General features: G+C 49.6%; 1 protein-coding gene across 1 annotated transcript; it reads right to left on the minus strand.

Annotated features, from left to right (window-relative positions):
* Nucleotides 1-11,225: 11,225 nt before the first annotated feature.
* ldb3a (LIM domain binding 3a) lies at nt 11,226-225,385 on the minus strand. The gene is made up of 20 exons (XM_072491352.1): nt 225,227-225,385; nt 223,900-224,028; nt 143,241-143,392; nt 128,467-128,542; nt 120,632-121,089; nt 115,495-115,582; nt 114,534-114,553; nt 106,388-106,588; nt 96,166-96,347; nt 93,615-93,651; nt 92,929-93,024; nt 72,984-73,160; nt 58,710-58,838; nt 53,603-53,668; nt 50,357-50,493; nt 42,465-42,819; nt 32,374-32,554; nt 29,208-29,328; nt 26,908-27,023; nt 11,226-25,986 (listed from the first exon to the last, which is right to left on the minus strand). Exons 2-20 carry the CDS (start codon nt 223,993-223,995, stop codon nt 25,897-25,899), a joined length of 2,778 nt encoding a protein of 925 aa, XP_072347453.1. The 5' UTR covers nt 223,996-224,028; nt 225,227-225,385; the 3' UTR covers nt 11,226-25,896.
* Between the last annotated feature and the right edge of the window lie 62,973 nt (nt 225,386-288,358).

Consider the following 288,358-nt stretch of genomic DNA (forward strand, 5'->3'; position numbering starts at 1 on the left):
CTTTCCTTAGAGGCAAGCCTTCTATCTCTCTACTCTGGTCCCCTGGATGTATCACAAATAATTCACTCTTCCCCATGTTTAGCCTATACCCCGAGAAATCCCCGAACCCCCTCAAAATTCGCATAACCTCTATCATTCCCCCCGCTGGGTCCGACACGTATAACAATAGGTCATCCGCATATAACGAGACTCGGTGTTCTTCTCCCCCTCTAATCACCCCTCTCCATTTCCTGGAGTCTCTCAACGCCATGGCCAGAGGTTCAATTGCCAACGCGAACAACAATGGAGACAGCGGGCATCCCTGTCTTGTTCCCCTATATAGTCGGAAATACTCCGATCTATGTCGACCTGTAACTACGCTTGCCGTTGGAGCCCCATAAAGAAGTCTAACCCAGCTAATAAACCCGTTCCCAAACCCAAACCTCCTTAACACTTCCCATAAATACTCCCACTCCACCCTATCAAATGCCTTCTCTGCGTCCATTGCCGCCACTATCTCTGCCTCCCCCTCCACTGGGGGCATCATTATCACCCCTAATAGTCGTCGCACGTTAACATTCAGTTGTCTCCCTTTTACGAACCCTGTCTGGTCTTCGTGCACCACCCCCGGGACACAGTCCTCTATCCTCGATGCCAGTACCTTTGCCAACAATTTGGCGTCCACGTTCAACAATGAAATGGGTCTATAGGACCCGCACTGCAACGGATCTTTATCCCTCTTCAAAATTAACGATATCGTCGCCTCCGACATCGTCGGGGGTAGAGTCCCCCCTTTCCTGGCCTCATTGAACGTCCTCACCATCAACGGGGCCAACAAGTCCACATATTTTCTGTAATACTCCACCGGGAACCCGTCTGGTCCTGGGGCCTTCCCTGCTTGCATGCTTCCCAGTCCCTTAATAACCTCGTCCACCCCAATCGGTGCCCCCAGGCCTACCACCCCCCGCTCCTCCACTTTCGGGAACCTCAATTGGTCCAGGAACTGCCGCATCCCCTCCTCTCCCTCTGGGGGTTGAGACCTATACAGTTCCTCATAGAAGGTCTTGAACACCTCATTTATCTTTCCTGCCCTTCGCACCGTGTCTCCCCTTTCGTCTCTAATTCCTCCTATTTCCCTCGCTGCTGCCCTCTTTCGCAATTGATGAGCCAACAGGCGACTCGCCTTTTCCCCATATTCATACCTCCTCCCCTGTGCCTTCCTCCACAGTACCTCCGCCTTTCTGGTGGTCAGAAGGTCAAATTCCGTCTGGAGTCGTCTCCTCTCCCTGTACAATTCCTCCTCCGGGGTCTCTGCAAATTCCCTATCCACCCTTAAAATCTCCCCCAGTAATCTTTCCCTTTCCTTGGCCTCTGTTTTCCTTTTGTGGGCCCCAATGGAGATCAGCTCTCCTCTGACCACCGCTTTTAGTGCTTCCCATACCACTCCCACAGGGACCTCGCCGTCGTCATTGACCTCCAGGTATCTCTCAATACACCCCCGCACTCTTGCACATACTCCCTCATCCGCCATCAGTCCCACATCTAATCGCCAGAGTGTTCTCTGCTCCCTTTCCTCTCCTAATTCCAGGTCCACCCAATGTGGGGCATGATCCGAAACCGCTATGGCTGAGTACTCAGCTTCTTCCACCCTAGAGATCAACGACCTTCCCAAAACAAAAAAATCTATCCGGGAGTACACTTTATGGACATGGGAGAAGAAGGAATACTCCCTAGCCCTAGGTCTAAGAAATCGCCATGGATCCACTCCCCCCATTTGGTCCATAAACCCCTTAAGTACCTTGGCCGCTGCCGGCCTTCTTCCGGTCCTTGAGCTGGATCTATCTAGCCCCGGGTCCAGCACCGTATTAAAGTCCCCTCCTAAAATCAAGTTTCCTACCTCCAGGTCCGGTATACGCCCCAGCATCCGTCTCATAAATCCCGCATCGTCCCAGTTTGGGGCATACACGTTAACCAACACGACCTCCATTCCCTCCAGCCTGCCACTCACCATTACATATCTACCTCCGCTATCTGCTACGATGTTCTTTGCTTCAAATGCGACCTGTTTCCCCACCAAAATGGCCACCCCTCTATTCTTTGCGTCCAGTCCTGAGTGGAACACCTGTCCCACCCATCCTTTCCTTAGCCTAACTTGGTCCGCCACCTTTAGGTGCGTCTCTTGGAGCATAACCACGTCTGCCCTTAGTCCTTTCAAATGCGCGAGCACTCGGGCCCTTTTTATCGGTCCGTTCAGGCCTCTCACGTTCCACGTGATCAGCCTCACTAGGGGGCTACCTGCCCCCCTCCCGTGTCGACTAGCCATTACCTTCTCTAGGCCAGTCCCATATCCCGCCTCCGCGCTCCCGCTCGCTCCCCCAGCGTCGCACACCATCCCCGCCCACCCACTCTTTAGCCATTTCCTTTTGGATTTCCGCAGCAGCAACCCAGTTGTCCCCCCCCCCCCTCTCCCTCCCTCCTCCCCTCCCCGCTAGATCTCTTTCTAGCTTGATTGCTCCCCCCATATTACTTCCGTAAGTCAGCTGACTTCAACTGACCCCGGCTACTCCTGCTCACTCCTCGACCCCCCCCATGTGGGGAACTCCCATCCGCCTTGCGCCTGTCTTCCCGCCTTATTCTTTCTGGTGCGGGAACATCCCTTTACCTGACCCGCCTCTTATGGCGCAGCTCCCTTTCCCCTCCCCCTCCCCTTCCCCATTCTCCAACTATGTCCCGTCTTTCCCCCCTCACCGGCGCCCACATTTCCCCAATGTCTCCCCCCTTCCCTGTTTACTTCTCAATTAACTTCCACCGTAACATTAACAATAACATTTCCTGCAGCATCAGTCCCTCAGTTCCGATCCAATTTCTCTTCTTTGATGAAGGTCCATGCTTCCTCCGCCGTCTCGAAATAATGGTGTCTCTCCTGATACGTGACCCATAGTCTTGCCGGCTGCAGCATCCCGAACTTCACCTTCCTTTTATGCAACACCTCTTTGGCTCGGTTGAAGCTCGCCCTCCTTCTCGCCACCTCCGCACTCCAATCCTGGTATACCCGTACCACTGCATTCTCCCATCTGCTACTCCGCACCTTTTTAGCCCATCTCAGGACCTCTTCTCTATCCTTAAGGCGGTAAAATCGCACGATTATCGCCCTGGGTGGTTCTCCCGCTTTTGGTCTTCTCGCCGGAATCCGATTTGCCCACTCCACCTCCAAGGGGCCCGTAGGGGCCTCAGCACCCATCAGTGAGCTCAGCATCGTACTTGCGTACGCTCCACAGTCCACTCCTTCCACACCCTCAGGGAGACCCAGTATCCGAAGGTTCTTCCTTCGCGCTCCATTTTCTAGGGCTTCGATCCTTTCAGTACACTTTTTATGAAGTGCCTCGTGCGTCTGTGTCTTAACCGCCAGGCCCAGGATCTCGTCCTCAATATCTGTCACCTTCTGCTCCACCACACGGAGCTCTGTCTCCTGGGTCTTTAATGTCTCCTTGAGCCCCTCAATTGCCTGTAGCAACGGGGTCAGCACCTCCCTCTTCAGCAGCTCCACGCACCGTCTCACAATTTCATGCTCAGGCCCCCATGTCGCCTGCGCTTTCTCCGCCGCCATCTTGTACTTCTCTCTTTCTGACCCTTTGGTCGACGATTCCTCGCGCTGCAGCCGCCGCCGCCGGTTTTTTCCTCCTTCGTTTGGGGGGACTCCCTTCTCACACGCCCCACACCGGGTTGCGTCGTCGAAAAATTCCCCGTTGAGGCTCTTAAAAGAGCCCGAAGGTCCGTCGGAGCTGGAGCCGCCGAAGCGTGCGGCTAGCTAGGCATCACCGCAACCGGAAGTCCCTTCAGTGGCCTTGATGAGGTCTTTTCACAGTTGTTCCCTCTGCTGCTAGAATTCACCTTTGATACAGGCCCTCAGGTCAGCTTGCAGCTTTAAGCTTGCCCTTCCCCCGCCTGCATGCTGGAAGAGGCCCTGTTTATCCTGTAGTTGCAGCCAAATCTTTCACTGTTTCTGCGTGTGTCTGGCAACCAAGAGACATACCCTTCCTGGGGGACACTGTCGGGGGAATATTGCCGCCTTCTTCCCACACCGGGAAATGTCAAACAAATGCCGTGGGGGCCCTGTAAAAGAGCCCAAAAGTCCGTTCCAAGCAGGAGCTGCCGAATATGCGACCTAGCTCTGCATAGCCGCACCCGGAAGTCTGACAATTTAATATCCATAGACAGCATCATGGAAGCCGCTCTAAAGCCAGGTAAGCTCGAACTCAACGCGCGCGCGTCGGAAGCCAAGGAGTTCTTCGAACATTGACTTTGCTGCTTCGGGCCTACCTTGACTCCTCCACAACGCCTCCCACTGAAAACCTCAAGCTGCGACGACTCCACGCCCGGGTGAGCCATCGAATCTCCATGATGATCGAGAAAGTGGCCACGTACGAGGCGGCGGTCGCAACCCTCAAGGCGCATTTTGTGAAGCCTGTAAACGAGGTGTACGCCCGACATCTCCTCACGACTCACCGTCAACTTGCTGGGGAATCGCTAGATGAGTACCTGGAAAAACTGACCCTACTCGCGAGGAACTGCAGCTAACGGGATGTGACGGCGGAGGAACACGTGAACCTACAGATCCGGGACACCTATGTAGCTGGGGTCCGATCGAACTACATCAGGCAGCGCTTGCTGGAAAATGGGACCACTGACCTGCGGGACACGGTAAAGCTAGCTACCTCGATAGAAGTGGCCTACCAGAACCTCCCCGCGGACCCGGCGAACCCCTCGTGGACACCATCGTCGTGACCCCCGTCGGACCCGACTATGTCGCGGGCCTGTGCCACGCGGCTGGCAGTCCAGCCTGGGGAACCGCAGTACCACTTCTGTGGTCAGGATCAACACCTCCGGCAGCATTGCCCAGCCCGCACAGCGACGTGCAGCGACTGTGGGAAAAAGGAACTCTTCGCCAGAGTCTGTCAGGGCCGACCTAAAGCCCAGAAATCGAACACTCGCCAGGCCCGACCCGTGGACTCACAGGCCCGCAATGTAGCTGCATGCTGACCCGGAACGCCCCCTTCGGACGCGTCATCAGCCTCGTGGGGGACGCCATCTTGCCGTCGGCTCCAACACCGACCGACACGTGCGACCGATGGGAGATGCCATCTTGGTCGCCATCTTCGACCCAGCCCGACACGTGCGACTCATGGGGGCCACCATTTTTTGACCACGACACCGCCGACCACGCTGTCCACCCGCAGCTGGGCGCAGTCACCCTCGACCAGTCACAGCCGAAGCACTTGAAAAACTCAATGATGGTCGTCCGGGTCAACGGGCACGAGACCCCCTGCCTTTTCGACTCCGGGAGCACGGAGATCTTTGTTCACACTGACACGGTAAGGCGCTGCTCCTTTCCCATATACCCCGCACCCCAAACCATCTCCCTTGCCTCTGGATCCCATTCGTCCAGAACCGGGGGTACTGTATCGCTAATCTCGTGATGCAGGGCGCCGAGTACGCCCGTTTTAAGTTGTACGTCCTCCCTCACCTCTGCGCCCCCCTACTGCTTGGATTAGACTTCCAATGCAGTCACCGAAGCCTGACCCTACAGTTCGGCGGACCCTTACCCCCCTCACGGTATGCAGCCTCGCGACCCTCAAGGTCTCCCCCCTTCGCTCTTTGCGAACCTCACTCCCGACTGTAAGCCCATTGCCACCAGGAGCAGGCGGTACAGTTCCCAAGATATGTCTTTTATCAAGTCAAAGGTCCAGTGACTGTTGAGTGAAGGGATCATCGAGGCCAGCAACAGCCCCTGGAGTGCGCAAGTGGTGGTCGTCCGGACCGGGGAAAAGAACCGGATGGTTGTAGACTACAGTCAGATTATTAACCGGTTCATGCAACTGGATGCGTACCCCCTCCCCCACATAGTGGAGATGGTCAATCAGATCGCACAGTACCGTGTGTTCTCAACGGTCGATCTGAAGTCGGCCTACCACCAGCTCCCAATCCGCCCGGAAGAACGCCACTACACTGCTTTTGAAGCAGCTGGCTGACTCTTCCACTTCCTCAGAGTCCCCTTCGGCGTCACTAACGGAGTCTCGGTCTTTCAGAGAACTATGGACCGAATGGTGGACCAGTACGGTTTGCGGGCTACATACCCGTACTCGGACAATGTCACCATCTGCGGCCATGATCAGCAGCACCCTGACGCCGACCTTCAGAGGTTCCTCCAGGCCGCCCAATCCTCAACCTCACGTACAACAAAGAGAAGTGCGTTTTCTGCAATACACGACTGGCCATCCTCGGCTACGTCATGGAGAACGGAGTCCTAGGGCCTGACCCCAACCGTAGGTGCCCCCTCACGGAACTCCCCCCTCCCCACAGCCTCAAGGCCCTCAAACGACGCCTGGGGCTGTTCTCCTACTACGTCCAGTGGGTCCCCAACTATGCGGATAAAGCCCGCCCACTTATTCAAACCACCACTTTTCCCATGATGGCTGAGGCCCGCTCGGCCTTCAGCCGCATCAAGGCCGACATCACCAAGGCCGCTATGCACGCGCTGGATGAGTCTGGCCCCTTTCAGGTAGAGAGCGATGCATCAGACGTCACACTGGCCGCCACACTCAACCAGGCGGGCAGGCCAGTAGCATTCTTCTCTAGAACCCTCCACGCTTCCGAAATCCGACACTCCTCGGTCGAGAAGGAAGCTCAAGCCATAGTGGAAGCCATGCGGCACTGGAGGCACTACCTAGCCGGTAGGAGGTTCACCTTCATCACCGACCAGCGGTCAGTCGCCTTCATGTTTGACAACGCACAACTGGCAAAATAAAAAATGACAAAATCTTGAGGTGCAAGATCGAACTTTCCACCTACAATTACGATGTCACGTATCGTCCTGGGAAGCTCAACGAGCCGCCAGATGCCCTGTCCCGCGGCACATGCACCAGCGCGCAAGATGACCGACTTCGGGCTATCCACAATGACCTCTGTCACCCGGGGGTCACCCGGCTTACCCACTTAATTAAGGCCCGCAATCTGCCCTTCTCCACCGAGGAGGTCAAGGCCATGACCAGGGACTGCCAGGTCTGCGCGGAGTGCAAACCGCACTTCTACCGGCCAGACAAGGCCCGCCTGGTAAAGGCGTCCCGGCCCTTTGAGCGCCTAAGTATGGACTTCAAAGGGCCCCTCCCCTCCACCAACCGTAATATATACTTTCTAACCGTCGTCGACAAGTACTCCCGCTTCCCCTTCGCAGTCCCCTGCCCCGACATGACCTCAGCCACTGATAAAGGCACTGCACAGCATCTTCACACTGTTCGGTTTCCCTGCTTACGTCCACAGTGACCGGGGCACATCGTTCATGAGCGATGAGCTGCGCCAGTACCTGCTCAGCAAAGGCATCGCCTCGAGCAGGACTACGAGCTATAACCCGCAGGGAAACGGGCAGGTGGAGTGGGAGAATGCGACGGTATGGAAGGCCGTCCTTCTGGCACTCCGGTCTAGAAGTCTCCTGACCCCCTGCTGGCAGGAGTCCTCCCCGACGCCCTCCACTCCATTAGATCACTCCTCTGCACAACCACGAACGAGACCCCTCACGACCGCTTGTTTGCCTTCCCTAGGAAGTTCATCTCCGGGGTCTCGCTTCCACATTGGCTGACAACTCCGGGACCTGTCTTTCTCCGGAAGCACATGAGGAGCCATAAGACCGAACCCCTGGTCGAGAAGCTCCACCTGCTGCACGCCAACCCCCAATACGCCTACATCGCGCACCAGGAAGGACGGCACGATATGGTCTCCCTACGAGATCTGGCAGCAGCTGGTTCCCCTGCCAACGCGCCCCCTCCCCACTGCCTACAGCCACTCCCTGCGCCCCTTACACCCCCCTGGGTCTCCTGTCTTGGCCCGCGCCGGCATTAACGCCTCCCGCCACCCCCTTGCCTACCCCCAACCGTCTCCGACACGCAAGACTGAGGCTCAAGCTCCAGACACGACGCCCCCGGAGTCACCATCGGCAACGACCGTGCCCGCCGCATTGCCAGAGCTGAGGAGGTCTAAAAGAACGATCCGGCCTCCAGACAGACTGAATCTCTAATGACCCCACGTCACCCCCGCTGGACTTGATTTTTTTAACACGGGGTGAATGTATTTCACTAATGCATGAGCTGTCTGTACATGATGTGACCCATGACCTGGAAGTGATGATACAGGCTACTTCCAGGTACTGTACTGGAACCCTGGTGGGCTCCGCCTCTGGCTCCGCCCTCACCAGGGCCATATATAGTCCGGCCACCTGTGGGTAGCACTCATTTGTACAGCCGGCTCTGGCAGGCAAGTTCATGGATATTAAAGCCTAATGTTCGTTCGTTCTCACGGTGAATTGACTGTATAACAATGTGATATCAAAAGACTGAGTACACTGATTTAGCAAAGATTCAGAGGCGAAATTCTCCGGAATCGGCGCGATGTCCGTCGACTGGCGCCCAAAACGGCGCAAATCAGTCGGGCATCGCGCTGCCCCAAAGGTGCGGAATGCTCCGCATCTTTGGGGGCCGAGCCCCAACCTTAAGGGGAAAAGGCCTTTGGTGCCCCGCCAGCTGGCGCGGAAATGACATCTCCGGGCAGCGCATGCGCGGGAGCGTTAGCGGCCGCTGACGGTATTCCCACGCATGCGCAGTGGAGGGAGTCTCTTCCGCCTCCGCCATGGTGTAGACCGTGGCGAAGGCGGAAGGAAAAGAGTGCCCCCACGGCACAGGCACGCCCGCAGATCGGTGGGCCCCGATGGCGGGCCAGGCCACCGTGGGGGCATCCCCCACGGGGCCAGATCGCTCCGCGCCCCCCCCCAGGACCCCGGAGCCCGCCCGCGCCGCCTTGTCCCGCCGGTAAGGTAGGTGGTTTAATCTACGCCGGCGGGACAGGCATTTTAGCAGCGGGCCGGAGAATCGCGGGGGGGGGGCCCGCCAACCGGCGCAGCACGATTCCCGCCCCCGTCGAATATCCGGTGCTGGAGAATTCGGCAACCGGCGGGGGCGGGATTCACGCCAGCCTCCGGCAATTCTCCGCCCTCGCGCCGAATGCGATTTCGGCACGGGGCAGCAGAGAATCCAGCCCCATAGCTGGGTTGTTTTCAGAGACCTGGGGCAAGATTCTCCGACCCCCCACCGGGCTACCGACCGGCCGAGTTCCCAAAGTGTGGAACTAACCACCAATTGCCGGTCGAGTTGCTGGCATGGCTGTGGATTCAGCCCGCGGCCGTCCTAATGGGGGCAGGGTGATCGGACACCGGGGGTGGGGGCGGGGCCTTATAGGCGGCCGGGCGTTAGATCAGCGCGGTTAGATGATCGAGCGCATGGCCGATCGGGGTTGGAGGGGGGGGTCAAATGTTTGCATCTGCCTCCATAGTTTGAGTCCGCCATGGAGCCGTGCGCATGTGCGGACTCCAAACTGGAGGTGCGGGGGCATGTGTCCGCAGCTAAAGAATCAACGAGAATCACTCCGAGTCCCTGCTAGTTCCCTGCAGGGCATTGAATTTGTTCATCTTTTTTCTCGGAATCTCTGGTGTAAAACGGCATGGGGGCATAATCCCATTTTGGGAGAATCCAGCCCATGGCGCCTCAAAGACATGTGCCACAGAACCAACCTTTACATCTACAACACTGACACTGCACTTGCAAGGTTGGGTGCAGCTCCAACAACATTCAAGAAACTTGACAGCATTCAGGACAAATCAGCCTGCACGATTGGCACCCCATCCACCGTTTACTCTTTCCGCTACTGGTGCAACATGACTACATGTGTACCATCTAGAAGACGCACTGCTGCAACTTTCCAAAGCTACTGCAATGGCACCTGCCAAACTTGAAACCTCTACAACCTAGAAGGATTAGGGCAGCATGTGTATGTGAACACCACCACCTCCAAGATTCCCTCCAAATCACACATCATCCTTGGAAATATAGCAGCACTGCTTCATCATTGCCAGGTCAAAATTCTGGAACAGTGGTGGGAATAACTTCACCACATGGACTACGGTCGTTCAAGAAGGAAGCTCACTGCTACCTTCTCAAAGACATTTAAGCATGGGCAATAAATGCTGGCCTTGCCAGAGAAGCCAACAATTCATGAATGAATAAAAGATGCTTGGACTCCAAAATTAAGAATACACCACAGATTCCAGGACAAGAGGTTACACAGAACAGAATCCTGGCACAACACAAAAGTTTCAGTGACACTCCTTGTCACTCAGCTCTGTCGGAATCTCCATCTCCCAGACACGGAATCATACAACATTTCAAAATGCTACAAATTACGTCATAGAGTCATAGATGTTTACAGCATTGAAACAGGCCCTTCGGCCCAGCTTGTCCATGCCGCCCAGTTTCTATCACTAAGCTAGTCCCACTTGCCCGCATTTGGCCCATATCCCTCTATACCCACCCTGCCCATGTAACTGTCTAACCTTTTTAGTATTTCCTGGGGGTGTGGAGTGAGCCTCGGGATGTAATTTTATCACAGAGCTTACTTTCTCTTCCATCATAATTCCATACATTTTCGAATCGGCTGAGGCTTTATATGAAGCCACACTCCGGCGCATGTTCAGGTACACAGAGTGAGAATTCAGAATGTCCAAATTACCTAACAGCACACCTTTCGCGACTTGTGGGAGGAAACAGAGCACCTGAAGGAAACCCACGCAGACACGGGGAGAACGTGCAGACTCCGTACAGACAATGACCCAAGCCAGGAATCGAACCTGGGACCCTAGCGCTGTGAAGCAACAGTGCTAACCACTGTGCTACCGCTTGGGAAGGGCCTGTTCCTGTGCCGTACTTTTCTTTGTTCTTTGTTCTTAAGTCACAACAAGCTCATGTCTGACTGCATTCCTATTATAACTGCTTCTGTATGTCATGGGGAGGCAATTTGGTTTCAGTTTTCACTGAAACCTGAATTGCAGAATGTGATCCCAAAACACTAGTAAAAACCCTGCAGTGCCAGGCAATAATAAGGAATTTAACTGAAATCGTCTTGAAACAATAGTGTTGGTCATAGGCCTTTATACTGGGTTGTTTTCCAGTTTTACATTGATTTTTGAGTTGTCAGCACTTTAAAAGATTTCTGAAGCGGTTAGTCAGCTTTTCTGTGTTTTGTAAGTTGGCATGTATGCACTTGCATCTATTGATCTTTTGAAAAGCTGAACAAAGTAACGATGCTGGGACCACATTTCATTGTAATTCATCCAGTTACCCTGACAACATAACACACTGAATAGCAACTCCAAGCAAAGTATTTTTTTTATTGATACAGAATCAGACACATATCTTTCATGCATTTAAGGTCATGCAAAATTGAAACCAAGAACAAACCCTTTGGCCTCCAGCCATTGCGGCCTAGATGTTCTACAGGACAGAACGCCTGGAACATAGGTGGAGGCTAAACAGAATTACATATGAATTGGTTTTGATTTCCAGACTAGTCTCCAAACTCAAAAGATGTTTTTGCATCAGTACATGCAAATAGCAGTGTAATAAGAACAGTGCTTTCAAATTCATTTTGTGAAAACCAGAAACATTAAAAAAAACATAGCATAATTGCATAATTTGAAATTCGAGGAATCCAGTGGTACTATCAATGTGCTAACTCTAATCATTCAGCATTCCTAAAATAATATTCAATTTTATCATCCACATAATTGCATAATTTGAAATTCGAGGAATCCAGTGGTACTATCAATGTGCTAACTCTAATCATTCAGCATTCCTAAAATAATATTCAATTTTATCATCCACAGTAGAAGGCAGTATCATTCTAATTAATGCCACATGCTCAGGAGCATCAAATATCTATTACTGCATGTCATATGAAGGTACTGTATCATTAGACCCCTTTCCCTCCCTTAAAAATCTACACTGAAAAACATTCCTATAGCCAGAGGTTGACACACATTGTTGGCAAAAAAAACTAATAAACTTTAACTACCTTTCAGGCAGGTCACATCCCACTCACATGGCTTCTGTTACAAATAAAGGCTGAACCAATTCAGATTTTTTTTTAAATGTACAAAATAATTGTTCTGTATGGTGAGATGAAACAGATCAAGCTCGTCAAACAATTAAAGATCCATTCACAATTTTATCCAAATTACAAACAAGGGGTGTTTGGATTATCAAATTACAAATCAGTTCTTATTTTAAAAGTGATGGTTCTTGTTCAGAATGTACCAAATTTCACAATTCCAATTGAAACATTCAAGAATTGCCCCCAGGGAAGCACTTATCCAATGACATGAAAGAAAAGGTGTATTAGATCCTGTATTTATGATAATCGCATCAAGGTAATATATCTGAATACGCAAACCTTAATAGGAGCTTTCTCTAATCGCAACCATGTTATTGCATAGCCCATCAATCTCAAAATGTTGGATTATATTTTAAGAAAAAGAGGGTGGCACAGTGGTTAGCACTGCTGCCTCACGGCGCCGAGGACCCGGGTTCGATCCAGGCCCCGGGTCACTGTCCGTGTGGAGTTTGCACATCCTCCCTGTGTCTGCGTGCATCTCACCCCCACAACCCAAAGATGTGCAGGGTAGGTGGATTGGCCACGCTCAATTTCCCCTTAATTGAAGAATTTTGTTAATATTTAAAGAAAAAGGTTAAAGGATTAGTTCAACCCATCAAACATTCTGGTATAATAATTCCACTTCTAATTTCATCCAACATCACAACAGTATTTACGCAGCTTTTAAAACATTTCTTTTAAGTTTTAGAGTATCCAATTTTTTTTTTCCAATTAAGGGGCAATTTAGCATGACCAATCCACCTAGGCAGCAGTGCTAACCACTGCACCACCGTGCCGCCCTGACGCAGTTCATACAACATGAAAGTGTTAATTCAAAGATCAAAGATGTTATTGATGAGACTCTAAACCTAACGTGAAGTCTCTCTTTACATGGTTCACTTATGCCTGTTGTTCCATAGCCCTGTGGTCGGAGTGCTCTGCAATTTACTTCTGAGTTGTCACAATTCTTGGCTAAGCGTTATAGGTAATATGATGTCCTTGCCGATAGATTTCCCTTGTGGTTTAGTCTATTCTCTTTAAAAATCAGTTTGCTTTGAGATGAACACGGTATAACCATTCTCTTGAAAACTCCCAGCAAAGTAGCAACGTTACTATTATAGATATTTTTTTAAAATGCTACCATTGCCTCCAACAAGGGAAGCATTTACGCGTTTCTCTCAGCAACAATTTTTGCACCATTGGTCTGTATACAATCGATCAAACAAAATCACTCATTCATTAATAGAGCCAGAGTAATTTGTCGGCTCGTGTACCATTTAAAATGGACGCTTGACCTCTGCACTCTGTTATCAAATTGAATTGCATATAGACTGGCAGTTTAGATGGAATTCCTGACACTCAAAAGTAATTCAAACAAAGTGAAGGGTTACACTTCACACAAATCCGCACAAACCTAAATAAATGAAGCTACTGAATTATCTAAAGGACCTGGATCAGACTGCTCAGCTTCATTACATGCCTTGTAGTGTACACCCCTTAGAATATGTTTGGCACCTCATTTTCACAACTCTCTATGTGAGGCAGTTTTTGATCTTCCACTGAGCTGTTTGCAGGAGTCTAGATATGTCAGTGTTAGAAATATGTATATGAAAAATACATGAGAATTGTTAAAGTTTCTTCATACCTCAATTATGATGAAACAAAGAAAACAGCTTCTGATGTCTGTAAGAGCTGCTTTACATTCCCTTTTCAAAGATAGGCTTTATTTCAAACATTTGGGAGTCACAAAATATTCCCCCTATATATTTTTGTTTCTGAAAAGGATGATGGTGGGGGGGAATCTGACGATGGTGGAGCCAGATTACTGGGAGGAAGCAATCCTGCTCCTCCTGGTCAACAAGCAGTTGCTGCAAAGGTACTTACCATCTCCCTGAAGCTATCCTTGCTTCCCTTCAACTGCTGGGTTTCCTGAGGCCTTGGAAACCCGACGGTACAGAATTAAACTGCAAAGCAGATTAATTCAGGGACCAGAAGCCTCATTAAAATATTTAAATTAATAACCTGCTTCCGAGTAGCGGATTGGCTGCCTTCCCTTCAACCCGTCTCCACTAAAACTGGGAGTGAAATGAAATGAAAATCACTTATTGTCACAAGTAGGCTTCAATGAAGTTACTGTGAAAAGCCCCTAGTCGCCACATTCTGGCGCCTGTTCGGGGAGGCTGTTACGGAATGGGTTGGAATCAGGTTTAAAATTTGAAAAAAAATTTAAAGCACCCAATTCTTTTTTTCAAATTATGGGGCAATTTACCATGGCCAATTCACCTATCCTGCACATCTTTTTGGATTGTGGGGGTGAGACCTGCGCACACACGAGGAGAATGTGCAAACTCCACACGGACAGTGACCTGGGGCCGGGACCTCAGCGCCGTGAGGCAGTAGTGTTAACCACTGCGCCGCCGTGCTGCCCCAGGTTTAAAAGTTCCCCTCACCAGACCTCAGTCCATTGGTTTTTGGGGGTTAAAATTCATCCCTCCATGCCCTTCTCCTACTGAAGATCGCGCTTATACTGTTGATCTGAAATTTGCGGCCCCCAGTTACTGAATCACTGATGGAAATAGGTTTTCTTAATTATCTCTGGCAACTTTTCTAAAAGACAATGGGCAGAATCTTGTTGAGGCGCCATCCGTCTCGCCTACCAGTTACAGAACTGGTAAGAGACCTCAGGAAGGCATGCTGAAGCACACGCCCGTCACGCAGTGACGAGACCAGCAGCAGCCCTCCCATGGAATCAAGACCTCAGGGGCATAAATTTGGCCTACCGAGAGCTGCCAGCCATTCAGAGGCTGACCACTCATGCTCAGCAGTGCCCCTGGGCAGGCTATGGCTGCTTCCAGAAAGACAGGGACCAGAATCATGGGGTGGGAGGTCATGGGAAGAGGGATACTGGGGTTCAGTAAAAAAGGCAGGAGGGTGGCTCATTTGCACCCACCCTTCTAAATGTCCAGTCCCTCAATCAGGCACTGAGCGTCTTTGATCGAAGGACTGTCCCATCCTTAAAAATGTGAATAATTTTACTTTCCCTTAAAAGGTATACAATATACATTTGAAACCTAAAAGAACAGCTTGTTGGCTGCTAATTCACAAGAAAGCCAACTGTAATCGAAAGCATTGCCAAGACTTCAGCAGAGCAGGTAGAGCTGGAAAAAAGAGAAAAATAGGAAACTAAAGGCACACAAGACATCTAACGAAGAGTGCAGTGGCGGTTAGCAAATTGCTATAAAATTGAAGTATGTTTGCCTGGGAGATAACATACAGCAAAGCTGGATTGTCCACACCCATTGCATCACCAACCATATCTCAGAGCCTGGCAGTGCTAACTGGGAATGACCTTGGGGAATAGGTGTGTATTTGGTTCCAGGTTAGGATGGAGCTATCTGGAGATCTGTGCCAACTGCTGAATGAACTCCTGCCTATGGCAGTCACTCACTTCCTGCCTGAACTTTTATTTGTCTCTACCTTCATCCAGGCTAATAGATGGATTACCTGCCTTATCAGGCAATGTGTTGCCTTCACATATATCAAACATAGATGAATACATTTTACAGGTACGGCTAGAATTTAAACCTTTCTGACTGAAAGCAGTGACAGTGTGGTATGGCTGCCCGACCTCACATACCACTGCATTGCATTTTCTAAAATAGAGAAGAAATTGATGGCATCCTGCAACCCATTTTTTTTGTCAGCAAGTTGTTATGCAGGTAGGTTATATTCTAACAATATGTGAAGGTGAGTGAGTGGTAAGGGTTTGTCAATTGTAATTTGCAGCTTGAATGTACACTTTGATGATCGACATGCATCACTTTCTCCCATGGATACTTTAGCTATCGACATGATAGTCTGTTGGGTAGTCTTACCTTGGCAGCTTCATCAAGGTGTGTTATATTCCATGTCCATTCTCAGGTTGTGTTGGCAAGGTACAAGGTATTGACTGGCTGCCATCTCCTTACAGGCATGCTGCACTGCTGTCTTCTTGGGAGAAGGGATTGGGTATGCAGGTGGGGTGCCATACATGACAACTCACCTTAGGCAGCAGAATCCCTACTTTATCAATGCACCAAGCAAGGAGTTTTATTATTTGCCCACAAACCTTTTTTTCTTCACTCTCCAATTTGTTTAATCTACATTTTTCCTCCTACACCTTTTAAAATATACTTAAAGCTTTAGTCAGGATTGCGACTACTGAGTGGCCACATCCCTTAAAAAGTTAGCTGCAACCTTTTTTTGGCAGACTCCTCATGTTAGGAGCTTGCTGTAAATTCAAGAATTCTTAGGGCGAGTGCTGGAAAATTGCAGGTGTTTTCCCGAGAGTGAGGTCAGTGAGCATTATGCAAAAACATGTTAATTAATGTCAACTTCTGCAAGAGAGCCACAAACTTACTGACTGAGCAGCTACCGGCAAGTTTGCTTCACAAATTTAGTTATTCTGTAACTCCAAAGTTAGTTTCATAATTCAGGTGCTGTGCAATTTCAAAGACCAGGCTGGCTGTAAGCAGGCTGACCCAATAGCTTTGCTCACTGATGGCTACATATGTCTTAGGGATGTTATTTCTATTGGATAAAAAAAATGAAAGAAAAATAGACAAAAGTACATATTTCAAACATAAGACTAGTCTGTAAATGTCATTTAGCACAATATTTCCCTCATACAAACATTTTTTTGCATTCCAAACACACACTGCTTCTCATTATTTAAAAAAAAATTAAAATGTCTGAACAGTCTTGCCTGAAGGGCTCCATGCAATTCAAGCCATTTGCAAACTATGTTACTTGGTTGCTTTCAGTTTGTACATTGCAGGTAGTGTCCACATGATTTGTATCCCTCATCAACAATCATCTCTATACTTCGGAAAAATCTATTTTATCTCAGGTCATCATCAGCCATGGCTCCTTAGTAGCATTCCATTCTCTTAGGCAGAAGACCATGAATTCAGCCCCTGATGAGAAACTTTGAGGACTTAAGATTCCAGTGCAGTACTGAGGGAATGCTGCTTTGTTGGAGGTGGCACCTTTGAATGACACATTCAACCAAGGCTCCATCGACCCTCAATAGATGGCTGTAAAGCAAACCAGTGGCACTATTTGAAAAACAGCATTGGATTTGTCCTGGCGAATATGTTTTCCTGGGTCAACAATCACTAAAACATGGACACATATCTAGTCAATTATCACACTGCGGTCCATGGGACTTTGCTGTGTGCAAATTGCCTATTGCATTTTTATACAACAGTGAGTACATTTTGAATGTACCCAATTAATTGTCAAGCTTTGGATTGTCCTGAAGTTTTGAAAGATGCTATAGAAAGGCAAAGCCTTTCTTTTCTTTCATTTATTTTCACTTATAAAATTAATGTTCAAAGCAACAAAAAAAGACATTACAAGATGACTTCATGTTCTAATCCACTAATTTTCTTCTGGAGTTCTCTTCCTGAAGGTAGTTCTTTAGTGATTATTTGCCTAACCACAGCAAAGTGCCTAGATTTTACGACAGTCGGTCAAAGTGCAGGCCTCAGGTCTACCTCAGCCAGGACAGGGATTGAATGCTGTGTTGCTGGCATCAGTTTGATCCACATGCTAGCTGTCCAGCCAAACAAGCTAACCAGACCCCAGTATTCAGGCTTTGAAATAAAGAAAGAAAACAAGTGTGGGTTGATATAGCCGCATCATGTAATGAAATCACTCAACATGCTGCTTGTATTGAGTAAACTCCCCAATTTGATACCCTCAGCAGAAGGTCATGCTTAAAACGAGTGTGGATCGGACATTAGGTTGCAGCACTGTTCTCAAATTTTCCATGCTCTATCAGGAAATTTACTCTTCATGCAACGACAATAGAAGGAACTTCTTTCACAAATGATTATATATTGAGCCACATTTACCACAGAGTCAAAGACTCCACAGTCATGAGGGGTTGGGTGAGAGACATGAGTTGGCATGAAGGTAGCATGGGGGATGCGTGGAGGCATGAGTTGGCACGAAGGAACATAGCTGGAGCGTGAAGAGTGAGGCTAGAGGTCCCAGCAGCTTCTAAACAACTTTCATGCTGTTTTTGGAGGGCTAGGTAAAATATTGGAAGCTTAAAATTCAAAATTATAGAAAAATCACCACAAAGTGGGTTACTGTTCAGATAACTGTTTCAGCTTTGCGTTGATCATAGAGCTATTTACATTATTGCAGCAATAACCATGCAGCTATTATTCTTTGCTGTCTTCTTCAAAGTAATGATGAAGATGTAGCCAAGAAAGTAAAAAAAAGGCTTGAAGAGCTTCATTCCAAATTTAAACAGGATGGAAAATGTGAAGGGCGTAGAAATGTTCGCAATTACTCTTTTATCTGGCCAAACCCACAAAGCCCATGTAATAGCAACTGCAATCCCAACATCAGATCAATGACATTACCTCAACTCTCGCTGCACAAGTTTCATTCAACAAAGAAGCAATACTGATTGATTTTTTGTTGGACCATTTTTCTGTCTGTTCATTCCACGACTGAAACGTGTTCTGAATGCCATTTGTAGCCAAGAGACAGAAACCTTAATTAGGGACATCAGTGTTCCCATTCCTCATCTTTCAGTATTTGAGACAGTCTCTGGAAGATTTGCCATGCTTCTAAAACAAACAAAGGTTACCCGACCGACTGGTTTGATCTGCAACACCACTACAGTGATATACAAAATATCTTTGAGTTAGAAATGCCCTACTTTACAGCATGCTTTGTAGTTGCTTTCTGGTGCTAGACCAATTTCAATTTCAGGAACAGCACTCTTACGGATCTGCTAAAACTGAGGGTGTGATCGAACAAAAAAAAGAGTCCTGTTCTGGGCGAGATTAGTGGGGTTGCTCCCTGTGCTTGTGGCGGCGGGAGCAACCCAGCTATCGAACGGCACTCTGAATTTTTAAAATAATAATCATTATTATTGTCATTACATTACAATGGCTTACATTAACACTGCAATGAAGTTACTGGGGAAAGCCCTTAGTCGCCACTCCCTGGCGCCTGTTCGGGTACATTGAGGGGGAATTCAGAATGTCCAATTCACCTAACCGGAGCACCCGGAGGAAACCCACTCAGACGCGGGGATAATCTGCAGACTCCACACAGACAATGACCCAAGCGGGAATCGAATCCGGGACCCTGGCACTGTGAAGCAACAGTGCTAACCACTGTGCTACCATGCCGCCTGGGTCCTCAGTGGCTGGCTGTACCAATTGGTCACTGCTGGCACCTGGGTGGCAGTGTCTGAGTGGCACTGCTAGGCACCCAGGGATCACCAATCGCCTGGGATACCACCTCTCCAAGTGCCATTCAGCCTCGTCCCCTCTGAGGAGACCAGTGCTAAACGGTGCCTGGATAGGGTCTCCTCGGTGAGGCTGGTAGATCCCGGGGATCGGTTACATCTGGCGTAGACATAGTTAAATGAGCAGTTAAGTTGATGCAGGTCTGGATCCCGTACATTGTAGGTGGGATCCAGATTGTGAGATTTCATTAGATTGTACAGGGTGTAACGACTGTCGGGAATCCCGGAAGAGGCCTCTCGCGGGATCTGCATCCCATCCCAATTCTGCCAAGATGCGGTCGGTAAATCACATCCAGAGAATATTTTAAGAAAGATCTTATACCACAATTCAAGAGCAGAGTGTTACCCTCTACATAATAGGGACTGCACTACAAAAGTAAGTTGTTATTCCTGAAGCTAAGTTTCCCTGTGCCAATATGTTCTACAGTAATGGTTGCTATATTTTCTGATCCAAAGCCTCCTAACCTTCACAGGACTGCACATTCCAGGGCTGGTGTCTCCCAGAGCTCCCTACTTGTCTGTCCACTCCGTCCTGCTCTTACTCCCAACTAGTCTGCATTCCTTCCCATTCCTCATTCACCTCCATAGCTGCTTACCACTTTAGACATATGCCAGCTATTCCAGTCTCAATTTTTGGATTTTGCTGCTTCCATCTCAGAAATTTAGCATCATGCTCCAGCTCCTATTCCCTCAGAATTATCCTCCTGTCCCCAGTTATCCCATGCGATCTACAACCTCACCCACCAGAATGGGCCTTAGGAGCCTTGCCTTGGTAATTTGCCTGCATCCTCTCCAGTGCTTCTTTCTTTGTGGCCATTGGGCGTGTGCCTTGGGCCACTCAGCAGGCTGCACCTTTCCTGACTTTTAGCCCCTTCACTTCTCTTTAAAAGCACTTCAAACGCTAGTATTTTGTTCAAATACTGACGTACCCTCAAAGAACTAAAACCCTGTTCCCCATTCAGTACTGAGAAATAGATTTTTAGTTTCAGGATCAAGGACAGAACAAAGAGTAATCCAAGAGCAGAAACAGAGAGACAAAGGAGAAATGGAGAGAGAAGCAATGGTGATAGGTGGAAACATGGAATGCAATTGGGAGAAGTGACAGATTTTAAAAAAAGAATAGCAGCAACAAAGCAGGAACAAGGGTTCATGGGTGGGACACAAGTAGGTTATGGAATGGTAAAATACATCACTCACTTGATATTGTACATCTTCCAAAAGACAGGGAGGTCATGTCTCACATATCTGTTAGAATTCTTTGAAGAGGTAACAAGGAAGTTAGACAAAGGTGAACCAGTGGACGTGATCTATTTAGATTTCTTGAAAACTTTTGACAAGGTGCCATATAGGAAGCTATTAAATAAGTTAAGAGCACATAGTGTTAAGAGTAAGATACTGATATGGATAGGGGATTGGCTGACTGGCAGAGGCAGAGAGTGGGGATAAAGAGGTCTTTTTCAGATGGCAGCCGGTGACTAGTGGTGTGCCTCAGGGGTCGGTGTTGGGATCACAACTTTTCACAATATGCATTAACGATCTGGAAGAAGGAACTGAGGCCGCTATTGCTAAGTTTGCAGATGATACAAAGATATGAAGAGGGACAGATAGTATTGAGGAAGCAGGGGGCTGCAGAAGGACTTGGACAGGCTAGGAGAGTGGGCAAAGAAGTGGCAAATGGAATACAATGTGGAAAAGTGTGAGGTTATGCACTTTGGTAGGAAGAATGGAGGGATAGACTATTTTCTAAATGGGAAAAGGTTTAGGAAATTAGAAGCACAAAGGGACTTAGGAGTCCTAGTTCAAGATTCTCTTAAGGTTAATGTGCAGGTTCAGTCGGCAGTTAGGAAGGCAAATGCGATGTTAGCATTTATGTTGAGAGGGCTAGAATACAAGAGCAGGGATGTACTTCTGAGGCTGTATAAGGCTCTGGTCAGACCCCATTTAAAGTATTGTGAGCAATTTTGGACCACGTATCTAAAGAAGGATGTGCTGGCCTTGGGAAGGGACCAGAGGAGGTTCACAAGAATGATCCCTGGAATTAAGAGCTTGTCATATGAGGAGTGGTTGAAGACTCTGGGTCTGTACTCATTGGAGTTTAGAAGGATGGGAGGAGATCTTATTGAAACTTACAGGATACCGAGAGACCTGGATAGAGTGGACGTCGAGAGGATGTTTCCACTAGTAGGAAAAACTAGAACCTGAGGGCACAACCTCAGCCAGAGTCGGTGAATCTGTGGAACTCTTTGCCACAGAAGGCTGTGGTGGCCAAATCACTGAGTATCTTTAAGACAGAGATAGATAAGTAATTGATTAGGGGGTCAGGGGTTAGGAGAAGGCAGGAGAATGGGGATGAGAAACATCAGCCATGATTAAATGGCGGAGCAGACTCGATGGGTCGAATGGCCTAATTCTGCTCCTGTGTCTTATGGAAAGAAAAGAAAAGCTATAAGGGGGCTGTAACGTCTAGTCATCATGCTGCTGAGCAAGGGACTGAGATGGAAAAGAGCAGAGTAATGATATGGGGACTTTATTCAAGTCATTCGGAGAATCAAAGCTGAGATAAACAAAAGATTCCAGAAGTAATAAGCTAGAACTAGGACACCATCCCATGTAACTGATGCTGGTGCCAAGTAATTTGTCTATAAAATAATGAGGGGCATAGATAAGGTAGATAGTCAACATCTTTTCCCAAAGGTAGAGGAGTCTAAAACTAGAGGGCATAGGTTTAAGGTGAGAGGGGAGAGATTCAGAAGGGCCCAGAGGGGCAATTTCTTCACTCAGAGGGTAGTGAGTGTCTGGAATGGGCTGCCAGAGGTAGTAGTAGAGGCGGGTACAATTGTGTCTTTTAAAAAACATTTAGATAGTACATGGGTAAGATGGGTATAGAGGGTTATGGGCCAAGTGCGGGCAACTGGGACTAGCTTAATGGTAAAAACTGGGCGGCATGGACTGGTTGGGCCGAAGGGCCTGTTTCCTGCTGTAAACTTCTATGATTCTATGATTCTAATTGGGGAAAACAAGGCAAAGGGTGAGTGATAACTGGTGCAGATAAAGGGGAGTATCAAACCAACAGAGACAACAGTGGGGATGAAATCTGTCTTGGCTCTAGTACAAATCAGTTGACAGAATCAGCAGTCTGTCTTATGCCTTGCTCGATGTTAGTTTCTATTGAAGTTGATGGAAATTAATGTTCAGTGGATGGTAAAATGGCCTGTCGATTTGCTATCACTCATTATGCTCTAATGCCTAAGAGCAGTCACACTCCTAGTGCAAGAATGATCATAGGAGCGAAAGGAATCCGTAAATTCTAAATGCATTCAAAGAAATTCAGGCTTTAACTTTCGTCATCCACAACCCGCCACTTCCCATTTGATTACAGGAGGAATAGAAGATCACAAAGCACCATTCACAGTGAATACAGCGAAAGAGATAGACAAAGACAGAGAGAAAAAAACACCAACTCAACAACAATAGACGAGAACTGAAACATTACCTGACTCAGCCGTGCCATAGAGATTGATTAGTCTATATTTAAAAAAAATTATTTCATGCCGTGCACCCTTGCGAGGTTTTGGAGTCGAATCATTATCTCGGAGGTTACTGAACACCAATGTTCCAATAACAATGCCTGCCTTTGGTACACACTTGTGGTGGGTTATCTCCCAGCTGCAGCCTGCTTTTGAATTTAGTTAATCACACTGCTGTTTCCTTTCTTCTAGCCCAAGGCTTTCTCTCTATAATCTCTCCTTGCCCTTTAGAGCTCTGAGTTAAAGCTACATATTTTTTCTCTGCTGCTGTCTTTTTAAACTTCTTGCTTGATAAACAGAAGGGTTATTTCACATTAGCAAGCTGCCCTGAGTAATTTTATAATATCTAACTGTTGTGATCTTGCTATCTTCATTATTGGGAAGAAGCAAACACAGTGCTAATGTCTCAGCAAACAAATGAAATAGACTAGATGAAAGAGAGCAAGAACCCAATGGAAGAGACAAGCCCTGCAGCTGGCAAGAAGGGGCAGTTCCTAGGGATGGGTAGAAAGAGGAGTACATATATGCTCTTGAGTGTTCTGTTGAGTAGAAGAGATGAAAAACTCCACATTAGGGGTGAGAGACAGGGAGATCGAATTGTAAGGGAAGGAGTGAGCTGGCAGCTCATATTTAACCTGCTTTACAAGTGTAGAACCTGGAAGTTCAAGGGAGGCAAGGACAGCTTTGGGTAAAGATATGTGCCTACACAGCATTGTTTGTACCCCTGACCCAAGCTTCTTCCCTTGGATTGAAAACCTCCCTCCTCAACCTGCCTCAGATGCCCAGCCCTGATCGATCAAGGATTGGACACCTCCCCCATAACAACTGCAGGGTCCCTCTGCTCTACAACTATGGTGTACTTCTCATCTGACTGCAAGCCAAGTTTGTCAATTAGGCTGACCTTTGGGCAAGGACCTTGGGAAAAAATAGACACATGTGGGGGAGCCACACGGTCTTGTGCCCGCTCTCACCCCAGCATCACCTACCCAACATGCCTCTGTGATGATTAGGACTATTTGGCTTTAAACGTTCCAGAGAAGGTTAATCTATTTCTATTTAAATATTTCTATATAGGATTATGGCAGTGTAATGGCTGCAACTTATAAAAGAGAATATATAAAAGAGAAATAGCTCACTGCTAGATGTCAATGTGTTACTCAGGGAATAAAAAATAACAATAATAAATATATCTAATTATCTATTTTCTCCAAAATGGACATGATTAGTCGACACTCAGGCTGTGAGCAAAGCATCCGCAATTGGAATTTTCATTTAACTGAACCCAACTCACTAAAACCCAAGGCAGATCCAAATACAAAGCAGCCTAATCAAAAACAGCTTAAAATGAGGAGTGTTACAGGAAACCAAGACAATTAAAGTGTGATTCTCTCTCGTCCGCTTAATCAAAATGGCTATGTTTGGACAAGTTTAACTTTTGATAAGATAAATTCCAAATTCTTAAGCACAAAGGGGTTGGACTTAAGGGCGCAGTTAACGACCTGACCACAAATTGCACCCAAATTTCAACCCGCTTTCAGAAGTTTCCTTCCCCTCGGACTCCTGACGAAACTCATTTTCATACCTGCCACGGACCAGTGCGATGGGGCAGCATTTTTAAAACTTAATTTAAATAAAATTTTAAAATTCCTTTGTAAAATATTGCTTGATATATTTAAGAACAATAACTTTGTGAAGTTTGATTAATACAGCTGAAAATGGGTGTAATCACAAGGAGTACACATTTCTAATGGTTGTGTCAACCCATCAGCTGAGAGTAACTCGGTTTAAAATGATTGAAACCAACTTCAAAAAAATATACAGAACCATTTGCCAGTTTCTTATGGCAGAGTAGATTTAAAAATATGCTGATAATTAAAGTCCTTTCACCCAAAGGAATCAATTTAATATTTGTGACCTCCTCATAGGCCTGCAAACAAGCACAATTAGCTGAAACTGCCAATAATGCTTAATTAATCTAGGGCGCTTGACTTGTTCTGTAGGCTGTGCTGGCATCTAAAATGTTATGTTTTAAACTAGTGCAGAAGTCATAAAAATTGATTTACGCTGATTTGCACTTAAAACTCCTCACTCATTTGCACAGCTTAAAAGCCGATTTGGGGCAAATTGTACCAAGTAAATCAGTGTAACTGACTAAAGCCTCTACCTCTATAATAAGCTTTAGAAAGCGTACCAGTTGACTTGTGACATGGTTCTTTCCTATGCAAATTTTGGTTCAAGGTAATTGTTCAAACATAAATATGGAATCACAGGTTGCAGTGCTGACAGAATAGTGCGTGGTCGGCCCCACACTGCAAGCTGGTAGATTCTGCCCCTTCTCCCCTATGGAGAATAAAAATGAGGACAATTGTGGCAGAACCACCATTATCATTCATACCCAGACTCGGATATTTGCTCCTTAAACAGATATCTTAAAAAATTTAAACAAGAAAGTGGAACTATGACAATGTTAGTAGTTGAGTTTAGTTGCTACCAAATCCACGTCCAAACGCAAATGGTGCACTGTAAAAGCACAGAGTATCAATGCGACTACACTACAACATAAACCCACCAACTAACCCGATAACAATGACAGGACAAGGCCATTTGAAACAGTAATTACAGACATAATCTTAAAGGATAGCTGCTTAATGCAGGTGCAGATAGTATCTAGTTTAATTGGAAACCCGCTGGTTTTGAGAAACTTTAGCTATCAAATCAGGATCAGCAGAATAGCATTCATCAAGCTTAACTCTGTAAACTTTCCAGTTATGTGCAATGTGTTTTGTTAGTATCAAGTGTGCCTGATAAGCATTGTGAGATGCTACTGTTTTGACTGGAAAAAGTTAATTCCTGCAGCCCACCCAGCAACTGAACTTTTACAATCACTCAAACAATCTTAGTTAAGTTATCTGAAACTTAATTTAAAAAATACAAGAATGAAAAGACTTAAAAGGCAGCTTGTGGGATCTGTTTGATGGAAGAGGTAACCCCCTCTCCATCTGCTCCTTATTAACAGGTTTCCTCTTTCTTTTGATGGTCCCTATCGGTTCAAACGTTAATGGCGTGAGCATGCTTCTTGCAGAGTGGCTTGTCCTTTTTGGAATAAAATGGCTGACCCTCTAGGTTCACATGGCACACCTGAGGAAAAGAGAAATTACTTTAAAAACCAGACACTGGAGTCAAACATAACCTTTACAGGCCATTTTGCAAACTGGTATTTCTGAATAGCTTTGTGTCATTCTTGAGGTAGATGAACAAACAAATCATGGGGACCTCCAGCTAAGCTTTCTTTCCCTTAGGTCTTCCATGGTTGGCATCATTGCCAGCTCCAGAGCAGAGGCAGGCAGCCCGATTCCAGGCATATGCCAACGGTATGAATTCTTTAGGTGAGGTCAGGAAGTGTGTAAAAGCAGTCAAATGGCTTTTCTTTCAATCTTCATGGGAAAACAATTCTACACTCAGCAACTCTCACACGGTGCTGTTAATTGTGGCACATTGCGAGATCCCATCCTATCAATCTACTGTAAAGTAGGGAGAATGGAATTATGAAACAAGTAAAGGAATGTTGCCGCATTAAATTTGTGCACATGCTTAAAAACTGAAGTAACAAATGTTTGTGATGGATTCCATTCTCCTTCATAAATTCAAAAGGCAAATCTGTCTGCAGGTTACTCCTGCTCCCAGTTCTTGAGTTCTTGTGCATTAAAAAAAAAATTGGAGTATCCAAGGGGCAATTTAGCGTGGCCAATCTACCTAACCTGCAGACTGTTTGGGTTGTGGGCGTGAGACACTCGCAGACACGGGAGAATGTGTAAACTCAACACGGACAGTGACCCAGGGCCGGGATCGAACCCGGGTCCTCAGTGCCGTAGGCAGCAGTGCTAACCACTGCACCACCCTTGAGTTCTTGTGCTCGAGACAAATTGATTATGCATTTCACTTTATGGCATACTGGGAATGCCAGAAAATAGCATCACATTCTCACACATTTTTCTATAAACTGCTTCTTCTATCTCAAAAAAGGATAGCGTGTTTGAAGAACCATTACTTCATACGTACAGCACAGACGAAGCAGGTGTCATGCCAAGTATAACCCAGTGCTTCAATGAATTTATCTCCAGCCTCCACAGGGAAGTCACAGCCATGGCACTTAGTGCTGAAGAGGGCAATGTAATCTGGAGGAGTGGGGTGAGAGAAAAATCTCTTACTTGAGTAATTATCAGCAAGAAGAAACAGAAGACATAGAAAATCAAACATGAGACTGACCAAAAATGTAAACAAAAGAACGGAAACAACAAAGTAAAAGTGTGCCTCAATTAATTAATCTGGCAAATTGCCCAGGTGACACCGGGAGTGCCAGATAGGAACTACCCGGGGACCTCTTATTGTCAGGGAGACCCCTCTCCCCAAGTGCTGTTCCGCCTGGTCCCTGTTTGTGAGGACCAGTCTTAAACGGCTTGAAATGAAATGAAATGAAAATCGCTTATTGTCACAAGTAGGCTTCAAATTAAGTTACTGAGAAAAGCCCCCAGTCGCCACATTCCGGCGCCTGTTCGAGGAGGCTGGTACGGGAATTGAACCGTGCTGTTGGCCTGCCTTGGTCTGCTTTCAAAGCCAGCGATTTAGCCTTGTGCTAAACCAGCCCCTTCCGACTGGCGTCTCCTTGGCGAGGCTCGGAGATCCCAGGAGCCGGTTTGATCTGGCATTGGCAGAGTTGAGTGAGCTTTTAAACTCACTTAACACTGAAAGTCTGGGTCCTGCCCATTGGGGGTGGGATCCAGATCGTAACATCTCACGAGATCTTGTTAGATCCCGCGAGGCGTAGTGGCTGTCAGGAATTCTGGAAGAAGCCTCTCCCGGGATCTACCGGCACGTCCCATTCCAATTCCGGCGGATTCGCACCCAAGTGCTTTTATAGCCCTGTTGTAGATCATGTGGAGCATGCGTGTTTCCTCCAGACCTAACAAATAAAACCTCTTCCCTACCGCATAATTACAGACATTCTCCCTACTTGGCTCTCACCTACCATAATTACCCTTATCCCCACTTTGATCTTCCCCCATCTTTGATCTTTTCCACTCCCTGGCTGTGACCTTGTGCCTAGGTGTTGCTGCCTGATAGGCAGGCAGCCTATCAATCAAACTGGCTAACAGGTGAGAAACCTGGTGAAAAACTTTAAAATGCATCTTATTGTTAATTTCAACAGGGTGTTTGAGAAACCCATACTATTGGGGTTTTCCAACTGTATTTCCTCCACACTCTTGCACTCTCCCCATACCCCTTGATGCCTTCAGACTCTAGAAATCTATCCATTTCCGTCTTAAATATATTCAGCAATTTGGCCTCCACAGCCTTTTTGTGGTAGAGAATTCCACAGGTTCCCCACCTATTGAAGATGTTTCTCCTCATCTCAGGTCCTAAATGGCTTTATCGTATCCTGAGACTGTGATATAGGACAAAGGAATGTAGGAATTAGGAGCAAATGTAGGTGATTCAGCCCTTCGAGCCTGCTCTGCCATTCAATCAGATCCTGGCTGATCTCTTCCTGGTCTCAAATCCACCTCCCCACCTCTTCCCCATATTCCTTTAACCCGTTTTTCATCAGAAATATATCTAACTCCCTCTTGAAACCATTTAATGATTCAGACTCCACCGCACTATGGGGCAGCGAGTTCCACAAATTCACCACCCTCTACGTGAAGTAGTGCCTCCTCATCACAGTTTTAAATCTACCGCCTCTCAACCTATATTGTGACCTCTTGTTCTAGATTGCCCCACAAGGGGGAACATTTGGCCTACATTTACTTTATTAATCCCTTTTAGTGTTTTATACACCTCAATCAGATCCCCTCTTATCCTTTTAACTCCAGCGAGTATAAGCCCAAACTGTTTAATCTCTCCTCATACGCCAACCCCTTCATCCTCCTTGGTGACCCCTGGTCCTAGACCCCTGCTGCCAGAGCAAACAACATTTCTGCATTCAGTCTGTCCAGTGTCAGAATTTTATACGTTTCATTAATGATTGCCTCTCATTCTTCCAAATTCCAGTGAATACAGGCCCGGTCGACTCAATCTCTCCTCATACCTCCATTTCACTTAATAGTTGTCCACTTTGATAGCAAATGCCTACTTGAACTTTCCTATTAAAATAACGCTAAATAAACATGCAAGTATTTTTTGTTTTTAATGTGAAATCATTAGCGTATTAAAGAACAGCTGCATGGAAAATAGAACTCCATTCATCATCCAAAGACAGGACTAGGATAGTAGATTTGTACTGAGCTGGTGAAATATATATCTATTTTAATGTTTCCGCATTAAAGCTATTATTTCAACAGTAGACCTTGGAGGATTTGTACCTTTTTCACAGTAGGGCTCTCCATCTTCCATGTGGAAAAGGCTGTTCCCAAAAGATTTCCCACAGGCAGCACAGACAAAGCATGTGGTGTGCCAAGTCTGTCGCAATGCGTGCATGACTTCCTGCAATGGACAACAGATCAGCAAACTGCAGAACACTAGTCTTCACAGCCATTGCAAACTATGATGAGTATAAATCAAAGAAAATAAACATTTTACTTTATTACAAGCATTTCCCTGTCAGGTAATCATAGTGCCTTACAGAATTATATGAATATATCTTAGCAGGCGAATTCAGCACAGAGAAAAATGGCATCTACCCGAGGGCAGTACTGACATAAGGATACCTTTAACAAGAGTTTCTGCCTTTAGTAACAGAATGGACTAAAGCTACTGTTATTTCCCAAATATATATTACGGAACACTCCAACCAGGATGGAGGATGGGAAGCTGACCAGGAGGCATTTGGAATTTGGAGGTGATAAGACAGGAATAGATTTTTCAGCAGCAATTGGTCTGAGTAACTAATCAACAGAGTTCTGCTGCAGTTCTCGATAACTGGTCTTTGACAAAAGCAAGCAACAGCAATAGTTCCATAGAATACTGACAACACAGAAACAGGCCATTCAGCCCAACTGGTCCATGCCGACATTTATGATCCATCCGCGTCTCCTCCCATCCTTCGTCATCTATCAGCATGACTCTCTATTCCATTCTCCCTCATATGCTTATTTTAATTTTAATAATATTCTTTGTCACAAGTAGGCTTACATTAACACTGTAATGAAGTTACTGTGAAAATCCCCTAGTTTGCAACATTCCGGCGCCTGTTCGGGTACACGGAGGGAGAATTCAGAATGTCCAAATTACCTAACAGCACGACTTTCGGGACTTGTGGGAGGAAACTGGAGCACCCAGAGGAAAACCACGCAGACAGTGACCCAAGCCGGGAATCAAACCTGGGACCCTGGAGCTGTGAAGCAATAGTGCTACCCACTGTGCTACCGTGCCGTCCATTTAATCTTGCATTTATACTATCCACCTCAATCTGTGGTAGCAAGTTCCACATTCTCATCACTTCAGGTAAAAGTGTTTCTTCTGAATTTCTGATTTCATTTCTTGGTGAACATCGTATATAATGATGTCCTCCAGTTTTGCTCTTCCTAGGTCTCTCTCTTTGACTACTCTTTCAAAACCTTTCAGAGTTTTAAAGACTTGTATTAGGTCACATTTCAGCTTTCCCTTTTCAAGAGAAGAGAGACCTGGGGTGAGATTCTCTGACCCCCCGCCGGGTCGGAGAATCGCCGGGGGCTGGCGTGAATCCCGCCCCTGCCGGTTGCCGAAGTCTCCGGCACCGGATATTCGGCGGGGGCGGGAATCGCGGCTCGCCGGTTGGCGGGTCACCCCCCGCGATTCTCCGGCCCAAATGGGCCGAAGTCCCGCTGCTAAAATGCCTGTCCCGCCGGCGTAAATTAAACCACCTACCTTACCGGCGGGACAAGGCGGCGCGGGCGGGCTCCGGGTCCTGGCGGGGGTGCGGGGCGATCTGGCCCCGGGGGGTGCCCCCACGGTGGCCTGGCCCGCGATCAGGGCCCACCGATCCGCGGACGGGCCTGTGCCGTGGGGGCACTCTTTCCCTTCCACCTCCGCCACGGTCTTCACCATGGCGGAGGCAGAAGATACTCCCTCCACTGCGCATGCGCGGGAAACTGTCAGCGGCCGCTGACGCTCCCGCGCATGCACCGCCCGGAGATGTCATTTCCGCGCCAGCTGGCGGGGCACCAAAGGCCTTTTCCGCCAGCTGGCGGGGCGGAAATTCGTCCGGCGCCGACCTAGCCCCTCAAGGTTGGGGCTCGGCCCTCAAAGATTCATTCCGCACCTTTGGGGCGGCGCGATGCCCATCTGATTTGCGCCATTTTGGGCGCCAGTCGGCGGATATCGCGCCGTTTCCGGAGAATTTCGCCCCTGATCTATTCACCCTCTACTGACAGGTATAACTTTAAAGTCCTGGTATCATCCTTGTCAATCTTTTTTGCACCCTCTCCTTTTTATATGGCGGCCAAAACTAGATAAGATACTCCACCATTTTACACTCCACCCTATGTTTTCCATCAACTTCAATTCACTGTTGCTTGTTTTGTTCTTCCCCTGGAGACCAAGGCAGGAGAATGGGGATGAGAAGTATATCAGCCATGATTGAATGGCAGAGCAGACTCCATGGGCCAAATGGCCTAATTCTGCTCCCATGTCTTATGGTCTAATTTCACCCTCTACCGATTAGAATGGGAGTGGTGATAACCTCCATTCTATAGGGTGTAGAAGGATCTCTGCAGGGGATCCATTTGTGATACGGTACTGAACCATATAGGCTGTGAAAGTTTTACCTACAAGTCCCCTAGCGTTTTGAATTAATTTCTCTGTCATGCAAGTAACAACACCAGATCCATTCTCGTATTGCCATCTCTGTATTGGACATAACTACTGTAATTGTTTCTCCGGCACCCAAATGTATATGTACCTCCCCAGTCCACCCCCCCCCCCCCAAACAGGTGGCTACTTATTTGTTAAAAATAATATTGCTAACTAGAGTTGCTGTTGAGCTAGTGCACAATATCATACCAGTCTTTTTCTTTATTGTTTTTTTTCCTCTTCTCTACTATATATATATATTTTATTCTGTGTACATAACTGTAAATATACTTTATTCAAAAACCCAATAAAAAACATTTATTAAAAAAAAAATTATCTGTCACGACGGGTAGTACAATTGTTTTGATGGCCCTTTAAGGCGGGGAGGGGGAGGAAGAGTAGAAGGATGGGATTTTCAATCTTGATCATGATCAAAACCCATCCATTTGTTTGGAGCTAAAATCAGGCCCTGCATGTCAACATTAAAAAAAGACAGGACTCTGATTGGCTTTGATGCCAGTGTTCCTGTTCCTGATATTACTCAGGAACCTCTGCACGTACGCAGTTATCTATTCGCCTGAAACTGTCAGCAATATAAATGAAGCACATTTGGCAGCAAGGCAGCCAAGTTGTATTTCAGATCTGGTTCCAATGGATGTGGTTTTACTCTTCTATTTGATTTGATGTCTATTTGAGTTTCTCTCCTGATTAGGTGCTGCCACCTACTTGTGTCTATGTTGTGCTGAAGGTTTCACTTACCCCCATGATCTTTGTGTTACACTTGGCACAATTTGGAGCAAAGAACTGCTCATAGCACCGTTCACAGTAAATATTGTTCTGCTCCTCTACAAATCCAGTATCAACCAGTGAGGTCTTACAGTAAGTGCAGTTAAACTCTTCAGGGTGCCAGGAGCGGCCCAAGGCCACAAGAAAAGGACCTCTGGAGATAGGGAACATATGACACATAATAATTAAACAGCAATGATTTGGACAAGAAAAAACAAATTTACCCATCTCTTTCCCACTGTGATTCTGGAGCTGGTAGTCTTGTATCGCCATTCCTTGCAGGAATTCAACCAGTCCATTTTAAAAAATCTGTTCCACCACCCATGTTTGGAAGCAGTTCACGATTCAATTCACCTCTTGCTTCAATAAAATTGCCTAAATTTTCTAATTTCTTATGACAATATTAATTTTAAACTCTGTCCTTGTATCCAATAACTCATTGAAACACTTTCTCTGATCCCAACTGCCTGTACTCGTGAACATCTTAAAGATCTTTCTCAAGTCACCCAGAGTGAACAACCTCTCCTTATAACACAATGCACCTTCAGTTAGGTCAATCCCAATTACACACAGCTTCAGAATTACTCTGTTAAGTGGAACACTGTCATTACCTTCGCAAAGAAATTCAAAGTTGGTCAGACATGACTGCACCTTCTGAACCCTTGCTACTCATTCTGATCAAATCTTGTTTTTCTAGATAAATCCCCATCCCATGCAAGTGCTGATTTGTAGTTTATCAACTCCCCCATCTGCACCCTTGGGCCTCCCGATATTGGCAAAAGCTATTAATTCATCATTGAAGATAGAAGACCATTTCTCCAGTTCTACTATTTCTCCAGTCCAAATCCACGCCAAACTCAGAACGTTCCCATTCACTTAATCTCAGCACTGGTCTTAAACTTGCTCCTTATTGTCTCTGCTCCAATTGCCAGTTTCTTCCAAACCAAGCCCTGTTTCTTCCTGTTGAGCCCTAATCCTTCAGTCTACAAACATTCCTGCTGCTTCCCATTGTTTTTCAAAAGATGTAAAAGACAGAAATTCAGTTAATTTAGAAAAAGAACATGTACTTATTTTATTTTTTATGTTATAAATTTAGAGTACCCAATTCTTTTTTTTTTCCAATTAAGGGACAATTTAGCGTGGCCAGTTCGCCTACCCTACACATCTTTTTGGGTTGTGGGGGTGAGACCCAAGCCGACACAGGGCCGGGAACGAATGGGCAGATTTAGAGAAGGTTAGAATTAGAGCCAGAACCAAAAGAGAAAAGAACGTGGAGGACATTGGGAGAATTTTGCCTTGAATTTTAACCTTCCCACCTCAATGGGCTGGGCAGGGGTTTAAAATATCAGGAGCGGACAACGCTATACCATTCTTCAGATATTAAAGTGTATGATTCAGGCCACTCATACAAAAGGCAAACGGGCTCTAATTACCAAAATTAAAGTGGCAGCTGGAAGGCATTGAGACATGGGAAGGAGTTACTGCAGGCTTCGGGACCCCGACATTAGGAACAAAAGTGGGGTCGCAAGTCCACAAACACCAGCAACAGGACACGCTCATCAATTTTCCCGGAGGCTGCCTCCGGATTGGTCACCTCCACGCTCAGCAATGGGCTGTTGCTGCCACAGGCTCTGAAACCTCGGCAGTGCCACTGGAAGAGATCGGTGCTGTTGAGGCAACCTGGAGATCGAGTGGCCTCAACGAGGGAAGTAGAAAATGACAGATGCGGGGGGCCAAGCTGGCAGGCCCCTCCAATGTTACTTTGGGGCCACAGGGGGCTGCCTTTCCCCCAGAAATCCCTCTTTGGAGTTGTTGGCCCTCTGGCAGCTGCCTCCATGAATTTGGCTGCCTCCTTCATGATTCCCAGCCCTCAAGGATTGGCCTAGAGTCTCCAGGAATTTAAGATCAGTCTCTACTACACTGCTGTGTGCAACCTTGGAAAAAAAATCATTGGAACATTTCAAAAATAATTCTCTTTGAACATTTCTCTTTACAAGATATAAAAATATTGAAAATGGGGGAAAAGGCTGTTTCGATTGACAGTCAATCATGATCCAATTGGGTAATGAGTCTTTTTGCTTTCCAATTGGCATAGGAAGGCCGTACGTCACAAGGATAGATGTGTTAGTTGACTAATGGCTGGAGTGTGGAGGCAAGTCATGTGATGAAAACTCCAGGAATACATTTAATCACAGTTAGCAACCCGATTCTCTATGTGGTGGACAGCAGCCAACCGAATGAATGGACTCCAATTGGATTATTAATTATTTAAATAGGTTGCCTGCTTCCGTTTAGCGGGCAACCACTATGCACAACCACTGTACCACTTCGCTGGCAACGAGACCGCGTCGGGGGGGCTGTACCAACATGATTCTCTGATAATTTACTGGCCCCCATTTTCCCCTTACCCTCTCCCGGCCCACCACTCTGACACCATGAAAACCTTGCCCCTGAATTAAAGAAAAACTGAGGGGGAAGCCCCCAAACTGTGGAATCCCAACTACCCGAACTGTTGCAGGAGCTGCCAGTTCCCCAAGGTAAATGGCTTTTTGGCTGTTCCCTGTGGATCAGAAAGAGAAGTGCTCCCCCCAAGCCCATCAGGAAACTTTTGGTCTTTCCCTGCTGTCCCGATCTCCTGCCTCTCACAGTCCTCTCAAATTCCAGCCTCCCCCACTGGTCCCTGCCACTTCCTCTATCCCTTCCCCAATCTTTGAACTTGCTTTCCCTAGATTGCCTGGAAAAGTTCGCAAAGATCCCCGACCTCCTGCCTCTAGTGTTCTCTTCTGTCTGCCAGCTATACTGTCTATATTGCCAGACAGGAGCTGGAGTTACAGTATGTTGTTAAAGCCTTGACGTTAAGATTGTAAGGGTCTCTACTGTGCTGTGTCTTTGACCGCTTAAGGCCTCTCCTGCAACCTGCTCATTAATATTTGAAAGCCATAATGAAAAAACATTGAAGATAAAAAGAAATGCTGAAAAAAACAGACAGCAGTAGAGAGGCAATTCTTATTTCTGGTCTATGAGCAATGACATGAGCACTGAATTAATAATTCTACAATACAAAATGTAATGCTGTCTCTCCCACTCACAGTAACCACAGCACTATGTATTACAGGAAATTCAATGTGCCTTGTTCAATGCCTCAGAGTTGTTCTTGGTTCTAGATGCAAATCAATGTAATTCCAGCATCGTGATGGACAAGACCAACCAGTTCTGAACCTCACCCACTGTACAGAATCCCAGGGGACAAACCAGCGTTTCCGCACAGCCATTTAACAATAGCTTGTGCTGCATCAGCCCCATCCCACTCACTTCCATTGTATTAAACACTGGGTGGGTTATACCGGTCGCATTTCACCTGAAAAAGCACGGCGTGGTCGGTAGATGCTGGGAGATTCCACTTCCAGGATCTACATGGTGCGCCACACCTCGTGAAACCTAACACAATCTCGTGAGACCTTGCAATGTGAATCCCACTCACTTTCTGGCAAACCTCCATATTAGAGTGAGTCAGCTAGTCTCACTCTAATATGTGTTTCCAAGGTCTACCCAAGGTGTGGGATCTAACCCCTTCACTTTGGAGACCTCAGGCGAGTGCCATTCAGTGCTGGTCTCCGCAAATGGGGTAGTACCTGGCACTGCTGGTGCACTGGGGAGCCTCCTTACATTGAGTCGGGGCTAGGGTGGGGGCTGCCATGACGTTTAAAAACGTGTGCTGTAGGATTTGTGCTATTACGATAGGCCAATTACAAAATCTTGCTGCAGGCAGCAAATGTTCCCTGTCTATCCTTTTGGAATGCACCACAAGAGTTAGGGAGAGTACTTTCTGTGGTAAACCACTATTGTACTGTTGTACTGTTACATGCCTGGGCTTGTCCCTGCTGGGTCCGAACCACTGTAGTATATAATCTGTGTATAGGGACGCCCCTCGTATACGGAGGAGATAATGCTGCTAAAGGGACTCTATGTAAAGAGTGTAAACAAAGTGTATGCTAGCCACCTTCATGCCACGAGACAACAACGCCCTGGGCAATCACTAGCAGAATCCCTGCATGCCTTGCGGGTACTCTGCTGAAACGGTGACTGCCAGGCGGTATCGGCTATCCAACACCCGAAGCTGTTGGTCAGGGACGCTTATGTCGCAGGCATGAAATCAAACTACATCCGCCAGCGATTGCTAGAAGGGGGTTGATGCACGATCAATGACTACTAAAGCGAGGTTGTAGCCGAGCTGAAGGCTTTAATACGCCAGATGTTTCCCCCAGTCTTGACGACCACCACTTGGGCTCTCCAGGGGCTGGTACTAGCCTCAATGATCGTCTCTCGTAGGAGTCGCCTATTTAAATAATTCTTCCAGTGACTCACCAGGAATTTGTCATCTCGTCGCGAGTAGATGCCGGGCGTAGACCTGATTTACGGGGCGAATGTAGTGTCCATTCAGCAACTCCATCACGGCATCGAAGTCGTCCGTGTCCTCGATGAGGGTGTAGACTTCTGGGTTCACCCTCGAGTGCAGGATCTGCAGTTTCTGTTCTCCTGTGGGTGTGTTTTCTGCCGTTCCGAGGTAGCCGTTGAAGCATGCCAGCCAGTGCTCGAAAGTCGCCGCCGGGTTTACTGCGTGGGGGCTGAGTTGCAGACTCTCCAGCTTGATTCGGAGCTCCATTTTTTAAATCTAGCTTATTACATTGATGCACGATCAATGACTACTAGAGCGAGGTTGTAGTCCAACTGAAGGCTTTAATAAGCTAGATGTTTCCCCCAGCAGCTCAGGTACAGAAAGAAAGCTGCTAGGGCGGCACGGGCTCTTATACCCCACCTTGTAGGGCGGAGCTACCATACAGCTTGACCAATGGGAAACAGACATTATTTACCAATGGTTTTCCAGCATTACTAGGTACTGTAATACCTCGACACAGACTACCACAGGGGTACACTCGGCCTCCCAGAGACAGTGCAGCTCTCAAACTCACTGGATGTGGCCTTCCAGAACATGGAGGCTTACACCTCCGACTGCGTGGCACCCTCGTGGACCTCGTCGGCGCCGCCATCACCCGACTCGAGTGCGGTGCAAGGCTGTGCCGTGCAGCAGCCCGCCAACGCCGGAAGCCCAAAGTGCTACTTTTGCGGCCAGGTTAAGCATCCCAGACAACGCTGCCCTGCACGGAACGCGACTTGCAACGGGTGTGGGAGGAAGGGCCACTTTGTGAAAGCCTGCCAGGTCCGATCTCTCCCAAAAACTCCTAGGCCCAGCAACGCTGCCTGCTGCCTCTCGGGGCTGCCCCCAGCTGCAGCGCCACCTGCCATGTGCGACCCGTGGGCGCCGCCATCTTCGATTTCGCCCACCACATGCGACCCATGGGGGCCGCCATCTTTGACGCCATCTTGCACTCCACCCGCCATGCAAGACCCATGGGGGCCGCCATCTTTGACGCCATCTTGCACTCCACCCGCCATGCGCGACCCATGGGGGCCGCCATCTATGATACCATCCCCGATGCCACCCGCGACCCATGGGGGTCGCCATCTTGGGATCACTCCGCAGCCTCCCAGGAGCCCTGCTCACCCAGTCGTACGCTGGCCGCTGCTACCTCCAACCGGCCTACCCATCACCTTCCGAAGCTCACCTCCATCACGCTCGGCCAGTCTCGGCCTCATCACCTCACAAAATCTACGATGACCGTCCGGATCAATGGGCACGAGACGGCCTGCCTTTTCGACTCCGGGAGCACAGACAGCTTCATTCACCCAGATACGGTAAGGCGCTGCTCCCTCCCAATTTTACCCGCGACCCAGAAAATCTCTCTGGCTTCTGGATCACATTCAGTAGCAATCCGGGGGTACTGTGTCGCGACCCTTACCGTACAAGGCGTAAAGTACACTAACTTTAAACTCTTCCTCCTTCCCCATCTCTGCGCTGCCCTATTACTGGGGCTCGACTTCCAGTGCCACCTCCAAAGCCTTACTTTAAAGTTCGGTGGACCCCTGCCCCCCCCCTCACTGTCTGTAGCCTCGCGACCCTGAAGGTCGCCCCACCCTCGCTCTTCATTAACCTCACCCCGGACTGTAAGCCCGTCGCTACTAGGAGCAGACGATACAGTGCCCGGGACAGGGCCTTTATGGGGTCGGAGGTCCAGCGACTCCTATGAGAGATGATCATTGAGGCTAGTACCAGCCCCTGGAGAGCCGAAGTGGTGGTCGTCAAGACTGGGAGAAGCACAGGATGGTCATCGACTACAGTCAGACCATCAACCGGTACACGCAGCTCGATGCGTACCCCCTACCCCGCATATCTGACATGGTCAATCAGATTGCGCAGTATCGAGTCTTCTCCACAGTTGACTTGAAGTCTGCGTACCACCAGCTCCCTATCCGCCCGGAGGACCGCCAATACACTGCCTTTGAGGCGGATGGCCGTCTCTACCACTTCCTCAGGGTTCCCTTCGGCGTCACCAATGGGGTCTCAGTCTTCCAACGAGAAATGGATTGATTACTGCGTGGGGGCTGAGTCTTCCAACGAGAAATGGATTGATTACTGCGTGGGGGTTGACCAGTACGGGCTGCGGGCCACGTTCCCGTGCTTAGATAATGTCACCATCTGCGGCCATGACCAGCAGGATCATGACGAAAACCTCCGGCACTTCCTCCACACCGCTAAACTCCTGAACCTCACCTATGATAAGGAAAAATGCGTTTTCCACACAACCCGCTCCAGCCATCCTTGGCTACGTTGTGGAAAACGGAGGCCTAGGGCCCGATCCCGACCGCATGCGCCCTCTCCTGGAACTCCCCTCCCCCACTGCCCCAAGGCCCTAAAGAGATGCCTGGGGTTCTTCTACTATGCCCAGTGGGTCCCCAATTATGCGGACAAGGCCCGTCCACATATTAAATCCACCGTTTTTCCCGACGGTTGAGGCCCGCCTGGCCTTCAACCGCATCAAGGCAGATATTGCCAAAGCCGCGATGCATGCTGTGGACGAGTCCATTCTGTTCCAGGTGGAGAGCGATGCGTCGGACTTTGCCCTGGCCGATACCCTCAACCAGGCGGGCAGGCCCGTGGCTTTCTTCTCCCGTACCCTCCATGCCTCCGCAGTTCGACACTCCTCCGTCGAAAAGGAAGCCCAAGCCATTGTAGAAGCTGTGCGACATTGGAGGCATTACCTGGCCGGCAGGTGATTCACTCTCCTCACTGACCAACGATCAGTTGCCTTCATGTTTAACAATACATAGTGGGGCAAAATCCAGAACGACAAGATTTTGAGGTGGAGGATCGAGCTCTCCACCTACAACTACGATATCTTGTATTGACCTGGGAAGCTCAATGAGTCCCCAGATGCCCTATCCCGCAGTACATGTGCCAGCGCACAAGTAGACCGACTCCGGGCCCTCCACAATGACCTGTCACCCGGGGGTCACCCTGTTTTTCACTTTATCAAGGCTCGCAACCTGTCTTACTCCATCGAGGAGGTCAGGACCGTGACCAGGGACTGCCAGATCTGCGCGGAGTGCAAACCGCACTTCTATCGGCCAGACAGAGCGCACCTGGTAAAGGCCTCTCACCCCTTTGAGCGCCTCAGCATCGATTTCAAAGGGCCCCTCCCCTCCACTAACCGTAACATGTGCTTCCTCAACATTCCCCTTTGCCATCCCATGCCCCGACATGACCTCTACCACCGTCATCAAGGCCCTGCACCGTCTTTTCACCTTGTTCGGGTTCCCCACCTACATCCACAGCGATCAGGGGTTCCTCCTTCATGAGCGACGAGTTGCGTCAGTTCCGGCTCAGCAAGAGCATCACCTCCAGCAGGACGACCAGCTAAAACCCCCGGGGCAACGGACCGGTGGAGAGGGAGAACGCGACGGTCTGGAAGGCCGTCCACCTGGCCCTACGGTCTAGAAGTCTCCCAGTGTCCCGCTGGCAGGAGATCCTCTCCGATGCGCTCCACTATATCCAGTCGCTCCTGTGCACCAACAAGACCCCTCACGAGCGTATGTTTGCCTTCCCCAGGACGTCCACCTCCGGGGTCTCGCTCCCGTCCTGGCTGACAGTCCCAGGGCCCGTCCTCCTCCGGAAGCATGCGAGGAGCCATAAAGCAGATCCCCTCGTCGAGAAGGTCATGCTCCTCCATGCCAACCCACAATATGCCTACGTGGCACATCATGACGGGCGGCAGGACACAGTCTCCCTCCGGGATTTGGCACCTGCAGGTTCCCCAGCGACCATCACCACCACTCCCGCTCCTACCCCGTCTCCCTCCACCACTACCCGGCTACTTCAAGGTCTGACACCCGCAGGCCCACCGGCGGCCATCACCACCACCCCCGCCCACACACCGCCCCCTCCTCCACCGACTCAACTACTGGGTGAAGAAGAGGACGACACGCTCCCGGACGCGCAGGTCTCGACACTGGTGTCCACACCACAGCCGGACTGAGGCGATCACGGCGGAAGGTCAAGGCCCCCGACAGACTTGACCTTTAAGTCTACTTCACCCCCGCTGGACTCTTTTTTTTAAACAGGGTGTGAATGTGGCAAACCACTGTATTGTATTGTATTGTTGTACTGTTACATTCCTGGGCTTGTCCCTGCTGGGTCCGAACCACTGTAGTATAAAATCTGTGTATTGTGGTAAACTGCCACTGTATTATATGTAATGTGGTAAACTACTGCCTGCTGGCTCCGCCTCCCCCGGGCTCGGTACAAAGGTGGCTAGTCTCCGCCGCTGCCTCAGTTCGGGATCCGAGGCCAGGAGGCTTTCTGTTTAGTTTATTAAAGCCTCAGTGACGTTCACCACTCGTTGTGTTCATTGATGGCATATCACTTTCATTCCAAGAATTTGACGTGGGAAGTATTTCGAAATATAAAACCGATGTGTTTTCTTCCCTTTCCATTGGGTGGATACAGGATAATAACAATGAAAAAGCGGCAGAGCACTTCCCACCATGTTACATAGATACATAGAAGATAGGAGCAGGAGACCTTTTGGCCCTTCGAGCCTGCTCCGCCATTCATCACCATCATGGCTGATCATCCAACGCAATAGCCTAATCCTGCTTTCTCCCCATAGCCTTTGATCCCATTCTCCCCAAGTGCGATATCCAGCCGCCTCTTGATGTTAGCGCTGACAGGTGAGTCACTGCCGGTTTAGTTGAGGCAATGAAAGGGGCAGTGCAGGGTCCTGCTGGGCAAAGGCAATTCAAGATGCTGTGATGTCAATATGACCTTAATATAAATTTGAAGTACATGCTCATTCCATTCATCACTACGTTGTGTAGTGACCATTAAAGGCATAGCTACAAACCAAAAACAAAAAGGTTTTTGAAAAATGATTCTTTGGGGAGGTCACAGCGAGTGTTAATGCTTCTCCTGAACCTTCAAAAGTCTACCCCATCTCCAAATCACTCCGCTCCCTTGCGACTGCCTCACAGGCCTACTCTAACCTAACTGCACGACTGGGCTCAACAGCAGAACCGCCCAACTTCCTGCCCTCCCTGACCAATTCAGTTGCTGCTGGCAAATTCAAATGAATGTCTAACCCTGAAGATGGTACACCCGCTTCCGTGGAGCTGTCTGAGGGCTCAGTCCGCTTATCGTCTGCCTACTGGGAGCTGTCACTTCAAAGTCAACCATCTGTATCTCCTAGTTGGAGGGGGACATTCCAAATGTTTCTACCCTCTTGTCCCTTTAGTAGAGGTTGACCACTTCTTATTGGGCTGGAGAGGCTATGCAATTTGGGAGTATCTCCAGTCCGTAATGCTGAAGGTGGAACATTAGTGTTGTCAGACAATAATGTGAAGGCAATTTTCAAAAGTATTGAATTGGATGGAGAAGAGGATTAGTTTGTGGGTTTCTTCCCCCAGGAAATGTTAGTTTATGACACTGCTAGAATCAGTGATTTGTGGATTCTGCACCAGCAACTAACTGCAGAGACATTCTGACACAAAACAAGAAGAGAGAATGCCTCTTCTCCCTTTGATTATAGGACGGCCACTGCATGCAAAGGAGACACTTAAATGAGCATATTGTGCTGGGCCTAAAGTGGAACAATAAGTGAACATGTCCTCACCTGATGATACTGTTACACTGCCCACACAGAGGAGTTCGGCTGCTAGCTGGGAATCTCTCAGCCCTTTGCACAAGGTTGCGAGTGCCTCCACTTGTCTGCCCTGGCACTGGAGCATGTGCAGGAACATGGGCCGGCGTCTGCGGCAGGGGCGTCACAAATGGCTTTGGTGGCGCAGAATGTGGCAAAGGCTGAATATGTTTGGTGAGGGTAGTGGTGCCTTTTCCGGGTTGGAACTTCTGGGCGAAGCTGTCATCCGTTATCCACGGTGGTCGGCCACCTGATGTCGGAGCCGCTGGTTGCACTGGAGGGGCTGGCTTAGCGACATTAAACGTGGCAGTACTGCTGTGCATGTGCTCTGAGGAGAATGAATTGAAAGAAACAAATCAATATTCACATCCCAAATAGCAGCTCCAATAAACAGACTTGGAGCTGAATTCTAGAAGTCATTTGGTCGGGGTGTCAATACCATTGCAGGTTTAAAAGGGTCTTGGATTTACCTGACAGCCCCATAATGTTCAACCTGCCCCAAAAAAGGTAGGAATAAAATGCAAAAGAACACCGATGCTGGAAATCAAACAAAAACACCAAAGTTGGTGGTTAAAACCTGCAGCAAGGCTGCGCCGTCAGCGGGATGGTAAGATTCCGCCAGCATGAACGGCCAGAAAATGCCACCCTGGCCTGTAGTCATACATAACACTCACCTTCGAAACATGTGACCTCTAGCACCTGGCAACTTACAACTTCCCTTCAAAGTCATACACCTTCCTAGCTTGTAAATATATCAATGTTCCTTCATTGATGCTGGGTTAAAATCCTGGAACTCGCTCCCTCAGATCCCTGTGGGTGTACATACACCACATACACTACCTTCTCCAGGGCAAGTAAGGATGGGAAATGAAAATGCTGGCCCTGCTATTTATTCATTTATATCCCACGAATAAATAAAAAATGAAATGCCAACTTGCCCATTCCCTCCTTAGATACTGACTAACCTAAGTGTTTCCTGCACATTCTGTTTTATTTGTTACACTGGAAGCTGTTCTGTCAAGGGGAGAAAAGGATTGGAAGACAAACAAGAAGAGATTGCCACAGATGCTATCAGAGTGAAGGAAAGAATGAGGCTTCCAGGAAAGAATTGTGTCCCTTAACCCCGCATCCTCAAAACTTCTCCATGGTTATGGCTGGAATTCTTTCCCTCGACCAGTTTAATGTGACACAGTTCCCCTCGACCACACCCCTCCAGTTCAGGTTTGAACTACCCACTCACTCTCCCCTCAGCTGATTTTAATACCCGTTTCCTTCCCCCTCTGCACATTCTGGAACATTCCTTCCTGGTCATTTCCAAAAAGCCACCCCCGGTTTCTTCTGCATTACCACTGATCGCTGCTCCCATCTTTACCCTCTTCCAACTCAACATTGGGAAGCTCAAAGCAATTAGCTCGAACTTTCACAGAGTCATGGAGACACTCTGAACCTGCAAAAATGGTGGGTGGAGGGGAGGGGAGAGATCTGGATATAAAAGTCCAACGCCCATTTCTAACAGATCCCATTTCTCCCGGGAGGAGAAAGGGAGTGGAGTATGACTCACACAAGGGAAACCCAAACTCAGCAGGGAGATTTGAACTCAGTGCGGGGTTAAAACAGATTCCATTTTCACCGTAGCAGGGACCTTAACCCACAGCGTGGGAGTCACAAATTTTCAGAATCGACATAAATGTTCCAGAAGGGTGGGTAAAGTCTGTCGAACCATCACGATGTGGAGTAATTTAAGTCGCCAGTCCTTTCAAATTAAAATAAATAGGCTGGCTTTCAGTGAGAGTTGAAAAGAACTCTGCAGTTACAATAACTGTTTGTTAATATTTCCTGAAGGGCTATCAATATGTCATTATGAAAGAATATATCCACCGCCTTATAAAGAACACCTATTTTCATCTCCATACTACTACATCCACCCTCTTGCAGCCCCTCTGTCCTGACAAACTTCACCCATTCTTTGTCACCTCCAGTCTAATCCAATGCCTTCCTATCTACCACTATATTCTTCAGCTCATCCAAAGCTCTGCTGCCCATATTCTATCCCACACCAAGTCTCCATTAACCATCACCTCTGCCCTTGTAAACCTTGCTTTGCTTCCAGTCCCCTAATAACTCAAACTTAGATATGAACATACAAATTAGATGGGAGAGTAGGCACTCAGCCCCTCGAGCCTGCTCCATCATTCAATAAGATCATGGCTGATCTGATTGTAACTTCAACCCCACATTCCTGCCGACCCCGATAACCTTTCACCCCCTTGTTAATCAAGCATCTATCCAGCTCTGCCTTAAAAATATTCAAAGGCAGGGCGGCAGGTGGCGCAGTGGTTAGCACTGGGACTGCGGCGCTGAGGACCTGGTTTCGAATACCGGCCCTGGGCCACTGTCCGCGTGGAGTTTGCACATTCTCCCCATGTCTGCATGGGTTTCACCCCCACAACCCAAAGATGTGCAGGTTAGGTGGATTGGCCATGCTAAATTGCCCCTTAATAGGAGAAAAAATTGGGTACTCTAAATTTAAAATAAAGACTTGGATTAAATATTCCGAAGATGTTGATTATCGTGGGCCGAACGGGCTCCTTCTGCACTGTAAATTCTATGATAATCTATGATCGTTAAAAAAAAATATTCAATAGCTCTGTTTCCACTGTCTTTTCAGGACCACCCCGCCGACTTATCAGCCAGGTCTCGCCGATACGCGAGTTGAGTGATTCATGCCGGCCAAAAATGGACGGCCGCTCGGTCCATCGGGGCCCGGAGAATCGCCGGGGGGGCCACTACCCACGGCCCCCGACCGGCGTGGCGTAAATCCCGCCCCCTGCGCAAAAAACGGCGCCTGAGAATACGGCAGCCGGCGTCGGGACAGGATTCGTGCCGTCCCCCCCGGGGATTCTCCGACCTGGCGGGGGGTCGGAGAATCCCGCCCCTAGTTCTAGATTCTCCATCCTAACCTCTCCAACCTTTCCTCATAAGACAACCTGCCCATTCCTGGTATTAGTCTGGTAAACTGTCTTTGAATGGCTTCTAATGCATTTAAAATTCCTAGATCATTCTTAATGCCCCTGTCTATCTCTGAAACTTTCTCCAAACCTCAGATGTTCCCTGGACCCTCTACTCCCCTGACTTCAGCCTCTTGTGCATTGCCGACTTGCCTTTTACTCCACCATTGAAAACTGTAGATTGAATTGTCTGGGCCCATGCTCTGGAATTCTTTAGCAAAATCCTCCAACTTTCCTCCCCTCTGAGCCCATACTTAAAACACCTTTCTTGAACAAGCCTTTGCCCTTCACTCCTCTACATATAAAACGTAAGTTGTTCCACAGAACCTCAGAATTTTCCTTCTTTTCTCCCCTCATCTATGCCTCCCGTTCCTCAGTATTGTTGCGAATGGAAGTGATGCTGGCCACAGTGTTATGTTGCTGCAAATTCCTACAGTGAGCAGTGGCTGGGTGACGACCAATAGTAACAGAGCACCAACTGATGCACTTTCTACAATTGACATGGGCTGCAGCCAATTGAAAATAATGCAAGCAGCTTCCTACCCCTGCCGGTTCCTGCTCCAAGTTACTCATTTCTTCATATCTTGACGCCACCCTCTCTCCCCTTGTCCAGTCTCATCCCACCTATATTCATGATTCCTCAGATGCAAGGAAGATGTTTCCGGATGATGGATGTGTCCAGAACCAGGGGTCACAGTCTGAGGATTCAGGGTAGACCATTTCGGACACAGATTAGGAGATATTTCTTCACACAAAGAGTGGTGAGCCTGTGGAATTCATTACCACAGAAAGCGGTTGATGCAAAAGCATTGAATATATTCAAGAGATAGCACTTGGGGTGAATGGGATCAAGAGTTATGTGGAGAAAGCAGGATTAGGCAATTGAGTTGGATGATCAGCCATGATCGTGATAAATGGCGGAGCAGGCTCGAAGGGCCAAAAGGCCTGCTCCTATCGTCAATGTTTCTATGCCCCACATCCAATCAACAATTTCACTTTTCATGACCTTTCACGATGGATGTCCAATTCCTCTACACCTCCATCCCTCAGTAGGAAGGTCTGAGGGCTTTCCACTTCTCTGTCCTCCACCCCATCACTCCTCTCCGGCTAGCTGAACTTGTTCTGTCACTCATCAATTTCTCCTTTAACTTGTCTCACTTGTGCAAATGTACTTGCATGGACCCCAGTTATGCTTGTCTTTTTGTTGGTTATGTGGAACGCTCCTTGTTCCAGTCCGACTCAAGCCCACTTCCTTTTCGTTACATCGATGACTCTATTGATGCCACTTCATGCTCTCTTCTGGACCTGGAAAAATGTATCAATTTTGCTTCCAGTTTCCACCCCCCTCGCACCTTCAATGGTCCATCTCCGACACTTCACTTCCCTTCCTTGACGTTGGTCTCCATTTCCGATCATAGACTGTCCACCAATATTCATTACAAACCCACGGACTCCCACAGCTACCTAGACCACAGCTCTTCACACCCCGCTTCCTATAAGGACTCCATTCCATTCTCCCAGTTCTCCGCCTCCGTCGCATCTGTTCGGGTGATGCCACCTTTGGAAATAGTGCTTCTGACATGTCTGTCTTTTTCCTTAACTGAGGTTTGTCCTCCCTTGTGGTTGACAGGACACTCAACCGGGTTCGACCCATTTTCCGCACCACCACCCTCACACCCCTTCACTCTCCCAGAACCAGGATAGGATCTCCCTTGTCCTCACTTTCCACTCCACCAGCCTACCCATTCAAAGGATAATCCTCTACCATTTCTGCCAACTCCAGCATGATGCCACCATGAAACACATCTTCCCCTCAACTCCCCTTGTCAGTATTCTGCAGGGTTCACTCCCTCTGTGACACCCTGGTCCACTCCTCCATCGTGCCCAACTCCTTATCCACTTCCACAGCACCTTCCCTTACAATCACAGAAGGTGCAACACCTGCCTACCTCTTCCATTCTCAGTGTTCAATGCCCCAAAGACTCCCTTCCAGTGAAGCAACATTTCATTTGCACCTCCTTCAGTTTGGTCTTCTGTATTTATTGCTTCCAATGCGGCATGGTGGCACAGTGCTGCCTCACAGCGTCAGAGACCCGGGTTCAATTCTGTCCCTGGGTTTGTGGAATTTGTACGTTCTCCCCGTGTCTACATGGGTTTCCTCTGGGTGCTCCGGTTTCCTCCCACAGTCCAAAGATGTGTGGGTTAGATGGAATGGCCATGCTAAAATTGTCCCTTCGTGCCTAGGGATGTGCAGGTTAGGTTATGGGGATAGGGTGGAGTGGACGTTGGTAGAATGTTCTGCCGGAGGGTCTCCTCTACAGTGGGAAGACAACGCAGACTGGGCGACGACTTTCCGAGACACTTTCGCTCAGTCCTCAAGCATGACCCCAACCTTCCTGTCACTTGCCATTGTCATCAGCACCTTGCTCCCATGCCCACATGACTTCAGGAAGCAAAGTACTGTACACACCCCTGTCAGCATCAACGGGGCCGAGGTGGAGATGGTTAGCAGTTTCAAATTCCTAGGGGTGCACATCTCCAAAAATCTGTCCTGGTCCACCCACATCGACGCTACCACCAAGAAAGCACAACAGCGCCTATACTTCCTCAGGAAACGAAGGAAATTCGGCATGTCCACATTGACTCTTACCAATTTTTACAGATGCACCATAGAAAGCATCCTATCAGGCTGCATCACAGCCTGGTATGGCAACTGCTCGGCCCAGGACCGCAAGAAACTTCAGAGAGTCGTGAACACCGCCCAGTCCATCACACGAACCTGCCTCCCATCCATTGACTCCATCGACACCTCCCGCTGCCTGGGGAAAGCGGGCAGTATAATCAAAGATCCCTCCCACCCGGCTTACTCACTCTTCCAACTTCTTCCATCGGGCAGGAGATACAGAAGTCTGAGAACACGCACGAACAGACTCAAAAACAGCTTCTTCCCTACTGTCACCAGACTCCTAAATGACCCTCTTATGAACTGACCTCATTAACACTACACCCTGTATGCTTCATCCGTTGCCAGTGCTTATGTAGTTACATTGTATATGTTGTGTTGCCCTATTATGTATTTTATTTTTCTATCTTCTCATGTACTTAATGATCTGTTGAGCTGCTCGCAGAAAAATACTTTTCACTGTACCTCGGTACACGTGACAATAAACAAATCCAATCCAATCCAATCCAATGTTAATCAGTGGCCTGTTGCAATGTTCCAGTGAAGCCCAACGCAAGGTGGAGAAGCAGCATTTCATCTTCTGATTAGGCACTTTACAGCCCTCGGGATTGAGTTCAATAACTTTAGACCGTGAACTTTCTCCTCCAGCTTAACTTTTTTTTATATTTCTCAAACACTTTTTGTCGCAACCTTCCCTCCCCCACCAGGCCAGCTGTCACTTGTTCTTAGGATTTTCTACATCTTTGTTACAATCTCTCCTGTTGCCACTAATCACTGACCTTCTACTCTGTTCCACCCCCACTTATACAGTCTATAATGTAACACATTTCTCCCTCACACAAATCGTGGTTTCCCTCCCACTGGTCGACAGGGCTCGCAACTGTGTCCATCTCCCATACCTCTGCTCTCACCCCCTCTCCTCCCTCCCTGAACCAGGTTAGGGTCCCTCTTATCCTCACTGGTATAAGCACTAGGTGACTGCTTTGCAGAACACCTTCGGTCCGTCCACAAGCAGGACCCAGACCTTCCTGTCGCTTACCATTTCAACTCCCCGTCCGGCTCTCACATCCACATGTCCGTCCTTGGCCTGTTGCAATGTTCCAGTGAAGCCCAGCGCAAACTGGAGGAACAGCACCTCGTCTTCCCATTCGGCACGTTACAGCCTTCCGGACTTAACATTGAGTACAACAACTTCAGACTGTGATCTCTCTCCTCCACCTTCACCCCATTTTTATTTCTATCAATTTTGTTTCATTTATTCCATTAATCTATTCTTCCCTCACCTTTGTTCCCCTCTCCCCATCCCACTTGGGCCATCTGTTCTCTGTCCCTAGTTTTTTAAAATAAATTTAGCGTACCCAATTTTTTTTTTCAATTAAGGGGCAATTTAGCGTGAAACCCACGCAGACATAGGGAGAATGTGCAAACTCCACACGGACAGTGACCCAGGGACGGGATTCGAACCCGGGTCCTCATCACCGCAGTCCCATTGCTAACCACTGCGCCACTGTGCTGTTCTCCCCCCCTCCCCATCCCTAGTTGCCCTTTGACACACTGCTTACCTCTGTCTGCCATCAACACATTCCAATCTCTTAATGTGTCACTATCAGCACCCTTCTCAGCCTTAATGACTCCATTTACATTCTTTTTGTCTTTCTGTTCGTGTCACCTTTGTCAATCTCCACCTATCTCTGGTCCCCTGTCCTGCCCCACCGCTCCACGCCCCCCTCACAACAGTTCTCTCCAGCTTTGACAAAGAGTCATCCAATCTCAAAACATTTGCTCCCTTCTCTCTCCACAGATGCTGTCAGACCTTCTGAGATTGTCCAGTGCTTTCTGTTTTTATTTTCATTTTTCCTTCTCTTCGGCTCTGAAGAAGTCACATAGACTCAAAATATTGGAGGTGTTTCTCCAACAATTCTGAAACAATTGTACTTAAAAATATTGGGACATGTTTCTGTAAGTGAAGGGTTTTTACTATTTTATGTACTGCAACAGAAATAAAGAAGTTGATGCCAATGATATATATACTTCAGATTGAAAAGTTTCATTTTAGCATTGGGAGGCCTACTTCATTCAATATTTCTTAAATGCAGGAGTTCTTTCCATGACTGCTTCGATAGCCACCTTTTCTGCCAACAAAGCCAAAAATAAACACTGCTGTAATATATTACCTCCAGTCGAATGAAATGCTGCAGGTCGGATACTCGCTGTGCTGACAATCTTTGGTTTAGAAGCTGGATTTGAGGCTTCTGTACAAACTTGAGGAGCTGGAGGCCCGGCCACTGTGATGTCGCTTGTGAAGCCGTGACTGAAGAATTTAAAAACACAGGATGGAAAGTGAGTGGGAAACACAAGGGCAATACGATTAAATGATCACCTTTGGAACAGACCCAAACAGGATGCCAAAGGCAAGTTATCAAATCCATGACTGGGAGCGAACAGCAGAAGTGTTTCTTATCATCAGTTTACACAGACCTTGGATCAGTAGGTCTTCAAAAGACTTGAATCCAAGACATTCAGTAAGCAGTCAATTCTCTACTCATCTGCAATTCCATCAGAGATATGAGTGAATACATGCAAAGTATTTCTGAAGCCAAAAGTTTTAAACTGCAAATCAGGACAAGGCCAGTGGCTTTTGAATAGCTTTACCAGGTCCCCTGGTAGTGTTATCTTGCATCTTCTCAGCAGTCCAGCCTGAAGGTTACATTCTTGGTTTGGTTGAAAAAAAAATGCATTTTTCCATTTCTTAAAGGAGATTTTGCCTCTGGTCACTTTTCTGCTTTTCCGTCAGTGGTGAAGGTGAGGCAATTTAACACCATGTCCAAGTACAGCAGAGCAGCAATTAGAAGGCTGAATCATGTAACTAAACCTGAGAAGTACAAAGTCACAGACGGTGCTTTTGCCAGACCCAACCCGAGGTCAAACTCAGCAAATTGGGAGCACAAGGTACGGACAAAGACAACAGTTTAGGAACATCGCCTCCCTCTTCCAAACAGTGAGGCATTGGTCCAAAACCTCAGCTCACCTGCGCACTGTGTCTATTTCTGATCACCGAGATACCTTGGAACGCTGGAGGTGCTGAAAAGTAGCACAAGTTGCTAAAGCCAAAGGATTGAACTGAGGAAAGACTGGAGAAATGTGGCCTCTTAAACATAAAGGCAAGCTGATTGAGAAAGGATTTTATCAGATAATGAGTACTGGAAGGTTAAACTTCAATCAAGATTTGACATTAAATTCTGATGCTAAGACAACGGGTACAAATGCAAACCGTAAAAAGGTACCACAAAAGCCTATCCGGATATCTTCAATCCATAATAGATACTTGGAACTGTCTTCTTGGTGAGGCAGCGGAAGTAAAACCACAGGAATTATTCAACCAACAGTTAGATGCTGTAATTGGGGTTAGTAGAATTTGGAAGCTGGGTGAGCTAAGATGGCACAAATGGCCTTCCTAAACCTTGATGTGGAGATGCCGGTATTGGACTGGGGTGAGCACAGCAAGAAGTCTCACAGCACCAAGTTAAAGTCCAACAGGTTTGTTTCGAATGACTAGCTTTCGGAGCACAGCTCCTTCCTCAGCTAGTCACTGATCATGCCGAGAGTCTGTTTGCATAGCAGAGTTAGACATTTTCTTAGCTTGACCGAGCTGTTGAATCTCTTAGCTCCTCCCCCATTTCAGCGTTTGGAATTTCACTGACACCACAGCTATGCCAGGCGAATGAAACTATCACCAGAGACTCTGATTCCAGGCACACAATTATAAATGAGGCCCGAGACTCTGGCCATGATCAGGCAAATTTGAATGGAAACTGGGGTTGGAATTCCGGGTGATCAGGTCAATTTTGGGTTAAAGCTCAGGCTGGCACTGCCAAGTTGGCATTTTCCTCACACTGTGGGTCAGGCCTAGGGGTACCATGCGTGGGTGCAGGGGATTCTGACAACCTCCTTATAGGAGAGTTGGGGCGGGTCGAGAGTGTGGTACACCATTTCAAAATAGCGTCTCGATCTCCTGTACTGAGGGATTCCAGCAAGCGGAGCTCCTCAGTGCAGAAAATGGGACTAAGTGCTGCCTCGTCGGTTCATTCCCCGCTGAGGCCCTGTATCTACTTGAATAGAAGTCAAACAGCGTGGTGTTTCTCGGTGTTCCGAGTGCCGGGAAACTCCCAGATAAACCCATTCGCTACAGGATTCTGTTCCCGTTCGGGTAGATCGCACCGTGGGGGCGGGATTCTCCGGTCGTGCCCCCCCAACAACCAGAGAATCCCGCCCGAGGTCAATGGACTTTTCCATTGTCGGCGTCTCACCCATGCCGATCTTGTGGCGGGCAAAGCGGAAGAATCCAGCCCTCTTACTCAGAATCAGAATCACCACACCACCCATTGTGCCATGAGTCCTCCTTATAAGAGGCTTTAGGGTAGATATTTGTCTCGGTTTGTGGTGCGAAACAGACAGTCTTGGATGTGTTGCCTGTTACATACAGTGCCTTCAACTTAATTTCACTAACAGCAATGGAATTGAATATCATGTGCTCTCTATAACAGATGGTCAATCCGCTGTTGCAGTACTGTACTGCCTACCCCAATATTGCTGAATTCTGGAACAATGTTCACTGTATTTGGTAACATCAAGAATAAAAGCATGTTCAGCAAGAGGCATTTAATAGGTGTGATATTGGATTATGAAGGAAAAACTGTGAAAGGATTTAAAATAGAAATATTGGATTAGTTGTTGATTAGGATATTTTCCTCAAGCATGATGAAGTTAAAGCTGAGAAACAGAGATGACAACATTCAAAAGAAAAGACTAAAAAGGCAATGGGGGGAATGGAAAGAATTATGGGTGCTGAGAGTTCTCTGTGAATATTCCACATTGACTCTTCCTTACTCCTTTATTGCCTTCCCGCTTTTTCCAATTTTGCTTCTGGCCTAGTAGATGTTCGGACGTGTTGCTCACAGCAAATTGGAGGTTACACTGTTTAACTGGGGTAGGATGTTGTGTCATGCAGTTCAATGTATTTTGTTGGCAGTGGCAAATGTGTGTCAGGGCATTTAAAACTACGAGGCATATTAACAAGGGCTGCAATGCTGTTCGAGAGGTTGGTTCCCTTATATTTCAAAATATTGCACGAGAGGCTTAGAACTTTACCGCAACCTGGGCTGATTTGGATTTGGCAATCTCAATTCATCACAAGTTTGGGAAATTGAGAACTTGCTGCTCAGACTGAAACAGCCTCAATTAAATAAGAAAGTTGCAAAATAAATCTGGAACGAGAGGAAACAGGACAAATGAGACTACTTCTGTGTAATGTGAATACTTGGCATCTCTGTTGACTGGTTAATATGGCACTGTCGCAGCATGTGCAGCATTAGTGCTCTGTTAAAGAGTTGAAATGATTTTGACACAAATCTAGCAGGTACCTAGTCCTTAAGTTATGTGCTGATTGAGACTGGTGGCTGACGGAGGAAGACGTCTTCTGCTGCCAACTGTGGTCAAGAGGAGACAAAAGGTATTAAACAAAATGCAAACCTCACAGTCAGTGAAGAACATGGTGCATTTTCTCCCGTGAAAGGAAATGCTACCCTCCTAAAAATCCATTTTAATATTTTCGACAAGGAAAGCAAAATATTTTTGAGGGATAACTGTGGATTACAGGAAAAAACAAACTATTATATTCCATTAAGGGTTGTCACTAATATGGCCAGAGTAATTTAGCAACTGTGAAAGCAGCTTCAGAACAGACAGACTACACACATACTGTGTGTTAGAGCTAGGCTTTGTACCTTTGAAGATCCCTACATAGAAGATGGGACTGCACGGCGGCACCGTGGTTAGCGCTGCTGCCTCACAGTGCCAAGGACCCGGGTTTCATTCCACCCTTGGGTGACTGTGTGCACATTCTCTCCGTGTCTGCGTGGGTTTCCTCCGGGTGCTCCGGTTTCCCCCACAGGCCAAAGATCTGCAGGTTAGGCGGATTGGCTATGATCAAAGCGCGGGGGTTATGGGGATAGGGCAGGGGAGTGGGCCTAGATAGAGAGCTCTTTCGGAAGGTCGGTGCAGACTCGATGGGCCGAATGGCCTCCTTCTGCACTGTAGGGATTCTATGGCTGCACTTCACAGAATTAGCCCATGTCTGATCTGCACTCCTGTCTAACCAAATTCTTCAGCAGGGGTGGAGCTGTACAAATTTACCCTATTGTTCTGCTCAAAGACAATCCTTAACTCTTTGTCTACAGCATCCTAAAAGTTAAAGGTTGTGCGGTGGAGCCATTTTCCATTTGTTTTGAGTTGCCAATGTCCTGATATGATGTAGCTTGCACAGAGAACATTGCTGATATATATTGACATCTATTTGATATGAGATTTACGTCAACAATTCTTTTGTGAATGACCCAAGCGGTGTTGAATCATTTTCAACGAGTGGTCTGCTATTACAGCCACTTACATTTCTTAAATCATCTTTGGGAATGTGAAAAGCTTGGCTCTGTGAGGATGCTTATTTTCATCCACTGTCCATTCACCTTCCATTGTGGAATAAGCCTTTACTACTCCCCTTCGATCTCCAAAAGTCAATTCAGTGTCACCGTCTTCACAGAGAAAATAAATCAATATTGAGAAAATAAATCAATATTATGAAAAGCAGAGGTCCAACATGAACCATCTGTAGGACCTGGTCAGTCTCCTTCATTCTAAATAATCTCTATTTTGTAATAATACTGGGCTAAAACGTCAACTTGAGTGAAGAAAGCCAAACTGACACAGAAGCTGCTGTTCACTGTTTGTGTAGCAATGCTATTTCTTTGTCGTCCACCTTTTTGATAGTTGGATACTTAAAATTCATTCCTTCTATGCTGTCCATTCAAGAATTCAAAATTTGTTTGGAGTATGATAGTAAAAGTTAGACTGGACCTTGTCCAGTAAGGTCTGCATTGGGTGAATTGTGTCAAGGTTTTGGAAACATCACTTTTTGTAGGAGCTTTAGATCATCCTACCTTTGGGATGTTAACCAATTCAGTGTCAACCTCGTTTAGTCTCTAACTATTGAGCTCTGTTATAGCTTCCTCCACCGACAATGGGCTTTTGCTGCTTATCGTGATTCCATGACCGACCGGAAGTACACAGTGTTTTGCCTATTCCTCCCGTCATAGAACGTACCCTCAACTCTTCCTTGTGGGAACCTACATCCCAGAAGTGAAAGGACCCAACTCCCAGGAGAGAGTGATGATACCATCTTGTGTCTCGTTTAGTTTCAAACCCAGATCTTACATTAAGGCTTTAAGGAGCACCATAGATATAATTGGACAAAGCAACAAAGGAAACTTTGCCAACAGAATCCCTCTTTAAAAGGACACCCACCAGCATTAAACACAGGTGGAAAAAGCACAGATTCCAAAATGGTGCGTGCAACAAAGGATTATGAAATAGGTGATTATTAAAAAATGTATTCTGATTAAAAACTCAGTTACTGCAATTCAAAAACCACAAAGATCTCAAAGATTTGGAAAGTTAGATTGTTCTTGACTTTGGATGATATCGGTGCATATTAGGCACACTGGGAGGAGGAATTATTGAATTGTTGACATCACGCTGTCCACATGGGGAGGGTATATATGAAAAATCTAACACTTCGAAATAATTCTCCAAAAACTGAAGAAAAATACATTTTGAAATATATTCAAATAATTATCACGTGTAATCAACATGTTTAAAGTATAATTATTTACCATTAAATAGTGTTGCAGTTGTATGCATGCATAATATATTGAAAATTTCACATCCCCATGCTCATGCTGTACACTTATAGCATTATAAATCCCTTTGTCAAATTTGTAATCAAAGGGCAGCACGGTGGCACAGAGGTTAGCACTGCTGCCTCACAGCGCTGAGGTCCCAGGTTCGATCCCGGCTCTGGGTCACTGTCCATGTGGAGTTTGCACATTCTCCCCGTGTTTGCGTGGGTTTCACCCCCACAACCCAAAGATGTGAATGGCAGGTCGATTGGCCACGCTAAATTGCCCCTTAATAGGAAAAACTGAATTGGGTATTCTAAATTTTTTTTAAAAATTGTAATCAAAATGGCCTATGTAAACTTGTCACAGGGCACTCTACTGCTACTACTGACAGGAAAGTGCAATTTCAATGTGACAAGTTTACATAGGCAGCTTCAATTAAAAATATGACCATAGGAACTTTGTAATGAGAAATTTACAAATTAGCAGATGCACATTAGTTTAAAATGGGGATCAGGGGCAAGATTCTCCGACCCCCTGCCGGGTCGGAGAATCGCCGGGGGCTGGCGTGAATCCCGCCCCTGCCGGTTGCCGAATTCTCCGTCACCGGATATTCGGCGGGGGTGGGAATAGCGCCGCGCCGGTTGGCGCTCCCCCCCCCCCGCGATTCTCCGGCCCGGATGGGCCGAAGTCCCGCTGCTAAAATGCTTGTCCCGCCGGTGTAGATTAAACCACCTACCTTACCGGCGGGACAAGGCGGCGCGGGCGGGCTCTGGGGTCCTGGGGGGGGCGCGGGGCGATCTGGCCCCGGCGGGTGCCCCCACGGTGGCCTGGCCCGCGATCGGGGCCCACCGATCCGTGGGCGGGCCTGTGCCGTGGGGGCACTCTTTCCCTTCCGCCTTCGCCACGGTCTCCACCATGGCGGAGACGGAAGAGACTCCCTCCACTGCGCATGCGCGGGAATGCCGTGAGCGGCCGCTGATGCTCCCGCGCATGCGCCCCTTCACTCTCTATTTTCTTTCTATCCCTGTTTGATGTTTCCTATATTATTTTCTCCCTCTATCTTTGCTACTTTCTCTCTAATCCGTCACCATCTTTCTATTATTCTCTTCATCTGTCTCAGTTCTGGCTGCCCTCTTCCTTATTTCTTTGACGTTGTCAATCCTACCCTGGGACGGCAGTCTCCAGAGGCTGGGGATGGGGCCTCAGTGACACATGCTTCTGCATTCTTCACAGAGACCCCATAGGATGGCAGATCTGCTTTGGCTCAGCCCATGGGCAATGGGAATCTAGTGACGACTGGGACCGTTACTTATCAACGGAGGGTTTACCCAGGGACGGCGCAAATAATATTACAAAGGAAGGGAGAGAACTTTGGAAGATAGGGTGCAGAGTTTGTGGGAATTTTTCTGATTTATTTTGTGAATTATTAAATTCAAGGTATTAATTAAATGGGATTTGAGATATTTTAAGAGTATATGATAGCTGTAAACCACAGAACTCTTTAAGTAGACCCCCCCCATAATTTGCTGCTTTATCAGATTCGCTTGTTAAGAGTTGTGGCCTCAAAATGTTTAGGCCAGGCCAGCATTCAGCAGTACAGCCAGGCTCCAATAGAGTACCCATGTCTGGGCAAACGTCAAAAATCTTTCAGTAGAACCTTGGGGTAGAATTTCAATAATGTTGTCCCAATCTCCTGCTGTAACCTTGGTAGATATACAGTTAACAGCCAAGGCCAGAGACTTCTCTGCAGGAAGGGAAAGATAAAGGAAGGGCGGCACAGTAGCACAGTGGGTAGCACTGATGATTCACAGCGCCAGGGTCCCAGGTTCGATTCCCGGCTTGGGTCACTGTCTGTGTGGAGTCTGAACGTTCCCCCTGGGTCTGCGTGGGTTTCCTCCGGGTGCTCCGGTTTCCTCCCACATGTCCCGAAAGACGTGCTGCTAATTAATTTGGACATTCTGAATTCTCCCTCAGTGTACCCGAACAGGCGTCGGAATGTGGCGACTAGGGGCTTTTCACAGTAACTCCATTGCAGTGTTACTGTAAGCCTACTTGTGACACGAATAAAGATTATTACAGTTTAGCACAGGGCTAAATCGCTGGCTTTGAAAGCAGACTAAGGCGGGCCAGCAGCACGGTTCAATTCCTGTACCAGCCTCCCTGAACAGGCGCCGGAATGTGGCGACTAGGGGCTTTTCACAGTAACTTCATTTGAAGCCTACTTGTGATAATAAGCGATTTTCATTTCATTATCAAAAAAGTTGTCTCAGTCGGCGCTATTTGCAGACAACTTGGTCCCACAAACAGCAATGAAATAATGACCAGATATTTTAGGGGTTGTTTGAGGGATAAATATTGATGGACACGGGAGAACTAAACTTCTCTTGTGCCATAGAAATAATGCCATGAAAATATTTAGATCCACCCGCGAGGGTAGAGGGTGCCTAAGTCTTGTTTGAATGACGACACTGCTGACAGGGTAACACTCCCTGAGTTCTGCACCAGAGTGGATTAAGTGCCACACTACTCTACTTTCCAAAGGTGGATGTTGAAAACTTTAGGCGGTGACAATTTCTGCATGAAAATTTCAATATATCTGCAACACATCAATTAAAATGGTAGCACACACTGCAATTGATTACGTCGATTCATTACAATACAATTCATAATGAATTATTCGACTATTTACAGATTTATTCCCAGTGCTTGTTATACATTTAAAAATCCATGTTTATCCAAATATGCTCTGCACATGTGGCCCTTTATAGGATTAGTTTCCACGGATTTGTGGTACCTCAGGTTTGCTTTTCCCAGAGGAACAGAACTAGGCCTGGTTCGTTTGGGTAAGGAAGGCGCGTTGATGAGTGGAGTTATACGAATCGCCTCCAAGGCACTCGTTGGTCTTGGTGGGTTGACACCGAATCTACCCCACAAAGAATTGAAAAGAAAACACACACGTATTATGACAATTTCATTTCACCAGTTTGGTTCATTCCCTTCCTGACTTTTTCTGGCACAGATTACCCTCCAGTACTAAACGCAAGTAACCATTCTTCATCTGTGACCCTAGGTAGTGAGTGTTGGCAAGCTATCAATGGCATAATAGCTGTGTTTGAACGCACCCTCTCACTGTTCAGCAGAGGTCATCAGACTGCAGGAATCCTGGCTGATTTTTCTCCTTCCTAGCCCAGGGGCAGTGAGGGCAGCTGTCAGAACCCAACTGGTGCCCCTCCCCATCTGAGACGAGAAGAGCTCAGCAAAGACCAGGGAAATCCTGGTGTGTATGTCGCGGTACTTGCACCCTCTTCCTGAGCCATTGATGATTTCCAAACTCACAAACAACCACTAGGCAATCTCCTCGGACACGGACCTCTCTCTATATCTCTTCATGCCCAATTCAAGAACATCATTTAGAATGAATGCAACCAAGATACTTGCTTGATTCAGGAATGGCGTATGCTGAAAGGAGGCAGAAAAGGCCCAATATGCAGAAAAAAAACCTTTCAGGGATAAAGCGTTTAACCCCATAAAATACTTTAACCAGACATTATTCCAAATGCTTGGGCTGCAACAGATGCAGTAATTGTCAGGCAATGCACACAGAGCATTGAACAGCCCCTAAATTCTCAATTTCCTCTGGTGACCATCTAACTTAAAAAGGAGATGAACGGTTTCCTTATCAATGGAGAGATCAGGTCGCACGCAGGTACAAGCCCAGTAAAACTCCAAGGCTGAAACATTTTTCCATTTCAACAAATGTCATCATTTATTTCCTGAATTTTGAAGAGAGAGAAAAAACAACGGATTTTTAAACCTGCAATAAGTTTAAAAGAAGAAACAGTTTGCTTAAAGGGAAGGTAACATTTAAAAGAACACTATACATACAGAGAGATTGTAAGTAGGCACTGTGATAAGGAAATTTACAAAGCAGTACCGTGCTTCATGTTTTAGAAGGTGCTGAGCCTTTGGCAAGCAAAATGCTGACAATCCTCGAGTTTCCTTCCTTTAGATTTTTCAGGAAGGCAAAAAAAAGCTTAGATTTTGACCCTCGTCCAATGTCTGTATGGTGGTAACTATCAGACTAACAGGTGAAGAGAGAGGGATAATATATATTTTAAAAATCCAGGCCATGGAACCGCTGAGTGACGTTTCCAATAGCAGTGGGGTGATTGCTGTTGCCCGTTTCTGCCAAGTCATTATGGCCAAAGGGTCAGAGTGAAAGGATGTGAAAGTATTTGTCCATTATCAGGGTGCCAGTTACATTGCCCTTGTGGTACTTCCAGTTTGGTAGTGGCATTCCCATTGCTGATGAAAAGGAGACAAATTCTGTGCCTTTGACAACGCCCATCCACAAGCCAGGAAATTGAAGTTGTGTGTGTGTGGCACTACCACTGTGCAAACTGGGATAGAATTTGAACAGATTTAGCATCACAAAACTGGGCATCCATGAGTTACTGTGGGCCATCAGCAGCAGCAGAATTGTGTTTAACCACAATCTCTAACCACCTCATAGCCAGCATATCTTCCAGTCTGCCATTACCATCAAGCTGATGGATCAACCCTGGTTCAAAGAAGAGTGCAGGAGAGCATGCTAGGAACAGCACCAGGCATGCCTAAAAGTTAGGCATCAACCCGGTGAAGCTACCACACAGGGCTACTTGTGTGCCAAACAGCATAAGCAGCATGCAATTGACAGAGCTAAGCAACCCAACAACCAACGGATCAGGCCTAAGCTCTGCAGTCCTGTCACATCCAACTGTGAATGATGGTGGACAATTAAACAACTAACTGGAGGAGGAGGAATCTTCACAAATATCCCCATCCTCAGTGAGAGCCCAGGACCCCAGTGCAAAATAAAACAAGGCTGAAACATTTGGAACCATCGTTCACCAGAGGTGCGAGGGGACGATCCATCTCGGCATCCTCCTGAGATCCTCAGCATCACAGCTACCAGTCTTCAGCCAATTTGATTCACTCTACCTGATATCAAGAAACAGCTGAAGACACTGACTACTGCAAAGGCTATGGGTCCTGATAACATTCTGGCAATAGTACTGAAGACATGTGCTCCAGAACTAGCCATACCCTAATCCAAGCAGTTCAATCATGGTTACATCATTGGCATCTACCCAGTAAAGTGGAAAATTGCCCAGGTACGTCTTGTCCACAAAAGGTAGGACAAATCCAGCCTGGCCATCAGTATACTCTCGACCATCAACAAAGTGATGGAAGGTATCATCGACAGGGCTATCAAGTGGCACTTAACCTGTCACTGCTGCTCAGTTTGGGTTTGACGAGGGCCACTCAAATCTGGATCTCATTACAACCTTGGTCAAAACATGGGCAACTGAGCTGAACTCAAGAAGTGACATTAGAGTGACTGCCCTTGGCATCATGGCACATTTGACTGAGCATGGCATCAAGCAGTCCGAGCAAAACTGGAGTCCATGGGAATCCGGGTGAAAACTCTCCACCACCTGGAGTTATGACTAGCATAAAGGAAGATGGTTGTGGTTGTTGGAGTTCAATCGCCCCAGTCCGATATTACTTGCAGCAGTTCCTTAGGATAGTGTCCTTGGCCCTACTATCTTCAACTGCTTCATCAATGACCTTCCCTCCAACATAAGGTCAGATGAGGGGGCATTCTCTGATGATTGCATAGTGTTCAGCATCATTCATGATTCCTGATCTACTGAAGCTATCCGTCTCCATGTGCAGAAAGACCGTTCAGGTTCAGGAAAAGTTACATTTGTGCCACACAATTGCCAGGCAACATGAGAGAATCTAACTACCTCCCCCAAAGGCATTCCCATTGCTGAATCCTCCACCATCAAGATCCTGGGGTTACCATTGACTAGAAACTCACTTATGAATACTGTGACTACAAGAGCAGGTCAGAAGCTGGGAATTCTGCAGCAAGTGACTCACCTGATTCCCCAAAGCCTGTCTACAATTCAGGAGTATGATTGAATACTCTCGAATACAAGGACAGTAGAACCATGTAAACACCATCACCTGCAAGAAGCCATATACCATCCAATCTTGGGGCGATATCGCTGTTCCTTCACTGTAGCTGGGTCATGTTACTGGATTCCTTTCCTAACAGCACCTACTCCACATGGACTGCAACGGCTCAAGATGGTGGCTCACCACAACCTTCTTGTAGTGGCTCGAGCCATACACTGGGGCTTCCAGTAGTTAACATGGGGTTTATTAATGAAAGGCAAAGGCAGGTAAGTAACCGGTGCAGACACAATAAAGCAGGTCTTATTATTTTAGCTCTGGGGTCCACACTGCCTGGGGTCCTGCTAACTCCCTACTGGCCGGGGTTTGTGTACTCCCTTGTGACTGACCTGAGTCGATCACGTAGTTTGACAAGCCCGCCCCCTTAAAGAGGCCACACTACCACATCCCTCCCCCTTAAGTCCCTTATAACATACTAAATAAAACATAGAACAGTACAGGTCCTTCGGCCCACGATGTTGTGCCGACCATTTATCCAAATCTAAAATCAACCTAACCTACACCCCTTCAATTTACTGCTGTCCATGTGCCTGTCCAAGAGTCGCTGAAATGTCGCTAATGACTCTGACTCCACCATTTCTGCTGGCAGTGCATTCCACACACCCGCCACTCTCTGTGTAAATTGTCTAGAGTTTATATTCATGGCAAAAGACAGCAAGGGAAAGAGAGTCCGTCAAAAAGACAATCAGTTCAGAGACCTCCGGGACCTCTCGGACCTCCTGAGTCCGCTCACTCGCTCAGCACCCTTCCAGGTAGTCAAGCTGTCAGTTGCTGGATGACACTTCCATAGGTACAGTTGGTGGAGTGGTCACGCTACCACACTTCTCAAGAGCAATAAATGCAAACTCGGGGAGAGTGGCATTTAGAGACTCCTCTTTCGCGGAGCCACAGTACCAGCATAGAAAGAGCCGAGAGTTCGGAATTTTTCAAATCGCTTAAAGCATTCAGGAAGGCAACAAAGAACAAATGAGCAAAACTTCACTGCAGTGTCATTTTAGATTAAGACAACTTTGCTTCAGAACTGATTTGTTTTGAGATTCGATGGGGGAACAACAGCTCCAAGCATTTTTTGTGGTTGCAAGGGATGAGCAACTGGAGCTACTGACCTGCACTTGGTCTCAAGCAAGGCTCTGGCTCCGCAGTACAGAATCCCAGAATTAGTCCTTTTCCATTGGGTGTAAGTAATTGAACTGCAGTACTCCACGCCAGCCACTGGATGTCACCAGCAGCCTGTTCCAGCAATATTGACAAACTGGGTGCTGCAAAGTTAGCGGCTTTGGGATAGAACTCTTTCTGTTGAGGCCCAGCTGAGAATGAGAATTCACTGCAGTAACAAACATGGACACTTATCGCTTCATGCTGCACACTGAGGAAAATAAAAAACAATTCACCCCAATGTAAAAGCAAAACACAGGGATGCTGGAAATCTGGAAAAATACAGAAAATGCTGGAAGCTCTCAGCAGATGTATCAACCTGAAATGTTTATTCTGTTTCCCTCTCCTTCGATCCTGACATGCCTGTTGAGTATTTCCAGTGTTCCCGGCTTTTGTTCCTTAATTTACTCATTTTGAAACATTTTTAAACACATTTTTAATTATCTTTGAAATAACAAAAGAATCCAGGGGTTTGGAAACTTTTTGAATACCGACTCCCCTTCCTCCATGCCAACTGTTTAAAAGCAAGCATGAAACGATTCAGATTTAAATGAGTCAGAATTTACTATGAACATTAATGCCTGATTTTGATCAAGGTTTAGTACGTTACTCCAAGTGTTCTGTCAGATTGGATTCCCACCCTGGTACTTCCTACACCTTTCTCCCACAACAAGATTTGCGCTGATTTGTTTAAAACAAAATTCCAATTAAGGGGCAATTTAGCGTGGCCAATCCACCTACCCTTTGGGTCGTGGGGATGAGACCCAAGCAGACACGGGGAGAATGGGCAAACTCCACATGGACAGTGACCCGGGACTGGGATCGAACCTGGGTCCTCAGCGCCGTGAGGCTGCAGTGCTAACCACTGCGCGAACGTGCCGCTCCTGAGTTCTTGTGCTTGAGACAAATTGGATTATGCGTTTCACTTTATGGCATACTGGGATTGCCAGAAAATTGGTGTTGTTGGATAAAATAAAATCAGCTCCACGACGGGGCAGCACGGTGGAGCAGTGGGTTCGCCCTGCTGTCTCACGGCGCCGAGGTCCCAGGTTCGATCCCGGCTCTGGGTCGCTGTCCATGTGGAGTTTGCACATTCTCCCCGTGTTTACGTGGGTTTCACCCCCACAACCCAAAGATGTGCAGGGTTGGTCACGCTAAATTTCCCTTAATTGGAAAAAATGAATTGCGCACTCTAAATTTTTATTTAAAAAATCAGCTTCAGGGCATCACTGCAAGAGTTAATCGGAATGCATTCTAACCCCAACTACCTTCTGTCCACCCTGAAGTACAACCCCAACCAAACCCCCCCCCCTCCGAGGCACTACCCGCCGGCCCCAAGGCAATTCCCCTCGCCCCAAGGTACTTCAGCTCCCCCTCAAGGCACTTCTTGTCAACCCCAAGGCAACCCCCCACTCCAAGGTTCTACACGGCAGCCCCCCCCCCGCCCCAAGGCATTCTCGCCTGCCCCCAGGCACTCCCGCCCGCCCGAGGCACTCCCGCCCGTTTTGATTCTTTCATGCAATGTGGGCGTCACTGACAAAGCCAGAATTTGCTGCCCACCCCTAATTACACTTGAACTGAGTGGTTTGTTCAGCCATTTTCATGAAATTTGTTAATCATTTCATGATTACCATTACTGAGACTAGCTTTCAATGCCAGATTTTTTAATTAATTGAATTCAAATTTCACCAGCAGCCGGTTTTGAACTTATGTCGCCAAAGCATTAGCCTAGGTACCACCATCTCCCCCATAATCTTCCAAAAAGAGATTTCCAATTGACAACTTCAAAGATGCTCACCGGACTTTTGCAAGTTTTAGAATAGTCAAAAAACAAGTGGGTGGAGAGGGGTAAAGGGGGTGAATTAGTGCGGTCCACTGTGTGCTGGAGCCATTTATTATTTCCTGGAACACTCTGGGCTTCCAATGTTTACTGTTAGTGACATCTTTTCTGCGGCAATGCTTTACATAAGGTCCATATCGAGAGATGGAAAGTAGGTGAAGGGAGATGGATATACCTAATCTGCGCAGAGATAGCAGCGGTTACAGTGGCAGCAGCCAGGGATGTAGTCCTGGACCCAGCAAGCATTCCAGGCTGCATGGGTGAAGCAATGGAAGGTGCAGCCACTCTGAAGAGGACACAGAGCAGAGAGAGAAAGGCATCAACACTACAAAGACGTACATAGCTCAACACCACAGGTTGCATCAGCAGACACCAATTAAACTAGAGCATTAGATTATGGGCAGGACCTGGAGTGTTGAGATTGGCAGAAACACTGCTCTGACCCTTTCAATCGGCCGAGTGATTTGGTTTTTGATCAATTGGGAATGATGTTGCAAGTGTGCAACCTTGCATCAAATGTGCCCTGTTTCCAATAGCCAACCTCATCTTACTTCTTGGTACTTCATCCTTTTAAAAAATATTTCGAGTATCCAATTCATTTTTTCCAATTAAGGGGCAATTTAGCGTGGCCAATCCACCTACCCTGCACATCTTTGGGTTGTGGGGGCGAAACCCATGCAGACACGGGGAGAATGTGCAAACTCCACACGGACAGTGACCCAGAGCCGGGATCGAACCTGGGACCTCGGCGCCATGAGGTAGCAGTGCTAACCACTGCACCATCGTGCTGCCATTACATCATCCTTTTTTTCCCAAAAATAATTTTTGTGCCTCTATAGATTATGCAATTAAGAATAATTTATAATCTCACTTCCAATGATGTAGAAGGGAGATATGGGGGAGAAGTTGAGAACTATTGCAAAGGACAGGTTATGCACCCATAATCTAATGGCAGTAAACCAAAAGGCATGCTCAATCTGGAATTCAGCTCACCAGGATGTGCCAGAACTGTCCGGTTGCTGGTGTGCCAAAACCCAACATTAATGCTCATCTGTTTATTCATTCTTCTCGCAGCAATACAGGAATGCACTGGAGAATGTCACTACTGAACTCCTGTAAATTCAGTCAATTCACATGCTAATTTGGCAGAGGAAATTCAAGTGCAGATTGTAAAATGGTTGCCAGCAGTAAGGATTTACACAATTGCTGCAAGGTTTGGTGGAATATCTCTTGCTTACAATTACGTTTTATGGATGTAACTGTGTGACAGCTACTCCATGGATCTCCAGTAGTGCAGTGTTGGCTCACAAATACAACTCCAAATAGCCACCAAAGCATGCCAATGTCGTACTTGCCCAAAGGGCATTCTCTATTGCATTGTTGCTGCATTCTCTACTCTTCCTTCTTCTGTCCCATAGGCACCAACTGAGCAATTCCATTCTTTAAGCCTTTCAATGCTTCACCACAAGTGGTAAAGTTTCACGCATCAGCCAAAGCGGTGAATGTCGATAGCCAAACTGGACACAGTCACACCTGAGCAGTTCCAACAAGGGCCAAAGGGTTCTGCCCAGCAGCAGGAATGCTGCCCAGTTATTTTCCAACCCCCAGCCCAGGAATGCTGACATCTACAACAGTGCCCCTGCAGTTCTCCCAGCTGAGATCAGCTAACAGATGAGGACCCGAAGCTGGAATCCTTTCTGGTCTGTGAGGTTCAGTGTGATCCACTAAACCACTGGAATGGCTAATCTTATCAGTTGTGAGAATGACAAGACAACATTTTCCCCATTTGAGCCATTTTTCTGTGTCAGTTGCATAGTGACTCAGCTCATAAATAATTGGAGATTATTACAGCTACAGTGAAGTCGCTCAAGGATGGAAATGAATTTGCCCCAATTAAGGAACCTGCTAAACAGCACTTTGGGACCATTTGCTCAGATATCCTCTGCCCTCACTAACTGCACAAACAAATTGGAAACCTGTGACAGCCGAAATCCGAATCAAAGTAATCCGTCCACTTTTTAAAGCGAACTTAATAAAGAATATGTGTGAGGTATATACTTATGGTGAAAAAAATAAGAAAGCACAACAGTGCCTATACTTCCTCAGGAAACTAAGGAAGTTTGGCATGTCCACATTAACCCTTACCAACTTGTACAGATGCACCATAGAAAGCATCCTATCTGGCTGCATCACAGCCTGGTATGGCAACTGCTCGGCCCAGGACCGCAAGAAACTTCAGAGAGTCGTGAACACCGCCCAGTCCATCACACGAACCTGCCTCCCATCCATTGACTCCATCTACACCTCCCGCTGCCTGGGGAAAGCGGGCAGCATAATCAAAGATCCCTCCCACCCGGCTTACTCACTCTTCCAACTTCTTCCATCGGGCAGGAGCTACAGAAGTCTGAGAACATGCACGAACAGACTCAAAAACAGCTTCTTCTCCACTGTCATCAGACTCCTAAATGACCCTCTTATGGACTGACCTCATTAACACTACACCCTGTATGCTTCATCCGATGCCAGTGCTTATGTAGTTACATTGTATATGTTGTGTTGCCCTATTATGTATTTTCTTTTATTCCCTTTTCTTCTCATGTACTTAATGATCTGTTGAGCTGCTCGCAGAAAAATACTTTTCACTGTACCTCGGTACACGTGACAATAAACAAATCCAATCCAATCCAATCCAAACAGTAATTTTATTCTGAATGGAAGTAGTTGTGGGAAAACCAGAGGGATTTGAATTATAGGTTCAAAGACATTAAAAGGCAGAAGCACAGATAGGTATGTAAAAAAGCAGGTAGAAATATTGCAAGGTACAGAATATAAAAGCTAGGAGGTTAACAGCATGTCTATGTAAAACCTGAATAAGACCTCAGTTAGTGTAAGTTCAGTTTTAGTTCAGTGAGATTCGCGAGAATGCTGTTTGATATAGAATAAATCTAAAACAATTAGACGAAATGAGGAAATCAAACGCGGTGCTTTCATCATTAGGGAAAAGCAGATTACAGGATAATAGAACTAAATTGTTTAAAATTGTGGACGGAATGAGCTGGACTAAGAGTAATAGTCATTGAGGCGTCTAGAACAAGAGGGCCTAGATATGAGAATAAATGGAAGAGAGTTAGGCGAGGGGGGGAAGGACAAGCATCTTCTCACAGAGAACTCACTTCCGGAGCTGGTGGTTGAGGTAGAAACTGTCAGTGTTTAAGATTAGATTAGCTAAATGGATGAAATAAAATGGGATAAAAGGATGGGGCATCATGGCAGGTAAAGATGATTATAATGTTTTCTCATAGGAACATAGGAATGAGGAGCAGAAGTCGGCAATTCCGCCCCTCGAGCCGGCTCCGCAATTCAATCAGATCCTGGCTGATCTCTTCCTGGTCTCAAATCCACCTCCCCACCTGTTCCCCATATCCCTTTAACCCATAAAAAAAATCAGACCTGATGGAATTTTTGTACTTGAGAAGATCAAGTATACCATGAGGGGGTTGATGCAATGATTGTACTCGAGGTGGTATCCTTCAGTTGCCTGGACAACAGAGCAAGGCCAACAGCGTGGGTTCAATTACTGGCTGAGGTTATTCACGAAAGCCCCACCTTCTCAACCTTGCCCCTCGCCAGTGGTGTGGTGACCCTCAGGTTAAATCACCACCAGTTGCCTCTCATGTGGAAGGCAGACGCTGACATGAACTGGTTGGGACAAATGGCTAATATGCATGTTGCACCTTTAACATGTTGCCCAGTCAACCTAACACTTCAATCAGGACAGTGACATCCTGGTCAATTGATCATGGAACAACCCTCCAAGCATTTGATATGATTATACTTTGGGTGGAAGGGCAAAAACAGAATTGACAAAATGCATAACAACTTTCATAGAATTTACAGTGCAGAAGGAGGCCATTCGGCCCATCGCGTCTGCACCGGCTCTTGGAAAGAGCACCCTACCCAAGGTCCACACCTCCACCCTATCCCCATAACCCAGTAACCCCACCCAACACTAAGGGCAATTTTGGACACTAAGGGCAATTTATCATGGCCAATCTACCTAACCCGCACATCTTTGGACTGTGGGAGGAAACCGGAGCACCCGGAGGAAACCAACGCACACACGGGGAGGATGTGCAGACTCCGCACAGACAGTGACCCAAGCCGGAATCGAACCTGGGACCCTGGAGCTGTGAAGCAATTGTGCTGTCCACAATGCTACCGTGCTGCCCTGCACTACTTGTGCTGCTAGTGCCTCTTAAAGTTGGTGTGAAGTATAAATAACAGCACAGACCAGTTGGGCCAATAGGTCTGTTTCTTGTGCATTAAATTCTATCTAATCAATGCGACCAGAGAACAGAAAAGCAACCGAAACAGAGCAATATGCTTTGCACGGTGGGGAGGAGAGATAGCAAAGTAAATCTATTTCTCTTTGTTGAGTAAGAATTTGCCTGAATGGGTTAGTGTACACGTTAGTTTTTGAAAGGTATGTAAACACGAGTGATTTTCAACATACTCCACGGCCGATTCTCCGCTATCCGGCGGGGCGGACGGTACCGGCGCCGAGGAGTGGCATGCCTGGAAGGTGCGGAATCCTCAACACCTTCAGGGGCTAGGCCGGCGCCGCACCAACTGGCGCTGAAGGGCCTCCGCGGGCCGGCGCGAGTTGGCACGTGCGCAGGAGCGGCAGCGTGTTCTGGCATCATTTCAGCGTATGCGCAGGGGGGTTCTTCTCCACGCCGCCCATGGTGGACCGTTACAGCGGCCGGCGCGGAGGAAAAGAGTGCCCCCACGGCACAGGCCCGCCCGCAGATTGGTGGGCCCCGATTGTGGGCCAGGCCACCGCGGGGGCGCCCCCCGGGGCCAGATCCCCCCGCGCTCCCCCGAGGACTCCGCAGGCCGTAAGGACCTTGTCTGGTTTACGCCGGCGGGACTGGTTGAAAACGGGCGGCCACTCGGCCCATCGCGGAGCGGTGAATCGGCGGGGGAGCCACTGCCAACGGCCCCCGACCGGCGCGACACGATTCCTGCCCCCGCTGAAAAAATGGCGCCGGAGAATCCAACAGCCGGCGTCGGGGCGGTATTCACGCCGCCCCCAGGCGATTCTCCGACCCAGCGGGGGATCGGAGAATCCCGCCCCACGTTCCAAATGTTTTGTCCACTATTGGGCTATGGCAGCTTATGAACCAACTGAATGATGTTTTGGCCCGTGTTAAATTGGCTCATTGTTGGAATAAGTAAAGAGGCATGCTTAAGATATGGAGATCACAAAGGAGTTTCATTGTTGTGTTCCTGGATTATCATAGATTATCATCGAATTTACAATGCAGAAGGAGGCCATTCGGCTCATCGAGTCTGCACCAGCTCTTGGAAAGAGCACCCTACCCAAGGTCAACACCTCCACCCTATCCCCACAACCCAGTAACCCCACCCAACACTAAGGGCAATTTTGGACAATAAGGGCAATTTAGCATGGCCAATCCACCTAACCTGCACATCTTTGGACTGTGGGAAGAAACCGGAGCACCCGGAGGAAACCCACGCAGACACGGGGAGGATTTGCAGACTCCGCACAGACAGTGACCCAAGCCGAAATCGAACCTGGGACCCTGGAGCTGTGAAGCAATTGTGCTATCCACAATGCGACCGTGCTGGATCCTGCTACTGTGTTAGTAAAACATAAGCAGCGAGAGTAGGGCTTTGGTAGAAAAGCAGGAACCAAACTGATTCCTCCCGGAGTCGGGAGGTCATGTTGCAGCTGTACAGAACCCTGTACGGCCGCATTTGGAGTATTGCGTACAGTTCTGGTCACCGCATTATAGGAAGGACGTGGCGGCTTTGGAGTGGGTGCAGAGGAGATTTACCAGGATGTTGCCTGGTATGGAGGGAAAATCTTATGAGGAAAGGCTGATGGACTTGAGGTTGTTTTCGTTGGAGAGAAGAAGGTTAAGAGGAGACTTAATAGAGGCATACAAAATGATCAGGGGGTTAGATAGGGTGGACAGTGAGAGCCTTCTCCCGCGGATGGATATGGCTGGCACGAGGGGACATAACTTTAAACTGAGGGGTAATAGATATAGGACAGAGGTCAGAGGTAGGTTCTTTACGCAAAGAGTAGTGAGGCCGTGGAATGCCCTACCTGCTACAGTAGTGAACTCGCCAACATTGAGGGCATTAAAAAATTTATTGGATAAACATATGGGGCGAAATTCTCCTACCCGCCCCGCCACATTTCTGCGCCGACCGGCCGGCGGGAGTCTCCGTAACACCGGCCGGTCAATGGGGTTTCCCATTGTGGGGCAGCCCCACGCCGTCGGGAAACCCCCGAGCGCCGGCAGAACGGAGACTCCCGCCGGCGGAGAATGACGCCCATGGATGATAATGGCATAGTGTAGGTTAGCTGGCTTTTGTTTCGGTGCAACATCGTGGGCCGAAGGGCCTGTACTGCGCTGTATTGTTCTATGTTCTATGATCCCGAGCAGATAGCTGCAGCAGAACCAAATTCTTAACAAGCAGGATAAATGCAATTTGTTGTAGGGTGGGGTGAATAGGAGACCTACAGTCGCAAAGGAGAGTGTGTAGAAGATAAAGCCACAAAACGGCAAAGAGTATTTTGGGTATTATAAGGAGAGCTCAAGGGAAAGGAGACAATTTGAAATTTGCACAGGACAGCGATTAAGTCACCATTAGAAGACTGTGTACAGTTTTGGATACCATTGATAGAATCGACATTTGAACCAAAGTCCACTGGCGGTAAAAATTAAATAAGATGGCTCAAGGGTGAAAAATGATCGCGACAAGATAGTGAAACTGTTTCCATTGGAGCGGAGATGACCAAGAAGATTTAATAGATTTTTTACATTTATGAAGCGATTTGATTAAAATATGCAAGGCTATTTTCCTCTGTTTGGGAATCAGTTGTGACTAGTCGGCAGTTTGATGGTCACTAAAAAAGTGCAAAGAAAGGTTAGAAACTACACAGCAAATTATTAGAGAATTAAATGCTTGGCGACAGGGAATAGTTGAGGCAGTCAAGGAATGAACAGTTAAACATTTGGAGCAGATACAGGACAAAGGGGAGAGAGCAGGGTTTGGGATTAGTTTTGATCGTTTTAGCAAAAGCTGGCACAGGCACACTAGGCTATTTCAGTAAATGTCTATGGTCCTATCATGAGATTGAGTGCCCTGGATGGAAAACAAACCGTACAGAATTTCTTCATGACAAAAGGCAGCAAGTGTTTGTCGGCTGGGGTAGGTTCAACAAGTGTAGAAACCCATCACTGTTAAAAATGGAGATATATCTCATGAAGAAATATCATTTCTCTTTTTATTTCATACAAAGAGTGCGCGCTCTTCCCCAATAGAGTGTCACCCCACTATCCTAGGTAACTGAGGTACAGGAAAGAAAGAGGCGAGACCAAGAGGCTCAAACATGTGCGTAAGGATCAATGAGAAGATGGCACCTTATCAGCAGGGAAGACAGATAAAACCTATCTATCGATTGGGTCATTTGCTGGTAAGGTTAATGTGTGTGGAAGTGTCTGAGTCCAGAGTCCACCAATTGTCAACCTCAGGACTGTATTCTGCATGGCTTGGCTTTGACTAAAGAGTGTCTTTCCCAAAGGATTTCAGTATTAGTACCATTGAGAGGAAACTGCTGGCCGTGCACAATGAAACTGCCACTATAGCCCCTGAAGAAGTGGGGCCCTTTAAAGGGAGAGAAGATCCGCGATGATGGAGGAGGAAAAGAAACTTTTATGCCTCATAGTGGACTCGAATTACAGATAAGGGAATGTTCCCTAGGGAAATGGTGATCGGGGGATAGCCCAAGAGGCTCTATGCGTACCCCATGCCCAAGACCGTATTTTTCCCACATTAGCTCAGACAGCATGTGAATTAATCTATGCTAAGGACACAGTTATACTTGCACATACACTGAACAGACAAGGATGTTGCAGGGATCGAGTCCTTTTGAGCTTCTCTCAAAGGGCAAAGTGACAGGGGCATTACCAAATGGCCACATCACCTATCTTGCTTGCAGAAAATCGATACCTTTGCAGGGCAGGCGAGGCTGGCGCAGCACGACGGTCTTGATTGGCAGCAGCTGGTGATGAGATCGGCGATGCCAGCAGGTTAGTGACAGCAGGCGGATTGGCTGAAGCAACAGGCATAGCAGCATAGGCAGGGCTGGCCACTGCTGAAGCTGGCTGAACGTGCTCAGTAGGTGTGCTAATCCAAATTACAGAAGGAAAAACAAATCATTACAAACAAGCCTCGATGCCGAACAGATCAAGTCGATCCAATTACAGAACGAACACCAGCAGGATTTTGCACAGCCAACATCTTGGAAACCACAACAACACCAAACAGCCAATGGGTCCTGGGCCTGTAGGAGAGGCAATTTTACAGGTACAATTAGAACAGAATAGTTGTTGAGCTAGGTTGTCATTTTGGAGGTGAAAATACCATGGATACCAGAATGGATATCTCATCCCCAGTAAAAAGGATAAGCCAGTGAATATTTTGATTTTTTTTTGTGAGGGCAGTTTTGGTTCTGTAAAACTGTGAGGAGATACCGAGTTTCACACCTCTGATGTAGCCACTCCCTTCTCCTGTTGCTAGCAATGGTTAAAGTATCACATCAGCGTACCAACACTGAGCAAAGCAAAGTGAGCTGAATGCTGCTATGGCCAATTTCTAATCAGCCTGGTAAGATAGTTCCACCCCTACAGACAGACAATGGATTCAATATTCGATAGGAGAAGAACTGGGACAGTAGTTACAATGGAAGATTTAGTAAAGAGCACAGTTTGGTCGGAGGAAAAAAAGCCCCCGGAAAGAACTGTACAAGATCTAATGGAGGATGTATGCAGTCTGATGAGCACATTTTATACACACGTCACCAAAAGCTGCAATCAAGTCATGAAGCCACTATAAAAACACTTACAATAGAAGCAAAATGCTGCAGATGCTGGAAATGGAAAATAAAAACAGAAAATTCTCGAACAACCCAGCAGGTTTGGCAGCGTCTGTGAAAGGTCATACTGATTCGAAATATTAATTTGGTTTCTCTCCCCACAGATGCTGCCAGATCTGCTGAGTTGTTCCAGCATTTTCTGTTTTTATTTTATATTAAAATACTTACACTGGGTTCAAGCTGGGAAAAAAAACTAAATTGTTTGACAAAACACTCTCCGAGTGTGTTTTAAGAGGTCTTAAATGGAATTCATTGGGTAAGCGTCACCAGTGCATAGCTCCCAGCTTGGTCCCTCCCACTCTGAGACTGGTAGGAGTAACATTTACCACAGTGTGTTACTCCTGGCTACGCTACTCCCAAACACCACATGCGAGATCAGGATTGTGTTCTAACTGTGGGCAGTTATCTGGTATTACAATCTGGTGAATTTCAGTGCTATTCTATTGGGCTTTTATTTCTCCAAGATTTAAAGGAATCACTGCTTTTCACAAAATAGGGAACCCGAATCCCAGAATTTTCCATGAACAGTAATTTCAGTCAAAGATGGAAAAGGTTTTGGATTGATCCTCGATCACACAGACAGTCCGTTTAATTAAAGGGATTATTTATCAGAAGCAAAGAATTTCCCCTCCCCAATATTCCAAAACAATTTATATGGTAGCCTGTTCAGTTCAATATAAAGTCAGTGGAGTTTATTGTCAACTTGGAAATGGAAATAAATATCTTCAACAGGTGGACAGTCTGTAAAATTAGTTTTGTACTCGGGTGTCAAGTTGGAAATCCACAAAATATCTCAGCGTATGCCAGACCCAGGCAGGGCAATTCTCACCTAAACAAGTGCAACTAAGTCAAAACACATCAGTAGAACACCTTATAACTGAATAGTAGAGAGCATGGAATGGGAAGAGGTCACAAAGTCTACTCCCACACAGTACAGTATTTGTTCTGTTACCACCAGGAATAAAACCATACCCACCTTATTCCACCCAAGAAATGCCCTGCTAAAATTTATTCATCTGCACAGCGATTGAAACTCAGTCCAATGGATTTCCAGCATCGCTATGATATAGTTAAAGAGTAACTTGAGAGTCCGGGTTCTGGATTCTTGATGTTGAAGCAAATGTCCATACTGCACGGTTTCGGATGGGTAACAAAAAACATAGTTGGGAGCTTTGTCTGAAACACTATATATGATTTGGATTCTGCTGGATAGACCAAACAACTGATAAGATACACAAATAAGACCAACTGTCTAGCTGCCATTGTTGTGGATTAGATGGATTGGCGGCGATGGGATTATGGGGATAGGTTGGGTGAGTGGGCCTAAGTAGAGTGCTCTTTCAGAGGGTTGGTGCAGATTTGATGGGCCGAATGGCCTCCTTCTGCACTGTAGGGATTCTATGGTTCTATTCTATCGACAGGAGTGTCTCAGTTCCACTAACAGCTGGAACCAATAACTGACAGGACACACAGCACACAACACAAATGGAAACTGCCCAGTCTCTACCATCTCATATGTATCTCAGCCATTGGGCTGATAGATTTGCGCCATTAATTGCATATGGCTGCTTAGAATCATCACAAATACTAGATACTATGTAACACCAAAGGAAGCACAGAGGAGGCATTCTCTGGCATGCACCTGTACACCCAAAAGCAGTGGTGCTCAGAGTAATGAAGGAATGCAGAAGACCAATGTGTGTTTGGTGAGGGTAATCTGGGCCACTTGGTCAAAGATAGTGGCATTTAATGTTCAGTCCCTTGAAATAGGTGCGTCCAATAAGTCCAAAAGCACAATATAATCCACATTATTTCATATTAATCATTGGCATTAGCACAGGACCTTTCAATTGAGTTGGATGATCAGCCATGATCGTGTTGAATGGCGGAGCAGGCTCGAAGGGCCAAAAGGCCCCCTCCTGCTCCTATCTTCTATGTATCTATGTAATAGTCCTGTATCAATATCCAGGGAATTAGAGAAAAGAGAAAAAAAGAATCACAAGAACATAAACGTCTAGGGTTGCAAAACATCATTGGCCTAAAACTTTTCCTTTTAATACCACACTCTCTCATCCCAGGATTAAAGGCATTTAAAGATATCTAAAATGGACTGATTATTCCAGATATTTATCACTGTATAGTCCATATTCTAAACTCATTTTCTAATACCATCACTATCTTGTTGAAATCTTTGAACATTGTGTAATTTACCAAGATTTCCCCCTGATCAATTTCTTTAGACTGTAAAGCTCATAATTATTTTAATCATCTCCTCACATCTCTTATATGTAAAAAAAAAATCATGTTTCTCTCTTGCACTCTTTCCTGTACTTGTGTATCACTCTGCTGTCACAACTGCACTCCAAGTAAGTCTGCTCAGGGCTTTTCCCTCTTTGGATTCAGCTATGTTCCACCATGGTGTCCATGTAACCCAGAATATTTACCTTACAACATTGCTCCACTGTGGGACTCCATTCAACACTTCCGGCCCAACCACGCAATGATTCGTCAGCTTCGATTTACTCTGAATACTTGGTGCATTTCGACCCATTTCCTTTGCCGACTGTTTGAACATAGACATTGCGCTAGATTCTCCGGTCCCCCAGCCAAGTGTTTCCCAGTGGGCGCCGCTCGTCAATGGGAATTCCCAATTAAGCCACCTACACCGCTGGGAAACCCGCGGGCGGGGGTGCACTGCCGCGGGACCAGAGAATCCCGATGGATGGAGAATTCCCGCCATTGTCTTGTATAAAATATATTCACACAGTCTCATTTGGAGCCCTGTCTTATTTCTTATCCTTCACTTCAGTACTGCACTTTGCCTGCATTCCCTTGTCTTTCTGCTGAATTAGAAGCTTTTAATTTGTAACTTTGTGAAACCTGCTGAAAGCTCAAGAAAGAGAGGAAAGTGTCCTATGTACAGTAAAATCAAACCCAATCATCAAGAATGTGTTTGCATCTTGCTGCACATTGTTGAGCACAGTGTAAATTCTCCCGCACCCGAGAGAATTGCTTCGTCCCACATGTCCTCAAAATCTAATAAAGTTCATGTTATGATTTTCGCCTTCTCGAATCATTTATCATGCTATTGTTTGACAGGAAATACATCAGCAGGTTTTCTCATCCCAACAACATTGCAGTCAGAAGGTCAGGACGTGACAGTTCACTTTCCAGAAAATCAGAGGGAGACACCGAGGCTGCACCCACGGCAGCTCAGGAACAGGTTAGTGAAGACGGGAGAAGAAATTGGTTCCCAATTTGAGAGGGGAGAGAAAAAAAGTCGAAGAAAGGAAATCAGTAACAGCACAATATCCCACCCCCTTTTCACAAATATAAGAGTCCACCGATTGGGAATTGTACTTCCAGGCTGAAGATGATTTTAAAAATTGAGTTCACAAGGTATCACTGGAAGTGCAATGTGTGGAGTCTGGCTGGAAAACTATATCAGAGCTTGATATAATGCCGTTCATTGTCAAACAGGCCGGCATTTTGCATTGCTTCATGTATTCAGTAAATCTACAATGGGTGAGACACCACAAGGCTAAACAACATCAGTGGACCTTTAAGCCAGCAAATGTGGATGCTTTGAGCAACAGCTGAGAGAATTGCACTTCAACTCCTCCCCCCCACAAAAAAAATCATAAACTACTTTACAGCAGTATTAATAAGATGTAATTTGCAAATCAGATGTTGTTCATATCTGTCCTGTAAAAATCCTTTTACACATCATTGTGCATTTGAACCTCAGTGACCATAATCACTGATAATCAATGACCAGTCTGCAATAAAACAGACAATGAGTAGAGAGAGAGAGACAGAGAAAGACGGGCAGCGTAGAGAGAAAGAGAGCAACACATACACACAGGAAGATAGAGAGAAACACAGACACAAACACACACATGGACAGGTAGGGAGAGAAAGAGACAGACAGAGAGACACACACACGCACAGAAAGTGACACACAGACGCAGACTGAGAACAAGAGGGGCAGACAGAGGCAGAGAGGGACACACACTCAGAAAGCGATACAGAGAGAGAGCCACACGCACATACATGCGATAGAGGGGGAGAGAGAGACACACACACAGATAAAGAGAGAGAGAGAGCACACACATTACCTGGTCTCAGCAGTTTCCAACCTGTGCTCCATTGAGCTACCAAAGGTGAGGGAGAGTGGGTGAAGAGAAAGGCAGCAATGAAACCGGAATTATAGTTAAAAAGAAAATGTGAAGTGAGAAGCGAGTAAACAATCACAGCAGGAACATAACAATTTAAAATAACAAAACAATAAAAAGGCTCCTACAAAATAAGAACCTACATGCTGATAAAATATGGAATAATTCTTCAAACACTCCTGATCCATTCCAGAATTTAACAATCCATTTCTCTACTCCCTATGACTGGGCCTTGGGAACAGAAGGGTGTATTGTGAGCGATAGAAGGATATGGGGAAAAAAATGGTGACTGTCCTAGCTAATAGATTGAATCGGCTAGATGAACATGATGGTTATTAATAAAATGGAGATAGGCAAATGCCACTGGACTCCAATAACTCATCGACAGGTTTAATGTGCCAGGGAGCCGGTTAAGCCCATGACTGGATGGCCAGGCTATGACTACAACAAAAAGATATCAAAGGGAGAATTCTCCTCACCACTGCACCGGCACTTCCCAATAGCTGGTTAGAGAGCAGTGTTTGGTGGAGCCATGGGATCAGTTAATCCACCGAAATGGAGAGCAGCCTGAGAGGCTGATGGAGAAGCTGGAGTTTCACTAATCCCCGCTACGGTTACAGCAACTGTTTCATCTCCTGAACGGGTTTTTTTTGTCCGGAGCAAACTCTTTTGGTCTCCCATTATATATCAGCACTGATGCTGGATCAGATTGCCGTGTGCAGATACCGGTGTTGTCGGAATAGTACTAATGGGAGCAAATTCCAGGGGAGTTCTTGGAAATCATAACTGGCTGGAATCCAGTGATATAGAGTAGAGTCAAAGCACCTCCGCTCTGGGAAGTTCAATGCCAGGTTTGCCCCATTTTGCAAAGTACAAGAGCCAGCAGACGAGGCAAAGCATGGGTGACAGGTGGCTTTTGAAATTTGTAAGAACCCCCAAAGATGCACTTCCACATCATTTGATGTATAGATTGTACAGAAATACTTTGTTTTAAAATAAAATCATTTGATATCCGTTTTATAATGGAGATTTGAGAGCTCACTCAAAAATAGTTTGCAGGACGGCACGTGGCACAATGGTTAGCATTGCTGCCTACGGCGCTGAGGACCCGGGTTCGAATCCCGGCTCTGGGTCACTGTCTGTGTGGAGCTTGCATGTTCTCCCCCTTGTCTGCGTGGGTTTCACCCCCACAACCCAAAGATGTGCAGGGTAGGTGGATTGGCCACGCTAAACTGCCCCTTAATTGGAAAGAAATAATAATTGGGTACTCTAAATTTATTTTTAAAAAATAGCAGTTTGCCAGTTTTAAATCAGTCGGTCAGCACCAAGACCCGGTATATAGATCATTCGCAAGATGCATCAAAGTACGATATGAATGTGTTTCATCGACTTAGCTCGCAATTGCCAATGAGATGCGTTTCAATCCATGGAGAACAATTCAAAGAAAACTGGTGAATCAAAATAAAATAAGTGAACTTGTGCACGGGTGCTGAGTGAATTACAATTCCATGCAACCCACCAAACACATGATTAGTTGACACATAAAAAACACACTCACCATAAGTGATATTTTAGGCTGATTTTATTTTGGTGGTGATGACATTTATTGAAAAAAAAAATCAACAGCCAAGACAGGCATCGTGGTGTCAGCGATTCTTCAGGCTTCAAGCAGCATTAGGCCTTTGGCTCACTATCTACCAATCCCCCCCCCCCCCCCCCACCCCATTGCTAAGGTCAACTACATGGACATGTGTAGGAAAGTGACAAGTGAAAGTGGCTGGGTGTTAATGTTGGGAACGTGGAGTGAAGTGTTTTTAAAGTGATAAGCAACAATTTTCTGTAAAGGTACAACCAGGATGGAAAACAAAAGGCTGTTGCTAGAATTTCAGTTGGCGACCAATGGTGGCAAGAAGGCACCTCAAATTGTTCCTCTGGAGACCCATGGGAGATAACCTGGGCTCAGGCTGCACCACAAGCTGAGCAATTATGACCCGATGGCTCTCTCCGTTTCCTTCAAATTGAATGAATTTCGGTTGGGATTTAATACAATAACCATTTCTCTTTTTGCCCGCTTTGTGGTGCAGCCCAAGAAAAGGTTATACCCCATTATTTTGAAGCGGGTTTTCAAGAACTGACGGATTAAAAATAACAGCGAGAAACAGTGTTTAGGCCCCAACGCCAAGAGTTTCACCATCACAATGGTCCAGAATGGAATGAAAAATTTGGAAAAGCTTACCAATTTCTTGCAACAGCCTAAAAGGAACATAGACATAGCCAGATAGAAGACAGGACAACTCTACACAAAGAGACAATGCCAGTTACTACGGTGACTGAAATGAACAAACTATGACAATCTGCTCGGAGCACACCGAAGGTTTTAAAGATTCCTGGACAAACAGAAATCCTGCTCATGTACACTGAACTGGTCATCTGAACAGATGAGACACCAAACAGAACAAACTAATTGGATATTTCACATATTTAAACTGTATTTTAATCCCTTTTATCATGTTAATTTCCAAGCAATGAGCTTGCTTTAAACATGTTATACATGGGTAAAGCATTCATGGGAAACAAACTATGGTTAAATGACTGGTTAGTTTGGATTTGAAATAACCGAGTAGAACAAATGTAAGAAGGTGATAGATGTGTCAGAGAACCAAAGGGTTCTATGGCCGCCATTCACAAAACACAACTGTGGTTAAAAACTGTAACTGATCTTCTCAATAATCGGCAGTAACCTACTGGGTGAAGGCACTGCGAGGATCAATACTAGGCCAAACATAACATAGAATATAGAACATACAGTGCAGAAGGAGCCCATTTGGCCCATCGAGTCTTCACCGACCCACTTAAGCCCTCAATTCCACCCTATCCCCATAACCCAATAACCCCTCCTTACCTTTTTGGTCACTAAGGGCAATTTATCATGTCCAATCCACTTAACCTGCATGGCTTTGGACTGTGGGAGGAAACCGGAGCACCCGGAGGAAACCCACGCAGACACGGGGAGAACGTGCAGACTTCGCACAGACAGTGACACAGCGGGGAATCGAACCTGGGACATTGGCGCTGTGAAGGCACAGTGCTATCCACTTGTGCTACCGTGCTGCCCCTGAGAAGGTCTCAGGTCAGCATTTGTGGAGTTAGCTGATCAAATGCAGGTCAGCCATTGGGTATTTACAAAGGAACCAATCTCAAGGGAGGGAGAGAAAAATTAAGACCAGGAGGGTATATGCTCCTGATTACTTCCAATAGCGCTGGCTGTCAATAGTGGGGAATGAAGGATCAGACTAGACTGATGCCAACAGTAATCAATTAGGTTATACATGAAAAATATCCTTAGGGACGAGGAACTGGAGGATGATCCATATCTTGTGCAAGGGCACTAAACTCCACATCTTACTTCCCAAAGTGGGAATTAATGACCAGGAGCACAAATTTACTGATACATGGGCTAATTGAAGCTGCAAGGCAATGGGATACAGTACCAACTGCAGGACTGTACCAACTAGGGGAAAACATCCTTTATCATATATTTACCAACACTGATTATGGAGCACATTGAAGCTTGTCACATATTCTGGAGATTTTCAGACTGACACTGAAATTTGCTTATCAATGTCATCCTCACGGCGCCGAGGTCCCAGTTTCGATCGTGGCTCTGGGTCACTGTGTGTGGAGTTTGCGCATTCTCCCCGTGTTTGCGTGGGTTTCGCCCCCACCACCAAAAGATGTGCAGGGTAGGTAGATTAGCCACGCTAAGTTGCCCCTTAATTGGAAAAAATAAATCCCCCATGCCCAAAAGCAAGGGGCAATCAAATTTAAAAAAAAAAAATCTATGTCATCATTGATTTGTGTTACAAACGTTAGAACTCTTGAGATGAAGGAGTTGGTTGTGTTTTGTGGTTGGCATATGGAGATGCAGTATCTCTTTGCTGGCCTACAAAAGACTACATTAAATACTGTCCATGTTGAGTTTGCACATTTTCCCTGTGTCTGCGTGGGTCTCACCCCCACAAACCAAAGATGTGCAGGTAGGTGGATTGGCCACGCTAAATTGCCCCTTAATTGGAAAGAAAAATGAATTGGGTACTTTAAATTTATTTTTAAAAATCTCCGAGATGCCCAGTTTCAGGCAGGTTATACGTTTTTACCGTTCCATTCCAGAGAATAAGATGGTAGTTGACTACTGTCAAATTTGTGATTTTGTCCCTGATTTTTCATATTCTTATTTCAATTTCTCTTGAGTAGCTTTGTCCATCTTACATGGATGCAGTGCACAATGATCTGGGTCATATAACCTTTCTTTGACTGTTCTCAGCTCTGCTGTGTAATTGAACAGAGTTGATAGTGGTCTAGGCATAACCTTGCTCATTCCACTCTATTGGCACTTTGCCCTACCCTACGCATGATGGGCTTGTCAGAACATGGTACAAGATTATCTGATTTATCTTAGGACCATGTTAAAAAAATAACAAAATGTTTTCCCTCACTACGGTGATGAAATCTTTCAAAATCCAGGACAAAGACTCTAAGGAACAGAAATTTTGTTGAGGGCAATCTTTTTGTTCAAGAAAAGAGTTAAGTGAAGAAATGAACCTCGTAACATACAGACCACAGAAGAGATACTGCGAAAGCCAGCATTACTCACTAAAGGAAAAAATGACAACACTGCAGAGAGAGACAATAGCTGCTAAAACATGAGAAAGGTAAGATTACAGCTTATTTCATGCTGTTTTTAGTTCACAACTATTTTAAAGGCAGGTAAAGCCATATCTGTCTTTCTCAGCCACTGCAGTTAGAGGCAGGTCCAACGCACAGGAGGGCTCTAGAGGAGGCCCATAGCTTAATTTATATTTGAGTCTGCTTGCAGTCTTAACATAGGGAAATAACTGTCTCCTAGGAGGGGAAGGAGATATGTTATTGTAGATAGGAGCATAGAATAGAGTCACAGGAGGAAGAAAGGCCATCATGGCAAACGTTAGATATAGCAGGCCTCCAACATGCAGGAGACAGACCCATAGCACAATAGGTAGAAGCATCAGACAGATAAGCCAGAGGTGCAAGAGTGTAACAAAAGCTTATATGAGCATATATGAGTAAAAACTGCATGGAATGCCAAGCAGAAAGCATACAAGCAGCAACTTGAAATACATATACAGGGAGAATTTTGCCTGTACACATGAGCACTAGGGAGCCTCAGAAACCCGGTCCCATAGTGTCAACCCATGATTTCTTTTTAAATCAAAGACTAAACTCCTATCAGCATATCCCCAAGTGAATACAACATTTGCCACTGGTTGCCATGACCTTCATCACATACATAAGCAATACCAGGGCAAATTGGCTAGAGTTGCTTTTGGTCGTCAAGTACCATTTTGCTTTGTCGTTGCTGAGGTGCTACCTGATCTCCTCTGCTCCCCCTCCCCCCCCCCACACTCCTCATCGCTCACCACAAGCAAAAGCAATTAAGAATATTGGATTTAATGGAAGGCACACTGGCACTGGTGTCCTCTGCTCATTTCAATCTTGTTCCCTTCTGCTGTTTAATACTATAAATACTGTTTGGTGATTTCCCCCCCATGGAATCATATAACATTTATGGCACAGGAAGAGGCCACTTGGCCCACCATATCTGTGCTGTCCGAAAAACAAGCCTCCCAGCCTAATCCCACTTTCCAGTGTTTGGTCCATAGACCTGCAGGTTCCAGCAATTAAAGTGCAAATCCAGGTGCCTTTTAAATGAATTGAGGGTTTCTGCCTCTACCACCCTTTCAGAGACCCCACAACCCTCTAGGTGAAGAATGTTTTCCTCATCTCCCCTCTAACCCTTCTGCCAATTACTTTAAATCCAAGCCGCCTAGTCGCTAACCTCTCCACGAAGATAAATAGGGCCCTTCCCATCCGCTCCATCCAGGCCTCTCACAATTCTGTCCACCTCAATCTAATCTCCCCTCGGCCTACTCAGTTCCGTGAAGAAGAACCCCAGCCTCTCCAATCTTTCCTCTGCTGCATGTTTCCAGCCCTGGCAACATCTTTGTAAATCACCTCTGTCCCCTCTCTAAATGCAATTCCATCATTTCTGTAATGAGGTAACCAGAACTGCCCACAGTACTCAAGTTGTGGCCTAACAAATATTTTATTTCCAGCATAACCTACCTGCTCTTACACATTATGCCTCAGTCAATAAATGAAAAGATTTAATTTGTCTTCTTAACCACTTTATCCACCTGTCCTGCTACCTTCAAGGGTCTGTGCACATTCACTCCAAGGTCCCACACTTTCTCTGCATCTCTCAGTGTTCTCCCATTTATTGTGTAATCATTTGCCTTGTTTAACCTCTCCAAATGCATAACCTTGCACTTCTCTGGGTTGAATTCCATTTACCACCTTTCTACCTGCCTGATCAATTCATTGATATTTTCCTGCAGTCTACAGCAACCCTCACCGCTATCAACTACATGGCCAATTATTCATTTGTCTGCAAACTTCTGGATCATTTCCCCCTCTGTTGAGGTCCAAATCATTAATATGTACCACAAAAAGCACGACATTCTGTGGAACTCCACTGGAAACAGCTAATTTTTCTCGTTTAAATTGAAGGAACTAGAACAATTTCCATATCTGTCACCCAGCACCAACATGGAACAACACAGGTCAGATTACACCAGGAAGTTTCAACAAGGCGGTCAAGGAATTGCGCCATCAGCTTGCCAAAGCAGCCATCTTTCAGAAGCCCAAGTACAGGAAATGATTTTGCAGAGCTACAACAACAACAACTTCCCAGTAAAATGCAAAGAAGACAGGACAACAATGAAGCACAGATACACGGACAAATGGGATGGCAATACTGCTCTCAGACAGCAAGTAACCCCCATTTACTGCTCCCCAAGTTTTGGATCAGCACAATTTGGGATAACCGGCACTCATCAGAGTGAAGACCATGCATGTCTTTTTATATGGAAATGACATAAAGACAAAATCACTCCAGTTTAGCGTTTTCCATGCTGGGTCTGTGACACGTAATCCGCTGCACACAAGACCCATGTCCTGTGATCATCATGTATTCATGTATGCTTCCCTGAGAGTGGTCCGTTTATGTTGCCCCATGAGTTTAATGTTCTCTCCCCCCCCCCCCCCCCCCCCCCCCAAGACGAAAAGCAAATTGATAATAGTTTGTAGAAAAAACATCAACTATTTTGGAAAAGTTACTTAACAATTCTTTAAAATATATCTGCCAAAAATTGGTTTACTCAGCAATAGAAGGTGGAGTTGTTAAATCTAGGTGATGGGAAAATTTGAGCCAATTTGTACCGATTGAGAATGATTTCTTCACAGATGACCAAAACGTTGTGTGACAAACTTACAAAATAAATAAAAATGGTGATCTATGATTAAATAGTTCAATATAACCACAATGTTGCTAATATCATGAATGAGGAGATCTTTTGGGTCTAGATTCTGGGGGGATGGGGGGGGGAAGGTGCGAGTAGAATGAATGAATTAAATGGCAATGAAGCAATTGATGATAACATGGAGGCAAAAAAAAAGCAAATTTTTGGGAGCGGTCAGGCATCCAGGTACCCCTGCACACACATACACAAATACACACACGCACACACACAAGCACAAAGTCACCAACTCCCAGCATGCAGACATGCAGTCAGTAAGCACCCTAGCCAGCCATGGAGGTAGTATCCCAGCGAAAGAGGCAATGCCTCAACCATGGGTGCAAGGTCTCAATCAAGAGGGAAACGTTTCCACCACGGTGGGAACGCTCCGACCATGGAGGCATCCAGCAGAAATTGGGTTAGTTTTTGGTTTGGAAAAGGATCAGCCCATTGCAGAGTGGATATTTCCCTATGTTCACAACCAGACAAGCAGTTTACCTGAGAGACCTCTTTTTGTTTCAGCTGTCGTCAGGGCACAGAATCTTCAAGAACACATTATTTGCACAATTCTGAGGAAGTCTATTTGCCCACGTGTCACACCTGTATCGCTTACTTGTGTCCATCAAACCAAGTCCAACCAGGATTTTAAGAAGCCTAGCTCCACCTATGTAATTTCTCTGAATGCATTTGCGGCTTGTTTGGAAGCAGTTTGTCTTGTTTCTAACCTAACTGTAGACAACGTCCTCGAGAAGAGATCTGGGTCAGAAGCTTCCAGTGGGAAATAGTTCCCAAGCAATTTGACCACATCTGTTTTTGTGCCTGATTGATATAGTATCCTGTCAGGTTTTAGCACTCAGTAAAGCATCCTGTCCTGAAACTAGCTGCTCAAAGGCTCTGGTAAACAGCACAAGCAGTACTGGCACTCAAATCCACACCTAGCTGGGACTCTCAAATTTACTGGAATGCATTTAGAGAGTAAATTCTTTACTCATTTCTTTCATTTTGAAAGCTCAGTTTAATATTTAGTCTGCACTCAGTGTAAATGTTGCATCTTTGTACTGTAAAATAGAAGCCAACTGTTCACTTGAATGCATGAGGATTGCTCAAATCTATGATGGCAGTTTTGCCATGGGCGACAGGGTGGCACAGTGGTTAGCCCTGCTCTCTCACAGCTCCAGGGTCCCGAGTTCAATACCGACCTCGGTGTGGAGTTTGCACTTTCTGCCTGTGTCTGAGTTGTATTCCTCCCACAGCCCAAAGATGTGAGGTTAGGTGGATTGGCCATGCTAAATTGCCCCTTAGTATCCAAAAAGGTTAGGTGGGGTTACGGGGATAGGGTGAAGGTGTAGGCTTAAAATAGGGTGCTTTTTCCAAGGGCCGGTGCAGACTCGATGGGCCAAATGGCCTCCTTCTTTACTGTAGGGATTCTATGCTACCCTACTGACCAGTGACTGGGTCCTCCAATAATATCACAAATGTGAATAACTGTGACATCAAGAGAGAGCTGCCTCTCAAACCATTTTAAAGTTATATATATTTTAAATTTGGAATAAGTCAATTTTCTAAATAAAAAGCTTGATTTACTTTTGATTTGATTTTAAAAAGGATGTATTACCATTTGTGATTCATGTACCTGTCTGTTTATCAGTTGCCCTGCCCATCTTAAAGGTGCCCTGGTGGTACTGTGCCAGATCTCACCCCTCAGAGCATTTTAAACTCAGAAGAGGCAGCAGCACTTCACACAAATATCTGAAAAGGACGGAGTTAATTTGCCTTTAGTTTCAAATTTGCAGAATCTGGCTTGCTCTCAGTCAGAAACCACGGAATGGCTGCGAATCTAAATGGATGTCAAGAAAACGTTGAAAGCCTCTCATGAGTAGATCAGACTTTACAATCTGATTCTGCAGAGTGCTCGCACCATGTTCTTTTCTAAAAACAAAATTCCAATTGAGGGGCAATTTAGAGTGGCCAGTCCATCTATCCTGCACATCTTTGGGTTGTGGGGGGTGAGACCCACGCAGACACAGGGAGAATTTGCAATCTCCACACTGACAGTGACCCGGGGTCCGAACCCAGGTCCTCGGCACCGTGAAGCAGCAGTGCTAACCACAGCATCACCGTGCCACCCTTTCTCACTCCATGTTCAATGTTTTAGTTGGATTGTTAGAGCATATTATGCACAAACCTGAAACACCGTTTAAAAGTGGTGGATTATCCAAACAAAGGCTAAAACTCAAATGCTCCATTATTAATTCTTTGGTGTTCTAACTCATTTGACTGGAATTAGAATGATCCGTGATTATTGTTCCAAAATAATTTACTAAGAATTTTTTTAAAATTACAAATATTCAGAAAGTAATGTGGCAATGCCATTAATGCACAATATAGAAGAATATTTCTGTGGTCATTTTAAGAGCTCACTTTGATAATTACTTCCCTGTTCAGTATCCTCTCTTGAGCTCCTCCTGCTCTATCCCAACCATGAAGCAAGTGTTGAGGAGATGCACCTGTCAGAGGGAAGTGCTAACGTGACACTCAAACAACTGTAGTTTACAACCACAGTACATGAACTAATACCAGTTTGAGGTTCGCAATATGGGCAACCGCCAATTGCTGACGATAATCAATGTTTTTTCCATAGGTGGGAGTTCTTTAGTGAACAAACGTTAACCAGCAGGTCAGATCTCAATGAAGTCGAAATGTAAAGTTAGATTTGATGGTCCCAAAACTAGCCATTCTATCCCAAACCCTCCTCCAGAAAGTTGCAAAGGAATAAATCAGATCTGCTGGATCCTGAAAATGTGAATCCCCCTGTTCTTTCCCACCTCCATTCGCTCCCTGACCACCTGTGCCATGATTTCAAATTCCCACTCTAAGCTCCTGCATGACCTTGCAAACCTCTCTGGCTCTCCACCCCATCGCAAACCTTTAACTTTCCAGCTCTGACTGACAAGAGCCCCCCTCCCTCCATTACTGGTGGTAAAGTCAAGAAGGCAGCTCACCACCACCTTCTCAAGATCAATTAGGAATGCGTAATAAAATACTTAGCTAATTGCCTCTCCTACTGCCTTCCCAGTGTCTATTCCTTGCCTGTATAAACGCAAGTGCCTTTTAAAATAAAGGACTTCTACATAAAATAAACCATCTCATGTATAGATACTTACACGCATACAAATGTTTGGTCAGTCCACCATTATGCCAAACAGGGCAGTTACTTTACTTTAATGTTTGTGCACATTGCTCAATAATACAGTTCTAATACATTTTAAAGCGACAGTACCTCTTCTTGTTGGCCTACTTAAATCAAGTCTCACATCGATCAGTTTATATCGAAATATCCCAAGATTCTAGATTTAAAGCCACCACTTGGGTTTCATTTATCAAATGGGACAAACAAAGTCAATCCAAGCCTCACTGGCCACAATAGTTACTATAGAAAGCTGCAATTAATTAAAAATCAGTGGGGAATACCTGGAGATGCTCCAGAGTTCTGGCATTAAGGGATCATCAGCATTACTGATCTGTCACTTGGGGTCATGGAACAGTAAAAGTAAACTAGAATTGAACAATCAACCAAGTTCTTACTGAAACAGTAATACTTGCCAGCATTGCTTCATCTCCATTCAGGGCACGGTGCTGATTTGCTTTGGGAAATGGAACAATGCAGTGGTTGCAAAACGAAGGAAAGGTTGGGGCAAATGTGAGAATCTCAGATTCCCTGATGGGGAGAGGATGAAGATGGAGTTTAATTTCTCATTTTAGGATATTGCAACATCGACCTTCTTTGTACCCAGTATTGACAAAGGGTAGAGATTTTGATTAGCGACACTTGTCGTGGGTGGCACGGTGACACAGTGATTAGCACTGCTGCCTCACAGCGCCAGAGCCCCGCCACAGACAGGGTTCACTGTCTGTGCGGAGTCTGCACGCTCTCCCCGTGTCTGCGTGGGTTTCTTCCGGGTGCTCCGGAGTTTCCTCCTACAATCCAAAGATGTGCGGGATAGGTGGATTGGCCATGCTAAATTGCCCCTTAGTGTCCAGGGATGTGAAGGTTAGGTTATGGGGTTACAGGGATAGGGCGGGTTGGACGGGGGAGTGTAAATGGCTCATTCGAAGGGTCGGTGCAGACTCGATGGGCCAAATGGCCTCCTTCTGCACTGTAGGCATTCTGCGGTATTGACTGGGAGCAGTGATCTGGTTTGAACCACATTTAAAAATAAATCACACTGCACTCTCTAACAAGTCCGAACATTGTCTTTACCGAGAATCTGCCACCTGGAATTTCTTTTTTTTAAATTTAGAGTACCCAATTAATTTGTTTTTCCAATTAAGGGGCAATTTAGCATGGCCAATCCACCTAGCCTGCACATCTTTGTGTTGTGGGGGTGAGACCCATGCAGACACAAGGGAATGTGCAAACTCCACATAGACAGTGACCCGGGGCCAGGATCGAACCTGGGTCCTCAGTGCCATGAGGCAGCACTGCGCCACCTGGAGTTTCTAATTTCAGTCAATCAATATATCTGTCGCGGATTTAACCTCTCAGTAATTGGGATACAAACCAGCCCTCAACTCAGGTACTGTCTCTTTAATGCAGCTGTTAAAGAAATTAAGCTGGTGAAGAGACGGATTCCAAATATTGGGATTGGGATTCGTAATGAGAATCTAGTACTAGATCTATCCGGAGTAGAAAGAGACTGGAAGAGGATCTATTGGTCTTTTTTAAACGTTGACTTTTTTTTATTTCAGAGAAAAGAAAAAGTGCTGGTATATACAGGGAGACAGCAAACCAAAGCAGCCAAGCACAGAATACAGGAACCAAATAACCACACCCTGCCTTTCATCAAACAATTTCACTGAGCCAGGACCCAAACTTTATATACTGTGTTACCCATCTCCAACCTACGCGTCTATTCAGTTCAAATCATTCACAAACTATCATATTAACAGGCCACGGTCATACAGGACCAACAGGGCCATTGGGAAATTGCAGATACAGCTCAGACCCCAGTGCCATTTACAGAAAGTCCCAAAACCCTGCCACAAGGCAGGACCCTTTTTTAAAACAATCCAATATAACACATCTCACTTATATTTTGCAGCTCAACAGATTAAATGGGGTCATTTTTTTCTCTCAGAACATGGAGGTCCCTACTTTACTTTTTTCTTTGTGAGGTATTGTTTCCTTCCCCCACGTTGCAATCAAACCAGGGCAAATGAAAAACTGAACTGTGACCCTCACCTTTACAGACCAGGAATGGGTCAATTGCTGCCTTAACTCATTTCAGCTAGGTGGGGGGTGCTACCATTTGCCATTGTGTCAATGGAGAGTAGAGGAGTGAAATGTGTGGGGAAAACTACAATTAGGTTTCCCTCTCCGGAGGGTGGCACGGTGGCGCAGTGGTTAGCACTGCTGCCTCACACCGCCGAGGACCCGGGTTCATTCCCGGCCCTTGATTACTGTTTAGTGATCCAAGCTGCAAGGTGCAGGGATGTGGGTGTCAGGAGAGAGCTGTACGTCTCGATGGCAATCACTGTTGAGACTCAGCCCTGACTAGGGCGGCACGGTAGCACAGTGGTTTGCACTGTTGCTTCACAGCTCCAGGGTCCCAGGTTCGATTCCTGGCTTGGGTCACTGTCTGTGTGGAGTCTGCACGCTCTCCCTGTGTCTGCGTGGATTTCCTCCGGGTGCTCCGGTTTCCTCTCTCAGTCCCGAAAGACGTGCTGTTAGGTAATTTGGACATTCTGAATTCTCCCTCTGTGTACCCGAACAGGCGCCGGAATGTGGCGACTAGGGGCTTTTCACAGTAACTTCACTGCAGTGTTAATGTAAGCCTACTTGTAACAATAAAGATTATTATTATATCATTTGGAAAAGTATTATGTACACAAGGGGAAGTGGACCACAGCACAAGTCAGCACCTTCAGTGGAGAAGTGGAGAAAGTAGGGGCAGAGTGGAAATATTTTGCGTGCTGAATCCAGAATTTTCTTTGTAAAATTGCAGTGAGATGTGTTATAAATTTCAGATGCCGTCTTTACTCAAATCTCTCGATCCCAGTTTTGTCATTTACCTTCAGCTCAATCTAGCTAAATTTTATATATTGTCTCCAAATGTTAAATGATGAGATACTTGCAATTTCCCCACTTTTGAAGGAATGCTCACACAATACAATTATTGAAGAATAGTTTTACCTGATCTGGTTATTGAACTAACTTTAAAAAGATGTTTGGGTAATCATAATATACATTCATCTAAATTCAAAACAAATCGCCCCTCACCTTTACCGTCCAAAAGAAAAACCTTTCAGGAAATGGGGATTTGGATGAAGTTGTCTCTTTGCATTATTTGTCTCTGCCTTTACTGAACTTGTCAGGAGACACAACTCTTGTTGTGTCCTGATTGCACTGGACATTGGCCTGACGTAATGGGATTCAGTGCCAATCATTACGCTTGGCTCCCCATTTCCCTCTCTTCATGCCTCAATTTTAAAAATAATTGTTGCAGGATATGAAGCCAATCAGAAATAGAGACTGAAAGCTAAACTTCCTCCCATGCTGGGCTGCTTTGTTATAGAAGCGAAGCAATAACAGACCAACTATTTAAACAGAATATTACAGGAACCCTGCTCATCTTCTAAAAGGATTTGGACTATCTGGTGGGAATGAAGTTGTGAAAGGAGTGTGCAACAGTGGAAGGCCAACAGTTGTACCTGAAATTATTGGGTATGTAATCAATCAAATATTATTGATGCTTATATCCTTTCAGGCTTAGATAGGGAAAGGGATTGGGGTGAAGATTTATGACGGTGATGATCACCAGCTATAAATAAGAACAGGGATTTATCAAAGATGTTTGCCATTTCGAGAAAATGTTTAGCAATCTCTGGGTAGCTATCTGTGATCTGGTAAGGCACACTACTACATCTCATTAGAAGCATGTAAGAACGTATGTGTCCCAGAAAATCATTCCCATTTTCTTCAAATCCTTCACCTCCCCGAAGATTCATCGTCTGACCTACTGTCAGGTTCAACTGTGTCATGTAAGCATTCCCCCAGGGCCAGACAGTACCTACCATTTTGACTTCTATCATTGAGACCGCAACAGTCCTTCCAAACTGCACCCTTTCTCAAACACAAGGAAGCTCACAGTCTATCAACTCTCTAAAGATTTCTTTGAAAGGAATTCAGAGATACAGAAGCTGACGCTTTATACAGAAACAGGACTTTTAGCATTTTATTGGCAGAGAAACCTTCATACATGGAGAAGTACTGTGCTGCGAGGAGCACTACAATACAACAGAGGAGGGATGTAATGCTAAGCACTTTCTTTAACTTGTTTTAAGAAGATTTGATGTTCTCACACTATTTTTATAGCCACTATTACAGTAATCAGCTCTTTTTCTTTATTTAGTAATTCTATCTTCAAGTGTCTTATTACACGTGGGCAGTTTAACCTTTAATATTAAGGATCTGTGCAGACAGACCATGATGCCATTTGCGTAATTTGGTAAAGCGTGGACCTTTTACTTCATGTTCAAACTTTTCCCTGTGGCATAGAGAAAGAAAGAGAGAGGAGGAGAAGTGTAAGGGATTAGGGAATATGGCCTCCACCCTCCTGACCTTATGTATAACACACAAATCAACTAATATATTATACAAATGACAAGACCTAAGAAATCCACCCCCAGTTGATCCATTTCTGCAACAACAAAGACAGGAAGATGTTTTGCACATTGGTTTCTGAACCAGTAAGACCCTTAACATGGTAACCCTTGGGAAAATCATTTGAGTAGCAATTTGTTATAACACTATTGTGGTCCATAAACTCCAACAAGCCCATTGTGTATTTAGAGAATGATCCTAGTAACTGTTGGCACATACCCACATCTATAGACCCTTCGATGTCTGTCGCAAGCAGTGCTAGATGTAGAACTGTTTGTTCAATTTCAAAATTGAATGTAATGTTCTATTGTTCTATTAAATTGTCCACTAAAGTTATCTTAATAACCCCAATTTTCTAAAATGAACTAATGCTGAGTTTATTGCAAAGTGTATTGTATTAATATGTTTGACAGTAAAATATCTGAAGTATGTGTTGAGTGGGCCAGATGACTGCTGCTGTTGCTGGAAGCCTACCTTGATCTTTTCATAGCATCCTCATCTGGATCTTGCACTAAAAACAAAAGGTGTAAATGAATGACCATGCCCAGTGAAACAAGTACCCGCCGCTTTGTACATATCCACTGGGCTCCAAGTTCAACACTGATCCTTGTTTACTGAGGGCATTTTATTAGCAGATGAAAGCTGTCCCAATTCTAAACATCTGAGGGTTCAGCGTTTATGAAGCTTAATTTCCGAGATATGTCTGATCACTCTCAAATCACAACAAATGCAAGATTTGGAAGCAATATGGAGGAGATGTCAAAGTCTGCCCAAAGACCAGTTTGGTGAACACTGTTAACAGGCAGCCTTATAGCAACACCATTCAATAATTAAAGGATAGAAAACCCTGCATCTTGGTGAGCTAGATTTGAATGCAATAGGGTAAGGGGAAATTGCCCTACCTAATTCCATCGAAGATGGATATCCATTTTGCTCTTTTGCTGGGCTGTACTGAATCGAGAATTTTTGGTGAATTTCAAAAATTTAGAACATTAATTTTTTTCGCAAATTTTGCACAGTGATGCTTTTAAAACATTCCTTTTTTTGAAAATTGGATCAGTGGTAGGGTAATTTGCTTTGAGGTCGGTTAGCTCAGTTGGCTGGGCGGCTGATTCATGAAGCAACGCGACGGCAAACAGCCGTTCACCACATTTCACCACCAAGTTCCAACAGAAACATGACCAGGAAATGAAATGAAAATTGCTTATTGTCACAAGTAGGCTTCAAATGAAGTTACTGTGAAAAGCCCCTAGTCACCACATTCCGGCGCCTGTTTGGGGAGGCTGGTACGGGAATTGAACCGTGCTGCTGGCCTGCCTCGGTCTGCTTTCAAAGCCAGCGATTTAGCCCTGTGCTAAACCAAGACTGTGAAGACGTCACAATCCTGCTTAAAAAGGAAAGAGGAGATAACTAAGATGAGAACATCTTGCTGAAAATTTCATGACCTATATTAGAATAGGTCCCTTCAATCAGATGTACAATGAAGGATTTACTCTAGCAGTTTTACATAAATTCTCCAATTATTTGGAGTTTACATCAGGTACAAAGTTTTAATCTTCAGAATGGGAGATGGATTGTTTGAACAACAGTGGCAGTAAATATTGCATTGTGCTTCTATTAACTTGGAGACCTGTGTATCACAAAATGAGAGAGAGCTGGAGAAAGGGAATAATTAAAATAATTACTTTATTAACCAGCTCTTTACTTTTATTAACCAGCTCTTTACCTTTGGGTTGGGAAAAATTACAATTCCAGAATTTTAACATAAAAACGTGCAGTATGAGCAAACCTGTAATTTTCTCCTGCTGATATGATCCCGGTGTTGTTAATTTGTTAAAACCCCTCAATACCTGCTCACCTGGGCACTCCATTCTCTGACATCTGTTTCACAGCGAGAATGGTACATCTGCTACATCATGGTTGCTAATTTAGGTGCCTGCTGGAACTGTACAGAGACTCTAACTAACAATGACTCCCATACATGCACTGCATAGATGTCATTGCTCATGGCACAGCAGAAATTAGATTGTGCCAGCTAGCGTGTCATCCCTAGTGGGAAAGCAATCCTGTTTTTTTTTTGGGGGGGGTGCTTGAACAGGGCAACTGTAGGTCAGGGTTAACCATTTTCTCCCAAAGCATAACTGTACCAGGGCGGCATGATACTTTGTACCTTGCTCCTAGATAGGTATAGTTGGTGTGAACACTCATACATCTACAAATCCAGTTTACTGAGGTGACAACTGATGACTTAAACACAACACAATAACAAAACTTTAGCAGTCAAAACTTCAGATGGCTTGTGTTTTACACTGAAGCTAGATGACAGCCAATGTAATCCCAATCCACATCCAGTCCACCTGCTACATCTAGAAACTCTTTAGAGAAATATCTACTGGTTTAAGATAATTATTTGATTTTTTTCAATTCAGACAATAAACATTTTTACAGATCTTAGGAGAAGAAAAATACCCCGCTTACTCCAGAAGACATGGTAAAATAATTGGTCCCACTGAGCAATCCCAAATAAGGTGCAGAGTAAAGCTCCCTCTACACTGCCCCTTCAAGCATCCCATGTTGGGTATGGCATGGATTTGGTCAAATTCAAAGCTCCCTCATTACTGGTAAATCAAGCACTTATAGATCAGACACAGAGTAAAGCTCCCTCTTCTCTGTCCCATCAAGCACTTCTGGGTCAGTTGCAGTAAAGTTTAAGTGCAGAGTAAAGCTCCCTTTACTCTGTCTAATATAACCTCATAGAAGCACCTCCTACTGCACTATTTCCCATAGTGAGGCTGATCATTTAGTGTGAATCACAGGTCACTTCATCTTGTGAACCTGCTCCCAGTGAAAACCGGGGTAATACGACATCAGCTCACTTAATTTAGAACAGCAGAAAGAGAGGAGACATTCATCGCACCAGTCTGGTCTGGATTGTGGCCTCAAGTTTCACTAGTAACATGATCATTAAGTGTACCACTCCCTTCTCCTCATTTCACTTAACAGAATGAAACTTTGCTATACTTACGGTATTCTGTTCCAGTCATCTGAGCAAGGACGCGGAAAGATTTGGACTGCAAATTGGCAGCCCGGCGCGTCCACTCGTCCAGCTCCTGCTGGTGAGTCTGATGGGGCTGGTTAGTGTTACGAATGACAGCCTGGTAGACTGGAGAGGCACTGTCGACTAGAGCATCTTTAACATGTAGGTTACTGCAATAACAGAGAGAGTTTCATTTTACAATGACTCATCCTAACCCCTAACCTATCACTGCGACTCTCCACCACTGGAAACCTCAACATCTGCCAGGGCTCTGTTGTAGAAACTATTCACTTGGAGAAAGACATTTTCTAGCTCTTTGAGGAACTCAGTTTTAAGGGTGTGTAGATTCCCTGTGGTCAATCTTGAAATGTTCTCCCATTTTCCCTTTCTCAATTACAACTGACAAATACGTTGATGAGCCCTGTGCTGGTGGTCACTGAAGTAGGTCCTTGGGAGGACCACAAGAACGCCCAGCGGCCTTCCAATTAAATGCAGGCAACCTTTGTTTGCCACTTCCTCTGGGATGTAGGGGAAGGTGATTTTGCACCGACAATTGACAGTGCATGTTCCAACTCAAAACAAACTGAATATGAACAATGGAAGTCGCCATAGACCCAAAGGACCATCGGCTGCTCTCCCCTTTGAGAGTGAGTGAGAGCTGACTGGTGGTGATTTAATGTGAGGATTGTACCTCAGGCGAGGGACAAGGTGGAGAAGGCGGGCCTTTATGGTGACCTCAGCCGAAATAAGGAATTGAACCGCGCTGTTTGCCGTCGCGTTGCTTCATGAATCAGCCGCCCAGCCAACTGAGCTAACCGACCTCAAAGCAAATTACCCTACCACTGATCCAATTTTCAAAAAAAAAGGAATGTTTTAAAAGCACCACTGTGCAAAATTTGCGAAAAAAGTTAATGTTCTAAATTTTTGAAATTCACCAAAAGCTTTGGATCAGCAATCTCGAACTAACATCAAAACTGCAAATGTGTTCGTTTCAGGGCGATGTAGTTTCAGAAAAGATAGACAGGAATGAGGTCAATTACCTGGTGGCATAGATTTACGGTGATTGCTAGAAGCAGTAGAGAGGACATGAGTAAAACCTTCTTCACCCAGAGGGTGGTGGGTGTTTGGGTTTTGCTGCCTGGTTTGGTGGTGGAGACAGAAATTTTAACTCGTTTAAAAGTTATCTGGATCTGCACCTAAGGTGCTGAAACCTGCAAGGCTAAGGACCGGGTGCTGGAAAATGGGATTAGTGGGATTAGCTCCAGCTTGGTTCTGAGGCCCTTGCCATTTGTGCTGTACATTAATGATTTTGGACTTAAATGTAGGGGGTATGATAAGGAAGTTCGCAGATGACATGAAAATTGGTAGGGTGGTAAATAATGAGGAGGTTGGCTTTAGACTGCAGGTGGATATCAATGGACTGGCCAGGTGGGTAGAGCAGTGGGAAATACAACCTGTAAAAGTGTGAGGTAATACATTTTGGAGGGCTAACAAGGTGAATGATTACGCCATGAATGGTAGGACCCTGGAAAGTACTGAGGATCAGAGGGACATTGGGGTGTACATCCACAGATCCTTGAAGATGACAGGACAGGTAGATAAGGTGATTAGGAAGGCATATGGGAAACTTGCCTTTCTTAGTCGAAGCACAGAATAGAAGAGCAGGGAGGTCATGCTGGAACTGTACAAAACGCGAGCTAGTCCGCAACTGGAGTACTGTGTGCAGCTCTGGTCACCACATTATAAGAAGGATGTGCTTGTACTGCAGAGGGTGCAGAGGAGATTTACCAGGATGCTGCCTGGGCTGGAGGCTCTGAGCAATGAAAGATTGGATAGGCTGCGGCCGTTTTGCTTGGAGCAGCGAAGGTTGAGGGGGGACCTGATAGAGGTGTATAAGATTATGAAGGATAGGGTGGATAGGAAGGCACTTTTTCCATTAATGGAGGGGTCAATAACCGTGTGGGGGGGGGATAGAATAAAGTTAAGAATTAGAAAGCTAAGACGGGAGTTGAATCAAGAGGGTGGTGGGAGTCTGGAACTCGCTGCCTGAAAGGACGGTTGAGTCAGAAACTCTTGTAACGTTTACGAAGAATTTAGACATTCACTTGCGCTGTGGGCTGTGGGCCAAGCACTGGAAAATGGGATTAGTGTCGTCAGATCTTTGTTGACCAGCATAGACACAATGGGCTGAATGGCTTCTTTGTGTAATGTAACTTTTCTATGGTTCCAAGAGTTGAGAATGGGATTAAACAAGTCAAATAGGAGCAAAAGAAAACTCAGTTCAGGTTTAAGGTGGATTTCATGCATACTCCATCCTCTTGATATTGATTTCAAGACAAAAAACTCTCGCTGGTGTGCCAATTAATATCGAGCAAGAGCCACTGGTCTATGTTGAGTTGGTTGTAGCTCTTAAACAGGGAAAGAGAAAATCTTCTCTCCCCAATAATGTTGTACACCAAACATTCTTAAGTATATATGTGATTCCCTGGGAGACATTCCAATTGTTCTCTCAAAAATGTATATATTCTTCACTTTCAAAAAGTAGGAAACATTCAGTTTTCTTTTCCATTCTCTACACTTTGTATATGCATTAGTTTAAAATCCCACAACCGCGGTGGTGCCATTCAATTACTTCAATGACTGGTGAACACCCTCGCTTCACACACCTGGTGCACAGAGTCAAGTCCCAGTGGCAGCCAACTGGTAAATGGGCAGAGTCTCTTATGGGCAGGCGGAGTGGACGGACTGGAGTTAAATAAAGTTAAAGGGAGGGGAAACAAAACTAAAGTGCACCCTTTGGTTTAATGCAGAATGGTGCTTGCAGAGGAGTGAGTTGGATATCTTACCCAACTCGCCAAGATGACAGAGGATTGGAGAACATGGGGGAAGAAAGAAAAGTATGCCAGGGACCACGTAGGATGAACAATTATGGACTATGATGAGCTAACTTTACATGGAATCAATCTTTAATTCTTTTAGTTAGGTACTCACCTCCATATATCATTCTGGGTCACCTTTTGGGTCTGTTCCAGATTGGGGCCCATCAGCTGGTTGTTGGCGGCTCTAAAGACAAATGCTAGCAAAATGGCCACATAGATTGCCTTTGGATGCTCAGGGATAACATGCCTCTTCACCCTGCTCCTTCCTCAAGAGCCAATGAGCAGGGACAACAGCAAGGTGAGCAACTAACACATCAGGCACAGAGCCCAGAAACTGTGCAGTTCAGACCAACCATTGCAGCCATGTTTTTAATGCTTCCCATTTCCTGAAAAGGCTGGGATCCATCAGATGTAGGACTGGAAAGAGGCTGTCTGGCCCCTCATATTGCTGAGCCATTCAATAAAATCATGACCGATCTTCTATCTCAACTCTCCTGCCATTTTCTTGATTCCCTCAGTGTGCCAGAAATGGATAGGGTGTAGTCATGATGCAGCCCTGTGGTGTGTTCATCCAGATGTTCAGGAACATCCATTTGGTTGCTGAAGGAAAATACCCCACTGGCAGCGAAGCTTCCATCCCTCAGGCTCTCACCTCAGGGATTAAGAGTTTGGATTCCAGCCTCAGCTGCTGTTCGGATTTGCTCGTCCTCCATAATGGAGTGTCGTTCACCTATATCTTGACCTTGATCATACGTGAGCAAGTGGGGCTCCTAAACTGAATCAAGCCTAGATACTTTGTACCTGGGAAGGGAAATTGTTCTGCATGATAAACATCTCAGGCACGTGGAAGCCATCTAAATCAAATAGAGAGTGTATAGTAATGATACAACTTTTTCTAACGTACACTAAGTTTTGAAACTCAAAATAGACTGCAAAGCTGATTGGACCAATCGGCAGTAAAGAGCATGGTGAACTATTACAAATAGCTGCCAGCCTGTTTTTTTAGGCCAAAGGACATTAATAACCTTTCCAAAAAGCTGGGACATTGAAGTAAAGCATCAAGATACTGAAAATTAAACCCAATCAGAACTGTACAGTCACTAAGCAGCTGGGAACCAGGACTGAAGTACTAGATGAAGTTCCAAAATAGCAAATAAAATTGGGCTCCATTGTGTGCCAGTACAATTGTCAGTCAATGCAACCTTAATGTACACGCCCAGTTGAGCATTTCGTAGCATTCAACAGTCAGTAATGGACAGAAAAGAAGAATTTCTGTCAATGATGCGGTTAAAGGAATGACTGCATCTCAGGTAAATTCTCAGTGAAGCATTATTGACGTTGTGTAATATGCGACCCTAGCAAGAACAGGCTACACGTTTTAAATCTACGGAGGCATCCCTCAAACATCTCAATTTATCTCCAAAACTCATACCCAGTTCACCTTTAGAGACTGAACCACAGACAGATAGCTTTGCCCTTTACTGACCAGCCCAGGCCCTTAAGGGCGTATAAGAAATAGACACCAGCTAACTGTCAGTGACTTACTCAGTACGCCCAACTAGTATGCTTTTTATTCTGAAGATTCACTCACTGTCATTTCACTTTTACCTCAAGTCTCAGTTCTCTGCCATAATCCTGGTACGTAAAGAAAGCTACTGGCAACATCCTACTGTTGTCACTTCTGGTCTACGGAGGCTTCAGTATGTGGCTTCCACTGGAAGGCCAAGGGCCCCAAGAGAGAAGAGCTCCAATCTCTTGCATGCAAATTTATTCTAAAACCATTCAGCCCAATTGTTTGACAACATCACTATGAAGCCCTGTCATTAACTCCCACCATGAGAAAGCCAGTGGCTACGGTATATTGCAGACAACTTTGCAATTGGTTTTACTTGAATCACGATGCATATTTTGGAGAAATAGTTAACTTCTATTGAACCAATGTCAGTGGAATTACTGTGCATTAATAGAACATCACACTCTTTCCAGAATAAGTAGGCAACAGACTAATTTGGACAGGACATTCTTTTATGATTGGGTAGGGCAGCCTGGTCTCAAATTTTCAGCCTCTAGCCATCTTACAACCAACCACCATAACCCATTGTCCCTGGAGATAACATTACAGAATTCCAGTGATATTTTGATGCATTTTAAACATGTGTCCCTCTGACCCATCCTTCTTGACTTTTTGATAACACGCTTTTATTTGCAAAGATCAAACTAAAAGCACAGGTGTCCGGCAATTGCTAACTTACTGTTTCTTGTGGGCTACACTCAGTACTGTGATGTTTGTTCCCCCTCAGGTACAAACTCTCACGACTGTTATTGGTTTCACAAAACGTTTCCACAGAACAGACTCCAATCTTTTACTCAAGACATTCCTGATTAAAGTCCATTCCAAAGCATCAGAGCAATTATAATGTATACAAAAGTTAATTTTGGCACAAGGTGGTTCTAAACCATGACACCAAACACTGACCATGGTAGTTAGCTCAGGTTAGAAAATGTAAAAAAATCAAATGAATTTCTGGCTGAGATAGTGAGTCAATATTCCAGGGACAACCTAACAGGCTAGCTCAACGATTTTAATATATGAGTATATATTATATATAAGTATATATTACACACTCAATTCAGCATTCCATGCAGTTTTGTGGGAACTGGAGGGGCAGACATCAGCATTTTGGGTTTACACTGATTTTTACCAAATTGCAGCGTGTAATATTTTCATACACCATAATGTTTCTAGACAATATTGGAACGCATTCATGGGTGTGTTGAAGGAATGAATTAGGAATAAAGGACATTTTTTTTAACGGGAAAAGAACACTTGGTCAAAAAAAGACACCAAGTTGTCTTTAAGCTGGAATTCACCTTTGCCACCAAATCTCTCGAAATACATTAGACCTCTCTGGCCTTCATACCCCTGGTAGCTTCTCCCAGTAGTTTAGTATTATGTGTGAAACAGATTGGTCAGACTTCAGTGTTTATCTTTAAAAGATTTCCAATTTTGAAATCCGCATCACTGGCATCCAAATACCGTGATCAACGTTCACTCTCTTCCGATGAAGTGCATATCCAATTTCCCTAACATTTCCTGATGGTTTAAATTCCTGAGAACAATCATTGGAATCTTTCCTATGGTATGCAAGAAAGATCCAGATGCCATCCAACAATCCTGTTCTTCTTTGGGTTGATCTAAACCCATCTTCTCATATTGCTGGTGTCGTTATTCTACCATTGTACAAACAGAATCCAATACCGTCTTTGCCTGATTTACTGTAGCAGGACAATGCGCTGATCCTGTTTACAATAATAACAAAAATTCACTTTTCTAATTAACATGTTGCAAAACTGTCCCATTAAACCCATATTCTCAATTCAGGTTGGTTAAATCTTTTTCAATCTGATCTGATTGCAAAGTGAAAACAATGTCTATAGAAGGAACAATTCCGAAACAATACCTAGATGAAGCACCCATCTGTAGGTGAAACAATTAATTGATAATTTGTCCCATTTTGAGGGCTCAGGTAAATACATAAAAGAGCCACCTGCAGGCACATTATCAGATAACTAACCAGAGGTTGGCTTTAGATAGCAGCAAAACGAACAGGCACAGACAGACTGATCTGCACCCCCCTGCCCTCCATGCCAACATTAAGCTGACTTTAATGAAGGTGCCAGAAGAACTTTGCAGTTAAGTCACATTTCAAACTCTGAGAATGTGGACTTATGCACGAAAGCTGCTACCCTCTTCCAGTCCATCAGATTGGCCCTCAACTGACAGAATTATCAATTCCTAATCTACCGGCCTATTTAAACACTTCATGCGCTCCCACTCTACAGGGCAAGTTTCCAAGTTACGAGGCGGTTGAGCCGGCTGCTCAGGCAGAAGACCATGAGTGGTTGGCAGCCATACCACACTACATCCCATGAAACCAAGATTCCTTGTGCCTATTCAATGACAACTACTGCGACTAGCACCAAACAACAGGCAGCACAAATTCACCTCCCGAAAAGAATTGATGCTGCCACAGATCTAACAATCAAACAGCCAACAAGTGGTCACCCTCTGAATTTATTTGCCGTTGATGGGGGCAAGGAAGATGAAATGCTTCAACAAAGTATTTCCAGATTTTGTTTTTTTTTCTAAAAAAGTAGAAAACCAAAAATGAAGATGTCACGACACAATTTCAATGTAAAATGGCAAGGAACCAAGAAAGGGAAACTCACGCCTTCCAGGTCTGTGATTGAAATGGTGTCTCTGGCCCGTGTGAGTTTAGTACAAATTTGGTTAAGAAATGATAGTCTGGTTACGAAAGATGGACCTACTTACGCAAATGGAGGTTCAGGGCCACTGAGGGTCACATGATCAAACACACCAGGGCATTGATCATTGGTATCCGTGATTATTAGGAGATAGGTCGGTTTGATTGACAGGTAACAAAAAGTGACAATGACACGTGTGTTAGAAATGGGAATGGCGGGGGGGTGAGTGAGTAGGGTGGGTGGGGAGTGGGGATGGGGAGGGGGGGGGGGGTTGGAGAAAGAGAAGCAACACACAATTAATACAAAATACTGCTCCACCAATCAAAATTAATGAATCACAGCACTAATCCATTATTGTCAACAGTTCGAGGGGCTTCAGTGAGCCATCCAGAGGGGAAATCACAGAATTCTGAGAAGAACTTATACCACATAAAAATGTTACCATAGTGTCGACACTGTCACTGTATCATCAGACAAGGTCAGTTTCAGAAATCACCAGTGTGTGGAAACCTCCAGTGAATGTTGTATGGTCAAGTATTTTCCCACACTTCGCAAAGTTGAACTCTAATGTAGAATCTTTTAAATGACAAAACCTGTGCTCATGGTGAAATGGTGGATCAGCTTTTGTACCTAACCTTAGTGACATTGAGCCCTCCCAGGTCAATATAATGTGTTAAAGACGGAGGGTAAAACTCCCTCTGTCATGACTCATTTCCTGCCACCATTTTGATTCTTCCTCCTCGAGCAAGGGCCAATCATGTGGCTCCAACTAACATTGTTAAATTCCCATCTAATAATACAGAACTGTGGCTTGCTCTGGATCCTTGAGTGCTAGGAATGGAGTCAACATTGGGCAAACTAATTTCACCGAGGACCGGCAGCAAGAGGACTCTTTCATTTCCTTGTCCAAATTGGACCAAGACCCTAGCAGTGAATCCACTCCAATTAATGTAAACTAAGACCTGGAGTGTCTGTCGATAGCCCCAAATACAAACAGTTTAGGGATCTTGGGCTAGGAAGACAACAGCGTCCTTTCCAAGATAGCTGCCGGAATGAGTTACAAATGTAAATAGGCAGACGCTGGCTTCACCAGGCTCTCTCTCAAAGAGAGATTTCAACCATTGATGGTTTGATTTGTACTTGTGGTGGCAAACACACTAGCCGTTTATGAAATAAATGTGCCAACAACATGGAGTCTTTCAAAACAAACTGAAGCCCAGATGTAAACAATAGCATTTGATGATCTTCATTAAAATCTAATTCATGGCATGAACTTTTAAGGCCCCATCCAAAATTTAAGTAGGCCTCAAATTCCATTCTGAGCAAGGCCCCTCTGCCAGGGTCAGGGCTGCAAAGAAAGCAAAGCAGGTTTCAACCTGTGACTGAAACCTCCTCAGCATGGGCATGAGATGGAAGGAGGAAACAGCTCCCGTCACAGTGTCCAACACCAGCGTGCTACAAGAGGGCCGAACCTTCCAAGGCGCGGCAGTCACCACCCGATTGCCACTCTGTTTCCATTTTTTTACACCGAGATGGAGCTCCGTATTTCTGGCCCAAACTTCTGAACCGGGCCTCTTCAAAACTTTGGAACGTACCTGATCTTGGAGCCCATCCTCGGAGTGCAGGGTCATTGGGGGGAGCCAAGCCATGACCCCTTTTTATGGCACTAGCAGCTGTATTTTCGCAAGTATTCATTCACTAACACACTGAAGCTTTGAGACATTTAAATAACTTTTCAGTGTGTTAGTGAATGTGAGTGAGGTAAGTAGCGGCAGGGATGGTAGGATGATAGTGGCATAGTGGTAGGTTGCAAGGTGGCAGGGTGGTAGGTGGTGACTGGCAGGTGGTTGGGTGTCAAGATAAGGTCAGATGGAGCTTGAGGGTCCAGGAGTGAGTCACGGGGTTGGGAAGGTATTAGAGGGTCGAGGGAAGAGTTGGAGGGTCGGGGAGGGAGTTCAGTTGTATAGTTAATCAGGAGTTTGGTATGGTTATTTCCTGTCTAACATTTCTTGGTTAATTAACAAGGTAACTGAGTTTGAACTCTCCAAAGTCTTTGACTCCATTTCAGAGTTGGAGACTTTTCTGGAGGGATGCAGATGCAGGGGAGTTGCCATCGGAAGTTGAAACATCCTGGGCAATTCTTGAGGAGCTCTTACATTTGATTGCCTAGAGGTCTCCCAGCTCATCGTTTGTGATATGCCAGGTCCCTGACCATCTGGGAGACAAGATCTTGGCCATATAAACACACACACAGGCTGCATTTACAGGAAGCTTGTGCTGCAGGACAATTTTCTTCTCTTAATAGTTCGCTGGGTTGCATGAAGCTGCAGATCAAAGAAGCTCTCGCTCCCTGCAGTAACGGAGTCAAATAATTGCTGAGGAAATTCTGAAAATTATTACGTGAATGTTTGTCCCTGGAGTTGAAAAATAAAATCATACAAACTCAAACCAATAATTTCATGGATTAGCTGAAGGGGGGTCTGGTGTCGAATCCCAGCCCTTGCCACGTAGATGCGTCAATCTCTCAGGAACCTTTGTTTTGATTTTTTATATTCTGTGGAGTGGCAGGTCGACTGAGATGGGCTGTTTACACTGGATAGACAGCACAGAAACAGGCCATTCGGCCCAACCATTCTAGGCTGTTGGGCAGCACCAGTTAGAGTAGGGAGAGTGAAGCATGGAGGAAGATGGGGCCAAACTGTCATTCATATGGCTGCTACAATTCAGTGCTTCAGGGGTGAAAATTTCTCAAGTCAGACACCTCTCCCAAGTGTCTAAGATTGTTTCAATATCTGTCTACAGCCTCTTGCTAAAACTCCAATGATGGATATCTCTCTGCAGAGTTTGAAACAACAGGTTTCCAGAGGAAGGATTACACTTATAAAGCCAGAAGATTATTTAGCTTTCAACATGCTTTAATTAATCACCATCCTTTAACGAAATGTTAACAATTTATTTCTCATCAAAATGGCTTCACATTTCTGGTCTATAAACTTCAAAGATACACAATGGTTCCTCAAGGCCTTTGCATGCAAACAAACAGATCTTAGCTTTTCTTGGCCTACCTTGAAAGGTCACTGCCCCTGGCATGAGCCTGGCCAGCAATGGCATCCATGATGGCATCTTGGGAGTACATGCTGATGGGGGTGTTATACTGGGCATGGATGATGGTGGCCTTCCCACCAGGGCCTTTCACTTCAATAGGCTTGTGTGTGGACAACACGGAATCCTTCAGGACGTTGGGGTTGAAATGCTCCACATACTCGCTATCGGTTGTGGGAGTGAGAAAGGAGAGGAGAGCGTATTGTAAAAGGAAGGAAGCAATGCAGGGAAAAGTATCGCTGGTGATGGAGAGAGGCGGTGATGGGTAAGCAGAAGCTACTTATTTTAAATTTCTTTCCCCCGTTTACAGGTCCAAATACAACTCCCAGGAGGAAAAGACTACCTGCCAATCTTCCCTTTACCTTCCCGTCCCCTCACTTCTCTCTCTGGGGTTTCAATATTCAGAATACTCCATGTCATTTAGGACCCTCACTTCAAAAGGTTGGGGTAAGGGGCAACAGGGTGATTTTAGGACTCATCTTAAACTTGGTCAATCTGCCCTGTGCCTCACTTAGGAGGAAAGGAGCACGCACACTGAATGAAGTCAAGTACTGGATAGAGACAATCATGTAATTGAAAAGCTTCTGCTTAGTCAGACCCAATGTCTAGATCATTATCACCGAGACCTTGCAGGTCAATAGCTGATTAGGGGTTGTTCAAAGGAGCCTCAGTTTTTCACTACATTCCATCAGCCTCTCCCCACAAATAAAAATCATACAAATCATTTAAGCAGAAAAATGTATTGCATTTGCTGTGGTAACTTCCACGTGAGAATCCATTAACAGCTCGATTCGAAAGACATTGGAGAAAGCATTCAGATGTAAAGACGAGGAGCAGAATGTCAACTCAATCATTTCCTCTTCCTTCTGCTGTCACTCAAGTAATATATTTCTACTTTTCCTTTTTATAAAAGGAACTTGTTTGCATCCCTGCCAGAGGCATTAAGATGCTGAGGTAGCACAGACCACCTTCCAGACCCAACATGCATTGTACAAACCTGCTCCAATACCTGGCATGCATGTTGCAATCTGCCCGCTGACCAGCATGCATTGGTCAAACTCACCCTACCCAGCATGCATTACTCAAATCCACCCTACCCAGCATGCATTATTCAAACCCACCTTACCCAGCATACATTGGTCAAACCCATCCTCCCACCTAGCATGCACTGCAGAATCTAGCTCAAAGTCACCAATGTGAGCATCATCCCCCACCGTTTTCCCTACATCAAATCCCAGAATTGTCCCAAATTCATTGATCTGCATTTTATGCTAACAGTTTTTAATGGGTAATTCCTTTTTATAAAAATGTAATTACATGTGTACACAGGTGCCAATTGTTCTTTTCCCCCTCAATCTCTTGGCAATTGTCTAAAGTTAAAATGTAGTGTCTACCAAGTGGGGGATAGACCAGATCAGCTCGGGTCTTAAATATTGATCTCACGTCCAAAACAAGGAGAACATCAACAAAATGGTGACGAGTGCCTGGTCTTGGTTATCGAGAGTCTCACCCCAATATGCAGCACTTCGGATCTACTGAGTTTCTGGGATCTAACGCCCTTGCCCCAGACGCCACAAACGGGGACAAGATGGACCGGCACTTGTGGGGGTCTCCCAGGGGATTGAAGGCCCCCAGGTGTTGCCCTCTGGGCTGGGTGGCAGCCTGACACTGCTGGTGCCACTTGAGCAGCTTGGCACCGCCAGCTTGGCACCCTGGCACTGCCACCTGGGTGCCAACCTGGCATTGCAAAGGCGCCACGCTAATATATTTCCTGCATTGGGGATCGTGTCTGGGGGTTGCCCGAGCGTGAGGTGGAGTGTGGAAAGAGGGGTCACCCTTTTATGGTGAGTGGGGGATCGGGTCGGGGGGGGGATCAAGAGATTGGGACGTCATTTAAAAATGGAATCCTGATGACTTCCTGCTCTGAGGAGTTTTGATGGGCGAAGCTCCTCAGTGAAGGCAGTGAAGGAAAGAGGACTAAGTGCAGCCTCGGCAGGACGTTCCCCTCTGTGACCCCAAATTGAAACAGAGTCCCAATAGGTAGCATGGTGTTTCGTGGCGCTGAGGCCGGAAAACAACTGACTAAACACACTCGACATGGGACTCTGTTCCAACATTAGACCGTGCCCATTGAGTAATTCAGTTCTTTGAGGAAATGTTAGTTAAGCAATGTAAAGGGGAACCTGTAGATGTGGTGACAAGACATTTGACAAGGTGCAACATCAAAGGTTACTATACAAAATAAGAGCTTGTGGTGGAGGGGATTGCATATGAGCATAGATGGAGTATTGGCTAGCAAACAGGAAACAGAGTCGGCATAAATTGGTCATTTTCAGATTGGCAAGATGTAACAAGTGGCGTGCCACAGGGATAAGTGTTCGGACGTCAACTATTTACAATCGATATCAATGACATGGATGAAGGGACCGAATGTATGGTTACTAAATATTTTTTTATTCACTCATGGGACATGGACAATGCTGGCGATATCAGCAACAGTGAATGAACAGAAATATAACAAGTCAGTGTGGTACGTGTCTTTGATGGGAACTTGAAGGTGGTGATGTTCCCTTGTTCCTTTAGGTGGTAGAAGTCACGGGTTTGGAAGATGTTGTCGAAAGAGCATCAGTGAGTTGCTGCAGTATATCTTGTAGTTAGTACACGCTGCTGTCATTTGTGCATCGGTGGTGGAGGGAGTGAATCTTTAAGATGGTGTGTGGAGTGCCAATCAAGCCACACAAAGATAGGTAGGCCATAAGTTGTGAAGGGGACATAAGGGGCTGGATTCTCCAATTCTGGGGCTATGTTCCCACGCCGGCATAAAACGGCCACCGATTCCCCGTTTTGTTGGGGGCTGGCAGGAAGGCAGCGTAGAGACCCCAGCTCTAGCTGCCGGTACGGCCCAGAGAATTGCCGGGCCGGGGCTGCGCATGCGCGCGGCGGCGGTCTGCAGCGACTGTGCCATGTTTCATGGCGGATGCCGCACGCGGACCCAGCCCGCGAAATAGACCCCCCTTCAGCCGGCTCGCGCCCAGACCCCCCACCACAGTGCCTCCAGCCCCGAAAATGTTCACCCCTGCCCCCGAATCGGCCCTCCTCCGACTGTGGCGCCGCTGCACTGAGTCCGCAGCCGCCACGCTGAGTTCCCAACGGGTGAGACCACATGTGTCCCACGCCGTCGGGAACTCGGTGGGTCCGGGGCAGAGCAATCGGGGGAGGCGGGTCTCAGGCAATGGCCTGAGGCCGTGGTACATGGTGCAGTGTACTCTGTGAGCACACCGCTTTGGAGGGGGTAGAGCGATTTTGCATCGGTGACCAGAGAATCCAGCCCAAGGAGTCTGGAAAGGGATGTAGATAGGCTAAGTGGTTGGGCAAAAATTTGGCAGATGGAGTACAATGTAGGAAAATTTGAACTCATCCACTTTAGCAGGAAGAAAAGAAAAGCAATATGCTATTTAAATGGAAAGAAATTGGTGAAACAGAGGGATCAGACTGGATGAGGTGCAAAGGATGAGGAAGGCAAATTGAATATTGCAATTTATTGCAAGGGGAATGGAATATAAAAGTAGATAAGTTTTGCTACAGTTGTACAAGGCATTGGTGAGTCCACATCTAGAGTATTGTGTACAGTTTTAGTCTCCTTATTTACGAAAGAACATAGTGCATTAGATGCAGTTCAGACAAGGTTCACTCGACTTATTCCTGGGATGTTGGAGTTTTCTCATGAGGAAAGTTTGGGCCTGTATCCATTGGAGTTTAGAAGAATGAGAGGTGATCTTGTTGAAACATATAGGGCGCGGTCCAACGGTGACACTGTGAAAGCGCCCGGAAATTGGGGATCCTCCCATAGTGCATTGGGGCTTGGAGGGGGGGGATCGGGGGTCATTTCGGGGGCCTCGGAGATCAGGGCGCCATTTAATAATGGCTTCCCAATCTCACGCTGTACTGAAGAGTTCCAGCGAGTGGAACTCCTCAGTGCACAAATCGGGGCTATGTGGGGCCTTGGCCTTGTCTAACGCGGGTGGCGTTTTCTAGCCAGGTGTTTCTCAGCGATGCGAGCGCCAGGAAACACGCGGCTAAACGCGCTCGCTACGGAACTTTGTTCCCTCTTAGTTGAATCGCGCCCATAAAATCCTGAGGGGACTTGACAGGTTTAAAACGAAGGGGTCTCCTATTTAAGATAAAGATGAGAAGATTTTTTTTCTGTCAGGATGGTGAGGTGCGGAATTCTGTTTCTCGGAGACCTGTTGAGACAGGGTCATTAGTATTTTCAAGGCAGAGTTGGATAGATTCTTGACTAATAAGGGAGTCAAAGGGAGTAGACAGGAATGTTGATGCCACAATCAGATTAGCCATGATCTTATCTAATGTTGGAGCACACCTACTCTTGCTCCTAATTCCCATGTTTGTATATTCATAATCCAGTGGCCTCTGGAATTTAAAAAAAACGTGATAAAAAACAGAATGATCCAGGGAGGTCACACTACAAGGTTAAACAAATTGGGTCACGCAGCCTCAGTGAATACTGTTTATTTCTGTGAAGATGGAGAACTCCTCCAAACAAGGAAAGTTCTGCGTTGTGAGAACCTCAATCACTCCTAGGTCAGGTCCCTCTACACCATTTCAACTCTGACCTGGGAACAGCTCCTCCTGAACCAAAGCACTGTTCTCATTTCCCAACCAGCAATACAAGTTAGACAGCTTCTTCAGCAGGGCTCGATATGAACATAGAATATGGAACATACAGTGCAGAAGGAGGCCATTCGGAGCATCAAGTCTGCACCGATCCACTTTAAGCCCTCACTTCAACCCTACCCCCGTAACCCAATAACCCCTCCTAACCTTTTTGGACACTAAGGGCAATTTTAGCATGTCCAATCCAGCTAACCTGCACGTCTTTGGACTGTGGGAGGAAGCCCGGAGGAAACCCACACAGACACGGGGAGAACGTGCAGACTCTGCACAGTGACCCAGCAGGGAATCGAACCTGGGACCTTGGAGCTGTGAAGCCACAGTGCTAACCACTGTGCTACCGTCCTGCCCATGAACTTAAATTCCGATGAGTCTATGATGCTTCGCACATGCTGAGTGTAACACAAAGCTTGCCTTTTTACTCTGGGATTCCCTGCGGACTGCGTATAAGGAGGTGGAAATATAGAAGGAATTATTATTTTGCACTTTGGTCCTGTGACAGAGACTTGAGAGATACGAGTGAAGGTCAGAGATTAGGCTGGAGACATATTCTCCAGCCCATCTGAAACAATGGAAAAGCTTTGCACCTTGAAACCTCTCACCAGCATCTAGTTATCAAATCCAATTACTGACCCATTAACACGAAACACTCTATTTCATAACTCAGTTTGGGTCCGGGCATCTCTTCACCTGCTCACGCGAAGATCCATTTATAGCTGTGAAACTAGACAGAGTTGATGGCCAATTCATCCAGAGCGAGTTACTACTGCCACATCAATCAGATTCTTATCATCTTCCACTCGGGCAGGAAGGTGATACCACAGCATGATGCTGATGGACAATTCTGATCACTGCCTTTTCTGCAAGGGCTGCCTAAAAGACAGACAGATCCAGGGATCTGGTTTGGGGGCAAGGTGGAGGGATCACACGCCGAGCCATGGTAGGTACCCCCCTGTTCGAGAGGTTTAGCCCCTATGAAACTGAGCCAGTCCTCCCAAGCCTAAAGAAAAATGTATTCATGTACACACAAGTTCTTTAGCCGTCGCTGGAGTCCAGTTTGATGATAGCGGTGACCAATTCCTCGTAATCTTATTCTTAGCGAAGGTTTTGTGCATTGTAGAGACATGCAATAAGTATTAACTGATGCATGTTCCACTAAGGCCGTTAATTGTCTCTGGGGTTTCTGGGACACACTCTAACACAGCCGCAAGGCAAGGGCAAGATCCGCCAACAGTCCCTTCAACTAGAATTTAAAGGTTTAGTTAAATAGGGCTTGATAGCTCTCAGAGTGGCAGGTTTCAGTATAAATGTGACCAATGCCCGCCCCCCGGTAATTTAGGGCCAATCTATCACAGAATGCAAATGGGAATTCGAGCCCTGCACCATAAATCCAGGAGTTCTCTCCATCAGACTGTTCCCAGTCTTTATCATTTTCCCTCATTTTATTTCCAGCTTGCCTGCATACGCAGGTTCCCGGACCACACCAGGAAGAAGGTGGAAAGAGTGACAGAGCCTTTGGGGTTTCTTTGATGCGTTTTGGAATTTCCAATCTAAATCTAAACCGATTAGACAGGAAGTGTTGGAAATAAACTGACGGGTGATTCACTTCATCCAAATCAACAATCTTTTATTTAAAATTCTGACTCCGCTGCTGTGTACTTCTGACATTTGTCGGTCATTCTTGTCTCTCTGGGCAGGAATCGTCTGGCCGCCCATGCCCTGCGACCAGAGAATCCCGCCGAGGTCAACGGACTTTTCCATTGCCCGCGTCTCGCCCGTGGCGATCTTGCGGTGAACGGGGCAGAAGGATCCAGCCCTCTGCTTATTTGATGTGGCGATGCCAGCGTTGGACTGGGGTGAGCACAGTAAGAAGTCTTACAACACCAGGTTAAAGTCCAACAGGTTTGTTTCAAATCACTAGATTTAGTGCTCCGAAAGCTATGATTTGAAACAAACCTGTTGGACTTTAACCTGGTGTTGTAAGACTTCTTACTCTGCTTATTTGAGCATCTACATCTTTGACTCTCTCCATACTTTTAGACGTGTGACCCCCATTCCCCTGCCCATAAGCATTTTGTTTTGGACGTCCTCAGCTGTGAAACCTTGTTTATGGCCACGGGTGGGTTCTTCCAATTGTTCAAGTTGGTGAGATCTTGTGGCTTTCCCTGCGGTGTGGAGTGGATTCAATGGGAAATCCCATTGACAGCGGCGAAGCCAGAAGACCCCGCTGCCAGCTAATGACAGCCTGCCTCCTGCCACTGAGAAACACTCTGGAGGCGAGAGAATCTCACCCCATGAGTCTGCCTCTTGGATCATCTACTGGCTTCAGCTTATTTTCGCAATTTTGTCCCTTTCTCCATTAACCCTTTCCCTTTCTTTCCGCCACTCATTGCTCTTTCTCTTTGTTGCTGTTTCTACTCTTTCTACCCTTCCACCAATGGACTATGCACCTGCAACAACACTGCATAAATTCCAAAACTCTGCTTCCATATGTAACCTGCACCAAGTCCGACTCACACGTTATCCCTGTGCTCAATGGCTTAGTCCACTAACATTCCCACGCAAGTTTTCCAAACCCTCCCTATATTCCTCCAGCCCTTCGATTCTCTGGGAATCCTGCATTTCGCTATCTCTGGTTCCTTCTGCACATCCCAATCCCTTTGCGCCAACAATGACCTGAAAACCCACCCCTGAACCTCTCCGCTTTTATCTTTTCTTTTAGATCCTGCTTGAAGTCTACCACTTGATCCAAGCTTATAGTCACCGAAGCTAATATCTCCTTCTATGGTTCAGTGTCATGTTTTATTGGACAATACACCTGCACCTAATGTTTTCCTATGTTAAAGGTGTTGGATATATATATATATATGTGCAAGGGTTGCCACATATAAGTGGAACCTGTGCACTCTATAATGTCCTGGGTGATTCATAGACGCTTGCAGCAAAGAAGAAGGCCAATCGGCCCATTGTGCCCATGCTAGCTCTTTGCTAGACCAAACCAAAACATATCACACAGACCTGCTTTCAAGCAGCAAGCATTCTTTATCTACAATGGGATGATTTCCAAAACTTTGTTGGAAAAATTGATTTTGAGATTATCCGTACTGATGCTTAAATCTGAGGAACTCTGATAGAAGTTCTCCTCTTTCTGTTGTGTTGTATGGTGCAGTCAGGGGTGGGACAAACCCACATTGTTGCTGCGTATTCAGTATGAAATGAAATACGACACCACAGCATTGACTGTAAGGCAGTTTGAGCTTCAACATCTGAGAAAATGACCTCAAATTGCGTTCATGCTGCACAGCAACGCAGAGAAGGAGCAAACACAGCAATTTGGAGCAACACGGGGCCTCTTCATGCTGCCCTTTAACAGATCACATCACACCACACACTACCACAATATGGCCGCCCACTAACTTGGATGCAGTGTTGACGATCTGCGGGAGGAAAGAATTAAAAAAGGTTTAGTTTTCAAATCATACTGCGGTGCATCACAGTCCAGGCTAACCCAATCTGTCGCGTCTCACTTTCTGCAGAGGAATGGATTTCCTCGTTTGGTCCACATCCACCCCTATGGCGGGAAGCTCACCAATCTTCACTGCTATATACCAGTGGATCAGTGGATAATACATGCCATGGAGTCTGAATTCCACTGGATAAATATTGCACAGGATTGAAGTCAGATGTGGAGTCTCTCCGTGCGTGTGTGGTTGCACCAACGGATCTGTGATTGGACCTGGTAAGACCAACATTCAGGCCATCAAGTGTGAATTCACCATTCACTGTGCACAACTGCCAGTTATCAAGCATTACTTACACCCATTAGCAATGTTGACCTCAATGAGCACCGCCCCTGTCCAGGACTAAAGGTACACCACATACCCAACATACTAGGTATCTACCCTGACCCTTAAATTGGAAATGATAAGAGCATTTACAAAGAGATTCAGGACCAGCCGATTGAGAACTAAGAACCGAGGATGAGAGAAGCATAGTTTCAATGGCAGTACTTAGACAGTCATGAATTGTATTGAATTTATTTTCCTTATTCCGACCCGAGGTGACTATGGGTCACTTCCCCAATTCTGAGGCTGCTCCAAATGGGTTTGCCATTCTCCCAGTTTTGAATTGAACGGCCCCTTCTCCTGGGGAAAATGTGCTAAAGCCATCGTGAAGAAGCCAATGAGCCCAGACTGCATCCAGTCATATTCAGATCTCCAGGAGAGGTGCCGCAGTACCTGTCACCCATGCAACATGTCGTTTGGCAAGTGATTGAGAAGCCCCTCCAAAGTGGGGTCCAAGTACACTGGGCTACCATCAAGCTAAAAGGGAAGAGACAATCCGCAACACCAAGGGGAAGGAGAACAGTGAGCCATACTCCTGCCCCTGCAGTAAATGGCAGGCGAGGCTCAGACTGGGGCAACAGTTGTTCATCTTCAGACTGAGTCCTCAATGGTACCAGCCAGCTATAAGACGATTACACGGCTGGAGGAATAACTTTCAGTCCAGTTGATTTTGGATCACTTTGTGCCAGAGTCAGTGGCTGAAGGCAGCTCAGCTGAAAATTACATGACTGCAGTATCGCAATATGACCACTAGAGGCTAATAATCAACACTGGCGTTCGAGTGCCTCCTGTGGCGCAGTGGGTAACTTCGCCATCACTGAACCAGCAGATCTGGGTTTAAATTCCTCCCCAGGACTGATGGCCAAGGAAGGTATGTTCACAGTGCCGCCAAGCTGATTGCATGTCAACCTGTAAATCCTTCCTGCCTATGGTAGGTGGTAAGGGTGGGAGAGTTTCCTGAACACCCAGAGCCCGTGTGGTAGCTGCAATGTAACAGCATCCTCACAGTAAAAGGTTTTGTGTGTAAACTCTTGCTGTAGGCTCGGACGGACATTCTCTTTGCCTCGAGGGACTGAAAGAGCGAGAGAGAGAGAGCGAGAGAGAGAAAGTACCTATTGTGATATGGGCACCATGATGAGTGCTCATCATTTATTTTTAAAACAAGTTTGTTAAGATTTTCATGTCCTCTTTCCGTTTGAAATCCCAAAAGCAGCAGTTACAACTGAGACCCAAATACATTAACAACAAAACAAGCAGTTTCTCCATCTATTACCTCTGCCACTCCATCTCTTACACATATCCAGATGTGGAGATGCCAGCGTTGGACTGGGGGACTGGGTACATATCCAGATGGACAGCATTAGGGAAACAGGGTACTGAATTACAGATATTGAATCTTTATTACAACATGCAATGTTTTCTAGGCCAATACCACTTTAAATAATCAGTTACTCTTCAAAAATTGTTGACAATTATTCACAGCATCGATACTGATCTGGATTCAGTTGCCTTTTCCACAGCTACTCAAGCTTTCCCTTTGTGTGTCTCAGAATCCTCCTGTTAATTCACCCCTTCCCCACCCTCTTCATGGGCGATATGCTCCGGAAACGGCGCGATGTCCGCCGACTGGCGCCCAAAACGGCACAAATCAGACGGGCATTGCGCCGCCCCAAAGGTGCGGAATGCTCCGCATCTTTGGGGGCCGAGCCCCAACATTGAGGGGCTAGGTCGGCGCCGGACGAATTTCCGCCCCGCCAGCTGGCGGAAAAGGCCTTTGGTGCCCCGCCAGCTGGTGCAGAAATGACATCTCCGGGCGGCGCATGCGCGGGAGCGTCAGCGGCCGCTGACAGCTTCCCACGCATGCGCAGTGGAGGGAGTCTCTTCTGCCTCCGCCATGGTGGAGACCGTGGCGGAGGCGGAAGGGAAAGAGTGCTCCCACGGCACAGGCCCGCCCACGGATCGGTGGGCCCCGATCGCGGGCCAGGCCACCGTGGGGGCACCCCCCGGGGCCAGATCGCCCCGCGCCCCCCCCCAGGACCCCGGAGCCCGCCCGCGCCACCTTGTCCCGCCGGTAAGGTAGGTGGTTTAATTTACGCCGGCGGGACAGGCATTTTAGCGGCGGGACTTCGGCCCATTCGGGCCGGAGAATCAAGCGGTGGGGCCCGCCAACCGGTGCGGCGCGATTCCCGCCCCCGCCGAATCTCTGGTGCCGGAGACTTCGGCAACTGGTGGGGGCGGGTTTCACGCCAGCCCCCAGCGATTCTCCGACCCGGCGGGGGGCCGGAGAATCTCGCCCATGGTGACCACACTAGGCAAAGTAGCAATAGATCCTAGGAGGGTTTCCACCATCGTGATGAGACACTGTTGGATTGCAGTACTGGGTGACCCTTCCATCCTCGATACCGTTACAAAATCACTGCTCAACTTATGGGGAAGGACATCTTTCAAAGGGCGGAATTTTCCTGGAAATTGGTAAAGGTGTTCGCCAGAAATCCTCCCCCCTCCGGACACTAGCCCCTGACCATACACCACTGGGCAGTGTCAAGAGGCAGTGCTGGGGACCGTTCCATGGCATGACCCCCTCCCCCTCTCTTTCTCCCCCCCCCCTGCCGCCCGCCTGAGCGCTTCACGCCTTGGGAGATCAGTCATGATTCGTGATTCACGCTGTCCTGCCCTCGCACCGACGTGAAAGGATTTTCTGGCCATGGCCAGGGGACCGCGGGGGGGGATTGTGGTAAGGATTCAGAGGGGCCTAATAATTAGCTGCTAATGCATTCAAATGATGCTGCTGACGTTGAATGTCTTGAAACGTGCCCCATCTCTGATTTTGGTGGGGGGGGGGGGGGGGGGCGGGGGTAGAATCACGTCACCCGCTTACATTCCCGCTTGAGACACGATTTGGGAGTTCTCAAGATTGTCCACTCATGTTGCCAAACCCGCCCAATGAAAACGGGAGTAGAAAATCAGAGTTTAAATCTGTCCCTCAGACGGCCACACATTGCCCATTATCGTTATGATAAGGTGGGGAGGGGGCAGGGGTGGTTAACTGGTGCAATAAAAACCCTTCAAACATTCACACAAATAATCTCCCGAGTACAAACTCAAGTAAAATGGCAGCAAAACCACAAAGCAATGCAGGAGCTCAAATACGACCCAGGATTACAGTCGGGACAAAACACTAATATACAAAATAAAATGACCCTCAGCGGACAATCAAAATTGAAATCCAGCCAATCTCAGGCTCGGGTTCTCCCATACTGCACTCCAGCATTTTGGAGGATTACCACTTCCATGCCAGGACCACATGTTGCCGATCCTCATGACTGTCTACACTCTCACCATCTCTATCCCTGGGCACTGCCAGGCCCCCCCCCCTCTCTCCCCCCCCCCCCCCCCCTCTCCCCCCCCATCTCTGCCTCTGCCCTCCCCAAGCCACAGCAAGATGGATCAAACACCACCTGGAAACGGCCTACCCAAAACTAACTGCCTTCTTGCGAAGTCAGCCTTCGAAAAAATAATTCGGGCAATGTTTTGCTGGCTCATCCAGCATTTATTGCCCATCCCCAAGGGTAATTAGGAGTGGGTATTAAATGCTGGTTTAGCCAACAACCGCCCACATCCCGGGAGTGAATTAAAAAGAAAGCTTTTCGATCATCGCTCAGTCACCTCAGTGCTCAGAGAGGAAGCATTTTCCAGTCTCGCCACCTGAAGTGTCAGCTTTCCCTAATCACAGGACAGAGAGAAAAGTGAAACCTCTTCAATTAAATCCCTGGATGCCTGTGTAAATCAGGGCCAAAGCTGCCTCAGGCACAGGCAGAGTAAGACTGCAATCTGCTGTCCAGCCAGCTCCCAAATCTTTAACAAACATTCTCAGGTTGCGAGCATCACTGGCACTTATTGGGCACCCCTAGATCCCCTCAGTTGGTGAGCCTTCTTGAATTGTTACGGCTTGCAGGAAGGGGCAGAGGGCTTCATTTCTTAAAGGCCAAGAATGGTCGGTTGAGTTTTTAAAATGACAATCCGACAGCACCATGGTCACTTTTAATAATACCAACTTTTTATTTTCAGACTTGTAAAGAACGGAATTCAAATTCCCAAACTGTGGTGGTGGGATTTGAGCTCACAATCCATGGATTATAGTCCAGGCTGCTGGATTAATAGTTCAATTACATAACGGGCACACTACTTTATGTTTCTTATAAATTTGGAGTACCCAATTCATTTTTTCCAATTAAGGGGCAATTCAGTGTGGCCAATCCGCCTAATAATAATAATAATCGCTTATTGTCACAAGTAGGCTTCAATGAATTTACTGTGAAAAGCCCCGAGTCGCCACATTCTGGCGCCTGTTCGGGGAGGCCGGTACGGGAATTGAACCCGCGCTGCTGGCCTTGGTTCTGTATTACAAGCCACCTGTTTAGCCCACTGTGCTAAACCAGCCCCTCATCTGTGCTAAACTAGCCTGCACATCTTTGGGTTGTGGGGGCGAAACCCACGCAAACATGGGGAGAGCGTGCAAACTCCACACGGACGGTAACCCAGAGCCGAGATCGAACCTGGGACCTCGTCGCCGTGAGGCAGCGGTGCTAACCACCGTGCCACCGTGTGCTGCCCCCGGGCTCAATACTGACAGATCAAAGGCTACATTTCCACAGGGTTGTTGGATCTGTGCGAACCAATTTGACTTTGCATCAATGTTACAGTCAATCGTGAAATGGGCCCATCAGGTGAAGTAGCCTAAACTTAACCCCCCCCCCCCCGGCTACATAACAACTGGTGTTAACACTCTTCTAATTATCCCCAGATTCCACAAGAAGCACTGTCCATTTATAATAAATTAAAGAATTGAAGAATCTTTAAACTGTCTCACAGATCAACGAGAAGCAGCAGTTCCACTTGACTCCGCACATTGTAATTCCTGGATTAATTTCAGGAACCGGCGGAAATGGGAATCTGCTGGCCATTGCGCACTTGATATTTATCGGTCAGTGTAAACACACGATGACCGGTGGAGAGAGCCCCCAAACTGTTTTCCAGTGTAGTAGTTCTCCCTTCGCTTGGCTGTGTCCCTTTCCAGCCGGTGCCTCTGGTTTGGTCACTCAGTTTAGTAGCTCCGCAAACAGCGCAGTATTCCAATGGCATCACCTGCTTGGGAAGCTCCACCGAACAACCAGCACCTAATCCAACCCCTACGGCTGGTATCAAAAGTTATGGAGCCAATCTGGGTCGACACAGTGAAGATACAGATCAGCCATGAAGTAACTGAATGGCGGACCAGAGCGAGGGGGTTGAATGGTCTCTTCCTGTTCCTATAGGGTCACTTTCTCATACATGGTTGGATGCTTTAGAATTCTGTAGTCCTCTCTGATCTAAGAGGTGACAAGACAGAGGTGACTGCCCCTAGGAGCTGCATATGTGATTGGCAGTGGTAACGGTGTCAGCTTGGATGGGGTGCTGCTGCTGATGGACAATTGCTGGTACCAGTCAGGCAAACAAAACTGGAGGCAAATGACTCGGCAAGGGGGGGTGGGAATTAGAAACTGCTCACCCGGCTGCTTAGTGAGGGGCAACTTGGGAGTACTTTAAAAAACAAGTCCGTTTAAAGCCACAAACTTAGCGGGCTCGTGGCCAGCTACCCAGCATGCACTTAGTTACAGTTTTAATACTTACCCTCGGAGGAGCCCACCTGCAGAAGCCCTGCCTCGCCGGCCATCCCTCTGTACTGTTGCCCTGACCAATTCTTCAATAGTCTCTTGAGAGCACAAGCCCATGGGGCTGTTGTACTGCCCATGGTGGCTGGAGCTCGGTGTCGCACCCACAATGCCAGCTACGTCATAAACCCTTGCTGGCGCCCGAGAAAGGCTGACCCCTCTTCGAGGTGACAGGTCAGAGGTCAGAGAAGGAGCTGGCGAGAACGTCGAAGTGGTCACGGATGACGTCTGCCTGAGAGATGCTGCCAGTTCCAAGCTACGAGACAAGCTGCTGTCCCTTGTGCTGAGGTAATCAGAGGACGTCCCGTTAGCTGTGAACATGCTATCAGAGGCCCAAGCAGTTTGGCTCAGCTGGGACTCAGGGGTTGACGTCAGTTTTCCACTCAGACAGCTGGTGCCGATTCCTGAAGCTGGCCCCTGCAGCAACACACACACCCGAGCACAGAACAAAAGACAAAATAAAATCACAGATCACATGTAAAAACAGAGCACACCGCTGATCAAAGCAAAAGAAAATAATTAGTGGGCCCAAATTATCCAGCATTCATTGATGACGCTCGTCACTTGGCTGAAGAGAGTCTTTGACGGCAGGGAGGAGCTACATCAGCCAGAGCAGGTGGCTTAGTCTGAGAAAAGCTAACTGGAAAAGTCTCAAACTGGAAACTGGGCGCCAAAATGATGATGTTGAAGCGAACACCTGCTCTTTATTGAGATTGCCAGTTAATAACACTTTCCAATGAAAAACTTCTTCAAGTAACATCCTCAATTATTTGAGCCGTGGATTATGCAGCGATTTTACTGTCGGATAGTTTGAGAAGGAAGTCGGAGGCCTCAGGTCTACCTTACCTTGAATAGGAGTTTTGAACCGCTTGCTGTTGGCCTTGTTCTCAACCACATATTGGTTGTGTAGCCAACTGAGTTAATTACAGCCCCTCCCCCCCCGCCCCACCCGCAGCCCACCTCAGTAAACAAACTTACATCACCCGTAAGTCAACATTTAAACCCGTGGGTGATCCCACCACCAGCCCCAATTTAATTCATTCCTTGCCTGAATGCTCCTTTGTCCACCTCACCTTACCGCAGATACCAAAAACCCGAATTAATTTCTGACAATGGGTCACTGTCCGCAAACATGTTTCTTTCCCACAGATGCTGAAAGAACGGTTGAGAGGTTCCAGCATTTTCTGTTTTTGTTCTATGGCCAATCTCTAATTATGGACTGGGTAAAGAAAACTGCAATCCAATAACTATATAATAGAGAAACGCTGACATTTTATGAAATAGATCATAGATCCATCTAGCCTACTCTTCCAAACCACCCATTAGTTTCCTTACTGTCATTCTGGAACCAACACACTTCCATCTCCTTTCCAATACCAATTCCACTAGTCCTTTTACAAAACACTGATCCGTCACTCAGTTTGATTTGTTCCACTAATAAGTTTGTTGTTCAAAATTCTAGAACCCTCTTGCTGAAACGCATTGCCCAAATTTCCCAATTTTCCTTCAACGTCATAGCTCAAACTGTCAACGGATGTCCTGGAGTCCTGTGCCCAACACAACATTGCAGGATCAAACGTCTCTACGCTCGTAAATCTCAAGGCACTCATCATATCCTGCCTCATCCTCTTTCCGAGTCAGGATGGATAACCTTTCCTCAGGATGGACAACCTTTCCTCAGGACTCAGATCGTTAAATTCACGAACTAACTTCATGGCCCTCCCTTAAACTCCCTTCAATAAATCTGCATCGTTCATACAATATGATCAGAATAGTACACCGTGCCCTAGGAGGTTCCTTCAAATCCAAACGTAACTTCAACATAATATTCTGAGACTGAAGAATAACCCCCTTAGCCGTGGATCCCAACATTTTATTTGCTTTCTTTATTAATTTTTAAACTGTGTAAAGACATTTCATGACCTCTCCACCAGATCTCCTAAATCTTTTCCCTGTTACCGCAAGCACTCGACCACACAACATACATTCTTGCTTCTGTGTAGGTTCATTGACCTGACACGTGTTGAGTCCCAGCTGCCACCTCTCCACCCACTCCCTGACTACTCCACTATACTCCAATTCCTACATCCAAGTTGAGAGTAGGCGTCCTTGAAACGGGAGCGTGTTTATCTTCCGACCCAGAGTGATTCCTGTTCCATTCAGGGATTCTGTCGGTCCGTACAAATTTGATCGAAAAGAAAGCTGGAATGATTTATTTGAAGGAAGATCATTTAAGGTCTTGGGTATTGTGTCCACTGGATGAAGTGAATTCCCAACATCTGACCTGATCCTTAACTATCTCAGCACACGTCTCAAACACAGAAGAGCTGCAGCCAAGTTGTGGTTTCTTCTTATGGTCCGTGCAATCACCTCACAGTATAAGTGACAAAGGTTCATCAGCTATGGGAAGACAGAACATTGTAGCAATTCACTTGAAACCACAATTCCTTCCCCTGCTTCCATTTTACTCCTTTTCCCTCCTAGAGACTCTGCCCTTCGAGGCCGGGACAGTTTCCTTCAACAGTGGTCATCACCGACTGTGGTAGTCACCACTGATGTATTATACTGTATATATATATATATCTATATATATGGGTTTTACGGTAAGGCCCCTGTACTACAGGTACGGGGGTAGATCCCTGCCTGCTGGCTCCGCCCAGTAGGCGGAGTATAATTATGTGTGCTCTCCGTACAGCAGCCACCTCGTCAGCTGCTGTAGGAGGCTACACATCTCTGTGTAATAAAGCCTCAATTACATTCTTCTCTCGCCTCGTCGTAATTGATAGCGCATCACCGACTAGCTCATTTGTGAGTCCATTCTTCCCCCGAGGCGTTGGTTGGTGGTGCAGCTGTGAAGGATATGACAGCCAGCCGTCACCTAATAACCCCCTTACACCAGGATTCCCGGGCTGGTACTCAGGAGCCTTGGCTGGTTTTAGAAGCCTTCTGGTCGGAGGGTGAACCAGGGCAGTTGCAGTATCCCAAGCCAAAATCAGCCCAGGAGCATTTTAAACTGAACAAGGAAGCTTACGTAAGTGTTTACATTTGGAATATTCAGTTGTGCTTTGCCCATGTGTGGTGGCAATGTGGAGCCTTAAAGTGAAACCGTTAGGGGACAAAACGTCAGCTCAGATGCTGTCACGTTGTAAACCAATAGCTAATGGGAAACGTCTGGCCTGTTTGGGCTGTATGGAAGCATCTAATGCAGAATGATGATGGGTCAATACCGATCCATTGAACTCCCCACCATGCACAGACTTGCCAAGTTAAGTGATCAATTATTTTGAGAGGTTTAGGGATATTTATGATGCTGTGAAATTTGTTCTGGAAAAGCCGAATCACTCCAGATGCACAGCTTTGGCTGGGGGCATCAGAAGGAGTTGATTCACAGCTCGGGGGGGGTCCCAGGTTCAATTCCCCGCTGGGTCACTGTCTGTGTGGAGTCTGCACGTTCTCCCCGTGTGTGCGTGGGTTTCCTCCGGGTGTTCCGGTTTCCTCCCACAGTCCAAAGATGTGCAGGTTCGGTGGATTGGCCGTGATCGATTACCCTTAGTGTTCAAATAAAAAAGGTTAGGTGGGGTTACTGGATTATGGGGATAGGTTGGAGATGTGGAGTGCTCTTTCCAAGGGCCGGTGCAGACTCGATGGGCCAAATAGCCTCCTTCTGCACTGTAAATTCTATGATCTGTGATTTGGGAAATCCTGATGGAAAGTTACTGAGGTGTATTGTGTGGTTAGTGTTGTATAGGGAGGCACGGCGGCGCAGTGGTTAGCACTGCTGCCTCATCGCGCCGAGGACCCAGGTTCGATCCCGGGCCCGGATTACTGTCCGTGGAGTTTGCACATTCTCCCTGTGTTTGCGTGGGTCTTACCCTCACAACCCAAAGATGTGCAGGTTAGGTGGATTGGCCACGCTAAACTGCCCCTTAATTGGAAAAAAATTTATTGGGTACTTAAAATTTTTTTAAAGTGTTGTCAGCACTGCTGACGGAGGAATTACTAAACATGCCGGTATAAGAGAGCTGGATTAGGATGTACAAGAATCATCCATGGGTTTATAATTGTCCCAGCCACATACTGATGTTAATCCACCTCCCTCGCACATGATACCCCTTCCTAATCAATCCACGTTACTTTATTTGTGCAAGAGAACCTGCAGAGTCAGATTAAGAACCTCCAATTTTGCATGTGTAGCTGTCCCTGTGTGATACCGTGTGCATGCATGCTTATTAACAAGCTGTGGCAGAAGTCTTGTTAAATATGAAAGGATTAAGAGATTACTGCAATAGTCTGGCACTGGTAAAGAGTCAAACTGGATTTCCACCAGTCACAGAGATTATTGTCTGTACCTTCAACTCACAACTGGTCAGGCAAAATTTTATTTAAAAAAAAAAAAATTTAGAGTACCCAATTCATTTTTTCCAATTAAGGGGCAATTTAGCGTGCACCTACCCTGCACATCTTTGGATTGTGGGGGCGAAGCCCACGCCAGCACAGGGAGAATGTGCAAACTCCACACGGACATTGACCCAGAGCCGGGATCGAACCTGCAAACTCCGGGCCGTGAGAGAACAGTGCTAACCACTGCGCCACCGTGCTGCCCCTGGTCAGGCAAAAATAACATCATAATGTACAGTTAGAATCTTGAGGGGGGGAGGGAATCTGTTGATAATGTTTGTGTTTTATTGAATGGCGCCCAGCTCCTCACTCACGTTGGAATTGTAAAGGTACTCTCACGTATTGGAGCAGAAAGATTATAGATGTTAGTGAAAATGCCCTGCGTCACTTCACTGGGCAGTGCAGTGGTAACAGACAGTGTTAATACCTTTAAAGCCAGAAGTGTCAACAAACAATGCTTATAAACAGACAGAGGTGCGGAGGTGGGGGGGGGGGGGGGGGGTTATTTTGCAAAGCACAAGATCCAGCAGAATTGATGGCCATTTGCCCGAGGTGTAATGATGTAGTATGACCCCTCTACAGGTAGAAGAAAGTTGCTACATATTTTCCTCAAAGTTATGGCCACTAGTTTGTCGGAACCAGTGACTATAAAGTGGATTGCCTACTCCTTTTAAACAAGCTGTGAGCAGGAGCAACATCCACCAGTTAAATGGGCAGCAACAAAGGGTCAAAACTGTGCCCCAAATCCCTGAAAAGAATATAATTTCTCTCAAAGTCCTTTAGAAAAAAAGAGACAAAATTACCCAGCAGTCCAAGTCCTCAATAAGTACTTTGGATGAATAATCCTCAATTTCAGGATTGATTCTCTGATCCTGAGGCTAAGTGTTGACGCCATCGTAAACACCGTTGCATTTTACGACGGCATCAACAGGCCCCCAGCATCAGCGATCCTGCGCCCTACAGGGGGCCAGCGCGGCACTGGAGCGACTCACGCAGCTCCAGCTGCCGATACCGGCGTCAAACGGGCGCCGCGGGTCTGCGCATGCGCGCTGCGACCGGCACGAACCCGCGCATGCGCGCTATGACCGGCACGAACCCGCGCATGCGCGCTACGACCGGCACGAACCCGCGCATGCGCGCTAGATTCCTTCCCCGCGCCGGCCCCGACGTAACATGGCGGAGAGCTACAGGGGCCCGGCGCGGAGGAACATAGGCACCCAGCAGGAGAAGCCGGCTCGCCGATCGGTAGGCCCCGATCGTAGGCCAGGCCACGATGGAGGCCCCCCCTGGGGTCGGATCCCCCCCCCCCCCCCCCCAACCAGGCCGCCCCCCCCCCGCAAGATGGACGCCGAGGTCCCGTCGGGTAGGACCACACGTGAATGGCACTGGCGGGACTCGGCCTATCTCGGCGGCCACTCGGCCCATCGCGCAGGGAGAATCGCCGGGGGGGGGGCCGAGTAGAACAGCCGGCGCCGCGCCGACTGCGCCGGTGCCAATACCGCGGATTCTCAGGTCACTGGATAATCGACGGATCAGCATCGAAGCGGCGCCGCGTGAATTGCGCCCCCCCCCCCCCCCGCCCAAGGCGATTCTCCGACTCGGCCCAGGGTCGAGAATCCCGCCCACAGTATTTGTGTGCACGGGTGTGTGTATATGCGTGAGTGTGAGAGAGCGAGGGAGTGAGAGATAGGGAGTGAGAGTATGAGTGTGTGAGCATGTGTGTGAGTGTGCACTTGCTTCAGAGTGTGATAGTTTGCGCGTGTGTGTGTGTGCAAGAGTTGGGTAAGAAAGGGATAACAGTACAAAGCAACAAACTACCTGTAGCTCCCTTGTTAAAATTGATAAGATTAAGGGATTAACTTGATGGTCTGCTAAAAGACCCAATTAAGTGAGGCTCTCTTAAGGTTTTGCCCCAGATGGTGCTGTGACGTCACGCACAATGTAGACTTCTAGCATTTTGAGCAAGCAAATTGAAACTTCTGGGAATCATTCCTAGTTTGCCGTTCCCCCCCCATTTTTATGAAAAGTTGGTTCCAGTATCACATTCATCTGCGCAAAAGAGAGTCGGGGATAGAAAGAGTGTGCAAGAGAGCCACAGGTAAAAGGAGAGCTGTGAGCACGAGAGAAAGTGAGAGAGAACCATCTGTGATTCTCAAGGACAGAGATGCTGGTCCTGGCGAATGGAACTCTTCTCATTTGGGTATCATGGTCAAACAAAGCCAAATCAGTGCAGGTCTGATAGATGCAGAACAAGGACTCCCCTCTTCCCTGAACTCTGTCTGAACTGTGTCCATCAGCCCCAAGCTATATGGGTCAGCCCATACTGAATATTATGTTTCTCTCATTCGTATATAGCCTGATTAATCTCTGCTCCCCTAACTGTCTGGAGCTGCGGATAAAGGTAGCATCATTACTGCCCCCAGACTATTGTTCTATTTGTTCTTGAGATATGAGTATCAACTGACAAGACCAGCATTTCTTGCCCGAATTGTCCTCGAGAGGATGATGGTTAGTCGCCTTCCTGAACCACTACAGATTGTGCGGTATATGTACACACACACACACACATGGTGCTCTTGGGGAGGGAGCTCCAGTATTTTGACCCAGCGACAGTGAAGGAACAGCGATATGGTTCCAAGTCAGGGTGATGTATGTCTTGGAGGGGAGCTTGCAGGCGGCAGTGTTCCCATACGTTTGCTGCCCTTGTCCTTCCAGGTGGCAGAGGTCACAGGTTTGGAAGATGCTATCGAAGGAGCAGTCAGATGACTCATCATCGATCAAACTTGGCACCTGCAACTCTGAGATAGTGAGCCTTGTGCCATCAGCAATTGTCACAATATAATCGTTGCTGCTGAATGTTAACTACTTCAGGGGGGCAGATTTCAGGATGCTCAGTTACACAAGAATTATTGAAAACACAAATGGTTAGTTGCTATTAATGAGCTAATTTAGTAAAGTTAATTAGGAACCTAATTTAAAGGTGTCACATTCCTGACAGAATTTGGCAAGTCAAGACAGCAGCAATCAAAACATAACCTGTCCCTTCCAAATAGAATGAAGTCACCAGTGATGCCGGACAGGCAGTCCGAATAGGCAAGTTCTTCTTCCCATCTTCCCTCTTTGATTCTTCTCCCTCCATGCAGGTGGGATTGGCGTGAATTCTGGGTGAAATGTTGTCACCAGCGCCTGTCGCATTTTGCTCAGGGCCGTGCGTATTGATATGTCGTGTCATTTACCTCCACATTGGCATCTTGTGAACGGGGAGATGTTCTACACAAGGTGTTCAGGCCCTCAATAAAATCAAAAGTCACGAAGCGGCAATTATACAAGAGAGGATATAAGAGAGTGGGTGTGCATTAATTGCAGAGCCACCATCAACCGCGGCACTGACCTTACCTTCTGATGAGGGATAACTGGCATGGGAGAGTCCATACGAAGAGCTGCTGTGGGCACTGGGCCAGGACGTTTGGATCTGAAAGGACAAAGCAATTTTTTTCTTTGAATATTTTTAAAACTACGAACAGTTCCTCCCGCTGTATCTAGATAGGCTTAGCATCAGCCTTTTAAAAGGGTTTTTCCCAGACAATTGCGAGAGTCAGGTTCTGGTTACAATCGTCTCTTTCTTCCCACGAACAAATGCCTGGAATGGCCCTGTGGTGGCAGTGGTATTATCATAACTATCAGCATTACAAGGGTTAATGTAGTAGCATGAATAGCCAGTAGAGGGAGCTGCAGATACTACTATATAAAGCAGTGATGCCAGATCTCAGGAGCAGTCAGCAGGAGACAGCTAAAGAAGGTCATCGGAGCAGTTATTGTGAGAAGGTTAGATTATAGTTATACCAATGAGTGAGATTACCTCAGGTGAGAAGCTGCACCCCCACCAACAATCCAAGCTGCGTGTCAGCTCCCCCGCCTCTCAATAATCAGGTAAACAGCACATCAGCCACAAAATTCTACCCCAACCTCAAACAAAGCATGTTTATAGTCCCCATTAATCCCCACTGAGCAAGATCTCAGGCCTCAACCCTTTTCAGTACTGATCAACCAGTTAAACCCACACTCCCCCGACCCAATTGCTGTATTTCCAGTTCCAACCCCACCCCCCCCCGCCCACCGTGTCTTCCCCTTCTCCGACCTGCCATTGTTCTTTACCGCCCACTCCATCACATGCATTCAATTATCCTCAATGCTCCAATCGGGCTTCACCTGGAAAATTCACCATGCTCTTGACCAAACTGGGGATAAACTGGCTCACAGAGAATCTCAAGATGTTTCTTTTTTAAAAGAAAAGACAATTGGTTCATGGGATGAGGAATGCTGGCTGGACCAGCATTAATTGCCCATCTGTAACTGCCCTCAATAAGGTGGTGATGAGCCGGCTGTAGTGTAGGTATACCCACTGTGCTGTTAGTGAAGGGGTTCCAGAATTTTGACCCAGTAACAGAAGGAACGGCCGATATATTTCCAAGTCAGAATGGAGGAGAACTTGCATGTGGTGGTGTTCCCCTGTACCTGTTGCCCTTGTCCATCTAGATGGTAGAAGTTGTGGGTTTGGAAGGTGCTGTCTAAGGAGCCTTGGTGAGTTACTGCAGTGCACCTTGTAGATGGTACACATGGCTGCCACTGTTCATTGGTGGTGGAGGGAGTGAATTTTTTTTTTAGTTTAAATTTAGAGTACCCAATTCATTTTTTCCAATTAAGGGGCAATTTAACGTGGCCAATCCACCTACACTGCACATCTTTGGGTTGTGGGGGTGAAACCCACGCACACACGGGGAGAATGTGCAAACTCCACACGGACAGTGACCCAGAGCCGGGATTCGAACCTGGGACCTCAGTGCCGTGAGGCAGCAATGCTAACCACTGCGCCGCCGTGCTGCCTGGACGGAGTGAATGTTTAAAGTTGTGGATGGGATGCCAACCAAAGAGAACAAAGAACAGTACAGGAACAAGCCAGCCTGAGTCTCTGACCGGGAATCCTGTACAGATGACTCCAGCTCTCATTTCTTATTTTCCTTGCAAAAAGGCTGTAACCTATGATAACCACATGTCATCAAAATTCAAGACCCCAGACGATTCAGTATAGCCACTCGAGGCCAGTAGTCAAGGCGTAGTGTTTGGGCAGGAGATGGTTGACATTACTACACTGTCTCAAGCTCAGTCAAATGGGAGATCATTCATGGTGGGTGAGGTGGAGAAAAATGGTAAAAAGAAAATGCTCAGAACAAACACATTTCTGAAAATATCTCTCTGATACGTAGTGGCGAAACCCTCTGGTTCAGAGGGTCCCGTCTCTCCTTTATTCAGATACATCTTCAATATAAACGGGACCACGGCTGGGGAATGGAGTGGTTTTATGAGGCTGAATTGTTTCAAGATTGTTCTTGAGACTCCGTATTGGAAGTGCCTCTGCAAGCCTGCTGGTATAGGCCCAATCTTTCCTCATAATATAACCCCTTCACCCCAGGATCAGTTGAGTGAATCTTCTCTAAACTGCTTAGGCGACAGTTATATCCTTGCTTAACTGAGGAGACCAAAACTGTATACAGTACTCTAGATGGGAGGGTCTCACTGAGGCTGAAAACGTTGCCTATTTTCATAGCCGATTCCCCTTGCAATTAACCAAAACATTCCATTTGCCTTCCTAAGTATTTGCTCCACCTAAATATTAACGTTTTGTGATGTGGTGCAGGCAGATTGAATCGAGGCATTCAAAAGGCATCGGGACTGTTACTTGATCAGGAAACGTGTACAGGGCTACTGGGAGAAGGCAGGAAAATGGAGCAAAGTGAAATGCTCATGCTGAGAGCTGGTGCAGACACGATGGGCTGGATAGCCTCTTGTTGAGCTGTAACAATTCTATAACTCAGTTTCAGTGGGCGGTATTCTCCGACACCCCCCCCCCCCCCTCCGGCCGGGTCGGAGAATCGCCGGGGGGGCGGCGTGGATCCCGCCCCCGCCGGCCGCCGAATTCTCCGGCACCGGAGATTCGGCGGGGGCAGGAATCGTGCCGCACCGGTCGGCGCCCCCCCCCCCCCCCGGCGTGAATAAAACCACCTCCCTTACCGGCGGGACCAGGCGGCGCGAGCGGGCTCCGGGGTCCTGGGTGGGGGGGGGGGGGGGGGGGGGGGGGGGCGCGGGGCGATCTGGCTCCGGGGGGTGCCCCCACGGTGGCCTGGCCCACGATAGGGGCCTACTGATCCACAGGCGGGCCTGTGCCGTGGGAGCACTCTTTTACTACGCGTGTAGGTCTCCGTGATGGCCGACGCGTAGGGGAGAATCCCGCCCAGTGTGTCTGAACTTGCTGTAGTTTATTATACTGGCAACGTACAAAGACCGTGATGGACATAAAGAATAAAATTCAACAAAACCTGTAGTGCGCAGTGAGTCAGTAGGATCAATTAATTCCAATTAATTCGGCAGCCAATGGCGTGACACAAACTGCTGCCCAAATTCCACAGGGATTTAGAGTTCAATTACAAATATGTCCTTATAAGAGAAGGAAGGAACAAAGAAAAAAAAGAGGAAGATGGAGCAGGAAAGCAAAAAATTAAAGTGAAAGTGCCAATGAACTCCATAGGGTTGGTCTCTCATGTTGAACTAATTTACATCACAGATGAAAATGAAATGAAATGAATGAAAATCGCTTATTGTCACAAGTAGGCTTCGATGAAGTTACTGTGAAAAGCCCCTAGTCGCCACATTCCGGCGCCTGTTCGGGGAGGCCGGTACAGGAATTGAACCGTGCTGCTGGCCTGCCTTGGTCTGCTTTCAAAGCCAGCGATTTAGCCCAGTGTGCTAAACCAGCCCCAGATGCATGGCAGGAGGTTCTGAAGGATTTAGAACTGTTCCTATTTGAGAGAAATCAAGGTTTTGTTACTCTGCTATCAGTTTAACTTTGTTGCTAGCTGCCTTGCTTCTGAGTCAGGGGGCTGGAATTTTCCCTCGGGCTTCCGAACACCATTGACCAGGCTCGAATGAGGGTTAGAAGCCCGCACATTATGGGAAACAGTCGCCCGGCAGTGGTTTTCCCAGGAATTGGCCAACTAGTGGCTAGAGGGTGGGCTCGCTGACCAATTGCGGACAGTGGGAGGCTCTTGAAGCCAGAGGACCAATCAGAGGCCTTTCCACCTGAAAGCAGCATGGCAGGTAAATGAGGAAAGGGTTAACCCAAAATGTCTTCAAATGTAAAGTTATAGGTTGAAAATCAAGCTGTTTGGCCGCATTACGAACACATCTTCTGTAGCCATCAGGTCCTGAAGTGGGACTTAGAATCATAGAATTTACAGAGCAGAAGGAGGGCCATTCGGCCCATTGAGTCTGCACTGACTCTTGGAAAGAGCATCCTACTTAAGCCCATACCTCCACCCTATCCCCGTCACCCAGTTACCCCACCTAACCTAAGGGCAATTTACCATGGCCAATCCACCTAACCTGCACATCTTTGGACGGTGGGAGGAAACCGGAGCACCCGGAGGAAACCCACGCAGGCACGGGGAGAACGTGCAGACTCCGCACAGACAGTGACCCAAGGTCGGGAATCGAACCTGGGACCCTGGAGCTGTGTGAAGTAACTGTGCTACCCACTGTGCTACTGTACCGCGAACCCAGAACTTCTGGCCCAGAGGTAGGGACGCTACCCACTGCATCACAAGATCCCCCAAAGAGACTATTACCTAAATGTAAAGAAAGTGCATAGTAAATGAAACATCTGGACAGCCTGATCCACTATTGAAGCTAGTGCAACAATATTCTGTGCTAAACGGTGAAAAAACTCAGCTGTTGTGCTGTCTTAAAATGCCAATAATGAGCCCAAATACTCCGGTAACCCTGCCAGCTTGTACATAAATTGTTGAGCTCACTCACATTTAGAAGTCTGAATATAGTTCTGGTCACCACAGTACAAAAGGAGCTTTTGACAGGACAGAGAAAAGAGCAACCTCAATGATTGAGGGAATGGAAGGAAAGATTGGGGACTAAAATGTCGCTATGTAAATTGGTCACATTTCCACAGAAAGAGAGGTTTCGAAGCAATATACTTGCTGTGTTTAGGGATTGATTAATGTAACACGTGACAAGCTGTTTCACCTCAATCAGCAACTCAGTCCTTCCTCGACCATTCAGAAGGACAGCAGGCAGTAGGCGCAGGGAGGGCAGTTAATGGAATGCAAGCCAGTTGGTGAAGCGGAAATCAAGACAGAGAATGGTTCGTTATAACCGAGCGTTTATTGACTTGTTCAGCCTCACAACTGTCTTCCACTCAACCCAGTGCCCCAGCTGTCCCTAATTTATTGTGCTCAAAGACACCAAATATCCCATCGCCCGTTTCTCTTAATCACAACAATGTAATTGGCATTTAAAAATGCCAACGATGCAATTGAAAGGGCATTAACAGCACCAACACCAACATCTGCCCTCCAGATCAAACAACATCCTGACTTGACTCCCTTGCCCGCTCGTCACGGTCATTGGGTCAAAATCCTGGAAATTCCTGCTCAACTAGGGGTGTGCTCACTGCAGATAGACTGCAGCAGTTCAGGAAGGCAGTTCATTGTCACTTGTCAAGGGAGATAAGGGAGGGGCAGTAAGTTCTGGCCTCGTCAGTGCCAAACATCCCAAGAATTAATTAAAAAAAGAACATTGGAACCCAAGGACATGCCCTGTGCCTGAAGGTGGATTAAATTCAAAACCATTCTGCCAAGAATAGACAAGAACTCCATTATTATACAACTGCCTGGATGCTCAATGGATTAGATGTACCTTGGCCTTTTCATGACGACAAATAATATAAATAATGACAAACAAAGAAACGTGAAGTGAAAAGTGAAAGAGTATGAATTAAGAAGTCACTTGTAGGTGTAAAATAAATAGTCACAACTGTGCTAACCTCCGCGGAACAGGAGATCACACAGAATATTGAAAATGGTGAAAGCAGTGTGAGGAGTTATTGGAGAGAGTAGATGACAAGAAAAGGATACACTTTCCTGTTATTCAGAAAGAATCATTAATAATTTCAGCTCTGTGCAATGGGAACTTTGTTCTGGACAAAATAGAGATTTTTTTTGTCTGCAGTTTTTAATGTTGAAATTGGATGGAATTGTACTCCACACTAAGTTTCACTAGTTTATGAGAAAGTGCTCTTCTCGATCAATTAAGACACTTTCATAGTTGCTTGAACGCAGACAATGAGAAAACATGAAGTAATATCCAGTCAAAGCAAGCCAACTTGATATCACAGGAAACTTGCTGTTAAAAGCTATTAACATCATGGGCGTCATTCTCCGCCCCCCCAGGGGGGGGGGGGGGGTTCGTGATGGGGTGGAGGTTGGGGGGGGGGGGTCCGTGCTGGGGTGGAGGTTGGGGGGGGTCCGTGCCGGGGTGGAGGTTGGGGGGGGGGGGGGGGGGGTCCGTGCTGGGGTGGAGGTTGGGGGGGGTCCGTGCCGTGCCGGGGTGGAGGTTGGGGGGGGGGTCCGTGCTGGGGTGGAGGTTGGGGGGGGGGTCCGTGCCGTGCCGGGGGTGGAGGTTGGGGGGGGGTCCGTGCTGGGGTGGAGGTTGGGGGGGGTCCGTGCCGGGGTGGAGGTTGACGGGGGGTCCGTGCTGGGGTGGAGGTTGGGGGGGGGTCCGTGCTGGGGTGGAGGTTGGGGGGGGTCTGTGCTGGGGTGGAGGTTGGCGGGGGTCCGTGCCGTGCCAGGGTGGAGGTTGGGGGTTGGGTCCGTGCTCGGGTGGAGGTTGGGGGGGGGGGGGGTCCGTGCCGAGGAGGGGGATGGGAGGGCAAGTGAGTTGGTCCACCTGGCCAGTTGGCCGCCGTGAATCCCGCCCCCGCCCAAGTCTCCGAAGGGAGAAAATACGGCGGGGCGTTAATGGCGCCGCTCCCGCGGAGAATGTCACGGGTCTGCGCAAGGCAGCCGATTTTCGGCCTGCCGATATTCTCCCTTCCGGATGGGCCGAAGTCCCGTCGACGTGTTGACCGTTCACGTCGACGTGAATCAAACCTCCTTTTCATCGGCGTGACCCGGTGCTCCAGGCTCACGCCGACCAGCATGGAGGTGAGTGACGGCCTGGGGGGTTGGCTCTGGGCAGGCATTGGTGTGGCCGCAGTCTGATTGCGTGAGGAGAGGTGTGTCTCGGGTTGTGTGTGTGTGTGTGCGGCGGGGGGGGGGGGGGTGGTTAGAGTAGGCTGGGCTCCGGGGGAGTGCCGGGAGGGGGTCCGTGCCGGGGTGGAGGTTGGGGGGGGGTCCGTGCCGGGGTGGAGGTTGGGGGGGTCCGTGCTGGGGTAGAGGTTGGGGGGGGGTCCGTGCTGGGGTGGAGGTTGGGGGGGGTCCGTGCCGGGGTGGAGGTTGGGGGGGGTCCGTGCTGGGGTGGAGGTTGGGGGGGGGGGTCCGTGCCGTGCCGGGGTGGAGGTTGTGGGGGGTCCATGCTGGAGTGGAGGTTGGGGGGGGTCCGTGCCGTGCCGGGGTAGAGGTTGGGGGTTGGGGGGGGGTCCGTGCTGGGGTGGAGGTTGGGGGGGGGGTCTGTGCTGGGGTGGAGGTTGGGGGGGGGGTCCGTGCTGGGGTGGAGGTTGGGGGGTGTCCGTGCCGGGGTGGAGGTTGGGGGGGGGGTCCGTGCTGGGGTGGAGGTTCGGGGGGTCCGTGCCGTGCCGGGGTGGAGGTTGGTGGTTGGGGGGGGGTCCGTGCCGTGCCGGGGTGGAGGTTTGGGGGGGGGTCCATGCTGGGGTGGAGGTTGGGGGGGGGGTCCGTGCCGGGGTGGAGGTTGACGGGGGGTCCGTGCTGGGGTGGAGGTTGGGGGGGGTCCGTGCCGGGGTGGAGGTTGGGGGTTGGGGGGGGGGTCCGTGCTGGGGTGGAGGTTGGGGGCGGTGTCCGTGCTGGGGTGTAGGTTGGGGGGGGTCCGTGCCGTGCCGGGGTGGAGGTTGGGGGGGGTCCGTGCTGGGGTGGAGGTTGGGGGGGGGGTCCGTGCCGGGGTGGATGTTGGGGGAGGGTCCGTGCTGGGGTGGAGGTTGGGGGGGGGTCCGTGCCGTGCCGGGGTGGAGGTTGTGGGGGGGTCCATGCTGGGGTGGAGGTTGGGGGGGGTCCGTGCCGGGGTGGAGGTTGGGGGGGGTCCGTGCCGTGCCGGGGTGGAGGTTGTGGGGGGTCCATGCTGGAGTGGAGGTTGGGGGGGGTCCGTGCCGTGCCGGGGTAGAGGTTGGGGGTTGGGGGGGGGTCCGTGCTGGGGTGGAGGTTGGGGGGGGTCCGTGCCGGGGTGGAGGTTGACGGGGGGTCCGTGCTGGGGTGGAGGTTGGGGGGGGGTCCGTGCTGGGGTGGAGGTTGGGGGGGGTCTGTGCTGGGGTGGAGGTTGGCGGGGGTCCGTGCCGTGCCAGGGTGGAGGTTGGGGGTTGGGTCCGTGCTCGGGTGGAGGTTGGGGGGGGGGGGGGTCCGTGCCGAGGAGGGGGATGGGAGGGCAAGTGAGTTGGTCCACCTGGCCAGTTGGCCGCCGTGAATCCCGCCCCCGCCCAAGTCTCCGAAGGGAGAAAATACGGCGGGGCGTTAATGGCGCCGCTGCCGCGGAGAATGTCACGGGTCTGCGCAAGGCAGCCGATTTTCGGCCTGCCGATATTCTCCCTTCCGGATGGGCCGAAGTCCCGTCGACGTGTTGACCGTTCACGTCGACGTGAATCAAACCTCCTTTTCATCGGCGTGACCCGGTGCTCCAGGCTCACGCTGACCAGCATGGAGGTGAGTGACGGCCTGGGGGGTTGGCTCTGGGCAGGCATTGGTGTGGCCGCAGTCTGATTGCGTGAGGAGAGGTGTGTCTCGGGTTGTGTGTGTGTGTGTGCGGCGGGGGGGGGGGGGGGTGGTTAGAGTAGGCTGGGCTCCGGGGGAGTGCCGGGAGGGGGTCCGTGCCGGGGTGGAGGTTGGGGGGGGGGTCCGTGCCGGGGTGGAGGTTGGGGGGGTCCGTGCTGGGGTAGAGGTTGGGGGGGGGTCCGTGCTGGGGTGGAGGTTGGGGGGGGTCCGTGCCGGGGTGGAGGTTGGGGGGGGTCCGTGCTGGGGTGGAGGTTGGGGGGGGGGGGGGTCCGTGCCGTGCCGGGGTGGAGGTTGTGGGGGGTCCATGCTGGAGTGGAGGTTGGGGGGGGTCCGTGCCGTGCCGGGGTAGAGGTTGGGGGTTGGGGGGGGGTCCGTGCTGGGGTGGAGGTTGGGGGGGGGGTCTGTGCTGGGGTGGAGGTTGGGGGGGGGGTCCGTGCTGGGGTGGAGGTTGGGGGGTGTCCGTGCCGGGGTGGAGGTTGGGGGGGGGGTCCGTGCTGGGGTGGAGGTTCGGGGGGTCCGTGCCGTGCCGGGGTGGAGGTTGGTGGTTGGGGGGGGTCCGTGCCGTGCCGGGGTGGAGGTTGGGGGGGGGGGTCCATGCTGGGGTGGAGGTTGGGGGGGGGGTCCGTGCCGGGGTGGAGGTTGACGGGGGGTCCGTGCTGGGGTGGAGGTTGGGGGGGGTCCGTGCCGGGGTGGAGGTTGGGGGTTGGGGGGGGGGTCCGTGCTGGGGTGGAGGTTGGGGGCGGTGTCCGTGCTGGGGTGTAAGTTGGGGGGGGTCCGTGCCGTGCCGGGGTGGAGGTTGGGGGGGGTCCGTGCTGGGGTGGAGGTTGGGGGGGGGGTCCGTGCCGGGGTGGATGTTGGGGGAGGGTCCGTGCTGGGGTGGAGGTTGGGGGGGGGTCCGTGCCGTGCCGGGGTGGAGGTTGTGGGGGGGTCCATGCTGGGGTGGAGGTTGGGGGGGGTCCGTGCCGGGGTGGAGGTTGGGGGGGGTCCGTGCTGGGGTGGAGGTTGGGGGGGGGGGGGGGTCCGTGCCGTGCCGGGGTGGAGGTTGTGGGGGGTCCATGCTGGAGTGGAGGTTGGGGGGGGTCCGTGCCGTGCCGGGGTAGAGGTTGGGGGTTGGGGGGGGGGTCCGTGCTGGGGTGGAGGTTGGGGGGGGGGGTCTGTGCTGGGGTGGAGGTTGGGGGGGGGGTCCGTGCTGGGGTGGAGGTTGGGGGGTGTCCGTGCCGGGGTGGAGGTTGGGGGGGGGGTCCGTGCTGGGGTGGAGGTTCGGGGGGTCCGTGCCGTGCCGGGGTGGAGCTTGGTGGTTGGGGGGGGTCCGTGCCGTGCCGGGGTGGAGGTTGGGTGGGGGTCCATGCTGGGGTGGAGGTTGGGGGGGGGTCCGTGCCGGGGTGGAGGTTGACGGGGGGTCCGTGCTGGGGTGGAGGTTGGGGGGGGTCCGTGCCGGGGTGGAGGTTGGGGGTTGGGGGGGGTCCGTGCTGGGGTGGAGGTTGCGGGCGGTGTCCGTGCTGGGGTGTAGGTTGGGGGGGGTCCGTGCCGTGCCGGGGTGGAGGTTGGGGGGGGTCCGTGCTGGGGTGGAGGTTGGGGGGGGAGGTCCGTGCCGGGGTGGATGTTGGGGGAGGGTCCGTGCTGGGGTGGAGGTTGGGGGGGGGTCCGTGCCGTGCCGGGGTGGAGGTTGTGGGGGGGTCCATGCTGGGGTGGAGGTTGGGGGGGGTCCGTGCCGCGCCGGGGTGGATGTTGGGTGTTGTGGGGGGGGTCCGTGCTGGGGTGGAGGTTGGGGGGGGGTTCGTGCTGGGCTGGAGGTTGGGGGGGGGGGGGGTCCGTGCTGGGGTGGAGGTTGGGGGGGGTCCGTGCCGGGGTGGAGGTTGGGGGGGGGGGGAGTCCGTGCTAGGGTGGAGGTTGGGGGGGGTCCGTGCCGTGCTGGGGTGGAGGTTGGGGGGGGGGTCCGTGCTGGGGTGGAGTTTGGGGGGGGGGGTCCGTGCCGTGCCGGGGTGGAGGTGGGGGGGGGGGTCCGTGCTGGGGTGGAGGTTGGGGGGGGGTTCCGTGCCGGGGTGGAGGTTGACGGGGGGTCCGTGCTGGGGTGGAGGTTGGGGGGGGGTCCATGCTGGGGTGGAGGCTGGGGGGGGTCTGTGCTGGGGTGGAGGTTGGCGGGGGTCCGTGCCGTGCCAGGGTGGAGGTTGGGGGTTGGGTCCGTGCTGGGGTGGAGGTTGGGGGGGGGGGGTCCGTGCCGAGGAGGGGGATGGGAGGGCAAGTGAGTTGGTCCACCTGGCCAGGTGCCAGCCTCCAACAGTTGGACCCATGCGGTCCATGCCACCTGGCTGGGGGGAGGAGGGGATATGGGCAATGATGACATTTCGTCGTTTCCCTCCCCCCCACTAGGCCGTCATGTTTTCAGATCATCCAGCGATGTTGGCCGCCGTGGTGGCAGCCGCTCATGTCTATGTTGCCCTGGATGAGGAGGAGGAGGAGGAGGAGGAGCGTGCCAGAGAGGCATCGCAGGCTGCCGCAGAGGGGCAGGCGGCAGCCGCCCAGGCTGGAGGGACACCTGACCGACAGGACGAGGAGGGGGAGGAGGACGTCGCGGCCCCACGGCAACGGAGGCACCCGAGGGCGCCCCGTGTGTACCGGCCCCGGCAGTCATACCAGGACCTCGCGGACCGGGAATGCAGGAGGAGACTCCGGGTGAGCCGGGAAATCGTGGCACACATCTGCCACCTGCTGGCACACCTGTCACCACTGGCGGGGGACACCCTCTCCCCGTGTCCGTCAAGGTTACGGTTGCCCTGAACTTTTATGCAACGGGGTCATTCCAGGCACCGAGTGGGGACCTGTCCGGCATATCGCAGACATCGGTGACCGTGACGGCTCATGAGGACTTTCCGCCGATAACGGAGAATTTCGCCCCATATCTTCCAGGGCGTGAAGATAAAATGGCTTCACATAAAAGAAACCACATGAGATAACTCTCAATTCTGGCTGATAGCTTTTGTTTCTGGCAAATGTGTCCGGTCTTCGTGAGGATGCATGTGACTCATTTGCTTCAACATTTCACTTCCAAATATTATGGATGCTCCATTTAATTTGTTCCATGTGATTGTTACAAGGGAGTTATAAAATATTCCATTTTTTGCAAAGCGTATTTAACCCCTTCTAATTTTCTATTAAACTGAATTTTTTTCCCTTTAGTTATTTGTTCTAAGGATGGCAGGATTGGCAAGGCAGTATGTTTCGATAGAAAATTCCTCTGCCACTATTAATCTTTAAAGATAAATTTAGAGTACCCAATTCTTTTTTTCCAATTAAGGGCAATTTAGCATGGCCTATCCACCTACCCTGCACATCTTTTTGGGTTGTGGGGGTGAGACCCACACAGACACAGGGAGAATGTGCAAACTCCACACGGACAGTGACCCGGAGCCCGGATCGAATTTGAGTCCTCAGCGCCGTGAAGCAACAGTGCTAACCACTGTGCCACCATGCCGCCCCATGCCACTATTCAAAGCAGACTAGTGAGTTTTACCTAGGTCTTGTCCCCAAATCAGAAGGTTGTAGGTTGAAGCTTCGCTCGATAGACTTGAATACCCAATTCAGTGTGGTACTCGGGGAATGCTGTACTGTCAGAGGGGCATTTTTCCAGATGCGGTGCTGACAGGCATATTTCAAAGAAAAGCAGAAGAGTTCTCCCCAGCGACCTGACCAATATTTATCCTTAACGAATGTTATTTAAACAGATTATCTGGTCATTATTGCAATCTATTTGAGGGAGCACATTATAATAACTGCACTTGAAAAGGACTTAACTGTCTGTAAAGTGATTAGAGGCATAAAGAACATACAGTGTAGAAGGAGGCCATTCGGCCCATCGAGTCTGCACCGACCCACTTAAGCCCTCACTTCCACCCTATCCCCATAACCCAATAACCCCTCCTAACCTTTTTGATCACTTAATCATGGCCAATCCACCAAACCTGCCCGTCTTTGGACTGTGGGAGGAAACCGGAGCACCCGGAGGAAACCCACGCAGACACGGGGAGAACGTGCAGACTCCGCACAGACAGTGACCAGCGGGGAATCGAACCTGGGACCCTGGCGCTGTGAAGCCACAGTGCTATCCACTTGTACTACCGTGCTGCCCTTGAGGTTGTGAAAGACACAATTTAAATACACCTCTTTTGCTTTTAAAAGATCTGTGGTTTCTTTTATGTGAAGCCATTTTATCTTCACGCCTTGGAAGATACGATGTTAATAGCTTTTAACGGCACGTTTACGGAGATATAAAGTCTGCTTGCTTTAACAGCTGCTGGTGAACAGATCTACACAAGCAGCCCACACTTGCAAAACCCAAAATAAAAGGTTTGTTGTTAGATGCGTGTGGCACGGTAGCACAGTGGTTAGCAGGGTTGCTTCACAGCTCCAGGGTCCCAGGTTCGATTCCTGGCCTGGGTCACTATCTGTGCGGAGTCTGCACATTCTCCCTGTGTCTGCGTGGGTTTCCTCCGGGTGCTCCGGTTTCATCCCACAAGTCCCAAAAGAAGTGCTGTTAGGTAATTTGGACATTCTGAATTCTCCCTCCGTGTACCCGAACAGGCGCCGGAATGTGGCGACTACGGGCTTTTCACAGTAACTTCATTGCAGTGTTAATGTAAGCCTACTTGTGACAATAAAGATTATTATGATGTGATTGGGCAGCACTTGCTGAACAATCCTGACTGTGTAAATGGCTACCCTAACAACCAATTTAAGACAATGGGTGGGATTCGCGAGCTTCCCAGCTATGCGTTTCTTGTCGGCGGGAGGTGGCGCTCTGTTCGCTGGTGGCTAGATTCTCTGGTCCCACTCCTATCAATGGGAATTCCCATTGAATCCGCCCCACGCTGCCGGGAAGAACTCAGGAGGGGTGCACTGCCAGTTGGACCAGAGTATCCCACCAGCGTGAACTGCTAGAGAAATCCAGCTAATGACTCAAGTTCAAAAAATGGCTCATTTATGCTCACCAGAAGTGACATAAGTTTCTATACACGGGCTTTCTCTCTGTGCACAAATGGAATATATTCAAGCCCTGGGCTTTTACTAATTACTCCAGAAATGGGGGAGTCTAAAGTTCCCTGTTGCCATAGCAACCTCAGCCAAATCAGAGCTGACATGGCAACCAATCAACATCCCTTTCTCCTGTTGTATAAATGGTTGCAATTGTTTGGAATTTGACATTCTTGCATTTATCCTGGTGAGTGCAAGATGTAAAGCTTCAGCAATTTCAGCACGATTCCATTAGAAAGATGCCATACATATTAATAAGTACCTTGCAAGTAGTTCAAGATTGTGTTGGCTCATCATTGTCAGATGACATTTAACGCTCATTTATCTAGAACATTAGCAAGCACTGAATAAAAACTTAAAATAAACTGGAAGTACCTCCCTCAACCATCAACTACTGAAAAAGACGGTGCAAAAATAGCCCTGTGCAGAGGGCTAAGATATGTATCATAGAATCCCTACAGTGCAGGAGGCCATTCGGCCCATCGAGTCTGCACTGACCCTCCGAAAGAGCACCCTACCTAGGCCCACTTCCCCACCCCACCATCCCTGCAACCAGTAACCCCACCTAACCTTTTGGACTCTAAGGGGCAATTTGGCATGGCCAATCTTTGGACTGTGGGAGGAAACCGGAGCACCCGGAGGAAACCCACGCAGACACGAGGAGAACGTGCAGACCCCGCACAGACAGTGACTCAAGGCGGGAATTGAACCCTAGTCCCTGGCCATGTGAGGCAGCAGTATTAACCACTGTGCTACCGTGCCACCCAAAAATCAAATGTTAGAAGAACATACAGTGTAGAAGGAGGCCATTCGGCCCATCGGGTCTGCACCGACCCACTTAAGCCCTCACTTCCACCCTATCCCCGTAACCCAATAACCAATCCTAACCTTTTTGATCACTAAGGGCAATTTATCATGGCCAATCCACCTAACCTGCACATCTTTGGACTGTGGGAGGAAACCGGAGCACCCGGAGGAAACCCACGCAGACACAGGGAGAACGTGCAGACCCCTCACAAACAGTGACCCAGTGGGGAGTCGAACCTGGGACCCTGGCGCTGTGAAGCCACAGTGCTATCCACTTGTGCTACCGTGCTGCTCACTGAAGGTGCAGTGGGACAGTAGGTTTACCCAACAAGAACGTGGATGTTTTGCAATGAAAGGTTTCGACTAGTCACTGATATTAATTCTGTAACTGCATGAACTGCCCACAACTTCCATCAACGTGGAGTTAGCATCTATCCGAATGTGCGGCTTCAGTTGACAGTATGTGACACCCGGTGTACACAGCATTGCTACCATGCTGTGTAACGTCATTCTCTACCCATCACATCAATTCACGTCATAATACTCTGCACTTACTTTTGGAGGCTCAGGTTCAGGGAGTAGGAGGCTGACTTGATCTTATTCTGACAGTCCAGGTGGGTCATTCCCTCTGTGCTGACCCCATCTATGGCCACGATGGTATCGCCCTGATTGATGTTTGCTTGGGCTGCCTTGCTACCTGGGCTCACCTGAAATGAGAAGAATTATGTGTGAATGTTCATTCTGAAAAGACTGAAACAACCCAAAAAAAAATAAAACAGCTAACCAATTTGGAAAAAAATAGGCGAAAGCTTTCATCACAATCATAGATCATAGAATTTACAGTGCAGAAGGAGGCCATTCGGCCCATCGAGTCTGCACCGGCTCTTGGAAAGAGCACCCTACCCAAGGTCAACACCTCCACCCTATCCCCATAACCCAGTAGCCCCACCCAACACTAAGGGCAATTGTGGACATTAAGGGCAATTTATCGTGGCCAATCCACCTAACCTGCACATCTTTGGACTGTGGGAGGAAACCGGAGCACCCGGAGGAAACCCACGCACACACGGGGAGGATGTGCAGACTCCACACAGGCAGTGACCCAAGCCGGAATCGAACCTGGGACCCTGGAGCTGTGAAGCAATTGTGCTATCCACAATGCTACCGTGCTGCCCCAAATAGTACGGATAACCTACAATGGAGCACTCAATACACAGGATAGAAGAGGGTAGCAGAGCCGTCGCGCAGATGTCAAGAGCTCAAATTGGCTAATCAACTCTTTCTTGACGAAACAGCCAATTTGCAGGACAGTCCAGTTCATCAAAAGTTCTGTACAAAACGACAAGGTTACGACACGATCGCTCACTCTTCCTCAGATGATCTGAAATTGGATTCAGCTATTGAGGCACTTTCAAAGCCAAAACAAGATGGATAAAAAAGATAAACTACCCCGAACTGGAAAAGGGAAGACAATAAATAAGATGTCAAATCCAACAAGAAAAATAACTGATAGTGAAATGAGGTTTGAAATATTAGTTGATCTTCCAATCACGGAGATATAGAGAGAACAGGAGATATTAGATTCTGCGTCTGAAGTATGGTTCTGACAGCGGAGGAGGCCAAAAGGGCAAGGGCAAATACAATATTCAACAAGGTCAGAGTAATGTTTACAGACAGAACGGAGAGACATAACAACCAATATAATGTGCCAACTGCAAATAATACTCAATTAACATTTGAGAAAAAAGTTAGGCTACATTCATGCTTTTAATACCATCCTTTTATCAGCAATTTCTCCTTTCTGTCCCTCTCCAGAAGGAATCGACTCTTGCTGTGTGCCACGGGACTATTTGCCCTCCGGTACCACCTTTAAGTGGCCATTTTTCAACTATGTGCTTGAGTAGCCAAGTGCAGAACAGTGATCAGGAATGGCAATCTGGCTACATAGAGCACACATAACGGGAGCAAGATTGAGCAGGTTCTTTGGAGTGGAGGACAAATGTGGGAGGTGTGGCGGGAGCCCGGCAAACCACGCACATATGTTTTGGGCGTGTCCGGCACTGGAAGGGTATTGGAAGGGAGTGACGGGAGTGATTTCGCAGGTGGTGAAGGCCCGGGTCAAACCAGGCTGGGGGTTAGCTCTATTTGGAGTTGCGGAAGAGCCGGGAGTGCAGGAGGCGAAAGAGGCCGACGTTGTGGCCTTTGCGTCCCTAGTAGCCCGGCGCAGGATCCTACTCATGTGGAAGGAGGCGAAACCCCCCGGACTGGAGGCCTGGGTAAACGATATGGCGGGGTTCATTAAACTGGAGCAGATAAAGTTTTCCCTGAGAGGATCGGCTCAAGGGTTCACCAGGCGGTGGCAGCCATTTCTCGACTACCTCGGGGAACGTTAGAGGGAAGACAGATGACCAGCAGCAGCAACCCAGGGGGAAGGGGGGGGTGGGGGGGAGGGGGGGAGGGGGGGGGGGTTTAGTTTAGTTTAGGTCAAAGATAAAGGGGTTTTGTTACTTGTGTATTGTTAAAAATTTCTGTATTGTTATTGTTGCGTTTGCTTTGTAAGAGGGGAAAAATTGTTGTTTGGGAAAAAAATTTCAATAAAACATATTTTAAAAAAAAAGGAATGGCAATCTGGATTCATTTCCCCTTCCCACCTTGCTAGTCCAAGAACAATGTAGTGCTGTGATTAAGCCCCTCTTGGATTTAGGAATTTATGGAATAAGTTCACTCAACATTGATGGGGCCTGTCAATTGCATATTCCCTGCTGATGTCCCTCATTAGAGATTAGAGGCTGCAGTTGTTAATTTAAAAATCTATATTTGTTGATGGGATGTGGGCGTCGCTGGCTGGACCTGTATTTGTTACCCCTCCCTAACTGCCCTTGGACCGAGTGACTCGCTGGACTATTTCAGAGGGCTGTTCAGAGTCAAGCACATTGGTGTGGATTTGGAGTAACATGTAGGCTTGGCCAGGTAATCTTGGCACATTTCCTTCCTTACAGGACATTTGTGAGCCAGAGGGATCTTTCCGACAACAGACCATGTTTGTCCTGGTCTTCATTAATGAGACTAGCTTTATATTCCGGTCTATTAATTGAATTTAAATTCCACAAACTGGCGTGGAAGGATTGGAAACCACTTCCCCCGAGTTTTAGCCTGGACCGCTTGATTACTAGCACAGTTACCATGACACTTATAAAAGGTGTGCACATGCCCATAGTTGGAATTACCATATCATCAATGAGTCAGATTGAAGGAAATATATTCAAATGACTCGCCACACTCAACACTGGACTGGAAACCCTCTTGCCTTGGGAAAGGCACTGGTATCAATGGCAGTCAGTGACGGACACTGCACTGTCAATATTATCCTGTGAAATTAAGCAACTACCTTCATCTAAACTAAATCGAGAAGAGAGAGGGCGAGGAAGAGAAACGAATGAGAAAGACTGGGGAAAAAAATGTGCAGTGCTACCCTACCACATCCCTCACACATCTGACACAAAGTGAAGCGCAAACAAATCAGGAATCATTTTACACACAGCAAGATCCCACATATAGCAAATGAGATCCATGCTTCCTCATTTCTTTTTTCAGGAAGTGCCAATGTCCAGGACCTTAACAGAACTCAAAACAGTAACTGCTGGAAACACTCAGTGGATCTGGCAGTGACAGTAGAGGGAGGGAAGTTTGATGACCTTTTGATAAGAGTGGGTTTCGGTTTCAGCAACCTGATATGTTAATTGTTCCTCTCTCTGTCATGATATCCACATCAGCATATCATGGTGCAATCACACACACACTGATGGACAGGCAGTTGGACCAACCAACACACACACAACATCGCAGCCAATCACCAGTGAGAGCACACGCACTATAAAACAGGGAGAGCACACGCACTATAAAATGCCTCACGGGAGACTGCTGAGTAAAATAAGGGCCCATGGTATTCGAGGCAAGGTACTAACATGGATTGACGATTGGCTGTCAGGCAGAAGGCAGAGAGTTGGGATAAAAGGTTATTTTTCGGAATGGCAACCGGTGACGAGTGGTGTCCCGCAGGGTTCAGTGTTGGGGCCACAGCTGTTCTCTTTATATATTAACGATCTAGATGATGGGACTGAGGGCATTCTGGCTAAGTTTGCCGATGATACAAAGATAGGTGGAGTGGCAGGTAGCATGGAGGAGGTGGGGAGGCTTCAGAAAGATTTAGACAGTTTAGGAGAGTGGTCCAAGAAATGGCTGATGAAATTCAACGTGGGCAAGTGCGAGGTCTTGCACTTTGGAAAAAAGAATAGAGGCGTGGACTATTTTCTAAACGGTGACAAAATTCATAATGCTGAAGTGCAAAGGGACTTGCGAGTCCTAGTCCAGGATTCTCTAAAGGTAAACTTGCAGGTTGAGTCCGTAATTAAGAAAGCAAATGCAATGTTGTCATTCATCTCAAGAGGCTTGGAATATAAAAGCAGGGATGTACTTCTGAAGCTTTATACAGCATTAGTTAGGCCCCATTTAGAATACTGTGAGCAATTTTGGGCCCCACACTTCAGGAAGGACATACTGGCACAGGAGCGGGTCCAGCGGAGATTCACGCGGATGATCCCAGGAATGGTAGGCCTAACATACGATGAACGTCTGAGGATCCTGGGATTATATTCATTGGAGTTTAGGAGGTTGAGGGGAGATCTAATAGAAACTTACAAGATAATGAATGGCTTAGATAGGGTGGATGTAGGGAAGTTGTTTCCATTAACAGGGGAGACTAGGACCCAGGGGCACAGCCTTAGAATAAAAGGGAGTCACTTTAGAACAGAGATGAGGAGAAATTTCTTCAGCCAGAGAGTGGTGGGTCTGTGGAATTCACTGCCACAGAGGGCGGTGGAGGCCGGGACGTTGAGTGTCTTTAAGACAGAAGTTGATAAATTCTTGATTTCTCGAGGAATTAAGGGCTATGGAGAGAGAGCGGGTAAATGGAGTTGAAATCAGCCATGATTGAATGGTGGAGTGGACTCGATGGGCCGAATGGCCTTACTTCCACGCCTATGTCTTATGGTCTTATAGGGAACACCACAGTTCCTGCTCATTCTACCAGGAGATAGCTCAGAGCACAGAGCTCACAGCATGCCACTCAGACATACACCATGTGCCAAGTGCCTCACCAAGATAGTGAAAGGGCTGGGTCCACAGGTTCGCTGGTGAAGCACGAACCTCAGCCAGCAGTTCTTAGTTATTATTGTACAAGACAATAAAATAGAGTTGTACCATATACAACCGTGTTGGTTCATTTGTGTATCGGACACTCTCCATGGACGCCACCCGCCGTCCTGAGCATTTCCTGCGTTTTCCTGCATCTGCAGTACCTTGGCTTGCTCACCAAGGGAATGGTTTGGGCTCTGATCAGTTACCCTTGGTGCGTCTTGCTCAATGATTCCTAGAATTGAGCTAGCTTCAAGAAGACTTCACATCCAATCAAAGACTAGAGGAACAGGGCATGAAAATGATGTTGCACACTTTTTTCCATGTTTACACATTCAACTCCACCATTATATGGGGAGGCGGCGCTGTGGCACAGTGGTTAGCACAATTGCTTCATGTTTCCAGGGTCCCAGGTTCGATTCCCGGCTTGGGTCACTGTCTGTGTGGAGTTTGCACGTTCTCCCCGTGTGTGCGTGGGTTTCCTCTGGGCGCTCCGGTTTCCTCCCACAGTCCAAAGATGTGCAGGTTAGGTGGATTGGCCGTGCTAAATTGCCCCTTAGTATCCAATAGGTTAGATGGGGTTACTGGGTTACGGGGATAGGATCGAGGGGTGGGTTTAAGTAGGGTGCTCCTTCCAAGGCCCGGTGCAGACTCGATGGGCCAAATGGCCTCCTGCCGTACTGTAAATTCTATGATATATAGGATTACTTAGGATAAATGGCATAGAAACCGGCGATTTCCCAAACCAGTCTATGCCAGCAGTTCGCTCCGTGAGATTCCTTCCATTTTTTCTCAATTAAATCTATCACTGAAACCCTTTATTCCTCTCGCCCTCAAAGACTTCTTGTTGCCCCTTAAATGCATCCATTCACATTTTAAACAACTCTACAGAGACTCTCTCAGCACACACTATTCATTAAGATTACTCTCAATTACTTTAGGCCTTCTGATCATCATTAAACTACACGTAATAATCAGGAAGCTGTCCTGCTCCTGGCTGCAGTTGAACACCTCCTGCTAGAGGGTTTATATCAGTGCCAATCAAAGTCAGGCATAACTGTAATACCATCACAGTTGAATAGCAAGCCAACACTTTTGCCACTTGCCAGAGGTCTTCCAGAAACTATGGAGTTCCGGAGTCTTCCGGAGGGTGCCGGGGGACAGAAGGGAACCAATCTGGGGAGGCCTCACTGAAATGCCAACATCGCGCACCCTCTCTCTGAAGGAGGCGGTGTCTCCATCAAGCGCACAGGCCGGGATGATCAGATATATAACCACAGTGCGAGGTTCCAGACAATTCCGAACATGCACATACATCACTGCCACTGAGCTTTTCAATGAGGAAAACTGACCCTAGGGTCTTGTTAAGTGATAAATATATCTGTGTTGCTGATTCAGCCAGTGTGTTTCACGGCAATACGAGCCAGTGAGAATTTAGAGCTCTTTGCAGCTGTTGTACATCCATCAGCGGCTGGGCCCTTCCCCTTCTGTACACATTCAGTCAGAGTTGAAGCAATCCCGAAACATCTGGGGCGTCATTCTCCGACCCCCCGCCGGGTCGGAGAATGGCCGTTGGCCGCCGTGAATCCCGCCCCCGCCGAAGTCTCCGCTCCCGGAGATTGGGCGGGGGCGGGAATCCGGCCGCGCCGGTTGGCGGGACCCCCCGCTGGATTCTCCGGCCCGGATGGGCCGAAGTCCCGCCCAGGAATTGCCTGTCCCACCGACGTAAATCAAACCTGGTATTTACCGGCGGGACCAGGCGGCGTGGGCGGGCTCCGGGGTCCTGGGGGGGGGGGCGCGGGGCGATCTGACCCCGGGGGGTGCCCCCACGGTGGCCTGGCCCGCGATCGGGGCCCACCGATCCGCGGGCGGGCCTGTGCCGTGGGGGCACTCTTTCCCTTCCGCCTCCGCCACGGCCTCCACCATGGCGGAGGCGGAAGAGACTCTCCCCACTGCGCATGCGCTGGGAAACTGACAGCGGCCGCTGACGCTCCCGCGCATGCGCTGCATTTCCGCGCCAGCTGGCGGGGCAACAAACGCCATTTCCGCCAGCTGGCGGGGCGGAAATCCCTCCGGCGTCGGCCTAGCCCCTCAATGTTGGGGCTAGGCCGCCAAAGATGCGGAGACTTCCGCACCTTTTTGCCGGCGCGATGCCCGTCTGATTGGCGCCGGCTTTGGCGCCAGTCGGCGGGCATCCCGCCGTTGGGGGAGAATTTCACCCCTTGTGCTGTACTAGAGCGGCTGGTTTAAAATTTGATGAAGGAACTTCAACAAAATAAAAAGGGAACGAAGTAAGGCCCATCATAAAGAAAACTAGGTTCACTATCTAAAATCCACGCCTGTAGATTCAACGAAAAACACATTTTAATCTTACTGGCCTCATGGCAGCTGTCAATTGGATTAAATCCTGTAACTAATGTCTGCGAATGGGGTATGCATTGTTGTTCCATTTTATATATATATATACATGCACATTCTTTCTAACAGGGGGCGAAATTCTCCCCCAACGGCGGGATGCCCGCCGACTGGCGCCAAAGCCGGCGCCAATTAGACGGGCATCGCGCTGGCAAAAAGGTGCGGAAGTCTCCGCATCTTTGGCGGCCTAGCCCCAACATTGAGGGGCTAGGCCGACGCCGGAGGGATTTCCGCCCCGCCAGTTGGCGGAAATGGCGTTTGTTGCCCCGCCAGCTGGCGCGGAAATGCGGCGCATGCGCGGGAGCGTCAGCGGCCGCTGTCAGTTTCCCGCGCATGCACAGTGGGGAAAGTCTCTTCCGCCTCCGCCATGGTGGAGGCCGTGGCGGAGGCGGAAGGGAAAGAGTGCCCCCTCGGCACAGGCCCGCCCGCGGATCGGTGGGCCCGATCGCGGGCCAGGCCACCGTGGGGGCACCCCCCGGGGTCAGATCGCCCGCGCCCCCCCCCCAGGACCCCGGAGCCCGCCCACGCCGCCTGGTCCCCGCCGGTAAATACCAGGTTTGATTTACGTCGGCGGGACAGGCAATTCCTGGGCGGGACTTCGGCCCATCCGGGCCGGAGAATCCAGCGGGGGGTCCCGCCAACCGGCGCGGCCGGATTCCCGCCCCCGCCCAATCTCCGGGAGCGGAGACTTCGGCGGGGGCGGGGGCGGGATTCACGGCGGCCAACGGCCATTCTCCGACCCGGCGGGGGGTCGGAGAATGACGCCCAGGTTCTCCGTTTGTTACACTGGTGGAGCGGGATTCTCCCGTCTGGGGACCCAAGCCCGCCGGAAATCGGGCGAGAATCACTCTGGACGCTTCCCTCAAAGGTCCGGGGAGATTCTCCGTTTTCCAGGGGGCTAGCAGAGCCTCGACATGCGTCCCGCAGCTCTGGCTGCCGGCGGGGCCCTGCTAGCCAGACCGCACGGCCCGCGCATGCGTGTGGCATCCCACCTTGGCACGGGCACCGCCGACATTTGGAGCCACACAGCGGGCCTGCGAGGAGGAAGTAGGTCCCTCCCAGATCACAATAGCCTGCCGATCGGTGGCCCCCGATCGCGGGCTTGGCCACTGTTGAGCCCCCCTCCCCGGAGACAGATACCCCCTGCCAGAACTGCCACCGCGGCCGCGGGTCGCAGCTCCCGCTGGGTGGTACCACATGTAATCCATGCCGGCGGGAGTTCGGTCGGTCGGATTTCCGGCGTGAATGGCTATTCTCCACCCCAACGCCAGGCGCGATTCCAGCGTGGAGGTTCGGAGAATCCCACCCAAGGGGCGGGATTCTCCACTCCCGCGTCGAAGTGCCAACGCCGTCATGAACGGCGTCAAGGTTCACGACGGCGCGAAACAGCCCCGATCCCGACCGATTCAGGCCCCGACAATGGGCTAGGATCAGGGCCGCGTCATTTACACGCGCCAGGCCTTGTCGCCGCGTAAAGGCGACGCCGCATAACTGGCGTCATCCGCACATGCGCAGGCTGGCCGGCGCCTACCCGTGCATGCGTGGTTGCCGTCCTCTCTGAGTCCGCCCCGCAAGAAGATGGCGGACGGATCTTGTGGGGCCGCGGAAGGGAGGAGGTCCTCCTTCAGAGAGGACGGCCAGACGATCGGTGGGCACCGATCGCGGGCTATGCCACATTTGAGGTACCCCCCCGGTGCAGGATCCCCCCCTCCCCCCCCCCCCGCAGGCCACCCCCCCCCCCCCAGCGTTCCCGACGGCAGCGACCAGGTGTGGACGGCGCCGGGGGGGGAACCCGCCGTTTTGGGCTGGCCCCTCGGCCCATCCGGGCCTGAGAATATCGGGGGTGCCGGAGAATCGCCATTTTGGGTGTCTCCGGCGATTCTCCGGCCCGCGGAACTCGACGGGGCCGTTCCCGCCGCTTGGGAGAATCGCGCGAGGGGCGTCGGACCGGCGTCCCGGGAAATTTTGGCGGCCCAGGCGATTCTCCCAACCGGCGCGGGAGTGGAGAATCTCGCCCAAGGTGTTTGTTGTTCAGCACTGGAGATTTCAGTGTATTCCATTTCCTGCCCGTAGCTGGCAGGATTGTTGTCAGCGACGGGGTCCTTTGGCAATTGGGAAAAATGACGGTGTTGGGGGGAGGTGGGTAGAATTGGAATAGCGATTGGGATAGAGGGAGAGAGTGTCATCAGGATGTAGGGCTTTGTCAGACATGAGGCAGGATCACTGCCAGAGGGCGGGGGTGGAATGGCAAGTCACAGACTATCAGCGAATGGTTTGGGAGGCTGAGGGGATGGACTCAGTTCACAGCAAAGGATAAAAAACATTTACCTTCTGAGCTCCTCTCACCATTCAGCAACCGGGTTGGGGGGGGGGGGGGGAGGGGTGATTTAACAGTAAAGTTTTGAAGTGTAATTTCAGGCGGGTTTAGCTATCTAACCACATTTAATCATTGATTTGGGCCATGGGGAGTTTTTCTGCGGTCAAGCCCACACTTCAGAATTTGTTCCATCACTGGGGAGCTGATCTCGTTGGCCAGACCAGGTCAGGCCACCATTTTGAAAAGGGTGGCCCAATCTCTAAGTGACCTTGAGGCTCCCTGCGCCGCCCCCCCCCCCCCCCCCCAATCTTTTCAGGCCTTTCCACGCCTCCCCCCCCCCCCAACCTTCTGGAGGCCCCTTCATACCCATCCTTCATCCCCTCACCTTTCATACCCTCCCTCATCCTTCCTTTCATGGACATAGCCGCCGCCCCCCCCCCCCCCCCCCTCCCCCCCCCCCCCCCCCCCCCCCCTCCCCCCCCCCCCTTGGCTTTGACCCTTGACAGTTACACAATTTGAATATTGCTGAAAAGGGAGGCATCCTGCTGCTAATCATCTTGCACTCATCAGGACAAATGCAAGAATGCCAAATTTCAAACTACTCATAACAATTAACACTGCAGGGGAAAAGGATACAGTTTGGTTGGCAAGTCTGCTCATGCTACTATTATGCAGTAGCTACACGTGTGGTATTTTCTACAATCAGGATGTTGCCGTCTGTCCAAAAATATATCCTGCCTGCCCCACATTGGCGGCACGGTAGCACAGTGGTTAGCACAGTTGCTTCACAGCTCCAGGGTCCCAGGTTCGATTCCCCGCTGGGTCACTGTCTTGTGCCGAGTCTGCACGTTCTCCCCGTGTCTGCGTGGGTTTCCCCCGGGTGCTCCGGCTTTCTCCCACAAGTCCCGAAAGATGTGCTTGTTAGGTGAATTGAACATTCTGAATTCTCCCTGTGTACCCGAATAGGTGCCAGAGTGTGGCGACTCGGGGATTTTCACAGTAACGTCATTGCAGTGTTAATGTAAGCCTACTTGTGACACTAATAAAGATTATTATTATACAAGCAGCATCACGTACAAATTCAATGCTAGTGTGGGGCCAGATACATAAGCCATATGTCCCAGTGATTGATTGAATCAAACAGCATTTCCTTTTTGTTGTTGGTAATAGGCAGAGTCCAGGCCGTACTCAACGAGCCCGAGCTTGCAAAACCCAAAGCAAAATGCCAACCATTACAATCCGAAATCTGAGCGTTTTTTGAAAAGTCTTGTAGACGACGTAGCCTGTGTCCAACAGTCTACCGTAAGCTATGCACAGAAAACCAAACTTATTTACACTTAAACGGGTGACAAAGGAGGAATATCAGTACAAAACAGCTGGGACGGCTATCGAAGAAGCCACCTGTTCTCTCACATTCTTTCCTGTCTCCAGGAAGTAAACAGTAAGTCCCTTCAGGAAAAAGGATGACTATAGAGACACCACAAGAAGCGGCCAAAGTAACGATGAAGGTTGATAGAGGACATCACCCAGTTGCTGCTCCCAGTGACGACAATTGATTTTAATGCACATAATTTCTGGAATACAGCTATCCTCCACTCAAGTGAACTTAACTGGAGAAATAATCCTGCTGTTATTGCGAGATGTTGCTGTAGTTCCAATCGTGATCTTGGTTTGCTGTGGTTCGTAGAGACTCCTCGGTTTGCTGTAAGCCATACGACAAGACGCACCCTGTTTCCGGTTCACTAACTGGTATGCCTGGTATAAATACCCACTGTTCTTTTTAAACATGTGACGCAGAGTTCCTCTGTTTGAACAATCTTCAGAAACTCAAAGAAGGTCATTCTCGCCTTCACCCACGTCAGCAATATTCGTCGATCTCAATGGTGTGAAAATGGGGTGAGTTTTACAGTAAGCAGGCAAGCCACCAGATCTCAGCCATGTGAAGAGTCTGAAAAATGATTCTCAACATTTTGAGGATCAATTTGATTTAACCCCTTTGAACGTCAGTTTAATCAGTTGTGATCAATTATTCGGCCTCTAATATTTGCATTAGAAGGCAAAATGATGAGGCTGGCTGCATGGCAGGTTAATGACAAGGTGAACAGGCATTGTGTAACATCAGAGAAGCACATTCTGTAATCCCATCTACCCAACAGGTAGATCTTTATTGTCACAAGTAGACTTTCATTAACACTGCAATGAAGTTACTGTGAAAAGCCCCTAGTCGCCACATTCCGGCGCCTGTTCGGGTACACAGAGGGAGAATTCAGAATGTCCAAATTACCTAATAGCACGTCTTTCGGGACTTGTGGGAGTTATCCGGAGCACCCGGAGGAAACCCACGCAGACACGGGGAGAACGTGCAGACTCCGCACTGACAGTGACCCAAGCCAGGAATCGAACCTGCGACTCTGGCACTGTGAAACCACAGTGCTAACCACTGTGCTACCGTGCTGCCCTCTAGTAGTCAAGCACGTGAGGAAATTGGAATCAGTGAAAGGACGATAACCCCATTGCAGTGGACTGCCGACCTGTTTTACACTGGCAAACTTGGAAAGGCAAATAACTTGCATTTGTTTGGCGCCGTTCGCATTCTGAGATATCCAAAGTGCTCACAGCCAATTAATTATTTATTTTAATTAACAACCTATTATGTAAGCCGAATTGGCCGCCAATTTGTGTGGAGAGTGACAACCCATTTGGTGGTTTTGAGTGAGGGATAGATGAAAATTAATGAAAAATGAAAATTGCTTATTGTCACAAGTAGGCTTCAAATGAAGTTACTGTGAAAAGTCCCTAGTCGCCACATTCTGGCGCCTGTTCGGGGAGGCTGGTACGGGAATTGAACCGTGCTGCTGGCCTGCCTTGGTCTGCTTTCAAAGCCAGCGATTTAGCCCTGTGCTAAACAGCCCCTATGATGAGAGGACACCGGGAGTGCTGACCTGCTCTTCTTTACATCCACAAGAACAATTTATGTAAGGAAAAATGCAACAAGTAAAATACTATGTCTTCAACACTGACACAGTGGACTGTTAAGGAGCAGGCCACCCATTAGTTTTTCATGTTAAGCAGCATGCCACCTGTGACTTTTTCATGCTAAAGAGCATGCCACCTGTGACTTTTTCATGTTAAGGAGCATGCCACCCGTCACTTTTTCATGTTGCGCACCAACAACACAAAGCAACCATGACAGCGTGGGGATGTCCGTTCACAGTCCATAAAAAGACAGCGCAAGGTGCAATCTGCTGCTATCTGTAATTTCCTCCCTAAATCTCTCCACACCCCTCTCTTGCTTCATCTTTAAGACACCCCTGTCCCTATATCTGTGTGGCTCGTCAAATGTAGTTTTATAATGACAGCAAATCTTTTGATTACGCCCTGTGCCATGTCCGGTAAGAACAGAAATGGAAGGATAATGCAGATTAACATGTGGCTAGAGAGATGGTGAAGGAGGGAGGGCTTTAGATTCCTGGAGGTATTGGAACTGGTTCTGGGAGAGGTGGGACCGATACTGAACTAACTCAAACGGTGCCAGGGCGAGTTTAACAATGAAACAAGGTGTCCAGAAACGTCCAAACATTTATTAACTATATGAAATGAAAGTCCCATAGGACCATAGGCTATTCCCTCCTTTTGAGGGAGAGAGCTGACTGGTGGTGATTTAACTTGAGGGTCACCACATCTCAGGCAAGAGGTGAGAAGGCGAGGCCTTCATGATTAACTATATACAACTGTGTATAGGGACAAGCATGAGGCTTCTTCCAAAAGCATCTGTGTTCTAGTGATCGGTTGTCACTGATTATGTATATTAGCTATTAGCGTAATAGCCATTAACCCTTTACACTATGTGTTCCACCTCAGTACAGCCAGGACCAGTCTCATGGTGGGGAGGTTTGCTGGTGCCATTGGAGAGGGTTTCAACTCGGCCAGCTGAGGGATGAGACCCTGAACATAGATTCACAAAAGGAAAGAAACAAAGTTGGACATGGAGAGGAGAAAATGAGTTAATTATGTATGGAATGCAGAGAGAACAAAGACTAGATAATAGACAAGCACCGTTACTAATAACAATAATAATCTTTATTGTTACAAGTAGGCATACATTAACACTGCAATGAAGTTACTGTGAAAAGCCCCTAGTCGCCACATTCCGGCGCCTGTTCGGGTACGCAGAGGGAGAATTCAGAATGTCCAATTCACCTAACAAGCACGTCTTTTGGGACTTGTGGGAGGAAACCGGAGCGCCCGGAGGAAACCCACGCAGACACGGGGAGAACGTGCAGACTCCGCAGGGACATTGACCCAGTCGGGAATCGAACCTGGAACCCTGGAGCTGTGAAGCAACAGTGCTAACCACTGTGCTACCGTGCTACCCTTTCTATATACTTCAGTAGAAAAAGCAGAGTGACCAAGACAGCTGAGCTGAGTGTACAGATGTACACTTGGAAATACGATATCATAGCTCGAATTGAAACATGGCTTAAAGGGCAGGAATAGCAGCTCAACATTCCTGATCACAGGATTTTCAGACCGGATAAAGAGAGTATTAAAAAGCAGTGTGGGGGGTTCCCTATATCAGTTACAGAAACAATCACAACTGTGAGGAGGGGTGATATGCGAGAATCAAATGAGGCCATATGACCATAACGGAGAATTCCCCCCCCCAAAAAAAAGAGTATTCATACTTCTGGGAATATACAAGAGACCTGAGCAGTCAAGAGTGCACAGAATAGAAGGATAGTAATTGGAATAAATATTAATGACCTAATATTAACTGGGATAAAATCAGTGCATATGGTATAGAGAGCACAGAATTCTTAAAGGCATTCTGGAGATTTTTCTTTTAGCCTATATGTAACAAGTCCAACAAGTGAAGGGGGTAAATTCTGGATTTAGTTTTGGGGCATTAATCTGGGAAAGGATATGAACAGGAAAGCATTTTAGTGATAGCGTTGATAATTCAGTTAGATTTAGCCTCGCTACCCAAAAGATGCATACAGCCCAAGAGGAAATGTTTAAAAACCGAGAAAAACCAAGAAAGTCTACTGAGCTGAGAGGTGATTTGACAAAACGTGGACTTGCAACAGCTACTTGAAGCCAAATCAGTGTCGGAGCAGGGGGATTCAAAGGGATAGGAAAAAAGTTGAGCCTCACTAAACTAGACCCCCACCTGAATGTCAAAGAACATAGAATCATAGAATTTACAGTGCAGAAGGAGGCCATTTGGCCCATCGAGTCTGCACCGGCTCTTGGAAAGAGCACCCTACCCAAGGCCAACACCTCCACCCTATCCCCATAACCCAGTAACCAAACCCAACACTAAGGCCAATTTTGGACACTAATTGCAATTTAGCATGGCCAATCCACCTAAGCTGCACATCTTTGGACTGTGGGAGGAAACCGGAGCACCCGGAGGAAACCCACGCAGACACGGGGAGGATGTGCAGACTCCGCACAGACAGTGACCCAAGCCGGGAATCGAACCTGGGACCCTGGAGCTGTGAAGCAATTGTGCTATCCACAATGCTACCGTGCTGCCCAACATACAAAGTATGAGAAGACAAACACACAAAAAAGGGAAACAAAGAACAAAGAAAGGTACAGCACAGGAACAGGCCCTTCGGCCCTCCAAGCCTGTACCGATCATGATGCCCTAACTAAAAGTAAAACCTTTTGACCTTCATCCTGATTTTTTTTTAACCCTTTTCTACCCCTCTGTGTTTGTCTGTCTTGTACGGATAGAGCGTGAAACAGTTAAAGTGGGCAGTAGGTATGAGCTTGTTGTTAACCTGTTGTATTTACTGCATTTTTCATGATGGTCCTTGTTTAAATAAACAATAAATCAGGCAGGATTCTCCCGCCCTGCCCGCTGCAAGAATGCCACAGTTTACTGATGTGTCACCTCCCAGGACTCATGACTGCCTAAAGCCTTTAGAAAGCGTAGGGGTGGAATTAAACAAGAAATAAAGGAATAAAAGGGAGGGGGATGAAAAAATAATCGGCAAGTAAAACCAATAATGTTGGCAAGAGGATAACTAAGAAAAAGGTAGAATAGATTAGATACCTTGTAAATTGTGTGTGGAGGTTGGAAGACATGGGCATGGTGGGTTCTGCCTAAATGCTTTGCGTCTGTCTTTGCAAGAAAGAGGGGGACAATACAGACATTGTACTGAAGGAGGAGTGTGAAATATCGGATGGGGTAAACACAGTGAAAGAGGAAAATGAAGTGTTTTAGCATCACTGAAAGTGGATAAATTGGCAGACCCGAATGAAATGTGGCACTGACCACCATGAAAAGCAAGGGGTGAAACAGCAGAGGTGCAGAACATCATTCTCAAACCCTCCCTGGCTACGGGCATGGTGCCAGAGGATTGGAGGCCTGCTAACTTCGCACTGTTGTGAGGTGGCTGAACAGCCGCTGAGAATCACAGTGCAATGGTGCTGACCTCTTGGACTTCACCGAGAGATGATCAATAAACGGGCATAGATTTAAAGAAACTGGTGGCAGGATTACAGGGTAATCGCAAAATGTTTTCACCCAGAGGGTAATGGGCTTCTGAAAGGGTGGCAGAGGCAGAAGCTCTCATCGCAGTTTAAAAAAATGTGATGTGATGGGTTATGGACCAAGAGCTGGAAGATGGGATTGGACTGGACCGCTCTTTTTCTGGCGATTCAGACAGGGTGGCTCTCATGACCCCCCTCCTGGGTGGTAGATTTCCACTTTTATATAAACACGCCTGTGAGGGATGCTTGCTACATAAATGAAAGTTGTTGTTGTTACTGGAAATACGATTTTACACCATGGAGGTCATCCCCGCTTTCTCTAAGAATGCACTAATGATGCTAATTAAGACGAGGTATTTGAAGCTCTTTTGAAGTCTCGCCCAAGGCTGTGAACGGCAAAGCACTTTTAAAATAGTTAGCCCTCAGTTGGAATTTTTCATTTGAGCTTTAAGAAAAGCAGAAATCCCTGCTGTTAGATTTGCCTGGTCATTACTGGTCTTCCTGGAGTCAGTGAAGAAAGACTTGCATTGATGCAGTGTTTGTCACAACCATCAGATGTCTCAAAGTGCTTAATAGCCAATTGAGTACTTTTTGAAGTGTATTTCATACAATGAGTAAAATAAGAACAAAGTTTTATTTAACAAACGATATATACACTACCCGGTATATGCCTACCGTGCTTCTCTCCGTCAGTGCCTTACTGGCCAACCTTATATACATGGGTTAATGGAGATACCCCACCCCTAGCGGGGGAGCTCGTACTCCGGCTGGAGCATGGGGAATACAGCATTCCCACCCCGTAGGTTCCGTGTGGGATATTTACAGTGTAGCTACTCGGAATGCAGGAAACGTAACAGCCAATTCCCATTCAGTAAACTCCCGCAAGCGGGTAAGTGATAAAGACTGTTGATCATTTTTGTATTTTTTTTTTTTAGGATGTTGGTTGAAGGATTAATATTAGCCCGGACACCAAGAATAACTCTGGCGGCACGGTGGCTCAGTGGTTAGCACTGCTGCCTCACGGTGCCGAGGACCCGGGTTCGATCCCGGCCCCGGGTCACTGTTCCTGTCGAGTTTGCAGGGTAGATAGATTGGCCACGCTAAAATTAATTGCCCCTTAATTGGGAATAAAATAATAATCGAGTACTCTAAATTTATTTTAAAAAATAACTCCCCTGCTCCACTATGAAATAGTGCCATGACACCCAAGCAAGCAGATGGGGTCCCAGTTTCATGTCTCATGCAAAAGATGACACCTTCGACAGTGTAGCACTCAGTACCACGTGGGACTTTTGTGCTCAATATTTAGAGTGGGCCTTGAATACAGAAGCTTCCGATTCAGAGGCAAGTGTGCAACCAACTGAGTCATAGCTGACACATTCGCTACTCTGCAGCCTGTAAATATCTTGGTGTAAACATTACGATGCGATTGATTGATTTGGTGCCAATATATCACGAAGGCAGATAACATGTGGAATGACAGTGTTCACCAACCCCTAGAACACACACTCGCATTATAATAGGGATGGAAAATCTGATGGGATGTACTCCTGGAGGTTTATTCACCTACCTCCAATAGCCCCGCCCCTTCACTCTCACCAATGGCTTTCCTGACTCGTCTGTCATCATGTTTACCATCTCCCCAAGTCGATTCTTCATGGTGCAATTAGATGAAACTTTTAAAAATAAATTTAAAGTGCCCAATTTTATTTTCTCCCAATTAAGGGGCAATTTAGCGTGGCCAATCCACCTACCCTGCACATCTTTGGGTTGTGGGGCGAGGCCCACGCAGACAGGGGGAGAATGTGCAAACTCCACACGGACAATAACCCGGGGTTCGATCCCGACCCCGGGTCCTTGGCGCCGTGAGGCAACAGTGCTAACCAGTGCCCCACCGTGCCGCCTGTCTCCCGATTGGATGAAACCTAACTCAACCATCCATTGCTTCGTCGCCAATATTTTTGCATGACTAATAATTGAGAATATTCAAAGAAAATGGGAAAAAAAAGATTTTGAATTTAAATCTCTTGAAATTTCGACTAGATTACTTATGCCATTTGGCAGGAGAATGATCTTTAATGGAGGGAGGGCTAGCGACCCCACAAAGTAAATGAGAGACAGTGGTGGAGATAGCTCTCTTACAGGGACCGGGGTGCAACATTAAAAAGTAGCTATAACTTGGACAATGATTCTGGAATCCAGCTTTCACTGCAACAGGACATTGACAAAGTCAGTATCTCACCAGGAGAAGGCTTTATCAAGCCAAGTGTGCTGTCGAAGTTCTCCATGCAATGGGAAGGTCAGGCATTCTGCCCATTAAGATAACAAAAGGTCAAAAAGCTTTAGATTACAGTTTTACTGATCAGTACTGCGTGGAATGAAAACTAGAGTTTGATAACAACCATAGGCTGTGCGACTGTCCCAGTTCAGTACAGAAAACTCAGAACACAGCCGATGATGCCACAATCAGCATCAAACAAGGCACATTCCCGGCTGGCAGAGCCGATCTGGTCATATGATGCCTCCTAGTTAACTCTTATTTGTGTATAGTCTCATCTTCAAATTCTGGTGGGCTCAGGGATAATCGGTGTGAATTGGCTCAGCAATGAGCCGGACTCCTATTCCGCCGCAACACATTGGTCCCTTCCTGTCTCGGACTTAAGCGCGGGAGGCTTTCCGGTCGCTGGCAGACTAGCACGTGGCCTCTCCCTTTGAACACACTCCTTCTATCTGCAGACGATTCAATTCCCAGGACAATGCCTTGACCAATCACATGCAGTCTGAAAGTATAATCTGGTTGAGGTCCTGTGTGGAATACTGAAACCTCCATTATTGCTGACATTCTATACACTTGGGTCAGAACTGTTGAACAATGACATGTTCTGATAATTATCGCCCATTCTCCTTTTGAAGACAGATGACAGTAGTTTGCCCCCCCCAAACCAAGCAATGCTTTTGAGAAGTCTGCAAAAGGAGACATTTGCTGAACCATGGGGTAAAAAAAAAAAAATGGGGAGAAGTGGGACTCCTTGGTAGTTCTTTCAGAGACCTGTCACAGCCCCAACTGGGCTCGGAGTCATATGATTCTAGAATTCTACATAGAGTGGGATTAGTTTTTCAGAACAGTGCACAGTTTTACTTGGAGCTGGTGTACTTGGTCGTCTCCTTTATGCCCTCCGACACGGCGTGCACGGCCAGTTCCCCAGGCAGCAGCAGGCACACGGCAGTCTGGATCTCACGGGAACTTCGGTACTGGTTTTGTTGTAATGGGCCAGGCGGGAAGCCTCACCCGCGATTTGCCGGTAGATGTTGTTGACGAACAAGCTCATGATCCTCGTGGTCTTGGAGGAGATTTTTAAAAAAAAATTTAGTGTACCCAATTTAGCGTGGCCATTCCACAACCCGGCACATCTTTGGGTTGTGGGGTCGAAACCCACGCAGACACGGGGAGAATGTGCAAACTCCACACGGACAGTGACCCAGAGCCGGGATCGAACCTGGAAGCTCGACGCTGTGAGGCTGCAGGGCTAACCCACAAAGGTGGCTGCTGAATTGGCACTATTCACAAACCCTGGTCTATTTACTCGGAATGGTAAATAAATAGTTTGCTAGCGTACACACTGTGTGAAAGTCTAGAATCTATACACAAAACTGGCCAGCAAACTCTTGATGACCTCTATATACCGTCCAATTCACATTCGATAATTGCAGCTGAAAAGTGACCAGCTTCTTGCAAACTAACGAGTGGAGATATTTAAATTGGGGACCAGAAATCAGCCCCTGGTTATAGACATAGAATTAAACTAAATTAAAATCTAAGCATTCGGGTGGGTCATCTACTGTCATCAGTTGACACCCGACGCCAAGCTGAATATCTACCCTTAATTTTGAAGCGGATTATTGTTGCTTTGAAAATATCTTCAGTTTTATTTTTCTTGGTCAGAATCGGGGAAGTGGTGTGGTTAACCCAGCTGCTGCTTCCAGCGATTTCCTTTCTGGTAATTGCATTGGAGCGGAGCAAAATTGTGCCATATTTTAAACCTTTGGAGGGCAAGATTTTAAAGAGGCGGTTGGTGCAGTCACTTGTCTTAAAGACCTTGTTGCCTATTGTATGACACGAGAAGTTCTTGTTGGATGAGTGACGCCTTGCAAGTAGGCCAATGTGTTAAGCTATGGTGGAATGGCCCTCAGTGACAGGTGCAAAATGAAATGTGTTTCAGCTGTTCTCAAGAGGAAACGCCATGTAGATATTCAGGCAACTCAGCATCATCCATCCTGAAGTCCCACTCCTCCCCTCGGCTTACATAATTCATGAGGGAGACGAAGACCAAATAAACAGCTACTCCCTGGGAGTACACGTCAACATAAGCAGGTCAATGATCTTCAAGCACAAAGGTTTTGACACCTGGGGAAGCAGTTAGGGAATCAGAATCATTTACAGCACAAAAGGAGACCATTCGGCCCATTGCTGGCTCTTGTGGTGCAATCCAATCAGTCCCACTCCCACACTCTATCCCTAATTTCCTTCAAGCACCCATCCAATTAACTTTTGAAATCAAAATGAAATCAATGAAAGGCACATAACGGATCATAGATATCCTTGGCTCCTTGATAGGCTATTAACAAAGCCTTGGTCAGAGAATCTACAGTGCAGAAGGAGGCCATTCAGCCCATTGAGTCTGCACCGGCCCTTGGAAAGAGCGCCATAACTTAAGCCCACATCTCCACCCTATCCCAGTAACCCCACCGAACCTTTTTAGACATTATAATGCCCCCTGTGAACGGAAAAGTCCATCGAGGATGATATGTTAAAAGGAAGTGTTTCTGGTATGGCAGGCCGTTATTACAAGCACTGCCACCTATTTCAGGCAGGTTTGGAGTACAAAACCATAATCATGTGCTTCCCCAAAAGGAAGGGCGAAGTTAGAAAAGTCTCAGCCATTTAGGAACAGTTCCATAGATCTTTTAACAGTTGGCTTCAAAGTGATGGCCCAAGGATAGTTCAATTGGCTCCAGAAAATGGCAAGGGGTGACCATGGGCGTCATTCTCCGACCCCCCAGCGGGTCGGAGAATGGCCGTTGGCCGCCGTGAAACCCGCCCCGCCGGTTGCCGAAGTCTCCGAAGGGAGAAAAGTTGGCGGGGCGTTAATGTCGCCGCTGCCGTCGGAGAATGGCACGGGTCTGCGCAAGGCAGCCGATTTTCGGCCTGCCGATATTCTCCCTTCCGGATGGGCCGAAGTCCCGTCGACGTGATGACCGTTCACGTCGACGTAAATTAAACCTCCTTTTCATCGGCGTGACCCGGTGCTCCAGGCTCACGCCGACCAGCGAGGAGGTGAGTGACGGCCTGGGGGGTTGGCTCTGGCGTGGCCGCAGTCTGAATGCGTGAGGAGAGGTGTGTCTCGGGTTGTGTGTGTGTGTGTGTGTGTGCGGCGGGGGGGGGGGGGGGGGGGGGGGGGGGGGGGGGTGGTTAGAGTAGGCTGGGCTCCGGGGGAGTGCCGGGAGGGGGTCCGTGCCGGGGAGGGGGATGGGGGGGCGTCCGTGCCGGGGTGGAGGTTGGGGGGGGGTCCGTGCCGTGCCGGGGTGGAGGTTGGGGGGGGGGTCCGTGCCGAGGAGGGGGATGGGAGGGCAAGTGAGTTGGTCCACCTGGCCAGGTGCCAGCCTCCAACAGTTGGACCCATGCGGTCCATGCCACCTGGCTGGGGGGAGGAGGGGATATGGGCAATGATGACATGTCGTCGTTCCCCTCCCCCCCCCACCAGGCCGTCATGTTTTCAGATCATCCAGCGATGTTGGCCGCCGTGGTGGCAGCCGCTCATGTCTATGTTGTCCTGGATGAGGAGGAGGAGGAGGAGCGTGCCAGAGAGGCGGCGCAGGCTGCCGCAGAGGGGCAGGCGGCAGCCGCCCAGGCTGGAGGGACACCTGGCCGACAGGACGAGGAGGGGGAGGAGGACGTCGCGGCACCATGGCAACGGAGGCACCCGAGGGCGCCCCGTGTGTACCGGCCCCGGCAGTCATACCAGGACCTCATGGACCGGGAATGCAGGAGGAGACTCCGGATGAGCCGGGAAACCGTGGCACACATCTGCCACCTGCTGGCACACCTGTCACCGCGTGGCACTGGCGGGGGACACCCTCTCCCCGTGTCCGTCAAGGTTACGGTGGCCCTGAACCTTTATGCAACGGGGTCATTCCAGGCACCGAGTGGGGACCTGTCCGGCATATCGCAGACATCGGTGCACCGGTGCATCCGGGCAGTGACAGATGCCCTATATGCCATGGCGCACCGCTACATCCGCTTCCCCGTGGACCGGGCCAGCCAAGATGCCCGGGCCGTGGGCTTCTCTGCCGTGGCCGGGTTCCCCATGGTCCAGGGCGTGATCGATGGGATGCACGTCGCCGTGCGGCCACCTGCAGATAACAGGGCCGTGTTCACAAATAGGAAGGGGACCTATTCGATGAACGTACAGGTAGTCTGCGACCACCGCATGATGATCCTGCATGTCTGCGCCCATCACCCAGGCAGTGTACACGACTCATTTGTGTTGTCGCGGTCATCCATCCCCGGCATGTACGAGGGACGCCATCCCCGGCTGAGGGGCTGGTTGCTGGGCGACAGAGGCTACCCATTGCGATCGTGGCTGATGACGCCTATACGGAGGCCACGCAATGAGGCGGAGAACCGCTACAATGATGCTCATGTAGCGACAAGGGGAGTGATCGAGAGGTGCTTTGGCGTGCTGAAGATGCGTTTCAGGTGCCTGGACCTCTCTGGGGGCGCCCTCCAGTATCGGTCAGATAGGATCGGCCGCATCATTGTGGTGTGCTGCGTCCTGCACAACATAGCCCAGCAGAGGGGCGATGTGCCGCAGGCAGAGGAGGGCGGAGTGGAGGAGCAGCAGGAAGAGGCCCAGTCCTCCCCAGAAGAGGGGGATGGGGGCAATGGTCAGGGCAGACGGGGTAGACACAGGCGGGTGGCTGTCCACCGTTACCGGCTGGCCCAGCGGGCACGGGACAGACTGATAGACGCCCGCTTCACTGACTAGATGGGCGTGGGAATCGGGTAGTATGGCCACAGACCGCACACCATGGCAACAGCCGACCCCCCACACCCCCCACCCATCCACCCACCCAGCACCCTCACCCCCCTCCCCAACCCCACCCACCCCACCCGCATGCACACCACCCCCCCCCCCCCATTGCCGATCCACCTGCGGCACAACGGGCCGGGCTCACACAGTTGCAGGTGGACGCGTGTCTATCGCAGGCCATGGAGGATGATGACAACCCGCCCTGCGATGAGCTCCTGGCTCTACATCATTGGACTATGTCTGACCCATGGCCACAGTACCACCATCCACCCGGACCATCCCTGCATGCGGCTGTGACACTGCAGCGCACGGTCCCGTCCTCTGCCCGGGGGATGTTGATGGCGGCCCAGGGGGAAGGGGGCAGACTCACCTGGGGCTGAGGTAAGACCACCCCTCACACACACACTTGCGCTCAACGTACATGACACCCCCGCACACTTTGGACAGAGCACAAAGGCAGCTTCGGTAGGTGTAACATTGACTTTAATAACCAAAGGAGTTCATGCACGTGCCCTAGCCCCTAAAACTCATCTGTGCCCTGCACCCATGCCAACTTACTCAGTGTCTAATTGTTTGGCCTTACGGGCCCTTTGACTACGTCTACGTGGTTCCCCAGACGATACAGCAGACCTGGAGGTGGACTCCTGTGATTCCTGCCCTCTGACACTGGATCCCTTTGGCGGCCGTTTCCTGGGGCGTCCTGGCCTAGATGGGCCAGGCTGCGGCCCGGGCGACTGGGATGGCGAGCTGCCAGCCTGTCCTGCCCGTTGCCCACCCAATGCACCTGGGACAGAAATGGGGGGGAGTCCGAGGTGTCGCGGTGTACCGGGACCTCCCCTACAGAGGGAGCCGGGACGGACCACACCACCTCCTCCTCCCTCGGGGTGCCCGATGGCCCCCAGGCCTCTACATGGGTGGGGGATGCGAACGGACTGGCCATCCGACGCCCCCCCCGACATCTGGCGCTGCCAGTCCTGGAGGCCCGTGCTGGTATCGACAGGGGTCTGCAGGTTTGCAGCCATGGAGCCCAGGGGGTTGGCAAACCCTGTCTGTGACAGTGCGACGCCAGCTCGCACATGGCCACTGGCGCCGATGCCCTCAGCGATGGCCTGCAGAGACTGGGCCATGGCCTGCTGAGACTGGGCCATGGCCTGCAGAGACTGGGCCATGGCCTGCTGAGACTGGGCTATGGCGTTGAGCGCCTCTGCCATCTGGCGCTGGCACTGGCTCATGGCCTCCTGTGAGAGGGCAGCCATTTCCTGGGCCACAGACGCCGCCTGCACGGAAGGCCCCAGGCCTCGCAAACCGTTCCCCATGTCTGACACCGTCGCACCCATTGCCTCCACCGCGGACGCCACCCGTGCGGTGTCGGCCTGGGTGGCACGCATGACCGGCACCACTCCCAGCTCCTGGACGCGGGTGGACTCCTCCACCTGCGACCGCAGCCGCCGCAAGCCGCCCGTCACCGTCTTCGCTCGTCTCCGGGTCGGTGGTTGCATCGGGTCTATGTGTGGGTGTGGTAACTGCAGGAACCCGGGATCCATCTGGGCGGCAGATGTTCGCTTGGGCTGGGCTGCCCTCCGACCGCCGGTCCTCTGCTGCTCCTACCTCCACCTGCTGTACCGGGACGGCTGTGTTGTGCGCACCAGTGAGTGTACCAGACGCCTCATCACTAAAGTGCCCAACCGTGGTGAGTGTTTCTGCGATGGTGGAGGGTGTTGGTGACAGCAGTGGCGTTGTGTCGTGCTCTTCGTCCCACTCTGAGTCCATGGCACTTTGGGGTGGGGGTTCGTCTCCACCCATCCACTCTGAGTCACTGTCCGGTATTTTGTCTACCTGGGTGGTGCTGTCCCGGGTAGGGGTGTCCTGGGTAGTGGTGTCCTGGGTAGTGGTGTCCTGGGTAGTGGTGTCCTGGGTAGTGGTGTCCTGGCTCGGATGTGACGGGGGCCTGTGGCTGCCCCCCTCGTCGCTGGGTGGTCGCTCCCGCACGTGACGGGGGTGTCGTCTCCCTGTTGCTCCAGGTCTCTCCGTCTCCCGTGGTGTGCGAGGGGCATCCTGCGGGCGTCGCATGCTGGAGGGTCCTGGTCTCTCCGTCTCCCGTGGTCTCCGAGGGGCATCCTGCGGGCGTCGCATGCTGGAGGGTGCGGGTCTCTCCGTCTCCTGTGGTCTCCGAGGGGCATCCTGCGGGCGTCGCATGCTGGAGGGTGCGGGTCTCTCCGTCTCCTGTAGTCTCCGAGGGGCATCCTGCGGGCGTCGCATGCTGGAGGGTGCGGGTCTCTCCGTCTCCTGTGGTCTCCGAGGGGCATCCTGCGGGCGTCGCATGCTGGAGGGTGCGGGTCTCTCCGTCTCCTGTGGTCTCCGAGGGGCATCCTGCGGGCGGCCTGCATCTGCGGGGATGGGTGCCTGGACGTTTGGTCCTGCGATACACAATGAAGCATGCATGGTTAGACATCAGGCAGTGATCAGGTGATACGGGGGAGGGGGATATAGGGGAGGGGGGATATGGGGACGGGCTGTCGGTGGCTCACTTGCTAGTACGCCCCCGACCTCTGCATCAGCAACCTCCCGGTCCTCAGGTCCGCCAGCCAGTTCCAGGGCCCTTTCTCGTGTACGGTCAGTGGCCTCTCATCAGCGGGGCCTCCTCCAGTCCTCACATGCTCCCTATTGTTGTGTGCGCGCTTCTCCTGTGGGGGGGGGCAGGGGTAAAAGGCAACAGTGTTAGGCAGGTATATGAATGCACGCCATCGGTTGCGCGTGTATTGCAGAGGTTAAGGTTAGGGCTGGATTCACTTGGGGATATGGGGGATATGGGGGAGGGGGGGATATGGGGGAAGGGGGATATGGGGGTGGGGGGATATGGGGGAGGGGGGATATGGGGGAGGGGGGATATGGGGGAGGGGGGATATGGGGAGGGGGGATATGGGGGAGGGGGGATATGGGGAGGGGGATATGGGGGATATGGGGGAGGGGGAATATGGGGGAGGGGGGATATGGGTGAGGGGGGATATGGGGGAGGGGGGCATATGGGGGAGGGGGGCATATGGGGAGGGGGGATATGGGGGAGGGGGGATATGGGGGATATGTGGGAGGGGGGATATGGGGGAGGGGGGATATGGGGGATATGGGGGAGGGGGGATATGGGGGAGGGGGGATATGGGGGAGGGGGGATATGGGGGAGGGGGGATATGGGGGAGGGGGGATATGAGGGAGGGGGGATATGAGGGAGGGGGGATATGAGGGAGGGAGGATATGGGGGAGGGGGGATATGGGGGAGGGGGGGATATGGGGAGGGGGGATATGGGGGAGGGGGGGATATGGGGAGGGGGGATATGGGGGAGGGGGGATATGGGGGAGGGGGGATATGGGGGAGGGGGGATATGGGGGAGGGGGGATATGGATATTGGGCAGGGGGGGGGGAGGCTCACCCTGCCTGCTCTGACGAGGTCGTTCACCTTCTTGTGGCACTGGGTGCCTGTCCGTGGTGTCAGGGCCACAGCGGTGACGGCCTCTGCCACTTCCCTCCACAGACGCCGGCTGTGGCGTGGGGCAACTCTGCGGCCGTGCCCGGGATACAGGGCGTCCCTCCTCTGCTCCACAGCGTCCAGGAGCGCCTCCACATCGCGTGACTCGAACCTCGGGGCTGAGCGACGGCCAGCCATCCAGTCGGGTGTTGCGGTCGGGTGTTGCGGTCGGGTAGGGGGGAGCAGCGCGGCCTTATGAGCCGTCACGCCGTGCAGCGCGTATGACGCTGCACGGCGTGAACCACTGCGCAAGCGCGGATCCCGTTACGTCGCTGCTAGCCCATTTCGGGCCGGAGACTATCGACCCATTTTTCCGACGTGACGCAAGTCGGATTTACGCCGTTTTTTGCGCCGATCGGCGGACTTTCCGCCGATAACGGAGAATTTCGCCCATAATCTTTTGTTTTAAACAATGAATGCGCTTTTAAGTGGTTAAACCTTAGCAAATTAGACAGGCATGATCAATATCTGGCCGCAAAGATCGTTCAATGTGCCTCCTATAGGCATCACCTTCCCTTCATTGGAATCCTATCTTGTCTTAACAAATTCTAAGACAAGTGAACAAAATAGCCCACCCAAATCGAATACTATTGACGAGTAAGAGATAACTCTCTAACAACAATTCTATTCTCATTCTTCAGCAAGTTGTAGGTACAATGTACAATAGTGTGGTCCCCAACATTGAGAAACCTGTACAAAGGTAGCCCCGTCATCTTTCAGAGGCTGGGAAATTGTTGAAATATTACATTCTTGCTGCCCCTCTCATCCCCATTCTGTCACTGCTTTTTTAGAACATAGAATATAGAGCATACAGTGCAGAAGGAGGCCATTCGGCCCATTGAGTCTGCACCGACCCACTTAAGCCCTCACTTCCATCCTATCCCCGTAACCCAATAACCCCTCCTAATCTTTATCACGGCCAATCCACCTAACCTGCACGTCTTTGGACTGTGGGGGGAAACCGGAGCACCCGGAGGAAACCCACGCAGACACGGGGAGAGCGTGCAGACTCCGCACAGAGTGACCCAGCGGGGAATCGAACCTGGGACCCTGGCGCTGTGAAGCCACAGTGCTAGCCACTGGTGCTACCGTGCTGCCCACTTTAGATGCTTTAGATCCATTCTAAGCCATGCAACAACCCTATCCATTCCACCGTTTTGTTGTCTCATTGAGAAATATTGGTGAAAACACAAACAACTCAATAATCATTCAAGGTACAAAAAGATAGAAAGTATAAACCTCAAATATTGGGTCCAATCACCTGTATTCTGCAGAGGGAAAGGAAGATCAAGAAAGTTGAGGATTTTGGCAAGTGCTAGAAGGTGCAAATAAACTTGATTTCAAGGCCCATCTCACACACGGGGTGTCATTCTCCGCCGGCGGGAGTCTCCGTTTTGCCGGCGCCCGGGGGTTTCCCGACGGCGTGGGGCTGCCCCACAATGGGAAACCCCATTGGCCGGCCGGTCGGGGCAGAAATGTGGCGGGGCGGGATGGAGAATTTTGCCCCCGATTCTGGAAAAAGCTTCACTAAATGAAACAAAGTTCTTAAAGGGCTTGACCAGGACTAACATTGTGACTGCATCTACACCATCTGGGCTGCAATGGTTCAAGAAGGTGACTCATCACCACCTCAAGGGTTATTAGGGATGGACAATAAATGCTGGCCTTGCATGCGATACCCCTGTCTGAAGAATGAATCAAAAGCACCCCTCTGGGTGGTGAATCTAGAAAATGGGGTCACAGGTTCAGAACAAGGGGGTGGCCATTTTGGAACGAGGTGAGGAGAATTTCTTTCATCCGAAGAGTTGAGAGTCTTTGGAACTCTACCGCAGACAGCTGTGGATGTTCAGTCAAGACAAGGGGTTGACAGATTTCTTTTTAGGTACTAAAGAAATTTGGAAATAGTACAGAAAGGTGGAATTTAGGGAGATGACCAGCCATAATCTTATTGAATGACAGAGCAGGCTTGAAAGGCCCACTCCTTCTCCTATTTCTGATGTTGTTTGGTTCTAAATCGTATTTTTAACCATGATTCCGCACGTACGTTCAATACTGTGTTGGTCATCGAGCAAGAAACCTTAATTTATGGGCAGAGAGGACAGCTGACACGGCAACTGCACAAACAACTTCTGGAACTTGTTTTAGACTGACTTGATGTGGTTCTGTCTATGTGGAATGATTTTTAAAATTCATTCATGGGATGTGGGCATCGCTAGCAAGGCCAGCATTTGTTTCCCCTCCCGAATTGTCCGCGAACTGAGTGGCTTGTTGGGTGATTCCAGAAGGCATTTAAGAGTCAACCACATTTCTACGGGTCTGGAGTCACGTGTAGGCCAGACCGGGTAAGGACGGCAGATTTCCTTCCCCAGAGGGTCATTAGTGAACCAGAAAGGTTTTTTATGACAATCAACAATCGCTTCTTGGCCACCATTACCGAGATTAGCTTTTCAATTCCAGATTTATTTAGCAAATTGAAATTCCACCAGCTGCCGTGGTGGGATTTGAACACATGTCCCCAGAGCATTAGCCTGGGCCTCTGGATTACTAGTCCAATAGAAGATGGAGGAAATATAAGAAGGCACTAAAACTCTGCCTGCTTCTGGAGTTGATCATGATTTAGAACTAATTACAGTGTCCTACTGAAAAAGGGACCAGTGGCAAAGGTCAGATCAACCCTATCATGTATGCAACTCCATCTTGTTATCTGTTGTCCAGTAGCTGGATTGGCACCTGGATTCTGGCACCTTGCGGTTATTTGCTACTCAGGCAGAATTCCTGAAAGTTCCTTGAAAAATGAAACATTTGCAGGGCTATTGGACAAAAGCAGAGTGGGACTCGTGGAACAGATTCAAAAACAGCTCCTTCCCCGCTGTTACCAGACTCCTGAATGACCCCCTTATGGACTGAACTAATCTCTCCACACATCTTCTCTAGTACTACACTCTGTATGCTTCACCCGATGTCTATGTTAATGTACTTACATTGTGTATTTATCATATATTCTAGTTTTTTCATGTATGGAGCGATCTGTCTGGACTGTACGCAGGACAATGCTTTTCACTGTAACTCGGTACAGTGACAATAAACCCAAATCGAAATCCAAAACCCAAAAAGAGCAGTGATAAACCTGATGGGCAGAATGGCCCCCACTTCTGTGCTGTAACATTTTAAGCTATTTCTGGCGGACACTTTGGGCGGAATTCTCTGCAATCGGCGCGACGTCCGCCGACCGGCGCCAAAAACGGCGCGAATCAGTCGGGCATCGCGCCGGCCCAAAGGTGCGGAATCCTCCGCATCTTGAGTGGCCGAACCCTAACCTTGAGGGGCTAGGCCCGCGCCGAACTGATTTCCGCCCCGCCAGCTGGCGGGAAAGGCCTTTGGTGCCCCGCCAGCTGGCGTGAAACTGACTTTGCCGGGCGGCGCATGCGCAGAAGCATCAGCGGCCGCTCACGGCATCCCCGCGCATGCACAGTGGAGGGGGTCTCCTCCACCTCTGCCATGGTGGAGACCGTGGCGAAGGCGGAAGGAAAAGAGTGCCCCCACGGCACAGGCCCGCCCGCGGATCGGTGGGGCCCGATCGCGGGCCAGGCCACCGTGGGGGCACCCCCCGGGGCTAGATCGTCCCGCGCACCCCCCCCCAGGACCCCGGAGCCCGCCCGCGCCGCCTGGTCCCGCCGGTAAGAGAGGTGGTTTAATCCACGCCGGCGGGACAGGCATTCCAGCAGCGGGACTTCGGCCCATCCGGGCCGGTGAATCGCCGGGGGGGGGGGGGGCCCGCCAACCGGCGCGGCGTGATTCCCGCCCCCGCCGAATATCCGGTGCCGGAAAATTCGGCAACCGGCGGGGGCGCGATTCACGCCAGCCCCCAGCGATTCTCCGACCCGGCGGGGGATCGGAGAATCTCGCCCCTTGTGTCCAGTTGAAGCCAGCAGCAAGAAGACAGATTAAACTGTTCTGTCGACATTAGGTTGTCACCTTGTGCCTGTTGCATAAGAGGTCAGCACCAACTCACAGCAGCGATTCATTTCAACCAGTTTATCCTCTTGTACACTCGGGTCCGTGCAATCAGTGCAAAATGTTTAATTTTGTGACAGAAACAGACTCTATGGCCTGAATTTTCCATCCATCGGGCGCACGCACTCAGCAGGCCCAAAATGAACTTCTGGCCGCTTTCGATCCGGAATGTGATATCACACAACCAGCGTGAAACACGCGCTGGGAAAGGCTGAGAAAAGGGCGCTTCTAATGTGTTACCTCAAAGAGCCGTCTGAGGGAGCTACAGGCCTGTGAAAAATAAACACCAGCGGAAAATGCAAAGAGAGTGCGTCTCGGCTACACATTGAAACACAAACCTCAGTCCCGAGACACCTCTTAAAATTTTCTTTCAGCCTGAACGGTTCATTCCAACCCGGATCGAGGTTGAAGCTAAAATCGGTCAACCGTAAAAGCAGAAGGACCACAAACGATCGCGTTAATTTGGCTCAAATGTCTGTTTTAATTGCCGGTGGGTGCGCTTCCTATTGTCCCAGCCACTAAAATATTGCTCGAGTGCGCGGGTCAGGACTTGCACCGGACACCTTCTATCCCAATTTTACTTGTTTCTGGGTCGGGTGCATGCCCACCCAAGCAACGCAAGATTCTGGCCTGGTATGTTTTGAACAGGTCTCTTTAATTCAGATAAAATGGAGGAATGAATGGGGTCATGTTAGTTATATCAGCTTCGACGGGGATCGTAACAATTCTAGATGGTGCATTGACATCTAAGACTCAGCTTTCTGGAAAAACCCTGGAAAAATGGTAACAGCCCTTGAAGTGATCTCCATTAATGACACTTGTCCTTCTGTATATTTTATTCAGCTTTTTATTTTTGAAAACTAGCTGTGTATTCAAACTGTATTATCTACACTGAGTCCATTTGCACCCTCTACTGAATTCATGCAGGCTAATTGCCATCAATTAACTTGTTCCATTTTTCACCTCTTTAGTAAACCAGTTGTAAAACGGCAGTTGGCAGGATTTGAATTAAAAATAAGTAAATGATATAATTATTTTGCAAGGGATTGGGATTATTAAAAAATGAGTGGTACAGTGGAGTTTGCTTCAACTTTCCTTCAAAATTGATAGCTGTTACTGACGACCAGTTTTTGACTCACTGCTTTTTGAACTACCGTTTGGAGGCTTACGTTCCAGTTTGTTGAAGGAATCAGACATTAGCACTTCCGCCTCTGGTTCAGAGGTTGTGGGTTCAAGTCACAGAGTTGGGGACAACTATTTAGACTGACTGGTCCACGGCAGTATTGAAGGAGCGCTGTACTGTCTTCCAGAAGAAACACTGAACTGAGACCCCATCTGCCCTCTCATAGAATCATAATAGAATTTACAGTGCAGAAGGAGGCCATTCAGCCCATCGAGTCTGCACCGGCCTATGAAAGAGCACCCTACCCAAGCCCACACTTCCACCCCCACCCTATTCTTATAACCCAGTAACCCCACCCAACCCAACCCAACCTTTTTGGACAGTAAAAGCATTATAATAATTATTATTAGCATGGCCAATCCACCTAACCTGCACATCTTTGGACTGTGGGAGGAAACCGGAGCACCCGCAGGAAACCCATGCACACACGGGGAGGATGTGCAGACTCCGCGGACACAGACAGTGACCCAAGCCGGGAATCGAACCTGGGACCCTGGAGCTGTGAAGCCACAGTGCTAACCACTGTGCTATCATGCCCCCCATACATGCTATCGTGTCTCACATATAAAGGAGTTGGTTTTCCCTGGTTTCCTGGCCTTTATTCCTCAACCAAAACCCAAAATGGTTAATCTGGTCATGATCATATTACTGTTTGTGAATCTTGCTGTGCACAGATTTCCTACATTCTAACAGCTACTGTACTTCAAAAGCACTTCATTGACTGTGAAGCAATTTGGGATATCCTGATATTGTGAAATAAAGGTATGCCTTCCTCTGCTTCCAACTTGATCAGTTGCGATTTATGAATTTGAATCTTCAACGAACGAGATGGAAGAGCTTTCTGTGAAAACACACACATAACGCAGACCAGAATGTTCCAGCCGCACTCCCCCGCCCTCCCCATCATGGGTCCTTCCGCAGGGTCAGAGTGAGCCATTGAAATCTCTGTCCACACTGGCGGGGCTGGGCGATCCCACTGGCATAAAGAGCTGGAACATTCCAGCAACAAAGTCTCACTGCCCGGTTTGTGACACTGGATACACACCACCTTTATTCTGTCAGCTGGATAGCAAGCTACATCAGAGAGAAGACGCAGAAACTCCAAAACACTGGGATCAACTTTCGCCTGTTGTACTTGCTATTCTATAGGAGCAGATTTCTAATAAGAACATAAGAACATAAGAATTAGGAACAGGAGTCGGCCATCTGGCCCCTCGAGCCTGCTCCGCCATTCAATGAGATCATGGCTGATCTTTGTGGACTCAGCTCCACTCTCCGGCCCGTACACCATATCCCCGAATCCCTTTATTCTTTAGAAAGGCATCTATCTTTTTCTTAAAAACGTTTAAAGAAGGAGCCTCAACTGCTTCACTGGGCAAGGAATTCCAGAGATTCACAACCCTTTGGGTGAAGAAGTTCCTCCTACACTCCATCCTAAATCTACCACCCCTTATTTTGAGGCTATGCCCCCTAGTTCTGCTTTCCCCGACCAGTGGAAACAACCTGCCCGCATCTATCCTATCTATTCCCTTCATAATTTTATATGTCTCAATGAGATCCCCCCGCATCCTTCTAAACTCCAAAGAGTACAGTCCCAGTCTACTCAACCTCTCGTCATAATCTAATCCCCTCAACTCTAGGATCAACCTAGTGAATCTCCTCTGCACTCCCTCCAGTGCCAATATGTCCTTTCTCAGGTAAGGAGACCAAAACGGAACACAATGCTCCAGATGCGGCCTCACCAATACCTTATACAATTGCAGCATAACCTCACTAGTCTTGAACTCCATCCCTCTAGCAGTGAAAGACAAAACTCGATTAGCCTTCTTAATCACCTGTTGCACCTGCACACCAACTTTTTGCGACTCGTGCACCAGCACACCCAGGTCCCTCTGCACAGCAGCATGTTTTAACATCTTACCGTTTAAATAATAATCCATTCTGCTGTTATTCCTCCCAAAATGGATAGCCTCACACTTGGCAATATTGAATTCCAACTGCCAGACCCTAGCCCATTCACCTAACCTATCCAAATCCTTCTGCAGACTTCCGGTATCCTCTGCACTTTTTGCTTTACCACTCATCTTAGTGTCGTCTGCAAACTTTGACACATTGCACTTGGTCCCCAACTCCAAATAGTCTATGTAAATTGTGAACAACTGCGGACCCAACACTGATCCTTGCGGGACCCCACTAGTTACAGGTTGCCAACCAGAGAAACACCCATTTATCCCCACTCTCTGCTTTCTGTTAGTTAACCAACCCTCTACCCATGCTACCACTTTACCCTCAATGCCATGCATCTTTAGTTTATGCAGCAACCTTTTATGTGGCACCTTGTCAAAAGCTTTCTGGAAATCCAGATATACCACATCCATTGGCTCCCCGTTATCTACTGCACTGGTAACGGCCTCAAAAAATTCTACCAAATTAGTCAGACACTAATGCTAATGCTGCATATTTTCTGAAGGCAGCAATGCATCGTACAATGTATAGTTGCTAAAATCAAAATTACTGCAGGTAACACAGCTGGAGGTCACTCAGAGTTTAATTGCTGTTTAATCTGGAAACTTGGAAGATCGGAATGCCCTTGCTAGTTTCAGGTTGCAGTCGAGAAGCACACAGCATTTTACGATTGACTTACGTCTGCAGTTAGCAAGACTTGGAGCCCCTCAGTTTTATAAGATTGCAATAGAACTCTCACACGCAAGTCGAATGATGTGCTACTCACCAAGTACAGGAGCATCATGTATTGTCCCACTGTGAAGGGGAAACTGTTTTCTCGCAAAAGTCTAATCGTTATTAAGAGTACAGCGGCAAGGGCAGCATGGTGGCGCAGTCGTTAGCACTGCTGCCTCACGGCGCCGAGATACCAGGTTCGATCCCGGCTCTGGGTCACTGTCCATGTGGAGTGTGCACATTGTCCCCGTGTCTGTGTGTTTTCGCCCCCACAACCTAGATGTGCAGGGTAGGTAGATTGGCCATGGTAAATTGCCCCTTAATTGGGAAAAATGGACTGGGTACTCTAAATTTATTTAAAAAAAGAATTAGAATAAAGTAAAATAAAAGAATCCAGCGGCTGAGATCACAATTGAATTGCTTTTCAACCTACTGACTTCCTCTCTGATATATCGTAAAGGCGCCTGTGAGATCTACCCAGATCACGCAAGACATCACGATCAGGATCCTGCGCACAATGGGCGGGACCAAACCTTGTACGCTTAACTAGGTTTAAAACCCACTGAGACAACTGACCCGGGATCTATCCGGCTCCCGCCATCTAGCGGCCACACCAGGAAGACACTAGCCGGGTGCCATTCAGCACTGGTTCACACAAACATGGACCAATCGGAAAGTGTGGACTAAACCGGTGAGAAACGCCCCAGGGCCCACAAAAGTGACTACGGATGGGATTTACCGACCGTCCCGCCAAGCATTTTTCAACAGCGGAGGAGGCCCGCCAGTGGGATTTACCGACCGTCCCGCCAAGCGTTTTTCAGCGGCGGAGGAGGCCTGCCAGTGGGATTTACCGACCGTCCCGCCAGTGGGATCTACTGACCCCGTTGTTGTCAACGGGATTTCTGAGTGACTGCATCCCTCGTCGCCTGGCAACCCATGCACCGGCATATCCCGCGGCGTGGGCAGCCGATAGATTGCGCCCTAAGTGTCATTAGATAGCAGCGGGGAAACTCGCTGACATAGATGGGGAGAAACTCCTAGTAAAATGACATTTAATCGTGCCCTTTACCTCCCGTTTCAATTAAAGCAAAAAGGAGGGATATCGAAACAGGAGTAAACCAATCAGATATTTGGAAGAGAATGTACCACATTTCTACCATCCCTGTGGGTGAAATAGTTCATACTGTCATCACCCCTGAACAGATCAGCTCTAATTTAAAAGGTTTTGACCCCACATAGTTGGAGGAACTGTGAGTGCTTGAACCCAATGGTATTGCAGCCTGTAACTCACTCCCATGTACCCATCAGTTAATAAACTTACAAAAGTCTTCAGAATGGATTCCAGCCTGAAACTCACCCTGTGGTATCCGTTCCCTGCTATAAAACGCTGTTCCGTACACAAAGTACTAGCTGATGGTGCCTATAGTGATCAAAATATCCCCCGTCTACACTTTCAAAGTGAATGAGTCAGGGCAGACTGTTGTGTTATGTTACTTCGAGTAACATAAGCTGCTACTTGGTGTAGGTTTTGCTGAACGATGCTCCAGACTCTGAGAGAAGTTCAACGTATTTATTGAACGATTAACAATGCTCCTAAATGAGTTCGACACTCCGCTAATCTGACTCTAGTAACTCAGTCTACTCTGCTAACTATACAAGCTTGCTCTAGACCACGTGCTAGGGTGTGATGTTGCTGTTAATCAACCCTCTCTAGGTTTCTGCCGGTGGAAGAGGCAGAGCCTGTGTGCCTTGTCCTTTTTATAGTGGTCGTGTAGTGCCCCCTTGTGGTAATGCCACCTCTGGGTGTCCTGATTACCCATTGGTTGTGTCCTGTTCTGATGACCCATTGGTTGCATGTCTGCATATCACAACACAGAGTTGACACAAGTACGGAGCAAGCACTTTAGATTAGCAAAACCATGACCAGAAACTGAGAATGGATTCCTCCCACTTCTGAGTAAATGCATCATATTTTCAAACCGTTTTACTCAGGGGCAACATGTAACCGGGTTGGCACTGTGGTTAGCATTGCTGCCTCAGCGCCAGGAAAAGGGGTACAATTCAGACGATTGTTATGGAGTTTGCACTTTCTCCCCGTGTTTACGTGGGTTTCCTCCGGGTGCTCCGGTTTCCTCCCATAGTCCAAAACTGTGCAGGTTAGATAGATTTTGGCCATGCTAAGTTACCTTAGTGTCCAAAGATATGCTTATGGGGATAGGGAGAGGGTGTGGGCCGAGGTAGTGACTCACTTTCATAGAATTTACAGTGCAGAAGGAGGCCATTCGGTCCATCGAGTCTGCACTGGCCCTTGGAAAGAGCACCCTACTTAAGCCCCACGACTCCACCCTATCCCGGTTATCCCCGTAACCGAGCAACCACACCTCACCTTTTTGGATACTAAGGGCAATTTAGCCTGGCCAATCCACCTAACCTGCACAACTTTGAATTGTGGGAGGAAACCGGAGCACCCGGAGGAAACCCACGCACACACGGGGAGGATGTGCAGACTCCGCACAGACAGTGACCCAAGCCGGGAATCGAACCTGGGACCCTGGAGCTGTGAAGCAATTGTGCTAACCACTGTGCTATCATGCTTTCAGAGGGTCGGTGCAGACTCGATGGACCGAATGGCCTTCTTCTGCACTGTAGGGGTTCTATGGTTCAATGTACTCATGAAATGTACTCTTTGTCATTCCCAGAAAATGCTTATCCCCAAAATAAGGAATATTTCTAATGGGAAAATACTGTGCTCTTCCTGCAAGTCGACAAGTAATATGCTCATTAAAACCACTAGTGGCAGCAACAAGCAGGATTGATAAAACTATTATTCATATCTTTGTCTGAATTGTGCTGAATCTATTTGCGTGCCAGCTGTATCAGCATTCTTGCCCAAGTCAAAGGCTTCGGGTTTCACCCCAGAAACTTGTACCCAACAATTTAGCCCGACTCCCCAGTGCAGTACCGAGGGAGTGCTGCGTTGTCAGCGCGTTCAACCTCTACATGAAACATCGAACCACAGAATAAAAAGAGGAAATATTGGAAAGACGAGCATCTGTGGAGAGAGACACGAGTTAATGTTTCAAGTCCGTCTGACTCTTCTTCAGAGCTAAAGAGAGGGAGAAATGCGATGGGTTTTATGCTGTTGAAGAGAGGGCAGGTGGAGCAAAATACAAGTCAGGGATAGGTGGGAGCTGAGGAGAGATTTGACAAAGATGGCGGACGTAAGACAAAGGGAGCGTTTACGGCAGTGTTAAAGACTAAGTCAAGTGCTAATAGTGGCATGAAGATCGGATAACAACACGATGTCATGCATTTTATATGAAACCATGGCCCTATCTGCCCTCTCAGGTGGACAGGAAAGAAACCATGGCATGATTTTGAAGAGGAGCAAGGCCTGTTGCCCTGCCAATATTTATCAATCAATAATATCCGAAAAACAGATTATCTGCCTCACCTGCTATTAGTGGATGTTTGCGATGTTCAATTTCCTACGTCAAAGACTAGGGGCGGGATTCTCTCAGCCCAGGGCTGGGCTGGAGAAACGGCACGACCGGCATGAATCGTGCCACGGCACCCCGACGTGATTCTCCACAGAGCGTGGCACTGGCTGGGGTCCGCTCTACGGGGTCCCCCCCCCCCGCCGATTCACCGCCCGGGATGGGCCGAGCGGCCGTACCGAAAAACCTGAGTCCCGCCGGTGCCGGTCTAACCTGCTCTTAGCCGGCGGGACCTCGGCGTGGGAGGGTGCCGGGGGGGGGCCTGCGGGATGGAGGGGGGGTCCGACCCCAGGGGGGGCTCCGCTGTGGCCTGGCCCGTGATCGGGGCCCACCAACCGGCGGGCCGGCCTCTCGGGCTGGGGGGGCCTCCTTTCTTTCGCAACATGGCGTAGGGCCTAGAAGGGAGCCACTGCGCATGCACGCTTTGGCGCCGTTCCCACGGCGCACGCGCGGACCCCGCGGCGCCCAGTTGACGGCGGGATCAGCAGCTGGAGCGGCGTGAATTGCTCCAGTGCCGTGCTAGCCCCTTGTAGGGGCCAGAATTGCTGATCCTGAGGCCTTTTTGACGCCGTCGGGAAAAGTGACGGCATTTACGACGGCGTCAACACTTAGCCTCAAGATGAGAGAATCCCGTCCTAGATTTCAAAAAAATGTTTCATTAATTGGAAAGCGCTTTGGGATTTCCAGGGGCTTAGAAAGGTGCTACATAACTCTATTAACTTGACAAGAGAAATACCACCTCTGGTAGGCAGACACACATGTGCTCAAGTGCAAATTCAGCATCTCATTGGCATATAGTCAACGATTCTTCATCCATTTATGGGATGTGAGATATTGGTCAAGACCAATATTTGTTGCCCATCCCCAATTGCCTTGAGAAGGTCGTGGTGAGTCACCACCTTCTTGATACGCTGCAGCCCATGTGGTGTAGGTGCACCCACAGGTGCTTCCTTAGGCAGGGAGTTCTTGTAATTTTCAACCAGCAACAATGAAGGAACAGCAATATAGTTGCAAGTCAGGTTGGTGGGAGTGACACTTGCAGGTGGTGTTCCCATGTGTCCTTTGTGCTTGGCGCAATTCCTGATCTGGTGACTGTTTCCCAGGCAATTGACAAAAATATATGAAGGGACGTGAAACTGAGCAAATCACTTGAGGCAGGGCTGCGAATCAAGAGGGCCCTTCGGTGGGTAATCTAACCCATGTGCTTCACTGATAAGCAGCTATGACTGAGCCTCTTTGGCAAAGGATGTTCCTTCCCTTGGAAACGGAAACATGTTCTTACCAATGTCACAGAATCACAAACCCTCTGATTTTGGTTTTGGATTATGGTAAATTTTAAAGGAAAGGTTATTTTCTTTTGTCGATACTTTCAAGCAGAAATAAACACAAAATCATCGAATAAGAGAATAAGACATCTGATTGAGACAGTGAGGAGGAACAGGCCACCAGTCTCTATCTGGAAGGTGCTGCCTTGCCCTCAAGCTCTGCAAAATGCTATTCACCCATCCATCTGCTATTCAGGAGTTTTGGCAGGTGCAAAGAAGGAGCAAACTTGAAGTGTGTTAACATATCACACTAGGAGCTTGATGAGATCCATCAGCCAAATCAACTCACCCAACCATTGTTCAGTTAAAGTGCTCTGCGGGAATCCTCTTTAGATGAGGCCCACTGTCTTCGGAGTCAAGTGGCAGTGGGGTGGCGACGGAGCTTTCTAATGCCCATGGTTGGTTGGACACAAGGTTATTCTGCCCAATAACTAACCAACGAAGAGTCCAACTCTCCTCCATTCTATTCTCCTCCAGTCTTGTGGGAATGCCACATGGAGAATGAGTTTGAATCTATCTGACATACGGCCACTTGAGAACCCAAATGTTTTGCCTTCCTATCAGATTGCACATTCTTCATCTGACCTATCAAGAGGATCTCCTGAGGGACGAATTGATACTTTGGTGTCAGAGATAGTTTGACCTTTGGTCACGTCTAAAAAAAAAATTCTTGTGAATTGTGCCCACCCAGTTCCCATTCTTCCCATTCCAGTAACATGAATGTGTAGTTAAACTCTTCACCAAATGTGATAGCAGCATTTGAAAAAGGGATAAAATTTTACCACGGACTAAAATGCTGTCCTTACACTTTTGATTTGATTTATGATTGTCACGTATTCATATACAGTGAAAAGTATTGTTTCTTGCATGCTATAGGCAACGTATAGGCAATGCATACCGTACATAGGAAAGGGAGAGACTGCAGAATGTAACGTTACAGTCATAGCTAGGGTGTAGAGAAAAGATTAACTTAATACGAGGTAGGTCCATTCAAAAGTCTGATGGCAGTAGGGAAGAAGCTGTTCTTGAGTCGGTTGGTACGTGATCTCAAAGTTTTGTATCTTAGTCCTGATGGAAGGTGGAAGAGAGTACGTCCGGGGTGCATGAGGTCCTTAATTATGCTGGCTGCCTTTCCGAGGCAGCGGGAATTGTAGACAGAGTCAATGGATGGGAGGCTGGTTTGCGTGATGGACTGGGCTACATTCACAACCTTTTGTAGTTTCCTGCGGCCTTGGGCAGAGCAGGATCCGTACCAAGCTGTGATACAACCAGAAAGAATGCTTACTATGGAGCACCTGTCACCGTTGGTGAGAGTCGTAGGTGACATGCCAAGTTTCCTTAGCCTTCTGAGAAAGTAGAGCCGTGGGTGGGATTTCTTAACTATCGTGTCGGCATGGGGGGACCAGGACAAGTTGTTGGTGATCTGGACACCTAAAAACTTGAAGCTCTCGACCCTTTCTACTTCATTCCCACTGATGTAGACAGGGGCATGTTCTCCACTACGCTTCCTGAAGTCGATGACAATCTCCTTCGTTTTGTTTACATTGAGGGAGGGATTATTGTCGTCGCACCAGTTCACCAGATTCTTTATCTCATTCCTGTACTCTGTCTCGTCATTGTTTGAGATCCGAATCACTACGGTGGTGTCATCAGCAAATTTGAAAATCGAGATGGGGGGTAATTTGGCCACACAGTCATAGGTGTATAAGGGTGGATGGAGATCACTCCTCTATTGACTGAAGTAATGTTATCTATCATTAAAGACATACCATTCATTACTTGGGGGCACTTGGTGTAAATCAGGCAAGAGATAGAAAAGGTTTGGTTCCCCTTCACATGCAGAGATGAGCTCAAATAGCAAAATAAATTAGGTTAATCTGCATTGGACCTTTTTTTGTTGTTGCAGAAGTCAGTCAACAAATACTGCCGTTTGTTACATTGCCACTTACTCACAGACCTTCTATAGACTGTTGCACACAGGTTCCTGTCAACAAAAACATCCATAAAGACAGAGCATCCCTTACCAAAGATTTCAGTGAACATTAACAGGAGCTGTACAGTTTTAACCAATTAGATTGAAGGATCATTAATGACTGGCGCAAAGTGTGAACCAGGAAGTGTAAGGTGGAACATTGAATTCAACATCAATTCAAGTATACCAAATGAAATAAAGAGGGGGAAAAGTTGTCATTTCATTTTGAAAAGCAAAACCTACAAGAATTAGAAGCTGGAGGAATGAGACTCCAAACTTGAAAAAATTGATTTTCAGTGCCAGAAAGGTTATTCATAAGAATTACCTTGCCATTAAATGTTAATCTTGGACTAGAATGAATAAGCATTAATTTTGAGTTTAATCTGTAACTCAGAAGTAAGAATAGTAACTTCATGCTCTAATGTATTTGAATGGTGAGTCAAACATGAGATACTGATTCAGCAGGCTTCTGGAGTAACAGGTCACCTGGCACAGCAACTTCCCAATTTGTGTTTAACTTCAAACGCATGCTCTCCAGAAAAAGGTGCTGTCCAATGTGCGTGCAAATAACGGTAGGTAGTTTTAGCCTCAGAAGGTATTTTTACAGAAAAATTGAGCACCAAAGTCTTCTCATGTGCAATAATGTACAATACGTCAAATCAGCTCCATTTATACATCTTTGCACAATCAAATGAAGTTGAATTGATGTTTGTGGTATCTTTCCATGTGCAATTTAGCTGCCATGGTGATCTACATAATGGTAGCACAATGAAGACTACATTGCTGCACCTCCTACTATCAGATCCTGGGGGTTACCATTAACTAAAAATTAAACTGGTCCATATAAATACTGTGATTACAAGAGCAGGTCTCGGAAGCTGGAAGTAACTCATCTCCTGACTCCCCAAAACCTGTCCACCATCTACAACGCACAAGGCAATAATAATAATATTAATCTTTATTAGTGTCACAAGTAGGCTTACATCAACACTGCAATGAAGTTACTGTGAAAATCCCCTTGTCACCACATTCCGGCGCCTGTTCGGTTACACGGAGGGAGAATTCAGAATCTCCAAGTCACCCAACAGCACATCTTTCGGGACTTGTGGGAGGAAACCGGAGCACCCGGAGTCAGGAGTGGGATAGAATGCCCTGGATAAAGTGCAGCTCCAACAACACTCAAGAAACTCAACAAAGCACCCCCGCTTGATTGGCACCCCATCCACTACCTTAAACATCCACTCCCTCCACCGCCACAGTGACAGCCGTGTGTACCATTTACAAGATGCACTGCAGTAATTCACCAAGGCTCCTGAAACTGCATCTTTCAAGCCCATGACCTCTACCATCTAGGAGGGACAAGGTCAGCAGATGCCTGGGAACCCCACCACCTGAAAATTCCCCTCCAAGTCACTCTCATTTTCATTTCATTTTCACCATCCCGACTTGGAAATCACCGTCCCTTCTCTGTTATTGGGTCAAAATCCTGGAACTCCCTCCCTAAAAGCACTGTGAGTGTACTTGCACCACATGAACTGCTGTGGCTCAAGAAGTTAGTTCACCACCACTTTCTATTGGGCAATAAGGGATGGGTAACAAATGCTTCGCCAGGCCTAGCCAGCGATGGCCATAACCCTCCCCCACCCACTACACCTCCCCCCTCGCTGGGGCCAGACAGCGATACCTCCCTGCATCAACCTTCCAATCTGGATCCTCGTGATAAAGGACTGGTTGCAGTCCCAGCGGTGGCTACCGCTCCCCAGACGGGGTGGAAATCTCCCCTTGAGGCAATTAAACCCCCTCCCAGCACTAAATGCCTGAAGGTGAGCTGACATACATAGAACATACAGTGCAGAAGGAGGCCATTCGGCCCATCGAGTCTGCACCGACCCACATTAATCCCTCACTTCCACCCTATCCCCGCAACCCAATAACCCCTCCCAACCCTTATGGACACTACGGGCAATTTTTTTTTAGCATGGCCAATCCACCTAACCTGCACGTCTTTGGACTGTGGGAGGAAACCGGAGCACCCGGAGGAAACCCACGCAGACACGGGGAGAACGTGCAGACTCCGCACAGACAGTGACCCAGTGGGGAATCGAACCTGGGACCCTGGCGCTGTGAAGCCACAGTGCTATCCACTTGTGCTACCGTGCTGCCCTAGTGACGTAATTGTTCGCTCCACATGGACCTCTTCCCAATCCTTTTTTTTTCTGGTCCTGTCTCTCCCACTTACTTAACTATTTCCCCATTAAATGCACTACTCCTTGTGGTAACACATTCCACATTTTGAACTCTCTTGAAGTAAAGAAGATACTTCTGAATTTCCTGCTGGATTTACTGGGGACTATTTTACATTTATGGTGCCTAGTTCAGAGCTAGCCCTCAACTGGGAGCCCCCCCCCCCCCCCTCATCAAACCCAGTCATAGGCCAGGGATCTTCCGATCCCGTTGTGCCAGGACCTTCCGTGAGAGATTAGGCGGCCCAGACAAAAGCCCGTTGACTTTCAGAGGGACCGGACGATCCGGTTGGGCAGGAAAATCCCACCCATAATCTTGAGGGTTTCTGCCAAGTTCAGGAAAAGGGTCCAATCCTGTTCGGTATTTTCCACAAACATATGGACCCAATTGCTGTGTTTGTGTTTATCGCCTGTGGTCCCAGATCTCTTGTCTTCTCTATCCCATTTCGTCACTTCCCTAAAGGAGAATAGAGCAGCAACATAGAATACCACTTCGCCAACTATGTTGCAGCCTCGTAACATGCACCGATTCAACCACAGTTTATTTTTCTATAGGGTGGCATGGTAGCACAGTGGTTAACACAGTTGCTTCACAGCTGCAGGGTCCCAGGTTCGATTCCCCGCTGGGTCACTGTCCGTGCGGAGTCTGCACGTTCTCTCCGTGTCTGCGTGGGTTTCCTCCGGGTGCTGCGGTTTCCTCCCACAGTCCAAAGATGTGCAGGTTAGGTGGACTGGCCATGCTAAATTTCCCTTTAGTGTCCAAAACGATTAGGTGGGGTTACTGGGATAGGGTGGAGGTGTGGGCTTAAGTGGGGTGCTCTTTCCAAGAGGCGGTGCAGACTCGATGGGCCGAATGGCCTCCTATGTAAATTCTATGATTCTAGACTAGGGGCTTTTCACAGTAACTTCATTAAAGCCTACTTGTGACAATATACTACACTTGCAAAGTAGCAAAACATTCTTCACAAGAGCAGAAGCTCCTTGGATAAGTTTAGTCAAAGAGGAAGGCTTTAAGGAAGTGACAGGGAGAGGGGCAGAGAGGTGTGGGGGAAAGAAATGCCGAGCTCAGAGCCGAGGTGACTGAAGGCACACCCTCCAACGGTGACACACCCTCCAGCAGTGAGTGACAGCAGAAACTCAGACAGCAGCAATGGAGGAGTGCAGAATGTTTCCATCAGAACCTCAATCAGCATGTTGGAATCTAGTCTGTTGAGTATTCCTGTGCTGTTTGAGCACAAAGGGCATTGCAGCCACGTGCAACTCCATCCATATCTGCCGTAAGCACAGCCCCATGCCGGTGTGGGGGTTGGGTTGGGTAGGTGAGGCTCTCTAATGCCAAGCAGGAGCAGCACGGTAGCACAGTGGTTAGCACTGTGGCTTCACAGCGCCAGGGTCCCAGCTTCGATTCGGTGCTTGGGCCACTGTCTGTGCGGAGTCTGCACGTTCTCCCCGTGTGTGCGTGGGTTTCCTCCGGGTGCTCCGGTTTCCTCCCACAGTCCAAAGATGTGCAGGTTAGGTGGATTGGCCATGATAAATTGCCCTTAGTGACCAAAAAGGTTAGGAGGAGTTATAGGGTTACGGGGATAGGGTGAGGGCTTAAGCGGGTCGGTGCAGACTCGATGGGCCGAATGGCCTCCTTCTGCACTGTATGTTCTATGTTGTTCTATCTGTCCTAACCCAGAGATACCAAAGCCAAAGGCAGTGACCTGATCCCTTGGCTCCTGTGAGATCAGTTAACTCCACACACAGCAAGGATAAAATATCAGTCTTGGTGATTTCTATACATCACTGGTACACATTTCCCCACAAGATTATCAGTGGAGCTACAGGGATTGGGAGTGAGGAGACCACTTTAATTTTTCTCCCCCCCCCCGCCCAAAACAATTTTCAGCCACAATGTAACAGAACTTCCATGAAACACAAATAGTTCAATGGAAATGAGATGAGACAGGATTTAAAAATACAGCGGAGGCTTGCTATTTGGTTCTGCTAGAGGTCCCCTTTAAAGCTGACAGCACTCACAGACACAGCAATATCTATAGCCTCAGCTATCTCTCCCTGTTCTCTGACCTTCAGCTCTGGGCTATTAAAAGCTCCTGCCTGTCATCTCCAACAGCTGACAGCAGAAATAACCCTGAAGTCCCAAACTCATACATGGAGCGCACTGGCTTTTAGTCAAAAGCCAAGGAACATTCGCAAATCCATCAATCAGGCAGGACTTCCCTGGACGGATCGGTTTGCTTGGTTTATCTGGTGTGGGGTTGCGTTGTGCCATCACACTCATTTAAAAAAATACTTTGTTCATGGGATGTGGGCATTGCTGGCTGGGCCAGTCTTTATTGCCCATCCCTAATTGCCCTTCAACGGAGTGGCTTGCCAGGCTAGGCCATGAGTCAACCACATTGCTGTGGATCTGGACTACCATGTGGGCCAAACCAGCTGAGGACACTGTCCGGTTAGCTTCCTGCTTTAAACCATCATCGACACCAACCTGCCATTTCCCTCCCTCCCTCTAACTGCTGGTTTCAGAACGCAACGTGGCATCTAATGCGGTGGGCAGCACGGTGGTTAGCACTGTGGCTTCACAGCGCCAGGGTCCCGGGTTCGATTCCCCGCTGGGTCACTGTCTGTGCGGAGTCTGCACGTTCTCTCCGTGTGTGCGTGGGTTTCCTCCGGGAGCTCCGGTTTCCTCCCACAGTCCAAAGACGTGCAGGTTAGGTGGATTGGCCATGATAAATTGCCCTTAGTGTCCAAAGGGTTAGGAGGGATTATGGGGATGGGGTGTAAGTGAGAGCTTAATTGGGTCGGTGAAGACTCGATGGGCCGAATGGCCTCCTTCTGCACTGTATGTTCTATGTTCTAATCTTGCGCGTTGGTCTCCTGAACCAAACTGGGGCTTCTGAACCCCAGCCTCCTCTAGGTTCAATAAAGCTGAACCAACTCTTCAAAACCAAATGTGTTTCTAAACCCCGATGAGCTGTCATAGAACATAGAACATCCACCTGGGACCCTGGCGCTGAGAAACCACAGTGTTGCCCGAAAGACAGGGGAGGGTGGCCCAGCTGCTCTTTGGACAGATGTGTGTTCCATAAATGGGATGCAGTGTTAAGGCCCAAAACATTGTATAGCCAAACAATTGACTTTTGAAGTGTCGTCATTCTTGTTTTATAAGCAAATTTAATAAAAAGCAAGGCTCCACAAACAGCAATGAAATGTTTCGAATGATTATCGAGTTGTTTTGAGGGAGTATTATTGGCAAGGGGACTTCTCATTGTCACCTGACAGGCAGAGCCTCAGTTCAACATCTAAAAGAAATAAGAGTAGACTGTGCTGTGTGGCCCCTCGAGCCCGTACTGCCATTCAGTGCGATCTTTGCCTTTGTCTTGATATTCTCACCCACTCCCTATAATCCTCGATTCCCTGAGACACCAAATATTTGTGTCTCAGCCTTGAATATATTCAGTGATGGAGCATCCGGAGCATCGACAACTCCCTAAGGTGGAAAATTCCAAAGATTCACAACCCTTTGAGTCAAGAGATTTCCCTTCATCTCAGTCCTAAATGATCAGCCCCTTATCCTGAGGATGCATCGGTGTTCTAGATTCCCCACCCAGAGGAAACAGCCTCAAGTGTGTGCCCGTGTTCTGGATTTTCCCAGCCTGGGGAAACAACCGCAGTGTGTGCCCATGTTCTAGATTTCCCCAGCCAGGGGAAACAGCCGCAGTGTGTGCCCATGTTCTAGATTTCCCCACCCAGGGGAAACAACCGCAGTGTGTGCCCATGTTCTAGATTCCCCACCAAGAGGAAACAACCTCAAGTGTGTGCCCATGTTCTAGATTCCCCACCCAGGGGAAACAACCGCAGTGTGTGCCCATGTTCTAGATTTCCCCAGCCAGGGGAAACAACCGCAGTGTGTGCCCATGTTCTAGATTTCCCCAGCCAGGGGAAACAACCGCAGTGTGTGCCCATGTTCTAGATTCCCCACCCAGAGGAAACAACCGCAGTGTGTGCCCATGTTCTAGATTTCCCCACCCAGGGGAAACAACCGCAGTGTGTGCCCATGTTCTAGATTTCCCCAGCCAGGGGAAACAACCGCAGTGTGTGCCCATGTTCTAGATTTCCCCACCCAGGGGAAACAACCGCAGTGTGTGCCCATGTTCTAGATTCCCCACCAAGAGGAAACAACCTCAAGTGTGTGCCCATGTTCTAGATTCCCCACCCAGGGGAAACAACCGCAGTGTGTGCCCATGTTCTAGATTTCCCCAGCCAGGGGAAACAACCGCAGTGTGTGCCCATGTTCTAGATTTCCCCAGCCAGGGGAAACAACCGCAGTGTGTGCCCATGTTCTAGATTCCCCACCCAGAGGAAACAACCGCAGTGTGTGCCCATGTTCTAGATTTCCCCAGCCAGGGGAAACAACCTCAAGTGTGTGCCCGTGTTCGAGATTCCCCACCCAGAGGAAACAACCGCAGTGTGTGCCCATGTTCTCGATGCCCCAGCCAGGGGAAACAACCTCAAGTGTGTGCCCATGTTCTAGATTCCCCACCCAGAGGAAACAACCGCAGTGTGTGCCCATGTTCTAGATTTCCCCAGCCAGGGGAAACAACCTCAAGTGTGTGCCCGTGTTCGAGATTCCCCACCCAGAGGAAACAACCGCAGTGTGTGCCCATGTTCTCGATGCCCCAGCCAGGGGAAACAACCTCAAGTGTTTACCCTGTCAAGCCCCTTCAGAATCAATGTTTCAGTGACATCATCTCTCATTCTTCTAAACTCCAGAGATTTTAGACCCCATTTATTCAGCCTCTCATCATGGGACCAGCCCCTTCTCCCAGGGGCGAATCCATTGAAACTTGCTGTAATGCCTCCAATGCAAGTACACCCTTCCTTAAATATGGAAACCAAAATTGCACATGGTATTCCAGGTGTGATCTCACTCAATCCAGTAGCAGGACTTTCTGTTTTATTCTTGTCCTCCAATCCCTAAGCAATAAAGGCCAACATGGCATTTACCTTCCCAATTACACGCTAACGTAGTATTCCTTGTACTAGCACACCCAGGCCTCTCTGCTCATCAACATTTACAAGTTTTGCAGCTTTAAAAAAAATTCTGCTTTTTTATTCTTATAACCAGAGCGAATAAGTTCACACTTCCCCACATTCTACTTCACCTGCTGCCCACTCACTTCACCTGTCTATATCTCCTCGATATCTCTGTGTGTATCCCTACCTAGTTATGTATCGTAAGCAAATTGAAATACATTACTCTATCTGTTTGTCCAAGTTATTAATATAGATTCTAAATAGCTGAGGTCCCGGCACTGATCCCTGTGGCACTCCACTAGGCACAGGCTGTCAACTTGAAAATGTCCATTTATCCCTACTCTTTACTTTCTGTCAGTTAACCAATCCTCCATCGTTTCTGTGAGTCCTTGGGCGCGATTCTCCGCTCCCGCGCCGGTTGGGAGAATCGCCTGGGTCGCTGAATTTTCCCGCGATGCCGGTCCCACGCCCTCCCGCGATTCTCCCAAGCGGCGAGAACGGCCCCGTCGAGTTCCGTGCGGCGCAGGCCGGAGAATCGCCCGAGACACCCAAAATGGCGATTCTCCGGCACCCCTGCTATTCTCAGGCCCGGATGGGCCGAGCGGCCAGCCCAAAACGGCGGGTTCCCCCCGGCGCCGTCCACACCTGGTCACTGCCGGCGGGAACAGCGCGGGAACGCTGGGGGGTGCGGCCTGCGGGGGGGGGGGGATCCTGCACTGGGGGGGGGGGGGGGCCTCAAATGGGGTGTGGCCCGGGATCAGTGCCCACCGATCGTCGGGCCGTCCTCTCTGAAGGAGGACCTCCTTTCTTCCGCAGCCCCGCAAGATCCGTCTGACATCTTCTTGCGGGGCGGACTCGGAGAGGACGGCAACCACGCATGCGCGGGTGACGCCAGTTATGCGGCGCCGGCCGTGTCATGTATGCGGTGCCGCCTTTACGCGGCGACAAGGCCTGGCGCGTGTAAATGACGCGGCCCCGATCCTAGCCCATTATCGGGCCCTGAATCGGTCGGGACAGGGGCTGTTTCGCGCCGTCGTGAACCTCGACGGCGTTCACGACGGCGCGAACACTCTGCCTCCATTTCGGAGAATCCCGCCCCTTATTTTTACATTAGTGTGGCTCCTTATCAAATGCCTTTTGAAAATCCAAGTATATTAAATCGACTGCTCCCCCTTTATCTACCCTATCAGGTATATCCTCAAAACATTCTAACGTTTGCCATGTTGTAAAAAGGCTTTTTTAAAACCACAATGATTTTGTCTGATCATACTAATTGTATTTCAAGTGCATTGTTACAGTTCACTTAAAAATAGAGTCCAGCGCTTTCCTGATGACTGAAGTCAGGCTAATTGGCCAGCACCCTTCCAGTTTCTGTCTCCTTCCTTTCTTAGTAACAATGCTACATTCACTAACTTCCAATCTGCTGAGACTATTCAAGAATCTAGGGAATTTGGGAAAAATGATCCCACCTCCGACAATGCAGCACTCCTTCAGCACTTCACTGAAGAGCCAGCCGGCCGAGGTGATACATTGAAGGCCTGTAGCGAGAGTTGAACCCACGACTTTGACTGGGCTGAATAAGGAAACATGCCCGCAGTCTCTACTGTGAGCCTCATTGGTTCAATATGTTCACGAGACTGGACAGCGAGTTCCAAACAGTTAAAGGTCAGGGGAGACCTGGCTCTCTGCTGTTCTGGGATAGCATTGGCCAATGTCAACTGTGTGAAATTCACATATTCGGAAAGAACTACACTGCAGGGGACAAACAAAAACCTTAATCACAGAATCCCTACAGTGCAGAAGGACGAGTAAAGTTAATGTAGGGAAGTTATTTCCACTTCTGGGGTGCCCAAAGCTAAATACAGGTCAGTCAATAATAAATACAATATGGAATGAAGGAGCTGCTTCTTTACCCAGAGAGTGGTTAGAATGTGGAACTTGCTGCCGCATGGAATAATGAGGGCAAATAGTTTAGATACATATAAAGGAGTGTGAGGGAGAAAGGTTTTGGGTGCGATCTAACGGAAACGTTTTGAAGTGTCATTTGTGGTGGGTTTCGCTGGGAGTTTCCCCCTGGTTCCCCGCCGCTATCTAACCACACTTAGTCACTTTATTGGGCTCTGTGGAGTTTCTCCCCGGTTAAGCCCACACTTCACTGGGGGCTGAACCCACTGGCCAGACCGGCTCATAGAACATAGTGGAACATGGCTCCTCAGAGGTCACTCTTTCAAAAGGGTGCCCCGATCTCTAAATCAGCATGAAGGTCCCCCACATCCCCCACTCATATCACCCGCACACATATGGGCATTACCCCACATCCCATCATGGGGTCGCTGAGGGCCCCCCCTTTTCAGGCCTTCACCACTCCATTTCAGGCCACCCTTCCAGGACCCACACCCTTCACCCACCCTAAACCTCCGGAGGCCCCAAGCACCCAGGCAGTGCGCCTGCCAGCCTGGCAGTGGCAAGGTGCCCCCATGCCAGAAAGAGAACCAGGGGTCACATGCCCTGTCCCTGACCACCCAGAGATCTCCAATGGCCCAGGTGCCGTTACGCTTGGTCCACGTTTGTGCGGACCAGGACAAATCAATGCCCACGTAACCGCTCGCTGGGGAGCCAATTAGATCACAGGAGGCAGTTAGACAGAGGGGTCCTTCCCATTAATGGGATGGAGATTGGCCTTAATTGGCTCCTCGCCACGCGGGATCCAGATCTCACCAACGGGAGCGGGCCGGTTAAATCGGGCCCTGCGCAGTTCCTGACTTTGGATTCTCTCGCGATCTAACCGACTCGCTCGGATTCGTGCCCGGTGCAATGCGCCCATAGAATTGTATTGAGATAAGGTGGGATGAAGTAGGGTTGGAGAAGACAGGGCTGGGAGTATAAATACCAAAACAGAGAAATTAAGCTGAATGGCCAGTTTCTGTTTTGCAAATACTGTCAACACAGATTGCTCCCATCACTTGCCTTCAAGAGTATTAGATCTTTAACCCCGAACACACAGCTCTCGCTACAGTGTAGAAGCAGGCCATCCAGCCCTGCGTGTCTGCGCCGACCCTCTGAAAGAGCATCCTACGTAGGCCCAATCCCCCACCCTATCCCCGTAACCCCACCTAGGGGCAATTCAGCATGATCAATCCACCTAACCTGCACATCTTTGGACTGTGGGAGGAAACCGGAGCACAAATCACAAATGGTAAACTGATTTGTTTGACCGCTGTTCCTTTCACTGAAAGTTAACTAAATACAGTGGAATCAGTGGGTAATCGCCCCAAACGCTGAGAACTACACAGACCTTTCTTGGCACTTCCTACCAATTCAGCACCAAAAGCTTTTTTTAGTATGGGATGTGGGGACCGCTGGTTAGGCCCAGCATTTATTGCCCACCACTAGTTGTCCTTCAGAAGGTGGTGGTGCGTTGCCTTCTTCAACCACTGATTCCCGGAGGTGTAACTACATCCACATTGCAGCTAGGGAGGGAATTCCAGGATTTTGACTCAGCCACTGGTATAACGGCCCTTTGCCAACCTAAACACTTTCTCTTTTTACTTGGCTTCATTACTATTGCAAAAACATCCTCCCCGTGTGTGCGTGGGTTTCCTCCGGGTGCTCCGGTTTCCTCCCACAGTCCAAAGATGTGCAGGTTAGGTGGATTGGTCATGATAAATTGCCCTTAGTGTCCAAAATTGCCCTTAGTGTTGGGTGAGTTTACTGGGTTATGGGGATAGGGTGGAGGTGTTGGCCTTGGGTAGGGTGCTCTTTCCAAGAGCCGGTGCAGACTCGATGGGCCGAATGGCCTCCTTCTGCACTGTAAATTCCATGTAAATCTACTTTTAAAACCATTCCGACCAAGTGCCTCTGCGAGATAAGATCAGATGAATCGTCACTGGACAGTTTCGCTGTCCTCTCGTAGCCAGTGGGTGATATTAGATTGGAGTGAAAGGGGCAGATTGCGGAGGGGGGGGGGGGGGGGGAAACCCCAGAAAATATGAAGTTCCAGTGGGTCCAATAGAGGGCCAGAGACAGTTCCCAGAGTATGTGCTGCTCCTCTTTATGGGGAAATCATTGAAAAGTTGGACGTGGTTGAATTCGGGGGGGGGGAGTACGGAGATGGTGGCAGTGCGCTAATGCTACTGGACTAGTGGTCCCGAGGCCCAGGCTAATACTCCGGGGACTCAGGTTCAAATCCCACCATGGAAGCTGGTGGAATTTAAATTCAATTAATAAAAGGCCTTGTCATGCCTGGCTTGCTGACACGGCGAGGCCGTTACATCACGCGAGAGGCCTCTCATGAGATTTGCAACACTTGTGAACACCTCACGAGATCCCGCGACCTGGATCTTACCCGTACTGGGTGAGATCCAGATTTACATATTGAAGTGAGCCATGAGGCTGTTTAAATATCTTGGCACTAGATTCACCCAAGGCCCAGGAATGAATACCCGCGCCTGGGAGACCTCACCATGGCGGTTAGCACTGATCCACACAAACGTGGACCAGGAATAACGGCACGTGGGGGGGGGGGGGGGGCATTGGAGCCCCCCCCCCCCCCCCCGGTGGTCGGGCTCTGGGCGGGGTGGTATCCTGGCACCTTGGCAGTGCCATCTGGATATCCAGGGCCAGCTGGCAGTGCCAAGCTGCCCAGGATCAGGCCCGTGGATGCCCTGCCCTATGAGCTGGGTTGAGGGATGGGGCTGAAGACCCCCTAAGAGGTAAGTTGAATTGAAATTGTAAATTAAACCTGTCGGAGTTTTGAGCCACAAACTCTATCTAATAAAGAGCCAGATGTAAAGGTTATAAACTCCCATCTAATGGTGGATTTGGTGAACATAAATAAGAAAATGCCACCGGTCCTAATTGTTCTTCCTATAATATACCAATTCTCCACTCACTTAATTCAAATTGTGTTCGTTAAGAACTCCCAATTCTTTTGCACTCTGCTTTTATCACATCCATTTGAGAGCAGCATCCATTACAATGCTAATCTCTGATGAAAGTTATTTTAATATTTTGTGGATCTGTTTTGCTGGCTTAAAGGTTGTAGCCTTGGCTCAGTGGTGAAATCCTGAGCACATAACCCAGGTGGACACTTGCGCAGAGTGCCGGACTCTCCGAGGTGCCATCTTTCAGGTGCGGTTTTAAACAGAGGCCCCCTTGGATGGATGGAGAAGATCCCACCCCACCATTTGGAAGAGGAGCGTTATCCCCAGACTCCTGGTCAATATTGATCCCTCAATCAGGAACTCCAAAATAAACAAACACATTATTTGAGTCATCAAGTAGCTGTTTCTGGGATTCTGTTGTGCACATTTCAGTCACTGCTTCCTACAGTACAACAATGACTATACGGGCAGCACGGTGGCACAGTGGGTTAGCCCTGCTGCCTCACAGCGCTGAGGTCCCAGGTTCGATCCCGGCTCTGGGTCACTGTCCGTGTGGAGTTTGCACATTCTCCCCCGTGTCTCCGTGAGTTTCGCCCCCACAACCCAAAGATGTGCAGGGCAGGTGGATTGGCCACGCTAAATTGCCCCTTAATTGGAAAAAATAAATTGGGTACTCTAAAAATTAAAAAAACACAAGACTGTACATGAAACCCACAGAGACATCTGGTGGTCGTGAAAAGCACTTTTATAAATGCAAGCCTCACATTTTTATGTCAGACGTTTTTCTTAATAATTTGCATTAATGTAGCGCCTTTAATGTAATAAAAACAGTTTCAAGGTGCTTCACAGGACTGTTATCAAACAATTTTCGACACCAAGGCACGTATTGACAAGGGCACAAAAAGCTTGGTCAAAGATTGAGGGCGGCAGTCTGCATCCCGCCTCAACCGTTTTTTTGGTGAGGCACGCTCTCGCCGGCAGCGGGATTCTCCGTCCCTGCAGTTGGCCAACGGGGATTCCCATTGTGGGCACCCCCATGCCATTGGGAAATCGGCGGGCGTGAGTACGCTGGATGGAACGGAGGATCCCGCCGATGGAGAAACCAGCCGTTAGATTTTTAAAAGGTGGAGGGAGAGGCAGCGAGGTTGAGAGAGATCTGGGGCGGGTTTCTCCGCACCACTTCACCAGATTTCTCCGTTTCGCCGGCTGGTCAATGTGGGGCAGCCCCACGCCGTCGGGGAACCCCCGGACTGCCGGCAAAACGGAGAATTCAGCCCAGGAATTCCAGGGCTTAAGACCTTGGGAGCAGACGGCACCACCACCAATGCTGGAGGGATGAATATTGGGATTGAGCAAAGAGGCCAGAATCGGAGGAAGCCAGATATCTGGAGATTGTCGGGCTGGAGGAGCTGATCAGATGATAGGGAGGAGCAGAAAAATTGAGAGCAGAAAAGCATAGGGCTCATTCATACCTTCTTTAGGAAGGAAAATGGAGACAATGAATTCGGCTCCAAATGTTAGATGAAGCAGAGAAATTATTCCAGAAAATGAAGAATAGCGAAATAAATTATCATGCGTGAAACAGAGGTGAAAACTAGGGAAATTATATTGATAGATCAGTGTTGTGAAACGTGAAAACTATGTTTGCATTCAAATGAATAAAGTAAGGCAGTAATTTATTTCAGGGGATGTATTGTGAATGTAGGAGAGATGGATCCTTGTGCTTCCAAGGAAGGACGTCTAACAAGATAGGACAAAGCTATGGCGGAAATATTAAAATGAATATTTTGCATTTTATTTTACAAATGATGGTGCAAGTCAGGCATTGTCAATCTCGGTGGCGCGACCCGCGGGTGGGTTGCGGGCGGGTGTCAGGAGGGTTGCGGAGCTGTCCGTTGCGGCGCTCCCGATCACGCAAATCTGCGCGCAACAGCCGCAGCTGCCGGCTGTTAATAACGGCGACTGCAAGCGGCCTTCAAATTGGCCGTGAACATGTAAAAAAAATGCGTCCGCACTGCGCATGCGTGCCAGATCATCGGGCAGCATGGTAGCATTCCGGCTTGGGTCACGGTCTGTGCGGAGTCTAACATTCTCCCCGTGTGCGCGTGGGTTTCCTCCGGGTGCTCCGGTTTCCTCCCACAGTCCAAAGATGTGCGGGTTAGGTGGATTGGCCATGATAAATTGCCCTTAGTGTCCAAAATTGCCCTTAGTGTTGGGTGGGGTTACTGGGTAATGGGGATAGGGTGGAGGTGTTGACCTTGGGTAGGGAGCTCTTTCCAAGAGCCGGTGCAGACTCGATGGGCCGAATGGCCTCCTTCTGGACTGTAAATTCTAAATTCTATGAAAATGGTGGGTCGCACAGGTCAGCCGGCGTGGGTCCCGAAGGTCGGCTGGCGTGGGTCGCGAAGGTCGGCCGGCGTGGGTCGCGAAGGTCGGCCGGCGTGGGTCCCGAAGGTCGGCTGGCGTGGGTCGCACAAGCCGGCCGGCGTGGGTCGCGAAAGCCGCCCGGTGTGGGCCCCGAAGGTCGGCCGGCGTGGGCCCCGAAGGTCGGCCGGCGTGGGTCCCGAAAGCCGCCCGGCGTGGGCCCCGAAGGGCGGCCGGCGTGGGCCCCGAAGGTCGGCCGGCGTGGGCCCCGAAGGTCGGCCGGCGTGGGTCCCGAAGGTCGGCCGGCGTGGGTCCCGAAGGTCGGCCGGCGTGGGCCCCGAAGGTCGGCTGGTTTGTAAAAATGGGTCCCCGGAAAAAAAGTTTGAAAAGCATTGCTGTAAGTGGTCCTGTCTTTACAATGATATAAAGGCATCAATCACTCATATATGGAGTACGGAGGTTATGTTGAACATGTACAAGATACTAGTGAGGCCTCATCTAGAGTACTGCGTCCAGTCCTGGGTGCCATACTTGAGGAAGAAGGTGAAGGCTTTGGAGAGGGTACAGAGCAGATTCAGAAGAGTTATGCCCGGGATAAACAACTGTAGCTCTGAGGAAAGATTGGAGAGGTTGGATCTGTTTTCCTTGGGAGAAGAGACTTGATAGAGGTATTCAAGACCCTGAGGGGTAGGACAGGGTAAACAATAAGAAACTGCTGCCGCTCAAGAGTACATCAAGAAATAGAGGGCGCAGATTCAAAATGATGGGCAATAGGTATGGAAGTGATGGGAGGAAAGAGAATTTCACCCAGTGTTGAATCTAGAAAGAGCCTCCTGAGAGGGTGGTGGAGGCAGGTTAGATCGAGATATTCAAAGGGGAATTGGATTGATATCTGAAAAGAATGTGCAAAGTTATGGGGATAAGGCTGGGGAGTGGGATGTGGTAGAATGCTTGGAAAGGTTGTGAAACTATTGTGCTTTGATAACTATGGAAAATAAAATAAATAAATAGCAGAACTGAAAAGTGGATAAGTTGTTGCGTTGGGACTCAAGGCTCTGGCTGCAATTTTACAATTTTCTTTAAATATGTAAATTTTAAAATAGAACTGGACAATAATAAGAATAATAATCTTTAGTGTCACAAGTAGGCTTACATTAACACTGAAATGAAGTTATTGTGAAAAGCTCCTAGTCGCCACACTCCGGTGCCAGTTTGGGTACACTGAGGGAGAATTCAGAATGTCCAATCCACCTAACCTGCACGTCTTTGGACTGTGGGAGGAAACCGGAGCACCTGCAGGAAACTCACGCAGACACGGGGAGAACGTGCAGACTCCGCACAGACAGTGACCCAGCGGGGAATCGAACCCTACCGCACAATGAGGAAGCAGATACAAATTTACATATCCTGCAAGGATGGCTGTTCGGGTCAGCGTTCCTCTCCATCCATCTGTACAGGCACACATGGCGAGGTTGTATATTCACCTGACACCTACTGACACTCCAGCACCCCGCAAATTGTACGTTGAAGCATCAGCTTAGATCGTACCCCGAAGTTAAGACTTAAAACTCACATCCTCCTGACATAGTGGTAATGCTGCTGGACCAGTAATCCAGGGACCCATGCTAATGCCCAACGACATGCGTTCCAGTCCCGCCATGGCAGCTGGTCGGTTGTCATAAAAACCCAGCTGGTTCACTAACGCTCCTTCAGAGAAGGAAATCTGCCGTCCTTACCCGGTCTGGCCTACATGTGACTCCAGACCCACAGCAATGTGATTGACTCTTAACTGCCCCCTCTGAAATCATAGAATTTACAGTGCAGAAGGAGGCCATTCAGCCCATCGTGTCTGCAACGGCTTTTGGAAAAAGCATCCTACCCAATCCCACACCACTACCCCTATCCCCATAACCCAGTTATCCCACCCAACACTAAGGGCAATTTTGGACACTAAGGACAATTTAGCACGGCCAATCCACCTAACCTGCACATCTTTGGACTGTGGGAGGAAACCGGAGCACCCGGAGGAAACCCACGCACACACGGGGAGGATGTGCAGACTCCGCACAGACAGTGACCCAAGCCGGGAATCGAACCTGGGACCCTGGAGCTGTGAAGCAATTAGGCTAACCACTATGCTACCGTGCTGCCCAAATTGAAATGCCTCACACGCCACTCAGTTCAAGGGCAACTAGGGTTGGGCCTTGCCAATGACGCCCACATCCCTTGAAAGAGAGAAAGAGTACTACAGCTGGACACAGTTGACAAGAGGCAGGAGTCCAGATATAAATAAATCAGGTTCAATAATCTGTTCCCATCCTCAACTGCACAGAATTGCCATGGGGAAGAAAAATAAAACAGAACATTTAGATGACCGTTGTAAATGAACAGAGAAAAGCGAAATCAAAACCAGAAAATGCTGGACCAGCTCAGCAGGTCCGACAGCATCTGGGGAGAGGACGGAGCGAACATTTTGAGTCCGGCTGACCCTTTGTCAAAGCTCGAGAGAACTGGAAATAGGATGATATTTATACTGTAGCGAGGGGGCGTGGTGAAGTGGGGCTGGATAGAACATTACAAGCCCACTGACTCTGACAGATACCTTGACTACAGTTCTCCACACCCCGCATCCTGTGACGATTCCATCCCATTCTCAAAGTTCCTTCGCCTCCGTCACATCTTCACTGCCGCAGTTTTGCTGATATATCTTCCTTAATCATAGTTTCCCACCCATTGTGGTCAACAGGGCTCTTAACCCATCCAACCCATCTCCCGCACCTCTGCTCTCACCCCTTCCCAAACCAGGATAGGGTCCCCGTTGTCCTCACTTATCGCCCCACCAGCCTCCGCATTCAAAGAATCATCCTCCGTCAGTTCCACCAAGTCCAACATGATGCTACCACCAAACCCACCTTCCCCTCGTGCCCCCGGTCAGTATTCTGCACTGACCATTCCCTCTGGGACACCGTGGTCCACTCCTACATCATCCCCAACCCCTCACCCTCTTCCCACAGCACCTTCCCATGCAATCGCAGAAGGTGTAACACCTGCCCCTTTACCTCCTCCCTGCTCACCATCCCAGGGCCTAAACATTCTTTTCAGGTGAGGCAGCGCATCACTTGAACCTCCTTCAATCTGGTCTATTGCATTCGCTGCTCCCAGTGCTGTCTACTCTACATTGGAGAGACTAAAAGCAGACTGGGTGACCGCTTTGCAGAACACCTCGGGGCCGTCCGCAAGCAGGACCCAGACCTTCCTGTCGCTGCCATTGCAACTCCCCACCCTGCTCTCACGTCCACGTCTGTCCTTGGCCGACTGCAATGTTCCAGTGAAGCCCAGCGCAAACTGGAGGAACAGCACCTCCTCTTCCAATTGGGCACGTTATGGCCTTCCGGACTTAACATTGAGTTCAACAACTTCAGACTGTGATCTCTCTCCTCCACCCTCACCCCACTTTCATTTCTATCAATTTCTTTTCTTTTCTTCCATCAATCAATTTTTCCCTCACCATTGTCTCCCTCTCCCCTTCTAGGGCCATCTGCTCCCTGTTCCAAGTTGTCTTTTGACACACTGCTTGCCCCAGTTCTGCCATTAACACATTCTGATCTCTTAATGTGCCACCATCAGCACCCCTTCTTTGTCATGATCACCACCTTTACATTCCCTTTGTCTTTTTGTCCGTGACATCCCTGTCTATCTCCACTTATCGCTGGCCTTCCTACTCCCCTCGCCAGGGCTGGCTTTCCCTTGGCAGGTGTTGGGAGCATTGCACCCCGTTAAATGCAGCCCATTATTTATGTTAAGTGTACAACTTGATTGTCATGTTTTCCCACAGCAGGAAGTAGTTACTTTATCTGAACATTTTCAACGAAACTGGGATCATTCCCTTATAAATCATGCTGGCTGCTTTTCATCCACATATTTCTTTACAGATATTTCTGCATACATTTCTCGAGCCTGTTCCACCATTCAATGAGATCATGGCTGATCTTTTGTGGATTCAGCTCCACTTTCCGGCCCGAACACCATAACCCTTAATCCCTTTATTCTTCAAAAAACTCTCTCTCTTTATCTTAAAAACATTTAATGAAGGAGCCTCAACTGTTTCACTGGGCAAGGAATTCCATAGATTCACAACCCTTTGCGTGAAGAAGTTCCTCCTAAACTTAGTCCTAAATCTACTTCCCCTTATTTTGAGCCTATGCCCCCTAGTTCTGCTTTCACCCGCCAGTGGAAACAACCTGCCCGCATCTATCCTATCTATTCCCTTCATAATTCTATATGTTTCTATAAGATCCCCCCTCATCCTTCTAAATTCCAACGAGTACAGTCCCAGTCTACTCAACCTCTCCTCGTAATCCAACCCCTTCAACTCTGGGATTAACCTAGTGAATCTCCTCTGCACACCCTCCAGTGCCAGTACGTCCTTTCTCAAGTAAGGAGACCAAAACTGAACACAATACTCCAGGTGTGGCCTCACTAACACCTTATACAGTTGCAGCATAACCTCCCTAGTCTTAAACTCCATCCCTCTAGCAATGAAGGACAAAATTCCATTTGCCTTCTTAATCACCTGTTGCACCTGTAAACCAACTTTTTGCGACTAATGCGCTAGCACACCCAGGTCTCTCTGCACACCAGCATGTTTTAATATTTTATCATTTAAATAATAATCCTTTTTGCTGTTATTCCTACCAAAATGGATAACCTCACATTTGTCAACATTGTATTCCATCTGCCAGACCCTAGCCCATTCACTTAGCATATCCATAACCCTCTACAGACTTCCAGTATCCTCTGCACTTTTTGCTTTACCACTTATCCTAGTGTCGTCTGCAAACTTGGACACATTGCCCTTGGTCCCCAACTCCAAATCATCTATGTAAATTGTGAACAGTTGTGGGCCCAACACTGATCCCTGTGGGACACCACTAGCTACTGATTGCCAACCAGAGAAACACCCATTAATCCCCACTCTTTGTTTTCTATTAATTAACCAATCCTCTATTCATGCTACTACTTTCCCCTTAATGCCATGCATCTTTATCTTATGCAGCAACATTTTGTGTGGCACCTTGTCAAAGGCTTTCTGGAAATCCAGATATACCACATCCATTGGCTCCCCGTTATCTACCGCACTGTTAATGTCCTCAAAAAATTCCACTAAATTAGTTAGGCACGACCTGCCCTTTATGAACCCATGCTGTGTCTGCCCAATGGGACAATTTCCGTCCAGATGCCTCGCTATTTCTTCCTTGATGATAGATTCCAGCATCTTCCCTACTACCGAAGTTAAGCTCACTGGCCTATAATTACCCGCTTTCTGCCTACCTCCTTTTTTAAACAGTGGTGTCACGTTTGCTAATTTCCAATCTGCCAGGACCACCCCAGAGTCTAGTGAATTTTGGTAAATTATCACTAGTGCATTTGCAATTTCCCTAGCCATCTCTTTTAACAGTCTGGGATGCATTCCATCAGGTCCAGGAGACTTGTCTACCTTTAGCCCCATTAGCTTGCCCATCACTACCTCCTTAGTGATAACAATCATCTCAAGGTCCTCACCTATCATAGCCTCATTTCCATCAGTCACTGGCATGTTATTTGTGTCTTCCACTGTGAAGACTGACCCAAAAAACCTGTTCAGTTCCTCAGCCATTTCCTCATCTCCCATTATTAAATCTCCCTTCTCATCCTCTAAAGGACCAATATTTACCTTAGCCACTCTTTTTTGTTTTATATATTTGTAGAAACTTTTACTGTCTGTTTTTATATTCTGAGCAAGTTTACTCTCATAATCTATCTTACTCTTCTTTATAGCTTTTTTAGTAGCTTTCTGTTGCCCCCTATAGATTTCCCAGTCCTCTAGTCTCCCACTAATATTTGCTACTTTGTATGCTTTTTCCTTCAATTTGATACTCTCCCTTATTTCCTTAGATATCCACGGTCGATTTTCCCTCTTTCTACCGTCCTTCCTTTTTGTTGGTATAAACCTTTGCTGAGCACTGTGAAAAATCACTTGGAAGGTTCTCCACTGTTCCTCAACTGTTTCACCATAAAGTCTTTGCCCCCAGTCTACCTTAGCTAGTTCTTCTCTCATCCCATTGTAATCTCCTTTGTTTAAGCACAAAACACCAGTGTTTGATTTTACCTTCTCACCCTCCATCTGTATTTTAAATTCCACCATATTGTGATCGCTCCTTCCGAGAGGATTCCTAACTATGAGATCCTGAATCAATCCTGTCTCATTACACAGGACCAGATCTAGGACCGCTTGTTCCCTCATAGGTTCCATTACATACTGTTCTAGGACACTATTGCGGATACATTCTATAAACTCCTCCTCAAGGCTGCCTTGACCGACCTGGTTAAACCAATCAACATGTAGATTAAAATCCCCCATGATAACTGCTGTACCATTTCTACATGCATCAGTTATTTCTTTGTTTATTGCCTGCCCCACCATAATGTTACTATTTGGTGGCCTATAGACTACTCCTATCAGTGACTTTTTCGCCTTACTATTCCTGATTTCCACCCAAATGGATTCAACCTTATCCTCCATACCACCGATGTCATCCATTACTGTTGCCCGGATGTCATCCTTAAATAACAAAGCTACACCACCTCCCTTACCATCCACTCTGTCCTTCCGAATAATTTGATACCCTCGGATATTTAACTCCCAGTCGTAACCATCCTTTAACCATGTTTCAGTAATGGCCACTAAATTATAGTCATTCACTATGATTTGCGCCATCAACTCATTTACCTTATTCCGACTACTACGAGCATTCAAGTAAAGTACACTTATGTTGGCTTTTTTACCTCTGTTCTGAATCTTAACACCTCGATCAGTAACCTCTCCTAAAAGTTATATTTCCTCTTAACCTTTCTCCTAATTTTCCTTGTCGTTAAACCCATATCTTCATGTAACAACCTGCCGTGTCGCTTACCATTAATGTTTTCACTTCCCGTTTTATTCCTTTTAGTATTACTGGTCCTATTCACTGAGCTCCCCTCAGTCACTGTACCTTGTACTGTCGCCCTTTTTGATTTTTGACTATGGCTTCTCTGCCTTACACTTTCCCCTTACTGCCTTTTGTTTCTTGATGGGTGGATGAGGTCTATAGATCAGGAAACTGTCACAGAATTTACAGTGCAGAAGGAGGCCATTTGGCCCATCGAGTCTGCACCGGCCCTTGGAAAGAGCACCCCACTTAAGCCCACACCTCCATCCTAACGCCGTAAATCAGTAACCCCACCTGACCTTTTTTTGGACACTAAGGGCAATTTAGCGTGGCCAATCCACCTAACCTGCACGTCTTTGGACTGTGGGAGGAAACGGGAGCACCCGGAGGAAACCCACGCAGACACGGGGAGGATGTGCAGACTCCGCACAGACAGTGACTAAAGCCAGGAATCGAACCTGGGACCCTGGAGCTGTGAAGCAACAGTGCTAACCACTATACTACCACGTCAAGTTATTTCAATTACCAACCTTTTAAAAACTGGGGGAAAAATGGTCTGCCTGTGTTTGAGAGAGTTGAAACAAAATCTGTTCTAGCAGCGACAATAGCTGATTGTTAACATGCTGTCATTATAGCATTGTTGCATGGACTGCACAAAAGGTTAGAAAACAGGAATATTTTATTTCACTGGCATCAAATGTTTATAAATATTAATGGAAAAGCTTAACTCGGAAACAAATTATTTCCAATGGAGGTTGACAGTCAGCGCTCCAAATCCAGCACAATAATGTCAAGGGATAACTCCTGATCTCTAGCTAGTTGGTAGCAGTGTTCAGTTGGTGGAGTTCCTATCACTCATTTCCCATGGCTCCATAGTACAGATTGTCCCATCTTCCAGACACAATAAGGATCTTCCTCTTCTTGTGGCCTCTCAAACTCAGGTGTTCTGTTCAGATGGTCTGCCTATGTCTCCAGCAGCCACTTGCTCACTCTGATGCCCCTTCAGCTACAGTTGGAGGCATTGGTCTGCCCTTTTCATGAGCTTGGCTCCTCAACACTGTGACTCACCAGGTCCAGACTGCTGCTCCTGCTCGCTCTCTTTGAGGCTCCAGTTTCCACACCCCCCCCCCCCTCCCACCCCCTCACCCCCACCCCCCTTCTTCAGCCCACATCCAAGCTTCAGGCACCTCTGGGTTCAGCTTCTGTCCCCACAACAAAAAGTTGAAGTTGGGACACTGATGTCCTGCTGATTCACCCACTTAGCATTATTAATGTTTGGCTTCATTCCACAACCTAGCATTATCACAGTAAGGAGGTGACAGGTTTTAAGTTCATAGTTTGATTGACAGCTCAAAGAGGTTATTAAAGGATTAGCTGTCTATGAAGTGGGGTTATGAATACAAATGGTTTTTTTAATGAGGGATTAAGTACTTGAGCGGGTTTAATTTTATTGAATAAGCCTTCATGAATGGCGGAGCTTTTCACATAGTGAAGACAGTAACAGATATTTCTAACATTATTTTATTTCATCTCAACAGACTCTTGGGATCACCCCATGACGGATGCTGGGTGCATTAGCATGAAGGGTGTAAGGGGAAAGGGCGGTGGGTGGGGGCCGTGAGTTGGCATCGGAGCTATAAAGGAACATGGGTTGGCATGGACAATATGAATGGCCATTGGGGAAAAGAATTCAGGTGGCATGAATGGACATGGGGAGTGAGTGGGGGGCTGAGGAGGGGAGAGTGGATGTGAGGGCTAGCGGGCCTAATGGTTAAGAAAACAAGCGGGACAAAAGTTCCAGAGAGGAGAACCAAAGTGAGTCTTTTAACTAGCCTGCCTCAGAACGTGCAGCCCCTGGACTCCTCTCCAATCCTCATCCGGGGGCGGGAGGACTGATTCCATCCCCCACCCGCTCCCCAATGTGTAGATCCCGTCACTTGGGGCACATATTTTCTGAGGGGGGTGTAGTAAGACGGGCAAGTTCCTGGCTCCCAATTCAGGAGAAACAAACCCAGCCCTTCAGATGCGACAATTGGGCACGTTGATCATTTTGAATGCGCTTCTTCAATGCACATCATCTCAAGCCACCTTCATTATATGCATGACAAATGGCACAGTATGGAGGAAACCGGCCTGAATTTGAGATGGGCACAGAACCGACAAGCCCTCAACTCTCTTTGATGAAGCCATCCGAGATTCCCTTGTATAAAAGAACGAGACAGGAAGGGATAGTGAAGCTTCAGTCCTCCCCCGTCTCAGAGGCCTGCTCTTTAGTCTTACCCCACCTCACATTCTCGACAACACAGTCTCCAGTTTATACACATACCCTGGAGCCACAATTGTGCCATTCCTGATTGCAAACAACAAGTTATCAGCGGCTGAGAAGCAGACTGTCCATTCAGAATGCTTCATCCCCTGCCAATATCTGCAGTTATCAGCATATCTACACTTAGCGAATTTGAGGAGATAGAATTGAGCAGAGGACAGCTGCTGAGAGAATTAGGAGCGAGTTAATGGCAGCGGAATAGAAACTTGCTGACCAGCCAGTCGACCCTGCACTTTCCCAAATGCAGCGACACACTAGCGTTGGGTGGTGCATCGTGTTCCTTACTGCTAGCCTTTCCCACTGAGGAGCAATGTTAACCAGGGCATCAATCATATGCTTGACACATCTGAGCTCAGCACATGGCCCGATTTAGAAGTGTCGGCCTGGAATTGGCCTGAAGCAGAAAGGTTGAGACAGTTGTAATCGCAACTGTCATTCGTAGAGTTGGACTTATTTCCAGTTTGGCTCCAGAAGGGTCGTTTTGCAAGGCTGGGCTGCCACTGCTGACCCTTGCAAAAATACCTCCTGGGTGTCCTCGTAGCAAGTGATATAGCTTTGCAGCGAGCTCAGAGTTAAACTTAGAGCTTGTAAAGGCTTAAGTCATTGTGTGGGCAGGTGAGTGCAGGCCAGTGGTAATTGCACAGATACTTGTTCATTACTTTGAATTGTCTTCTTCCACTAACCATGATATTCCGTAATTCAGGTTCCTTCTAATCAACCTCATAATTAAAACTCCCTGTTTGGCTGAAAATGCTTCATTTTATTGGTATTGCTGTGATTTGAGTGAGCAACGTTGGATAGGTTGTTGGCCAAAAATGAATATACACGAATAAAAATTGAGAGTACTAAAGTGGGATCAGGAATATCACAAAAGGAACTTCTCGGATAGGATTTGAAGACAAATAGGGCAATATTTTTACATGTTGAGAGTATGGCAGTGGGTCTGCACAAATGCATCTGCCCTCTGAGGCTACACCGGGCGAATATGGGCAGAGGGGCTCGTGCACAAAGTACACCTCAACTTTTCACTATACAATTGTCTGATCCTCCGTCACCACCTACGTGACCACCAGAGCTGACTGGAAACTCGATCCACAAGTTTGATCTTAAATATGTTATCTTAGGAAGAAGGACAGGGAGGCAGTGTCGTCACAGTATTAATATTAAATGACACAGTTAGATCCACAGGAATAGTCGGGACATTTTGGGCTGGATTCTCCAGTCCCCGACACCAAAATCGCGTTTGGCGATCGGGCGAAAAATCACAGTTCCCGACCAAATCGGGGGCAGGACCGCTTTCGCGATGCTCCGCCCCCTCCGACCGATCGACGGCCTCAGGACATTGCCTAAGCACCCCCCCCCCCCCCCCGCGATGCTCCATCCACGACCGTCCGAGTTCCCGACGGAGTCGGTCACATGTGGTCTCATACGTCGGGAGCTCGGCGTGGCGGATGTGGACTCAGTCCAGCGCCACCACAGTCGGGAGAGGGTCGAGGCTGGGGGCACTGTGGGGGGGGGGGGGGGGGGGTGGTCTGGGGCGCACGAGCGGGCAAAGGGAGGTACACTTCTGCAGGCCCATTCCGCGAGCGGCCTGCACCATGTTACACCTCTGCGACAGGCCGCCACCATGCGCATCCGCGGCCACGGATCCGAAAATTCTCCGGGCTGTATCGGCAGCTAGAGCCGGGTGCTCTACACTGCCGGCATGCCACCCCCAGCAAAACGGAGGATCGGTGGCCGTTTTACACCATTCTGTCTGTTGTAAAATGCCACCGTTCCCACGCTGGATATCAATATCGGAGAATTCAGCCCTTTATATCTCCAACACCTTTACTGTCAAAATGATCGGGAACTTGATGTGGAATTTCAATTTCCAGAGGTCATCAGGCTAAGAGAATATTCACATGACCACATAATGTTTCCAGGATTCTAATATGAGACATTGAGACAGGTTGTCGATGAGACACTTGTGAATTCCAGATACTAAACACTCTCTGGGTAAAGAAGTTACTCCAGAAGTGACGATTTATTTGTGACGGTCTTATATTTATGGCCCCTTGATCTGGTCAACCCCCACAAGTGGAAACATAGAGTCGATGCCTTTCAAAAAAGAAATTTAAAGTTCTTTTTCGCCTCCAATTAAGGGGCAATTTAGCGTGGCCAATCCACCTACCCTGCACATCTTTGTGTTGTGGGGGTGAAACCCACGCAAACACGGGGAGAATGTGCAAACACCACGCGGACAGTGACCCGGACCGGCATCGAACTCGGGTCCTCAGCACCGACATGGTCCTACATGAATAGGATGGGAATAGAAGGATACGGACCCAGGAAGTGTAGAAGATTGTAGTTTAGTCGGGCAGCATGGTCGGCGCGGGCTTGGAGGGCCGAAGGGCCTGTTCCTGTGCTGTACATTTCTTTGTTCTTTGTTCTTTGAGGCAGTAGTGCTAACCACTGTGCCACCGTGCCGCCCGAGTCAATACCTACCGTATTAAACTTCTTCGTAATTTGAAACACAATCTCACGTCACTGTGCCCTCCCCCGTCCACCCACATTCTTCTCCTTTCTGGAAAGAATAGCAACCCGACTTCTGATCAATCTATCCTGATGACTAGAAGCTGGAGGTGGGAGCAGTACATCAGCTTCTATGTTGTGCAGTTAGAAGACCTCGAGTCTTTTGAATGGTTTAGATATCCCAGGCAGAGAAAAGGCTTCTCCTGCCGAGTACACCACACAGCAAGCTTATTTGACCACCCAATGGTATTCATTCCCCAATGCTGATATCAATGCTGCTCAGCGAGGGATTCTCCCAACCATCTGCGATCCTCCCTGGGAGGTTTCGCTGAAACTCAAGGGTCAACTCCGCAATCCGAAAGGGACAGGACAGGCCGGGGGGTGCACCGTGAGAAACTGCAGGACGGGACACCTTTTCCACACAATGCACTCGCTGTCGATGCCATTTGCAGCCGGTTGCAATGTACCATTCGAATCCCCGCTGCTAGCTCATCATGAGATGGAGTGTCGGGATAGAGAAAAGAGTTGCCCATGAAATATTGATCACAATCGCATCTCTTAGCTTTTGGTTCACCATCAGCATCATGCAATTATAAATAATAAATAAACATGGCAACATAGCAACATTGAAAAAAATTCTAAGCAAACAATCCCTCTAATTAGGAGCTTTAGATTAAATGCTTTCAAATTGCTCACTTTGGACAAAAATAAATCAATTGACTAAAACTGCTTCCAATCAGGCAGGTCCTATAAGAGCTTGAAGTGTTTCTGAGCTGCTTTAATTAGGTATGTGAAGAGCCACAGTAATGAGGAGCAACAGATGGAATAGACTGGCACTCACACTTTAGAATGATTAGGGATCATGACTATTACATCCCCTTTAATTGTATTCAGCGTCATGAAAAATTCAGAATCCACTTGGCAGAATGTGCACAGCATTTCTTTTCACGCAAAAGAAATGATCTATCGTCGTTAATGTGGAAGAAAGCTGTTGGCCAACACTGGGGTAGGAACTAGAGAATGTGTGAGAGAGAGAGAAGGGGAGAATGAGAAAGAGAGAGAGAGAGAGAGAGAGAGAGAGAGGGAAGGGGAGAATGAGAAAGAGAGAGAGAGAGAGAGAGGGAAGGGGAGAATGAGAAAGAGAGAGAGAGGGAAGGGGAGAATGAGAAAGAGAGAGAGAGGGAGAATGAGAAAGAGAGACAGAGGGAGAGATAGAGAGAAAATGAGAGAGAAGGGGAGAATGAGAGAAGGGGAGAATGAGAGAGACAGACAGACAGAGAGCGCGAGTGAACGGGGGAGAGAGAGAGAGAATGAATGAGAGACACAGAGAGAGAGCGCAAAAATGAAAAGACAAATGGAAATCAACTAGCTTCTTAAGGAAAATATTTCTTTCTCTATAAATAAAACCCCGTCAGCGATTATAGAGAAGCCAAAGTTTGTCCAGATTAGTGTTATGGAATCAGTCAAAAACAGCCACAGGGTCAGTGAAGACATTTTGACTTCCTCACTAATCTGTGCTCACTGCCAACTATTTAAATATCAAAATTATCAGCCTTTGAGGAACTGGCACTGGGCTTTTTCTGCCTTAACTGGAGGATTGATCTAGTTCCATTTTTAACTCCACCGTCATATGGAGAGAATCATCTGCAGGGGCTTCTCTTGCCATTCCTGCGTTGTTATCTCTGGAATTGCACAAGTACTTGGCCTTCTCCCATTTCTCATCGATAAGCTGCCTCTTGGCAACATCACCTGAAAACAGCGTTAGGTTCCATTTGTACACTGACAATAGGCATTTCTATCTCAACAGCACTGCTCCTCACTCCTCCGTGGTCTCACATCTGTTACAGCAGTATTGGATGAGCAGACACTTCCTTCAACTATTGAGAAGAGCAAATCTTTGGTCCCTGCCACAAACTCCAATCCCTGACCACCCACTCCGCTCTTTCCCTGGTCCCGATCTGAGGTGGAATCAGGCTGCTCCCAACCTCCTTGACTCTCAGAAACCGACCATTGTTCGAATGAACCAACCTCAAATGTCAACTCTAATCCTCCCGTCATGTTGCCAGATCTGCTAACTATTTCCAGCGCTTTCTGATTTTATATCTTCATCACATATCCAAAGCCATCAAATTCCACCTCCAGAGCAATGCCCGTCTACATACCTCCCTCAGCTCATCTACTAGTGAAACCCTTAGCCATGCCTTTGGTAGCACTGAGCTGGATTATTCCAATGCTGGCTGGCTTCCCATCTTCCAGCGACCATTCAAAGCCCTGATGCACTTATCCCAACCCTCATCAAGCCCCATTCATCCATTTTGCCCGTGCTTGCTGACCCACCCCAGCTCCAGACCCGCCACCTCTTCTGAGTTTTAGAATTCTCGGGCTGGATTCTCCATCCAACGACGCCGGGATCGGGAAATGTGATCAGGCAGAGACTTGAGCGTCAGCCAAAATAAACCCGAGGCCAGCGCCCGATGGAATGCCATGCCCCGGTGCCTTGACAGCAGCGTGAATGTGTTCCATGCCACCCGCCGGCGTAGACATGCAAGATTGTGCAGTAGATGCCATTGGCATATCATTAACGGGTCCGACCCGGCAATTTCCAGGCCCCCGCGATGCTCTATCTCTCCAGGAGGAATTACCGGCGGCGAGGTTCACTTGTGGTATTTAAAATCGGGAACTAGGTGTCTGCTGAGGGAGAGAGATGGGGTACGGAAAGTGTCCAACATCACTATAGTGCGCTGACAGTTGTGCCGTCGGCCCAGGCCATCTGCCAGGGCCGGGGGGAGTAGCGCCTGAGCTAGCCCATTAGGACGTCCTGAATCGGTCCGAGACCAGCGCCGCTATCAGGGCCGTAGAACTCGCGCCATTCACTCCCGGCGTCCGCACAATCTCGGAAACTGAGAATCCCGCCCCTCATTCTGGTTTTCAAATAACCTCCCCATCACTGTAACCTCCTCCCAGCCCCAAACCCACCAATATATCTATATCCTCCAATTCTAGCCTCTTGACTATCTCCAATTTTCACCGCTTCCCTAATGGAAGCAGGGCACCCAGTAGCCAACACTTTAAGCTTTGCAACCCCCTCTAGAAAACTCTCTCCTCCTTGACACTCTTTAAAGCTGCCTCAATTTTGCTGTCCTAATATCACTATTCTTGAATAAAGGGTTAACAATGGATATGCTAATCTATGGGCCACATGATGATGTGGCAATGACGCCAGGAAGTCAAATAATAATAACCTTTCATTGTCACAAGTATGAAGTTACTGTGAAAAGCCCCTAGTCGCCACATTCTGACACCTGTTCGGGTAAATGTTGAGTGAGCAAGGGATGATGAGCCTTTCCTGTAACTCACTACGTACCTGCTGTACACAGTGCAAATAAACTAGATTTTAAATTAACGCGCTTATACACCAACACGTCAGCCTTGCTAGAATCTAAGCGCAGCACATTCTACAGCAATTATGTGACTTGGGTGTCAAATTTTGTTTCGTCACTCTCCTGTGTGGTGTCCTGGGATGTTTTACATCAGTAAAAGGTGCTATATAAATGCAAGTTGTTGCTTGCAGAACATTAGCATTTACAATGGTAACACAAGCTATGAGAATTCCTTCCTCCCTCCTGGTACCATGTTCTAAGAGGGTGTTGATGACCACGGGCGTCCGTTGGATTGGTCCATGATTAAGCTTAGCAAAGTGTCGCAGTGGTTTGCTGTTGCCTTCTGCAGCGTGACCAGGAACCTCCCCCAACCTCTTGTTGCTTGCCATCAGATGCATTGAAGCAATTTATGGACTGATAATCAACCCGTTTGGTCACATTATGAACCCACCTCCCTTGGCTATCAAGTCCAGAAGTGGGACTTGAAACTGGAGCTTCTGGGCGCTCCCACTATACCACAAGACCTCCGATGCCATTGAACTAAGTGAAGGATACAGCTTGCTGGGCAGCTCTGACCTACATGGCTCAGACCAGCATTAGAGCGAGACATGCACTTAAATGTCCAACAAGAAACGGACAAGGGACTGAACGCAATTTGAGATCACTGACAGATGGTCTTCGAGTTATTTTGTTGCTCTCCTAATGGTCCAACAGCAGTTCAGATATCTCCACTGCATCCTCCACATGTCCGAACCATTGCCATCCTCTTTTAGCACCAGTAAATGATGAGAAGCTTACATTAGCCCACTTGCAGAAATCTGCTCAATGCACACCACCAAATTCACTTGGAAATAGCAGACATTCCTATCATGCTTATACATTGATAAGCGATTAGTATCTTTACCTGCCAATAAGTTATAACATCAGTCAGAATAACCAGCAAGTCAGTAAAATGCACATTGTCCGTTGTAAGAAATTCTAATCAGCTGTTGTCACACTTCGAAGCTACAGGAAAATAGCACAGACACAAAACTTAATTCAAAATATACTTTAGGACATTGGACCTCACTGTCTGAGTGAATTCACTGAGCGAGGTGTTCCAACAGCAAATCACCCTCCTTTAAGCCTCCTACACATAAGCCATTTAATTCTAAACAGGGTTGACTGATTTCATTCAGGGGCTGGTTTAGCACACTGGGCTAAATCGCTGGCTTTGAAAGCAGACCAAGGCAGGCCAGCAGCACGGTTCAATTCCTGTACTAGCCTCCCCGAACAGGTGCCGGAATGTGGCGACTAGGGGTCACAGTAACTTCATTTGAAGCCTACTTGTGGCAATAAGCCATTTACAATTTCATTTCGTTCATTATGAATCCCAAGGGCTGAATTCTCCGTTTCTGGGACTATGTCCCCACGGCGTCGTACAAAATGTGGCCTTTCACGGCAGGCAAACTGGTGAGAAGAAGGCCACATATTCACAGCCCTGCAGGGGGCTAGCAGTGACTCATCGGGAAGCTTTAGCTGCAGATACGGACCCCCGCACTTCCGGGTCAGAGGCCGCACATGCGCACAGCGGTGGCCTCCAGCGGCCGCGCCGTGCTCCATGGCGGACTCAGACCGCGGAACTGGACTGCACAAATAGTGCCCCCGATCGGCCGCGCGCCCGACCCGGACAGCCTGCCCAAAAATACCACGGGCCCGTGTGAGGCCCCTCCTGCCCTCCGGTCGGCCCGCCCCTGACCATGGCGGCCGCGGACTGAGTCCGCAGGACCACGATTGGCCACGCCGCCGGGGCTTCGGCCGGTCGGGGGCGGAGTGCGCCTCCAGCAATGGCCGCAGGTAGGTGATACGTGACGCGGCGTAAAACCGTCGCCGGTACAGATTCCGTGCGCGGAAGTGGATTCTCCGCCCCGGCGCTGGACACGATTCTGGCGTCGGGGTGTGGAAAATCCAGCCCCGGGTTTTGAAAGCGCCATTACAATTCCCGCCCCCTCTCCTGAGGTGTGTAATACAGCACGTACTTATCTCCTCAGTATAGAGGCCCGAGACCAACTATGTATGAAACAGATATACAACACATTGGTGAGTGCGACACATCTGGTCCCTGAAAGCAACTGAGAAACGTCACGCTGGAAGAAACCAGTTTCTATTCTTTTTAAGCCAAGCAAAGAATGGACTCTCTGTCCATGTCCTCAAAGTGCCCCAACTTCATCCTCAATGACCTACTTTGAATGTGCAATCGCGGTTATCCTGGCAACAAGAAACCCCGTCAGTGGAACAAACCAAACTGATGTTGATCCCGGGTATCAATTTAGGCCTGACCGCAGGAAAACCGGATTTAAATGGTTAAATCCCAATTTAAAAAAAGAAAAATAATACTGGCACCCGGATCACTGGAGTTCCATTTTAAAGTAGACAAGACCACTGCGGACCGTTTTTACTGATACACTTCATTTCCAAGTTTTACTGTTTTTTCCTTTCTGTCCTGGTCACTCAGGTAACATTATTTGACCTATGAAGCACGCTTGGATCCTGACACTTAGGATCATGGGGGAAGGCGATTCAGCTCGCGAAGCCCACTTCTCACATGATGTACCATTTACACTGATGCACTCGCCCCAATTGCTCAGGAAGGTGACCAGCCTCAAAGTACCTCCATATAGAGGAAATGCAAACCATTATGCTGATCACCCCACCCCCTTCCCAAAGATAAGCGAGCAATACTTCTGGGGACTTAATCTAACATCATGATTTGAAGTTGACCAGACCAGTGACATTCCAACAAAGGACACTTGCAAATCCTACGAAGCATGTGATTGTCTTTCTGCTTTCATATCTGAATAACCTTCAATCTTTCCTCAATCACATTCAATCCAGCTGCTTAGGAAGGAAATGAATCTGCATGACATTAATGGCTTCTGCTGAGAATCTAATTTTCACATTGGAGCTGGGGCAATAACCTTGTGATTTCCGCCCTCCTTGAGGCAATGTTAAATTTACATTGCTGCAGCCGCTATTTACGTTCGATGAAACCAACGTCATAATTCTCTCAGTTAATCAGTTATTACCATTCACATACACTAATAAAAAGACACACACGACCAGCCTAACACTCCACAACTGCACCTTGCAAATATATCAATAGCCACCTCAAGTATTAAATTACCTGCCTGATATGTGCACTATTTAAATCCAGTGTTGAATTTTCCCCAGACATTCCATCATGACGTATGAGTCCTTCAGCCTATCCAATGGCCCTCTGAAGAAAATCCAGTCAGTCCCATTCCCCCCTCACCACTCTCTCCCCTTAACCTGCAAGTTTATTTCTCCAAAGTGCCTGTCCAATTTCCTTTTGAATTCCACGATAGTCTCCATTTCCATTACCCTCGTGGGCAGCGAGTCTCCAATTCCGTTTGACCCCCCAACCCTCGTGGCCAGCGTGTTCCAAGCCATTACCACTCGCTGTGTTAAAAAAAAAGTTTTCCCTCACATCCTTCCCTCCTTAATCTCATGCCCGAAATCTTAAATCTGTTCCCTTAGTCCTTGTATGATCAGCTAATGGGAACAGCTTTTCTGAAATATTAAGTTGGTTTCTCCCTCCACGGATGCTGCTGGACCTGTTAAGTATTCCCAGCATTCTCCGTTCTTGTAACAGCTTTTCTTTGGCAACCTCATGCATCTCTCTCCTCGGTCTCCTTTGCCCCAAAATAGAACAGCCTCAGCACCTAATCTCGTTTAGCACAGTGGGCTAAACAGCTGGCTTGTAATGCAGAACAAGGCCAGCAGCGCGGGTTCAATTCCCGTACTGGCCTCCCCGAACAGGCGCCGGAATGTGGCGACTAGGGGGCTTTTCACAGTAACTTCATTGAAGCCAACTTGTGACAATAAGTGATTATTATTATTATAATAAACCTCCGTCGCTATAAAATTTGTGTTGGTTCAATTGAACAATCCAATTGGGATTAAATTCCTTCTCACTCCTAATGCTGAATCCCTGCTCTAATAATTCCCTCATCAGTCTCAATCTGCCTTACGTATGCCCTCTGAGGTGGTGTTCTTCCATAACCCCAATTCCACCTAGTGCCCCCCCCCCCGACTAACCTTTCCAACCCCCCACTCCCTGGCCTGCCCCACTCTCCCAAAGCTTCTCACTTCGTGACTGAGTCTTGATCTCCAGCAGGCAAGTCCAGCTCTCCTGCATGAAGAGACGCTGCATATGTTGTATTACACTGAAAAGGTGTTTTTACAGATAAAAGCAATTTTAATTGCATTACTAGTTACCAATGCAACTATGCTAGTTGAAGCATAGACAGGGGATAAGGTGACCTTGCAACCTTCCTGGTCTTATCACCTCGTCTATCAATCGGTGACTCGCTGCCAAATAACAAACGCATCAGAACATATTAATAGACAATTTTTCAGGAAGAGACTGAAACAAGGCCATTCATTACACAGACAATGACTGCCCTGCAATCCCCGATGAGGGGTGAGGAATCCCATTTGTGAATCCGTGGAACATAGCATGACATCACCATTCCACAAATTCCCCATTGTTCTTGACAGTGACCTGAATCAAACAGCTGGCAGGTCAATTCCATTTGAGGAAAAGGTATGGCTTCACGGCTGCAGTTGATCTTTACAAAGTAAAGAACCTGAAACTGGAACTAGGGCAGGGCTAGAGATGAGGTAGCCTCTTGTCTGCAGTCTTTACTCATTATGGGCAAAATATCTAGAGCTGTTCCAACAGCTTCCTGGCTTCTTGAGGACCATCTCTCTTGCCCTTGCTGTCCTATCTCGTAGTCCCAGTTATCTTTGGATCACGGGAAACCTTCTATTGCACTGAGCAAGTGCTGTCTCCAGAGTCTGGGATCCAGAAGGAACAAAACTCTTCTGTCAATGGTGAAAATGGGAGAATTTTCACCAGAGTCCAGGCAGAGGAACAATATATTTCGGGCGGGAGGGTGGGTATAGGATTGGAGTAGATCGCAGAGGACCATGGAGGGGTTTAAAGGCAAAGATTTTAAATAGGAGACCTTGGGAGCCAGAAATTTGTAAGAACTGAAATAATGGACAAGCAGAGTTTGGGGCAGCAAGTTTGGGATAATTTGTTGTTAATGGACTGTCCTGTGGCGCAATGGGTAGCATGTCTGACCCTGGGTTCAAGTGCCATACGATGATTGGGATTTTCCTGCCACTTTTGTGGCAGGGCATGCCACAAGAGATTCAGTGGCCTGGCCAAGCGCCCATTGATTTGCGGCGTGATCGGACAACACCGGCATCGGGTAGAGCTGGAAGACCGCACCCTAGAACCGGTTGGCCACAGAAGGAGCATTGATGGACATGGTTCAAAGGGCTAATAATCAGCCCAGGAATCCTTCCGCCATTCCTCACCATTCAAAGTGCGCTTAAAAAGCATGGAAGATGGGACGTGACCAGAATATTGCATGACAAAGGATACAAGACACAGGGGAGGCAGTGGCATTGTCACTGGACTAGTAATCCAGAAACCCAGGGTCAGCCCCTGGCAGATGGTGAAATTTGAATTCAATTTTTTAAAAAAATCTGGAATTGAAAGTCTAAAGATGACCATGAAATCATTATCGATGTCATTAAGAAAACCATCTGGTTCACTAATGGCCTTTAGGGAAGAAAATCCATCGTCCATACCTAGTCTGGCCTACATGTGACTCCAGATCCACAGCAATGTGGTTGACTCTTAAAATGCCCTCGGGGATGGGCAATAAATGCTCTCCTGGCCAGCGACGCCCACATCCCGTGAACGAATAAAGAAAAAAAAGGCCAACTGGTCGATGTCAGTTTTTGAGCTCCACTTGAACTTCATCCCATCTTTCCTCATTTAAATCTACGATCATTACCATCGATTCCCTTCGCCAGTTTCCGCTTCTATATCATTTGCTTGAACCGCTCCTTTTCCACATCCTCACCACTCTCTGGGTAAAGAAGCTTCTTCTGAATACCCGATTGGATTCCTTGGTAACTATCTTATTGATGACCTCTAGTTCTGCTCCTCCCCACAAGAGAAAATTGCTCTTAAAATTTAAAAGATGTCAATCAGGCCACCCCTCTCAGCCTTCTTTTTTCGAAGAAAAGAGACCGAGTCTGTCAATTCTTTTCTGATATGTATACCCAGGCATCCTTGTAAATCTTCTCTCCAGTGATTTTGTATCTTTTTCGTAATATGGCAACCAGAACTGAACACAGCACTCCAAATATCGCCATTTGGTACTTGGGTACTGTCCCCATATCCGGCAGAAACCATTTTTACCACCCGGGGGAACAGGGACATGATGTGACGCTCACATGTGAGAAACACAAACTCAACAGGGCCATTTGAATTCAGTGCCGAGTTCAAACAGACCACATTTTTCTGGAGCAAAGCCCTTACCCTATGGTGTGGGAGTTACAGATATTTAGAGAGGGCATAAATGCTCTTGGAAGGGCTGAAACTATCTGTAGAACAAGCAAACAGTCAGGATACTTAAATGGCATGACCTTTAAACATTAAAACTTCCTGCTTCTATCTGGGTGTTAAACAAATTCTGTTCTAGCATTTTCCATAGCTGTTTGTTGTCATTAGTGCTATCATTAGAGCATTAGTAATGCTTGACTGCTTTCCACAGCTTATTAAACAATGTGTGTGTGTGTGGAGGGGGGGTCGTGCCTGTATCCTCACAGTTTGATTGACAGCTCAAATAAGTTATTAAGGGATTAGCTGCCTTTGATATGGGGCTACGAGTACAGATGATTTTTTTTTAAAATCAGGAATTAAGTACGAAGGGGATTTGAACGTATTGAATGGAGATTCGCGAATGAGAGATTTTTTATATATAAAGTCTGTAATAGTCATTGAGAACTTTATTTTATTTCATCTCAGCGTAACTTCAGAGAGCTGCCCATGGTGGATACTGGGTGAATTGGTGTAAAGCAAAGGGTGGGGACGGCAGTTGCCACTAAGTTGGCATAAGCGCTGCAAAGGGCTATGGGGATAGGTGGGTGGCATGAGTCATCAATGGAGGGGACAAGAGGCCAATGGGGAATGGGTGGGGCATGGTTGGCCCAAATTGGCATGGATAGGCATTGGGGGTAGGTGGCGGGTGAGGGGTGTGAGGGCCAAGGGTTAGAGAGCCTAAACGTTTCAGGAACCAAATGGGATGAAGTTCCAGCGCACTAAGGTGGACGTCACAAACGGCCCAGCTTAGGGCACCAGCCTTAAAATCCAGGCTGCAACCTTCCAAATATTGCAACTGTGTCATAATAGGATACCCCACTCACAACAGAAATGGTCAAGTAAATACTTGCACATGAGCATATCGCCATTCAGTGCAACTGGAATAAGATCCGGCTGGCAAGCTAATGAGTTTAATTGTTACAGAAATCTCCTTTATCACCAGTGTTGTAATCAGTTGCTTTGGTTAGGAAACAGTCATCAGCCTTTAAGTGCACCACACAATCAGAGGCAGGATTTCACCTTCCCGATGTTTCTGAAGGATCAGCGTTTTCAAAGCGCTGCTCAAAGCTGGAGTCAGCTCAACCCTGGCTTTGGGCAGCACAGGAGCACAAGTGGCTAGCACTGTGGCTTCACAGCGCCAGGGTCCCAGGTTCGATTCCCCGCTGGGTCACTGTCTGTGCGGAGTCTGCACCTTCTCCCCGTGTCTGCGTGGGTTTCCTCCGGGTGCTCTGATTTCCTCCCACAGTCCAAAGATGTGCAGGTTCAGTGGATTGGCCGCGCTAAATTGCCCCTTAGTGTCCAAAAAGGGTAGGTGGGGTTATTGGGTTTTGGGGATAGGGTGGAAGTGAGGGCTTAAGTGGGTCGGTGCAGACTTTATGGGCCGAATGGCCTCCTTCTGCACTGTATGTTCTATGAATATCTATGTCTCCAGTGCTGATCCCATTGCTCCTAGAGTCAGTTAGACGCCCACCGTGTTCTTTCAGAAAGTTGCCAACGCCACAACTAATAAACTCAGCAATTACATAGCTCCTCTGGTTTGCAAGACCATGCGGTGTTTGAAAAGCACACTGGACATCAATAACTTACAACTTTTTTTTTTTGGTACAAAGAAAAAAATCTACAAAAGGTCAAGGAACGAGTTGTTGCATTAAATGGTCCCTGGATGATCAAGGTAGGATATGACAAAGGTGGATTTTGGTGCTTTGGGGACTGAAGCCCACAAGAAGCTCTGGGCACTTGAATACACTAGAGCAATCTCAAAAAGGTGGAGAAAAGGGGAAGAGGGAGATTGATACAAAAGGTCGTCGCTGTGAAAGACAGGACCTCGAGTTAAACCCAGGGCGGAAAGGGAAAAGGGTTGCAATTTGGCTCATGGCCGAATTACCAGAGTTTGTAACCAACAAAATAAACAACAATGTCATTTTGGAGACTTTGCTTTCCCACTTTTTAAAAATAAATTTCGAGGACCCAATTAATTTTTTCCAATTAAGGGGCAATTTAGCGTGGCCAACCCACCTGCCCCGCACATCTTTAGGTTGTGGGGGCGAAACCCACGCAGACACGGGGAGAATGTGCAAACTCCACACGGACAGTGACCCAGAGCAGGGATCGAACCTGGGACCTCGGCGCCGTGAGGCAGCAGTGCTAACCCACTGCGCCACCCTGCCGCCCTTGCTTTTTCACTTTTAGTGAGATTGAGAGGTTCCTATTGACTAACCACCGGGGGCATTAAGGGTCTTTGTACCAACTTTATCTCTGATTTACCCTCAACCCATGGCGGGCACACATCCAAGAGATAGCCAATTTGGGCCAAGGGATTGGATTCTGCAGCCTGGCAGCGCACTTCTAGACCCAGTCTCAGCTGGGGCTGTGAGTCACACCTGGGCTCTGCACACAGATCTGGCCGAGTAAATCCTGGGATCAACTCATGGGATCTTCATCAAAGAATACAAGAGCAATTTATGGAAGGTGCAGCCTTCAGTTGATTCATGGTTGAAGTATTTGGGCTTAGTATTTCACTGGGAGAATTGTAGAATGTCAGTATGGGGGAAATAACTGCTAATGTGTCATGGGGAGATTTTCTGCTCAGACATATTGGCTGCTTCAGGAATTTGAATGCTATTTAGAAAGTGATTTAATCTGAAAACTATCGCCGCTCCAAGTTAGGTCAATGGTAACAGATTGACATTAGTATCCAAACCAACTAAAGAAAAATGCGGCGGATGCTGAAAGTTTGAGACCATAGAATCCCGACAGTGCAGAAGGAGGCCATTCGGCCCATCGAGCCTGCACCGACCCTCCGAAAGAGCACCCTGCCAAGGCCCACTCCCCAACCCACCCCACCCTGTCGTGCACATCTTTGGACACTAAGGGGCAATCTAGCACGGCCAATCCACCGAACCTGCGCATATTTGGACTGCGGGAGGAAACCGGGGCACCTGGAGAAAACCCATGTCGACACGGGGGAGAATGTGCAAACTCCACACAATGACCCGAGGTCGGAATTGAACCCGGGCCCCTGGCGCTGTGAGGCAGCAGTGCTAACCACTGCACCTCCAAATATAAATTAAAGTGCTGTAAATACTCAATAGGTCAGGAAAATCTGAGGGGTGACATTAGCATGCCTTGTGCAAATGAGAAGGCCAGAAACCCTGTCATGTGAACAGGAATTGACGGTATCGAAGCCTCCAGCGGTTCGAATCTTCACACTGACTTTTGAATGGTTTCAAAGTGGGTCTTTGATGGTGCTCAAAATAAAGTGACGCGTCGAACAGTAGGGACATGCAGTCATTGAAGCAGACAGGAATCATGAACTTACTCTCGATATAGTCAGAGGCATGTTGAAATCCTTCCCTCCTTGCAGCCTGAAGCCCCAAGGTGCAGGGCCATTCAGAGACACATTGTAGGTCGACATCCTTCACTCTCCCAGCAGCAGCCACTGAAGACGCTACACGAGGTCGGCGGGGAGAGGGGGGGAAAACAGAGAGACAGGAAAAGTTCATGAATAAAATGTAACAATTGATATGAATCATCAAATTAAAAGATTTGCCCATTGTAGAAAGAAAGGACTGAAGGGTCTCCCAAGAATAGAATAGCCATACAGGGACAGGTCACAGCTACAAATGGGCCATATATGGACTGTAACAAGACACCAAACATGCCTGGACTGTGTGACTCACAACACCAATTATAGGATAGTCACATTTTTCCAGGTTCCTTCAACTCCCCAAACCTATGCTAAAATCTTTACAAAAGTAAAAAAAAAAACTACAGGGCATTAAGAAACGTAATCTCATCAAAAGCATTTGAACAGACACCCATTGACAGACACTTATGTTGATTTTATATCATTGTTGTATATCCATGGCACACAGGATAATATTTTGGTTATATATTTAATCAAATGTCATTCATTGTTACGGCAGCCGTGATTGCGAAGTTGAAAATTTGCACCAGAGAGCAATTTATTTCAGAGCAGATTAAACCCCTATTTTACGACCACATCTACAATGTTATTCCGGAGTTCAACAGACAAGTGTCTCCTCGGCCACTCGAGGGACCATTCCTCCTATTTCATTCCCTGACCTCCCACTCCAACACCAATGCTCGGAATCCATGTAATTAATTTAAAAAGTAACAATAAACCACAAACAAAACGATTACGACATGCCAGTGAATTTCCAGCTCCCCCAGCCATCAATTTCACAACTTCCAGCATTGCAATCAAATACATATATATGATTTTTTTTAAAAAAATGGTGCAAAGTGCAGCAGTCTTCCCCAGAGATTGTTGAGATTGGGATGGGGGGGGGGGGGGGAGTCTGTGACCGTTCCCAATCCCTGGTGTTAAACAGGGAGCGAGGAATGGGAAGTTTATTCTAGGACAGCAGATTTCTAGCATTCAGCTAAATTTGGAAGCACAGATCAGTGTGAAAGGACAGTGCGTGCAAACTCTCCCAATGTTTCTCTATTAAACCCACTTTCTGAACCGTTCTCTCCCCTACCCATCCCACACAAACTGACCTTTTATTAGTTCCAGCTCCCACCCAGTTTCAGGCAAACGATAGTCAAACAGGTTAAATGCAGTCCGGGGTTGCGCACACAGACAGTCAGAGACACACGCAGACAGAGACCTGGTTATGTACCTGCTCAATGCTCTGCCTTTCCCCTCCGTCCTCTGAAGCGAAGCAGCCAAGTATCAGGAAGCACATTTATCAGCTGCCAGCCCCGGGAATGACGTCTGCTGATGGGTCCTGACAGCCGCTGGGACAAGCGGCAGGGTCCCAGCGGGGGAGGGGGCACTGGGGAGGGGGCATTGGGGAGAGGGGGAGGGGGCACTGAGGAGGGGCACTGTGGAGGGGAGGGGGTACTGGGGAGGGGAGGGGGCATTGGAGAGAGGGGGAGGGGGCACTGGGGAGGGAGGGGGCATTGGGGAGGGGCACTTGGGAGATGGGGAGTGGGGGCACTGGGGAGGGGGCATTGGGGAGGGGGCACTGGGGTGAGAGGGTGCACTGGGGAGGGGGTCAGTGGGAAGGGGGGATGAGGGGGTTATGGGGAGGGGGGATCAATGATGTGAGGATATGGGGAGAGGGCAATGGGAGGGGAGGGGGCACTGGGGAGAGGGGATGGAGAGGGGAGGGGGCACTGGGGAGAGGGGATGGAGCACTGGGGAGAGGGGATGGAGAGGGGAGGGGACACTGGGTAAGGGGATGGGAAGGGGGCACTGGGGAGGAGATGGGCATTGGGGAGGGGAGGGGGCACTGGGGAGTGGGGGAGGGGGCACTGGGGAGAGGGGGATGGAGAGAGGGGGCACTGGGGAGAGGGGGCACTGGGGAGAGGGGGATGGGGAGAGAGGGCACTGGGGAGGGGGAATTGGGGAGAGGGGGCATTGGAGAGAGGGGGAATTGGGGAGAGGGGGAGGGGCACTGGGGAGAGGGGGATGGGGCACTGGGGAGGGGCATGGGGAGAGGGGGATGGGGCACTGGGGAGGGGCATGGGGAGAGGGGGAGGGGGCACTGGGGAGGGGAATGGGAAGGGCATTGGGAGCTGGGGAGGGGGGAGGGGGGGCACTGGGAAGGGGCACTGGGGAGAGGGGGAGGGGGCATGGGGAGGGGGCACTGAGAGGGGAGGGGGCATTGGGGAGGGGGTACTGGGGTGATGGGGAGGGGGTATTGGGGAGAGTGGTAATTGGGGAGAGGGGAAAGGGGCACTGGGGAGAGGGGGAGGGGGCACTGGGGAGAGGGGGAAGGGGGCACTGGGGAGAGGGGGAGGGGGCACTGGGGAGGGGCATGGGGAGAGGGGGTGGGGGCACTAGGGAGAGGGGGATGGGGAGAAGGGGCACTGGGGAGGGGGCATTGGGGAGAGGGCACTAGGGAGAGGTGGAGGGGGCACTGGGGAGGGGGTCAATGGGAAGGGGGTTATGGAGAGGGGGTCAATGATCTGATGATATGGGGAGAGGGCAATGGGAGGGGGCACTGGGGAGAGGGGATGGGGAGGGGAGGGGGCACTGGGGAGAGGGGAGGGGGCACTGGGTAGAGGGGATGGGGAGGGGAGGGGGCACTGGGGGAGGGGATGGGGTGGGGCCACTGGGGAGGGGAATGGGGAAGGGCATTGGGAGCTGGGGAGGGGGAGGGGGTCAATGGGGAAGGGGAGGGAGGTCGATGGGGGAGGGGTCAATGGGGTGAGGATATGCGAAGGGGGCAATGAGGAGAGGGGATAAGGAGGGGACACAAGGGAGACAGGTTGGGGAGGGGACACTGGGGAGAGGGGGTGGGGGGATAGGTTGGGGATGGGACACTGGGGAGAGGGGATAAGGGGGGGATACTGGGGAGAGGGGATGGGGGGGACACTGGGGGGACAGGTTGGGGAGGGGACACTGGGGGGAGGGGAGGGGGCACTGGAGGAGGGGATGGGGAGGGGGCACTGGAGGAGGGGTATGGGGAAGGGCATTGGAAGTTTGGGAAGGGGCACTGGGGAGAGGGGATACTGGGGAGAGGGGATGGGGGGGACACTGGGGAGACAGGTTGGGGAGGGGACACGGGAGAGGGGATAGGGAGGGGACACTGGGGAGTGGGGATAGGGAGGGGACACTGGGGAGCGGAGATAGGGAGGGGACACTGGGAAGAGGGGATAGGGAGGGGACGCTGGCGAGAGGGGATGGGGAGAACATAGGACATAGAACATAGAAAATACAGCACAGAACAGGCCCTTCAGCCCACGATTTTGTGCCGAACCTTTGTCCTAGATTAATCATAGATTATCATTGAATTTACAGTGCAGAAGGAGGCCATTCAGCCCTTTGAGTCTGCACCGGCTCTTGGAAAGAGCACCCTACCCAAACTCAACACCTCCACCCAACACCAAGTGCAATTTTGGACATTAAGGGCAATTTATCATTGGCCAATTCACCTAACCTGCACATCTTTGGACTGTGGGAGGAAACCGGAGCACCCGGAGGAAACCCACGCAGACACGGGGAGAACGTGCAGACTCCGCGCAGACAGTGACCCAAGCCGGAATCAAACCTGGGACCCTGGAGCTGTGAAGCAATTGTGCTATCCACAATGCTACCGTGCTGCCCTTAAGAACAAATAAATCTACACTATATCATTTTACCGTAATCCATGTACCTATCCAATAGCTGCTTGAAGGTCCCTAATGTTTCCGACTCAACTACTTCCACAGGCAGTGCATTCCATGTCCCCACTACTCTCTGGGTAAAGAACCTACCTCTGATATCCCTCCTATATCTCCCACCTTTCACCTTAAATTTATGTCCCCTTGTAATGGTTTGTTCCACCCGGGGAAAAAGTCTCTGTCTACTCTATCTATTCCCCTGATCATCTTATAAACCTCTATCAAGTCGCCCCTCATCCTTCTCCGTTCTAATGAGAAAAGGCCTAGCACCCTCAACCTTTCCTCGTAAGACCTACTCTCCATTCCAGGCAACATCCTGGTAAATCTTCTTTGCACCTTTTCCAAAGCTTCCACATCCTTCCTAAAATGAGGCGACCAGAACTGTACACAGTACTCCAAATGTGGCCTTACAAAAATTTTGTACAGCTGCATCATCACCTCACGGCTCTTAAATTCAATCCCTCTGTCAATGAACGCGAGCACACCATAGGCCTTCTTCACAGCTCTATCCACTTGAGTGGCAACTTTCAAAGATGTATGAACATAGACCCCAAGATCTCTCTGCTCCTCCACATTGCCAAGAACTCTACCGTTAACCCTGTATTCCGCATTCATATTTGTCCTTCCAAAATGGACAACCTCACACTTTTCAGGGTTAAACTCCATCTGCCACTTCTCAGCCCAGCTCTGCATCCTATCTATGTCTCTTTGCAGCCGACAACAGCCCTCCTTACTATCCACAACTCCACCAATCTTCGTATCGTCTGCAAATTTACTGACCCACCCTTCAACTCCCTCATCCAAGTCATTAATGAAAATCACAAACAGCAGAGGACCCAGAACTGATCCCTGCGGTACGCCACTGGTAACTGGGATCCAGGCTGAATATTTGCCATCCACCACCACTCTCTGACTTCTATCGGTTAGCCAGTTCATTATCCAACTGGCCAAATTTCCCACTATCCCATGCCTCCTTACTTTCTGCATAAGCCTACCATGGGGAACCTTATCAAATGCCTTACTAAAATCCATGTACACTACATCCACTGCTTTACCTTCATCCACACGCTTGGTCACCTCCTCAAAGAATTCAATAAGACTTGAAAGGCAAGACCTACCCCTCACAAATCCGTGCTGACTATCCCTAATCAAGCAGTGTCTTTCCAGATGCTCAGAAATCCTATCCTTCAGTACCCTTTCCATTACTTTGCCTACCACCGAAGTAAGACTAACTGGCCTGTAATTCCCAGGGTTATCCCTAGTCTCTTTTTTGAACAGGGGCACGACATTCGCCACTCTCCAATCCCCTGGTACCACCCCTGTGGACAGTGAGGACGAAAAGATCATTGCCAACAGCCCTGCAATTTCATCTCTTGCTTCCCATAGAATCCTTGGATATATCCCGTCAGGCCCGGGGGACTTGTCTATCCTCAAGTTTTTCAAAATGCCCAACACATCTTCCTTCCTAACAAGTATTTCCTCGAGCTTACCAATCTGTTTCACACTGTCCTCTCCAACAATATCGCCCCTCTCATTTGTAAATACAGAAGAAAAGTACTCGTTCAAGACCTCTCCTATCTCTTCAGACTCAATACACAATCTCCCGCTACTGTCCTTGATCGGACCTACCCTCGCTCTAGTCATTCTCATATTTCTCACATATATGTGTAAAAGGCCTTGGGGTTTTCCTTGATCCTACCCGCCAAAGATTGTTCATGCCCTCTCTTAGCTCTCCTAATCCCTTTCTTCAGTTCCCTCCTGGCTATCTTGTATCCCTCCAATGCCCTGTCTGAACCTTGTTTCCTCAGACTGACAGAAGTCTCCTTTTTCCTCTTAACAAGACATTCAACCTCTCTTGTCAACCATGGTTCCCTCACTCGACCATCTCTTCCCTGCCTGACAGGGACATACATATCAAGGACACGTAGCACCTGTTCCTTGAACAAGTTCCACATTTCACTTGTGTCCTTCCCTGCCAGCCTATGTTCCCAACTTATGCACTTCAATTCTTGTCTGACAACATCGTATTTACCCTTCCCCCAATTGTAAACCTTGCCCTGTTGCACGTACCTATCCCTCTCCATTACTAAAGTGAAAGTCACAGAATTGTGGTCACTATCTCCAAAATGCTCCCCCACTAACAAATCTATCACTTGCCCTGGTTCATTACCAAGTACTAAATCCAATATTGCCCCTCCTCTGGTCGGACAATCTACATACTGTGTTAGAAAAGCTTCCTGGACACACTGCACAAACACCACCCCATCCAAACTATTTGATCTAAAGAGTTTCCACTCAATATTTGGGAAGTTAAAGTCGCCCATGACTACTACCCTATGACTTCTGCACCTTTCCAAAATCTGTTTCCCAATCTGTTCCTCCACATCTCTGCTACTATTGGGGGGCCTATAGAAAACTCCAAACAAGGTGACTGCTCCTTTCCTATTTCTGACTTCAACCCATACTACCTCAATAGGGTGATACTCCTCGAACTGCCTTTCTGCAGCTGTTATACTATCTCTAATTAATAATGCCACCCCCCACCTCTTTTACCACCCTCCCTAATCTTATTGAAACATCTATAACCAGGGACCTCCAACAACCATTTCTGCCCCTCTTCTATCCAAGTTTCCGTGATGGCCACCACATCCTAGTCCCAAGTACTGATCCATGCCTTAAGTTCACCCACCTTATTCCTGATGCTTCTTGCGTTGAAGTATACACACTTCAACCCATCTCCGTGCCTGCAAGTACTCTCCTTTGTCAGTGTTCCCTTCCTGAATATCGGCTACCTTAGTTGCTGGACTACAAATCCGGTTCCCATTCCCCTGCCAAATTAGTTTAAACCCTCCCGAAGAGTACTAGAAAACCTCCCTCCCAGGATATTGGTGCCCCTCTGGTTCAGATGCAACGCGTCCTGCTTGTACAGGTCCCACCTTCCCCAGAATGCACTCCAATTATCCAAATACCTGAAGCCTTCCCTCCTACACCATTCCTGCAGCCACGTGTTCAACTGCACTCTCTCCCTATTCCTAGCCTCGCTATCATGTGGCACCGGCAAAAAACCAGAGATGACAACTCTGTCTGTCCTGGCTTTTAACTTCCAGCCTAACTCCCTAAACTTGTTTATTACCTCCACACCCTTTTTCCTACCTATGTCGTTGGTACCAATGTGCACCACGACTTCTGGCTGCTCCCCCTCCCCCTTAAGGATCCTGAAGACACGATCCGAGACATCCCTGGCCCTGGCACCCAGGAGGCAACATACCTTCCGGGAGTCTCGCTCGCGACCACAGAATCTCCTATCTATTCCCCTAACCATTGAATCTCCTACAACTATTGCTTTTCTATTCTCCCCCCTTCCCTTCTGAGCCCCAGAGCCAGACTCAGTGCCAGAGACCTGGCCGCTAGGGCCTTCCACCGGTAGGTCGTCCCCCCCAACAGCATCCAAAACGGTATACTTGTTTTGAAGGGGAACGGCCACGAGGGATCCCTGCACTGTCTGCCTGTTTGTTTTTTTCCCCCTGACTGTAACGCAGCTATTCTTGTCCTGTACCTTGGGTGTGGTTACCTCCCTGTAACTCTTCTCAATCACCCCCTCTGCCTCCCGGATGATCCGAAGTTCATCCAGTTTCAGCTCCAGTTCCCTAACACGGTCTTTGAGGAGCTGAAGTTGGGTGCACTTCCCGCAGGTATAGTCAGCGGGGACACCAGTGGTATCCCTCACCACCCACATCCTACAGGAGGAGCATGCAACTGGCCTAGCCTCCATCCCCTCTTACCTTACAGAATATAGCTGCCGTGTGGACTAACTAGATCTCCGCCCTCCGACTCTGCTCCCAGTCAGCTACACTTTCTGTAAACTCCTGGCTCTCTTTGCACTCTTTGCGGAAATGTCGGAAACAAAATGAAAGGAGCACCTTACTCCCTCCTCACCTAACTCCCTCGGTCACCAAACTCTTACTATAGCACTCAAATGCACCAAATTCAGCACTCCCTCGGTCACCAAACTCTTACTATAGCACTCAAATGCACCAAATTCAGCACTCCCTCGGTCACCAAACTCTTACTATAGCACTCAAATGCACCAAATTCAGCACTCCCTCGGTCACCAAACTCTTACTATAGCACTCAAAATGCACCAAATTCAGCACTCAGTGCAAACAAAGTCTGCACTGTCGGGGATCACTTTTATACTGTGAATCTAGCCTCTCAAAACTGGCCTAATCCAATTAAGTAATTAACAAGCTCCAGCTGCAAGTGCCTACAAGTAGAAGCCTGTTTAAAGCTGATTGAAAATTCACCTTCTTTTAAACCGAACAGCAACTTTTAAGTTAATTAACTAAATAACAGAAAGACTAAACTTTAGATAAAAATGAAGCCTTATACTCCCTCGGTCACCAAACTCTTACTATAGCACTCAAATGCACCAAATTCAGCACTCAGTGCAAACAAAGTCTGCACTGTAGGGGATCACTTTTATACTGTGAATCTAGCCTCTGAAAACTGGCCTAATCCAATTAAGTAATTAACAAGCTCCAGCTGCAAGTGCCTACAAGTAGAAGCCTGTTTAAAGCTGATTGAAAATTCACCTTCTTCTAAACCAAACAGCAACTTTTAAGTTAATTAACTAAATAAAAGAAAGACTAAACTTTAGATAAAAATGAAGCCTTATACTCCCTCGGTCACCAAACTCTTACTATAGCACTCAAATGCACCAAATTCAGCACTCAGGGAGAGGCGATAGGGAGGGGACACTGGGGGATGAGGGGCACTGGGGGATGAGGAGGGGACACTGGGGAGAGGGGATGGGGAGAGGACACTGGAGAGTGGGGATGGGAGGGGGAATGGGGAGGGGAATGGTGAGAGGGGGAATGGGGAGGGGGAATGGGGATGGGAATGGTGAGAGGGGGAATGGGGAGGGGGAATGGGGAGGGGGTATGGGGAGGGGGAATGGGGAGAGGAGGGAATGGGGAGCGGAGGGAATGGGGAGGGGGAAATGGGGAGGGGGGAATGGGGAGGGGGAATGGGAGGGGGGAATGGGGAGGGGGTACGGGGAAAGTGTGTTGCTGATTTTCTCCTCGGTTCAATTGGCTCTGTTTTATTACCTTTGCTCTCGAGTTGCCAGGTATCTTTATGATACCGCCACGAGGTTCAAGTCCGAGTAATGATCAATAACCCCATACACCAATTAGTAAGATTTAAATCAAAGCACATTTATTATACACAGTAATCGCTACTCATGCACAAATTCTACGTCTAAGCTACTTCTATAACTAACAGGCCTATACTTAACTTCGGACTGGCTCACCAGGTCAGGGGAACAAATGGCCTTTCGTTCGGATTCTGAGTCTGCGGGATTCGAAGTTGGTACGGATTGGTAGCTAGGAGCGCCTATCTCGTAGCGAGCGTTGAATTAAGACTTACGTTGTTCGGGAGTCACTGCACCGGTCACGGTCAATGTTGGTTCGTGTTGCTGGGTGACCCGGGCAGGACGCAGAGGTGACGAGAGAGCGATTTGAACTCGGGGCTCAACTCTTATAGTCCCCAGGGGCTTCCCGCGTTTTGGGGCGGACCCTGTACCTGGTCCCAAATGATTGGACTTTGTCCCAATCATTGGTTCGATTTTCTCCAATACTGGAGCGGTCCCCTGATCGATGGGCGGTCTTGAGGTGCCCGTTCACCTCCTTTGTGTTGGCTCCTGCTGGCGCCGAGGAGTCTGGCTTTGCTTTGTGTGTCCAAAATGTTACTTATTGTTCCGGGGATTGCTCATCAGTATGCAGATGGCTGCTACTTTGTTATACTGATGGCCGCTGGTATCGATGTTGTCTGGCTTTTGCAGAGGTAAATACACAGCAAACCTGCAGCTGCTGGTTTCTGTCTTGTTGGCTGACTTTCCCATCAGCCTTTGCCGTTCGCCATTTTAAATCGGGAGCTGGCCAATTTAGGTGGCTCCATGCCCTCCTTGTGATCCTAACGCGAAGCGTGAAGGATCACATAACTATGTTGCTTTCCATTCCCTGACCTGGGGGGCACTTCTTTCATGGCCTCTACACTGACCATAGCTATGCAAAAACATTTTAACTGACAATTCTAAGGGGCGCTATGTCAAACAGGGACATGCATTACAAAACAATAAAAATGGGAACCTCTAACTATTCTTAGCACACTACACTCACTTAATCATTTCATTATTCTACCTTCCTCAACCATCCAACAAAATCATAGTAGTTTATACATATTTTTCCTGGCTTGGCAGTCAAGCTCAGGATCATACAATTGCTCATGAACATTTCTTTACATTTCTTTATTTACAATAAAACCGCAAATTAATGTTCTTTATTATAGATCGCGGGGATCGGGGGTCTGGTCATATCCGAAAATAGGGGCTCTGATCCTATATACCGGGGTGCGAGCACGGTAGGCTCTCCTTCTCTATTTTCTTAGACGCATAGTCTGCACGATGCAGCAGAGTATCGCCAATACCAGTAAGGTTTCTATTACATATGACAGAGAGTACCAGGTTATAAACCTGGCACACCAAGATGGTGTGGTGTCGCTGGTGACTGGGCTCTGGGTACTGTGGGGAAGTGAAACATTAACGGCTGGGGTCTTGAAGTCATGGGGTTCGCGTTCACGCGCAACCAAATGTCCATAAAGATGATGCTGATCCATGTGGAGGAAGTCCTCGTGGCTCTTCTCTTTTCTTCTCCGGTCCTGGAGCTTCTGGAGTTCTGTGGAAACAAGCATAGTGTCTGTAACTATCTTTGTTTAATATCTCGTACGATAGTGTGTCTGTCCTTTAGTGCCAATTACTCCCTTTATAATTGGTCACTATGTGTGACTCCCTCATTTTTTTTTTCAAAACCAAATTTTAGGACAAGACACACTTCCCAATAATGAACCAGTGCGAGCCGTCTCGCAGACTGCGCAATTTACCACCCAAATGTTTCAGGATGAAAATAGCATGTGGGTGGCAACCTAAGGGTTACCTGAAACAAAACAAAACTTTTTGAACTAAAATCTCCAAAATGAGGTGCGTATGGGCCGCGACGGGTAAGCGTTGGATGGAACCCCCCGGGTAGGACGGCTACCAATGCCGTGTCTCTCCTACCCGAGCGTAGTTGACCAGAGTGGGGGGGGGGCGTTCCCAGGCAGGGCGGGTCCCAAGCCGTTTCTCCACTGCCTGAGCAACCGACAAGAACGGGCAAGAAATGTAGTCATCGTGGTGGGGCTGCCGTAGTGGTTCTTCCCTTGAGCCAGAAGGGCAGTTACGAACGGGGTCTGGGTTTCCATCGACAGATGTGTTCCACTGAACTGGCGTCTGGGACCTTAACAAGTCTCTGCAAACAAACTAATTCCTCTGAACTAGTGTCTGGCCAATAGTAAGTCTCTGTGGGCAAGTCCTCAGAGGTTTCTGCTGAAACGGCGTGGGCCCGTGAAAATTTTTCGGTCTGACAAACAACATTTAGCAAACTTACAAACAACATAAAACATGCGGCAGGTTCCATCAGAATACAGGACATCGTAAATCACATTTGGACTGGCGTGTAACTAGCATATGGAGGGAGTGCAGCGTGACCGAAGAAGAGAGGAAGGAGGAGCGAAACAAAAATGAAGTGGCCTTGCTGAGGTAACACTGCCATGAGAAGTGGTGGGTAAGCGCTCACAGTTTGCATGGAGCAGCTGGGACCTTGTAGCTGCTGTGGGTGGTGTTCTCCTTCATATCTGGGGGCTAGTCTAGCTGGTGGGTGTCTCCTGCAATCTCGGGCAAAGTGTCCTGACTGCCCACAGTTGTAACATAACCCATGGGGCACATAAGGTGGAGCAGGCTCTCTGGTGCATTGTTCCCTTGGGTATGGTTCCCTGGGTGGGGGGTCGGGGCTGTTGGTGTCTTTGCTGGTTTGGGGGGCATTTGTGGGCTGATTCCGTTGCTGTTTGAGGGGGGCTTGACATTCTCGTGCGTAATGTCCTAATTGTCTGCAATTGTAACATTCCGGTGATTTCTGTGGGGGGCTGTTCCTTCCTTCGTTTACCCATGCGGGGTTCTGGTGCGTTTTAACTGGATGCATGTCTGCCTGCTCTTCCTGCTGTTCCTCGGGTTTCCTAACTGCGGGTTTGTTTTGGACAGATTGCTCCCTGGCGCGGGACAATCTTTTTAAAACCCATTTCTCATTGTGGGCTTCCTCTGAGGGGTCATAATTTGTACAAGCTTTTTGTCCTGCCTCTGTGGCATGGGAGATAAGGGTGCGGGTCCATTTGGCCATGCCGTCTTGGGACAAATGGGCACGTTCTAAATTTCCAAAAACTGCTGTGAAATGAATCCACAGGAGTCCAGCAAACGCTGTGGGGTGTTCTGTCTTTTCCTGCCTGCACTTATTGATGCCTTCTACGGGGTTACCCCGGTTAAACCCGATCGCATCCAGGATCGCGGTATGCATATCTGCAAGGGTGCCTCCTCCTACATTCTGTGGGTCGGGAAGGGCTGCTGCTACCGACGGGTCTAAACTTAAAACGGTGAGCGTTACATGCTCTCTCTCATCCAGGCCGTACATGGTCGCCTGATGCTTTACGGTGGCAAATAAATGGTGGGGGTCTGAGGTGGGGAGGAATGGTGTGATCTTATCGCACGCGTCCCGTAATTGGGTCATTGTTAAGGGGGTGGAGTATAGACATTCTGGACCGTCTGATGTGGCTGTGCGGTAGGTGGTGACTGGGTTCATTGGAGCTTGAACTATCTGCTGTGTGGGGGGTGGGGGCGCTTTCCTCTTTTGTGGCTTTCCCTGCGCACATGTTCCCTGAACATATCTCTGCGTGGTTTCATTCAATTCTTCCCAATCAGGGCCGTCTTCCTGATATAATTTCGCTCCAAACGTTTCCTGGAAGCCTTTCTGAACTGAAAGCAGCGATTGCAGCTCTGCAATCTGCTTCCGGCACTTTGCGTGATCTAGCGTGCTTTGTCTTTGCTCTGTGGTGGCAGCATGGAGTGCTCTTAATGCTGCCTTTAGGTCACTACACTGTCTCTGTAATGCTGCTACCTGCTTTTCTGCTTCTTCACGTACCAGGACTGCACGTTGCGTGTCCTGATAGGCCTTTTCATATTGAGACTGGAAGCTGCTTAAGTGCGCCAGACAAGACTGGTGAGCCCTTTTGGCATCCTCCACCTCTCCATCTTTTGCTGCCAACTTCCTTCTCAATTCCAAATTCTCCTTTTCTACCTCGACCTTGCTCATTCGATGTATGCCCTCAACTTCTTTCCGGAGCATCCTAACAACCTCCTCTGTGCCTCGCAATTGTGCCAAGCAGGACACGATTGCCATCGGCTTGCGAGCTTTCCCTAAGCTCTTTTTGTGGATCTCGCTCAGGTTCTCCCACCAAGTATGTCCTATACTCCCGGGACCTGATTCCTCGTTGTCACAGAATTCATTCCAAAGGGGCCATCCTTTCCCTTTGAGATATTTCCTGATCTCTTCCTCCCAAATGGGACATTGTCCCACTCTACTGCTGCTGGTCGGTGCGACTGCAAATTCCTCTGGGTTCATTAGGCCTATCTCGTAGTGAGCGTTGAATTAAGACTTAAGTTGTTCGGGAGTCACTGCACCGGTCACAGTCAATGTTGGTTTGTGTTGCTGGGTGACACGGGCAGGATGCAGAGGTGAAGAGAGAGCGATTTGAACTTGGGGCTCAACTCTTATAGTCCCCAGGGGCTTCCCGCCTTTCGGGGCGGACCCTGTACCTGGTCCCAAGTGATTGGACTTTGTCCCAGTCGCTTGGTTCAATTTTCTCCAATGCTGAAGCGGTTCCCTGATCGATGGGCGGTCTTGAGGTGTTCGTTCACCTCCTTTGTGTTGGCTCCTGCTGGCGCCGGGGAGTCTGGCTTTGCTTTGTGTGTCCAAAATGTTACTTATTGTTCCCGGGGATTGCTCATCAGTATGTAGATGGCTGCTACTTTGTTATGCTGATGGCCGCTGGTATCGATGTTGTCTGGCTTTTGCAGAGGTAAATACACAGCAAACCTGCAGCTGCTGGTTTATGTCTTGTTGGCTGACTTTCCCATCAGCCTTTACCATTCGCCATTTTAAATCGTGAGCTGGCCAATTTAGGTGGCTACAAGTGGGAATGGGGAGGGCGGGAATGGGGAGGGTGGGGAGGGGAAGTGGGAGGGGGAATGGGGTGGGGGGAGTGGGGAGGGGGAATGGGGAGGGGTGAATGGGGAGGGGGAATGGGGAGGGGGAACGAGGCGGGGGGAAATGGGGAGGGGGTACAGGGAAAGTGGGAATGGGGAGGGCGGAAATGGGAGGGGGAATGGGGAGGGGGAATGGGGAGGAGGAATGGGGAGGGGGGAATGGGGAGAGGAGGAATGGGGAGAGGGGGAATGAGGAGAGGAGGAATGGGGAGAGGGGGAATGGGGAGAGGAGGGAATGGGGAGGGGAAATGGGGGGAATGGGGAGAGGGGGAATGGGGAGGGGAAATGGGGGGAATGGGGAGAGGGGGAATGGGGAGGGGAAATGGGGGGAATGGGGAGGGGGGAAAGGGGAGAGGGGGAATGGGGAGAGGAGGGAATGGGAAGAGGGGGAATGGGGAGAGGGGGAATGGGGAGAGGGGGAATGGGGAGAGGAGGGAATGGGGAGACGGGCAATGGGGAGGGGAAATGGGGGGAATGGGGAGGGGAAATGGGGGAATGGGGAGGGGGAATGGGGAGAGGGGGAATGGGGAGAGGAGGGAATGGGGAGAGGGGGAATGGGGAGAGGGAATGGGGAGAGGGAATGGGGAGAGGGAATGGGGAGAGGAGGGAATGGGGAGAGGGGCAATGGGGAGAGGGGGAATGGGGAGGGGAAATGGGGGGAATGGGGAGGGGAAATGGGGGGAATGGGGAGGGGGAATGAGGAGAGGGGGAATGGGGAGAGGAGGGAATGGGGAGAGGGGGAATGGGGAGAGGGAATGGGGAGAGGGAATGGGGAGAGGAGGGAATGGGGAGAGGGGGAATGGGGAGAGGGGGAATGGGGAGGGGAAATGTGGGAAATGGGGAGTGGGGAATGGGGAGGGGGGAATGGGGAGAGGAGGGAATGGGGAGACGGGCAATGGGGAGGGGAAATGGGGGGAATGGGGAGCAGGGAAATGGGGAGAGGGGGAATGGGGAAAAGGGGGAATGGGGAGAGGAGGGAATGGGGAGAGGGACAATGGGGAGGGGAAATGGGGAGAGGAGGGAATGGGGAGCGGGGGAATGGGGAGGGGAAATGGGTGGAATGGGGAGCGGGGGAATGGGTAGAGGGGGAATGGGGCGAGGAGGGAATGGGGAGAGGGGCAATGGGAGGGGAAATGGGGGGAATGGGGAGAGGGGAAATGGGAAGGGGGGAATGGGGAGAGGGGAAATGGGGAGAGGGGGAATGGGGAGAGGGCAATGGGGAGAGGGGGAATGGGGAGGGGGGAATGGGGAGAGGAGGAATGGGGAAAGGGGCAATGGGGAGGGGAAATGGCGGGAATGGGGAGGGGAATTGGGGGGAGTGTGGAGGGAGGAATGGGGAGAGGGAATGGGGAGAGAAGGGAATGGGGAGAGGGGGAATGGGGAGAAGGGGAATGGGGAGAGGAGGAAATGGGGAGAGGGGGAATGGGGAGAGGGGGAATGGGAGGGGAAATGGGGGGAATGGGGAGGCGGGAATGGGGAGAGGGGGAATGGGGAGGGGAGGGAATGGGGAGAGGGGCAATGGGGAGGGAAAATGGGTGGAATGAGGAGAGGGGGAATGGGGAGAGGGGGAATGGGGAGGGGGGGAATGGGGAGAGGAGGGAATGGGGAGGGGAAATGGGGGGAATGGGGAGAGGGGGAATGGGGAGAGGGGGAATGGGGAGAGGGGCAATGGGGAGGGGAAATGGGGGGAATGGGGAGAGGGGGAATGGGGAGGGGAAATGGGGGGAATGGGGAGGGGGGATGGGGAGGGGAGGGAACGGGGAGACGGGCAATGGGGAGAGGAAATGGGGAGAGGGGGAATGGGGAGAGGGGGAATGGGGAGGGGAAATGTGGGAAATGGAGAGGGGGGAATGGGGAGAGGGGGAATGGGGAGAGGAGGGAATGGTGAGAGGGGGAATGGGGAGAGGGGGAATGGGGAAGGGGGAATGGGAAGAGGGGAAATGGGGAGAGGGGAAATGGGGAGAGGGGGAATGGGGAGGGGGGAATGGGGACAGGGGCGAATGGGGAAGGGGGGAATGGGGAGAGGATGGAATGGGGAGAGGGGGGATGGGGAGAGGGGGAATGGGGAGAGGGGGAATGGGGAGCGGGGGAATGGGGAGGGGAAATGGGGGGAATGGGGAGGGGGAATGGGGAGAGGGGGAATGGGGAGAGGAGGGAATGGGGAGAGGGGCAATGGGGAGGCGAAATGGGGGGAATGGGGAGAGGGGGAATGGGGAGAGGGGGAATGGGGAGGGGGGAATGGGGAGAGGAGGGAACGGGGAGAGGGGCAATGGGGAGGGGAAATGGGGGGAATGGGGAGAGGGGGAATGGGAAGGGGAAATGGAGGGAATGGGGAGGGGGGGATGGGGAGAGGAGGGAATGGGGAGACGGGCAATGGGGAGGGGAAATGGGGAGGGGAAATGGGGGGAATAGGGAGGGGGGCTTGGGGAGAGGGGGAATGGGGGGAGGAGGGAATGGGGAGAGGGGGAATGAGGAGAGGGGGAATGGGGAGAGGGGGAATGGGGAGAGGGGGAATGGGGAGGGGAAATGTGGGAAATGGAGAGGGGGGAATGGGGAGAGGGGGAATGGGGAGATGGGAAAAGGGGAGAGGGGGAATGGGGAGGGGGGAATGGGGAGAGGGGCGAATGGGAAGGGGGTATGGGGAGAGGTTGGAATGGGGAGAGGGGGGATGGGGAGAGGGGGAATGGGGAGAGGGGGAATGGGGAGCTTGGGAATGGGGAGGGGAAATGGGGGGAATGGGGTGGGGGGAATGGGGAGAGGGGAAATGGGGAGAGGAGGGAATGGGGAGAGGGGCAATGGGGAGGGGAAATGGGGGGAATGGGGAGAGGGGGAATGGGGAGGGGGGAATGGGGAGAGGAGGGAATGGGGAGAGGAGGGAACGGGGAGAGGGCCAATGGGGAGGGGAAATGGGGGGAATGGGGAGAGGGGGAATGGGGAGGGGAAATGAAGGGAATGGGGAGGGGAGAATGGGGAGAGGAGGGAATGGGGAGAGGGGGAATGGGGACAGGGGGAATGGGGAGAGGAGGGAATGGGGAGAGGGGGAATGGGGAGAGGGGGAATGGGGAGAGGAGGGAATGGGGAGAGGGGGAATGGGGAGAGGGGGAATGGGGAGAGGGGAAATGGGGAGAGGGGGAATGGGGAGGGGGGAATGGGGAGAGGGGGAATGGGGAAGGGGGAATGAGGAGAGGAGGGAATGGGGAGAGGGGGAATGGGGAGAGTGGGATGGGGAGAGAGCGAATGGGGAGTGGAGGGAATGGGGAGAGGGGGAATGGGGAGAGGAGGAAATGGGGAGAGGGGCAATGGGGAGGGGAAATGGGTGGAATGGGGAGAGGGGGAATGGGGAGGGGGGGATGGGAGGGGGGAATGGGGAGAGGAGGGAATGGGAGAGGGGCAATGGGGAGGGGAAATGGGGGGAATGGGGAGAGGGGGAATGGGGAGGGGAAATGGAGGGAATGGGGAGGGGGGAATGGGGAGAGGAGGGAATGGGGAGAGGGGAATGGAGAGGGGGGAATGGGGAGAGGACGAATGGGGAGAGGAGGGAATGGGGAGAGGGGGAATGGGGAGAGGGGGTATGGGGAGGGGGGAATGGGGAGAGGGGAAATAGGGAGAGGGGGAATGGGGAGAGGGGCAATGGGGAGAGGGGGAATGGGGAGGGGGGATGGGGGAGAGGGGGGAATGGGGAAGGGGGGAATGGGGAAGGGGGGAATGGGGAGAGGAGGGAATGGGGAGAGGAGGAATGGGGAGGGGGAATGGGGAGAGAGGGAATGGGGAGAGGGGCAATGGGGAGGAAAATGGGGGGAATGGAGAGAGGGGGAATGGAAAGGGGAAATGGGGGGAATGTGGAGGGGGAAATGGGGAGAGGGGGAATGGGGAGAGGAGGGAATGGGGAGAGGGGCAATGGAGAGAGGAGGGAATGGGGAGAGGGGGAATGGGGAGAGGGAGAATGGGGAGAGGGGGAATGGGGAGAGGAGGGAATGGGGAGAGGGGGAATGGGGAGAGGGGGAATGGGGAGAGGGGGAATGGGGAGAGAGGGAATGGGGAGAGGAGGGAATGGGGAGAGGGGCAATGGGGAGGGAAAATGGGGGGAATGGAGAGAGGGGGAATGGAAAGGGGAAATGGGGGAATGGGAAGGGGGGAATGGGGAGAGGGAAATGGGGAGAGGGGGAATGGGGGAGAGGGGGAATGGGGGGGGATGGGGAGAGAGGGGAATGGGGAAGGGGGAATGGGGAGAGGAGGGAATGGGGAGAGGGGGAATGGGGAGGGGGGAATGGGGAGAGAGGGAATGGGGAGAGGAGGGAATGGGGGAGAGGAGGAATGGGGAGAGGTGAGAATGGGGAAAGGGGCAATGGGGAGGAAAATGGGGGGAATGGAGAGAGGGGGAATGGAAAGGGGAAATGGGGGTAATGGGGAGGGGGAAATGGGGAGAGGGGGAATGGGGAGAGGAGGGAATGGTGAGAGGGGGCAATGGGGAGAGGGGGAATGGGGAGAGGGGAATGGGGAGAGGGGAAAAGGGGAGAGGGGGAATGGGGAGGGGGGAATTGGGAGAGGGGCGAATGGGGAAGGGGGTATGGGGAGAGGTTGGAATGGGGACAGGGGGGATGGGGAGAGGGGGAATGGGGAAAGGGGGAATGGGGAGCTGGGGAATGGGGAGGGGAAATGGGGGGAATGGGGAGGGGGGAATGGGGAGAGGGGAATGGGGAGAGGAGGGAATGGGGAGAGGGGCAATGGGGAGGGGAAATGGGGGGAATGGGGAGAGGGGGAATGGGGAGAGGGGGAATGGGGAGGGGGAATGGGGAGAGGAGGGAACGGGGAGAGGGTCAATGGGGAGGGGAAATGGGGGGAATGGGGAGAGGGGGAATGGGGAGGGGAAATGAAGGGAATGGGGAGGGGAGAATGGGGAGAGGAGGGAATGGGGAGAGGGGGAAGGGGGACAGGGGGAATGGGGAGAGGAGGGAATGGGGAGAGGGGGAATGGGGAGAGGAGGGAATGGGGAGAGGGGGAATGGGGAGAGGGGGAATGTGTAAAGGGGAAATGGGGAGAGGGGGAATGGGGAGGGGGGAATGAGGAGAGGGGGAATGGGGAAGGGGGAATGAGGAGAGGAGGGAATGGGGAGAGGGGGAATGGGGAGAGTGAGAATGGGGGAGAGAGCGAATTGGGAGTGGAGGGAATGGGGAGAGTGGGAATGGGGAGAGGAGGGAATGGGGAGAGGGGCAATGGGGAGGGGAAATGGGGGGAATGGGGAGGGGGGCTTGGGGAGAGGGAGAATGGGGGAGGAGGGAATGGGGAGAGGGGGAATGGCGGAGAGGGGGAATGGGGAGAGGGGGAATGGGGAGGGGAAATGTGGGAAATGGAGAGGAGGGAATGGTGAGAGGGGGAATGGGGAGAGGGGGAATGGGGAGAGGGGGAATGGGGAGGGGGGAATGGGGAGAGGGGCGAATGGGGAAGGGGGTATGGGGAGAGGTTGGAATGGGGAGAGGGTGGATGGGGAGAGGGGAATGGGGAGAGGGGGAATGGGGAGAGGAGGGAATGGGGAGAGGGGCAATGGGGAGGGGAAATGGGGGGAATGGGGAGAGGGGGAATGGGGAGAGAGGGAATGGGGAGGGGGGAATGGGGAGAGGGGGAATGGGGAGAGGAGGGAATGGGGAGAGGGGCAATGGGGAGGGGAAATGGGGGGAATGGGGAGAGGGGGAATGGGGAGAGAGGGAATGGGGAGGGGGGAGAATGGGGAGAGGAGGGAACGGGAGGAGGGTCAATGGGGAGGGGAAATGGGGGGAATGGGGAGAGGGGGAATGGGGAGGGGAAATGAAGGGAATGGGGAGGGGAGAATGGGGAGAGGAGGGAATGGGGAGAGGGGGAAGGGGACAGGGGGAATGGGGAGAGGAGGGAATGGGGAGAGGGGGAATGGGGAGAGGGGGAATGGGGAGAGGAGGGAATGGGGAGAGGGGGAATGGGGAGAGGGGGAATGGGTAGAGGGGAAATGGGGAGAGGAGGGAATGGGGAGAGGGGCAATGGAGAGAGGAGGGAATGGGGAGAGGGGGAATGGGGAGAGGGAGAATGGGGAGAGGGGGAATGGGGAGAGGAGGGAATGGGGAGAGGGGGAATGGGGAAAGGGGGAATGGGGAGAGGGGGAATGGGGAGAGAGGGAATGGGGAGAGGAGGGAATGGGGAGAGGGGCAATGGGGAGGGAAAATGGGGGGAATGGAGAGAGGGGGAATGGAAAGGGGAAATGGGGGGAATGGGGAGGGGGGGAATGGGGAGAGGGGAAATGGGAAGGGGGGAATGGGGAGAGGGGAAATGGGGAGAGGGGGAATGGGGAGAGGGCAATGGGGAGAGGGGGAATGGGGGAGGGGGGAATGGGGAGAGGAGGAATGGGGAAAGGGGCAATGGGGAGGGGAAATGGCGGGAATGGGGAGGGGAATTGGGGGGAGTGTGAAGGGAGGAATGGGGAGAGGGAATGGGGAGAGAAGGGAATGGGGAGAGGGGGAATGGGGAGAAGGGAATGGGGAGAGGAGGAAATGGGGAGAGGGGGAATGGGGAGAGGGGGAATGGGAGGGGAAATGGGGGGAATGGGGAGGCGGGAATGGGGAGAGGGGGAATGGGGAGGGGAGGGAATGGGGAGAGGGGCAATGGGGAGGGAAAATGGGTGGAATGAGGAGAGGGGGAATGGGGAGAGGGGAATGGGGAGGGGGGGAATGGGGAGAGGAGGGAATGGGGAGGGGAAATGGGGGGAATGGGGAGAGGGGGAATGGGGAGAGGGGGAATGGGAGAGGGGCAATGGGGAGGGGAAATGGGGGGGAATGGGGAGAGGGGGAATGGGAGGGGAAATGGGGGGAATGGGGAGGGGGGATGGGGAGGGGAGGGAACGGGGAGACGGGCAATGGGGAGAGGAAATGGGGAGAGGGGGAATGGGGAGAGGGGGAATGGGGAGGGGAAATGTGGGAAATGGAGAGGGGGGAATGGGGAGAGGGGGAATGGGGAGAGGAGGGAATGGTGAGAGGGGGAATGGGGAGAGGGGGAATGGGGAAGGGGGAATGGGAAGAGGGGAAATGGGGAGAGGGGAAATGGGGAGAGGGGGAATGGGGAGAGGGGGAATGGGGAGGGGGGAATGGGGACAGGGGCGAATGGGGAAGGGGGAATGGGGAGAGGATGGAATGGGGAGAGGGGGGATGGGGAGAGGGGGAATGGGGAGAGGGGGAATGGGGAGCGGGGGAATGGGGAGGGAAATGGGGGGAATGGGGAGGGGGAATGGGGAGAGGGGGAATGGGGAGAGGAGGGAATGGGAGAGAGGGGCAATGGGGAGGCGAAAATGGGGGGAATGGGGAGAGGGGGAATGGGGAGAGGGGGAATGGGGAGGGGGGAATGGGGAGAGGAGGGAACGGGGAGAGGGGCAATGGGGAGGGGAAATGGGGGGAATGGGGAGAGGGGGAATGGGAAGGGGAAATGGAGGAATGGGGAGGGGGGGATGGGGAGAGGAGGAATGGGGAGACGGGCAATGGGGAGGGGAAATGGGGAGGGGAAATGGGGGGAATGGGGAGGGGGGCTTGGGGAGAGGGGGAATGGGGGGAGGAGGGAATGGGGAGAGGGGGAATGAGGAGAGGGGGAATGGGGAGAGGGGGAATGGGGAGAGGGGGAATGGGGAGGGGAAATGTGGGAAATGGAGAGGGGGGAATGGGGAGAGGGGGAATGGGGAGATGGGAAAAGGGGAGAGGGGGAATGGGGAGGGGGGAATGGGGAGAGGGGCGAATGGGGAAGGGGGTATGGGGAGAGGTTGGAATGGGGAGAGGGGGGATGGGGAGAGGGGGAATGGGGAGAGGGGGAATGGGGAGCTGGGGAATGTGGAGGGAAATGGGGGGAATGGGGTGGGGGGAATGGGGAGAGGGGAAATGGGGAGAGGAGGGAATGGGGAGAGGGGCAATGGGGAGGGGAAATGGGGGGAATGGGGAGAGGGGGAATGGGGAGGGGGGAATGGGGAGAGGAGGGAATGGGGAGAGGAGGGAACGGGGAGAGGGCCAATGGGGAGGGGAAATGGGGGGAATGGGGAGAGGGGGAATGGGGAGGGGAAATGAAGGGAATGGGAGGGGAGAGAATGGGGAGAGGAGGGAATGGGGAGAGGGGGGATGGGGACAGGGGGAATGGGGAGAGGAGGGAATGGGGAGAGGGGGAATGGGGAGAGGGGGAATGGGGAGAGGAGGGAATGGGGAGAGGGGGAATGGGGAGAGGGGGAATGGGGAGAGGGGAAATGGGGAGAGGGGGAATGGGGAGGGGGAATGGGGAGAGGGGGAATGGGGAAGGGGGAATGAGGAGAGGAGGGAATGGGGAGAGGGGGAATGGGGAGAGGGGGAATGGGAGAGGGAGAATGGGGAGAGGGGGAATGGGGGAGAGGAGGGAATGGGGAGAGGGGCAATGGAGAGAGGAGGGAATGGGGAGAGGGGGAATGGGGAGAGGGAGAATGGGGAGAGGGGGAATGGGGAGAGGAGGAAATGGGAGAGAGGGGCAATGGGGAGGGGAAATGGGTGGAATGGTGAGAGGGGAATGGGGAGGGGGGATGGGAGGGGGGAATGGGGAGAGGAGGGAATGGGGAGAGGGGCAATGGGAGGGGAAATGGGGGGAATGGGGAGAGGGGGAATGGGAATGGGAAATGGAGGGAATGGGGAGGGGGGAATGGGGAGAGGAGGGAAATGGGAGAGGGGAATGGAGAGGGGGGAATGGGGAGAGGGCGAATGGGGAGAGGAGGGAATGGGGAGAGGGGGAATGGGGAGAGGGGGTATGGGGAGGGGGGAATGGGGAGAGGGGAAATAGGGAGAGGGGGAATGGGGAGAGGGGCAATGGGGAGAGGGGGAATGGGGAGGGGGGATGGGGAGAGGGGGGAATGGGGAAGGGAGGGAATGGGGAGAGGAGGGAATGGGGAGAGGAGGAATGGGGAGGGGGATGGGGAGAGAGGGAATGGGGAGAGGGGCAATGGGGAGGGAAAATGGGGGGAATGGAGAGAGGGGGAATGGAAAGGGGAAATGGGGGGAATGTGGAGGGGGAAATGGGGAGAGGGGGAATGGGGAGAGGAGGGAATGGGGAGAGGGGCAATGGAGAGAGGAGGGAAGGGGAGAAGGGGGGAATGGGGAGAGGGAGAATGGGAGAGAGGGGGAATGGGGAGAGGAGGGAATGGGGAGAGGGGGAATGGGGAGAGGGGGAATGGGGAGAGGGGGAATGGGGAGAGAGGGAAATGGGGAGAGGAAGGGAATGGGGAGAGGGGCAATGGGGAGGAAAATGGGGGGAATGGAGAGAGGGGGAATGGAAAGGGGAAATGGGGGGAATGGGGAGGGGGGAATGGGGAGAGGGGAAATGGGGAGAGGGGGAATGGGGAGAGGGGGAATGGGGAGAGGGGGAATGGGGGGGGGATGGGGAGAGGGGGGGAATGGGGAAGGGGGAATGGGGAGAGGAGGGAATGGGGAGAGGGGGAATGGGGAGGGGGGGAATGGGGAGAGAGGGAATGGGGAGAGGAGGGAATGGGGAGAGGAGGGAATGGGGAGAGGTGGAATGGGGAAAGGGGCAATGGGGAGGGAAAATGGGGGGAATGGAGAGAGGGGGAATGGAAAGGGGAAATGGGGGTAATGGGGAGGGGGAAATGGGGAGAGGGGGAATGGGGAGAGGAGGGAATGGTGAGAGGGGGAATGGAGGAGAGGGGAATGGGGAGAGGGGAATGGGGAGAGGGGAAAAGGGGAGAGGGGGAATGGGGAGGGGGGAATTGGGAGAGGGGCGAATGGGGAAGGGGGTATGGGAGAGGTTGGAATGGGGAGAGGGGGGATGGGGAGAGGGGGAATGGGGAGAGGGGGAATGGGGAGCTGGGGAATGGGGAGGGGAAATGGGGGGAATGGGGAGGGGGGAATGGGGAGAGGGGAATGGGGAGAGGAGGGAATGGGGAGAGGGGCAATGGGGAGGGGAAATGGGGGGAATGGGGAGAGGGGGAATGGGGAGAGGGGGAATGGGGAGGGGGGAATGGGGAGAGGAGGGAACGGGGAGAGGGTCAATGGGGAGGGGAAATGGGGGGAATGGGGAGAGGGGGAATGGGGAGGGGAAATGAAGGGAATGGGGAGGGGAGAATGGGGAGAGGAGGGAATGGGGAGAGGGGGAAGGGGGACAGGGGGAATGGGGAGAGGAGGGAATGGGGAGAGGGGGAATGGGGAGAGGGGGAATGGGGAGAGGAGGGAATGGGAGAGGGGGAATGGGGAGAGGGGGAATGGGTAGAGGGGAAATGGGGAGAGGGGGAATGGGGAGGGGGAATGAGGAGAGGGGGAATGGGGAAGGGGGAATGAGGAGAGGAGGGAATGGGGAGAGGGGGAATGGGGAGAGTGAGAATGGGGAGAGAGCGAATTGGGAGTGGAGGGAATGGGAATGGAGAGTGGGAATGGGGAGAGGAGGGAATGGGGAGAGGGGCAATGGGGAGGGGAAATGGGGGGAATGGGGAGGGGGGCTTGGGGAGAGGGAGAATGGGGGGAGGAGGGAATGGGGAGAGGGGGAATGGGGAGAGGGGGAATGGGGAGAGGGGGAATGGGAGGGGAAATGTGGGAAATGGAGAGGAGGGAATGGTGAGAGGGGGAATGGGGAGAGGGGGAATGGGGAGAGGGGGAATGGGAAGAGGGGGGAATGGGAGAGGGGCGAATGGGGAAGGGGGTATGGGGAGAGGTTGGAATGGGGAGAGGGGGGATGGGGAGAGGGGGAATGGGGAGAGGGGGAATGGGGAGAGGAGGGAATGGGGAGAGGGGCAATGGGGAGGGGAAATGGGGGGAATGGGAGAGGGGGAATGGGGAGAGAGGGAATGGGGAGGGGGGAATGGGGAGAGGGGGAATGGGGAGAGGAGGGAATGGGGAGAGGGGCAATGGGGAGGGGAAATGGGGGGAATGGGAGAGGGGGGAATGGGGAGAGGGGGAATGGGGAGGGGGGAATGGGAGAGGAGGGAACGGGGAGAGGGTCAATGGGGAGGGGAAATGGGGGAATGGGGAGAGGGGGAATGGGGAGGGGAAATGAAGGGAATGGGGAGGGGAGAATGGGGAGAGGAGGGAATGGGGAGAGGGGGAAGGGGGACAGGGGGAATGGGGAGAGGAGGGAATGGGGAGAGGGGAATGGGGAGAGGGGGAATGGGGAGAGGAGGGAATGGGGAGAGGGGGAATGGGGAGAGGGGGAATGGGTAGAGGGGAAATGGGGAGAGGGGGAATGGGGAGGGGGGAATGAGGAGAGGGGGAATGGGGAAGGGGGAATGAGGAGAGGAGGGAATGGGGAGAGGGGGAATGGGGAGAGTGAGAATGGGGAGAGAGCGAATTGGGAGTGGAGGGAATGGGGAGAGTGGGAATGGGGAGAGGAGGGAATGGGGAGAGGGGCAATGGGGAGGGGAAATGGGGGGAATGGGGAGGGGGGCTTGGGGAGAGGGGGAATGGGGGGAGGAGGGAATGGGGAGAGGGGGAATGGGGAGAGGGGGAATGGGGAGAGGGGGAATGGGGAGGGGAAATGTGGGAAATGGAGAGGAGGGAATGGTGAGAGGGGGAATGGGGAGAGGGGGAATGGGGAGAGGGGGAATGGGGAGGGGGGGAATGGGGAGAGGGGCGAATGGGGAAGGGGGTATGGGGAGAGGTTGGAATGGGGAGAGGGGGGATGGGGAGAGGGGGAATGGGGAGAGGGGGAATGGGGAGAGGAGGGAATGGGGAGAGGGGCAATGGGGAGGGGAAATGGGGGGAATGGGAGAGAGGGGGAATGGGGAGAGAGGGAATGGGGAGGGGGGGAATGGGGAGAGGAGGCAACGGGGAGAGGGCCAATGGGGAGGGGAAATGGGGGGAATGGGAGAGGGGGAATGGGGAGGGGAATGAAGGGAATGGGGAGGGGAGAATGGGGAGAGGAGGGAATGGGGAGAGGGGGAATGGGGACAGGGGGAATGGGGAGAGGAGGGAATGGGGAGAGGGGGAATGGGGGAGAGGGGGAATGGGGAGAGGGGGAATGGGGAGAGGAGGGAATGGGGAGAGGGGGAATGGGAGAGAGGGGAATGGGTAGAGGGGAAATGGGGAGAGGGGGAATGGGGAGGGGGGAATGGGGAGAGGGGGAATGGGGAAGGGGAATGAGGAGAGGAGGAATGGGGAGAGGGGGAATGGGGAGAGTGGGATGGGGAGAGAGCGAATGGGGAGTGGAGGGAATGGGGAGAGGGGGAATGGGGAGAGGAGGGAATGGGGAGAGGGGCAATGGGGAGGGGAAAATGGGTGGAATGGGGAGAGGGGGAATGGGGAGGGGGGGGTGGGGAGGGGGGAATGGGGAGAGGAGGGAATGGGGAGAGGGGCAATGGGGAGGGGAAATGGGGGGAATGGGAGAGGGGGAATGGGGAGGGGAAATGGAGTGAATGGGGAGGGGGGAATGGGGAGAGGAGGGAATGGGGAGAGGGGAATGGGGACAGGGGGAATGGGAGAGAGGAGGGAATGGGGGAGAGGGGGAATGGGGAGAGGGGGAATGGGGAGAGGGGGAATGGGGAGAGGAGGGAATGGGGAGAGGGGGAATGAAGGGAGAGGGGGAATGGGTAGAGGGGAAATGGGAGAGGGGGAATGGGGAGGGGGGAATGGGGAGAGGGGGAATGGGGAAGGGGGAATGAGGAGAGGAGGGAATGGGGAGAGGGGAATGGGGAGAGTGGGATGGGGAGAGAGCGAATGGGGAGTGGAGGGAATGGGGAGAGGGGGAATGGGGAGGGGAAATGGAGTGAATGGGGAGGGGGGAATGGGGAGAGGAGGGAATGGGGAGAGGGGAATGGAGAGGGGGGAATGGGGAGAGGGGGAATGGGGAGAGGAGGGAATGGGGAGAGGGGGAATGGGGAGAGGGGGAATGGGGAGGGGGGAATGGGGAGAGGGGAAATAGGAAGAGGGGGAATGGGGAGAGGGGGAATGGGGAGAGGGGGAATGGGGAGGGGGGATGGGGAGAGGGGGGATTGGGGAAGGGGGGAATGGGGAGAGGAGGGAATGGGGAGAGGAGGAATGGGGAGGGGGGAATGGGGGAGAGAGGGAATGGGGAGAGGAGGGAATGGGGAGAGGAGGGAATGGGGAGCGGGGCAATGGGGAGGGAAAATGGGGGGAATGGAGAGAGGGGGAATGGAAAGGGGAAATGGGGGGAATGTGGAGGGGAAAATGGGGAGAGGGGGAATGGGGAGAGGAAGGAATGGGGAGAGGGGGAATGGAGAGAGGAGGGAATGGGGAGAGGGGGAATGGGGAGAGGGAGAATGGGGAGAGGGGGAATGGGGAGAGGGGGGAATGGGGAGAGGGGGAATGGGGAGAGGGGGAATGGGGAGAGGGGAATGGGGAGAGAGGGAATGGGGAGAGGAGGGAATGGGGAGAGGGGCAATGGGAGGAAAATGGGGGAATGGAGAGAGGGGGAATGGAAAGGGGAAATGGGGGGAATGGGGAGGGGGGAATGGGGAGAGGGGAAATGGGGAGAGGGGGAATGGGGAGAGGGGGAATGGGGGGTGTGGGGAGAAGGGGGAATGGGGAAGGGGGAATGGGGAGAGGAGGGAATGGGGAGAGGGGGAATGGGGAGGGGGGAATGGGGAGAGAGGGAATGGGGAGAGGAGGGAATGGGGAGAGGAGGGAATGGGGAGAGGGGCAATGGGAGGGAAAATGGGGGGAATGGAGAGAGGGGGAATGAAAGGGGAAATGGGGGGAATGGGGAGGGGAAATGGGGAGAGGGGGAATGGGGAGAGGAGGGAATGGGGAGAGGGGGAATGGAGAGAGGAGGGAATGGGGAGAGGGGGAATGGAGAGAGGGAGAATGGGGAGAGGGGGAATGGGGAGAGGAGGGAATGGGGAGAGGCGGAATGGGGAGAGGGGGAATGGGGAGAGAGGGAATGGGGAGAGGAGGGAATGGGCAGAGGGGCAATGGGGAGGCAAAATGGGGGGAATGGAGAGAGGGGGAATGGAAAGGGGAAATGGGGGGAATGGGGAGGGGGAAATGGGAGAGGGAGGAATGGGGAGAGGAGGGAATGGTGAGAGGGGCAATGGGGAGAAGTGGGAATGGGGAGAGGGGAATGGGGAGAGGGGAAACGGGGAGAGGGGGAATGGGGAGGGGGGAATTGGGAGAGGGCCCCCGAATGGGGAATGGGGTATGGGGAGAGGTTGGAATGGGAGAGGGGGGATGGGGGAGAGGGCGAATGGGGAGAGGGGGAATGGGGAGCTGGGGAGGGGAAATGGGTGGAATGGGGAGGGGGGAATGGGGAGAGGGGGAATGGGGAGAGGAGGGAATGGGGAGAGGGGCAATGGGGAGGGGAAATGGGGGGAATGGGGAGAGGGGGAATGGGGAGAGGGGGAATGGGGAGGGGGGAATGGGGAGAGGAGGGAACGGGGAGAGGGTCAATGGGGAGGGGAAATGGGGGGAATGGGAGAGGGGGAATGGGGAGGGGAAATGAAGGGAATGGGGAGGGGAGAATGGGGAGAGGAGGGAATGGGGAGGAGAGGAAGGGGGGGGAGAAGGGCGACAGGGGAGGGGGAGGGATGGGAAGGGGAATGGGGAAGGAGGGGGGGGAATGGGGAGGGGGGAATGGGGAGAGGGGGAAGGGGAGAGAAGGGAGGGGAGAGGGGGAAGGGAGAGGGGGAATGGGTAGAGGGAAATGGGGAGGGAAGGGGGGGGGAAGGGAGGGGGGAATGGGGGAATGGGGAAGGGGAATGGGGAGAGGAGGGAATGGGGAGGGGGGAATGGGGAGAGGGGGAATGGGGAGAGAGGGAATGGGGAGAGGAGGGAATGGGGAGAGGGGGATTGGGTAGGGGGGAAATGGGGAGAGGGGGGAATGGGGAGGGGGGAATGTGGAGAGGGGAATGGGGAGGGGGAATGAGGAGAGGAGGGAATGGGGAGAGGGGGAATGGGGAGAGTGAGAATGGGGAGAGGAGGGAATGGGGAGTGGTGGGAATGGGGGAGAGGGGGAATGGGGAGAGGAGGGAATGGGGAGAGGGGAAGGGAAGGAGGCGAATGGGGGGAAGGGGAGGGGGGCTGGGGGAGAGGGGGAATGGGGGGTGGGGGATGGGGGAGTGGGAAGATGGGGTGTGGGGGATGGGGGAGTGGGGATGGGGGTGAGGGGTTATGGGGGGTTTGGGAGAGTGGGGATGGGGAGAGGGGGAATGGGGAGAGGGGGGTATGGGGTGTGAGGGGTTGGGGGTGGGGGCTTGGGGGGGGAAATGGGGGGAATGGGGAGAGGGGGAATGGGGAGAGGGGGAATGGGGAGGGGGGAATGGTGAGAGGGGGAATGGGGGAGAGGGGGAATGGGGAGAGGGGGAATGGGGAGAGGGGGAATGTGGAGGGGGGAATGGGGAGAGGGGCGAATGGGGAAGGGGGTATGGGGAGAGGTTGGAATGGGGAGAGGGGGGATGGGGAGAGGGGGAATGGGGAGAGGGGGAATGGGGAGCTGGGGAATGGGGAGGGGAAATGGGGGGAATGGGGAGGGGGGAATGGGGAGAGGGGGAATGGGGAGAGGAGGGATTGGGGAGAGGGGCAGTGGGGAGGGGAAATGGGGGGAATGGGGAGAGGGGGAATGGGGAGAGGGGGAATGGGGAGGGGGGAATGGGGGAGAGGAGGGAACGGGGAGAGGGTCAATGGGGAGGGGGAATGGGGAGAGTGGGAATGGGGAGGGGAAATGAAGGGAATGGGGAGGGGAGAATGGGGAGAGGAGGGAATGGGGAGAGGGGGAATGGGGACAGGGGGAATGGGGAGAGGAGGGAATGGGGAGAGGGGGAATGGGGAGTGGGGGAATGGGTAGAGGGGAAATGGGGAGAGGGGGAATGGGGAGGGGGGAATGGGGAGAGGGGGAATGGGGAAGGGGGAATGAGGAGAGGAGCTAATGGGGAGAGGGGGAATGGGGAGAGTGGGAATGGGGAGAGCGAATGGGGAGTGGAGGGAATGGGGAGAGGGGGAATGGGGAGAGGGGGAATGGGGAGAGGAGGTAATGGGGAGGGGGCAATGGGGAGGGGATATGGGTGGAATGGGGATAGGGGGAATGGGGAGGGGGGGATGGGCAGGGGGGAAATGGGGGGAATGGAAATGGGAAATGGGGGGAATGGGGAGGGGGGAATGGGGAGAGGGGAAATGGGGAGAGGGGGAATGGGGAGAGGGGGAATGGGGAGAGGGGGAATGGGGAGGGGGGGATGGGGAGAGAGGGGAATGGGGAAGGGGGAATGGGGAGAGGAGGGAATGGGGAGAGGGGGAATGGGGAGGGGGGAATGGGGAGAGAGGGAATGGGGAGAGGAGGGAATGGGGAGAGGAGGGAATGGGGAGAGGGGCAATGGGGAGGGAAATGGGGGGAATGGAGAGAGGGGGAATGGAAAGGGGAAATGGGGGGAATGGGGAGGGGGAAATGGGGAGAGGGGGAATGGGGAGAGGAGGGAATGGGGAGAGGGGGAATGGAGAGAGGAGGGAATGGGGAGAGGGGGAATGGGGAGAGGGAGAATGTGGAGAGGGGGAATGGGGAGAGGAGGGAATGGGGAGAGGGGGAATGGGGAGAGGGGGAATGGGGAGAGGGGGAATAGGGAGAGAGGGAATGGGGAGAGGAGGGAATGGGGAGAGGGGCAATGGGGAGGCAAAATGGGGGGAATGGAGAGAGGGGGAATGGAAAGGGGAAATGGGGGGAATGGGGAGGGGGAAATGGGGAGAGGGGGAATGGGGAGAGGAGGGAATGGGGAGAGGGGGAATGGGGAGAGGGAGAATGGGGAGAGGGGGAATGGGGAGAGGAGGGAATGGGGAGAGGGGGAATGGGGAGAGGGGGAATGGGGAGAGGGGGAATGGGGAGAGGGGGAATGGGGAGAGGAGGGAATGGGGAGAGGGGGAATGGGGAGAGGAGGGAATGGGGAGAGGGGGAATGGGGAGTGGGGAAAGGGGAGAGGGGGGATGGGGAGAGGAGGGAATGGGGAGAGGGGCAATGGGGAGGGAAATTGGGGGGAATGGAGAGAGGGGGAATGGGGAGGGGAAATGGGGGGAATGGGGAGGGGAAATAGGGGGAATGGGGAGGGGGGGATGGGGAGAGGGGAGAATGGAAAGGGGGGAATGGGGAGGGGGGGAATGGAGAGAGGGGGAATGGGGAGGGGGAATGGGGAGAGGGGGAATGGGGAGAGGGAATGAGGTGAGGGGGAGAAGGGGTGAATGGAGAGTGGAGGTGTGGGGGTTAGGAGGAGAGAGGGGGTTAATGGGGAGGAAGGGGGTTAGGTGATCACTGGGAGTCGGGGACATTTAACAGGAGGGGCATGGGACATTCCCAGTGCGACAATGCGACTGTCCTCCACCACAACAATTGCAATATCAATATTGGGGAATGGGGAGGGGGGAATGGGGAGAGGGGGAATGGGGAAGGGGGAATGAGGAGAGGAGGGAATGGGGAGAGGGGGAATGGGGAGAGTGGGAATGGGGAGAGCGAATGGGGAGTGGAGGGAATGGGGAGAGGGGGAATGGGGAGAGGGGGAATGGGGAGAGGAGGTAATGGGGAGGGGGCAATGGGGAGGGGATATGGGTGGAATGGGGATAGGGGGAATGGGGAGGGGGGGATGGGCAGGGGGGAATGGGGAGAGGAGGGAATGGGGAGAGGGGCAATGGGGAGGGGAAATGGGGGGATTGGGGAGAGGGGGAATGGGGAGGGGAAATGGAGGGAATGGGGAGGGGGGAATGGGGAGTGGAGGGAATGGGGAGAGGGAAATGGGGAGGGGGGAATGGGGAGAGGGGGAATGGGGAGAGGAGGGAATGGGGAGAGGGGGAATGGGGAGAGGGGGAATGGGGAGGGGGGAATGGGGAGAGGGGAAATGGGGAGAGGGGGAATGGGGAGAGGGGGAATGGGGAGAGGGGGAATGGGGAGGGGGGATGGGGAGAGGGGGGAATGGGGAAGGGGGGAATGGGGAGAGGAGGGAATGGGGAGAGGGGGAATGGGAAGGGGGGAATGGGGAGAGAGGGAATGGGGAGAGGAGGGAATGGGGATAGGAGGGAATGGGGAGAGGTGCAATGGGGAGGGAAAATGGGGGGAATGGAGAGAGGGGGAATGGAAAGGGGAAATGGGGGGAATGTGGAGGGGGAAATGGGGAGAGGGGGAATGGGGAGAGGAGGGAATGGGAGAGGGGGAATGGAGAGAGGAGGGAATGGGGAGAGGGGGTATGGGGAGAGGGAGAATGGGGAGAAGGGGAATGGGGAGAGGAGGGAATGGGGAGAGGGGGAATGGGGAGAGGGGGAATGGGGAGAGGGGGAATGGGGAGAGAGGGAATGGGGAGAGGAGGGAATGGGGAGAGGGGCAATGGGGAGGGAAAATGGGGGGAATGGAGAGGGGGGAATGGAAAGGGGAAATGGGGGGAATGGGGAGGGGGGAATGGGGAGAGGGGAAATGGGGAGAGGGGGAATGGGGAGAGGGGGAATGGGGAGAGGGGGAATGGGGAGGGGGGGATGGGGAGAGAGGGGAATGGGGAAGGGGGAATGGGGAGTGGAGGGAATGGGGAGAGGGGGAATGGGGAGGGGGGAATGGGGAGAGAGGGAATGGGGAGAGGAGGGAATGGGGAGAGGAGGGAATGGGGAGAGGGGCAATGGGGAGGGAAATGGGGGGAATGGAGAGAGGGGGAATGGAAAGGGGAAATGGGGGGAATTGTGAGGGGGAAATGGGGAGAGGGGGAATGGGGAGAGGAGGGAATGGGGAGAGGGGGAATGGAGAGAGGAGGGAATGGGGAGAGGGGGAATGGGGAGAGGGAGAATGTGGAGAGGGGGAATGGGGAGAGGAGGGAATGGGGAGAGGGGGAATGCGGAGAGGGGGAATGGGGAGAGGGGGAATAGGGAGAGAGGGAATGGGGAGAGGAGGGAATGGGGAGAGGGGCAATGGGGAGGGAAAATGGGGGGAATGGAGAGAGGGGGAATGGAAAGGGGAAATGGGGGGAATGGGGAGGGGGAAATGGGGAGAGGGGGAATGGGGAGAGGAGGGAATGGGGAGAGGGGGAATGGGGAGAGGGAGAATGGGTAGAGGGGGAATGGGGAGAGGAGGGAATGGGGAGAGGGGGAATGGGGAGAGGGGGAATGGGGAGAGGGGGAATGGGGAGAGGGGGAATGGGGAGAGGAGGGAATGGGGAGAGGGGGAATGGGGAGAGGAGGGAATGGGGAGAGGGGGAATGGGGAGTGGGGAAAGGGGAGAGGGGGGATGGGGAGAGGAGGGAATGGGGAGAGGGGCAATGGGGAGGGAAAATGGGGGGAATGGAGAGAGGGGGAATGGGGAGGGGAAATGGGGGGAATGGGGAGGGGAAATAGGGGGAATGGGGAGGGGGGGATGGGGAGAGGGGGGAATGGAAGGGGGGAATGGGGAGGGGGGGAATGGGGAGAGGGGGAATGGGGAGGGGGAATGGGGAGAGGGGGAATGGGGAGAGAGGGAATGGGGAGAGGAGGGAATGGGGATAGGAGGGAATGGGGAGAGGTGCAATGGGGAGGGAAAATGGGGGGAATGGAGAGAGGGGGAATGGAAAGGGGAAATGGGGGGAATGTGGAGGGGGAAATGGGGAGAGGGGGAATGGGGAGAGGAGGGAATGGGAGAGGGGGAATGGAGAGAGGAGGGAATGGGGAGAGGGGGTATGGGGAGAGGGAGAATGGGGAGAAGGGGAATGGGGAGAGGAGGGAATGGGGAGAGGGGGAATGGGGAGAGGGGGAATGGGGAGAGGGGGAATGGGGAGAGAGGGAATGGGGAGAGGAGGGAATGGGGAGAGGGGCAATGGGGAGGGAAAATGGGGGGAATGGAGAGGGGGGAATGGAAAGGGGAAATGGGGGGAATGGGGAGGGGGGAATGGGGAGAGGGGAAATGGGGAGAGGGGGAATGGGGAGAGGGGGAATGGGGAGAGGGGGAATGGGGAGGGGGGGATGGGGAGAGAGGGGAATGGGGAAGGGGGAATGGGGAGTGGAGGAAATGGGGAGAGGGGGAATGGGGAGGGGGGAATGGGGAGAGAGGGAATGGGGAGAGGAGGGAATGGGGAGAGGAGGGAATGGGGAGAGGGGCAATGGGGAGGGAAATGGGGGGAATGGAGAGAGGGGGAATGGAAAGGGGAAATGGGGGGAATGGGGAGGGGGAAATGGGGAGAGGGGGAATGGGGAGAGGAGGGAATGGGGAGAGGAGGGAATGGGGAGAGGGGGAATGGGGAGAGGGAGAATGTGGAGAGGGGGAATGGGGAGAGGAGGGAATGGGGAGAGGGGGAATGGGGAGAGGGGGAATGGGGAGAGGGGGAATGGGGAGAGGGGGAATAGGGAGAGAGGGAATGGGGAGAGGAGGGAATGGGGAGAGGGGCAATGGGGAGGGAAAATGGGGGGAATGGAGAGAGGGGGAATGGAAAGGGGAAATGGGGGGAATGGGGAGGGGGAAATGGGGAGAGGGGGAACTGGGAGAGGAGGGAATGGGGAGAGGGGGAATGGGGAGAGGGAGAATGGGTAGAGGGGGAATGGGGAGAGGAGGGAATGGGGAGAGGGGGAATGGGGAGAGGGGGAATGGGGAGAGGGGGAATGGGGAGAGGAGGGAATGGGGAGAGGGGGAATGGGGAGAGGAGGGAATGCGGAGAGGGGGAATGGGGAGTGGGGAAAGGGGAGAGGGGGGATGGGGAGAGGAGGGAATGGGGGAGAGGGGCAATGGGGAGGGAAAATGGGGGGAATGGAGAGAGGGGGAATGGGGTGGGGAAATGGGGGGAATGGGGAGGGGAAATAGGGGGAATGGGGAGGGGGGGATGGGGAGAGGGGGGAATGGAAAGGGGGGAATGGGGAGGGGGGAATGGGGAGAGGGGGAATGGGGAGGGGGAATGGGGAGAGGGGGAATGGGGAGAGGGAATGAGGTGAGGGGGAGAAGGGGTGAATGGAGAGTGGAGGTGTGGGGGTTAGGAGGAGAGAGGGGGTTAATGGGGAGGAAGGGGGTTAGGTGATCACTGGGAGTCGGGGACATTTAACAGGAGGGGCATGGGACATTCCCAGTGCGACAATGCGACTGTCCTCCACCACAACAATTGCAATATCAATATTGTTAGAAATGTGTTAATTCCTGTATTTGTTTGATTCAATTCCTTAAATCTCCCAGAATATGTGCAGTGTCCTGCACGGGAATTTTCCCAGAAGTTCAAACTTCTGACGGGCAACAACCCTGCACCGGGAACCATCCCATACCCAGATTTAAATCAGAGATTTCCGCACGTCCCCATCCCCTCAGCAGTGTAGTTGCCCAGGAATAGTTGGAAGGATTAAAACCACTTCTAACTCCTGGGTAATGATGGTACTGGCACCGCTCCCTCTGGATCACCCGACTACCCTTCTGAACCCCTGGTTACCCCTCACCCACTAATTACCCCCAACTTGTCCCACCCCCTGACTGTACCCCGACAACACCCGACCACAACCTCCCCCTCCACCCTCGATGACCTCTCCACCCATGCCTTCCCTTTTGTCCCCCAACTAACCCAGAATTCCCCCACTGTCCTGCTAGCCTCCGACAATCCCTCACCTCCTGACTAATAATAATAATAATCTTTATTAGTGTCGCAGGTATCCGAGGGCGGCATGCGGCACAGTGGTTAGCACTTGGACTGCGGCGCTGAGGACCCGGGTTTCACCCCCACAACCCAAAGATGTGCAGGGTAGGTGGATTGGCCACGCTAAATTGCCCCTTAATTGGAAAAGAAAAATAATTGGCTACTCTAAATTTATGAAAGAGAAATTAGTGTCACAAGTAGGCTTACATTAACACTGCAATGAAGGTACTGTGAAAAGACCCTGGTCACCACATTCCGGCGCCTGTTCGGGAACACAGAGGGAGAATTCAGAATTCCCCCAGCAGCACGTCTTTCGTGACTTGTGGGAGGGAAATGGAGCAACTGGAGGAAAACCGTGCAGACACGGGGAGAACGTGCAGACTCCACACAGATAGTGACCCAAGCCGGGAATCAAACCTGGGACCCTGGCACTCTGAACATAAGAACATAAGAACTAGGAGCAGGAGTAGGCCATCTGGCCCCTCGAGCCTGCTCCGCCATTCAATGAGATCATGGCTGATCTTTTGTGGACTCAGCTCCACTTTCCGGCCCGAACACCATAACCCTTAATCCCTTTATTCTTCAAAAAACTATCTATCTTTATCTTAAAAACATTTAATGAAGGAGTCTCAACTGCTTCACTGGGCAAGGAATTCCATTGATTCACAACCCTTTGGGAGAAGAGGTTCCTCCTGAACTCAATCCTAGATCTACTTCCCCTTATTTTGGGGCTATGCCCCCTAGTTCTGCTTTCATCCGCCAGTGGAAACAACCTGCCCGCATCTATCCTATCTATTCCCTTCATAATTTTATATGTTTCTATAAAATCCCCCCGCATCTTTCTAAATTCCGAGTACAGTCCAAGTCTACTCAACTTCTCCTCGTAATCCAACCCCTTCAGCTCTGGGATTAACCTAGTGAATCTCCTCTGCACATCCTCCAGCACCAGTACATTCTTTCTCAGGTAAGGAGACCAAAACTGAACACAATACTCCAGGTGTGGCCTCACTAACACCTTATACAATTGCAGCATAACCTCCCTAGTCTTAAACTCCATCCATTTAGCAATGAAGGACACAACTCCATTTGCCTTCTTAATCACCTGTTGCACCTGTAAACCAACGTTTTGCGACTCATGCACTAGCTCACCCAGGTCTCTCTGCACAGCAACATGTTTTAATATTTTATCATTTAAATAATAATCCCTTTTGCTGTTATTCCTACCAAAATTGATAACCTCACATTTGTCAACATTGTATTCCATCTGCCAGACCCTAGCCCATTCATTAACCTATCCAAATCCCTCTGCAGACTTCCAGTATCCTCTGCACTTTTTGCTTTACCACTCATCTTAGTGTCGTCTGCAAACTTGGACACATTGCCCTTGGTCCCCAACTCCAAATCATCTATGTAAATTGTGAACAGTTGTGGACCCAACACTGATCCCTGAGGGACACCACTAGCTACTGATTGCCAACCAGAGAAACACCCATTAATCCCCACTCTTTGCTTTCTATTAATTAACCAATCCTCTATCCATGCTACTACTTTCCCCTTAACGCCATGCATCTTTAGTTTATGCAGCAACCTTTTGTGTGGCACCTTGTCAAAAGCTTTCTGGAAATCCAGATATACCACATCCATTGGCTCCCCTTTATCTACCGCACTGGCAAGGTCCTCAAAAAATTCCACTAAATTAGTTCATTACAACCTGCCCTTTATGAACCCATGCTGTGTCTGCCCAATTGGACAATTTCCATCCAGATGCCTCGCTATTTCTTCCTTGATGATAGATTCCAGCATCTTCCCTACTACCGAAGTTAAGCTAACTGGCCTATAATTACCTGCTTTCTGCCTACCTCCTTTTTTAAACAGTGGTGTCACGTTTGCTAATTTCCAATCTGTCGGGACCACCCCAGAGTCTAGTGCATTTGCAATTTCCCTAGCCATCTCTTTTAACACTCTGGGATGCATTCCATCAGGGCCAGGAGACTTGTCTACCTCTAGCCCCAGTAGCTTGCCCATCAGTACCTCCTTAGTGATAACAATCATCTCAAGGTCCTCACCTGTCATAGCTTCATTTCCATCAGTCACTGGCATGTTATTTGTGTCTTCCACTGTGAAGACTGACCCAAAAAACCTGTTTAGTTCCTCAGCCATTTCCTCATCTCCCATTATTAAATCTCCCTTCTCATCCTCTAAAGGACCAATATTTACCTTAGCCACTCTTTTTTGTTTTATATATTTGTAGAAACTTTTACTATCTGTTTTTATATTCTGAGCAAGTTTACTCTCATAATCGATCTTACTCTTCTTTATAGCTTTTTTAGTAGCTTTCTGTTGCCCCCTAAAGATTTCCCAGTCCTCTAGTCTCCCACTAATCTTTGCCACTTTGTATGCTTTTTCCTTCAATTTGATACTCTCCCTTCTTTCCTCAGATATCCACGGTCGATTGTCCCTCTTTCTAACGTCCTTCCTTTTTGTTGGTATAAACCTTTGCTGAGAACTGTGAAAAATCGCTTGGAAGGTTCTCCACTGTTCCTCAACTGTTTCACCATAAAGTATTTGCTCCCAGTCTACCTTAGCTAGCTCTTCTCTCATCCCATTGTAATCTCCTTTGTTTCAGCACAAAACACTAGTGTTTGATTTTACCTTCTCACCCTCCATCTGTATTTTAAATTCCACCATATTGTGATCGCTCCTTCCGAGAGGATCCCTAACTATGAGATCGTTAATCAATCCTGTCTCATTACACAGGACCAGATCTAGGACCGCTTGTTCCCTCGTAGGTTCCATTACATACTGTTCTAGGAAACTATCGCGGATACATTCTATAAACTTCTCCTCAAGGCTGCCTTGACTGACCTGGTTAAACCAATCAACATGTAGATTAAAATCCCCCATGATAACTGCTGTACCATTTCGACATGCATCAGTGCTAACTGAAGCAGTAGTGCTAACCACTGTGTTACCGTGCCTCCGTCTGACTAACCCCTTCCTCTGACTACCCTCCCGATTCCCAGGCCCCTCCCCCCCACCCCCCACACCCAAACTTTTAACCCCTGTCTTTTCCCCCACCCCCACTACTGACCTCCTGACTGTGGTGATATGCGTATAGGCATATCTATGTATAATTGTACATATTTGTACCAATGTATATATTTATATATAATAGCACCACTATACATAGCCACTGACCAATACATGGGAAAGTTCTGACCTCCCACCAGCAGGTGGAATCAGACACCGACACAGACACATATATATCGGGGGACGGGCGGGAGGTGGGCACTTGGAGGTAGGACGGACAAGAGGACAGGCATCTCCCCCCATGGTTTTACAGTGACGGAGGCCGGGATCGTTTGAACATAGAAATACATGGTTACCATCAAGAATAAATACTTGTAGCAATCATATCTTCGTGTTCTATGTGTACCATCATGATCAAGGAAGCAACCGAACATAACACCGACCACCCGACCCATCGTATCGCCCCAGCCATTCTACCGCTCATCCTACCCTCTGACCCATCCTACCCCTCCCCATCCATCCATCCTAATCCCATCCTACCCTCTGACTCACACTAACCCCCATCCTACCCCCACCCCATGCTAACTCCCCACACTGTGACCCCCCCTCCCACTGCCATCCCTCTATTGTCCCTCTACAGGTAGTGTGGTGGTATTACCACTGGACAACTAACCCTGAAGACCCAGGCTAATGGTCTGGGGATCCGGGTTCGAATCCCACCATGGCAGATACTGCAATTTGAATTCAACAATAATCTGGAACTAAAAGTCTAAAGGTGACCATGAAGCGATTGCCGTAAAAACAAATGTCCTTTTAGTGAAGGAAATCTGCCATCCTGACCTGGTCTGGCCCACCTGTGATTTCACACTCACAGCAATGTGTTTGATTCTCAATTGCCCTCAGCAATGGCTCAGCCAGTGACATCCACATCCCATAAACAAATTGTTTTAAAAAACACGTCTGGAGCCACCCACTCTCTGTGACCACAACTTGTTGGATTTTTCCTATCCTTCACCATTATTAACTCACGTTTTTCATCAATTCTCCGCAGAGGTTCATGCACCTTCTGTAGCTCAATCGTCAAGCAGTTCCAGATGACTATCTTCTGATTGGTCTGATGGCTGCGAACCTGCCCATTTAGAATTTTAAAAGCTTATCGTCTGAAATTTTTAACCACCACGTGAAATCAAGTGTTCACGTCAAAGTCTATGCATTCCTGAATGATGCATTGCTGCTGAATTATGTGACAATAATTAGAAATTTCAGTGATATTTGGGCGGCATGGTGCACAGTGGTTAGCACTGTGGCCTTGCAGCGCCAGGGACACAGGTTCGATTCCCGGCTTGGGTCACTGTCTGTGCGGAGTCTGCACCTTCTCCCCGTGTCTGCGCGGGTTTCCTCCGGGTGCTCCGGTTTCCTCCCACAGTCCAAAGGAGGATTAGATGGATTGGCCGTGCTGAAATTGCCCCTTCGTGTCCAAAGGTTTAGTGGGGTTCCGGGGATAGGGCGGGGGTGCCGGCCTAGGTCGGATGCTCTTTCACAGGGTCGCTGCAGACGCGCTGGGCCGAATGGCCACCTTCGACACGGTAGGGATTCTATGATTCTATGAAATGTCACAATTTGAATAACATTTCCTCCCGGTATTCATTGATATGACCCACTTTTATAACTGCATAGACTTCCAATAGCATTGTGCTGATCATTCCCTTGTGATTTTGCAAGTTAAGCGTCCAAAGAGAATTGTGAAAAATAAATGTATTTACCATTAATAATTGTTTTGTTATTTCCACTATACCTTTCGATCTCTCGCTTTCCTCTTCGATCAAATCCATCAGTGCTCCTGGGAAACCCACCTCTTCTTCGACCTTGCCCTCTTCCCCAGCCACGTCTTTTTACTGATGTCCCGTGTATCCTGTCAATTGATGCTTCGATAGAAAATATGACATTCTCATATCACAGGAAGGAATATGTGAAAATTTACAATTTCATAGACTTATAAAATACTTCCATCACAGAAGGAGGCCGTGTCTGTGCTGGCTCTCTGCAAGAATAACTCAGGAGATCTTCTCCCCCGTCTCTCTGTGGTTGGACATTTAGAAAAGTATTATGACAGTGTTATGACAGATAAATCATGTTTGACAAATTCATTTCGGGTTCTTTGAGGATTAAAGTGCTACCGTGCCACCCATATTAACATGTTCTCCATGTCCATCCTAATGGTTCTCACTTATACTTTGAACAAGTACACTAGATTGTATAATGCTGTAAGAACAGTCAGTAGAGAAAGATGGTGCATTGATGTATTGTGGTTCATAGAATCATAGAACCTACATTGCAGAAGGAGGCCTTTCGGCCCATTGAGTCTGTACCGGCCTTTGGAAAGAGCACCCTACATGATCCCAGGACATACCGCATTGCTTTAACAGACAACGAAGCACCTGTAAAGTGTTACTCTTGCAACGCAGGGCCAATTTGTGCAGAGCAAGATCCCACCGAGAGACATAGCCCAGATAATCTTGTTGTAATGAAGGGTAAGCCATGGACAGAAAATTTCCAATGCTGTGCTTTGAATAGTGTCGCGAAGTCATTCACATCCATCTGAAAGAGCAGCGAGGACTGCGGTTTAGCATTAAATCTGAAAGACAGCACCTCCGACAATGCAGCACTTCCTCTGCACTACACTGGAGTGTCAGCTTGCCTCTCTGGAGGAGGGTTTGTATCTGAGTCAGAGGCGGGAATATCACCACTGACCCAAGGCTGACGCAAACATAAAAAAATGTCAGAGACGCCAACGTTTATTCATCCAGTTTCCCGTTGTAACATTGCACTCAATTCTGAAGACCACTTGTGCCTCAGTTACCCCTGGCAATTTTTTCTAAATATTTCTTACGGAGTAAAGAAGCTCTTCCTAATATCTGGTGTGAATTGACTGAATACTAATTTTCACTTGTCTCTCGTACTTGATCATTCTCCCGTCAAATAAACCTTGTTGCCAGTCCAGTGGATTGGGTGGGAAGGGTGGTACATTGGTCAGCACTGCTGCCTCACAGCGCCAGGGACCTGTGTTCGGCTCCGGCCTTGGGTGACTGTGTGGAGTTTGCCTGTTCCCGTGCCTGCGTGGGTGTCATAGAATCATAGAATTTACAGTGGATGCCATTCGGCCCATCGAGTCTGCACCGGCCCTTGGAAAGAGCACCCTACCTAAACCCACACCTCCACCCTATCCCCGTAACTCAGGAGCCCCACCTAACCTTTTTGGACACTAAGAGGCAATTTATCGTGGCCAATCCACCTAACCTGCACATCTTTGGACTGTGGGAGGAAACCGGAGCACCCGGAGGAAACCCACGCACACACAGGGAGAACGTGCAGATCCGCACAGACAGTGACCCAAGCCGGAATCGAACCCTACAGGTGATCCGGTTTCCTCCCACAGTCCAAAGATTTGCAGCTTCGGTGGGGTTGTGGGGTTACAGGGATAGAGCGGGGGAGTGGGCCTCAGTAGGGTGCTCTTTCAGAGGGCTGGCGCAGACTCGATGGGCCGAATGACCTCCTCTGCACAGCAGGGATTCTATGGATGAATTTCTGATAAATATTAACAGCAGCAAAGAACAATGCCCTGCTTGTGTGATTCACGGATCCAAACCATGAAACAGCTCAGTAAAGTATAACACTGTGCAATTGGAGTCTACTCCAAACCTGGTGTGGTTTACATTTTCCAGTAGCGAGTAAATTCAAAGTCCGACGTTTCGATGTCACTCGAGGGGAACTCTGCCAGGTGCAAAACTCATCAGATCGGGCGCAGTTCCAATGGAGGGTAAAATTGGGTGGAACGACCACCCTGACTTGGACAATTTCCCAAATGTAAGCTTAAAGTTCGTAGAATTTACAGTGCAGAAGGAGGCCATTCGGCCCATCGAGGCTGCACCAGCTCTTGGAAAGAGCACCCTACTTAAGCCCACACCTCCACCCTATCCCCGTAAACCAGTAACCCCACCTAGCCTAAGGGGCAATTTAGCGCGGCCAATCCACCTAACCTGCACATCTTTGGACTGTGGGCGGAAACCGGAGCACCCGGAGGAAACCCACGCAGACTCGGGGAGAACGTACTGACAGTGACCCAGGCGGGGAATCGAACCTGGGACCCTGGAGCTCCGAAGCAACTGTGCTAACCACTATGCTACTGTGCTATCCCCTCTTACTCTGGAACTTATCTCATTGAATCTGTGACGAGATCTGCTTTTGTGCATTTGGCAGAAATAGTCGTCAGCCATCAACTTCTATTTCTGTTCTCTTATAATGCAGTAAGAGCAGACCTGGACAGTACTGCTTTCTAGAGGTGTTCCCATGTGATAGGCTTGCAGTGCATCTCCTGTCCTTCCTTGTTCAACGTTGCTCAGCTTAGCCCTACTATATCACGCGTGCCATCCAGGAACTGCTCTTCGGAGCACTTGTCCAGACTTTTGCAATGTATAGTAGCTGCCAGTCAAACAAATTGTGCCGATCACCTCGACCTACCAACTGACCTGACATAGAATCCCTACAGTGCAGAAGGAGGCCATTCAGCCCATCGAGTCTGCGCCGGCCCTCCGAAAGAGCCCCCTCCCGAGGCCCACACCCCCACCCTATCCCTATAACCCCAACTAACCTTTTGGGACGCAAAGGGGCAATTTATCATGACCAATCCACCTAACCTGCACACCTTTGAAATGTTGGAGGGAACCAGAGCACCCGGAGGAGACCCACGCAGAAACGGGGAGAACGTGCAAACTCCACACAGTCACCCAAAGCTGGGTTCAAACCCGGGTCCCTGACGCTGTGACGCAGCAGTGCTAACCAGTGTGTCCGTACTACTTCCAATAACAGGTTTCTGTTTTCCGATGTGGATCTTGTTTCTTTGTACGCACATTGTGCATTCATATAGCCTGGCTAAATGTCTTCAATATTCAGTCGGTTGTCGATATTTTCCCAGCGCTGGTCATCGAACTGGCCTTCTGTTTTCCCCTCCCTGCCCCAGCTTCGAACAATGCACAACACTGCGTCTGGTCAGAATTCGAAAGGTCATTCTTCTCCTCAATGTGACGGTGCAGCTGTTGCTCCTTGCGAGCTCCTCGTCAAAGCTCGCAGGCAGCACATCGCCTCCATCACGAGCTGTCAACATTTTTATTTTTTGCTCACTGAAATGTTGGTGTAGTTTCCCAACATTCTTATTCGTAGAATTAGAATTTACAGTGCAGAAGGAGGCCATTCGGCCCATTGAGTCTGCACCGGCTCTTTGAAAGAGCACCCTACCCAAGACCACTCCTCCACCCTCTCCCCCTAACCCAGTAACCCCACCCAACACTAAGGGCAATTTTGGACACTAAGGGCAATTTATCATGGCCAATCCACCTAACCCGCACATCTTTGGACTGTGGGAGGAAACCGGAGCACCCGGAGGAAACCCACGCACACACGGGGAGGATGTGCAGACTCCGCACAGACAGTGACCCAAGCTGGGAATCGAACCTGGGACCCTGGAGCTGTGAAGCAATTGTGCTATCCACAATGCTACCGTGCTGCCCGGTATTCACTCACGGTTCTGGAATGCGAGGATCATTTGCAAACAGGCAGGGGAACTTTTAAGTTCAGAGCAATGCCTACTTGAAGTTCATCGTAAAGAAGGGAGATGTGCATTATATAACACTTTCTACAACCTCAAGATGTCCCAAAACATTTGCGAAGTGTTGTCACTGTCATATTACAGGAAATATTCTTGTGTCCGCCATGTTAATGTTCAACTGAGTTCAATCAATGAAGATGTGCTGAGTTATTTGCATTGGACCCTATGCAACCCACCCTATCATGAACACTATCGCATGTGGAAAAGTTTGACATAATAATTCCTGATCGCCAAATGTAATCCGATTTTGTATGGTGAACGCCCTAGATCCCGTGCTTAGGAATTCCCTCCCCTTAGTGGCAATGCTGAGGTTCTTGTCTTGAGGGACTGGGGAGATAGATGCCAGTGTTGTAACTATTGCTACGGGTGCAGCAACATCTGGCGCACAAGTCTTCAGTACTATTCCCAGAATATTTGCAGGGCCCATAGGCTTTGCAGTATCAATGCGCTCAGCCGTTTCTTGATATCATGTGAATGAATTGAATTGGCTGAAGACTGACGTCTGTGATGCTGGGGACTTCCGGAGGAGGCCGAGATGGATCATCCATCCAACACTTATTTATTTCAAATCAATTTAGAGTCCCCAATTATTTTCTTTTCCAATTAAGGGGCAATCCACCTACCCAGCATATCTTTGGGTTGTGGGGGTGAAACCCACTCAGACACAGGGAGAATGCGCAAACAGTGACCCAGAGCCGGGATTCGATGAAAGACACTAGCCACTGTGCCACGTGCCGCCCTATCCACCCAACACATCTGGCTGAAGATTGTAGCAAATACTCCAGCCTTATCTTTTGCACTGATGTGCTGGGCTCCTCCATCATTGAGGATGGAGATACTTGTGGAACCTCCTCCTCCAGTGAGTTGTTTAATTGTCCACCAACATTCAAGACTGGATGTGGCGGGACTGCAGAGCTTAGATCTGATCTGGTGGTTGTGGAATTGCTGATCTCTGTCTATCACTTGCTGCTTATGCTGTTTGACACGCAAGTAATCTTATGTTGTAGCTTCACAAGGTTGACATCTCATTTTTCGGTGTGCCTAGTGTTGCTCCTGGCACGCTCTCCTGCATTCTTCATTTAACCAGGATTGATCCATTGGCTTGGTGGTAAATGTAGAATGGGGGATATATGGGGCCATGCAGATTATGGGTGAATATAATCCTGCTGCTGCTGATGGCCCACAGCACCTCATGGATGCCAAGTTTTGAGCTGCTAGATCTGTTCGAAGTCTATCCCATTTAGCGCGGCGGTAGTGCCACACAACACGATGGAGGGTATCCTCAATGTGAAGATGGGACTTTGTCTCCACAAGGACTGTACGGTGGTCACTTCACTGCCATGGACAGATGCATCTGCAGCAGCAGGGTGGCGAGGATGAGGTCAAGTGTGTTTTCCTTCGTGTTGGTTCCCTCACCACCTGCTGCATTCCCAGTCCAGCAGCGATGTCCTTTAGGACCCGGCCAGCTCGGTCTGTGGTTGTACCACCAAGCCTCTCTGGTGATGGACATTGAGGTCCCCCACCCAGTGTACATTCTGCGCCCTTGTCACCCTCAGTGCTTCCTCCAAGTGGCGTTCAACATGGAGGAGTACAGATTTATGAGCTGAGGGGGTCAGTATGGACTAATCAGCAGGAGGTTTCCTTGCCCATGTTTGACCTCGAACTATGTGACTTCATGGGGTCCAGAGTCGATGTTGAGGACTCCCAGGGCAACTCCCTCTTGACTGCCTATCACTCTGCCACCACCTCTGCTGGGCTTGCCCTGCTGGTGGGGCAGGAATAGTGGTGTCTGGGACATGGTCTATAGGGTATGATTCTGTCTGTATGACTATGTCAGACTGTTGCCTGACTAGTCTGTGAGACAGCTCTACCAATTCTGGCACAAGCCCCCAGATGTTAGTAAAGGGGACTTTGCAGGATCGGCAGGGCTGGGTTTGCCATTGTAATTCCCGGTGTGTCGGCTGGTGCTGAACGGTCCATCCAGTTTCATTCATTTTGTAACAATTAAGTACAACTGAGTGGCCATTTCAGAGGGCGTTATAGATGTGCCTTGTTATTGTTGTGCTGTGCATGATCTCTTTAAGAGTTGAGTCACGTGATAGTCCGTGACATTGTCAGCTACTTTGTGGGTTTGCAGTCAGCTTAGAGTCCACGCCTTTGTACAGTTAACCACCATCTAATAAACCTCTGTTAGTTATTACGTTCAACCCCACCTGCTTCAGCATTTCCATTCTTTTCTCCTGCGAGTACAATACACAACACGATAAAAAGAAAACTGGCGACGAGAAACTAACAGAAGCACATTATTTCACAACGTCAAGAAGAAAATCAAAGCTTTCAGTTGACATTGTTCACGTCAACAGTGGGTTAGTTTTCTCACCCCACACCCGACATCGGACCAGTAAGGTTGTTGGGCACAATTTAAAAAAGAATGGGGCCCATGCCTTAAAGTTAACCTGGCACTCCGAGGTGTTCAGGCGCCAGAGATGGGCATGTGCAGTGGAGACGAAACAGAGGTACAGGGGGAAAGGAAGGAAAAAAAATCTGCTATCGCCAGCTGCTACAGTTGGCTTATTCACCATTATTAACTAGACTAAAGGAAGTTGCTTTCTGATATTGCTGCAAAAAATGGTCAAGGGCCCATATGAGGAAGGCTCAGAAAACTGGGAATCACATGCGGAGAGATTCCACTATTATATATAGCCAATAACATTTCAGAAGACCATAAGATCCCTGCTTTTCTTAGTACTATAAGAAACCAAAATTTTAATTTACTTAGAGGTTCGGTCCAAGCTGAGAAACCCGGTGACACAATATATTCACCTGAGAAAGGAGCAGCGCTCCGAAAGCTAGTGACATCGAAACAAACCTGTTGGACTTTAACCTGGTGTATATATCAAGAACTGGTTAAAATATTGGAAAACCATTATGCACCAAAGCCAGTAATTATCACAGAAAGGTTTAGATTTCACCAAATGAATCAGCTGGAAGGGGAAAACATAGCACAATTCATTGCGACCTAAAGCGACTTGCGGAGTTTTATGAATTTGGTGACTTGCTAGATGATACCATTAGAAATCGCTTGGTTTGTGCGACATTCAGAGAAGATCATTAACGGAATGAAATATAAATCTGAAAACAACATTAGATATGCCATTTCAATGGAACTTTCTGCTAAAGAGGCTTAATAAAATAATAATAGGAAAGGCTGAGGGACTTGAGGCTGTTTTCGTTAGAGAGAAGAAGGTTAAGAGGTGACTTAATTGAGGCATACAAGATGATCAGAGGATTGGATAGGGTGGACAGTGAGAGCCTTTTTCCTCGGATGGTGATGTCTAGCACGAGGGGACATAGCTTTAAATTGAGGGGAGATAGATATAAGACAGATGTCAGAGGTAGGTTCTTTACTCGGAGAGTAGTAAGGGCGTGGAATGCCCTGCCTGCAACAGTAGTGGACTCGCCAACACTAAGGGCATTCAAATGGTCATTGGATAGACATATGGACGATAAGGGAATAGTATAGATGGGCTTTAGAGTGATTTCACAGGTCGGCGCAACATTGAGGGCCGAAGGGCCTGTACTGCGCTGTAATGTTCTATGTTCTATAATAATCTTTATTATTGTCACAAGTAGGCTTACATTAACACTGCAATGAAGTTACTGTGAAAAGCCCCTAGTCGCCACATTCCGGCGCCTGTTCGGGTACACAAAGGGAGAATTCAGAGTGTCCAAATTACCTAACAGCACATCTTTCGGGTCTTGTGGGAGGAAACCGGAGCACCCGGAGGAAACCCACGCAGACACGGGAAGAACATGCAGATTCCGCACAGACAGTGACCCAAGACGGGAATTGAACCCGGGTCCCTGGCGCTGTGAAGCAACAGTGCTAACCACTGTGCTACGGTGCTGCTTATCGGCTCGGAGCAGGTACGGGGATCCATGGACTGGCTACCACCCAGAAAAAGTCTACTCAGCAGCAGGCGTGTCATCATTGTGCAAAAACAGGCCATTCACAAGTTGATTGCTGGAGCAGGGACAGCCGATGCAAAGATTGTGGCAGAACTGGCCACACAGTTTGCTGGAGTAAAACAAACATTTCCAAAGAAGAATGTTCAAGGAAAAGCACAGAACACTTCTAAAGGAAGAAACAAAATAAATTAAACTAAGAAAATTCACAATGTGCAACAAAATAAGAATAACAACAATGAAAGCAGAGCACATGGTTCTGATGAGGAATTGAAGTTTTAACCGTACAAGGTGGATCATATCAGTCCTGGGTAGTTCCAGAACTGAATGGACAACTTGTAAAAATGGAGGTCGCTGCAGGGCTGCTGTTTCTGAGACCTCGATGAGCGACAATTGAATCATTTACCATTAAAGCTGGCAGATGTCACCCTGACTACCTACACTGAGAATATAGTGCCCCCACGAGGGTGAATCACAGTCAAAGTTGAGTTAAGTGGGCAAACTGCGGAGTTGGCACTTCATGTGTTCCAAGGAGGTTTTCCAGCTCTCTTTGGCTGCTCTTGGCTGGGAAAGGTCAAATTAAACTGGAATGCTGTAAGTAGCTTAGTTGACTCAAAAGACTGATTTGCAGACCATCCTAGAAAAATAGAGCAGTATATTCAAGGACACACTGGGGTCCATGAAAGGAGCACAAGTGTTATTCAAAATCAAGCAGCATAACCACCCTCAGAGTCTCAAGGCTACGCTATCCTTCCAACGGTACAATTTGAACTAAAGAGACTTGTCGATACACAAGGCTTAGAACCTGTCATTACCAGTGACTGGGAAACTCCTATTGTGCCTGTAATGAAGCAAGACGGAATAATTTGCATCTGCGGGGATTTTAAAACAACAATCAATCGGGTTCTATGCGTGGATCAATACCCAATTCCATTGATTAAGGATTTGTTTGCAAGCCTAGCAAAAGGGCAGATGTTCAGCAAGGTTGCTGTATCGCCGGCCTACCTACAAATGAATGTTGCAGCTGAATCTCAACACACACACCATTATCACACATAAAGTCATTTTCTGCTATGAGAGGTTACCTTTTGGAATAACATCAGCACCTGCTTTATTTCAACTGTCCATGGACCAGATCCTTAGTGGTTTACAGGAGGTACAGTGTTACCTTGATGATGTACTAATTGCTGGTACCAATGAACAAGAACTTTTCCGATTCCTAGAAGCCACATTGAATCGCCTTCAGGTGCATGGTCTTCGTGTTAGGAAAGGTAAGCATGATTTCTTTCAAACACCAGTCCAAGATCTAGGTTATGTGATTAATAGTAAGGGTTTACACAAGGTGCCTAAGAAGATGGAAGCTATAAGGAGGATCCACGACCAACGAACATAACACAATTAAGATCATTGCGAGAGTTAATTAACTACTATGGGAAATTCCTCCTGAATCTAGTAACTCTACTCAAGTTGTTACGTACTTTGTTGTGCGTGAACCAAGCTTGACAATGGACACCAGGATGTGAAAAATCAGATCAGTCAGCTAAAGGAGCACTGAGGAAGTCAGAAGTGTTGGTACATTTCACCCCAAAGTTACCATTACAACTTACCTCTGATGCCTCGCTGTACAGAGTAGGGGCGGTGATGTCACATATACTACCTTCTGGGGAAGAAGGACCAACAGCTTTTGAGTCACCGACCTTGCCAAGGGCTGAATCAAACTACGCCCACTGGAGAAAGAGGCACTGAGTATTATTAGTGGGGGGCACGGTAGCACACCGGTTAGCACTATTGCTTCACAGCGCCAGGGTCGCAAGTTAGATTCCCAGCTTGGGTCACTGTCTATGTGGAGTCGGCACATTCTCCCCGTGTCTGCGTGGGTTTCCTCCGGGTGCTCCGGTTTCCTCCCACCAAGTCCCGAAAGACGTGCTGTTCGGTGAATTGGACATTCTGAATTCTCCCTCCGCGTACCCGAGCAGGCGCCGGAATGTGACAACTGGGGGATTTTCACAGTAACTTCAATGCGGCGTTAATGTAAGCCTACTTGTGACACTAATAAAGATATTATTATTATTTTTGGTGTGAGCAAATTTCACCAATACCGATACGATCGTCATTTCATGTTTTTGGCAGGTCACAGGCCCTTAGCAGCTATTTTTGGGACACAAGGTATTCATTCGTATAGCAAAATAGACTCCAACAATGGTCTTTGATTTTATCTGCTCTTTCATATGAGATCAAATCCCATCAGTCAGAGAGCCAATGCAGTGCTGGTACATTGTCATATTGACCTTTTCCTGCTGGCCACATAACACCCAGTAATGAAAATATCTTCCATTGTGCACAGATAGAACACATTTCAGTGACTGCTGTGACGGTAGCTCAAGTCCAAGGACATACCAGAAATGATCCTGTGATGGGGAAGGTATTGGAAATGATGTTAAAGGGGAGGATAGCAGAGTGCAGGTTGCCCGGGAGTGGGGGGGGAAGAGTGAAAGCTGATCTCGCAAGGTGGGACGGTCTCCCTCTGTCACTGGCGGGTCGGGTACAGGCGGTTAAAATGAACGTGTTGCCGCGATTTCTGTTTATTTTTCAATGCTTGCCAATTATCCGCCAAGGGCTTTTTTCAGAGAGATCGAGGGAAGGATTACCTCGTTCATATGGGGAGGGAAGGTGGCCAGAGTGAGAAAGGTGCTGCTACAGAGGGGAAGGCAGGCAGGGGGTTTGGGTCTTCCGAACCTGTTGTATTACTGCTGGGCGGCGAATGTGGAGAAGGTGCGGAGCTGGGTCAGAGGGGTTGATTCCCAGTGGGTCAGAATGGAGGAGAGTTTGTGCAGGGGGTTGGGAATGAAAGCACTAGCAACAGCGCCGCTCCCGATAGCCCCGGGGAAATACTCAGGGAGTCCGGTAATAATAGCTTCATTGAAAATCTGGAGGCAGTTTCGCCAACACTTCGGGTTGGGGGTAGGTTCAAGGGAAATGCCGATTCGGGGGAACCACAGATTTGAGCCAGGGAGGTGGGATGGAAATTTACGGAAATGGGAAGAGAAGGGGATTAAGACATGTGGTAATCTGTATTAGGGGTATTACAGTACTAGGTTGAGGCTGTAAGATTATTGGTGTGTGAGGTACCTGAGACAGTAAGACAGGAAGCCTGCCTGCTGGTTCCGCCCAGTAAGGCGGAGTATAAGAGCCCGTGTCTCCCCAGCAGCTTCATTCTGTACCTACGCTGCTGGGGGAAACATCTAGTCCAATAAAGCCTTCAATTGTCTCCAATCTCACTTCTGGAGTTATTGATCGAGCATCAAGATACCAAAAGATTTGTTTCTTGGGGGTCGGTTTGCAGGATTGAGGGAGCTGGAAGTGAAGTATGGGCTAGAGCAGGGAGAAGTGTTTACGTACATGCAGGTTCGAGATTTTGCCAGAACGGAGATACAGAGCTTCCCGGAGGAACCAGCCTCCACATTGCTGGAGGAGGTGCTGATGACAGGGGGACTGGAGAAGGGGGTAGTGTCGGCAGTTTACGGGGCTATTTTTGAAGAGGAGAAGGCACCACTGGAAGGGATTAAAGCAAAGTGGGAGGAAGAGTTGGGAGAGGATATGGAGGAGGAGAGTGAATGCCTCCACCTTGTGCGCGAGGTTGGGGCTGATACAGCTGAAGGTGGTATATAGAGCGCACCTCACGAGGGCGAGGATGAGCCGATTCTTTGAAGGGATGGAAGATGTGTGTGAATGTTGCGGGGGATTGTGAATGTTGCTGGGGTTGGAAACGGGTGAGGAGGCAGATGTTGTAGCCTTCGCCTTGTTGATCGCCCGAAGGCGGATCCTGATGGGGTGGAGAGCAGCCTCTCCACCCTGTGCCCTGGCGTGGCGGGGGGACCTGTTGGAATTCTTGACTCTTGAGAAGGTTAAGTTTGAACTGAGGGGAAGGATGGAGGGGTTCTACAATTCATGGGCATTATTCATCATGCACTTTCAAGAACTGGATAACATCGAATATTAGTTGGGGGGTGTGGGTGGGAGGGTTGGGTGGGAGGGTTGGGGGGATGGGGGGCTGTGTGTATTAATGGCGACTATGGGTGATCCCTAATTCCTTTTTGTAATTTGTTTGTGTGATCATGCGGGCCAATGTCTGGGGTTTGCTGGGAGGATGGGATCGTTGTTATTGATATGGGATTGACATATTTGTTACTAATTATTGTTTATTGTTGGTGGGTATAAATTTGGGAGAAAATGTGAAAAAGGAGAATAAAAAATATTTTTTTTAAAAAGGGGAGGATAGTGGGAACGCATCCTGGATTGAAGCCACATACTTCCAGGAAACTCAAGTTGACTGTAAAAGGCAGATGTCTGTTATCGGGGATGAAAGTAGTGATTCCCCCAGATTTGTGACAAAAAGTATTGGAACAATTACATGAAGGGCACCCAGGTATAGTTTGAATGAAGGAACTTGCGGTGGTCAGGAATCGATTCCCAGATAGCGGAAATAGCAGGATCATGCCAGTCATGTGTTCGGGCAAGGAACATCCAGCCGCTGTCCCCATTGCATCCTTGGGAGTGGCCTAAGATGCCTTGGTAACGTTTGCACATTGACTTTGTTGGTCCATATGAGTGGCACATCTTCATGGCTATCGTAGACACACAAATGTCTCCACCTCCAAGTGGCCTGAGGTGGTCCTGGTGAAGTCAATAACTGCGGAACAAACCATAAAAACTGGATGAGATTTTTGCTGGATTTGGGAAACCAGGACAAATCATGAGTGACAACGGTCCACAATTCACGGCTCAGGAGCTCGAGGACGATCTAAAGATGAGTGGTAATCAACATATAAAATCAGCACCTTACCACCCACCCACGAATGGGTTAGCCAAAAGGTTTGTCTTGAAGCATGTACTGAAAACTTCCAAGGACCAAAGTCCATTACTTCACCGCTTAAACAGTTCCTTGGCGATGTACCGCCACACCACACACGTGACCACTCTGAGGTCCCTGGCTTCATTACTACTGAAGGGGAAGCTGAGGACGACCTTTCATTTACTCTTACTGCAGGAGACGTCCGAGATAGTAGGACGCAATCAGCAGTCCCGCAGATCGTGAGAAGAGAAAGCAATTTGAGCAGACACTTGTTTAACAAGGAGACCAAGTGTTGGCGCCCAGCTAAACCACGAGCGAGAAGTGTGTTACTGCAATTGTATTGACTCAGACTGGTCCAGTCTCTTATACAGTACAGCCGGGAGATGAGTTAGTGTGGAGACGACACACAGGCCAGTTGTCATCTACACGTATCGATGTGTCAGTGCCATGTACGACAGAACTACCTCAAGTGGAAACACCACCCATGCCACCAAGTTGTATGACTGTGACTTCTCTTCTAGCCTCTGAAGCAGTGATTACTGAGGAATCCCCTGTCTTCCTTCTGCAAAAGAGACTGTAACACCTTCCAGGGGAGAGTCATCCTCTGAAGAATCTGAGAGTACCTCTAAGGTCAAGAACAATCAAACCCCTGAAGTGCACAGGCAACCAGTACAGAAATGATGCCCACCAGATCCTCTTTCCTATTAACTATTATTGCTTTGTGACAATTAAATTCAGGCCACTGTTTTTTATAAATATATATATTTATGTTAAAAAATCAATACAATCGTATCTACATAATTCTGTTAAAAAATACAATAATTATTTGTTGTGTTGGACATTCGAAGTAAAGGAGGAGGGATGTTATCTATGGGGGTTGATAGTGTTGTATTGTTGCATGGTCTCTTTAAGAGTTGAGTCACATGATAGTATTGGCTACTTTGCTGGGTTAGTCAGTCTAGACCAAGCCTTTGTACAGTTAATTATTGTTCTGTTAATTATTGTGTTCAACCCAAGAGCTTCAACATTTCCAATCTGTTGTCCTGCAAGGACAACACACAACTGGTTGCCTGTACGGGTCAACCACATTTCTGTAGTCAAACGTACACATGAAGGGTATGGGCGGCACGGTAGCACAGTGGTTAGCACTGTTGCTTCACAGTGGCAGGGACCCGGGTACGATTCCCGGCTTGGGTCACTGTCTGTGCGGAGTCTGCACGTTCTCCCCGTGTCTGTGTGGGCTTCCTGCGGGTGCTCCGGTTTCCTCCCACAAGTCCCGAAAAACGTGCTTGTTAGGTGAATTGGACATTCTGAATTCTCCCTCTGTGTACCCGAACAGGCGCCGGAGTGTGGCGACGAGGGGGATTTTCACAGTAACTTCATTGCAGTGTTGAAAGAAAATGAAATGAAAATCGCTTATTGTCACAAGTCGGCTTCAAATGAAGTTACTGTGAAAAGCCCCTAGTCGCCACATTCCGGCGCCTGTTCGGGGAGGCTGGTACGGGAATTGAACCGTGCTGCTGCCCTGCCTTGGTCTGCTTTCAAAGCCAGCGATTTAGCCCTGTGCTAAACCAACCCCTGTTAATGTAAGCCTACTTGTGACAATAATAAAGATTATTTTATTCTTATTTTCAGTGAACCAGTTGGGACTTTGCGACAATTGATTCATGGACTTTTAATGTTTTATTGATATTCCACCATTGGCCTTGATGGGATTTGAACCCAAGTCCCCAGATCTGGATTACTAGCCCAGTGACAAAACCACTACGCCACCAGCTCCCCATGTTATAAGCCTGACCATAACTGTATGTGATTATTATTAAAAATATTTTTAAAAAATATATATTTTATTGAAATTTTTTTCCAAACAACAATTTTTTCCCTCTTACAAAGCAAACGTAACAATAAAGACATTTTTAACAATACACAAATAACTCAACCCATAATCTTTTGACATAAGCTAAACTAAACCCCCCCCCCCCTCCACCCTCCCCCCCCCCTCCCCCCTGGGTTGCTGCTGCTGGTCATCTGTCTTCCCTCTAACGTTCCCCTAGGTAGTCGAGAAATGGCTGCCACCGCCTGGTGAACCCTTGAACCGATCCTCTCAGGGCAAACTTTATCTGCTCCAGTTTAATAAACCCCGCCATATCGTTTACCCAGGCCTCCAGTCCGGGGGGTTTCGCCTCCTTCCACATGAGTAGGATCCTACGCCGGGCTACTAGGGACGCAAAGGCCACAACGTCGGCCTCTTTCGCCTCCTGCACTCCCGGCTCATCCGCAACTCCAAATAGAGCTAGCCCCCAGCCTGGTTTGACCCGGGCCTTCACCACCTGCGAAATCACTCCCGTCACTCCCTTCCAATACCCTTCCAGTGCCGGGCTTGCCCAAAACATATGTGCGTGGTTTGCCGGGCTCCCGCCACACCTCCCACATTTGTCCTCCACTCCAAAGAACCTGCTCAATCTTGCTCCCGTTATGTGTGCTCTATGTAGCACCTTAAATTGAATCAGGCTAAGCCTGGCGCATGAGGAAGAGGAATTTACCCTACTTAGGGCATCAGCCCACATACCCTCCTCTATCTCCTCCCCTAGTTCTTCTTCCCATTTTCCTTTTAGTTCGCCCACCAACTCCTCCCCCTCTTCCCTCATCTCTCGGTATATCTCTGACACCTTGCCCTCTCCGACCCACACCCCTGAAAGCACTCTGTCCTGAATCCCCTGTGTCGGGAGCAGCGGAAATTCCCTCACCTGTTGTCTAGTAAACGCCCTCACCTGCATATATCTCAGGAAGTTTCCCCGGGGCAACTTATACTTTTCCTCCAATGCTCCCAAACTCGCAAAAGTCCCATCTATAAATAAATCTCCCACCCTCCTAATTCCCAACTGGTGCCAGCTCTGGAATCCTCCATCCATTCTTCCTGGGGCGAACCTATGGTTGTTCCTAATTGGGGACCCCACCAGGGCACCCTGCACCCCTCTCTGTCGCCTCCACTGTCCCCAGATATTCAATGTTGCTGCCACCACCGGGTTTGTGGTAAACTTTTTTGGCGAGAACGGTAGCGGCGCCGTCACCAGCGCTTCTAAACTCGTCCCTTTACAGGACTTTCTCTCCAGTCTTTTCCACGCCGCTCCCTCACCCTCCATCATCCATTTATGTATCATTGCCACATTGGCGGCCCAATAGTAATCGCCCAAGTTCGGTAGTGCCAATCCACCTCTGATTATTAAAAATATTTATTGTCCGTGTGTGATTATTGGTGATAATTGTTGTCATGTTGTACTTTATCCCTATGAAAAACAACAAATATCTTTGAACCCTCCTATCTTGTAGAATAACTACAGGTAAAAATATCCTTTCCCTAACAGCGCGATGGGTGAACACAGATGACTTTGATGGTCTTTCCCCAGCTGTGTTCTCACGCGTGAATTACGATCACACAGTATTAAAGGTGTTCAAAATGCAGCTGTTCTCATCCATTGGTAATAGAATCCTTATAAAACTTTCTGTTGTGAAATTAATTTGCTTCTTGCTGCCCCACAATCACCGCTGAACTTTATGATCCACCAAACTGCCTGAATGTTTCATTTCTTTCAAACAGTGTGTCCTGTGGGGCAGAATTGAAAAGCAGAAAGGCTTCGTGCAGATGTGTAGATCCTTGGTTAGATCACACTGTGAACATTTGTCGTCTCCACCTGGGAAGGACATTGGAGAAGGTGCCAAAAAGATTCACGAGAATGAGACCAGAACTGCGAGAGGACATCGGGAGGGAAATATTCAACAGGGGGACTGTTTTCTCGGGAAATGAGGAGACTGAGGAATGACGGGATTGCGGTTGTTAATCTATGAAAGGGTTTGATAGTGTAAATGTAGAGAAGATGTTCCTTTAGCTTGTGGACAGGGCCAGACCCAGAGGCCATAAATAAAGGTGGCCACTAATAAATCCAAATGGAAATTCGGGGAAAATCTATTTATTCAGAGTGGTTCGAATGTGGAACTTGCCCCCATAAGGAGTAGGTTGAGGAGACGAGAATGGACTTAAGGCGTAACCATATAAACATGTGGGGGAAAGGAATTAAGGGATAGGATTAATGAGAAAGGGTGGGTGTAGGCCCACTGGAATATATCGCACAGCCCAAACCCGTCAGACCAAATCGTCTGATTCTGTGCTTTAAATATGGTGTAAATTCAAGAAAGGAAGCAGGCATTGGACAGTAACGCTTGGGGGTCCTCACTACATGAAAATGAAATGAAAATCGCTTATTGTCACAAGTAGGCTTCAAATGAAGTTACTGTGAAAAGCCCCTAGTCGCCACATTCCGGCGCCTGTTCGGGGAGGCTGTTACGTGAACATCGTCTCATACATAGGCCACTTCACAATAAAGACTGTGCTCCTAGTCACAATCTATTTGGGGATTATTGAGGTTTGTTGTGGTCTGGGATAAATATATTAAAGTCCTGGTTCCTGCTGGACCAGGTTCTTAGTCTGACAACAATATGGTTGAGCTGATATTGTCAACTTCAGCTGCGGCCCTGGACTGCGTGTTTTGTGATGCACTATCAATTACGACGAGACGAGAGTAGAGAGTAATCGAGGCTTTATTAAGCAGAGATGTGTGGCCTCCTACAGCTGCCGCCGAAATGGATGCAGTTCGGAGAGCACACACATTTATACTCCGCCTACTGGGCGGAGCCAGCAGGCAGGGATCTACCCCCGCACCTGTAGTACAGGGACCTTACCGTAATACCCTCGTATGCAGGGAGGGTGGCGCCGGGGCAGAGTGGGGGGGGGGGGGGGGGGGGTGTGTGGGGACCCAGCTGGTGCCAGGTCCCTGAGGGAGACTGTGTCTTGGCGGCCTTCGGGGTACGCTACGTAGGCGTACAGCGGGTTTGCGTGGAGCAGCTGTACCCTCTCAACCAACGTGTCCGCCTTGTGGAGGCACACATGTCTACGGAGGAGAACGGGTCCTGGAGCTGCCAGCCACGTTGGGAGCGAAACCCCGGAGGTGGACTTCTTGGGGAAGGCAAAGAGACGTTCATGGGGGGTTACATTAGTCGCCGTGCACAGGAGCGACCGAATGGAGTGAAGTGCGTCGGGGAGGACCTCCTACCAGCGGGAGGCCGGGAGATTTCTGGACCGTAGGGTCAGCTGGACGGCCTTCCAGACAGTCCCATTCTCCCGCTCCACCTGCCCGTTTCCCCGGAGGTTGTAGCTGGTTGCCCCTGTTGAGCAGGTACTGGTGCAGCTCATCGCTCATAAATGAGGATCCCCAGTCGCTGTGGACGTCGGCGGGGAACCGAACAGAGCGAAGATGGTGTTGAGCGCTTTGATGGCAGTGGTAGACGTCACATCGGGGCATGGGATGGCAAAGGGGAATCTGGAATATTCGTCGACCACATTGAGAAAATACGTGTTGCGGTCGGTGGAGGGGAGGGGCCCTTTGAAGTCCACGCTGAGGCGTTCAAAGGGGCAAGAGGCCTTCACCAGGCGCGCACGGTCTAGCTGGTGGAAGTGCGGTTTACACTCCGCGCAGACCTGGCAGTCTCTGGTGACAGCCCTGACTTCCTCGATGGAGTAGGGCAGATTGCAGGTCTTAATGAAGTGATAAAAGCGGGTGACCCCTGGGTGACAGAGATCGTCGTACAGGGTCCGTAGTCGGTCCACTTGTGCGCTGGCAGATATACCTCGGGACAGGGCATCGGGGGATTCGTTGAGCTTACCGGGGCGATACAAAATCTCATAATTAAAGGTGGAGAGCTCGATCCTCCACCACAAGATCTTATCATTTTTGATCTTGCCCCGCTGTGTGTTGTTAAACATGAAGGCAACTGACCGTTGGTCTGTGAGGAGAGTGAATCTCCTGCCGGACAGGTAAAGCCTCCAGTGTCGCACAGCTTCAACGACAGCTGGGGCCTCCTTTTCAACGGAGGAGTGCCGAATTTCGGAGGCATGGATGGTGTGGGAAAAGAATGCCACGGGCCTGCCTGCCTGGTTGAGGTTGGCGGCTAGAGCGACATCTGATGCATCGCTCTCGACTTGGAAGGGGAGCGTCTCGTCGACCGCGTGCATCGCGGCCTTGGCGATGTCAGCCTTGATACGGTTGAAGGCCTGGTGAGCCTCGACCGTCAGGGGGAAACTGGTGGAGTGAATGAGTGGGCGGGCCTTGTCCGCATAGTTAGGGACCCACTGGGCATAGTACGAAAAGAACCTCAGGCATCATTTGAGGGCCTTGGGGCAGTGGGGAAGGGGGAGATCCATGAGGGGGCGCATGCGATCGGGGTCGGGCCCTAGAACTCCGTTCTGAACCACATAGCCGAGGATGGCTAATCGGTTCGTGCTGAACACACACTTCTCCTTGTTGTGGGTTAGGTTGAGGAGTTTGGCGGTGTGGAGGAATTTGGAAAGGTTACCGTCGTGGTCCTGCTGGTCGTGGCCACAGATGGTGACGTTATCCAGGTACGGGAAAGTGGCCTGCAGTCAGTACCGGTCAACCATTCGGTCCATCTCCCGTTGGAAGATTGAGACCCCGTTAGTGACGCCGAAGGGAACCCTAAGGAAATGGTAAAGGTGGCCGTCCGCTTCAAACCCAGTGTATGGGCGGTCCGCCTTGCGGATGGGGAGCTGGTGGTAGGCAGATTTCAGGTCCACTGTCGAGAAGACCCGGTACTGTGCAATCTGATTGACCATATCAGATATGCGTGGGAGGGGGTACGCGTCGAGCTGCGTGTACCGATTGATGGTCTGACTGTAGTCAACGGCCATCCTGTTTTTCTCCCCAGTTTTCACCACTACCACTTGGGCTCTCCAGGGGCTGTTGCTGGCCTCGATGATACCTTCCCGCAGCAGCCGCTGGACCTCAGACCTGATGAAGGTCCTGTCCTGGGCACTGTACCGTCTGCTCCTGGTGGCAACGGGTTTGCAATCCAGGGTGAGGTTTGCAAACAAGGAAGGCGTGTCGACCTTAAGGATCGCGAGGCCGCACACAGTAAGGGGTGGTAGGGGCCAAATTTCAGGGTTAGGCTCTGGCGGTTGCACTGGACGTCCAGGCCGAGTAGCAAGGCAGTGCAGAGGTTGGGGAGGACGTAGAGCCGGGAGCCGCTGAACTCTACGCCCTGGATGGTGAGGGTGGCGATGCAGTACCCCCGGATCGCCATGGAGTGGGATCCGGAGGCCAGGGAGATTCTCTGGTTAATGGGGTGTACCGCGAGGGAGCAGCGCCTTACCGTATCGGGTTGGATGAAGCTCTCAGTGCTCCCGGAGTCCAGAAGGCAGGATATCTCATGCCCGTTGACTTTCACCTTTGTTGACGCGGTCGCGAGGGGTCTTGAGGCAGCGAAGATGGCGGCGCCCACGGGCCGCACGTGTCCTGGGGCAGGCAAGATGGCTCCGCCCATTGGTGGTGAGGCAAGCAAGATGGCGGCGCCCATGGGCCGCACTTGTTGTGAGGGGAGCAAGATGGCGACGCCCACTGGCCGCATGCGGGGGGTGCAGGGACAATAGCAGCAATTGAGCGGGCCTGGCACACTGCAGCGAAATGTCCTTTCTTGCCGCAGGCCTTGCAGAGCGTGCTCCACGTTGGGCAGCGCTGCCGGGGGTGTTTTGTCTGTCCGCAGAAGTAGCACTTGGGTCCCCTTGGTTGGCTGCCGCGCGGCGCAGGCGTGGGATTGGCTGGGGGCGGTCGCTGATGGGGTCCATGATGGGGTGGGCGCTGGCGGGATCCATGATGCCCAGGAGGAGTGGGCCGTGCGGTCGGAGGCATACGCCTGTACGTTACGTGAGGCGACTGTGAGCGAGAGCGCTAGTTTCTTGGTCACCGCGAGGTCAAGCGTAGCCCCTTCTAAGAGGCACTGGCGGATGTAGGCCGACCCTATGCCCGTAATGAATGCGTCTCCCATTAGCAGGTTAGAATGTTCAGCGGCCGAAAGGGCCTGGCAATCACAGTCTCTCACCAGGGCGAGCAGGGCACGCCAGAAATCTTCCACAGACTCACCGGGAAGTTGGTGCCGCGTGGGCAGGAGGTGTCTGGCGTAGATCTTGTTGGTCTGCTGAGCGTTGGTCTCCTTCAGTAGCGCCATGGCCTCTGCGTAGGCAGGCGGGTCCTGGATGAGGGGAAAGACATCGGAGCTCAGCCGCGTGCACAGAATCTGGAGCTTCTATGCTTCTGGGATTGGGTCTGTCGCAGATCCGATGTATGCTTCAAAGCGAGCTAGCCAATGTGCGGAGTCCTTTTTGCTGTTGTCTGCTTGAGGATGCAGCTGCAGGCGATCCGGCTTGATGCGGAGATCCATCTTTGTAAAATCTCTGTGTAATAAATTGATGCACTATCAATTACGACGAGATGAGAGTAGAGAATAATCAATGCTTTATTACACAGAGATGAGTGGCCTCCTACAGCTGCCGCTGAAATGGCTGCTGTTCGGAGAGCACACACATTTATACTCCGCCTACTGGGCGGAGCCAGCAGGTAGGGATCTACCCCCGTACCTGTAGTACGGGGCCTTACCATAATACCCTCGTATGCAGTGCAGTATATCCAATATAATACAACAGTGGTGACTACCACATTTTTCCAGTGAGAGTTTGTGTTGACAGCTCACAGTCAGAACGTTAGTTTTGCGTTCAGCTAGCAGTTGTGTGGGTTATGGATGGGACCCAGTTGCTAAGATACCGGGACAGAGATGAATGATAATTGGATTTGTTGTTGATTCAGATCCAGAATTGTTATTGGTTATAAGAGTGAGGATTAATGATTGGAGCCTGAGGTAAACTCCTGATGGATCCTGTGAAGGGGGAAGGCTACAGATGGAACCAAGATTAGGTCAGACTGTAAACTGGTGAAAGAAATCAGGGCCAGTGAGGTCAGGGCCAGTGAGGTCAGGGCCAGTGAGGTCAGGGCCAGTGAGGTCAGCTCAGTGAGGTCAGGGCCAGTGAGGTCAGGGCCAGTGAGGTCAGGGCCAGTGAGGTCAGGGCCAGTGAGGTCAGGGCCAGCGAGGTCAAGGTCAGTGAGACCAGAAGCAGAAATGTCAGGGCCAGTGAGGTCAGGGTCAGTGAGGACAGGCCCAGCGAGGTCAGGGCCAGTGAGGTCAGGGCCAGTGAGGTCAGGGCCAGTGAGATCAGGGCCAGTGAGGTCAGGGCCAGTGAGGTCAGGGTCAGCGAGGTCAAGGTCAGTGAGACCAGAAGCAGAAAGGTCAGGGCCAGTGAGATCAGGGCCAGTGAGGTCAGGGCCAGTGAGGTCAGGGCCAGTGAGGTCAGGGCCAGTGAGATCAGGGCCAGTGAGGACAGGCCCAGTGAGGTCAGGGCCAGTGAGGTCAGGGCCAGTGAGTTCAGGGCCCATGAGGTCAGGGCCAGTGAGGACAGGCCCAGTGAGACAAGAGGCAGAAAGGTCAGGGCCAGTGAGACAAGAGGCAGAAAGGTCAGGGCCAGTGAGGTCAGGGCCAGTGAGGTCAGGGCCAGTGAGGTCAGGGTCAGTGAGGACAGGCCCAGCGAGGTCAGGGCCAGTGAGGTCAGGGCCAGTGAGGTCAGGGCCAGTGAGGTCAGGGCTCGTGAGGTCAGGGCCAGTGAGTTCAGGGCTCGTGAGGTCAGGGCCCATGAGGTCAGGGCCAGGGGGTTTGGGGGCATTATGGTCTGGGTCATTGAGGTCAGGGACAGTTCTTTATTAATAAAAGCAAGTTTCTTTACGCCTCTTATTGTGGATTCCGCTGTGGCCATTAAACAGGGTATTGATGAGTATCTTGTGCTCCATCCAAACATTCTTATTGTTTGAAAGAAGAAAACTGCCCTTACCAACAGGGTACAATCCAAAGAATGTTGACCCGTCCAACCTGGACTCCCTCGCTCACCAAACGACAGGTGCATGGTCGAGAGTGTGGGGAAGGGGGAGCCCGGGCTTTTGGAGAGCCGCAACAGGTAAGTGCCCTTAATAAAACTACATCGGCACCAGTACTGAGCCGTAAGTACGGACTAATTATGCTCCCCCGCCAAGCACCATCACCACGAGGACCTTCAGCGGCCAGAATTCTCATCACTGCCTCAGAGCAATGCGGCGGGGGCAACAAATCAGCTTTCCCATTCAGAGAAGAAACAATGGGAAAGAAACAATCCCATTCCTTTCCTCATCCCGAGCACGGTGAGGTTGGTGTGATTCTATTCACTGAATGATAGCTTTGAGAACACAATTACTGACTGGAGAATGTGAGAGACAAGACACAACATTCAGTACATTGCTTTAAAGGTCAAGTAAGTTGCTGATATTTGTTTGCAATTGGAATTGGACAGGCTAATCAATTTAGTTGGTATTTTCTTGTTGAAATAATGAATCTGCTCTGTTGGCTAATAGGCAGTAAAATTCTCATTAACCTATGATGGATTGCTGAGCTGTTTCATCGTACTTGCTGCCAGTGAGACTGCAAACATTAATCCAGAATGACTATATTACTTTCACAAAAGAGACTTTTCTCGTTAATTAAAGGTTTTTGTGAACATTTCCTGGGGTATAAATATTTCTTTTTGTCCTTTATTAATGGCTCGGATGCCGTTCTAATCCAACTGCCCCAAGAATGCAGGATTGCGTTATGAAAGCTTTGACAACTGATTTCTCTGATGACAAACCTTCTTTCCCTGTTGTCCCTCCTCATTGACGTAAACAAGAATCCAGCAGGGAATTTCTTAATTGCTCACGGGGATGTGGCCGTCGCTGGCTACATCAGCATTTGTTGCCCATCCCTAGTTGCCCCAGAGAAGTTGGTGGTGGTGAGCTGCCTCTTGAACCGCTGCAATCCATGTGATGTAGATACACCTGCTGTGCTGTTAGGGAGGGAGTCCCTGGATTTTGACCCGGCGGCAGTGAGGGAACGGCCGATATATTTCCAAGTCAGGATGGTGTGTCTCATAGAACATAGAACATTACAGCGCAGTACAGGCCCTTCGGCCCTCGATGTTGCGCCGACCTGTGAAATCACTCTAAAGCCCATCTACATCTAAAGCCTTATCGTCCATATATCTATCCAATGACCATTTGAATGTCCTTAGTGTTGGCGAGTCCATTACTGTTGCAGGCAGGGCATTCCACGCCCTTACTACTCTCTGAGTAAAGAACCTACCTTTTACATCTGTCTTATATCTATCTCCCCTCAATTTAAAGGTATGTCCCCTCGTGCTAGACATCACCATCTGAGGAAAAAGGCTCTCACTGTCCACCCTATCCAATCCTCTGATCATCTTGTATGCCTCAATTAAGTCACCTCTTAACCTTCTTCTCTCTAACGAAAACAGCCTCAAGTCCCTCAGCCTTTCCTCATAAGATCTTCCCTCCATACCAGGCAACATTCTGGTAAACCTCCTCTGCACCCTTTCCAATGCTTCCACATCCTTCCTATAATGCGGCGACCAGAATTGCACGCAATACTCCAAATGCGGTCGCACCAGAGTGTTGTATAGCTGCAACATGAC

Source organism: Scyliorhinus torazame, chromosome 28 (genome assembly GCF_047496885.1).
Source record: "Scyliorhinus torazame isolate Kashiwa2021f chromosome 28, sScyTor2.1, whole genome shotgun sequence".
Lineage (NCBI taxonomy): Eukaryota > Metazoa > Chordata > Chondrichthyes > Carcharhiniformes > Scyliorhinidae > Scyliorhinus > Scyliorhinus torazame.

What these genes read in the sequence shown, in the direction of transcription:
- ldb3a (XM_072491352.1), bottom strand. Translation starts at nt 223,995, where the DNA reads ATGTCGACCTACAATGTGTCTCTGAATGGCCCTGCACCTTGGGGCTTC. An exon ending in GCAGGTGGGCTCCTCCGAGG is followed by an intron (nt 115,583 to 120,631) that starts GTAAGTATTAAA and finishes ATCGTCTTATAG; the next exon opens with CTGGCTGGTACCATTGAGGA. An exon ending in AGCATTTCATTCGACTGGAG is followed by an intron (nt 42,820 to 50,356) that starts GTAATATATTAC and finishes CATTCTCCTCAG; the next exon opens with AGCACATGCACAGCAGTACT.